The sequence below is a fragment of the Salvelinus alpinus genome, chromosome 29 (assembly GCF_045679555.1).
Source record: "Salvelinus alpinus chromosome 29, SLU_Salpinus.1, whole genome shotgun sequence".
Taxonomy (NCBI): Eukaryota; Metazoa; Chordata; class Actinopteri; order Salmoniformes; family Salmonidae; genus Salvelinus; species Salvelinus alpinus.
The window spans coordinates 34,259,053-34,547,410 of NC_092114.1; the positions used below are offsets into that span (position 1 = coordinate 34,259,053).

The 288,358-nt window shown below is 42.9% G+C and overlaps 8 protein-coding genes, 3 long non-coding RNA genes and 2 pseudogenes across 25 annotated transcripts; 5 read left to right on the forward strand and 8 right to left on the reverse strand.

Moving 5' to 3' along the window:
- Positions 1-8,370: 8,370 nt before the first annotated feature.
- Positions 8,371-10,579, reverse strand: LOC139558899 (piggyBac transposable element-derived protein 4-like; annotated as a pseudogene).
- Positions 10,580-14,700: 4,121 nt separating this feature from the next.
- tpm3 (tropomyosin 3) lies at positions 14,701-52,189 on the reverse strand. Of its 8 annotated transcripts, none has more exons than XM_071373726.1 (10): positions 51,907-52,189; positions 50,150-50,275; positions 34,270-34,403; positions 31,192-31,309; positions 30,626-30,696; positions 26,528-26,603; positions 24,966-25,028; positions 23,618-23,687; positions 23,336-23,414; positions 22,503-22,859 (listed from the first exon to the last, which is right to left on the reverse strand). In XM_071373726.1, exons 1-10 carry the CDS (start codon positions 52,018-52,020, stop codon positions 22,856-22,858), a joined length of 855 nt encoding a protein of 284 aa, XP_071229827.1. In that variant the 5' UTR covers positions 52,021-52,189; the 3' UTR covers positions 22,503-22,855. The 8 variants fall into 8 exon arrangements, with proteins under 8 accessions (XP_071229829.1, XP_071229830.1, XP_071229833.1 ...); XM_071373727.1 differs by lacking the exon at positions 26,528-26,603 and adding an exon at positions 29,089-29,164 and having other exon boundaries at positions 51,907-52,179; XM_071373728.1 differs by lacking the exons at positions 22,503-22,859; positions 23,336-23,414 and adding an exon at positions 14,701-16,145 and having other exon boundaries at positions 51,907-52,179.
- A 3,361-nt stretch (positions 52,190-55,550) lies between these two features.
- On the reverse strand, positions 55,551-127,353 carry LOC139558550 (rho guanine nucleotide exchange factor 2-like). 3 transcript variants are annotated; one of them, XM_071373722.1, is made up of 28 exons: positions 127,129-127,353; positions 109,829-110,112; positions 105,099-105,273; positions 102,666-102,774; positions 100,938-100,977; positions 100,294-100,438; positions 82,858-83,020; positions 80,909-80,976; positions 80,605-80,668; positions 80,160-80,292; positions 78,169-78,278; positions 77,683-77,826; positions 77,114-77,364; positions 76,633-76,758; positions 75,826-75,943; positions 75,467-75,543; positions 73,962-74,133; positions 73,643-73,719; positions 73,290-73,462; positions 73,136-73,203; positions 70,514-70,708; positions 65,810-65,908; positions 65,660-65,709; positions 61,531-61,572; positions 61,239-61,289; positions 60,240-60,575; positions 59,834-60,002; positions 55,551-57,277 (listed from the first exon to the last, which is right to left on the reverse strand). In XM_071373722.1, exons 2-28 carry the CDS (start codon positions 110,098-110,100, stop codon positions 57,204-57,206), a joined length of 3,501 nt encoding a protein of 1,166 aa, XP_071229823.1. In that variant the 5' UTR covers positions 110,101-110,112; positions 127,129-127,353; the 3' UTR covers positions 55,551-57,203. The 3 variants fall into 3 exon arrangements, with proteins under 3 accessions (XP_071229823.1, XP_071229825.1, XP_071229824.1); XM_071373724.1 differs by lacking the exons at positions 102,666-102,774; positions 105,099-105,273; positions 109,829-110,112; positions 127,129-127,353 and adding an exon at positions 101,158-101,523; XM_071373723.1 differs by lacking the exons at positions 100,294-100,438; positions 100,938-100,977; positions 102,666-102,774; ... (1 more) ...; positions 109,829-110,112; positions 127,129-127,353 and adding an exon at positions 86,799-87,123.
- A 1,064-nt stretch (positions 127,354-128,417) lies between these two features.
- On the reverse strand, positions 128,418-139,888 carry LOC139558552 (death-associated protein kinase 2-like). 2 transcript variants are annotated; one of them, XM_071373735.1, is made up of 11 exons: positions 139,750-139,888; positions 139,121-139,342; positions 136,408-136,546; positions 135,800-135,929; positions 133,489-133,537; positions 132,761-132,787; positions 132,419-132,571; positions 131,923-131,968; positions 131,721-131,810; positions 130,329-130,415; positions 128,418-129,799 (listed from the first exon to the last, which is right to left on the reverse strand). In XM_071373735.1, exons 1-11 carry the CDS (start codon positions 139,812-139,814, stop codon positions 129,725-129,727), a joined length of 1,083 nt encoding a protein of 360 aa, XP_071229836.1. In that variant the 5' UTR covers positions 139,815-139,888; the 3' UTR covers positions 128,418-129,724. The 2 variants fall into 2 exon arrangements, with proteins under 2 accessions (XP_071229836.1, XP_071229835.1); XM_071373734.1 differs by having other exon boundaries at positions 128,418-129,805.
- On the forward strand, positions 138,499-139,872 carry LOC139558553 (uncharacterized). 2 transcript variants are annotated; one of them, XR_011671596.1, is made up of 2 exons: positions 138,499-138,565; positions 139,123-139,872. It is a non-coding gene; the product is annotated as an uncharacterized lncRNA (long non-coding RNA). The 2 variants fall into 2 exon arrangements; XR_011671595.1 differs by lacking the exon at positions 138,499-138,565 and adding an exon at positions 138,572-138,802.
- A 13,841-nt stretch (positions 139,889-153,729) lies between the features above and the next one.
- Positions 153,730-163,571, forward strand: LOC139558554 (uncharacterized). Its single transcript, XM_071373737.1, has 9 exons — positions 153,730-153,886; positions 156,535-156,737; positions 157,800-157,975; positions 159,310-159,399; positions 159,487-159,661; positions 159,848-160,060; positions 160,165-160,543; positions 162,594-162,742; positions 162,930-163,571. The coding sequence occupies exons 1-9, from the start codon at positions 153,859-153,861 to the stop codon at positions 163,089-163,091; spliced, it is 1,575 nt and encodes a 524-aa protein (XP_071229838.1). The 5' UTR covers positions 153,730-153,858; the 3' UTR covers positions 163,092-163,571.
- LOC139558555 (translocon-associated protein subunit beta) lies at positions 163,433-167,606 on the reverse strand. 3 transcript variants are annotated; one of them, XM_071373739.1, is made up of 6 exons: positions 167,475-167,606; positions 166,246-166,403; positions 165,990-166,088; positions 165,555-165,663; positions 164,843-164,920; positions 163,433-164,128 (listed from the first exon to the last, which is right to left on the reverse strand). In XM_071373739.1, the coding sequence occupies exons 2-6, from the start codon at positions 166,401-166,403 to the stop codon at positions 164,018-164,020; spliced, it is 555 nt and encodes a 184-aa protein (XP_071229840.1). In that variant the 5' UTR covers positions 167,475-167,606; the 3' UTR covers positions 163,433-164,017. The 3 variants fall into 3 exon arrangements, with proteins under 3 accessions (XP_071229840.1, XP_071229839.1, XP_071229841.1); XM_071373738.1 differs by having other exon boundaries at positions 167,452-167,475; XM_071373740.1 differs by lacking the exon at positions 167,475-167,606 and adding an exon at positions 167,269-167,466.
- LOC139559459 (small nucleolar RNA SNORA57) lies at positions 164,404-164,533 on the reverse strand (annotated as a pseudogene).
- Positions 167,574-171,050, forward strand: LOC139558556 (uncharacterized). Its single transcript, XR_011671597.1, has 2 exons — positions 167,574-167,948; positions 170,489-171,050. It is a non-coding gene; the product is annotated as an uncharacterized lncRNA (long non-coding RNA).
- Positions 171,051-189,292: 18,242 nt separating this feature from the next.
- Positions 189,293-227,251, forward strand: LOC139558557 (immunoglobulin superfamily DCC subclass member 3-like). Of its 2 annotated transcripts, none has more exons than XM_071373741.1 (14): positions 189,293-189,383; positions 202,711-203,022; positions 205,601-205,745; positions 206,512-206,642; positions 207,526-207,663; positions 209,838-209,996; positions 219,790-219,955; positions 220,962-221,212; positions 221,464-221,628; positions 222,407-222,595; positions 224,058-224,171; positions 224,416-224,545; positions 224,800-224,935; positions 225,695-227,251. In XM_071373741.1, exons 1-14 carry the CDS (start codon positions 189,332-189,334, stop codon positions 225,797-225,799), a joined length of 2,193 nt encoding a protein of 730 aa, XP_071229842.1. In that variant the 5' UTR covers positions 189,293-189,331; the 3' UTR covers positions 225,800-227,251. The 2 variants fall into 2 exon arrangements, with proteins under 2 accessions (XP_071229842.1, XP_071229843.1); XM_071373742.1 differs by having other exon boundaries at positions 224,812-224,935.
- A 10,556-nt stretch (positions 227,252-237,807) lies between these two features.
- On the forward strand, positions 237,808-244,850 carry LOC139558558 (uncharacterized). Its single transcript, XR_011671598.1, has 2 exons — positions 237,808-237,902; positions 244,487-244,850. It is a non-coding gene; the product is annotated as an uncharacterized lncRNA (long non-coding RNA).
- A 2,359-nt stretch (positions 244,851-247,209) lies between these two features.
- On the reverse strand, positions 247,210-249,108 carry LOC139558560 (putative nuclease HARBI1). The gene is made up of 3 exons (XM_071373745.1): positions 248,975-249,108; positions 248,582-248,693; positions 247,210-248,487 (listed from the first exon to the last, which is right to left on the reverse strand). Exons 1-3 carry the CDS (start codon positions 249,041-249,043, stop codon positions 248,117-248,119), a joined length of 552 nt encoding a protein of 183 aa, XP_071229846.1. The 5' UTR covers positions 249,044-249,108; the 3' UTR covers positions 247,210-248,116.
- A 20-nt stretch (positions 249,109-249,128) lies between these two features.
- On the reverse strand, positions 249,129-251,440 carry LOC139558559 (myb/SANT-like DNA-binding domain-containing protein 4). Its single transcript, XM_071373744.1, has 8 exons — positions 251,063-251,440; positions 250,691-250,761; positions 250,427-250,603; positions 250,275-250,336; positions 250,106-250,192; positions 249,977-250,018; positions 249,735-249,908; positions 249,129-249,655 (listed from the first exon to the last, which is right to left on the reverse strand). Exons 1-8 carry the CDS (start codon positions 251,218-251,220, stop codon positions 249,596-249,598), a joined length of 831 nt encoding a protein of 276 aa, XP_071229845.1. The 5' UTR covers positions 251,221-251,440; the 3' UTR covers positions 249,129-249,595.
- Positions 251,441-288,358: the final 36,918 nt, after the last annotated feature.

The window sequence follows — 288,358 nt, forward strand, 5'->3', positions numbered from 1 at the left end:
AGATGCATGTGAAGAATATATATATTTTTTTAAATAGAATCGCTATAATGCTATAATGGAAAGTATGATATAGATTTTTCAATAATGCATGGCGGACTGAGCGCAAGAGTCAAAACATTAGCTAATGTCTTTGGTTGCAATGAAAGTTCTGCTTGTACGTTGACCCAACTACTCATGCCATGATGCGATATGTACAATTAAAAATGAGAAGCAGGGCGATTGAACCCAAACATGCCTGTCGAAATGCAAGAAGATACGGCACATGCCAGATGTGCACACATCCAATGCAGGCCTACTGAGGGCCAAGCATTGTTACATTTGAGGATGTAATATAATTAGATAACCACCCAAAGGTTACAGTTGAAGTTGGAAGTTTACATACACCTTAGCCAAATACATTTAAACTCAGTTTTTCACAATTCCTGACATTTAATCCTAGTAAACATTCCCTGTTTTAGTTCAGTTAGGATCACCACTGTATTTTAAGAATGAGAAATGTCAGAATAATAGTAGAGAGAAGGATTTTTTTCAGCTTTTATTTCTTTCATCACATTCCCAGTGGGTCAGAAGTTTACATGCACTCAATTAGTATTTGGTAGCATTGCCTTTACATGGTTTAACTTGGGTCAAACGTTTTGGGTATTCTTCCACAAGCTTCCCACAATAAGTTGGGTGAATTTTGGCCCATTCCACCCGACAGAGCTGGTGTAACTGTAGGCCTCCTTGCTCGCACACGCTTTTTCAGTTCTGCCCACAAATGTTCTATAGGATTGAGGTCAGGGCTTTGTGATGGCCACTCCAATAATTTGACTTTGTTGTCCTTAAGCCATTTTGCCACAACTTTGGAAGTATGCTTGGGGTCATTGTCCATTTGGAAGACCCATTTGCAACCAAGCTTTAACTTCCTGACTGATGTCTTGAGATGTTGCTTCAATATATCTACGTAATTTTCCTACCTCATGATGCCATCTATTTTGTGAAGTGCACCAGCCCCTCCTGAAGCAAAGCACCCCCACAACATGATGCTGCCACCTCCGTGCTTCACGGTTGAGATGGTGTTCTTCGGCTTGCAAGCCTCCCCCTTTTTCCTCCAAACATAACAATGGTCATTATGGCCAAAGAGTTCTATTTTTGTTTTATCAGACCAGAGGACATTTCTCCAAATGTACGATCTTTGTCCCCATGTGCAATTGCAAACCGTAGTCTGGCTTTCATATGGCAGTTTTGGAGCAGTGGCTTCTTCCTTGCTGAGCGGCCTTTCAGGTTATGTCGATATTGGACTCGTTTTACTGTGGATATAGATACTTTTGTACCTGTTTCCTCCAGCATCTTCACAAGGTCCTTTGCTGTTGTTTTGTGATTGATTCGCACTTTTCGCACCAAAGTACGTTCATCTCTAGGAGACAGAACGCATCTCCTTCCTGAGCTGTATGACGGCTGCGTGGTCCCATGGTGTTTATAATTGCGTACTATTGTTTGTACAGATGAACGTGGTACCTTCAGGCATTTGGAAATTACTCTCAAGGATGAACCAGACTTGTGGAGGTCTACAATTTTCTTTCTGAGGTCTTGGCTGATTTATTTTGATTTTTTTCATGATGTCAAGCAAAGAGGCACTGAGTTTGAATCTAGGCCTTGAAATACATCCACAGGTACACCTCTTATTGACTCAAATTATGTCAATTAGCCTATCAGAAGATTCTAAAGCCATGACATCATTTTCTGGAATTTTCCAAGCTGTTTAAAGGCATAGTCAACTTAGTGTATGTAAACTTTTGACAAACTGGAATTGTGATACAGTGAATTATAAGTGAAATAATCTGTCTGTAAACAATTGTTGGAAAAATTATTTGTGTCTTGCACAAAGTAGATGTCCTAACCGACTTGCCAAAACTATAGTTTGTTAACAAGAAATTTGTGGAGTGGTTGAAAAATTTGTTTTAATGACTCCAACCTAAGTGTATGTAAACTTCCGACTTCAACTATATATGCATGTTTGTGATTGTATACTCAAGAAATTAATGTAGCTATGGATGTCTATGATTAAGGGTCCGTAGGGCTAAGAAGATGGCTGATTAATTTTACCTGATGTATGATGCGATGCAGTAGCGTAGCTTAATCATGACAGGCCCAGGTGCCCAAAACAGTTACTGGCCCCTATCACCGCCCATATTTCTCTTAAAATTAAAATAATTTTGTTGGTAAGGCTGTGTGTTAATATTACTAAACATTGTAACACCAGAGCAGAACTTAATCTAAGGGCACATTTGAAGCGGTTACCAGAGAAGCCGTAATATAGCTAATACATTCAGCACCATGGACGGCAGTCAGAAACGATCAGCACAAATCGGTCAAAAACCACCCTATTTTATCTGCAAATAATAGGCAATAGCCTATATTATAAAACATAAATACATTAGATCAATCTCTTGAGAGAAACACTGAAACACAGCCAATGACCCAGTACTCGCTGAAGTTATGCATGGCGGCAAAACTGACATACCGGTATTTCAAATGATCTGTCTCCTGCAGAGGCCTATATCAAAAACACCAGCAAATCAATCAAGTGGAGCATTCAAACAGATTAATCAAACGGCAGCATGCCTTTTAACAGTATATGATGCGTATGTGCTTACTATTATTCTTATAGTTAAACGTATAGGCTATGATGACAATGAAATGGCTCAGCGGCCGTGCACCAGAACATGGTTTCCAAAGACAGATCGAGCATAGTCGTAGATTGACAAGCAGTGTAAATTAATCTCAATAGATCTTGATTTATATGGGCTGTTTGGGTAGCCTGCCCTATAAAAAAAAAAAAGCTTACTCACTCATTTGATTGGCATTCGACGGGCCTTGCGCTCTGCGAAGTCGTTGACTATGGCATTCAAATCCATGATCCTGGCCCTGGTGTTATCAATGGACAGAATGGCCAACCCACGCAGTCTCTCCTGTCCCATGCTGCTCCTCAGGTATGATTTAATTATTTTCAGTCTGGAAATGGAGCACTCGGCACCGGCTACCGTTCCAGGCAGTCATAAAAAGGAGCATCACTGTAACTACTTCCCCAAATATAGCAGACTGAATTGTAATCAACAATGAGCATCTTGGCCAGGTCTCTCACTGGAGTGTGCTTTGCTATTTCCTTCTTAAAACGGGACCTGAAAGAGAGTAATTGGCCAGGGAAGCTTGATGATATATCTTTGCTGTAATGTTCAGCCAGCCGGCTGGTGATCTCGTTGAGCGCATCATCATCTGCGTTGTCCAGGGTAGTGGGATGGATGGAGTTAAACAGACTCGATGTTGCCCGCAGACTTTTAAATCTGTTTGACAGCTGGTGGATAACGATAAGCTGGTGGATAACGATGTCAAGGTTTGCATTAAAGACGTTGACTCTAAAACTACTCTCCCCATCAGGCAGTCACTCGTCCTCGCATAGCTCATCAAAATGACGCCTCAAGGGCCTCCCGGGTGGCGCAGTGGTCTAGGGCACTGCATCGCAGCGCTAGCTGCACCACCAGAGACTCTGGGTTCGCGCCCAGGCTCTGTCGCAGCAGGCCGCGACCGGGAGGTCCGTGGGGCGACACACAATTGGCCTAGCGTCGTCCGGGTTAGGGAGGGTTTGGCCGGTAGGGATATCCTTGTCTCATCGCGCACCAGCGACTCCTGTGGCGGGCCGGGCGCAGTGCGCGCTAACCAAGGGAGCCAGGTGCACGGTGTTTCCTCCGACACATTAGTGCGGCTGGCTTCCTGGTTGGAGGCGCACTGTGTTAAGAAGCAGTGCGGCTTGGTTGGGTTGTGTTTCGGAGGACGCATGGCTTTCGACCTTCGTCTCTCCCGAGCCCGTACGGGAGTTGTAGCGATGAGACAAGATAGTAATTACTAACAATTGGATACCACGAAAATTGAGGGAAAATTCAAATAAAATAAAATAAGTGACGCCTCACCTTCCTTCTCCGAGTGTCTTCAAATGCGTCTTGAGCTCCCCATTTGTCAGCAAGGGTCTTTGCAGGGACTTTGGCATTCTCAAAATCCTGTCGGAATCCGGACAGGACCTCTATAGTAGGCTAACTGCCCTGTACAGGTCTGCGTCTTTGGCCTGTAACATTTTGGAGACGACGTTCACATTTTCTAAAACCTTAGTCTGCAGAACGACTAAAAAAATTAATAAAAGAATTCCATTTTCTTTTTCAGTGCTGCTGCATCATCCCTCTTATCCTTCTTGTCACTTAAAAGCACAATCTTGGTGAGGGCCTTCATTACGTCCACATATCTATATCTCAGGGCAGCAAGGGACTATGCCCGAAGAAGGTGTATAACAGTTCAACAGTATCATAAAACTGTTAAATCTCTGGCACATTTTTGACAGAGTCGTTGAGAGCCAGGTTAAGATTGTGAGCTGTGCAATGCACATAAACAGTAAGTGGCTCTTTTTCAGATATTCTGGCCTGCACACCCGAATAGATCACACTCATGTTAGCAGCTCCATCATACCCCTGCCCACGACATTTTGAAATATCCAGCCCATTATCCTCTATGCTGCCCAGGATTTTATGTTGAAGCTCAGTTGCTGATGTGTCAGCAGTCTCCAGAAGTCCCCAAAACGACTCTGACGGTCAGATATGTGGCGACATGATTTGTATCCCTTATCACTCTTACATAGAGATAAACTTCGCTTAAGTGGTCTACTTTGGATACATCCGGTGTGGTGTCCATAATAATAGAAAAAAAATTGTGTTTCCTGCATTTCTTCCTGAATGTCACACTTCACTCGCTCGCTCGGCTAAGATATAAATCAGCTCATTTTGGATTTGAGGACTAAGATAGTTAAAGGATCTTGCGGCGCGTTCTAAAAGTTATTTCAAAACTATGTCGTAAAATGACAGCAGTACAATTATACTGAGAAAATCCCCACTGTTGGCCTGCTCCAGCTTTTCACGGTGCCCTCTGAACGCCAAATTACATGATGTAAATGTGAGAGTTACATTAACTATGCGCTCCAACACCAGTCGCCAGAAATTTGCTGCGTTACGCACGCCTCTCTCCATTTCTGCGTCAATAGTGACATTGAGCTTCCATTGCTCATATACCAAACAGGCACCCATGTGAATCTGGGATGTCTCATGACATGCTATTTTGAATGTTAGATGGTGCCAATCTCTCACCCCATTCACCACGCATCAGAGACGAAAGGGGCACACCGATCTCCGAACAGCCAGCAAGGCTCACAATACGCGCAATCTAGCTTGGCCGAATAACATAGCCATGTACGTGGTAATTTGATTCCAGCCTTGGTTGTAGTGGTGTAATTCGACTCGGAAAAACACCACCTTTCGTCATCTCTTGGGAATGGGCCAGTAGGCTTACACGAGCCTAATGCAATAATGTGTCGTTTAACTTTTGCTTCCACATTTGTTGCATAACGCCCCCTGTCAGTTTGATAGGTAAAAAGGCCATCTGTCCCACTTCCACCTGTTTCCTCAGCCGCCACGATTCTAGCCTCACCCTGCTCCTCTTCCTCGCCGCCCGGCCCGGGATAGCTTGTCCGGCCTCTGTCAAAGTTGCTTCTTCTAGCTTGATGGAACAGCTTGGCCTTGGCTCAATTGACCCACAAAAAGCTGCCGCTGGTGATAATAAACCTACATCCTCTTCTGGTCCCGCTACATTGCTTGTGCTAGCAATGGCTGAACTTGAACTGCGTTTGAAAAAATAATCGAATTTAACAAATTTTGATACCTCCTTTGTTTTCTCATTTTTGGCCTTGCTCTTTTAGGCTCCACTTTTGTGTTGATACATTGCTGATTTTTAAATCTGTAATTTTCTAATCTCGACTTTCTTTTTTGTCCATTGTCTCTTGATAGCTAGCTCAACTGTTGCTTAAAACAATGACAGAAACAACAACGCTTGGAGAGTATTTGCACAATGAATCCCAGAATGCATTTCATTATCTTAACATGGTATTGAAACTATTGAATAATATGAGAATGAAGAGCGGGGGTGTATGCTTTATGATTAACGACTCATGGTGTAATCAAAACAATATACAGGAACTCAAGTCCTTCTGCTCACCCGATCTAGAATTCCTTACAATCAAGTGCCGGCCATTTTACCTAGGAAGAGAATTCTCGTCAGTTATAGTCACAGCTGTGTACATTCCCCCTCAAGCAGACACCAAGACGGCCATCAACGAACTTCACTGGACTATATGCGAACTGGAAACCATACATCCTGAGGCAACATTTATTGTAGCTGGGGATTTAAAAAAAGCAAATTTGAGAACAAGTCTACTGCTACTCTAACTTCCACGAGGCATACAAAGCACTCCCCCACCCTCCCTTCGGCAAATCCGACCACGATGCCATCTTGCTCCTTCCGTCTTTAAGCAGAAACACAAACAGGATGTATCAGTGACGAGAAACATTCAACGCTGGTCCAACCAATCAGAAGCAAATCTTCAAGATTGTTTTGATCACGCGGACTTGAATATGTTCCGGTCAGCCTCAGAGAAAAACATTGATCTATACGCTGACTAGGTGAGTGCATTTATAAAAAAGCGCATTGGAGATGTTGTACCCACTGTGACTATTAAAACCTACCCAAACCAGAACCTGTGGATGGATGGCGGCATTCGTGCAAAACTGAAAGGGCGATCCACTGTATTCAACCATGGAAAGAGGTATGGGAATATGTCTGAATATAAACAGTGTAGCTATTCCCTCCGCAAGGAAATCAAACAAGCGAAATGCCAGTACAGGAACAAGGTGGAGTCGCAATTCAACAGCTCAGACACGAGACGTATGTGACAGGGTCTATAGGAAATCACGGACAACAAAAAGAAATCCAGCCACGCCACGGACATCACGCTTCCAGACAAACTAAACACCTTCTTTGTCCGCTTTGAGGATAATACAGTGCCACCGTTGGCGGCCTGCTAACAAGGACTGCCCCCCCCCTCCTTCTCAGTGGCTGACGTGAGTAAAACATTTAAACGTGTTAACCCTCGCAAGGCTGCTGGCCCAGACGGCATCCCTAGCTGCGTCCTCAAAGCATGCGCAGACCAGCTGGCTGGTGTGTTTACGGACAGATTCAATTACTCCTTATCCTAGTCTGTTGTCCCCACATGCTTCAAGGTGGCTACCATTGTTCCTGCACCCAAGAAGGCAAAGATAACTGAACTAAATGACTACCGCCCCGTAGCACTCACTTCTGTCATCATGAAGTGCTTTGAGAGACTAGTCAAGGATCATATCATCTCCACCTTACCAGCCACCCTAGACCCACTTCAGTTTGCATACCACCCCAACAGGTCCACAGACGACGCAATCGCCATCACACTGCCCTATCCCATCTGGACAAAAGGAATACCTATATAAGAATGCTGTTCATTGACTACAGCTCAGCATTCAACACCATAGTACCCTCCAAGCTCATCATCAAGCTGGAGGACCTGGGTCTCAACCCCGCCCTGTGCAATTGGGTCCTGGACTTTCTGACGGGCCGCCCCCAGGTGGTGAAGGTAGGAAACAACATCTCCACTTCGCTGACACTCAACACTGGGGCCCCACAAGGGTGCGTGCTCAGGCCCCTCCTGTACTCCATGTTCAACCATGACTGCGTGGCCATGCACGCCTCCAACTCAATCATCAAGTTTGCAGACGACACAACAGTAGTGGGCTTGATTACCAACAACGACGGTGTCAGGAAAACAACCTCTCACTCAACGTCAACAAAACAAAGGAGATCGTGGACTTCAAGAAACAGCAGAGGGAGCACCCCTCTATCCACATCGAAGGGACAGCAGTGGAGAAGGTGGAAAGTTTTAAGTTCCTCGGCATACACATCACATACAAACTGAAATGGTCCACTCACACAGTGTGGTGAAAAAGGCATAACAGCGCTTCTTCAACCTCAGGAGGCTGAAGACATTTTTCTTGTCACCCAAAACCCTGACAAACTTTTACAGATGCACAATCGAGAGCATCTTGTATCACAGCCTGGTACGGCAACTGCACCACCCTCAACCGCAAGGCTCTCCAGAGGGTGGTGCAGTCTGCACAATGCATCACCGCGGGCAAACTACCTGCCATCCATAACACCTACAGCATCCGGTCACAGGAAGGCCAAAAAGATCAAGGACATCAACCACTCGAGCCACTGCCTATTCACACCGCTACCATCCAGAAGGCAAGATCAGTACAGGTGCATCAAAGCTGGGACCAAGAGACTGAAAAACAGCTTCTATCTCAAGGCCATCGGACTGCCAAACAGCAATCGCTAACTCAGAGAGGCTGCTGCCTAAGTTGAGACCCAATCACTGGCTACTATAACCTTGTCCTCCTATTATGCCTAGCACACAGTGTCCCCCCCGGGTCACCCTGTCCCGTCTTGGCTAAAGGCCCAGTGGGCACAAGTGTGACAGTATGCGTGTGAACAGCCTTTGCAGATGTATTTCTTACACCTGCAGCACGCGGTGTGTGTCTTGGCGTCCTTCTTGGGTGGGCAGAGCTGACACCTCTTCCTCTTACTCGCCCCCAGCGGGGCGGCCGGGCCGGCGGCTTGCTCCCGGGCTTGCGGACGAGCCTCGGCGGCGGCGGCACCCTGTAGGACTTTGACAAGTGCGGACGCGGCTTCGGTGCGGGGAGACGCTGCCTTCTTTGGATCAAGGGCTTCACGAGCGCCTTTCCGAGCTGCTCCAGGAACACCCTCCTCTTGTTCCGCTTCCCAGGCATCCAGTCGGGGTTGATCTCTCGCCATATGACACAGGCGTTGTAGGAGGACACGTCGAGGATGTTGTGGAAGATGACCAGGGGCCAGCGGGCGGTCATCCGTCTGCAGCTGTAGGTCCCGACCACCTTGTCTAGGTTGTCCACGCTGCCCTTGTTGCAGTTGTAGTCTAGGATGAGGGCCGGCTTCCGGTCTCGGCAATCGCTAACGTCGGGCTCCGCGTGCCGTGTGCTCAGAAGTAGCACGTTCTTATTTCTCTTTGCCAGGTAGGACACTAGAGTGGCGGTGGGCGTGAAGGCGAACCTGGAGGACGAGACCTGTCTGCCCTTGGACTGGAGCAGCGCGGGAGGGAGCTCGGGCTTGTTCTTTCGCACCGTGCCCACCATGGTGAGGTTCCTCTCGAGGAGCCGCTGCCCGAGTTCGTAGGAGGTGAAGAAATTGTCACACGTGACGTTGTGACCGCCCGGCAGTCCCTCGGTCATATCGAGGACGACGCGCGCGCCCTGGTTCTTCTCGGGGCCTCCGCCGGCCGCCTTGCCGGTGTACACTTGCATCTTCCAACCGTAGCTGGACTTGGCGTCGCAGGCCACCCACGACTTGATGCCGTATTTGGCCGGCTTGCTGGGAATGTACTGTCGGAAAGGACAGCGTCCTTTCGGCGGGGAGAGGGGAGGGAGAGGAGAGGGAGAGGACATTAGCAGCATCATCGTTACTGGCTCACCATCGGGGCGCACTGCGTTTACGTTACACGCAGCCGCCGCCGCCCATGCTACTGCCGATTGCTACTACTGCCCATGCTACTACTGCCGATTGCTACTACTGCCCGTGCTACTACTGCCCGTGCTCTCTATGCTACACGTACATACACAGATACATAGACTGCTACCGCTCTCTATGCTACACGTACATACACAGATACATAGACTGCTACCGCTCTCTATGCTACACGTACATACACAGATACATAGACGGCTACCGCTCTCTATGCTACACGTACATACACAGATACATAGACGGTACCTCTGAACGGGACCAGTTGTTCGTCCACCGTCACGTCGGGCCCCGGGTTGTAGAGGGCCGGCAGCCGCTCCTCCCACAGGTCCCACACCTCTCTTACGGTCGAATCGCAGCAGCCTCGAGTACTTGTGAAACACCTTGAGCGGCATGGTGGCGCGGAACACGGTCCTGCCGCTCTCGGCGTCCCACAGGCTGGCCGCTGCCTCGCCTCGGGACCTGTAGACGCCGGCTATGATCAGCAGCCCTACGTAGGCGCGCAGGTCGGTGGAGTCCATGGGTCGCCAGCCGTCGCCGTATTTTCTCACCCCCTGCAGATTCGTCATGTCCACAATTATCCTTTCTATCGCCGGTGTGACAAACAGCCGGAAGGTGGACGCGATGTCGAGGGCTCGCGACGCGGCGTAAGCCGTGGGGCACGGCGTCACGGCGGGGCCGGGCCGGTGGATGGCGCGGGGCCGGTCTGTGCCGCGATAGGCCACGGAGGACCATTTGATTTTGCCGTTTTCTCCCTTTCTCGCTCTGGCTCTCTGGCTCGCTCTCGCTCTCTGTCTCTGGCTCGCTCTCTGTCTCGCTCTCGGGCAGCGGCCGCGTCTCCCTCTCGCTCTCCCTCTCGCTCTTCCTCCGAAGAGGAGCACGACCGCGAGGCCGAGTCGTCTTCGTAGTCGTCCGCGTCGCGCTCGGGGTTGTATTCCTCACCGTCTTCATCTTCCGAAACGTCCTCCTCTTCGGAATCGCAGTAGTCTTCTTCGTCTTCTTGGTCGACGCTGGAGGATATCTGTTCCAGGACCTGAGCCGCGCTGAAACCAGGACTGCGAGGCGTCGTAGGCGGAGGGCTCATGCTCGGCGGGGTCGTATTCCTCCTCGTCGTCGTCCTCGTCGTCGTCCTCATCGTCCTCATCTTCTTCTTCTTCTTCCTGACAATATTAGTAGCCTCTCTACGCCCTGCTTACGGTGGCCACGTGAATGGGACGAGGCACGCGAATGGACGAGGCGCGTTGTCGGCAGTGCCTGCTCCTTCGGCCCTTCGGCCCATCCGGTACGCTCGGCTGGCCTCCCCGTGTGATAGCACCGAGGTCCGAGTTGTTGGGGACAACTGGTGCCTGCCAGGGTCACTCTGACCCGGCCCAGACAGAGGGGAACAACTCCTAACACAGGACCGGGGTCACTCTGACCCAGCCCAGACAGGGGTAGGAGGGTTACAACATACACCTTGTTAACGCTGCCAGGGTCACTCTGACCCCAGCCCCCGGGACAGAGGGGAACAACTCATAACACAGGGCCTACAACAGGGCCCGGGTCACTATGACCCGGCCCACACAGGGGTAGGAGGGTGAAACGCTGGTCACCCACATCTGCGACCAACTTTTTCAGAAAGTATGATGCTAGAACACCAGTTATCATTTCTGTGCACTTTGTCCTGTGCATTTTGAAGTGGGTAGCAGCAGTGGAGTCTGAGAAAGAAGCTCTACATGCTTCTCCAATGCAGCATGGAACAGTGTTCAGCGATAGCTAATGCCATGGTGGCCTCAGCCTTTTTTGCAGTCAATTTCTTTTTTACCATAAATGGCAGCTTGTTTTGGGTGGAACCATTATAAGACTTAGCCTTTTGAGTATGTTTTTGAGTTGTCATGTGTTTTTTACATCACTATGTTTGGTGTAGAAATCAGCCTTACAATACAGGCAGTATGCCCGTGTATCATCACCAATAAATGGCTTCAACCAGCCTTTGAATTCAGGGTTTGATTCCCACTCCTTTCTGTATTTTTGAGTGTACAGTTTAGACTGAGACATGAGCTAGCCAGCTAGATGTTTAGCTTATGTCACAGAGAGGCACACACACAGTGGACAAGGTGAGTAAGTGACTGAGGCTGTGTGAGTCAAATGCAGTGATTTATTTTTGTTATTTTAGACAAAGACCATTTTACATTTACATCCCGTCCTGAATGTAAGCCAGGGCGAGATCATCCAGGGGCGGCTTCCCGCATGCGAGATTCATTTGCAGTCAGGACGCGGAGGGGTGAACATCCAGCTGCAGTCAGAGCAGGAGGAGGGACTGCTGCGCGAGGACTGGGCCACCTGTGAGTGCTTCGGGACGGGGTGGGTCCCACGGCAGCACCCGCTGCTCGTTGAGAAGAGTAAGAACGATACGTGCTTTCACGTCAGTCTCCAATAACACCAGAAAGTCGCTAGTCGATTTTTTGAAAATGTGTCGCTAGAGGGGTCTTAAAACTCGCTAAATATAGCGACTAGGTCGCTAAGTTGGCAACACTGCACCGCTTACTCAAACCGGGCTTGTAACTGCACGTTCATATCACACATAGCTAGTCGAACGCAAAAATCTTCATTGCGAAAATGCTGAAACATCAATCCATCGGCGAGTCAGTGCTACGTGTTCATTTTTGCCAAAAACGAAAGAAAAATCAACCTACAAATTCAGCTTGCTATGGCGTGAAATGGGCTATTAGAAGTTATCTTACGCATATCGTTTCTTCGGTGTGCTTATCAATCCACCAACCCCCCTCACTCCTATCGATAAAAATATATTTATTAAATTATACATTTTTCCTGTGTTTGAAGTTTCAATTGCATCCTGTGATTACTAAATGTGTTGTGTGATACACTACATGACCAAAAGCATGTGGGCATTAATATGGACTTGGTCCCCCCTGAGCTGCTATAGCGATTAGGCCAAGCTTCGCAGTCTGCCCAATTCATCCCAAAGGTGTTCGAGGGGGTTGAAGTCAGGGCTCTGTGCAGGCCAGTCAAGTTATTCCACACCGATCGACAAATCATTTCTGTATGGACCTTGCTTTGTGCACAGGGATATCGTCATACCGAAACAGGAAACGGCCTTCCCCAAACTGTTGCCACAAAGTTGGAAGCACAGAATAATCTAGAATGTCATTGTATGCTGTAGCATTAAGATTTCCCTTCACTGAAACAAAGTGTCCTAACCCAAACCATAAAAAACAGCCACAGACCATTATTCCTCCTCCACCAAACTTTAGTTGCTACTATGCATTCGGGCAAGTAGCGTTCTCCTGGCATCCATCAAACATAGATTCGTCCATTGGATTGCTAGATGGTGAAGCGTGATTCATCACTCCAGAGAACGCGTCTCCACTGCCCAATGGTGGCGAGCTTTACACCACTCCAACCAACGCTTGGCATTGCGCATGCTGATCTTAGGCTTGTGTGTGGTTGCTCGGCCATGGAAAACGTATTTCATGAAGCTCTCGCAGAACAGTCCTTGTGCTGATGTTGCTACCAGAGCTAGTTTGGAACTCAGTGGAGTGTTGCAACCGAGGACAGACTATTACGCGCTTCAGCACTCGGTGGACCTGTTCTATGAGCTTGTGTGGCCTATCACTTCACTGCTGAGCCGGTGTTGGTCCTAGACATTTTTACTTCACAATAACAGCCCTTACAGTTGACCGGGGCAGCTCAAGCAGGGCAGAAATTTGACAAACTGACTTTCTGGAAAGGTGGCATCCTATGACTATGCCAAGTTGAAAGTCCGAGCTCTTCAGTAAAGGCCATTTTACTGCCAATGTTTGTCTATGGAGATTGTATGCCTGTGTGCTTGATTTTATACACGTGGCTGAAATAGCCAAATCCACTCATTTGAAGGGGTGTCCACATACGTTTTTGTATATATATATATATACACACACACACACAAACGTAAGTGGTCGAGGAGTCTCATTTCATTAGTAGGCAAACAGACTGTCCTCCCTTCTAGCCACCTCCCATAGAGGATACTCATGATTAAAAACAATATGCTACTTGTGTCCTATAAAATGTCTCCAACTTAATTTGTTTTGATCACTTTACACATTTATTTTGGGATCCTCCCGTGAATGTAGTTTGCCTAATGACTTGTGAGTGGAGAAGGACCGTCTCATTTCCATCCATGTTTACTCTCCTCGATTAACTTTGACCTTTTCCAAAAGAAGCGAGAGGACACATGACATGAGGATCCTAATTGATAAAAGGGCCAGGGTGTGTGTCTGGAGGCCTTGGGGGTTACATGCTGTGAACGGTGAATCTTATTGGCCATTTCTCATTGACACACACACTTTGAATGCAATCCTAACTACCAACACCTGATGAGATGAGGCCCAAGCCCTACATAAGACACACGTGACTTACCACGAAGGGCTTAACGTACGTACCTCGGATATATGTATGCAACATACAATCAGGGTAAAGTGCCGAAGGCAAGGGGTAGATTTGGAACAGGGGATTTGACTGATGTCCTGTTCTGCCCCCTAGTAATAACCAGCCATTGATTACCCCGATGGTTTGAGGTCATCAAGAAGCCAGACTCCTGCAATGTTGTGGTGATGCGTACCAATCACAAGCTGCCCTGCCTGTATACGTGGAGCCGGCTAAGGCCAGGGGCGAGGCTTTTTGAAAACTGACAACGACCTGTTCTTCTGATTTTTGCCTCGGTACAGCAAGGACAAAGCATTGAGGACTCCCACACACAAGGCACAAACTCGACATGAACTGAGTGGACACATACAAGTAGTGTTGGCAAAGCGCACACAGACAAATACAGACATTCATACAAATTCACTTATCAATAACAGTAAAGTCTGAACATAAATGTCAGCCACTCAACATTTAATAAAAATGTCTGTAAACAGGATATAGTATGAAGACATGCTACACATCAAGACTTATCCAAAAACAAAATGTGATTAAGACTTTTCCTCCCAGTTAGCTGTACATTACTGTTTGCTTGTGAGTGGTTGTGCACGTAACATGATGGAAATTATACTCGTGTCCATTTTATGCATGCATCCCTTACGATATGCGTTTTTAAAATGGGCTAATTATAAAGCAACTCAGACTGATTTGACCCATCCCTGGCCTGTGCAATCAAAAATAGTCTATACAACAATCAGATTGCACTTGGAGAATTTAACTTCAAATGAAAATCCAAAGAGACAGTTTTGTATGGCAGTAAAAACCATGGTCTTTATTCAAAGAAAACATCATTACAATGGAACAAGACTGTAACAAAGTGGTTATACATCTCTGGTGAATTTCCAGTTAAAACATTGAGGTCTTAATTATTTTACGTGTTGTAGTTTAAATCCTACTTATAGTATAGGTTTAAATACCCCACCCATTTTCTATAATTGGCATGGTACTGGCAAAGTGATGGCCATTGATTTTTGAACCCAACAACCTCACTATAGACTTCTCAAACTAAAGGCTGCATTTTGACCAATCAGCTCTGAAAAAGATCTGATGTGAGAAGATCTGATGTAATAGGTCAAAAGACCAATTAGCTTAAAAAAGTTCAGAATTGGAGAGTTCAGGCCAAATAATTAGTGCCATACAAGTGCAGCACTGTATTTTGATAGTGGCTATGGTTTCAGTAGGAGAAAACACATACATGAGACAAATTATCATAAACAAATTATGCATATCCCTAAGGAATAGGAAAAAAAAAAAAACTTGATTGCATGATACAGCTTGGACATAATCAAATCCAGACCACCCAATGTGGTTTTTGTCCCAAACTGTATTGGTGTAAATTAGGCAAAGGGCGGGATAAAAGGGATATACTGTATAGAAGGATGGAAAGAAGCCTGGTTCCATTTTGGACCCTATCCACTAATTATTTTTGGCGTAAACTAATCAAAGGATTTCTAAGGCCAAAGCAACGCAGTGATGGCCCAACCCTATGATAGACCAAGTGGAGCTTCTTCAAATCTTGCTTACCACTTCAGCACTTTCAGATGTGTGAACTTTGAGGGTTTAGGCGTTAAAGGAAGGTGTTACAGAAGAACATAGAACCAGTCCAGGGAATACAACAGCAGGACTGAAGTCAGAAGTGAATAATCCTATGTAGTAAATGGCTGGCAAAAATCATGTGCTCCATTTCCCCCTTTTCTATGGTTGATCTTGAATGGCTGGAAACTAAAATGGGATATTCTATGGGTGAGTGGACTGACCGTGTTCTCGTTAACTTGGCAAGGAATCCTTAAAGGCAGTCATGCTAGCCACATTCAAGCAAGGAGAAGATGGCATAGTAGACCACATAAGTATGACCGAGTGTCCCTATTAAAGACCATTCCAATGGATAAAGGCAAGCGCTTCCACAATATGTCACATTGAAGAACAATGTTTAACAAGAACAATCAAAGCTGTTGAGAATAAAGGTGTCATAGTAAATAGTGGTTTTGGCATGCTTCAGCATCACAAGGGTAAACCCCCAGTGGGGATTTTTCCTACCTTGACACCACGACAGCAGAGTGAGGAGAAAGGAGACAGAAAGAGAAGTGGGGGGGGGGGGGGGGGTTCTCAGAAGCTGTTGAGGTCCTGCAGGGTCTGGTCCAGGGTGGCATGGATCTTGAGGTTCTCCTCCTTGGCATTGGCCAGTCTCTCTGGAGGGAGAGATTAATCATTTATTATTCGTCTGGGTAACACACCAAGAATCCCTAGGTACCACTAATGGAGCTCTCTGTTTTAAGGCTACAGAACACTGCCATAATCAGCCGTTGTCAGTTTATGACAACTGACTATAACCCCAATAATTACTTCAGCCTGTTTTGCGACGGTTTCTTATTGCGATTATGATTTTGCCCAATTTGACTGAGGGTTTGGGTAATGTTACCCTCTAAAAATATAACTCGACATTTCTAAAATGGGCAATCCTCAGTGGTAGGGTTGCAAAGGGAAGGTATTCCTGGAAACTTTTGAAGTTTACCAGTAAATTACCAGAATGTTGGTAACTTTCCAATTGTTATTTTATCAGACGACAACTAGGTGGTCTTTGAGTACTTCAGATGATCATGTGTCTAATTATCTCTGGGTCTCTTATTTATTTTATGTGGTAGGGCCACACAATCTAAAAATATTACTTTATAGTTGGAAAAGTTGCAGAGTTAATTGAAATAATGCCATTGTTGATTAGATGCTTTCTTCATTAATTTAGCTATTTTCTCTTGAACCATGTGGTCTATTCACTAGAAACTTGTATATACAGAAGTACACACACTTTAACAGTATAACTTACTAAAAAGTTACCATAGATTACCTGTTAATTACTAAACTTACTGGAGTCCGGTAACTTTGGTAAATGACCAGTAGCTTTGCAACCCTATTCAGCGGCTTAACTTGCATTCATGAACCAGGCAGATATACAAAGGCTGCATTTACAAAGACAGTCCAATTCTTTCACTAGTCTTTTGACCAATCACATCAGATCTTTACACATCAAATATATGTTTGAGCTTATGATTGGTCATAAGACCAATTAACGATAATATATATATAAAAAATTGGGCTGCCTGTGTAAAAGCAGTATAAATATCCAATAGCCAGCATTCACAGTGGGTCTCCAGGATACACATTGAGCAACACTGCTATATAAAAAAAAACTGTAGACAGTAAAACAATCAATTGGATGTGAGAAGGAAAGGTAGGAGCATAGTAAACAGAATGAATAGTAAAAATAAGCAGAGTACAGAAAAAGGTCACATTACCTGAGCATGGAGGAGAGGGAAGATGGAGAAAAAAATTGCCACAAGAGGGCAGACTTACTAGGTTAGCCACTTGGGCAGTGTTTCCCCAAACTTGGTCCTGTGGACCATGAGGTGTCGTTTTTTTTGCCCTAGCACTACACAGCTCAGAAATATGGTAGGCCACTTGATTTCAACATCTGAACATAGTGGACAGGCTAGCATGTTGTTCAAACAGTTGGAGGTAGAAGGGTGTGTTCATAATGCAACTGTTCTACCTTGTTAGTTAGCAAATAGATCCAAGTTAGCTGAACTTGACAAAGAGCTAGCACGTGGGCTTGTGCTTGAGAGATTGTTTAATGGAGATGTTACATTTTCTGTAATACCTGCGACAAGAAGTTAGTTGTCATCATTAGTGAATGTGCATTGTGAACAAAACAGGAATTTTCATAGGACTGACGAGAAAGCCAGAAAGAGTTATTGCCAAAAAGCAGGTTAACTTCTTTGGGGTAGGGGACAGTATTTTCACGTCCGGATGAAAAGCGTGCCCAGAGTAAACTGCCTGCTACTCAGGCCCAGATCCTAGGATATGCATATTATTAGTAGATTTGGATAGAAAACACTGAAGTTCATAAAACGATGTCTGAGTATAACAGAACTCATATGGCAGGCAAAAACCTGAGAAAAAAATCCAACCAGGAAGTGGGAAATCTGAGGTTTGTAGGTTTTCAACTCTTTGCTTATCCAAGATAGTGGAAATGGGGTAATGTTGCACTTCCTAAGGCTTCCACTGGATGTCAACAGTCTTTAGAACCTTGTTTGATGCTTCTACTGTGAACTGGGAGCGAATGAGAGGAGATTGAGTAAGGTCTCTCCCAGAGTGCCACGAGCTGACCATGCGCGTTCATGTGAGAGTTAGCTGCGTTCCATCGCATTTCTGAAGACAAAGGAATTCTCCTGTTGGAACATTATTGAAGATTTATGTTAAAAGCATCCTAAAGATTGATTCTATACATCGTTTGACATGTTTCTACAGACTGTAACTGGAACATTTCGTCCGTACTTTCCGCTGGACTTGCACGCGCATCGTGAGTTTAGATTGTGTACTGAACGCGCGAACAACAAGGAGGAATTTGGACATAAATGGACATTATCGAACAAAACAAACATTTACTGTGGAACTAGGATTCATGGGAGTGCATTCTGACGAAGATCATCAAAGGTAAGTGAATATTTATAATGCTATTTCTGACTTATGTTGACTCTAACATGGCGGATATCTCTTTGGGTTGATTTGTCATTTTAGCGCCGTACTCAGATTATTGCACGGTTTGCGTTTTCCGTAAAGTTTTTTTGAAATCTGACACAGCGGTTGCAAAGAGAAGTGGATCTAAAATTCAATGTGTAACACTTGTATTTTCATCAACATGTATGATGACTATTAATGTAAATTGATATGGCTCTGCAAAATCACCGGATGTTTTGGAACTACTGAACATAACGCGCCAATGTAAACTGAGATTTTTGGATACAAATATGAACTTCCTCGAACAATATATACATGTATTGTGTAACATGAAGTCCTATGTGTGTCATCTGATGAAGATCAAAGGTTAGTGATACATTTTATCTATATTTCTGCTTTTTGTGACTCTCTTTGGCTGGAAAAATGGCTGTGTTTTTCTGTGAATAGGCACTCACCTAACATAAATCGTTTGGTTTGCTTTCGTCGTAAAGCCTATTTGAAATCGGACACTGTGGCTGGATTTACAACAAGTGTATCTTTAAAATAGTGTAAAATACATGTATGTTTGAGGAATTTTAATTATGAGATTTCTGTTTTGAATTTGGCGCCCTGCAATTTCACTGGCTGTTGACGAGGTGAGACTCCACCGTCCCACATACCCTAGAGAGGTTAAACTATTTTGATAAAATAATTAAATGAATGGGTCTTCTGGTTGTGGAAGGCTGATATTTAGCCTAGGTATAATCTAAAGCCCTGAATTCATTAGATCATTGCTGACAGTTTCAAATGCAGTCGTTTTTACCTTTAAAATTGTACAAAGCTTAATTACAGAAAAAATAATAATAAATCCAGATATCGCTCACAAGTTAATATGCCATAATCGCCCAGCCCGAAGGAATACTTGGAGTGGCCACTCGTTGGAAGCCCACTAAAGCACAGTGTAGGAAGTGTAAAATGCATCTGGAAAAAGGGATGTGTACACTGAAGGGAATACCTGAGCAACATGGACACTCAAAGGCTAGAAACGTGGACACTATAGGACCACGTTCAGCAAAAGGCCGCTACACACTTCAGGCAAACGCAGCGACCGAGCATATATACATACTTTTATGCAGCACAAATTCTGGAAGTGACTGTATACGATGCTCTGTCGCTCTGTGTAGGGTGTGTTGGGCCTTTAACGCAATTGTGGAATGTTGCAGAAAGAAATGTAATTAACAGAGCTGACCCCTATTCTGCATGTCAGAGGTATGTTTGTTCTACATAATGTTTCAATCTGAACATGCCACAAATTTGCCCAGTTGAACACGGCCTAGGATAGAGTCACTGGGAAAAGTTGAGTAATGTTTGTCCTCATGCAAGAAAGATATTCCCCTGAATATTCAACCACTGCATCCTTAAGTTTAAGTGAATTTACTACAAATATATTTTTTTAATCACCATATCAGGAATTTGGTCATATTAAATTCTGAATCAAGTTTTTCTAATCTAATTGAAATCTCTATAAATCGGAGTGGCTGCGGTTCTGGATTTTCTGGAAACCTGATTTTCTTTAGGCTAAAGATTTCTGCACATTTATTTTTATGTAGCTGCTGCACACGCCGCTGCCCCCTCCTTGATCTGCGATGAACACCCTTGAAGTATTTAGGCTACACCCTCGAAGTATTTAGGCTACACCCTTGTTGTACAAAGGACATGGTCGATACGTTCCAACTATTACATTCCATACCTCTGTAGGTTATTAAGCATAAGTGTGATTTTTTCAGGAGGGGTTGTTTCAGAGGAGCTACACCGTGAAGAGGACGTGAACAGGACATGAACAGGACGTGAGCGCAGTAATTTCACCTGCCACACCAGAGATGTAAACAGATGCGGGCGTGGAAGCAGAATCAGTAGCACTCCGTCTCTTCTGCCAGGAATCTATTGACTTTGGGTTCAATACGAGTAGCCTATACGGACAGCCATATTTCTCATGACATCAAAAGTAAAAGGTCCGGTAAAAGTTCTACAACCATCTGCAGTCAATTAATCATGTTCATTAAAACAAGAATTGAACAGTAGTTGGCTAGCTGTGTACTTTGCAGGGCAGAACAAGCGCATATCCATTGACAACATTGTCCTATCAAATCAGAATATCGGGGGAAGGGTCTACTCTACACTATCCGCTGCCTCAAAAGTTAATACAACTAACACTATCTGCAACTGCCTTTCTGTTCGTCAGCTGGTTTGAATGTGTGAAAAGTTTATAAAACCCATTGATACTATAGATTACAACCTACCTCCAAATTATGAATGAGGAAGACTACAGTTCCATTTAAATGTGTGTTTTTCCCCATACAGGTAGACCTACTGCTATAGTCGATGTAGCCTACTACTATTGGTCATGTTTCTGACATGTTCATACTATGAAGCGGAGTGAATGGTATAAATACTTTGACACTAAAAAACTAAACTATTTCAGGCACTTTGTATGGTGTAAGTGCTGTTATTGTAAAAAGGAAACATAACGGCTTAGCCGCGAAGTGCTAGGCCACACAAGCTCACAGAACAGGAACGCCGAGTGCTGAAGCATGTCAAAATTGTCTGTCCTCGGTTGCAACACTCACTAAAGAGTTCCAAACTGCCTTCTGGAAGCAACATCAGCACAAGAACTGTTCGTCATGAGCTTCATGAAATCGGTTTCCACGGCAGAGCAACCGCACACAAGCCTGAGATCACCATGCGCAATGCCAAGCCTCGGCAGGAGTGGTATAAAGCTCGACACCATTTGACTCTTGAGTAGCGGAAACGCGGTCTCTGGAGTGAGGAAACACTTCACTATCAGGCAGTCCGATGGACGAATCTGGGTTTGGCGGATGCCAGGAGAACGTTACCTGCCCGAATGCATAGAGCCAACTAAAGTTTGGCGGAGGAAGAATAATTGTGTGGAGCTGTTTTTCATGGTTCGGGCTAGGCCCCTTAGTTCCAGTCAAGGGAAGTCTTAACGCTACAGCATACAATGACAGACATTCTATACGATTCTGTGCTTCCAACTTTGTGGCAACAGTTTGGGGAAGGCCCTTTCCTGTTTTAGCATGACAATGGGGCCTGAGGGCATACAGTGTGTTGTGAAATCTGTGAATGTATTGTAATGTTTTTAAAATTGTATAAACTGCCTTAATTTTGCTGGACCCCATGAAGAGTAGCTGCTGCTTTGGCAGTAGCTAATGGGGATCCATAATAAATAAAAATATGCCCCCATGCAGAAAGCGAGGTCCATACAGCAATGGTTTGTTGAGATCGGTGTGGAAGAACTTTACTGTCCTGCACAGAGCCCTGACCTCAACCCCATTGGGATGAATTGGAACGCCGACTGCAAGCCAGGACTAAATTTCCCAACATCAGTGATCGACCTATATCTATCCTTCTTACCTGACCATTTTATAAATTGCGTGACATCATAGAATTTTGCAAACCCACTCCACCCGTCTCGCCAAGATAACCCGGCGCAAGTACAAGACAGGCAACTACAGGAGATCAGATGCAACACAGAACAAGCCCAAACCCAACAGTTAGGCTGTCAGACAGATGGGGTTCTTCACATTGAAAATTGAATTTTTCAAGCATGTTCATATTTCATGTAAGCTGCACTTCTATTCAGTTTTCGTTGTATTGTAAACTGCTCAAGTGCACCATTGTGGCACATCTAGTTGGTCGTGTAAACTAACCCTATCAATTGTGACATCTTGTTTGAATGAACTTGTTGCAAGTGGATCTCGATAAGAGTAAATTAGCAAAAATACCAATGTAACATGTTTAATGAAACCTTGTGTTTTGCCCTTAAAATGTGTTGGTTTCTTATTTCTAGTGCTAGCCTAAACCCCAATGTGGAGGCACCATCACTACTGCCAACTCCTCATTAAAATCAGATAAAATTGTACAATTTCTACCATGACTATTTGTGGAAAAACAATGAACATGGAAAGAGCAACAGAAACCATTGTGTTTGTGATGTCAGTTTGAAAAAAAATTGTTAAAAGGAGACAGTAGACAGGTTTTTCCTCCTCCCTTTGTTCAACATTTATATAGAATCACATGTAGAGAACAGGGTGAAACATGGGACAAGGCAAGATAGAGAACCAAATTACAAAGAGTGCAGGCTTGAGCACAGTGACCCAAAGAAACAAATACAGTTGCCCAAGGAGAGCGAGAAAGTTGGGCAAAGGAGTAAGAGTGAAAAGAAAAGCACAAAGGGAACAGATTTAACAACCACGTAAGGAATGAGTGAAGATGGACAGGAAGGGAGGGGGAGAGAGAACCACGCCACCGAAATGGATGTTCATCAGGAGGATTGAGACGAAATTCTTGAAACCACAACAGGGGAGTGAGGAAGTGAGCTTCCCGACATTTATCTGAAAATAGAGGGGTTGAGAAACCGTGACTACAGATTCTGAGATCATTACATTGTGACGATTAGTAGCCATTGGGTATCAACCGACTCTTTTCTTGTGGACATTTAGTGCATTGATATGGAAATTGCAAGCATCCAGTAATTCAGTTATTACTTCACAAACCACCTTTAAAATGTCACACCACTCATATCACAACTAGATATTTTTTACAATCACAAAAACCCATTAGTATAAATAGTGTTGGTTGGCAGATTTTGTTGCATGAGTCAAGCTTTGCTTTTCCATGATATAGTTTGTCACATCTGCCAACTCCTTAGAAAAGTGAACATTACATGGCTGTTAGGTGACGTGTTATAGAGAGTCAGGTGTTTTTCCTGGCCCCCTGACTTCAGTGCAGTGTTAGGGGAATATTAGATTCTCAGTCAAACCCCACAGGCCCTGCATGCAAACCACACACACGGTCAGCCCGTATTTACATGGAGGTCATGTCATTGAGGGCATGGTCCAACTCCTCGCTAATGGCCTTATACTTGAGTTTCTGTGCATATAGCTCATCTGTTCAGAGAGGCCAAAGAGTGAAGGGGAAAAAGAGAAAGAGTGGAGAACAGGAGGGAAAAAAACATAAGGAGAGTGAGGGAAGCTGCCAAAGGGAAAGTGATGTATGCTAAAATAATAGACTGATTAAGCCAGAACAGGACTTTTCCTGTAAACTCCTGTATATCCCAATGCACCGTCAAGGCAAAGCGTCTGGATCCTACCTTCCAGATCATCTATGGTCTTTTCCAGCTTGGCCACAGACCTCTCAGCAAACTCAGCACGAGTCTCAGCCTAAGAAAATAAGTCAAAACAAAGCATTCAATCAAGAAACTATTAAAACCTTGATGACCTAGACTAAATAGGTTAACTCGGATTTAAAACCAAACTAACCTGACTTTGTGAATAAAGAAATAAATGCAATGAGCAAGAAACTACAAACAGATCGAAAAACAAACAAAAAAACATCTTAAATACTGTCAAACAAATCTCCTTGAGGAAACTTTGAAAAGAAATGCACCCCGAGACACTAGATACTACAAGGGGACATGTCAACACAGACAAAAAGCATGACAGATGGCCTTCCCTGAGATTCTCTTGTGAAAGTGTCAACCATCTGCAATTATATCTACCGAAATGAGGCTTTCCCCCCCCATTCTTTAAGTCAGGGTTACCCAACTGGCATCCCAATATAATTATTTTATTGTTGGACATAAGATTGTAAAAACACCAGCAAATTAACTTCCAATTGATTTCAATTTTGGATATCTGTTCCAAAGTATTCCCATGGATAGATATACAGTAAGCTCCAAAAGTATTGGGACAGCAAATTGTTTTGGCTCTGAAACAATACAATGACTATGAGGTTAAAGTGCAGACTGTCATCTTTAATTCTAGTTTTTAATATTCCATCAGGTGAACTGTTTAAAAATCACAGCACTTTTTGTACAAAGTCCCCACATTTTGGGGGGCCAAACTATTGGGACAATTTCACTTCCGTCCCATATACCTAGCACGCAATGATTACATCATGTGATTCTACAAACTTGTTGAAAGCATTTGCCATTTGTTTTTGTTGCATTTTAGATTATTTTGTGGTAAATGTAGTGTCATTTGAGTCATTTATTGTAAATAGAATACATTTATAAACACTTCTACATTAATGTGGATGTTAACATGATTACGGCTAGTCCTGAATAAAATTGTGAATAATGATGAGTGAAAGTTAGACGCACAAATATCATAATCCCAAGACATTGTAATAGTGAGAGGTTAGGAAGGTTAGCATAACAGGGAAGGTTAGCATTTTGTCGGGGATGATATTTTGGTTGGTCACGGTCCCAATACTTGGAGCTCACTATGTGATCCTATACAAATGTAAGCAAGGTTTGAAATGATTATGTTTTAGTCAAATATTACATCTGTTAGGGCTTCTTGCGGTCAACTTGCAAAGTACTAATTTTTTGTAATTATGTTCTGGCCCCCTTACCGTCGGCTCATTTTTCTTATAAAATAATAAATAGGCTCACTTCTGAATCTACTTGATCCCTGCTCTACAGGTTATCCACTTACCTCTTTGAGCTTGTCAGTCAGGATCTTGATCTCTTCCTCATACTTGTCCTCCTTCTGGGAGTACTGTAGTAGAAGAGAGGACTGTCAGTTTAAAGCAGGGCGCCCACCCACCAAAACATAAAATAATTGACATGAACTCAATCTCATGTAAAAGACCAGTTCGTTGATGCTGCAATGGAAGGATTCCTAAAAACATGCCATTATAATGCATGCCAAATTAGTTCAACAATTAGAACAATATCAAGGGCAGTCCCTGTGAAGTCAACAGTGCATGTGTGACTTGGCTCCTTCAGTGGTTAAATTAATCCATCTGTCTACAGCTCTAGAGATACCAGAATTCTTGCTGAGATTGCAATTCTGTGTGGGGCCTTGAATACGGTTGAACTGCAGTGTCTCAAATTGCCCAATCACTGATTGGCTCGAAAAAAGAAAAAAAAACATCTGATGAGTATCGAGGTGTGAAACGTTCAGGATGTTGCAAATAGAAATGTACCAAACAAAATAACTGTAGATAGGAATGCTTCAAATGACTACGTAAAACATTTAACTTGGCAAAGTTCTAAACATTATGCCCCATAGGACAGGCCACTGGTTTCCCAGGTCTAAATCAGTCACTGGTGAAACACGAGAACACTACTGTTCATAAAAGGTGGAAGTAGAATACCACTGATCTAACCATTATTTCACAGAAGAAACTTTACTTGTAGGGATGTTTACTATGCATCGGCTCGGAGCAGATCTGGACATGCATATGCAACAATTATAAACCTGGGTTGTGGTCATTAGCTCACGCATTGGAAACCGTCAAATGTTTTTGCAACGGAAAATGAGTCCTGTTAGTCTCTCCTGTTTTAGTCTTCTGTTTGGTGCCTATTGAACATAGCCCTGGAAGTGTTCATCTCTATTCCACTGCAGGGTCATTGGAGGATAACGATTACAAAGTGGGTGCAAAGGAACAATTCATTAAAAGTAACGTTCTCTATGTTATATTAGACCAAACCCTTAACTTAGTATGGGGGTGTTTGTCCACGCAGGCCTTCGGTCCAATCAGAAATATGGAGATTAAATTCTCAATTAATCATGCAAGTGTGACCTTTCTAGGAATTATAAACATAAGCTGTAAAGGGCATTGATGACAAGATTGGATGTCTGGGAGAGGTAGGAGCTATTCTCAAGACTGGAATGGGGGTAAATGCCAAAGGGAAATTAACTACACTGACCAAGTAACCCAAGGCTAACTGCCTGAGGCATCTGGATATGAACTACACACAGCCAATGTTGTTCAAGGCAGTGTCAATACAGAACCTTTGGTGTAGGGTGAATACAGCAGCTTCACTCAAATACACATGCTGCACACAGATAAACAGGTACTCTGTGTGCACACACACACAGCACCCCCCCCCCCCCCCAAAATGTGCAAAGAAAAATTGTCAACGCACAATACTTACTAAATCGCTTCCTCAGAGATGTATACAGTCAGAAAAAACCATGCACACAGGTACATGCTAGATTCATCTGAGGTTTACACAACCAGGTAAAATACCAACAAACCGACACACTACCTTCTCTGCCTGGGCCTCCAGGGACTTAAGGTTATTGGTGACGTTTTTCAGCTCCTCCTCCAGTTCAGCACATTTACTGGATTTGAGGGGAGGTCGCCATTGAGTTTTCATTTCAAGAGAATGAGAAGACAAGGAGAGATGGCACAGTGGGCAACGAGGGCAGAGCAGTGAAAAGGAAAGAGTAGCAGTGTGAAAACATTGGCAATACAGTTTAAGATAATTGATGGTGAGATGACAATTGGTCTCAGGAGTAGATAATTAGGAAACATGAAGAATGGGTGCCTTATGTCAAGAGAAAAGACATGAGGCTAACCACACACCACAGCGGTTACAGACCATATCTCCATATTAAAGTGTGCCTACCTCACAAAAGGAAATCAGTTTAAGCAACATCCTTAACGAAAGACAAGCTATACGAGTAATGTCCACTGTCGTTAGAATGGCATGCTTTAGGCTGGAGATGTCCTTAAGGGCATTAAAAAAGTGAGTTGTGCATGCTCGAGTTCTCATGCGTCAATTCTGTGTTATTTTCAGTAGGGCACACCGTAGCAAAACGTTTTGCAACAGAAAACTAAAGCAAGCGTTTCTTACTGGATGAGTTGACATGGCATCACCCATTTCCTATCCTACTAAACACAACCGGAACTCTCCCATCGATTTTAAAGCAGTAGGTTGTCACTTCCTTAACATGCACACTGGATTTCATGCAAACACAAGTTGAGAAAAGAGTAGGGAAGAGAAAGGGAGGCAAGCGCGAGTCAAGGAGAGACAAGGCAGATACTGAAAAGATATGGAAAGAGAAGGAGAGGTTGGAGTCTGCAGGTCCGGGGGTCATCCAAAGAGGACCACCCGTTTGTCCCGAGGCCATGATTCTGATTACTTCTTTCTCATCCTCCACACACTCACAGAAAGAGACTTTCTATGTGCACCTTTTGAGATCTTTTAACAATAAATAGTTCTTACATCCATAAATCTTGAGCCTGATGTTAGACCAATGGTAGATTACACTAAAGCAGTCAGTTGAGCATGAACACACTCATACATGCATTTCTCTTACACACCATGAAGTATAGGCACACTCACCAATCAAAAAACACATGATTTTCACAAATGGGTAAAAAAAAAGTTTATATAATCTTTTTTTTTTAAACACTAAAAAACAGCCCAAACCTCATGTCTATCATAAGTTTGAGTGTTTACCCTTGTAGGATGGCCAGAATTAGGGTGACCAAATCAATGGAGGCCAGATTTTAAAAAAGTGGTAAAAATAAGAAAAATGAATTAAATGAATTAATGAAAGCTACTGGCTACCTGACAGGCTCACTTTCACCCTTAACTAATCTATCTTCTCAAATCTGCAGGACATAAAACAAGAGGTAAGATAGATATAGATGAGACATGACATGTATACGCTTTTTATATTAATTCCAAATTCCTGTTATCTTCAAAAACAAGCGTCTCTGAAATGTCAACGGAGCACTGAGCTTGATTTTCAAAGCCTTTTACATTTAATTCAGCTCGTGTCATGCTAGTTTTGTAACCCGCGGAAACAACTGATGACAACCAAAATATAGAATCCTAAAATGTTGAAACCTGCACGCTATGTCAACAGAGCTCTGTACTTATTATCAGATGCATTAGGTTACGAAATCTGACTTATTGGATATAATGTTAATGATATGTTAGAAATACCCCACTGAATGACTCAGAACATGAATAATCATATTTGTCTTTGTAAGTGACATTTTATCACCAAAGCATGTTTTCAGACAATGAACTGACACCCCTCCTTTTCAGTACACACAGACATATAGGCATTTGCACACATACAGTGCCTTCAGAAAGTATTCACACCCCTTGATTTTCACATTTTGTTGTGTTACAGACCGAATTTAAAATTGATCAAACTGAGATTGTCACTGGCCTACACACAATACCCCGTGTCAAAGTGGAATTATGTTTGTATAAATGTGTATATATTAATAAAAAAATGAAAAGCTGAAATGTCTTGAGTCAATAAGTATTCAACCCCTTTGTTATGGCAAGCCTAAATAATTTCAGGAGTAAAAATGTGCTTAACAAGTCACATATGCTGCATGGACTCGCTGTGTGCAATAGTGTTTAACATGATTTATGAATGACTACCTCATCTGTTTCCCACACATACAATTATCTTTAAGGTCCCTCATTTGAGCAGTGAGTTTCAAAACAGATTCAACCAAAGACCAGGGAGGTTTTCTAATGCCTCGAAAAGGGAACCTATTGGAAGATGACTAAAAGAAAAAGCAGACTATAATATTGTACAATCCAAGTGTGCAAATACTCCATAATCGCTACCAAAGGTGATTCTAACATGTATTGACTCAGGGGTGTGAATACTTATGTAAATTAATTGTATTTCCTTTTTAAAAGCACATATTCACTTTGCATTATGGGGTATTGTGTGTAGACGGGTAAGATAAAAAAAAATTTATTTAATCATTTTGGAATTGAGACTAAGACAACAAAATGTGGAATAAGTTGAGGGGTATGGATTCACTCCACAGATAAACACACAATACCTGGTCTTCAGAGGCCTGCAGGGACTTCAGCGATTGGTCGAAACCCCTCAGCTCCTCCTCCAGGGCCCTGGCTTTGCTATTAGTGCAGGGAGGGGGCGTAGTCACACATACATGCGGTGCACGGAGTATGGAGGGTGGGTCATGCGTTGAATTTAGGTCGGACCCCCAGAAACATGCAGAGATGGACAGATGGGGGAGGAGGGCATTTATTAATTAGGATGCAGAACCATTGTTATGCAAACACACAAGTTTATTCTCATGGTCTTGGGAACAGTGAGGATGGGGCCAGTTTGGGATGATACCGGAAGTGGGACTACTATAATGCAGAACCGTATCAAATACTTTTATAAACTTGTGCTGCGCTTGATTTTGTTGGTCCAATACAATGGAACAGTCACAAAAGTGCAAACTCCAAGCAATATTTGTATTTAAATATAGCGTCAAGCAGCCATAGAGCGGCTCAAACTATGGCCCCACAATGCCACCATCAGAACAAATTGGACAGATCGCCATAGGATTTGCCACTTCTGTACTCCTTACCACGCTTGCCAAATATCAGAACTCAACAGATCACACATAATTCTTTGGATGATGTATTTTTGAACATTTGTATTAATGTGGTCTTCTCCAGAACCGCTCAGCACCAAACTTGGTATATAGCGTCAATGGATACATCTTTAAAACGCTAGGTTTTCCAAGACTCTCGCTCAAACAATATGGCCGCTATAAGCCAATGAGCTTGTTTTTCCCTGTCCAACAATGCAACCATGCGGCCAAAGAACTATACTCTACAGGTTAGCTAGACTCATCCCTGAGTGTGCCAAATTTCATCAGGTCAAGAGCAATCAAGGTAGTCAGATCAAGAGGAATAAATAAGTGCCGTTATAGCGCCACCGTGTGGTCGATTTAAACGTGCTCACATTGAGTCGACAGTGTTTGGAACATGTCTATCAAGTTGTTACAATACGAATAATGTGTCTGATTTATATGAATTTATGTGCCAGGTCAAGACCACTTGAATGTTCATTGGTCAGCAGCAGCCATGTTTGAGATGATACCCACAATAGCTCAAAATGGGATGAGGTGCATGAACTATAAAAGTTTATCTTCAATCGCTTGTTATAGCGTGACCAACTGGCACAGCACTGCATGAGAGAATGTGGCCTAGATTTGCTGCTTGAACCCCTAATACATGACTCTGGCCTGGCATAGTGATGTAGACAGGGAATTGTTCAAATATAATCCAAATGAGACATCAAGATGTATGTTTGCATTCTGCATCGTGTAGTTCTGTATTCTGTAGTTGTGACAAGAGTATGTTTAATACAGAGCTACAATGCTGTACATGTCAAATTGATGCAGTATTTTGTGTGTAATAGATCTCTACATTCATTTAGAGGAAAACATCAGTATAACTAAATTATTTGACAAAATCCTCTTCGGCTGTGTGGAATAAGTGATGTACCGTACCACTAGCGTAGTTCTGTGTATGCGTGTGTTTGTAACTATTGTGCAGTTCAATCACGTGGACACTCACGCCTCAGCAAGCTCTGCCCTCTCCTCTGTGCGCTCGTGATCCCCCTCGATGATCAGCAGCTTACGAGCCACCTGTAGACGCACACACACACACAATTATTTACTGCCAGTTGCACAAGAAGACAGATGGAAACAATTGCTCGCAAGATGGGCGCAGATGGTGTACAGGTGAAGTGTGAGTAAAGATGCCCACTGTGGATATAAATTGGGTACCTCTAGGGCAAAACTGTACTAGTGAGCTTACAGCCTCGCGTGAGAAGAAAAGTATGCGATGATGCCCTCATCCACTTCTGTGTCTCGATGTTACCTCATTGAGTCCGTGTGTGTGCGCGCGCGCATATGAGGTTGTACTAAAGCGTGTGTGTGTGTGTGTGTGTGTGTGTGTGTGTGTGTGTGTACATGATCATACCAATTGCAACACGCATATTGTATGAACTTTTCTCAGCAATGTTGCTCAACTATCCGAGGATAGTTCAGGCACAGCAGGCAATTCTATTCATTCTGAGGAGAACCCTGCAGTGTGTGTGTGAAGTCTGCCGTGTGTGTGTGTGTGAGAGATATCCTCACCTCCTCGTACTTGCGGTCAGCCTCCTCAGCAATGTGCTTGGCCTCTTTCAGCTGGATCTCCTGTAGCTCCATCTTCTCCTCATCCTTCAGGGCCCTGTTCTCAATCACCTTCATGCCCCTGGAACAAACACACGTTAGATGTATCATGTAGGAATTCATTTGGTATTGAAACGTACATTTCTCGTATCCTATCGTAACAGTGTAACACTGTGGTAATACGCCAATACTCAATATTAGACTTTGGATATTTGTCAAACTAAACACACAATCTTAATATTGCACACTGTCAGCAGCATGTGACACTACATTTCACACACTCTGGGAGGCACAATGAGGGTGAAACTCAACGGTGCAGAGAAAGACATCCAATCAATTAACAGAAGATAGCGAGACCAAACACAAAATAAACTCCCTGACGAAGGCCATGCAGCCGAAACGCGTCGGTTTAAAAGAATATATATATATATATATATATATAAAAAAAACTTTGTTTCTATTGAACATGCCATACTAATAAAGGCTTTTTAATGAATTATATGAAGAGTGCCTTGGTCCTTTCTTTTTGATGACAAATACACAATCGTCAAAGATACTGGTAACTAACCCAAGAAGTATCAACCGGCATCGTTTCCAATTGGAGCAAATAAAAAAATGGCCGGAACAAGCAAAGAGGTGGGATGAGCCAAGCACGAGCTAGTGAGAGCCTATTGGCATGTTGTAGCATGTATTTGCATATTCCCATTAGGGAATGCAAAGTCTGAAGTGCACGTATGCAATAACTCAATTCGCCCTTGCACTCCTAAACAACATTTTTAGAAACTACGGCAAAACTTAGTGCACTCTATAACAGATTCTAGTTTTGGGAACAGAAAGTTATTTTGTGAATGATTAAACATTCTATGACAAAATTAGCAGAATGTTGGCCAAGTTTCATCTAGCTCCATGTTCTCGCCACTGGACATGCTCTCTTCCCACTGGACATGCTCTCTTCCCACTGGACATGCTCTCTTCCCACTGGACATGCTCTCTTCCCACTGGACATGCTCTCTTCCCACTGGACATGCTCTCTTCCCACTGGACATGCTCTCTTCCCACTGGACATGCTCTCTTCCCACTGGACATGCTCTCTTCCCACTGGACATGCTCTCTTCATATTTGAGGGGAAGTTCTAAACAGATCCTTCAGACTTATACCCCCGTGATGTGTATGCGTTTCCCCTTTTGTCTGTGCCATCGGTGCGCCCATGTGATTTCGCTTCCAGTCCAACAACGACAAACTGAATAGGGATGGGCAACTGGCAGCCCGCATTTACAGGACCAGTCAAAAGTTTGGACACACTCATTCAAGGGTTTTTCTTTATTTTTACTATTTTCTACATTGTAGAAGTGAAGACATCAAAACTATGAAATAACACAAATGGAATCATGTAGTAACCAAAAAAGTATTAAACAAATCAAAATATATATTTTTTTACTCCTGAGGTGCTGACCTGCTGCATCCTCTACAACCACTGTGATTATTATTAGACTCTGCTGGTCATCTATGAACGTTTGAACATCTTGACCATGTACTGTTATAATCTCAACCTGGCACAGCCAGAAGAGGACTGGTCCCCCCTCAGAGACTGGTTCCTCAAGGTTTCTTCCTTTATTAGGGAGTTTTTCCTAGCCACCGTGCTTCTACATCTGCATTGCTTGCTGTTTGGGGTTTTAGGCTGGGTTTCTGTGTAGCGCTTTGTGACATCGACTGATGTACAAAGGGCTTCATCAATACATTTGATTGATTTATGGTTTGGGATGAGTTGGGGTGAAGGAAAAGCAGCCAAGAAGTGCTCACCATATGAAGGAACTCCTTTAAGACCGTTCCTCATGAAGCTGGTTGAGAGAATGCCAAGTGTGTGCAAAGCTGTCAAGGCAAACGGTGGCTACTTTGAAGAATCAAAAATATATTTTGATTTGTTTAAAACTTTGGTTACATGATTCCATGTGTACCTTCATAGTTTCCTTAATTATTATTCTACAATGTAGAAAAAAATTAATAAAGGAAAAACTGAATGAGTAGGTGTGTCCAAACTTCTGACTGGTACTGTAGGCCCGCAGACCCACAAGCCACTGTGGCCCCTCTGATTTTTGTGCCCCCACCCCCATCAAAGTTGCCCATCCCTGGTTCAGACCATAGTGACTGAGGCCAAGTCCCCTCTTTTTCGATATGTCTTACTTCATGGGATCCCATGTTAAAAAGTCATGCTTTCTTTGCTGCATCGGGCCTTCGATAAATCATTTGTGTGTGCTTATATTAGTCCTATTTCAAACAAGTACAAGACAACACTCGAGACAGCAGGAGCGGTAGAGATACTCTCAATGATCGGCTATGAAAAGCCAGCTGACATTTACTCCTGAGGTGCTGACTTGCTGCACCCTCGACAACTACTGTGATTATTATTATTTGACCATGCTGGTCATTTATGAACATTTGAACATCTTGGCCATGTTCTGTTATAATCTCCACCCGGCACAGCCAGAAGAGGACTGACCACCCCTCATAGCCTGGTTCCTCTAGGTTTCTTCCTAGGTTTTGGCCTTTCTAGGGAGTTTTTCCTAGCCACCGTGCTTCTACACCTGCATTGCTTGCTGTTTGGGGTTTTAGGCTGGGTTTCTGTACAGCACTTTGAGATATTAGCTGATGTAAGAAAGGCTTTATAAATACATTTGATGACACTTACACCATTTCCAACAGTTGACCAGGCTATGATAGAGCTGCAATCTGAGATTCTTGCCTTACAGAAAGCCCTGGTTGATTTATAATTCATACTTGCTGGCAAGAGTAAATAGATGTTGTTGCATGCTAACAGATGATTGGAAGTCTGTGTGTAACGCTAGTTAGCAATGGCTCGCAAAACTACCTCTAATTTCCTTCATACTGGACACAGACATAAAAATGGTATCCACGGGTTCATCTGACCCTAGGGGAGAAAGGGGGCCTCATTGCCAAAATCCCGAAGTATCCCTTTAAAACAGTGGTGTTTGGAGAATTGCAGTGTTTTCCCCTTTCTGTTCACGTGCGCTGTGTTCCACTGACCTCTCACTTTCATCCGCAGCCTTCTCTGCCTCCTCCAGTTTCTGCAGAGCGGTCGCCAGTCTCTCCTGGGCCCTGTCCAACTCCTCCTCAACCAGCTGGATGCGCCTGTTCAGGGAAGCAACTTCAGCCTCAGCCTGTATCAGGGAGAAGGGAAAGAGTAGGACGTATACTGACATTTAGCCTCAAATTTAAATAGAATTGACCCCAACCCCTCTTAGAACATATGATTTACTGTATATGCCATGATATGATTTATATAGTGCTTTTTCTAGTGGTCAAAGCACTTTTAACATTGCATCACATCTCACGTTGTCCACCGATGTAGGAGGCTAAACACAATGCTCCAGTCAGATGACCATTTATTCCCCTTGATATTCTCAACACACGCATCCATCCAGTACACTGGTTATGTTCAGTGTAACACAACACTGCAGAACCTGTTACTTTGTATCGGTGAGCTCAACGCACCGTTTCTCTATCAAGCATTAACTGTTGGAAGATGTAGTAAGATGTAATTTCTAACAGGTCAATATTTGTATTAGTTAAAAGCAGAACATGTGCTAATTAACTACAATGACCACAATCCAGTGTGCCTATAGCTGCGCGTTATCAGTGAGGGAGTTCTATTACGCTGGGACGGGTTTTCCATAAAATAAATGTCTGAAGCTTTATCTAGTTATCCTTGGGGAGACGGATAAAGCGTTATCAAATTACTTTTGCACGTGAAAACACAGAATCCTACACGTCCTTTACTGTCACTTTTGTTTGGAGCCGACTTCTCCGTTGGACAGAGCAGGGCACTTGGCTCACGCCCGGAAGGCAGCCTGGTTTCAAATTGAACAGAATTAACTTCCAGACGGTGCAAAGCACGCCTAAATGGGCGAGATAAATTGAACAACTTCAGAGGTACTTGCCAGGGCAAGCCTGTGGGGCCGGCAGACAGACACAGAGGAAGGGAGAGAGAGAACACATTGCGAACAAAGGGGACAGTACTTATCCACTGAACACAATAATTCGGAGAGCCATGCTAGCTTTGCCCTCATGACGGTCCTAGCAAGCATGCTAGGTGATCCAATCCAGTAGGGCCTGGAATCTATAGTGAGCTTTGATTGGTCAATCGCAACATGATATCCCTCCCGCCAGCCACGCTAGTCATACTGTTCTCTCTGCTACCGCACGGCAAGCAGTACCGGAGCGCCAGGTCTAGGTCCAAGAGGCTTCTAAACAGGTACTAAACCCAAGCCATAAGACTCCTGAACATCTCATCAAATGGCTACCCAGACTATTTGCATTGCCCACCCCCCTCTTCTACGCTGCTGCTACTCTTATTATCTATGCATAGTAATTTTAGTAACTCCACCTACATGTACATATAACCCCAATTACCTAAACTTACCGGTACCCCCTGTATATAGCCTCGCTATTGTTATTTTACTGCTCTTAAAATGTGTAATTTTTTAAGTAAGCAGATATCAGGTCTACCTGTTATATTCGGCGCATGTAATAAATACAATTTGATATCACCGTGGCCTCCATCATTCTTAAATGGAAGACTCTTCCTAGAGCTGGCCGCCCAGCCAAACTGAGCAATCAGGGGAGAAGTGCCTTGGTCAAGGTAAGTGACCAAGAACCCGATGGTCCCTCTGAGAGACCTCCAGAGTTCCTGTGGAGAACCTACCTTCCAGAAGGACAACCATCTCTGCAGCACTCCACCAAATCAGGCCTGTATGGTAGAGTGGCAAGACAGAAGCCACTCCTCAGTAAAAGGCACATGACAGCCAGCTTGGAGTTTGCCAAAAGGCACCTAAAGACTCTCGGATCATGAGAAACAAGATTCTCTGGTCTGATGAAACCAAGATTGAACTCTTTGGCCTGAATGCCAAGCGTCACGTCTGGAAGAAACCTGCCACCATCCCTACGGTGAAGCTCGGTGGTGGCAGCATCATGCTGTGGGGATGTTTTTCAGCGGCAGGGACTGGGAGACTAGTCAGGATCGAGGGAAAGATGAATGGAGCAAAGTACAGAGAGATTTCCTTTACCCTTTTTTCCTCCCTAATTTTGTGGTATCCAATTGGTAGTTAGTCTTGTCTCATTGCTGCAACTCCCGTACGGACTCGGAGAGGCGAAGGACGAGAGCCGCGCGTCCTCCGAAATACAACCCAACCAAGGAGCACTGCTTCTTGACACAATGTCCACTTAACCCGGAAGCCAGCCGCACCAATGTGTCGGAGGAAACACCGTACACTGCCACAGGAGTCGCTAGTGTGCGATGGGACAAGGACATCCCTGCCGGCCAAACCCTCCCCTAACCCGGGAGACGCTGGGCCAATCGTTCACCACCCCGTGGGTCTCCGCGACCGAGCCTGGACTCGAACCCAGTACAGAGAGATCCTTGATAACCTGCTCAAGACCACAAACTGGGGCAAGGTTCACCTTCCAATAGGACAACGACCCTAAGCACACAGCCAAGACAACGCAGGAGTGGCTTCGGGACAAGTCTCTGAATGTCCTTGAGTGACCCAGCCAGAGGCCAGACTTGAACCGGATCGAACATCTCTGGAGACCTGAAAATAGCTGTGTCGTGACGCTCCCCATCCAACTTAACAGAGCTTGAGAGGATCTGCAGAGAATAATGGGAGAAACTCCCTAAATACAGGTGTGTCAAGCTTGTAACGTCATAAAAAGGTGCTTCAACAAAGTACTGAGTAAAGGGTATGACTACTTATGTAAAAGTTATTTGTTCTTTATTTTTAATACATTTGCGAAAATCTCTAAACCTGTTTTTGCTTTATCAAAATTGAATATTGTGTTTAGAGTGATGAAAAGGTTTTATTTAACCTATTTTAGAAAAAGGCTATAAGGCAACTTAGTTGTGGAAAGTTACGTGTCTCAGCCTCTTGCGAATTGAAGGAAATGTATGAAACAGACGATAGATAAATTCACACCACTGAGAAGATGGAGCTAGATTACATTCTGCTAATTCTCTCATTGATGAAACATTGGATTTAAATACAGTTTTGTCCCCAAATCTAAAATATGTTACGGACTGAGTGCACTAAGTTTTGTAGACTTGACTCTTTGCTAAAGTGTCTTCCTGGGGGCGGCCACGATTTAGCAGCAGCGTGCCTCTGCTAAATGCATATTGGGGAAACACAAAATATGTTGCTTTTTCAAACTAGTTTCATTGGGAAGGCAGATAAAGCCTTTTTATCCAAAGCAATCACTTTTGAATGTGAAAACAGAATCCTACTCATTACTCCACATGTTTAACCTACACCACTTTTGGTTTGAGCAGACATGACCTTCGGCCAAAACTGGGCACCTGGCTCAAGTCCGGGAGGCAGCCCAGTTCCAAAACAAACACAATCAACACTAACCCGGATCATCAGGGGCATTTATCAAATCCCCCTCAGTATATTTGGCTTAAAGTACCTGTCCAGTGAAAATCTAACTTTTAAAAGTTAATATTCTGTTAACTCATAACCAAATGTGGTTGTTGACTCATCCGATACTCGTATGGGGCCAAAGCATAAATTAGAGAAAACTATTCAGAAACAAACTCAAACTGAAAGTCAAAAAATATATATACTATTTCCTCAGAGAATGTCATCATCCTCCTGATGAGGATGAGCTGGCCAATTAGTGGTCTACCTGTGTTAATATTTTGAATGATCTGTGTAGGCCCACACCATTCCAACACAGAAAAGATTTGTTTTAACACACATAATTACCAAACTATTAAACCCATATTGTAATTAATTACAGGTCATGTCCGCAAACACTGGGCAGTTACTTTAAGCCCCAGTCCCTCAATGACTTCAAATTTTTTTTTTAATGGTCATTAAGTCCCCACCTATTTTGCGCAACACCTTACACTAACAATTCCTTTGTAATGTACTCAACAATACACAACCCATTTTAAAGGTGTCAATAGGAGATTACCTAAAAACACCTCACTTCGATATAGCTACGACCGGAAATGACTTTTTCGTAGCATGTTAGGAGAATTAGGTTAAGGTTAGGAAAAGGTTTAGCGAAATTGCGCTCCTAACCCTGTGGTTCCCAACCAGCGGTACTAAGACTTGGCCTACGACTCATGATACCATAAATATACTGGTAAAATGCACGAGAGGATACTTCAGGTGTACTCCGGCAGAGTAAGATGTTGGTGGTGGTACAGTAACAGATAACGGTTGGGTACCACTGTCCTAACCTGCTACGAAAATTCCCATGTCAATAGGCTCCTTGTAGGGCGGAGGTGTAACGTTAAAATGTTAATTACTTGCATGAATGACAACCCAGTCCCTGTGGTAGTATACTTTAAAAAAAGAAACAATGTAGCCTATCTGCGCACGTCGATCTAATATTGTCGGAATGCCAAAAAACAAAAAAATGGGAATGTCGATGGATGATTCTAAAATATCATTTTACCTGTTCTCTTGATGTTTTCTCCACCTCGACCTGTCTCTGAAGAAGTTCAGCTCGCTCTTCGGCTTCATCTGCCTGTTGCTGTAAAACTTTGATCTTTCGCTTAACCGCGTCGATACTGTTGTTTCCAGACATTTTCTTGTGTTTGTGAGAATAGGCTAGTCCAATTTAGTTTTTTCCCCCCTTTAAAAAGTGTTAACTTCGGCACGAGTTCTTCAGAACGGGAGAAAAAAAAAGCAGCAACGCCCTGCCAAATGGTCAAACGTTGATTGTAGTAGGGTAGTGGCGTGGGAATATGCGTTCTTCCTCCAAACAGCAGGGACACTCAATAACGCACTTAAAATTGACACTGGTCTAACCTAATTTCGTCCAAAATTCTTGTTTTTAAAGTAGCCTAATCCGGTTAGATGTTTTAAATAGTTTCTGCTGCTATCATTTGCCAGGAAGACGCAAAAATGTTTTAGTTTTTTTATTCTACAGACGTGGCAAGCGAACAGTCCCAATTCATTGGCTTCCGCTGTGGAAAATGGGACGAATTCTTTCGATTGCACGTGGTTATAATTTAAGCTCAATCAAACGAATGAATTCAAAATTGGCTTAACAAGGGATTTGCTGTCCGTTCTCTCCACTGTCTCCAAATCACTATGCCCTGCCCGCTTGGTTCAGCTCTTTCCTTTTCAACCCACTTCCGACTTGCTCCACACCCAAATGTCTGGCGTAGACAATAAACTGGAATGCTGATCCAGAGTCAGCCCCTAGAACACTAGTTGGTCCCCAGAAGGAAAGGAAAAAATGATACCGTCAGCGCATTGAGCACAATGTCTCTTCGACCGGAAGGCACTCCTTGGTTACACGTGTCCTGACCAGGTGAAGTGACGTATCATTTATAAATCACTCGCATTCCAAGCCACTCCCGAGGTAGCCTATGATAAAGTACATGTAAGGGGGATTCACCTGCATGAGAATCTCAACATCACGATTTAGTACACATTTGTTTGAATGGTGTGTGTGTGTCTATCTCCAGGCTATTTTGTATGGTATGCCTACTTGTTCATCATGTGTGACTATGTGCGTTGTATGTGTACATCTGTTTGCTTGTCAACACATTATACCTGAAGCCTCCAGACACCAAATGACAGCCTCTCCATTCCTTCCTGTTGCACAACAACTTGAGGACGCTGAGACATGCACCAGAACACACACACACAAATCAAGTCACTACTTGTGAACCATCACTAAATTCAGTGTGATATAAAACAAGAAAATGCACATTGTCTTGTTACATTTTGGTTTAAAGATGGGTTATGAAAACATCAGGCCTAGCTAATATTTCAATTATGCCCAAAATAATATTTCCTTGTGAGATAAAGTGTTTTGAATGGAATTGAACTCTTCAATTTCAGTGAATAAACAGAGCTGTGAAGGTGACTGTGTTTCAAACAGGCCTTGGCCCTCCCTTCCTGTCTCTCACTACCAGGATTGTGTTTGTTAAGGCACTCAATTGAAAAGATTAAAACCGTTTGCAAGAGAAAAAGAAAATAAGCATTTCTTATTGTTCAACTCAAGGTAGTCCCTCCTTGTTTTCTTCCGTTTGGTGCCTAAAAAACACGACCTTGTTGTTCACTCGTGTGAATGGTTCTCAGTAGGTGAATTGATTGTCCACTTGAACTTCCAGTTGTGACCACCAAGTGTCGCCCCAGACCACATGTTTGGCACTGTGAGACAATTTTAGACGTTGAGTGAGTGTCTGCACATTGACCACGTTTACATGCACACAGTATTCCGAATAGAAGCTCATATCCCGCTAAGGTTTTATTCGGGATAAGCTGTTTACATGCACCTTTGATATTTTTCTCATGAGTATAACTGTAGTCATGAATAAACAGAATATTCCTAATTTAAATTCATATGGGTTAAATGAAATAGTAACAAATATGGACACTGACTCTAGGCCTATAACCTCTCACATGTAGTGGATACATATTTATTTCAGCATCTCTTGAGAAAATGCAAATGAATGTTTTGTTTTTTACACCGATATGCAAGCACAGTATTTCAACCACATAAAATATGCAACCAAGACGAGCTGAAGTCTTATCAGAAGAGTGTTTTGCCGTTTTATCAGCTTTTAATTTCCTTAAAACTGGTCAAACTCATGACATTAGGACAAATGTACACATACCAAGCACAGTCACACACGATGAACCATCGAGGACCACTTTGGAAACAAGCGTTTTAATTAATACTTTCAAGTGATATCCTCTGGGTTCGCATTGTGCATTTTGTTGTTTTTGTCTGTTGCACAAAATAAATCCAATTCAATTGAATTTTGTTGTCACGCGGGACTAAGTGGGTGCAGGAATCAGACGCAGAGAGAGTTCCACTGGGGTATAGCGCTCTTTACTAAGGCACACACAAAATATAAGCCCAACACAGGGCGCGGACATACAACGTGACAACCCAAAAACCACAGGGTGTCAAGTGTAAGAAAGAAAATCCACCTCAGCCTACAATGCACACACGTAACAAAATAAAGACAATCCCGCACAAAACAAGGGCGGGTCTACCTACTAAATATAGGGAAGCTCATTAAACGAAAACAACAGAAACACAAGTGAAACTAATAAGACAAAACAAACAGACAAACGAAAAAGGGATCGGTGGCGGCTAGTAGGACGGTGACGACGACCGCCGAGCACCGCCCGAACAGGCAGGGGAGCCAACTTCGGCGGAAGTCGTGACCTTTGTACAGGATCAATCATTCCACTGTTTTGGAGAAATTGCATTTTCTCCCCGGTCCCTAAACGATACAGACAACTTTACTGCTGTTATCTAGATTACTAATGCATTCATTCGATCAATGTCTGACATTATTCTACTTTATTTAGTATTTTGGGGCAACACGTTTGTGACAGAAGGGAAGCTGCGTGTATCAAAAGTAGTTGACAAACAAATGGTCTACCAAATGTCGGAAATTATAAGTAGAAACTTAATTTAAATTATAGTAAATTAATTATAATAGGCTAAATTATTATTGTTGATCAACCTGCGCAGGTAGCCTACTTTTTGAATTGATTTGATTGACAAGCAGATGAAAACGTCACTCTACACCCATAATATGCGAAACTGAGCATGCGCAGGACGCGGTTTTTCACGGTCCGCGCAGGCTCAGTTTCGTATATTATGAGACTAAACGGGACAAGACTTTTACATGCCACAATATCCCGTTTTAGATCAGCATATCCTAAGCATCTTATCCGGGGTTCTCAACCTGAATACAAGCTTTTTATTGTAAATGGGATATGATGTTTATATGAGTCAACTCAAAAACAGAATACTTGAGTATTCTGAAAAAATAACGGGATATTTGGTGTGCATGTAAATGTGGTCAGTGATTCTGCATTGCTATGGCCAAAGTATCCCTATACATTTACATAACTGTGAAATGTTACTTGTATATAGGTCTAATTAGATGTAGAACTAAGTTTGTAACAGTAAGTTTATTGAAAAAAATATAACAATTATTCCATGACATTTGTGTCTTAGTTAAGTTGAGGCTATTTTCACGTTTAAAGTTTCATTGTCACATGCACAAGTACAGTGAAATGCCTTTTTGCTCTTTCCCAACAATCCAGTAGTACTATAAAATAAATCAATAAATAGAAAAAGTCAAGTGGAACAAAAAAGTAAGTAAGCTATATACAGGGTCAGTTCCAGGGTCTGCCAATACCATCTTTACAATGTGCAGGGATACTGGAGTGGTATAATTATATATGTATAGGGGTAGGGTGACTAGGCATCAGGATAAATGATAATCAGAGTAGCAACAGCGTATATGATGATTGTGTGTGTGTGTGTGTGTGTGCGTGCATACGTGCGTGCGTGCATACGTGCGTGCGTACGTGCGTGTGTAGAGTCAGTATGAATGTGTGTGCGTCGGTGTAGGCTCCCCAGAGGAGGAAGGGGAGGACCATCATACTCAGTGAATTGCAAAAAACATAAAATAGTGAAACATTAAAAGCTATCCATCCTTTTTATATGAAACTACTAAATATATTAATGTCACCAAATAACTGATTAAAACACAATGTTTTGCAATGAAGGTCTACAGTAGCCTCAATAGCACTCTGTAGGGTAGCACCATGGTGTAGCAGGAGGACAGCTAGCTTCTGTCCTTCTCTGGGTAAGATACAAAACTTAGGAGGCTCATGGTTCTCACCCACTTCCATAGACTTAAACAGTAATTATGAAGACTTCCGGAGGACATTCTCCAACCTATCAAAGCTCATGCAGCATTAACTGACATGTTGCTCATCCAATCAAAGGATCAGAGAAGGAATCTAGTACTGAAAGCATAAGCTACAGCTAGCTAGCACTGCAGTGCATAACATGTGGTGAGTTGTTGACTCAGAGAGAGAAAAACAATAGTTGAACAGTTTTTAACAAATTCATTTATAAAAAAAATAAATAAGGAGAAGTAGCAGACAGATAGAGCTAGCCATATTTCATTGTATTTTCTTCTTCTTCCTAGTTTACCTTTCACTTACTTATTTACTTAGCTAGCTAATGCAGCTAATTTAGCCTACTCAAAACCTGAGGAATGCTATTTATGTTGGCTATCCTAAGGTTATCCTACACTGCAACTTTTCCAAGTGAAGGTAAGCTTTTGGTTTAATGCATTTATTGCCACTGGGGCCCGCCGGTGTAACTACTGTACTGTGTGATTGTACAAATGGATTGGATTGTGGGAGAGTGCGTTTAATATCACTTTAGTTCTAGTAACTATGTTGACTACGGCGTTAGCTAATATGGTGATGATGTAGGCTGTGTAGCGGTTAGTGGTTTTGGTATGAAGGTTTGGCTTGGATACATTTTTTTGCCTTGTCACAGACAGATGTTTTGTGCACTGAAGTCCACAAGCAAAGGGAAAAAGTGAAAGGAGGAGAGCGCGTAGATGTGAGAAGGAATTATTCAACGAACAAGTGATGATGCTGTTTGTATATGGCTGCTATGAAAGTGAACTGTGTGTGTAGGTGTATTCATTCCGCCAGTTCTGTTGCAAAACGTTTCTTTAAATGGAAACAAACGGAACAGAACGGGGATGGACCTACCTGAATTTGCCCAATAGAAAATCTCATTTTAGTTGCAACTGTTTGGACTAATGATTACACCCCAGATCAGCTAGATGCAGGCAAGAGTGTGCAAGGCAGTATTGAATGTGTCACTGTCTGTCACCTTGATTACTCCAATTTGTCTCTTGACCTGTGCACCTACTTTATAAAGTTTCATTTATAGGCTATGTTACAGCAACCTCATGATGGGTATAGGTCACATTCAACTATCATGTAGTAGCTTAAACCTATCGATGTTATACTGTGCTGGACGAATGGAATATGAATGACAGTCATCCAATATGCTGTCCTAGAAATAAGGCCATGCTCATAGAAAAACAAATCGTCTTCCCTGATCTTAAACGGCCCGACGTTAAACGGCCCGACGTTAAAATGTTGTATGTGTTTGCAAATTAAGTGTGTGTGTGTGTGTGTGTGTGTGTGTGTGTGTGTGTGTGTGTAGAGACCCCACAAAATTATAGAAGGGTCAATTCAGAAAGTCCATGTAGCCATTTTGTTAGCTATTTAGCAGTCTTATGGCTTGAGGATAGAAACTGTTCAGGAGCTGTTGTTGTCAGACTTGATGCTTCAGTACCACTTGCCGTGTGGAAGCAGAGAGAAGAGTTTATGGCTTGGGAGGCTGGAGTCTTTAACAATTTTTCAGGCCTTCACACTGCCTGATGTAGAGGTCCTGGATGGCAGGGAGCTCCGCCTTAGTGATGTACTGGGCTGTCCGCACCACCCTCTGTAGTGAGGGCAGTGCAGTTGCCATACAAGCAGTGATGCAGCCAGTCAAGATGCTCTCAATGGTGCAGCTGTAGAACTGTGAACTGTTTGAACTGTTGTGCATTCTTTTCAACTGTTTCCTTGTGTGTGGACCAGTTTAAGGTCTTAGTGATTTGGACAGAGGAAAATGTAGGCTACATCTAGACTAAATTTCCTAGACCTAGATTTCAGGTCAAATTTGTTAGCAGGAGTTATCATGGTAAGAAAGGGCATAGCGGTAGCCTACATGCTAAAATGTGTTAGCTGTTAGTAAGTACTGCATGCTAAACTATGCCTTCAGCAGGAGTTGAATGGACATTTGTTTTAGCCATTAGCTGCTGGCTAAGTAGTGCTGCTGAAAGGCTGGATCTTTGAGAGCTCCTTAATGTGTGAAGATTGAGTTGCCCTTTACCCTCTTGCTGAAAGCTGGGTACCCGTGATTTAATACAAGAGCGTAAGGAGCTAGGCATACTCAGCCAGTCATAAAACTGTCCTTTAGCGTTGCTTATTATGACGCTAATCCCGAGCATGTGGAGAGAGGCAGAAGGTCCACGTAGGTTAAAGAGAGGTCTGTCCCAACTGTTTAGAACTCTGACTCCTCTGAGACTCAGTAACACTGGAAACGACACACACACAGACAACCACACACATTGCATACGCAAAAGGACCACAGAAAAAAAGCACACACACAGTCACAAATACACACACAGTGCAGAGCAGCATTTGGAGAGATCTGAATACACTGCAGGGATAAATGCCTTTCACTAATCTCTTTGACACTATTGCTTCATGTTGATCTAGTTGTCTCTATGCAACAATGATTCTATTCTGGGGGAGATATTTAGGACATAACCAGCTATAGGGGAAAGAAGGTGGGGGCCAACCTAAATACATGTAACCTGACAATGCACCCTAAATTCTTCCACTGCTCTGTCGTTCGCTACATACTTTATTTAGTCTGAGGATGCCATCATTGAAGTCATTTCTGGTGACGAGGGGAGTTGTACAAAACAAAGTAATTAGGGATTGGATCGTCTCTAACCAATCAGAGTATCAACGCCAATGACTAATTTTCAAACCGCTGCTTTACCAAAGTGTGTTCTGGCTCTGGTCAACCTATCGCTTTCTGGACCAATAAGACTGCCCGAATGTGTTCGCATTTGGTGTAGGGTCGGGGAGGTCCTCAGATCCAGACTCATTGCGGAGAAAAAACTAACGTCCCTGGGTGTGGTGTATAGTAAGGAGTATGGGTAGCCAGGCAAAATAACACTTCCCTTCGTATGGACAGTGAAGCAAAAATTGTACATTTGTCTCTATACTCCAGCATTTTGGATTTGAGATCAAACGTTTCATGAGACGACAGTACATAATGTCACCTTTTATTTGAGGTATTTTTATACATATCTGTTTTACCGTTTAGAAATGAAAGCACTTTATGTATCTGGTCCCACCCATGTGAAGAAATCATAGGTATTTGGACATATTTCTTGCACGCAATGACTACATTAAGCTTGTGACTACAACCATTTTGTATGCATTTGCAGTTTGTTTTGGTTGTGTTATGCTTTGCCCAATAGTAACTGAACGGTGAATGATGACTGGAGTAATTTTCTTTCTAAGTGAGTAGATAAGATGTTTCTGAACACTTCTTAATAATTCCATGATTAAGAAAAATCATGAATGAACCATGAGTAATGGCGAGTGAGATGCCGTTTAGAAGCTACAACAAAATATGCTAACTTCTCACCATTACCAATAACATGGGAGGTTAGCATTTTCTTTGGGGTATGATCTTTATTCATGATTTTGGGGGTATGATTGTCATTATTCATGATTCATTCATGATTATCCGTAATCAAGGTAGCATCCGCATTAATGTAGAAGTGTTAAAAAAGATCTATTCTTATTTACCATAACATTTACTCAAAAATTACATCATACATTTTTCACCATTCATTTTGGGCAAAACATTACCCGAAACACAACCAAAACAAACTGCATATCCATCCATCAAGTTTGTAGAGTAGACAATGTGTGCTAGGAATATGTGACCAAATACTACACATTTGACTACTTTAATACAATATGATTGAAATTTGTTGAAATACTTATGACATCTTCAAATGGGGGGGACTAGATATATAAAGTGTTTTCATTTCTAAAAGGTAATGTATGAAAATACCCTTAAATAAAAGGGGACATTCTGTACTGTCACTTCATATGAAACATTTGAACTCAAATCAAAATGCTGGAGTAAGGAGACAAATAAACAAATGTAACTTCACTGTCCAAATACATACGGAGGTGAGTGCATATACAACGTTGAATGTTTTTTGCATTTAGTAAGTCTGTCCCATTGTCTTCTCCAATGAGGCAGCTGTACATCCCCCTCCTCTGGTATTTATGTTATGCCCCATTCTGTCCCCCTTTCAGACCACTAAACGCAATGTTGAGGCTCACACACGCACAGTCACATGATTTTGCCACATAACTGTACAGACAGCGTAGGGCAGACTGACCAGACAAGAGCACATAACACCCGTAATGACCTTGGCTGGTTGTAAACCATACGGGTTATTGGGTAATCATCACTCCAAGGCACCACAAGACCTATTTACTGCAACACACACACACACCTAAGCTCCTCTGGTATTTCAACATGGTCATTCCATGCATTCTGCCTATTGAGACAAATTATTATGATGACAGCTGCTGTTTGTTCTATATCTAGAGTCCGGAGAAAAGCACTTCATTACAGTCAACCAGGGGAAATACAGAGAGAGGGAAGAGAGAGAATTACTGAGACATAAAGGGAATGCAAGGGAAATTGTAGAATGAGAAAAAGACACCTAAACAACTAGAGGAAGAGAACAGTAAAGAAATAGAAAGGGGGGAGGGGACTAGGATGAGATTGGCAACCCAAGTATAGTCTTGGTTGTGATAGCCTCAAGGTTAGAGAGGGAGGTTGGTAACGGGAGGTTCAAATCCCAGTGGAAAACGTGTCCTGGCAACTAGAGGATTGCTGGCATCAGTAACTCACATGCCATCTACAGCAACTGTGCCCTTGAGCAAAGCCCTTAATCCACAAACTTCTCCAGGGGCGCCGCTCTGTGGCTGACCCTGTCCTGCTCCCAGTCTGTCATGTTTGTATCTAGTGTCACAGCAAAAAGAACAATATCTGTGCAAATTGACAAGAAAAGGTCTGTTATATTCTATTCCATTCTTTGGGGAGCGTTCAGATAGTAAAGCCTGTGTGCACTATCCAAAATTAGCATGAAAACCAAACCTTTTGAATTGTATCTTAGCTTCCTAGCACTAGAGTTAACCCTTAACTCCAGCGGTTTACTGCTCAAAATGAACTTTCACCAAAGAGGACTAAAAGTGTCAGTCAAAAACTGTCACTAAGTTATCATCCTAGAAACATGCAGGGCTCTGTGGTTTTCACATACTCCTTGACTAAACTAAAACAGGCCCTCTTTGGCAATGTATGGGTAAAGGCACTCTGGCTCGTGAATCCAAATGTCATGTGTTCAGAAAGTCGGAATGGTTATAGTATCTGTTGCTCAGATGACTTTGGAGATGGTTAGTGTCTTCTGTTTCTATCGCTAGTAACATAACAGCAACTAGATCCAGTGTTCTTCAAACCTGTTCCTTTGGACCCACAGGGTGTACAAGCTTTTGTTTTAGCCCAGTACCAGCACTCCTGATTCAACTCAAGGGCTTATTGATTAGTTAAATCAGATGTGTTAGTGCTGGGCTGGAACAAAAGCCTGGTCCCCCAGGACCAGACTTGACGAACTCGACTCTAGTGAGAATATTGATGACTATTGTCCCTTAAATGGTAGCATGGTTAGTGTGATAGTCACAGTTCGACTGGATGACATCATAGTCAGAATATGTGGATAAAACAACAGCAGCAGCTGTGGATAGGTGACTGGAGGGAATGGGAGGGGAGGGAGAGAGGGAGGGAGGGAGGGAGGGAGGGAGGGGGAGGGAGGGAGGGAGGGAGGGAGGGAGGGAGGGAGGGAGGGAGGGAGGGAGGGAGGGAGGGAGGGAGGGAGGGAGGGAGGGAGGGAGGGAGGGAGGGAGGGAGGGAGGGAGGGAGGGGAGAGAGGGAGGGGAGACACTAGGCACCAGGTTTAACCTCCTGTGGTCAGTGTACCACCCTGCATCCAACTGCTGGCTTGCCTCTGAAGCTAAGCAGGGTTGATCCTGGTTGGTCCCTGGATGGGAGACCAGATGCTGCTGGAAGTGGTGTTGGAGGGCCAGTAGGAGTCACTTTTTCCTTTGGTCTAAAATAAAATATCCCAATGCCCCAGGGAAGTGATTGGGGACGTTACCCTGTGTAGGGTGCGGTCTTTCGGATGGGACATTAAACGGGTGTCCTGACTCTCTGTGGTCACCAAAGATCCCATGGCACTTATCTTAAAATTCCCAATCTGGCCCTCATACCATGGCCACCTAGTTTCCCCCAGCTTCAAGTTGTCTAATTTCTCCCCTGTAACTATTCCCCAGGTTGTTCCTGTAAATGAGTTCTCAGTCAACTTAACTAGTAAAATATATATATAAACTAGTTTTCATAGCACAAGTGTGTTTGCTTTGACATACAGTATGTACTATGAGCATGTATGAGGCTTTTGGTGCCTTCAAGCTTGCTAAATGCTTAATGGGAACCTGCATCGCTCCAGGTTCAAAGCTCTTATTTGTAGCCTATTATAACTTACTAAAGCATCTGGGATACTAAAGCATCTGACTAGATCTGACTACCCATGTTTCTCCCCAATTTCGTGGTATCCAATTTGTAGTTACAGTCTTGTCTCATCGCTGCATCTCCTGTACTCGGGAGAGGCGAAGGCCGAGAGCCATGCGTCCTCCGAAACACAACCCAACCAAGCCGCACCGCTTCTTGACACAATGCCCGCTTAACCCGGAAGCCAGCCACACCAATGTGCCAGAGGAAACACCGTACAGCTGGCGAACGTGTCAGCGTGCATGTGCTCGGCCCGCCACAGGAGTCACTAGAGCGCGATGGGACAAGGACATCCCAAGGACATCCCATCAAACCCTCCCCTAACCCAGACGACACTGTGCCAATTGCGTGCTGCTCCATGGTTCTCCAGGTCGTGGATGGCTGTGACAGAGCCTGGACTCAAACCAGGATCTCTAGTGGCACAGCTAGCAACTGCGATGCAGTGCCTTAGACCACTGCGCCACTCGGGAGGCCTGAAAGGACCAATTCTACACCCTCTGCTGTTGATGATGATGATGATCACTGGACCAATTCCACAACACCTCTTCGAACTTCTCATAGTTCCCAAAGCAACCCCAACATCTAGGTCATGGCACCAATGTGACCGGCCTGGTGTTTAACCAGCTCCTTAAGACCATGTTAACCCACGTAACAAATAGCCTAGGAATCAGTTCTTGGCGCTAACACAAGTCTTTAGGTATCAGGAAAGTTTACTTATCTGGAGCTGAGTTGGTAGAAGTTGCACCTAACCACTGGTCCAGGGTCAGCTATTTTATTGTCCTCGTAATACCTAATGTAAGACCTAGGAAGAACACAACACACTTACATCTGCGGCCTTCTTGTCCGCAACCTCCAATTTCTCCTGGGCATCCTTCAAGGCCTCAGAGTATTTGTCCAGCTCATCCTCAGTTCCCTTCAGCTTCTTTTGCATCTGCAGCAACTCATCCTCGTGCTGAGAGAGAGAGAGAGAGTTGAGAGAGAGAGTGAGAGAAGGAGGGAGGGCAAGAAGAGGAAAGAGAGATGGAGAAAGGGCGCGTGAGATTTGCACACTCTTTTCACACTATGGTGCGGACCTGAATCGTACTGTGCTGACTCTGACATTTTCTTTTCACCTTGACCTTTCCAGCAAGGTTCAAGCAACTATGGTGGATACATAACCAGGCCAGCACAGTAAAGCTCGGCTCATTAGTGTGAAAATAGTATTTGTTAACTGATAGCCTCATAGCCCTGTCCATCTCCATTCATCAAGGCATCTTGACTGTCACCCAAGCCTGGGTTCAAATAGTAGTTTTCTTCTTTAAAATACTTTGAGCATTTGATTGAGCCTTCCTGGGGTGGCACATGGGCCGGTTTTACACTTTTGAGACTATTCCATTGGCTCCATTGCGCCAGGCAAGCTAAAAAAAAGTATTTGAAAGAAAACAAATACTATTTGAACCCATCTCTGCAGCCGCCTCACCTGTCCTCTTGTCACAAGTAACCTAAAGCCTGATGACAGGCCTGGCGTGGTTCCACTTCAACGCCATCTAGATATAAATACTCCCTCTGGATGGACAATCACTCAGTGAAAGGATCCACTGTCATATTCCATCCTAGTGTCTAGCTCTTCGCAATTTCTCAGTGGAGAGATCACTAGCTAAACCACTCCAGCCTTGACAGACAGCCTGTCTGGCCTTGCTAATGAGAGAAATATGGTCTAAAGTTTCTATCAAGTTGTCTTAGCTTGGTTTTGAATTTTCCAGTGTCTTTTTTTTCCTGGACATGGGTCACTTTGGATTCAGTTGTTAAGTCCAGTTAACACGGTCCTATTCTTAACCATATCCTAACCTCTAGTATTTATAGTAATGTCATGAACTTGTTACCTAATTTTCAAGAATAATACATTAAATCACTGGAATGTAAAAGAAAACCCTTACAAAAAAATCTATAATAATTATATATATATATACACACACATACATACACGTTACAAACACATCTAGAAAAGCAGGTGAGATGACTCTTTCACTAACCAGCATATTGCAATATCGGTTTAACATTTCACATTTGTTTGACCAATTACTTCTGAACTTTTAAAACTTTTATCAATGACAGGCCAAGGGGTTGTAACCGAGTTATATCTAAGCAGATGACTACCGCTGACCATTTTCAATAACACAGCCACATCATGGAAACCTATAAGCCATTTCACCTTTCAAGACTTCCACCCCCCATCCCTGTCCCAGTGGGCAAAATTTGTCATGGGATGTTAAAATGACATTTTCTGGTGGTTAATTGGATTTCTACTTGTACAGACCATACAAACAGGGCTCTGGTCAGAAGTAGTGTTATATATATGGACTAGGATGCCAATTATGACACACCCACACGTCTTTTTCTGGTCACTAAAAAGACGTCGGAAAAAAACGTACTAGTACAATAAATATACAACCTGACCATGACGCCAAAAAAATTACGTCATTGTAACCAGTCTTGCTCCCTAGGGTAGTAGTAGCCTATAGTTAGCTCCTTGACCGCTGAAGGTGTCCATGTTCCTATCCATGATAGAGCCTCCCCCCCTTCTCTTTAATGTTGTTGGCCCACCTGCTTGCTCCTCTCCTCGGCTGCCTTCTTGTCAGTATCGGCTTGTTCTGCCGCGTCCAGAGCATTCTCCTTATCCAGCTTCAACATAAGCATCTTCTTCTTGACTGCCTCCATTTTTACGAAGGTTTTTTGGGCTTTTTGACTGAGAAAAGATAGGGGGTGGAGGACAGGGTGCAGGACAGTCAAGTCTGGTCAACTCAGTGGAACAGGAGAGACAGAGAGAGGGAGAGAAGGAGGGAGGGAGAAAGAGCAGAGGAGAGACCAAACTCATGGATAGATAGAGAACATATATATCCCCAAGTGTAGATGGCCACACCCACAAACATGTACCTCCCACTTTAGCCTTCTAGCTCCACCCAACTCAATCCTTTAAAGCTCCGTTCTTCAAAGAGATCTACTGATCCTCCCTCTCCATAATAAAGCAAAGTAGGATGAACTTATCTTGATGTTGCGTTGTTCCACTGATGGTTAAGGTCAGGTTTGGGGAACGCAAGCGGATTCTAGATCTGTGCATACGGGCAACTTCTACCGGCAGAAAGAAAGCCTGGTCCCCAAGTACCCATCCATTTCCCTCTGTCTTCCTGTGTCAGCTGTCACTTTCTTTGACATATTTAACATATATTGTACGTTTCCTGCTGTGTGGGCTTTTAGTAATAAAAAGTGAGATGGTGGGAGAGAGAAATATAGAGAAGGACAATGAGAGTGGGGAATAGAGGATTAGGCAGATGCTGTCATAAAACAAAAGAAACAGTTCTATTTCTGTCTTCCAAACACGCATGCATGCACACACACAGGGTTCGAATTACAGAGGTGTCTAGGGGTGCAGGGTAGTGGGCACTCCCATAACAAATCAGGAAACCCCGATAGCATAGCTCTGGGCACACCTTAAATTGTTGAAAATATTAGCTTCAGTGTTTATTTACAACCTTGGCAACAAAACCACCAAACAGTAGTACCTTGTCTTATTCATCCAAATTACATATTGGGTTGGTTACCCTATAAGGATTATATCGACAAGGCAGCAATCTATCCTTTGGTTTTTACCTGGCCACTGTCTCCAAACGCAAAAATGTTTCGCTTTTGTTTTCAAAAACCAATGCAAGTCAATGTCTCCGATATAAGCATGTCCAAATCATCTTAAAAAGTAACTTTATTGAACTGAACAATTAATTTTAGACACAGGGATCATTTAGACATTTTAGACACTGATCATTTAGACATGAAACGCTAAACATGCTAACAAGGAGAAAGCACTTAATCTCAACAATTTATTCTAAAGAATCATGGCATAGTAAATATTGAGGTCATAAACTTATACTACTTCATAACTCTTATAACAGTTCAGCAACACCTGCTCATGTGCCTAACACCCCTACTGCAAACTCCAACGCTCTTAAACATAAACTTGACAGCCAAAGATAGTGACTGAAAGAGAGACGCCTTTCCATTTTAATGTTAGGTTAGTTAATGTTAGGTTAAAGGTCAGAGGTTCAGGGATTAGATCATGGTGGAAAAGTTAACACTTAGGGCTCGATTCAATCAGATCCGCTTTAGCCGACATACACGTCAAATCCCCAAGCAGCTCTATACCTAAAGCGAACATTGGCTGCACGGAGTTGCATTAAAATAAATCCCATGCAGCCGAAGTTCGTACACTAGAGGTGTGAGATTAAATCTACATACGATCAGGTTGATAGAATTCCTCATTTTCAATTTGAGCGTCATTTTTCTATTTAGCCTACACTTTCTAGTTCTGAACATAAACCGCGAGTGAGACGGGTGTGGCTTCCTGACAATTATCAAGAGCAGCTTCTCACTGATTTTCCAATTCCAATGCAGTTACACTGGCGAGGCAGGTAGCCTAGCGGTTAGAACGTTGGGCCAGTAACCGAAAGGTTGCTGGAATGAATCCCCGAGCTGACAAGGTAAAAATCTGTCATTCTGCCCCTGAAAAAGGCAGTTAACCCACTGTTCCCCGATAGGCCGTCATTGTAAATAAGAATGTGTTCTTAACTGACTTGCCTAGTTAAATAAAGGTTACAGCCAAAACATCAGCTATGCGGGTGTCGGCTATCGCCGGTTAACGCTTGACCTGATTGAAAATAGGCCTTAGTTTTGGAGGCTAGGGCTGAGGTCACATCCAAGGTTTCTAACCCTTCTAATAGTTCCCGCACTTGTTAAATGTAAGAACAATTTAAGCCAGTTTGGTTGTACTGTGACCTACCTAAAACTTTACGAATACTATAAATCAGGCGATTATTTAAGTGCAGGAGGAAAAAAGACAGAGACATGGTGGGGAGGAAGGGAAAGAGGTACAGTAAGCTTCCCGGTAACCCCACTCCCCTTGCTCCTCTCCTGGACCACCGGAGCTTGTCTGGGCTTACAGTACCATGGCATCCCCAACGTTGGGAAATTCCAATGATAAATGGGGTGCAGGCGGGGCGTAGAGGGGCGACCACTATGCCAGCTATGGGGATATTTATACATGTTACTTGGCTGACATTGTCCCTAGGATTAGGGAGGGAGGGATAGAAAGAAACAAAGAGGGATAGATAGATATATAGCTAGAGAGAAAGAGAGAGGTAGTGGACAAGAGTGAGAGGGTTAGCGATGGGAGAACAGAGAGAATACATGTCACAAGGTCAACATTGTGTCCAGGTTTAGACTGTGAAAGGGATGAAGAGGGAGGGAGAAAGAGAAATGAAGAGATGCCGAAGAGAGGGAGATAGAACCTGTCCAGAAACAACTTCTCATGGAGATGTGAGACAACTGGACAGGTGAGTCGGGCTAGGGGCTGTTTCTAGACAGAGCCATAGACTGTAAGAGAAAACGAGAGTAAGAGGGTCAGAGATGGAGACAGATGGGAGAGGAAATTAATACAAAATTGTTTTGAGGAAGTTAAAAAGGTTAAAAGGGAAAAGAGATGGAGAAGGGGGAGTAAGTGTGTCGGGGTTTGACCTGATGTTTCGGTAGAGGTATTAAGCCATCGTGAGGGGTTTAGGGGGGGGGGGGGGGGGGGGTATTTGGGGAAGCGGTGTCAGCCTACAGTGTGAGACAGTGGGATACTTGAGCTCAGTCCCTCCCAAAAGACAGCTGCTTTTTACCACCGAATTTGATTGACATACTAAGGGGATCGTCAAAGTCTGATATGATGAGCTTTGGTATCCATGATTTTGATTGTCTGTACACGGTGCCACTTTAAAGCAGAGATAGATTCGATTACCAGCATGCAGTGGTAATGCTTCAGGTAAGAGCAACTGTCAATAACACTTCTTTGGACCTTTTCATCACAAGGACTACCTAACACTGTCATAATAATGACATACAGATGTCAAACAGTCATGACAACTGTCACAAACCTTCACCTAGGCATACTTCCAATTAGGATAGGCATAATGCCAACACACTTACCTTAACAGTTTGTGTCAGGGGTATGATCAATTGTGGAAATAAGTCTTCATTACTACACCACCTGTTGTTTTGACAGAGGGCCCAAGTGATGTGGAGCACAAATCAGGAAGATATGACCTTTACACCAGCACAGGGTATAGTGAGAACTTGTCAAAACAAGTGGATATGTCATCGATGCACAACTATACCTATTGACACTATAACTTTAATATTAAAACAACTGGAGGCAAAACTTTTGGATTTGACATTCATATCTTTAGTATGGCTTTCTGTAAACCGCAATTGAATACAGTAGTTTCCTCATCAAAGACATATACAAAATCATTGCCTTTGCCATTTTCAGCCAAATTTATACACACTCTGCAAGCCAGCAAAATATGGTACAAGAGTCAAATTAACAGATGACAAGAAATTACAACAAGAACGTGTCAATTAAAGCATTTTAGTTTCAAAACAATGTAAAGGCAAATATAATGGTTGCTCGGCTGTCCGTTGCTCAAAAATAGTCTCCAAAGTCACTGGTTTAGTCCTTAATAGAGAAGACTCCATTCTATATTTCCATGTTGGCAAAAAGTTGAATTCCCCTATCCCTCAAGGCATCTCAAAATGGATGACATGGCGCATTGTCCTAGTTCCATTTTCCAACGTCTTGGCCTTTTGTTTGTCAAGAGTAAACCCAAAGCAATATTGACAGCTTTTTTATATATAGTCGACCAAGTCCACTGGAGTTCAACTTTTAAACTACACTGCTTATATGTAGATGCACCTGTAGTGATCCATATAGTGATTGGATTATTTTGTCCATTTAGATAAAACTTTATTTCATTCTCCCTTATTGCCAGGTATTTACATGGTAACTGCATAATTCATTCTGGTAACTACTTGAAATGAATTGTTAACAATTGTCACTTTCCTATATTTGTGACGAAAAATCCAAGTAATATACATGTGCCACAAAAGCGACTTACATTACTTTGAGTGCATACATTTAAAGCATATGTATGTGATCCCTGCAGGAAATGAACCCACCACACCCGTGGGTAAGTAAGTCATTTTGGAATAATAATTATGTCATTATGCTGTTACCATGTGGTTTCTAAATAAAAACATGAGAATTAGGGGAGAGTGAAATACAGTGCTACCTCTACTTCTTATACAGTCACTAATGCTTGAGGTCTTAACTTACCTGCTTAAATAATGAAGGAAGGAAGAATAAATAAACAAATCATTAGCATCATAAACAGCGTTGAGAATTAGATCACCCTAATTATGGAAATGTAAAGGACTCAAGTGTGTGTTTGAGCGCATATGACTGTGTGTGTGTTTGTGCATGTTTGTGTCTGTGTGTCATATTTTTGTATCTGTGTGTGTCCCAGCACAAACAGCTACCTACATACGTCTGCATCCAACACCCTAATGCACAATAGCAGCTCTCCAACCAATGTCATTAATTCAGTATTCCATTCACCTAAATAGACAAAACCCATCAGATTTGGTTATCCATTCACTGCTTTTATATTTGCTGTCCATTTCTTGCATATTCTTCTTTGGAATATCATCATTGCATAACTCCCTTCCTGTTATTCACGCCACTCTAATAGGCCCTCATTGGTCCAGCATCGATTCCAAAATGGAGCAGTACATATCCAAATAATCCCAAGCAAGAAATACGAAAGAATATAACGTAAAGTCACATATTGCCACTGGTCGTGTACTGTAAAGCAAAAGCCACAGAACAAATATATCGATCTATATTTGAAAATTAATATGCACTTCCTTTTTAGTGTAAAAAGAGGAAGACTATTTCAAGTTCAGTTCTCTTGTTCTCTTCGGCCTATTTTAGAGAGTAGGGGAGGTGGGGTCCAGTCTTTGTTTCTGGAGGGTCATTAGCAATGTGACACGTCAGGCTCTCGTGGTAGTTCTGCTGTGGCTTCGCTCTCCTCTGGAATGTCCTGAAGATCTGAGTAAAGAGACAATTAGCCAATTAACAATTAATATCAAAGTTGCAAAAAAAAACATGGCCTTTATTATAATTGCCATAGATAGTTGTTAATCACAGACTCTTTAGAATAGTGGCAAACAGGTTATTTTCATACAAACTTGAAGGGTACTATACTCTTTTGTTTCGTTGGTCTGCAGATCATTGGTGTAGTGCGTTCCTTTTCTGGCACATACGTTAATATGCTTTTTAGCATTAGTCATCTTGGATGCTAGCCTCTCTTAATTTCAGCTATATATATATATATATATATATATATATATATATATTAAATTGTGGAGAGTAGAGACACCAGCACTGTAATTTCTCATCAGGGAGTAGAATAAGTGAGCTGAGTACTAGGCCTGGAAAGACATCTCCACCCACACACCTAACACTGACAGAAGCAGAGGGATGTGAGGTGTTCGCACGCGCACACGCACACAGAGAGAACATGAGATGAGAAGGGCAGCGATGGTGTGTGTGTGTGTGTGTGTGTGCCAGAAAGAGAGTTTGTGCCTCATCACAAAATCGATGTGTTATATAAAACTGTGTGTGGGCTTGCATTAGCATTATTGAGAGGACAGAGGTGAGCTCATCTCTGCTAAAGCACATCTCTGTATAATGATACTGCAGTGGGGATATCCCCTCTAGGGAATGTTATATTTCTTTATATTTTGTATATTGCTGCTTTTTGCTGTTTGAACAGAATTACTGTTCTGAAAGCCCTGACACGAACAACACTAAAGCATCTACAGCAGGGCCGGCGTTGAAGGCGGGCCTTAGGGAGCCTGGCCCGCCCTACCATAGAATACCTACTAGCCCGTCCAAAGAAAATGTATGATTGAATGAAATGTACAGTATCTAAATTAGATAGATATTTGTTATTTGTATTTGCTATAACACAGACCTATGATATATAGCCCATTTTCCGAAAATATGTTATGTTAAATTAAATATGGCTCAAGTAATTATGACTGACGGTTTTAAACCCATCATAAATGCATTATGAAGCCACGTCTCTTTTTCCCATTTCACATTAATAGTGGGTGGAGCGTTAGGTAAACAACAATGTGCCTCTGTGGTCAGTAGACCTGGCTACCATCAAAATGGATATTAGACATTGGTTTAAAAAGAATGCATCATCTGCTACAAACGCTACTCGTTGAAATCACTGCTACAGTCGCTGCCGATCATGGCAATGCCGTGCATCATCGGATGCATTGACTTCAGAAAGTATTCATACACCTTGACTTATTCCACATTTTGTTGATTTACAGCCTGAATTCAAAATGGAAAATAAAAAAAACAATACACCATAATGACAAACATGTTTTAGACATTTTTTGCAAATGTATTGCAAATTAAATACAGAAATATTGAATTTACATAAATATGACTGGGTGTATTGCTACACCGTTTAAAGTGTAATAACTTCCCCATGCTCAAAGGAATATTCAATGTCTGCTTTTTATTACATTTTTACCCAACTACCAATAGGTGCCGTTCTTTGTGAGGCATGGGAAACCCTTCCCGGTCTTTGTGGTTGAATCTGTGTTTGAAATTCACTGCTCAACTGGGGGACCTTACAGATATTTGTATGTGTGGGGTACGGAGATGAGTCCATAATGTGAGTTGTTAGGCACATTTTTACTCCTGAAATGATTTAGGCTTGCCATAACAAAGGGGTTGAATAATTATTGACTCAAGACATATCAGCTTTTAACTAACAAATTCACTTTGACATTATGGGGTATTGTGTGTAGGCCAGTAACAAAACATCTCAATTTAATCCATTTTAAATTCAGGTTGTAACACAACAGAATGTAGAAAAAAATCAAGGGGTGTGAATGTCATGAGATCTTTCCATTTCTTGCACACCTCTTCCACTGACCTGCAGCCAAGCTCCCCACTTTACTCATCTACTTTACTTCCAGGTTTAGTTCTTCTCCCTTGTTTGTAGTTCTTTTCCCCTGTTTGTAGCGGTGCTATTCAATTTAACTGTTAGAATTTCTATATGTTTGTTATACAGCTCGACAGTCTTATTTCAGTATCTGAAAAGTTTACTTTTATTTTCTGGGCTTCCATTGCGCCAAATATGGTAGCTATCCCATTATTTACTTTTGTAAACTGATTGTAGGTAAGCAATGAGCGCTGCCTAGCAACAGTCACTATGAATCTTCTAATCTCAGGAATGAGCACTGCTTACGTCGGATTTAGCTACGACTAGTCTTATTTTTGGTTAGTGCAACAGGTGTAAATTCTGTTCACAACTTCGGACGTAGCTACACCCGATCTAGCATTTATGACCAACTTTTTTACAAAGGCTGGTGCAACCTGGTGCCAAAATGTTACTGCAGTGTGTCAGCAAATTAGAGGTTTCTCCTATTCATCTAAGGCAAAGATACTTATAGGTTTCCGCATTCATCGGTGTCTGGTGTTAGCTAGTAACTGGCTAGCTAGGTTTTCAGCATGGAAGGGTTGCCCAAAACTCATCTTGTTACATCAAGAGACATGCCAAACGTAAGATTTACACACCTCGGGGACTCTCCGAGCGCGGTGACGCTTTGGCCTCCTCCTCCTCATCTGACGTCACCTCCACCTCCACATCACTGCCATCCTGATGCCCCTCCGAATGCTCGATTGACTCTTGGCTGGCCAATTTGGTGTCCGCGTTGGTTTCACTTGCTTTACGAAGGGGTTGAGCCTAGGCAAGATGATAAGTGTTAAGTGGAACGACAAACCAAATCAAATTGTATCACCTACGGACAATTCATTTCTATATTTGGCTAATGTATAACCTATATTAACTCAACTCAGTTGAGTGAGAGCATATTCCCATCTTTCAGATTCTCATCTACAACAATGAGCTGGCTAAGAATCAGTGCATCCCCCTATAGTTAAGCTAAGTGCAACTACCCACAGTGCCAGTGAGTAGCTCTACCTGCTCTGAGCCTGCAGGTCCCACACTGTCAAACACGGTGGTACTGTGGGCCTTCATGTCGCGGACCTGCCTCTCCAGCTGGGCGCGGGCTTTTTCGCTATCCCTCAGGCGGCCATCGGCCCCCCGCAGCCTACCCAGCTCCTCCTGCAGGAGGCTGTGCTGCCTCTGGAGCAGGGCCAGCTCCCCAATGGCCGCCCCCGTGCTGGCCTCGGCCATGCCTGCGTCACGTGACAGGGAGCGCCACACCCGTCCGGTGGGCGTGGTCGGGGCATCAACTGGCGGGCCATCAGAGCGCAGGCAGAGCTCCAGGATGGAGTCCTGCTTGATCACAGTGCCCTAGGAGAGGAGAACGAGAAGTTACAAGGGAATGAAGGGAGATATGAGGAGACTGGTCCATGTGACAGGGGTTTGAGAAACAGCTTCAATCTCCAGGCCATCAGACTGTTAAACAGTCACCACTAGACGGCCTCCGCCCTGAACTTAGTCACTGTTCTAGCCGACTACCACCCGGTACTCTACCCTGCACCTTAGAGACTACTGATTACTTTAATAATGTTTACATACCATTTCATCCACTTTATATGAATATACTGTATTCTAGTCATGCTAATTCTATATAAAACTTATAAAAAAAAAAAATCTGGATACATTTATGGAAATGGAATGGAAAATACATGTATTTTGTTAACTGTGAGATAATGGAAGGAAAATAATACATTACTATTCAAGCAGATTAAAACAAGCAGAAACCTAAGCAGGTCTACTGTAAATAACTGTAACGAACTAAATTCTACATCAGTTGGTACGTCCTACTGTAACCTCCACAGTAAATATATGGGAGACCTGGGTCAAACATTATGTCAAATACGCTGAAATACTTGAGCTTCTCGGCACATTAAAACAAATAAAATAGTCCAGAAAATGTAAACTCAGCTAAATAAAGAATATTTGACAATTGTATTTGACTCAGGTCTGGTACAAAGAGATGCATCCACTGACCTGGAGGGCATGAAGGTGGGCACTAAGGTTGACCAGCCTCTGATACACTTCCTGAAAAACACACCATCAGTGAATACAATAAATATTATGCCAACACAATCAAGAGCAAATACCAACACCATTACTCATGCTAATAGGCTATATAGATATACACGCACACACAAAATAAAACAAACACAACCTCCCGCCATCTCCAGACAAATATTTCAGTGGGTTCTCTTAGCTAGTTAGCCATGTACGGATAAAGTGACAGTAGTTCCTTATGAGATTGAGTGAACATTTACTACTGTACCTCGGTTGAGGGCCTATCTCCAGCCTGATTCCCATTCCAGTCCTGGGAAATTTGAAATATTACACACTTAAAATCAACACTATATTTGACAATTGTTGTGAATAAACTATTGTTTATTCAAAATATGATAGAAAGCAATATCAGATGAATTGGTGTAAGAATAAATTAAATAAACGAAACACCAATTAATGCCACAGAGTTAAACAGAGAAGTGTTTCATGCAAACATAATACAGTAAACTAAAATACTTTTAGACGAAAATATCTGTATGATCCTCATATCACTTGGTTTCGGTCTTTTGAAATGAAGCAAATTACTCACTGATCGATTATATTATAGAATTGCTTCATATCACAATAGAAATTCCATTCCTTTGGTGGAGGTGAAAAATGTTTAACAAACTATACTGAACAAAAACAAACGCAACAATTTTAAAGATTTCACAGAGTTACAGTTCATATAAGGAAATCAGTCAATGAAAATGAATTCATTAGGCCCTAATCTATGGATTTCACTGGGAATACAGATATGCATCTGTTGGTCACAGATATCTTAAAAAAGGTAGGGGTGTGGATCAGAAAACCAGTCAGTATCTGGTGTGACCACCATTTTCCTCATGCAGCGCGACACATCTCCTTCACATATAGTTGCTCTGGCTGTTGATTATGGCCTATGGAATGTTATCCCACTCCTCTTCAATGGCAGTGCGAAGTTGCTGGATATTGGCGGGAACTGGAACATGCTGTCGTACACGTCGATCCAGAGCATCCCAAACATGCTCAATGGGGGACATGTCTGGTGACTATGCAGGCCATGGAAGAACTGGGACATGTTCAGCTTTGTTTCAGAACATTAAATTATCTGGAATTAGCTCTGGTGGACATTCCTGCAGTCAGCATGCCAATTGCACGCTCCCTCAAAACTTCAGACATCGGTGGCATTTTAGGGTGGCCTTATATTTATTGTCCCCAGCACAAGGTGCACCTGTGTAATGATCATGCTGCTTAATCAGCTTCTTGATATCCCACACCTGTCAGGTGGATGGATTATCTTGGAAAAGGAGAAATGCTCACAAACAAGGATGTAAACAAATTTGTCCACAACATTTAAGAGAAATACGCTTTTTGTGCATATGGAACATTTCTGGGATCTTTTATTTCAGTTCAACACATTACATGTTGCGTTTATATTTTTGTTCAGTGTACTTCTCAACTTTTGCAATTAATGAATATTTCTCTAAGTAAACCACTAGGGCTTCATTGTGAAACGTTCCTATTATTGTCATGACATTTCAGAATAGAGTTGTCAAACAGGCTTCATAAAAGAATGGTGATTGGAAAAATGGATGTTGCCATGGATACTCCAAGGCACTGTTTGAAACAGAGCTGTCAAGCTATAATAACTCAGAGAGCGGAAGACTCAGATAACAGAAGCCTTCACTTGAAACTTCAAACATAAAGCATTAGTCATGTTCATTAGGCACCAAAAAGAAATTGGACTGAAACAGGACAAATTGGACTACACGGACAATTTTTGTAAATGCCCTAATGCAGTGGTTCCCAAACTTTTTCCACTTGGGACAGGGCTCTAGACTAATGTTTTCCACAGGTGGCACTAGTGCTACTAACTTTTTCAGTTGATGGCATCGGCACATGATTTGGTCGCACCAATAATGACCTGACCCGTGGATGAGCGGATGATGCGCAAATCCTTTAAAATGTTATATTTAATTTGCGGCCTGAGCAAGTAGCCTATAATGACCTACACAAAATTACATTTGAACTTGACAATATCAGATTTACATTGCGCACCAAACGATCAATCTCAAAAATAGTAATTGTTAGTGATTTTGGACAGTCACAAAATAGGGCCCTGGTAAATTCTGTTTTCCCAGTTAGATTTTTCCCGGTTTCAGAGTTTTCCCAGATTTTCATTCTCAAAAATCAACTAACATTTGATGTTCTAAGTCCACATAAAATGCTTATACCACACCAGGAGACCACTTTTGATGTCTGGGAACAATAAAAAAAATAACAAATATTTGGAGAGTGCAGTTGCTCTTTAATTACATTTCACGTCTAGAGACCAATGTGTTTGGCTAGTGGGTTTTTTGTACTATACAATGTACAGTATTGGATTCATGTGATGGCAGAGTTTGAAAAATAAATTCCCCGTGATTGGTACAAATCATCATGATATCATTCTGCCAGGTAGGCCTACTTTGCAGTCAACATTTAATTGGGAAGGTTTTTTAGGAAAGCCTTTAGAAATGTTCATTCAAACAGCTCATGATGACTGAACTGCGCATCGCAAAGATTCAAACAAAACTTCGGACTAAACTTTTTGAATATGTTTCGAGCAGACCACCATAATCCCTCTGCCTAAGAACGCCAATGTAACCTGTCTAAATGACAATTTGATGTATTTATTTAACCTTTATTTAACTAGGCAAGTCAGTTAAGAACAAATTCGTATTTTCAATGACGGCCTAGGAACAGTGGGTTAACTGCCTTGTTCAGGGACCACTAGGCTACGCTGCCGCCCCTATTGCCCCGTAGCACTCACATCTGTAGCCATGAAATGCTTTGAAAGGCTGGTCATGGCTCACATCAACACCATTACTTCGATTCACACACCATCCCAAAAGATCCAAAGATGACGCAATCTCTATTGCCCTCCCCCACCTGGACAAAAGGAACACCTACATGAGAATTCTGTTCATTAACTACAGCTCAGCGTTCAACACCATAGTGCCCTACAAGCTAAGGACACTGCGATTAAACACCTCCCTCTGCAACTGGATCCTGGACTTCCTGACGGGATGTCCCCAGGTGGTGAGGGTAAGCAACAACACATGCGCCACGCTGACCCTCAACACGGGGCCCGTCTGGTGTGCATGCTTAGTCCCCTCCTGTACTCCCTGTTCAGCCACGACTGCATGGCCACGCACGACTCCAACATCATCATTAAGTTTGCCGACGACACGACGGTGATAGGCCTGATCACAGACGACAATGAGATAGCCAATAGGGAGGTCAGAGACCTTGCAGTGTGGTTCCATGACAACAACCTCTCCCTCAACGTCAGCAAGACAAAAGGAGCTGATCGTGGACTACAGGAAATGGAGGGGCGATCCCACCCCCATCGACAAGGGCTGTAGTGGAGCAGGTCCAGAGCTTCAAGTTCCTCTGGGTCCACATCACTAAGGAATTATCAAGGCTCACAAACACCAACACAGTAGTGAAGAGGGCATGACAATGCCTCTTCCCCTCATGAGGCTGAAAAGACTTGGCATGGGCCCTCAAAAAGTTCTACAGCTGCACCTTGACTGGATGCTTCACTGCTTGGTATGGCAACTGATTGGCATCCGAACGCAAGGCGCTACAGAGGGTAGTGCGTACGGCCGAGCTCCCTGCCATCCAGAACATCTATACCAGGCGGTGTCAGAGCAATGCCCAAAACTTTTTCAAAGACTCCAGCCACCCATGTCATAGACTGTTCTCTGCTATCGCAAGGCAAGCGTTACCGATGCACCAAGTCTGGAACTAACAGGACCCTGAACAGCTTCTACCCCTAAGCCATACGACTGCAAAATAGTTAGTTAATTAGTTAACCAATAGCTTCCCAGACTATCTGCATTGATCTCTTTTGACTCATCACATACACTGCTGTTACTGTTTATTATATATCCTGTTGCCTAGTCACAATCCCTACCTAGATGTACATATCTACCTCAATTACCTCGTAACCCTGCACATCGACTTGGTACTGGTACCCTGTGTATATAGCCAAGTCATTGTTACTCATTGTGTATTTATTCCTCGTGTTATTATTTTTCTACTATTTATCTTTTTTCTCTCCGCATTTTTGGGAAGGGCCTGTAAGTAAGCATTTCACTGTTAGTCTACACCTTGATTTGATTCCCACATGTGAACCATGCTCACAATGAGTAATCTTGCCTGGGACCTGAAGAATTCTGTTAGCGTCCCGAGCTAAGGACTTGGCTTTAGCTCAGCGAGCTAAAACATTATTGTGGCACATGGGATACCTTGGTTCTAAGCCTGGTAGACCACACTAAATGACCATGCTATTATTATTATAATATAATCATTATTATTAAGACCTTTACCTTTGCTGCTGGGCACCCGTGCATTCCGTTGAGAACCACCTCCTGACCATCTACAAACAAACAACGGTCATCAATGGTCATTGCTCACAGTGCTATGGAGACTAGACTACTATAAGCCTTGTCAATTAATGGCACAGAGGAGTAACTCACTGATCACTAGTGTTCCCGTGTGGTTCGGGTGACCGTTGAAACTGCAGGGCAGAGGCACTGCAAAGGTGGAGCCCAGCAGTAGCTCACTCAGCCTATCCACTGGGAGACACAAATTGAGACAATACAGCATCAGCGGCTTAACCAAATGTATGGTGCGTTCATTTCAGCTCACCTGTGACAGGGTGGGTCGAGTTCACATTTTAGACCATTCCATTGGGCCTAAAGTCACATCTCTGCCCACATGGACAAGATATGGAAGAATCTAACAAAGTAATACACATGGCAGCAAATACACAAACAAGATTAATACAAAAATAATCATGAAAATGTAAACAAGAATCTTGTATGGCAGAAGAAGAGTATTTGTACAAAAATCTAATAAGTAATCTAATAAGTATCTGTTAAGATTATCTTGATAGCACATGGTAGTATTCAGTGACAAATATAAAAACTAAGCAGGGCTTGGTTAGAACCCTGGATGGGGGACCAAAGGGATAGCTGTAGGTAAATCAACTGTCCAGTAGCAGGTGCTGCCCAGCCTATTGCTTGTTTAACCATGGAAACTCGTATATAAAAATGTTCTGATTGTAATTATCATGATTTTTTATATATTGTCTTATAAAAACAATGTGAAACCTACAATAACGGTTAGAACATACACTTTTCTTATAATAATCGTTGTTGCTCATGTTTCCCAATTTTGTTGTAGCTCTAAACTAGCTCACCTGATTTATCTATTCAAGGGCTTGATGATCAGTGACAAGTTGAATCTGGTGTGCTAGCTCTGGAATAGATCAAATACATGGAAAAGCTGGGGGTCTCCGGGCAGAGGTTTGAGAACCACTAACATAATGCAAAACATATCAAAATCTTACCAGATACTTAGATTTTTTGAACAAATTACTTTCTTCTGCCATACAAGATTAGATGTTTATGATTCTTTTCCATATGGGCGGGAAAGCTAAAACAAAATGTACCTTAAAGCCACACTCTAAATAAAGAGAAAGCACCCAATAACATTTCAAATGCATATAGAACCTTCTATGATATAGTGCTCAAGGAATGACATTCCATGAGAGAAACATTAGCCTAGGGGTTGACAGCCACTTGACAGCCACATAAACACACACATGATACCCACACTGAGGACTACTGTGTGTAGGGTGGAAACTGGACAACTGTACATGTCAATCAATGTTTGGGTGATGACGAGTTAACGGTTTGCTGTTTGTGTAAATGTAGCCACAGTGACTTCAGAAAGTATTCACACCCCTGTATTTAAAATGGATTACATTTAGATTTGTTGTCAATGGCCTACACACAATAATGTCAAAGTGGAATTATGTTTTACATGATATTTGAATGACCTCATCTCTGTACCCCACACATACAATTATCTGTAAAGTCCCTCAGTCGAGCAGTGAATTTCAAACACAGATTCAACCACAAATACCAGGAAGATGCCCTTCTTTGCCTTGCAAAGGTAGAAGGTTTCTATTGGTAGAAAAAAAGGCATACATTGAATATCCATTTGAGCATAGTGACGTTATTAATTACACTTTAGATGGTGTATCAATACAGTCAGTCACTACAAAGATGCAGGCGGTCCTTCCTACCTCAGTTGCCAGAGAGGAAGGAAACTGCTCAGGGATTTCCCAATGAGGCCAATGGTGACTAAAACAGTTACAGAGGGGCAGCAGGTAGCCTAGCAGATAAGAGCTTTGGGCCAGTAACCGAAAGGCTGCTGGTTCAAATCCCACGATGACGTGGACGTCTATTAAGACACCCGTTGATTAAGGCATGTGGGAGACACATTTCAGTTGAATGCATTCAGTTGTGCAGCTGACTAGGTATACCCTTTCCCTTCCCTTATGGCTAAGACAACTGAGGATGGATCAACATTGTAGTTACTCCACAATACTAACCTAATTGACAGAGTGAAAAGGAAGCCTGTACAGAATAAAACATATTCCAAAACCGTGCATCCTGTTTGCAACAAGGCATCAAAGTAATACTGTAAAAAATGTGGCAAAGCAATTCACTTTTTGTGTTGAATACAACATGTTATGTTTGGGGCAAATCCAATACATTATGGAGTACCACTCTCCATATTTTCAAGCAGCGTGGGTGGCTGTATCATGTTATGGGTATGCTTGTAATCGTTAAGGACTGGGGTGTTTTTCAGGATAAAGAAATTAACTAAATGGAGCTAAGCAAAGGAAAAGTCCTAGAGGAAAACCTGGTTCAGTCTTCATTTCCACCAGACACTGGGAGATGAATTCACCTTTTCAGAAAGACAATAACCTAAAACACAAGGCCAAATCTACATTGGAGATGCCTACCAAGAAGACAGTGAATATTCCTGATATGGCTGAGATACAGTTTTGACTTAAATCTACTGGTTGTCTAGCAATGACAGAGCTTGAAGAATAAAATAAAAAATCATGTGCAAATGTTGCACAATCCGCCTCCGGGTGGCGCAGTGGTCTAGGGCACTGCATCGCAGCGCTAGCTGCGCCACCAGAGACTCTGGGTTCGCGCCCAGGCTCTGTCGCAGCCGGCTGCGACCGGGAGGTCCGTGGGGCGATGCACAATTGGCCTAGCGTCGTCCGGGTTAGGGAGGGTTTGGCCGGTAGGGATATCCTTGTCTCATCGCGCACCAGCGACTCCTGTGGCGGGCCGGGCGCAGTGCGTGCTAACCAAGGGAGCCGGGTGCACGGTGTTTCCTCCGACACATTGGTGCGGCTGGCTTCCGGGTTGGAGGCGCACTGTTAAGAAGCAGTGCAGCTTGGTTGGGTTGTGTTTCGGAGGACGCATGGCTTTCGACCTTCGTCTCTCCCGAGCCCGTACGGGAGTTGTAGCAATAAGACAAGATAGTAATCACTAGCAATTGGATACCGCGAAAATTGGGGAAAAAAGGGGGTAAAAAAATAATAATAAAAAAAATTAAATGTTGCACAATCCAGGTGTGGAAAGCTCTTAGAGACTTACCCAGAAAGACTCACAGCTGTAATCACTGCCTAAGTTGCTATTATAAAGTATTGATTCAGGGGTGTTAATACTTATGATAATGACATTTCTCTTTCATTTTCAATAAATGTTCAAAAAAATCACTTTCATTATGGGGTATTGTGTATAGATGGGTGGTAAAAACAAATATGTAATCCATTTTAAATGCAGGCTTTAACAACACAATGTGGACTAAGTCTAAGTATGAATACTTTCTGAAGGCAATGTACAAGGCTTTGAAAAATAATTTCCTTCTCAGAGGACAAATAAACTTATCTAAAATTGTACAGATAGTACACAATTCAAATGTCTGTTTGACGGGTCCAAGTAAAGTAAATCCGTAATGTAAGCCAACCAATGGCCTTCTATGGAGGGAACTTTGAAGTCAGTCATCTGAAATGTATGGTATGTTTGGCAACTGAGCCACCAGCTGGCAGCTATTTTGTGCCAACACATTGCACATGCATCCGATGAATAATGAGGAATGTAATAGCAACAGTTGATTGCCAAGTACAACCGAGAACATGGCAACTTTGAAGTATCGTTGAAGTCAGTTAACACTAGAACCGTTAAAGCAGTCATTTGAACTGCTCATTAATTTATTTATTCTTAAAGTCATGCCCCATTCCGTCCTTGACCTTTCCTAAATAAGTCTATATAACACACTGTGGTTGTTAGAATCTAATATCACAAACAGAACTGGAGTTATGACCAGTTTTAGAAGGGGAATGTCATTTTTTGAATGGTGTTCCCCCAATGCCGCCACTCCTACCGACAGTAGGGCCTGCTCCGCTCCTTCTTCCGACATGAAGGTGCCGTGCCCAGTTGATAAACTAATTTCACACACATAACAGATTAAATAAATGAAGTAAAGTATGATGGGGGAGAAAGGGGGAGAATGGGTGAGTTGACGAGAGAGAGGAAGAACGATGCATAATTATTTAATCACCAATTGTGAATGAAGAACAGGGCTTGCCATTAGATTGTATTAATATATTCTAGTTATAATCTCAAAATGGTACTTACCATATATCAGTCCACCAAATCCACGCAGTTTTATCAGTCTACTCTGGCCAACTTGGAGTACATACACAGTGAGAGCGTGCAGAATTTACAACGGCAAGAAGATCAAGACGAATGGATGCACATGCTGCGTTAGCGTTGCTACAAAATCCAAATGAAAACGACTCAGATGGTGGGGAAGTAATTAACCATGACATCTCTGATGAGATTCTCTGATTCTGAGCCTCTGTCTGAAACTACACCTCAGACGTCAAAAAAGCCAAAACAGTGCGCACTAAACAGGTTCCCGCGCCCCCACCAAATGAAACTGTAGTGGAACGGTGAGACAGGAGAAAGGAAGAGATGGCAATGCTAAGAGCCCATTATGAGCACAAAATGTAATCACAGAGAACAGACCTTATATATCTCAAGAAAAAAACAACATCAGCAATGCACTCACAAGCTTTCGCTGTGGCATGGACATGCTCCAACTGATGCCATTGCATGAAGAAGCACACCATGCTGACAGTAATTGACAATTTTTGACAGCTGTCATAGCAACACTTAAATTCATTATAATTCCATTAAGCTTTTGTGCTGATTTTCTTGAAACTGAGAAACTTGCTCTCCATCCTTCTGTCTATTACCCTACCTATCTTCTTCACTTTTTCTGCCCCACCACCAACCCCTCACCCTCTGCGATGGCATCCGTGAGCAGTCTCTCGCCAAGCGGCACCTGGGGCATGTCAGCCCGGAACAGGTTCCGGGAGTTGGGGCCCCCCGGCAGCATGATCTCCTGGCCCCCTGTCACCTCGGCCAGGTCCGAGAACAGGGTGACTCGCTCCTGGAGCAGCTCCAGCACCTCCCGGTCCTTCTGCTGGATGTCCGCTGGAAGGAGAGATGAAGGTAGAGAAAGGAAGTTGGAAGGGATGGGGGCGGGGGGGTGGAAATAGGTGGAGTAGAGAGAAAGAGAGAAAGAGTAGAGAGAAAGAGGGAGGGGAGAGGGGGAAAACCTGACATGATGCTCCTCAAGACCTCGACTTAAAAGTAGGGGGCAATCATATTCACACATTGTTCAGTTGGATGTCAGCTATAAGAGATTGTGAGAGATAGCGAGAGAAGGGGAAGAAGGGAGAGAGGGAAGTGCAGGAGTACAAGTGAGCAAGAAAGATTGTAGTCAGAGAGAGAGCGACCAAGAGAGAGCAAGAGTGAAAATGAGAGAGAGAAAGGCTGTGATGTATAGACTGAGTTTGATGAGATCCTCCACTGGGCCTGAGTAGGAGTCAGGCTTCACACTTATCCTCCTACACACAGAGCGAGAACTGCACATTGTACTGTAAGCCCCATGTAGAGAGGGAAAGATGTGGGGTGGGGAACGAAGAGGAAAGGAGAGAGAGAGAGAGTTAGAGATTGAAAGGGAGAGGTGGAGAGAGAAAAAGGAAGGGATGGATTTGGTCAAAGGGATTGATAAAGAGAACGATGGAGGTAGAAAGGAAGAGAGAGAGGATAGTGTAAAGAAGGAGTGAAATATGGAGTTCCTATGTGCAAACACTTTAGATTTTACGTAGGTATAAGCACATCAAAGTTTATTGGCCGCATACAAAGATTTGCAGGCGTTATAGCAGGTGCAGCAAATTGGTTAAGTTACTAGCTCCAACAGTGCAGTAGAATGTTTTTATTGTATTTGTGAGACAATCAAAAATCAAGACATGATCCAGAATATTAATGTGGTGAGTACACAGTGAGTAAACAACAGAATATGATGTGACCAGCGATCAATGACTATACACATGGTGCATAAGTCTCAAGGTGAAGTATGGCAGGTAGACGGCTAGTGATGGCTGTTCAACAGTCGGATGGCCTGGAGATAGCTGTTTTTCAGTCTCTCGGTCCCGGCTTTGATGCTCATGTACTGTCTGTATGCAAGATGGTGAACAGACCGTGACTCGGTTGGCGGAGGTCCTTGATGATCTTCTTGGACTTCCTTTGACATGGAGTGCTGTAAATGTCCTGGAGGGCAGGCAGCGTGCCCCCTGTAATGCGTTGGGTGGACTGCACCACCCTCTGGAGAGCTATGCGGTTGAGGGAGGTGCAATTGCCGTACTAGGCGGTGATGCAGCCCAACAGAATGCTCTCAATGGTGCATCTGTAGAAGTTTGTGAGGGTCTTGGGGGCCATGCTGAATTTCTTCAGCCTCCTGAGGTTGAAGAGGCGCGACAATGACTTTACCAAGGTGCAGGTGTGGTTGGACCATTTCAGGTCATCAGTGATGTTCACGCCAAGGAACTTGACCCTTTTGGCCCTCTCTATTGCGGCCCTGTCAATGTGGATGGGGGTGTGCTCTCTCTTCGGTCTCCTGTAGTCCACATTCAGCTCCTTCTGGGTTTTTTTTTACGTTGAGGGAGAGGTTATTTTCCTGGGACCACTTCGCCAGGGCTCTAGACTCCTCCCTGTAGGCTGTCTCATCATTTTTGGTAATCAGGCCTACCACGGGAGAATTTTCTTCAGATTTCCTTTGTTGAATTTCCCAGCTACAACAAATGCGGCCTCAGGATATGTGGTTTCCAGCTTGCTCAAAGTCCTGTATAGCTCCTTGAGTGCCACCGTGGTGTCGGCTTGAGGGGGGATATAAACGGCCATGACAAAAACCGACATTTGATGGAGAGGTATTCCAGATGGGGAGAGCAAAAGGTTTTCATTTTTTATACGTGGCCACAATCACAGCATGAGTTATTAATCATGAAACATACACGTCCACCTTTGCTTTTCCCGGAGAGTTCTTTCTTCCTGTCCGCGCGATATACGGAGAAGCAAACAGACTGTGTGAACGGAGAAGGTGTAGCTGGGGAGAGCCATGTCTCTGTAAGACAAATTATGTTACAATCTCTTGTGTCCCTCTGGAAGGAGAACCTCACCCTGAGCTCGTCTACCTTATTGTCCAGAGACTGTATATTAGCAAGTAATATACTCGGAAGCAGTGGGTGGTTTGCCCTTCTACGGAGACTGACTAGAACGACAGCTCCCCTAGCTCTCCTTCGGCTGCATCTTTTTGGTAAATCACCCGGGTTGAATGGGGCTGCTTTGTGTAACCCAAACAAAGGGTTCAGGTCTGGGAAGTCAAATTTGGGGTCCAGAAGTTCTTGTCGGTTATAGGAAAATTTACCATAAATGTTCTGAGCAAATAAAATAAGAAACAATACAAAAAACGAAATAGTGCAAAGTTGGATCTAGAAATAGGGCTGCCTTGTCTGTCCGCGCAATCTTGCCATCTCTACATTACATATTGATCTGTATGAGTGTGTGTTCATTGCTGACCTTTCAGTCGTCTCAGAAGGGCCTTGTCTTCAGTCTCTATGAGTGGGAACTCTTCCCTGGAAGGACAACTGCAGAGACCAAAGAAAATGTTTTGAGTGTATGAGTGGTGTGTGTGTGTGTGTATGTATATGTGTGTGTGTCTGTCTGTCTGTACCTTCTGACAGTGTGTTGTATGAGGCGTATCCAGGTGTTCTTGTCATCTTTCGAGGCAGCATGGACCTCATACATCTCCGGAGGAGAGGAGTCACTGATGAGGAAGAGCCCTCGCTCCTGATTGGCTATCTCCCTAATCATGAGGTTCTGCAGGGAGAGGACCGGAGACTTGTCCTGCAAAGAGGGAGAGGGAGAGAGGAGAGAAAGAAGGAGAGCTGCTAGATACCCTGACTTCCCCATACGGTATATTAAATTGTGACAAAACAAGTCTATATACACACACAAGTGTTTTTTGTTTGTCATTGTGTGAGTGAGAGTGAGAGAGAGAGTGTAAGCGTGTGTGTTTGTACTTACTAGACAAGGAAAGATGAACCTCTGGTCTTTCTCCTGTAGGAACACTAGGATGTCTGTCATCAGCAGGACCTGCACATCTGAACACACACGCATGCACACGCACACAAAATAAAAACCTCCTTTAAAACATGGTTAAACAACATGTTTTGGGGATAGTTCCATCACCTACAAACTTCTGTGACAAATTAAGCTAGTGGAGGCTGGTTACCATGTGTTTGATACTGTTAATACATCCATTCCACTCAAACCATTACAAATAGCCTGTCCTCAGCCACACATACAGACACACACACACAAACCCTTCAACACACACACACACCTTTGAGCCTGGACCCAGGGGTTTTCCAGAGCAGCATTCCCTCATGGATGAGTCTCCTGCGGAGCAACTCTCCTCCTCTGAACAGGCCACCGTCCCTCACCTTGGCCTCGGCGCGAGGGTCCAGCCTGGCCCGGATCTCCTGCAGTCTCTGGGTCCGCTCAAGCTCCATCACCTGGACAGCAGGGTCATGATCATTAGGCACTGAATGAAAGCAAATGGACTGAAACAGGGAGGGACTACCTGGACCTGTCCAATGAGAATCATCCATTTACATGCCCTAATGCAGTGGTTCCCAAACTGTGGCGGGTGCGAGGGGTCGGCGGGGTGGGGGGTCCCTCCCTCCAAAAAATGTAATAATATACACTATATATACATAAAAGTATGTGGCCACCCCATCAAATTAATTGTTTCAGCTATTTCAGCCACACCTGTTGCTGACAGCAAAGTGTATAAAATAGAGCACACCGCCATGCAATCTCCATAGACAAACATTGGAAGTAGAATAGCCTTACTGAAGATCTTAGTGACTGTCAACGTGGCACCGTCATGGGATGCCACATTCCCAACATGTCAGTTTGTCAAATTTCTGCCCTGCTACAGCTGTCCTGGTCAACTAAGTGCTGTTATTTTGAAGTGGAAATATCTAGGAGCAACAACGGCTCAGCCGCAAAGTGGTAGGCCACACAAGCTCACAGAACGGGACAGCCGAGTTCTGTATAACGTCAGCACAAGAACTGTTCTGTGCAAGCTTCATGAAATGGGTTTCCATAGCCGAGCAGCCTAAGATCACCATGTGCAATGCCAAGTGTTGGCTGGAGTGGTGTAAAGCTCACCGCCATTGGACTCTGGAGCAGTGGAAACGCGTTCTCTGGATTGATTAATCGCGCTTCACCATCTGACAGTCCGAAGGACGAATCTGGGTTTGGCGGATGCCAGGAGAATGCTACCTGCCCCAATGCATAGTGCAAACTATAAAGTTTGGTGGAGGAGGAATAATGGTCTGGGGATGTTTTTCATGGTTTTGGGCTAGGCCCCTTAGTTCCAGTGAAGGGAAATCTTAACACTTTTCTTTGCACCCCATGACAAAATGTGTAGAATTGCTGGAAATAAGCTTTAAACCTGCAAAATTCTCTTCACCAACAAGAGGGGTATGAACAGTTTGTGTCATGAACAGTGCTTGTGCCCATAGAAATAGACGTGGTGCAGGATGTTCCCCAATGCTGGAAGGCGCGCCCCCCCCCCCAAGTGAAAAAGTTTGGGAACCCCTGCCCTAATGAACACAAACCTGGTTCACAATAGTGTCAGTGTGCAATGTATTTTCTGCACTGTGTAATTGCCACTTTCTCATGGACATAGTAAAAGGACAGGTTTATAGATAGTGTGGCAAGTCAAAATGGCGTCCTTTATTTTAATCTGACTAAGAGGTGTTAGTTAATGTCAGAATTGATCTCAGTAATAACCTGAGTAAATCAAACTATAAATGGATTAATAGAGGAGTAAAGCACCTGGTGGTCCACTGAGGTGAGTAGCTCCCTGATCTGAGTCAGAGACTGGGTCAGACAGGAGGCCTCCTCTTCATTGTCTGGTTAAGGGAGCGAGAAAGAGAGAGGGTTATAAGGGGGTTAGACATTATTTGTAGTGCTGTTTTTACCATGCTCAGTCGTTGCCTTTAAAGACCCTGTGCTTTTAGTTAGTTCTGAGGAACCTCGTCTCATGATATAAAAAGCTGGCATAGTTTGGCTACATTTTTGATACCCCACGTTATATTTAGCTTCCCCCAACAATATATTTTATTCTAATGTGAGCATGACTTATCACCCTCGCCCCTGGTTCCATTTGCTTTATTCACGGGTCTTGTTCTCACCCTTGGTATTGTCAAGGATACGCTGGATGAGTACGGGGTACTTGGTGATGCGCTGAGTGACCAACAGGATGCACTCCTGGACGCCATGGCGACGCAACAGGTGACCCCGACACACCCGCTGAATAGAGAGCGGAAAAGAGAGATTAAAGATGAGACAGAAGGGAGAGAAAGTGATAGAGAAAGTTTGAGTTAGTGTGAAAGAGAGCACGAGAGAGTGAGGGGGAAAGAAGAGTGAAACAGCAGGAGAAAGGAAGACATGAATATGAACAAGACAACAGACAACAGGTGAGGAAAAACAGGAAAAGCGGCAAACAGAAGGATCGATGGAAAACAACAAATATTTGTGTTTTGTAATGCAATCAAGAGCAAATCATTTTTTTCACCGGAATTCTGGAGATATCAACTGATATGAATGATACACCCTCAAAACTAGCTTGAAGAGCTTTAAATCTAAATGAGAGATAAAACATACCATTTACAATAGAAAAGGTACATGCACATGAACATTTCCATTGGCCTATTATTCTTTCTCTCTGCTAAGGAATATGAAACTACCAAATAGCATGATCATCACAAGTAAGACTTCAGTAGTTGTGACAATTTGTGGGTTTATATATATTTTTTTACATAAACACAAAAGCTCTCCCTGGTCTCAGTTGTTCACTCTATCCCCATCTCAATTCAATGTTTTTATTGACATGAAATACATTCTGTGAATATTGCCAAAACATTCCAAAAAAGTTTCAGAAGTAAAAAATGTCATAAAGTCACATCTCTTGTTTTTCTCTCTCTCTCCCTCGGTCTTACCCGTATGAAGTACTGGAACCTCTTGTCTCTGGCCAGCAGCTCCTTGTACAGCTTGACAGCCTTCAGGTGGCGGCTGCAGAACTCAGCGTAGGTCTTCCTCATCTCGTCAGCACACTGGCCCGAGAACTGAGAAACAATCCGTCAATCAATCAATCAAATCAAATCAACTTAAAGTACCCTGGCCTAGACACCAAAGACCAATCAAAAGCAGAGTGGCTAAGATAAACTCCCTAGAAGGAAGAAACCTCGAGAGGAACCAGGGGAGGCCCATACTCCTCTGTTTGTACAGTGTAGTTAAGATTACGTATGACAATAAAGGCCAGAGTTTCTCAGGTTTTGAAAAGAATGAATGTTCCACAAGGATGGTAAATGTATAGATCACATATTTTATTTTGTAATTATTTGTATTTTTACTTAACCTTCATTTAACTAGGCAAGTCAGTTACATAAGGCAGTGGGTATAATTTCCATGTCATCCTACCTGTTCCAGTAGCACATCTCCCAGCTGATGGATAGTGAAGTTGTAGGTGCTGCCAGGCTGTAGGCTGTGGTTGCGCCGGGTGAGCAGCTGTGCCAGGAAGCGGGCATGTATGGCGGTGAGACGGTCTAGGCAGGGGAAGATGGCGTGCACCACGCCCGGCTCAAGCTGCACCTCCTCCAGCATGCCCTGGCGGAACACCCTCTCCATGATGCGCAGCGTCCGCACATGGTGCAGCTCTGTCTGGATCAACTCTGAGGAAGACAGAAACGCAAAGAAAGAGTTGATCATGTAACATGTAACATCTGGTGAAAGAACATTCATATTTTGCTCTGTTCATAACCTGCCAGAAACACGTAGAACACACATGACAATTTGGGAAGACGCACAGGGTCAGCTGCACCCCTGGAGCTATGTCGGGGTTAGGTACCTTGCTCAAGGGCATAACAGTAGTGGATTGTGGCCATGATCTGAAAGAAGTAGCACCCTCCAGTTGCCACTTTTTCATTGCCCAGCCCATGGCCTTTTCACCACAAAGGGAAAGAGGTTCAAGTGCATGTCACTGCTCTCACCATAGATGACGTCCTGCCGCTTGATGATGTCTTTGCGATGCGTCTGCAGGTAGCCCGAGTCCACCGCCATGCTCCATGAGTCCGCCTCAAAATCCCGCCCCTCAATCTCCATTTCTTCCAGCATGGAGGTGTAGTACTCTTCCCCTGAGAGAGGAAAACATTCATCCAGCGTAAACAACAAACGGACAAAAACAGACCATCAATGCCTCAAATGTTCACAGTTCTAAAGTTGCTCCGGACAATCTATCATTTTTTCTTATCACTTTCAAGGTAGACAAGGACATGACAGTTGCCAATATCCCTTTTAGGTTCTTACCCCGAATCCCTGAGGTTTTCCCTACGTAACGGATGCAACCTTGTCCCAGACACAAAGACTTGCATAAGCTACACAATCTGTGCGCCTAGACTTAAGATCAATAGCAAATACAGAGCACAAATGTCCCACATTCAATCCCAGGAAGGCACAACCACGTCACTGTGTCTTACCCTCATCGTTGAGCGACTCCATGGACATGGCTCTGTTCCTGAAGTTGAGCGAGTCTGTGGACTGGGACAGGATCCTGCGCAGCCCCAAGGGAGAGTCATCATTCAGGTTCCTATGTAGAGGCATGGACGAGGACACACACACACACACGGACAAAAACACACATATATATATACACATGCACCAAGAAACATGTATAATATACACATGCAGGTACAGTATACACACACAGAAACCATCAACATAAATATGTATGAGCACACAGAAAAAACAAGACAAAAACGGTGATACAGATACAAATCACACAAAGGACAAGCAGAGACGAAAAACACACGCGCGCACACCCATCCATGCATTGGGATACACAGAGACACACATGATTACAATGGTACAAAATCACAAAACGCACCAATGTACGAGCCACTGTGAATATTACCGTTCATGCTTATGTCCTGAGACACACACACACATACAGATGAGGCATATGCCATGTGTAGATAAACATGTTAGTTCACACATTCAGTAGACTGGAATCTGCCACTGCTCCTCTATCACCAACTGCTGACAGTTATTATACATGTCTGAACCTTGTAAGATCAAACCAAAACTGATAAAACACCACACACACACACACACACACACACACACACACAGAAAGTATTCCTACCCCTTGACTTTTTCCACATTTTGTTACGTTAAAGCCTTATTCTAAAATTGATACAATTTGTTTCCCCCCTCATCAATCTACACACAACACCCCACAATGACAGTTTAGATTATTTTGCAAATGTGTATTTTAAAAAATAACTCAAATATAACATTTACATAAGTATTCAGACCCTTTACTCAGTACTTTGTTGAAGCACCTTTGCCAGCGATTATAGCCTCAAGTCTTCTTGCATATGACGCTACAAGCTTGGCACACCTGTATTTGGGGAGTTTCTCCCATTCGTTTTTGCAGATCCTCTCAAACTCTGTCAGGTTGGATGGGGAGCGTCGCTGCACAGCTATTTTCAGGTTTCTCCAGAGACGTTCGGGCTCTGGCTGGGACATTCAGAGACTTGTCCCGAAGCCACTCCTGCATTGTGTCTTGGCTGTCATGTGCCTTTCACTAAGGAGTGGCTTCCATAAAGGCCTGATTGGTAGAGTGGGGCAGAGATGGTTGTCCTTCTGGAAGGTTTTCCCATCTGCACAGAGGAACTCTGGAGCTCTGGCAGAGTGACCATCGGGTTCTTGGTCACTTCCCTGACCAAGGCCCTTCTCCCCCGTTTGCTCAGTTTGGCCGGGTGGCCAGCTCTAAGAAGAGTCTTGGTGGTTCCAAACTTCTACCATTTAAGAATGATGGAGGCCACTGTGTTCTTTGGTACTCTTCCCCAGTTCTGTGCCTAGAAACTATCCTGTCTCGGAGTTCTACGGACAATTCCTTCGACCTCATGGCTTGGTTTTTGCTCTGACATACACTGTCAACTGTGGGACCTTACATAGACAGGTGTGTGCCTTTCCAAATTATGTCCAATCAATTGAATATACCACAGGTGGGCTCCAATCAAGTTGTAGAAACATCTCAAGGATGATCAAAGGAAATAGGATGCACCGGAGCTCAATTTCTTGTCTCATAGCAAAGGGTCTGAATACTTATGTAAATAAGGTATGTTTTTTAACTTTTAACATTTGCAAAAATTTCTAAAAACCTATTTTTGCTTTGTCATCATGGAGAATTGTGTATAGATTGATGAGAAAAAAAAATCTATTTTAGAATAAGGCTGTAACGCAACAAAATGTGGAAAGAGGGAAGGCATCTGAATACTTTCCAAATGCACTGTAACACACACACACAGTGTGTGGGACTTTCATTTCTACTATGAAAAGTGTATATGTGGCAGACATATAGGCATGATGTCACTATTAATGTCAATGACAAGATTGCCTTTCTCTCGTACCCTCCCACTTCTTTTTCTGTTTTGGCCAATGAGCAGGAGGTGGCGGGGCTCACCCTGTAATGTTATTGGTGGAGACGCTCTTGGAGAGGGAAAGACCGGAGCGTCCACGGCGCGAGCCCAGCAGGGATTGGCGGAGGTTGTCAGAGTGGTAGATGGCTGAGCTGGGGCGTTCCCTCATCATGGGGGCTAACAAGGAGTAGATATAGGAGGAGGGGGGGGAAGAGGAGTAGGAGGAAGAGGGGAAGGAAGAAGAGGGAAGAGAAATATAGTGGAATAATGTAAAAGGAAAACTAAGCGGAAAAGGAGTCTCCACAGATGCAATTAAGGGGTTTAAAAGTGAAACCATAGCAACTCCTGCTCAATTGCAAAACTGACATTGTTATTACATTCTAGTCCAATAGTGAAAAAAGATTTTTCCTTCGCGTATGTAATAAAGAATTCTAAATGTGTAGCGTGTGTGCCTACGTGGGGCACGTCTGTGTGTTTGCATGTCCTCACTTTTGGTACGAAGGGTTACGTTCTGCAGAGCTGAGTTGTTCCTCATGAGAGCCATCTTCTGTTGCTGTGGTTACAGAATACAGTTCAATATCATATACCACGGCACTTATTATTACATACTTGTATATGTAGTAGAATAAGGTTGCAATATACAGATAGCATATCAAAGGCAAATATCCATATATTACACAATTAATTGTGTATTTCTTGTGCAATTCCCATAATTTTGTGTGTCATGGAAAGGCACCAGTCTAATGTTTAAATTATATACATTATATATTTACTCAGTATTATCATCTCTTACCCTCTGTTTCATTTTGGCACAGTTGGGCAACGTGTCTCGACAGCGGTTGTGGATGGTGACACTACAAGCTGTGAGAAAAAGAAACACACGAGACTCACTCAACTATTTTCTCTCTCTCCTCTCACTCTCAATGTCCCCCCTACCCTATATGGATATTTTGTCCCTCATGCTGTTCTTTTATTTTATGTCATATCGAATATGGAGACACTTTGAATATATGGTGAGCATCTCCCTCTCTTTCTCCCCCCTGCCTTGTTTGTGGCCATTGTTTCAAATAACTTTGACTTCCTGTACAGGGTTTGTGAACAGGAAGTAAGGGTTTAGATAACTGCCGGAGGGGAGGAGAACCAGGGGTGTTTTGGAACCCTCGAGCCCCTCCACCGCCCACCCTTAACACTTGTCTGACCTAAATCTGGACTTAAAGCCTACTTAGTAGGCTTACACACTGAAAAAGGCAATCATGACTCCCTGTGAGATCTTTTAAGACAATATTTTGAGTGAAGACTGTTTTTGCTATTACTTATATTCACCTGTTTGATTTGGTGCTGTGAAATCAAGCCAAACAAAGTTGTGAGTGTTGTAGCATCCATGGTATTCAGTACATTCTTCCCAAACCCTAAATGTTACCGGGAACTCATTTCCATATTTCATAATTGAGTAATAGGAATTAGAACAACGCTGTAAGACTAAAACAAAAAGAGTGACCTTTGAGCTCTAACTCCCCCGCAAAATAAGAAGAAGCTGCAAGGAACTGAGTTAGCGCCTGGCTACGTTAATGTGGGATATCAGAAAAGAGCTTGGTGCAGGGCCAGCATAGGTTGCACAGTTCTGACACAACACCGGGACTATTATCTGAACAGGGGAATGCAGTCCTGACACTACACAGGGTATGTTTGTTATCGTGACCAACCCTCTCTGTCTGGAAAACTGCATCAGGTTTGGTTGAGAAAGACAATGAAGAAATGCTACCCAGCAGAAAAAGTGAAGTAGGGGAGGTGCACCGGCTGACAGCATAACAGGAAAGGGAGTGTGTGTGTGTGTGTGTGTGTGTGTGTGTGTGTGTGTGTGTGTGTGTGTGTGTGTGTGTGTGTGTGTGTGTGTGTGTGTGTGTGTGTGTGTCATGAGCAGGACTGTGTCTATATTTGTGTGTGAAATGTTTTGCCTGTGCGCATGACTGACACACCGTGGCAGGTTTTGCGTAAATTAATATGTATATTTGTGTGTGAACTGTGTGGCAAAATGTATTCCTAGAATTTACATATTTCAAAAAGAAATACTAAGCATAAGACCCAAATCAAATGTATTCCAGCACAATCTATTGTAAGTTAAATCAAATGTAATGAAAACACATTGGGCTGCAGCTCTTCTAGGCCAATTTAGTTGTGATGACAGTGGAGAGGTGTTTTTGAGTGGGTGTGAAGCTCCCCATATCCAACTCTCACCCATTATCTGACTGCATGTAGATCAAGGTCCATAATCAAACTATTTTAACTGAATTGATCGTCACATTGTAGTTTATTACTGTGCTGTAGCTTGTTTGGAGAGTTAACCGGTTTAACAGAGTTAACAGGTTGATTTGGTTGGAAAGGAATGGTATAGATTGTTCCCTTTGGTAGTGCCCCGATATTCTGCCACTATAGAGTGATGTGACAATGTATGTCCTGATAAATGATGCTGCATTATTGTAAAGCATCTTAGGGTTTTAGAGGTACAGGGTATGGTATGCTTTTGAGGTGCTTTTGTGGTTTGCTGAGGCCTGTATCTGAAGGATGTGGTGGGTAGGCAAGGCTTACTTGGTCAGTTAAGGGACACTATAGAGGGGTGCTGTGTGTGTGTGTGTGTGTGTGTGTGTGTGTGTGTGTGTGTGTGTGTGTGTGTGTGTGTGTGGTAGTAGTTTTATTAGTAGTGGTAGTAGCATTAGCATTAGTAGTAGCATTAGTAGTACTCACTGGGGCAGCTGAGGGCCTCCTTGGCAGTGATGCTCTTGTTGCATGCTGAACAGAGGGTGGTCCCCGACACGGTGAGGGAGGTGAAGAGGTGCCCGTTGCTGTAGCGCGCCTCCCTGTCCCGTGCCTCTTTCTCCCTCTCCCTCATGCGCTCTTTCTCCTTATTCTGGGAGGAAATTAAAAAGAGGAGAGAAGCAGAATGCACTGATTACATACAATGGCACAGTTGACATGAGGTGGACAGGTCAGAGCCTTTTGTCTGTTGTCATCCAGCACAGGAAGTAGACAGGGAAGGCTTCCTCTTTTGTGGCTAAATTGGGCAGGGTGAGCTGTTGCTAGGTCAACAGCGGCAAAAGAGGGAGCTCACGAGACTTGATTCCCTGTGTATTAGATCAGTATGTATGGGTATGTCTCAAAACCAAATGTCACTGTAAAAGTAAGAGCATTTACAAGACCGGTCAGAATTTTCTGACAGCGATGACCAGCAGAGGATGTTAATATGAGAGAGAAAGAAAGATGACTCCAGCATGTTACACAACATAGGCCTATAATGAAACAATAGACGTGGGTCTTAGTTTTCACGGTTTTTCTCCACCTTCTTACTCACTACCTCCCACTCTCTCTTCCTTTTGTCTATTTTCTTATTTGAAGGTTGCTATTGAAAAGAAATTTGGAGGATGCCTTGTGACGATCACAATAAAAAAGGAACCCACGGTAGCCAGAATGACTGTACAACATTCTATCAAAGTCTTCCATAATAATAATATTTCCAAGTGGTAAATGTCTAGACAATGACCGTCATGGTGTTTCCCACCATCTCATAGCCCACACAGCACTAACGCACCTGATAAATTGTCTGGTTGACAAAACGAGACTTAATGAGTAGATTATTTGTCACATCAGGTTGAATTGTGTGTTAGGTGTTTGACCGGAACAGAAATGTGGGTTGAGGGGACAGGATTGGAGAAACACTGCTCTGAATTCATCCAGAGACTACTTCTACAGTTTAGTTTTTTATTTATATAGGTTTATCTCAATGAGATAAATGTATTTTGCAAGAGTGACCCGTTCAAAATAGCAGCAGTCGGCATAGTGATGTTCAAAAGTTAACATTTACCAATACTACCTTTACATTTTAGCATCATCACCTCAGATTTTGATGCTGGAACGGGTCTTCGAAACCTCTACCTCTAACATTTTTACAGGAAAACGACAAGAACTATAGCAACGAAGTTTAGAATGAGTCATTTCTGATGCGTCAGAGGCAAGAGCACACTTCCCCTCTCCCTTTTTGCACGCTCCTCTTCTCTCAATATATAGCCTAGTGCTGTAGAATTGGCTTAGGTGCTAATGTGAGCAATACATCAGGGAGTGAAAAAATAGATGGTGTGTGATGGAGACAGGCAGCTATAGTTGTCCTCCCTATAAACGCTGTTTTAGCTGAAGTTAGTTTGTGCTCTCATTAAAAGGTGTCAGGAGCATAACACTGAGAAAGACATGGGATTATGGACGGAGTCTATAGGGGCGATTCATTTTATACTCTTCCACCTGTTTACTTCACTGAGTCACTGATAAACACACAAAGTATGTTTCACACCTCTATGTGTGCGTTTCCTAGAATATCCATGTGTCCTGTGTATGGTATGTGCGGTGACATAAAATATGTGTGTGCATGTGTGTGTGTGCTTATCCTCCAGATTAAGGACTGATCTGTAATTGCTGTGTGGATTGAGGTGGCCCTGTAACCTGGTTTCTTTCCTCTGGAGGGATGCTGGGGCAAAGCAGTGCCTGAGATGGATTTAAGTTTAGTCTCCCTGAACGACAAAAAGATAACGAGCAGTGAGTCTAATATTGGCCAGTGTGTGTGTATGTGAGAGAGTGTGGCTGTCTCTGGATCAGGTTCTGATGTGACATTTTCTTTATACCTTCAACCTGACACACAGCTCTGTAACGCACCAGGTCATTGCGCTCTACGGGAAGTCATATACTCCGTCTCGCACACACGCACCATCTTTCTCCATCTATCCCCCTCTACTTCCCTCTCACTTTATTTCTAACTCTCGAGCTTTGTCCTTCGCCCTCGGCCCTCTCGTTTGAACACATTGCCGCCTACAGTTTCCCCTGTGTGCTATAGATTGCAATAGCTCCCTCCCACCTGTACTGTAGGAAGTATTCCTATTTCATTTGGTTAAGTTCAACACAACCACCGACCATACATACCGGTAGCAATACCAATTAAAATACGGAATCACATCGTGATGATGGTGGTTTTTACTGGTCACTATTTTATCAGGGTTCGAATTACAAGGGTGTAGGAGTGCTAGGGACTATCAAAGCAAATAAGAGCCCGTAAAGGCTTTAAAACATCAACAGCAGGGGTTGTAATAAGCGTTTCAGGAAAAATATTGACTTTGATATACTAGGGCAGTGTTTCTCAACCTTTATTAGGAACAGACCTGGGTTCAGATGGTATTTGTTTTTCCCCCCAAGTACTTAATTGCTTGACCTTGCCTGGTGCAAAGAAACCAAAAGAATACTCCCAAAAGTGCAAACCCCACCCATATGGCACTCCAAGCAGGCTCTGTAAAACACTCAAAGGTATTTAAGAGAAAACAAATACTATTTAAACTCAGGTCTGATTAGTGTAATGGAGTCGATGTGTAATTTGAACTGAGGATACCAGCAAAATTACTGGAAGCATAGGTGTGTCCTGAATTTGAGTTGACCATGCAAAGCCTCGAACTGTCCAGTTTGTAGTAGTGTATGAGTGCCCAATAGATTTGGTGGCACTGACCCCAATACTATGTTCATGTTCAATAAATATGCAAAAGGAATACACAGGCATACATGTGCGCACATACACCCCCATGTAGGAAAGTGATGTTTATATGGCGCTGGCAAGCCAAGGTTCTCTGCCATCTACTGTGCCTGAGAAAACAGATGATATCACACCAACAGAGTGGCATTTCTATGGCAACCGTTGCTATAGTCAAACGCACACTGAGCACAAATGCATGTAGTCCTCCCTTACACACAAGATCACTACATTAACAAAACTAAGGACACATTCAGTCCTCACTCCCTGAAACCAGCATGCGCACACACACACACATATATAATTCGATATTGATATTGCATACAGGATCTCGATAAAATCAAAGATCCACACATGCAAACCTAGACCAGTGCTGTCCAGAACAGAACTACTCATTGAATCAGTACCTGCTGTATCAGTCGAATAGGAAGGCAAAATGGTACACACAACATGTTATATTTTAATATTGCATACTTGCATGATAAGAGCATGATGCACTGTTGGTTTGTTGTTGTAGCCTGCTATGTATGGTGTATAACATCCATATGTACTTCTGAAAAAACAAACAAATACTGTACAGACAGTGTAATCTTTCTGATTGGAAGAAGCATCTAAACAAAAATGGCAAAACTTCCAACATAAGTTATTTTAGTCGTGTCTGATAGGCTATATATATCCTAAAAACGGCCAAATGGAAACTGTTACTTCCAGTGACCATGTTTGCTTTCCAGTATGTGGTAACACTTCTGTGTGCCGATGCGCAAAATAATGGCGCCTGGGGAATCATGACCAAACAGAAAAAGGTGATGAACAGTATACGTTTCCAGCGTACCCAGACCAGTTCTCACCATACAGGCACATCATTGGAAAGCGCGTCGGTTGCTTTTATAAAGCATCTCCATATTGCGCAAACTTCCTGAAAAACTGCCTACGTGCTTCTGCAATGATGATCGCAATCTAAACGTAACCAAATGTAAGATAATGTCTCCAATTCTAAAATGACATCTATAAGTTTAAAGTTGTATTAGTCGTATGTACAGATGCTCTCGAAAAACGTGCTTGTTGCGCATTTCACTTTTCTTGTCAGAAGTTTGCCAGTAATAGTAAGCCTCAAAATACATCTACTCACCCGTAAACTAATCTCTCTCATTCTCTCTTGTCGAATTTTGGACAGATCCGCGACTCTGGACATGATGAGAATCGGATCCCTTCCTCTCCAGTACGATAAATCCTTATAAAGGCAAAACGCTTGTAGCTGTCAAGCAGGTACTTCAAATATCCGCCTGTTTTGTTCTTCCCTGAGAGGTTAACGCTGAAGTAGTTATATGATTATATGGCTAGGGTAAATGGACTGTGTAATAACCAAACTATTACCCCTTTACAAAATAGCGCGTTCAACTTCTCCAACGGTTCGGTCTCTGATGCTGCGTAAGAGGCGACTTTCTCATACAGGAAATTCAGTCGTTTTTTTGCACTTCAGATGATCCACCATCACGCCTACTGGAGGAGGTTTCATAGTTTCAGAACCAGCCTCTCTTTCTCTCAATTCTGTGGTACCACTCAATGCGCTGTGCTAGCACATAGAATAAAAATGGAAGGTAGTAAATCAAGAAAACTTTTGAGCTCTTTCTGGTACTATGAAGATTGAGGGAGAGGTCACTAAATGTAAAACACACACGCACACCATGCTAGATAAATGGACAAGCACAGGCTAATAATATTCCAGAAATAGCCAGAAATCAAATATTCACAAATGTGTTGAAATAAGATGACAGCAACTTCACATGTAATAGCTGAAGAGCTTTGGAAAAGTGGAGAAATGCATTACCAATTTACACTGAGGGGACCACTTCCAATGATGTCATAATCAATGCCTTGTCAATTCATACTGACATGTTATATGAGTTGTAAATGCATTGTTGATAACAATCTCAAATGAAATTGCATGTTTTGATCATGTCATTCTCATTTAGACATTTTCTATGGAGGAAAGGGGGCAGAAAATGGCGGCATAAACGTTGAAGCTGTAAGAAATGTGAAGTGGGTGGGGTGAGTGGGGAGTGGTAGCCAAAATGTAGAGACATTTTGAGGAGAGGCTAATGGTTACAGTCTCATCGCAACGCTGCCTCAACATCGGTTGCCAACTCTATATGCCTGGATTGTGTTTATTAACCAAATGAAAGAAAACAGACCGAAACAGGGAGGGAGTACCTGGACTTGCCCAATAAGAAATATTGCATTTGGTTTTAAAACATTTTCCGTTGCATGACCTAATGAACACAACCCAGTGCTCATATGGTTGGAGGAAGTATAATTAGTTTATAGTTCAAACTGGGCTTGAGTAGCTATTAGCTAACACCCAACAAACAAAGGGAGTATTTGACTGACTAGCGCTACTTGTCATGAAGTCCTTTGACACAATGGCACAATTTGTTTGAGAAGTGTTTTTAAAATGACAAATAGGGCTATTGGTGAATCGGGACTTCAGTCTGTTATAGCATTTATACAGTACCTTTCAAAAGGTGAGGAAGCACTTTTCTTAATTTCCTCTTTCGGTTCTCTCAACTGTATCCATCTCATGGCATCTCTCCATTCTCTCAGCTCTTTAAATTGAACTGTACCCCTCTATCCATCTCTCCCCCAATCGCTCTCCTGGCTAATGATCAATATATCAGCCCATTAGAAGGGTGGGAGTTAAAGAGGACAGACTGTGTGGACGCCCGCCCACAACACAGCAGTTTCAGCACTGACTCTTATTTCCCATAAGATTCACGGCTATGTTCATACTAAGCCGTATGCAGAACTTTACCGCAATCATGACTAGGTCGGTTGGCGGAAATAAAAGTACAGGCTTTGTTGCCGGCAATAGCTTTCAGATATAAAGAAAAGTCGGCAATAGTTGGCGGAAAAACGTATTGGTTTGAAAGGTGTATTTGACTCCCTCACACAGTCGCTCTCTACCTTTCTCCTACCCTCTCTCCATCAGATTCCCATCCCAGTGTGCAAAATTTGGCACATGATATCTTAATGACAATTTTCTGGTTGGAAACTGGTTTTGTGATTGAGAAGACCATCTGGTGAGAAGACCATCTGGTTACAAATAAGTACAGACGTATTTTTGATGATTAGATGAAGATGTGATACTTTGGTCAGGATTTTTTTTTAAGGAGTTAGCTGGATGTCCTATGAGTAGTGGACCATTCTTGATAAACACGGGAAACTTAAGTGTGAAAAACCCAGCAGCGTTGCAGTTCTTGACACAAACCGATGCAACTGGCACCTACTACCATACCCCGTTCAAAGTCACTTAAATATTGTGTCCTGCCCATTCACCCTCTGAATGGTACACAAACAAAAAACATTTGTCATAAGAAACTAGCTCCCTGGTATACAGAAAATACCCGAGCTCTGAAGCAAGCTTCCAAAAAATTGGAACGGAATTGGAGCTACACCAAACTGGAAGTCTTCCGACTAGCTTGGAAAGACAGTACCGTGCAGTATCGAAGAGCCCTCACCGCTGCTCGATCATCCTATTTTTCAACTTAATTGAGGAGAATAAGAACAATCCAAAATACATTTTTGATACTGTCGCAAAGCTAACTAAAAAGCAGCATTCCCCAAGAGAGGATGGCTTTCACTTCAGCAGTGATAAAATCACAAACTTCTTTAACGAAAGATCATGATCATTAGAAAGCAAATTACGGACTCCTCTTCAAATCTGCGTATTTCTCCAAAGCTCAGTTGTCCTGAGTCTGCACAACACTGCCAGCACGTAGGATCAAGGGAGACACTCAAGTGTTTTAGTACTAAATCTCTTGACACATTGATGAAAATAGTCTTGGCCTCTAAACCGTCAAGCTGCATACTGGACCCTATTCCAACTAAATTACTGAAAGATCTGCTTCCTGTGCTTGGCCCTCCTATGTTGAACATAATAAACAGCCCCCTATCCACCGGATGTGTACCAAACTCACTAAAAGTGGCAGTAATAAAGCCTCTCTTGAAAAAGCCTAACCTTGACCCAGAAAATATATTTTTTAAACGAAATCGGCCTATATTGAATCTACCATTCCTCTCAAAACATTTTTTAAAAGCTGCCTTCCTGAAGACAAACAATGTATACAAAATGCTTCAGTCTGGTTTTAGACCCCATCATAGCACTGAGACTGCACTCGTGAAAGTGGTAATTTACCTTTTAATGGCGTCAGACCAAGGCTCTGCATCTGTCCTCGTGCTCCTAGACCTTAGTGCTGCATTTGATACCATCGATCACCACATTCTTTTGGCGAGATTGGAAACCCAAATTGGTCTACACTGACAAGTTCTAGCCTGGTTTAGATCTTATCTGTAGTAAAGATATCAGTTTGTCTCTGTGGATGGTTTGTCTTCTGACAAATCAACTGTACATTTCGGTGTTCAAGGTTCCATTTTAGGACCACTATTGTTTTCACTATATATATTTTACCTCTTTGTGATGTCATTCGGAAACATAATGTTAACTTACACTGCTATGCGGACAATACAGAGCTGTACATTTCGATGAAACCCCATGAAGCCCCAAAATTGCACTCCCTGGAAGCCTGTGTTACAGACATAAGGAAGTGGATGGTGGCAAATGTTTTACTTTTAAACTAGGACAAAACAGAGATGCTAGTTCTAGGTCCCAAGAAACAAAGAGATCTTCTGTTGGATCTGACAATTAATCAAATAAAACTGTGAAGGACCTCGGCATTACTCTGGACCCTGATCTCTCTTTTGACGAACATATCAAGAATATTTTCAGGACAGATTTTTCCCATCTTTGTAACGTTGCAAAAATCAGGAAATTTCTGTCCAAAAATGATGCAGAAAAATTAATCCATGCTTTTGTCACTTCTAGATTAGACTACTGCAATGCTCTACTTTCCGGCTACCCGGATAAAGCACTAAATAAACTTCAGTTAGTGCTAAACACGGCTGCTAGAATCTTGACTAGAACCAAAAACTGTGATCATATTACTCCAGTGCTAGCTTATCTACACTAGCTTCCTGTTAAGGCTAGGAATGATTAAGGCTTTACTGCTAACCTACAAAGCATTACATGGGCTTGCTCCTACCCATCTTTCCGATTTGGTCCTGCCATACATACCTACACGTACGCTACTGTCACAAGACGCAGGCCTCCTTACTGTCCCTAGAATTTCTAAGCAAACAGTTGGAGGCCGCGCTTTCTCCAATAGAGCTCCATTTTATGGAATGGTCTCCCTATCCATGTGAGAGACGCAGACTCGGTCTTGACCTTTAAGTCTTTATTGAAGACTCACCTCTTCAGTAGGTTCTATGATTGAGTGTAGTCTGGCCCAGGGGCAGGAAGGTGAACGGAAAGGCACTGGAGGGTTTGTGCCGTGGGGGAGATCTCCATGGGCTGTACTTGGCCTTGTCTCAGGGTAGTAGGTTGGTGGTTGAAGATATCCCTCTCGTGGTGTGGGGGCTGTGCTTTGGCAAAGTGGGTGGGGTTATATCCTGCCTGTTTGGCCCTGTCCGGGGGTATCGTCGGACAGGGCCAGTGTCTCCTGACTCCTGTCTCAGGCTCCAGCACTTATGCGTCGGGAGGCTAGGGTCAGTCTTATATCTGAAGTTATTCTCCTTTCTTATCCGGTGTTAATTTAAGTCACTCCCCCTCTTGCTCTCCCTCCCTGAGCCCTAGGACCATGCCTCAGGTCTACCTGGCCTGATGACTCCTTGCTATCCCCAGTCCACCTGGTCATGCTGCTGCTCCAGTTTCAACTGTTCTGCCTGCGGCTATGGAACCCTGACCTGTTCACCGGATGTGCTACCATGTCCCGGACCTGCTGTTTTGGACCCGCTCTCTCTACCACACCTGCTGTCTCCAACTCTGAATGGTTGGCTATGAAAAGACAACAGACATTTACTCCTGGAGGTGCTGCCCTGTTGCACCCTCTACAACCACTGTGATTATTATTATCTGACCCCGATGGTCATCTATGAACATTAGAACATCTTGGCCATGTACTGTTATAAGCGCCACCCCGCACAGCCAGAAGAGGACTGACCACCCCTCAGAGCCTGGTTCCTCTGTAAATTTCTTCCTAGGTTCCGGCCTTTCTAGGGAGTTTTTCCAAGCCACCGTGCTTCTACATCTGCATTGCTTGCTGTTTGGGGTTTTAGGCTGGGTTTCTGTACAGCACTTTGTGAGATCGGTTGATGTAAAAAGGGCTTTATAAATAAATGTGATTGATTTGATCGACATACACAATCCGTCTCAATTGTCTTAAGGCTTAAAAACTTGGTCTCCTCCCCTTCACCTACACTGATTGAAGTGGATTTAACAAATGACATCAATAAGGGATCATATCTTTCACCTGGATTCACCTGGTCAGTCTATGTTACGGAAAGAACAGGTATTCTTAATATGTTGTATACTCAGTGTATGTCAGCCTCTTGAAGGACGTAGGGATTGAACCCCAGTCTTCGGGGTTATGCACATACGTGTCAAGAGACGGGAGCATTACCACTCACCCATGGGCTCTATACTGTCGTCTTTTAAAAAGGCTTCATCTTAGGGAGTCTGCGTGGGAGGGAAACGGTCCTCTTGATTTTGAAGAACATGTTAATGGGTGGTGGCAGACACTGATAGAGTGACACGTTTGACTGTGCAGCCTCTATTAGTCCTCTCCCTCCACAGCTCTGGTGAATTTTGGTCGGCATGAAACCAGAGCGTTGCTGTGGGTTACCGCTCCGCTGCAGAGCCAGACCGCTTAGTGGAGAATTGTGTGTGCCTGTGTGTGCGCGTGCGTCGGTGTGACTGTGTGAAAACCAATGCAAGTATGTGTGTGTATTTTGAGTCAGCAGCGCGTAGGTGTCTCCATGGACAGATATGCTCCTGCTCCGGTGAGATAATGACCCGGTGCTGAGAGACTTTACCCACAAACCCTGTCATTCAGCCCAGCACAGGGAGACCAGGACAAAATAACCACATAGGTGTGTTTGTTTGAATGTGTTTCATAGTGTGATAATGTAGCAACAGCAGAGAGCAATGTTATTGTGAGTAGCTTGTTTGAATTAGACTTACATTTGTTCTCTGTTGCAAACCAGAAATATGACAGAACAGAGGATAGGAGAAGGAGGCTACAGGAGAGAAGAGGGTGCAGAGGGGTGGACGACTGTACCTACAAAACATCTGCTTGAGTGGATGGTGCACTGACTCACTCTATGACACACATATTGTGATATACCCACACATCGCATACTCACCTATAGTGAATTCATACACAATACTTTCCCTCTCTCAAACACACAGATGTATGGACACATGGATACACACACACACACTGCCTTCAGAAATTATTCACACCCTTTGACTTTTTCCACATTTTGTTGTGTTACAGCCTGATTTTCAAATATAATAAATTGAGCTTTTGTGTCACTGGCCTACACACAATACCCCATAATGTCAAAATTGAATGATGTTTTTAGATTATTTATTTTTTTACAAATGAATTACAAATGAAAAGCTGAAATGTCTCGACTCAATAAGTATTCAACCCCTTTTACGGCAAGCCTAAATAAGTCCAGGAGTAAAAATGTGCTTAACAAGGGGATGGACTAGAAGTGTTTAACATGATTGTTGAATGTCTACCTCATCTCTGTACCCCACACATACAGATAATTGTAAGGTCCCTCAGTCAAGCAATGAATTGGGCTCCTGAGTGGCACAGCGGTCTAAGGCACTGCATCTCAGTGCTAGATGCGTCACTACAGACACCCAGGTTCAAATCCAGGCTGTATCACAACCGGCCGTGATTGGGAGTCCCATAGGGCAGCGCACAATTGACCCAGCGTTGTCCGGGTTTGGCCGGTGTAGCCCGTCATTGTAAATAAGAATTTGTTCTTAACTGACTTGCCTAGTTAAATAAAGGTTTAAATTGTTTTATTTTATTTCAAACACAGATTCAACCACAAAGGCCAGGGAGGCTTTTCCAATGCCTCACAAAGAAGGGCACCTATTGGTAGATGGGTAAAATAAAAGCGTACATTGAATATCCCTTTGAGCATGGTGAAGTTATTAATTACCCTTTGTATGGTGTATCAATAGATCCAGTCACCACAAAGACACAGGCATCCTTCCTAACTAAGTTGCCGGAGAGGAAATGGTGACTTTAAAACAGTTTGAGTTTAAAGGCTGTGAGAAAACTGAGGATGAATCAACAACATTGTAGTTACTCCACAATAACAACCTAAATGGCAGAGTGAAAAGGAAGCCTGTACAGAATAAACAATATTCCAAAACATGCATCTTCTTAGCAATAAGGCACTAAAGTAAAACTGCAAAATATGTGGCAAAATAAATTAACTTCATGTCCTGAATACAAAGCGTTATGTTTGGGGCAAATCCAACAACACGTCAAGGACTACCACTCTTCATATTTTCAAACATGGTGGTTGCATCATGTTATGGGTATGCTTGTCATCGGCAAGGACTAGGGAGGTTTTTTTTAGGATAAAAGAAACGGAAGAGCTAAGCACAGGCAAAATCCTAGAGCAGTAGTGTCAAACTCATTCCATGGAGGGCATTGTGTCCGCAGGTTTTTAGTTTCAAGTTAAGACCTAGACAACCAGGTGAGGGGAGTTGTTTCACTAATTAGAGGCCTTAATACATCAATCAAGTACAAGGGAGGTGCGAAAACCTGCAGACACTCAGCACTCTGTGGAACGAGTTTGACAATCGTCTTGGAGGAAAACCTGGTTTTGTCAACTGGGAGACAAATTCACCAAAATAACATGAGTTGCTTACCAACACAACATTAAATGTTCCTGAGTGGCCTAGTTTAGACATAAATCTCCTTGAAAACCTATGGCAAGAGTTGAAAATTGATGTCTAGCAATGAACAACCAACTTGACAGAGCTTAAAGAATTGTTTAAATTATAATTTACAAATATTGTACAATCTAGGTGGGCAAAGCTTAGAGATTTACCCAGAAAGACACCCCCCCCCTCTCTTTTACACTGCTGTAACTCTGTTATTATCTATGCATTAGTCACTTTAATAACTCTACCCACATGTGTATATTACGTCAATTACCTTGACTAACCGGTGCCCCCACACATTGACTCTGTACCGTTACCCCCTGTATATAGCCTCGCTATTGTTATTTTGCTGCTGCTCTTTAATTATTTGTTACTTTATTTATTTATTTTAGGTATTTTTCTTAAAACTGCATTGTTGGTTATGGGCTTGTAAGTAAGCATTTCACTGTAAGGTCTAAACATGTTGTATTCGGTGCAAGTGACAAATAAAATTTGATTTGATTTAATCGCTGCCAACCATGTATTGACTCAAGGGTGTGAATACTTATGTAAATTAAATATCTGTATTTCATTTTCAATAAACTTGCAAAAATTCCTAAAAACATGCTTTCACTGGCATTATGCGGTATTGTGTGTAGATGGGTGCGAAAATAAAAACTGAATTCAGGCTGTAACAAATTTGGGGGGGGGAATAAGTCAAGGGGTGTGAATACTTTCTGAAGGCACTCTATGCACGCACGCACACACACTTGCGCATGGACACACACATGAAGAGCGAAGATAAAAAACACTCAAGCCCTAACAAATGTTGTACAGATGTGTGTTACATCTTCAAGGGATTTCTGCTCCCTACAGTCAACCTCTCAACATTTCTACACGAAGCAAATAAACAGTGAACACCTATCACAAAGGAACATCTACTACAGATGTCCAACTCAAACAAACATTGGCAGCTACTGAACAGTATGATGATATTATTGGTTGTACAGGAACAGATGGTAATGACCGTAGTTGTATTACATATTGTATGTTAATGTCTGTGTGCATGTGTTTAGCTTATTAGACCAGCATGAAATGGCCCCTGCTTTGTGCCTTAACGACAAGATACTTGTACAAAGCACACATGCATGAATGCACACACACATTAAAGCGGTTCTCCAAAACCAGTCATGCAAGTGTCACAATTTGACTCCAAACGAGGCTTAATTAGCTGACACTCAATTGACGTAATCAGTGGCTTGTAATCATTAGCATGTTCCAGATGTTGGCTTGCGCTTAAAACAAAAACACACACACACCCTATAAAAGCTAGCAGATCTATACACCCTGGTGCCGTGCTACCAATGCTTTTCAAATACTTTTCATTAAATGGCTACTGCTCTACTAAAGTGGGTATGATTATGAAGTGTTAGGGGCCTACAGGAAAGACTGGGTTGTGTTTATTGGGCACCAAACCGAGGAGGGATTACCTGGACCTAGTCCAATAAGAAACCCAAATATTGGTTTTCAATTCCGAAACGGTTTAAAAATTGCTTTTACTCAAATACTGTACTGCAACTGAGGGACTGGGAAACTAGGGTAAGCATGGCAAATAGTTATTATTTATTTGACTGCCTGATCCATGGGTATTTGTCTTGAAGCAAAATATATGTAGTGCTTATAAAAGACTTCATGAATGTTCTATAAAGCCTTTATTAGTTGACTTTGGTGGGACCTCTAGGTCTTTCTGCCACAACTGCCACTTGGAGGATTAACTGAAGTGGAGGTCAGAGGTGACTAAGTTTAGTGTAGAAGTCTTCCTGAATCAGAGACCAGAGGCTGTCCTTTGAAACAGATTGTGACTTTTATTGATAATAACCTATACAACCTGGCCAGGATGTCACGAAAGATGTCATAAGGAAGTCATTGCAACTAGTTTCAACTGCTTTTTATAGCCTACAACTTAGTTTTAACTTGAAATTATCTAGGCCGGCTAATTGGAGCATGCTTACAGGACACTCCTCTGTTGTTTCAGAGTGTTTAATGAAAATCTGTGAGGCAGGTTTAATTTCAGTTTAAGTCTGGTTTGTAGCTTTCCCCACTAAGAGAGCAGGCAGATGCCGGAGTTAAACAGGAAGTCATGAAAAGAGTTGAAGCAGTTGAAAATACTGTACACACATTCAATTACTATGCAAAACATTGCAACATTAAATGTACTTAAATTCACACTTGCACATTTTGAAGTTCTGTTTACATTCCGTCATAATACTATGTCAAAACACAAGGGCTGACCCCATTTAGATGACTGGTCGATGTTTTGGTCGATCAAGATTTTTTTTAGTCGAGCAGTCACAAATATATATATATTTTGTGGTTCATGGCACACGAGACACCGTCTGATTTACACCCGTCTCAGTGGACTAATTCATCGAGGAGGCCGCGGGGATGCCACGGTCCAAGAAGGGTGGGAGTGGCTAAGCTGCACAAGGCACTTCTCTCTCCAGAATGCGCTCTCTCCTGCCATTTCATGTGCATTCATTGTTTCATAACTTCATTGCGTGATTTGTTTGCTCTTTGATTGTTAGTGTCTATCAATTCCCCATTACATTACAATGTAGGTTTGGTTACGATATTTTCTGATAATGCATTCAATATTATTATTATAGTGGTTTCCGTTCTCATTGTCAGAGTGGACAGGTTTTTTGCAGAGCTAACAACCTATGCTACACTTGTGAGAAATAAGTTTTGATTTATTTCATTCCATTTACGAGTTTTGTCAATTTATTCATTGTCTTTTGTTTGGAGCGCTCCTATCAAATGTTAAGGACGCGCACCTGAATACGTATACAGAAGTAGGCCTAGGCTACCTGGCCTGCACACAAATGTAGACCTATCAAATGTGCCCATTTGGGGATGTCTGATAGTATTTCTGATCGTCTTAATTAGTGGTGGTGAGTTAACTGTGGAGCTACTCAAAAGTAGATTTTTCTTATCCTCAAACTAAGTAAACAAAGTCTGTTTTTAGAATCCATTGAGAATTACAAAAGTTCGATGTATTTGAAAAATATTTCCAGCTCTCTCTCTTTCGATAACCACTTGGCATGAAAGGAAAAATGTAATGCTCTGATCCTGTGGAAACATAAAATAACTGATGAATTCTTATCCCTTGCACAAATAGCCTACAACTGTGTCTGTCCGGAGCTCACTGGGCAGGAAACTGAGGCCCCAGAATATTTTATACAATGTTGCAAGTTTGCTAGCACAAGCTTCAGGCTGGACACAGTTGATACAATGTTTCAAGTTTGTTGCAGACAGGCCTTGCATAGCCAATGTGATTTATAGGACATTTATTTTTAAATCAGAAAATGTTCTACCTGCTGGCTGCAATGTTTCTATTTGTTGGCTTTATGTAGGCTATTTTTTACATAGTTGGCAATGAAAGTTTAAGATTTGTATCATTTTTATTTAGATAGAATTTAGAACCATGACAGTGATTTTGACATGAAGACTATTATAAATTAAATTGAAACTGAAAACTGCTCAACGAAAATGTGTATATGAAAATCTTAACTGGCACGCAGATCGGTAGGAAATTGGCACTCCAGATGGAAAAGGTTGCCGACCCATGGTGTAGTCTATTAGTAGCAACTTCAGGAGCATAAGGGCAGAATCTGCGAAGGTCAGCAACAGTGGGAGGAGGGGGGTCTGGAACAGTATTATTTATTCTGGTTAGGCCATCTTGATCTCCGGCTCCCTCTTGAGTCTTTTGTGTGTCTTAAATATTTAATCAAACAGCGTGCTTAAGCATCAGACAAGATCAGTACCCAGTTCTTTTTTGGGGGGGGGGGGCAAGGCCCTAACACACACCACACAACTCAGTCCCGCCCCATTTATAAAGTCCCTCCAGTTTTCTATCACAATCAGAATCTGTAAGAAAGAACCAGTCTTAAACATACACAGGCAGTTTGGACGGCTGGTTTGACCCGGTCTTTTAAACATAATCATAATGTTACACAGAATCAGCCTTGAAGACAGGGCTCACCTGCTGTAGCCTGTAACCATTCAGACTGAGTAAGCAAACTGTTATGATAACTAGGCATGTCAGACAGAAACCAGCCTGTAAAAGATAAATCACAACTGTCCATTGGATCACCATTGGCTAGGCTCCATATAGTACTCTTATTTATCTAGACCCCCCTGACGTGGATAGTATTCGTAGGCTACTTTGTTTAAAAAGTAGATAAAGTGTATACAACATTCTCCGGGGTCGAGGCATAGTTTGATTTTTCAACCAGACTCCCATGGGACATGTGTTACAGTGTGTTGCCAATAGTATGTTCTCATGGCCTCCAGTCAGTATATGCTGGAACATTGTCATAAATTCCCTGGAACAATCTTCCATGACTGTGTGTGTGTGTGTGTGTGTGTGTGTGTGTGTGTGTGTGTGTGTGTGTGTGTGTGTGTGTGTGTGTGTGTGTGTGTGTGTGTGTGTGTGAGTGAGTGAGTGAGTGAGTGAGTGAGAGATCATTAGTGTGTGTGCCTATGTATGAGTGTGCACATGATGTTTAAAGTCCAAGCGAACTCTGTCTGATACAGGGAAGAGCAAGTTTGAGTCACGCTAAATTAGTCAGACTGCTAGTGTTGAATGCCATTGTCCCTTCAGTTTATGGATTGTACAAGCTCTGATGGTTGACTCAGCATTGTCTGGCTGCTTAATGCACCAGTGCCAAAAAAATCCCTAGCCTAGATCTGTTTGTTCAAGGCTGGCATGACAATAACTGTAGGAGTTAGCAGAAACCGCTTTTGGACCATGCTACCAACACCTAGCTGTCCTCTACCAGATTCTAACTGGTAGCAGGAGGGTGACAGTGAGGGAGGGAGAGAAAAGCTGACTGCAAAGCTCTACTGTGCTCAAAACAACATAAAGTGATTTACTCTGCCCTCTGATGGCCATAACTGGTACATACACACCCCCAATAGTACATAGTCAAGTACAAGTAATATCTCAGGGAATTTCAGGGATTTGAAACACACAAAAAAGTATCAACATACGTATTGAATATGTAATAAACAGTTTAATTGAAATTATTTGAGTGCCAATCCGTAAAAAAACATTGATTCCATTGTAATGTTTTGCTGGTAGTGTTACTCAATGTAAGTGGTCAGTCATTGCAAGTGAATGACCAGTCCCTTTCACAGTATACTACATAGTTAAAGACCATGGACAAAGTCCACTGTAACCAACAGAAGTCAATAATCAAGAAGTATGTACTCTGTTGTGTGATAAGTACACAACCTCCTAGGTCTCTAAGCTCATAGGTTGACTCTACTTGACACAATTACGCAGTTATCACAACTAATGGCTACTTATGGGACAAAATGATTCCGATATCACCAACTAATGACAAACAAATATATGCAGACATATTTATTGACATGTAGTATGTTTATTGGTCGCCATTCCATTTCAGTCATGAGCCAACACACCTTGTTCAAAGGTCAATTTTTTTCTGACTCACTGTCTCCTCTACCATTACTTTGGTAGCAAGTCTACGGGCCCGCAATTCAATATGATCAGTACTACTATACAGTGTAGTTGTCATAACGATATTACCCTATTAGGAAGAGACCTTAGATGTATAACGGGTTTTAGATATTGTGTGCTGGTCGGGCTGTTAAGGCACCCATCAATGGCACATATGTGATCCCATGTCTGCGAGGGATGGAATCCCGATCTTCTACACTGTTTCTCCTCTAAAGGTCTCTCCTTCATTCATATCCATCAATGTCAATAAAAATACGATTGACTCTACTGCAGAAAGTAGGCTTCTCCTACCTTGCGGTTGCCGGCCATCTTGCGTAGGAAACTGAAGGTGCGCTCTAAAGGGCTGCCTGTCTTCTCCTCCCGGGCCACGTCTCTCTCGACCTCTGTCCAGCTTCCCTCTCTCCCCCAGAGCAGCAGACCCAGGTCACTATCCACACTGCGGGAGGAGAGAAGGAGAACATTAAACGAGAAGAGAGGGGAAAGGACAGGACAGGAAAGTTATACAAAGAAAAGAGCGAAAACATAAGTTTGTGAGAGGATGAGAGGACGGAGGTTGGCAAAGGGAAGAATTACAGAGGAGAGAGGGACAGAAGACGGGAACGATTTAGAGAGGATTATAGGAAGGAAAATTATTTGATAAAATGACAAAGAGAAGAGAGGTAGGGAGAAAAGTGGAGAAAGAGAGGAATGCCAGATTGCATATTATCACTGCAGACCGCTTTTAGGATTGACTGTAAATGGTCATTTAATAACATCGGACACAACTATAAAAAGCACTGTGGCTTCCGTGAGAACAGGATACAGAGCCAGAATGGAGACTGCAATGCGCGAGACAAAACATGCTCAGAATTGAGACGGCGGTTTGCTAAAGGAAATAGATCCAAAATGGCGGCCTCCTTTGCACAAAAGGGAAAATTGGGAGAAAAGCAACTCACCTCTGCGTGGATCCTCCAAGTTGACGGTAGGGTAAAGTCTCTGGAATGCACAGATCAGAAGACACTCAACACACCTTCCTAAACACTCTCCAAAGCTTATGACTCTGGCTGAACTTCTCAATAACAGCTATGACTAGAACAAGGCAGAACAAAAAAAATACAAAAATACACAACAAAATAATTTTTTAAAACACACAAAGTAGGTTAATGTCCCAATCACCTGATGCTCATTCAAGGGCTGCAGTGCTATCTTTAACCAATATTAAAACGGTGCCATCTTTTACCAAGAATAAACTTGCCAAGCACAAAGAGTAAGTTGTTATGAGAGTGAGATGCACAGATAGCCTATAGGCTACTGAGTTTGAGAACACAGATTAGAAGAGAGGGATAGGAAGAGAATGATGGAAGATATTATAGTAAAACCAAGTTGGTCATCTGAGCAGGAATTGAAGTGGAGGAGACTAGTACAGAGCAAGAGAGGAGAGATGGGAGAGTTAGCAGTAGAAATGGAGACTCTGCTGTGAACCTGGGACTGGGGCTAGCGACAGAACAAACACAGGAAGAGCGCTTCCGCACTGCTGCACACACACACAAACACTGGTGCATACACACACAGATGGAGGCATACACACACAAAGAGGGGCAGGGGCACACAAAAATCCCTGAGAAACACACACACGGACAATCTAACCCTTAAGAATCACATACTGAGAAACAAAAGACAGCATGCACACAAACTGAAACACAGTACACACATAAACAGTGAAACACAGTACACACATAAACAGTGAAAAACAAACACATACACACTGAGTAACAATCCTGACAAACATACGTGCACAAACTGACAATCATTGACAAACAAAAACAGGCATGCACTTAGTGGAAATTACGATACCCAATTATAATAATTAAATATACCCACATAACATTTACAAAATTATTCAACTAGTGTAAACAAAAACAAGGAACAATGACACAGTCCAGATACGTTACAGACCGCATAAAGGCAAGAAAGACCCTCTGCAGTCAGAGCAGTGTTTGGGAAGAGTCAGGAGTTTATAGACTTACTCAAATCTAGAGATGACTACAAGGATACACTCTGCCCAGAAAACATTGGAAACAGCTACTTTAGCGCTTCAGGTAACATTCCTTGGCTGCGTTCCAATTCTCTACCCTTCTCCACAAAGTGTGTACTCCCCTTCATGGACTGAATTTAAAAAGGAATGGACAGACAGGTGTAAGAAATACGGGAGAAACTAGTGTACACTTCAGGGTGAAGGGATACAGAATATGACCGCAGGCAGCCCATGTGACCCCTTTAACCCTGTGAACTTGTGTCTGACCACAGGTTGTGTTCATTAGGGCACACAACAGAATACTTTTAAAATGTTTTGCAAAAGGAAACAAAAATCTGTGTTTCTTATTGGACAGTTCCAGGTAGGCGCCACAACACCCAGTCTGCCTTTTACGAATAATAGGTCAGGGACTCGCAGTCCCCCCTCGGCCGTTGTCACTCTCAGTTCTTTGGATACTGTCCATCCCGTCTTTATGGCTTCCTCTGCGAGTAGCTCGCAGATTAGGTCGTGTCTCCTTAGTCTGGCTGCCTTCACTCCTGGACACTGTCGTAGTATGTGGGACGCTGTTTCCAGTCTGTGGTCGAGGCCCTCCCCGTTTTCTTCGTTTGGTACATAATGAACACGACCCAGGCGTGCAGCGTAGGCTTACCGTAGCAGTCGGAGCGTGGTCGGGGGGCCGTGCTTTGAAGGTTTCTGTGACGCGCCACACTGAGGGTTGGGGCCGATGCACTGCAACCCTGCAGCTGGTTCGACTGCTCCTGTTTTACGCACAATTACACAAAATGAGCATTGCACTGCTCCTGTGACCCAACAACAAGTTGGAGCAAAAACCTTTATTTTTACATATACAGTTGAAGTCCGAAGTTTACATACACCTTAGCCAAACACATTTAAACTCAGTTTTTCACAATTCCTGACATTTAATCAGAGTAAAAATACCCTCTCTTAGGTCAGTTAGGATCACCACTCTATTTTAAGAATGTGAAATGTCCGAATAATAGTTGAGAGAATGATTTACTTCAACTTTTATTTCTTTCATCACATTCCCAGTGGGTCAAAAGCTTACATACACTCAATTAGTATTTGGTAGCATTGCTTTTAAATTGTTCCACTTGGGTCAAACTTTTCGGGTAGCCTTCCACAAGCTTCCCACAATAAGTTGGGTGAATTTTGGCCCATTTCCTCCTGACAGAGCTGGTGAAATGGAGTCAGGTTTGTAGGCCTCCTTGCTCGCACACGCTTTTTCAGTTCTGCCCACAAATTTTCTATAGGATTGAGGTCAGGGCTTTGTGATGGCCACTCCAATACCTTGACTTTGTTGTCCTTATGCCATTTTGCCACAACTTTGGAAGTATGCTTGGAGTCATTGTCCATTTGGAAGACCCATTTGAGACCAAGCTTTAACTTCCTGACTGATGTCTTGAGATGTTGCTTCAATATATCCACATAATTTTCCTCCTCATGATGCCATCTATTTTGTGAAGTGCACCAGTCCCTCCTGCAGTAAAGCATCCCCACAACATGATGCTGCCACCCCCGTGCTTCACAGTAAGGATAGTGTTCTTCGGCTTGCAAGCCTCCCCTTTTTTCCTCCAAACATAAGGATGGTTATTGGCCAAACAGCTCTATTTTTGTTTCATCAGATCAGAGGACATTTCCCGAAACATTTGACCCAAGTGAAACAATATAAAACCAATGCTACCAAATACTAATTGAGTGTATGAAAATTCTGACCCACTGGTAACGTGATGAAAGAAATAAAGCTGAAATAAATCATTCTCTCTACTATTATTCGGACATTTCACATTCTTAAAATAAAGTGGTGATCCCAACTGACCTAAAACAGGGAATTATTACTAGGATTAAAAGTCAGGAATTGTGAAAAACTGAGTTTAACTGTATTCGGCTAAGGTGTACGTAAACGTCCGACACCAACTGTATGTACACTTCCGACTAACTGTACACTACCGTTCAAAAGTTTGGGGTCACTTAGAAATGTCCTTGTTTTTGAAAAAGCAACATTTTTGTCCAGTAAAATAACATCAAATTGATCAGAAATACAGTGTAGACATTGTTAATGTTGTAAATGACTATTGTAGCTGGAAATGGCTGATTTTTTATGGAATATTTACATAGGCGTACAGAGGCCCATTTTCAGCAACCATCACTCCTGTGTTGCAATGGCACGCTGTATTAGCTAATCCAAGTTTATCATTTTAAAAGGCTAATTGATTATTAGAAAACCTTTATACAATAATGTTAGCACAGCTGAAAACTGTTGTTCTGTTTAAAGAAACAATAAAACTGGCCTTCTTTAGACTAGTTGAGTATCTGGAGCATCAGCATTTTTGGGTTCAATTACAGGCTCGAAATGGCCAGAAACAAATAACTTTCTTCTGAAACTCATCAGTCTATTCTTGTTCTGAGAAATGAAGGCTAATCCATGTGAGAAATTGCCAAGAATCTGAAGATCTTGTTCAACGCTGTGTGCTACTTCCTTCACAGAACAGCTCAAATTGTCTCTAACCAGAATAGAAAGAGGAGTGGGAGGCCCCGGTACACAACTGAGCAAAAGGACAAGTACATTAGAGTGTCTAGTTAGAGAAACAGATGCCTCACAAGTCCTCAACTGGCAGCTTCATTAAATAGTACCCACAAAACGCCAGCCTCAACATCAACAGTGAAGAGGCGACTCCGGGATGCTGGCTTTCTAGGCTGCTGATTGCTGATAATGTTCGCCTATGTAGATATTCCATTAAAAATCAGCCATTTCCAGCTACAATAATAATTTACAACATTAACAATGTCTACACTCTATTTCTGATAAACTTGATGTTATTTTAAAATTGGACAAAAAAAATTGCTTTTCTGACATAAACAAGGACATTTCTAAGTGACCTCCAAACTTTTGAACGGTAGTGTACTTTAAGATTACAACAACAACAAAAAACATTACATTTTGCTCATCCCACAACTTTCATAGCATTAAAAGTCCCTATGGTTCTCTCAATACATGCATCTCAATTTAGAATGAGTGACAGCCTGCTCGTCCAATCACACAACCCTGATTGTACAGGCTCACCTCCAATACGGAGTAGTGCTGCGAGTCAGACCCTGCCTCTTCCTCTGTGAGGGAGGACAGGGAGCCCTCCTGGGTAATGGGGTTCCTCCGAGGATCCCTCCCCCCTCGCCGGACATCCAGCGCCGCACCCAGAACCTTCTCCATCTCCTCGGGGTCCAGGTTCTCCAGACTCACACTAAGGGGAGATTCAGTTCAGTTGAACTTTATTTATCCCCTCAGGAGCAAGTATGAAAGGCATTGTCAGTTAGAAATATAGAAATCCTCCACGAATACATACAGACATCACATTTCCCAATAAAATATCCTGAAACATTTGCAGAATCGAAGTAGAGAGAAGACGAGAAAGGGAAAGTCTGCAAAAGTAACCAACATAGAAGTGGAAGGGTCTCTCTCTTCTGGAAAGAAAGTCTCCGAACACTTATACACACTACCATTCACTAGTTCACAATAATTATAGTTGCAGATGAGAGGTTGTCTCCGTAACTCCTGATACGTGTCAAGGCAAGGAGGTATGTGTGTGTTGTGGTTGTAACACTGTCTGACTGGACCTGTCGTGGTGTTTTCTGTGTGTGAGGGGAGGGGGAGAGATGTTGTCCAACAATGGCTACTCTCTGGGCGGTGTGTGTGTGTGTGTGTCCATGCAAGAGAGGCAGAGTGCCCATACCAGTGTGAGTTGGAATGCATGCGCTCATACAGTGCATTCAGAAAGTATTCAGACCCATTCCCATTTTGTTACGTTACAGCCTTATTCTAAAATGGATTAAATACTAAATGTTCCTCGTCACAATACCCCATAATGACAAAGTGAAAACTGTTTAATATTTTTAGCAAATGTATTAAAAATATTAAACAGAAATATCTTATTTACATAAGTATTCAGACCCTTTGCTATGAGACTTGAAATTGAGCTCAAGTGCATCCTGTTTCCATTGATCATCCTTGAGATGTTCCTACAACTTGAACGGAGTCCACCTGTGGTATATTCAATTGATTGGACATGATTTGGAAAGGCACAAATCTGTATATATAACGGTCCACAGTTGACAGTGCATGTCAGAACAAAAACCAAGCAATGAGGTCAAAGGAATTGCCCGTAGAGCTCCGAGACAGGATTGTGTCGAGGCACAGATCTGGGGAAGAGTAACAAAAACTGTCTGCAGCATTGAAGGTGCCCAAGAACACAGTGGCCTCCATCATTCTTAAATGGAAGAAGTTTGGAACCACCAACACTCTCCATAGAGCTGGCTGCCCGGCCAAACTGTGCAATCAGGGGAGAAGGGCCTTGGTCAGGGAGGTGACCAAAAACCCGATGGTCACTTTGACAGAGCTCCAGAGTTCTTCTGTGGAGATGGGAGAACCTTCCGGAAGAACAACCATCTCTGCAGCACACCACCAATCGGGCCTTTATGGTAGAGTGGCCAGACGGAAGCTACTCCTCAGTAAAAAGTACATGACAGCCCGCTTAGAGTTTGCTAAAAGGCACCTCAAGGACTCGCAGACCATGAGAAGCAAGATTCTCTGGTCTGATGAAACCAAGATTGAACTCTTTGGCCTGAATGCCAAGTGTCACATCTGGAGGAAACCTGGCACCATCCCTAAGGTGAAGCATGGTCAGGGTCGAGGGAAAGATGAACAGAGAAAGTACAGGGAGGTCCTTGATGAAAACCTGCTCCAGAAAGCTCAGGACCTCAGACTGGGGCGAAGGTTCACCTTCCAACAGGACTACGACCTTAAGCACACAGCCAAGACAACGCAGAAGTAGCTTCGGGACAAGTCTCTGAATGTCCTTAAGTGGCCCAGCCAGAGCCCGGACTTGAACATGATCTAACATCTCTGGAGAGACCTGAAAATAGCTGTTTAACGACACTCCCCATCCAACCTGACAGAGCTTGGGAGGAAGAGAAAAATGAGAGAAACTCCCCAAATACAGGTGTGTCAAGCTTGTACCGTAATACCCAAGAAGACTAGAGGCTGTAATCACTGCCAAAGGTGGTTCAACAAAGTACTGAGTAAAGGGTCTGAATACTTATGTAAATGTTATATCAGTTTTTTATTTTAATACATTTGCAAAAAATTCAAAACATTTTTTTTTTGCTTTGTCATTATGGGGTATTGTGTGTTGATTGATGAAGAAAAAAAACTATTTAATCCATTTTAGAATAAGGCTGTAACTTAAAATGTGGTAAAAGTCAAGGGGTATGAATTCCTTCCCTAAGGCACTGTATGTCTGTGAATCTGGACACACTGAACACTCCCAATTCTCTTCAAGACAGGGCCGTTGTGGGATAAACCAACCCTTACCAGTCATATCACCAAGCATTCACCAAGGCTTGTGCCAAATATGATTTACCTTGTACCTAACACCCACGGGAAATGTGTTATTGTCAGGTAAATCATGTGACCAGGTGAAAAGGAGGCGCTTTTAAGAGATGTGGAGACAGTCTCATCAACTAAAAAGGCATTCAAGGAAAATTCTACCCAATAACTATCTTTTAACATTTGATTGATTTAGGTATTTTGAAAGTTACCTAACTTGAAAACTTGATTGCTGACAAGCAAAACCTTTTTTGACTACGTCAACAATGGACTAATGAAATAAATGCCAAAAGATAGTTTATGGGTGGAGTTTTCCTTTAAAGCTTCCTATGAATTTTGTGAAAGAGAGAGTGAAAAAGAGAGTGAGTAGGGGGTTAACTACCAGTGAGCATTCCCTCCAGGATTTCGTGATTGCAAACAATTTAGCAAAATCAAGCAGTACGAAAAGAGGGCTTGCAATTTTAACCATTCACAGCACATTTATCGAATAGCATGATTCAACCAAGCCACACGTCAAAAGTTTTCCCTCGTCAGCGAATTTTTGCGCCAAATTGGACAAAATGCACAATGCCACGCACAATGTCAGAATTGCTGCAGCAAATCAAGCATTTTTGCCCGCAAATATCAGAAAAAAATCCCTGCTAAATTCTGGAGGGACTGCCTGAGATCCACATGAATAGGGTTTTCAAATAAATCATAAACGGATGTTGATAGATTTGACTGTATATTTGGGTGTGAACATGTGATTTAACCTCTTGAAGATAGGGTAATCTCCCGGGTGGCGCAGTGGTCTAGGGCACTGCATCGCAGTGCTAGCTGCGCCACCAGAGTCTCTGGGTTCGCGCCCAGGCTGGGCTGGGTTCGCGCCCAGGCTCTGTCGCAGCCGGCCGCAACCGGGAGATCCGTGGGGCGACGCACAATTGGCATAGCGTCGTCCGGGTTAGGGAGGGTTTGGCCGGTAGGGAGGGTTTGGCCGGTAGGGATATCCTTGTCTCAGTATGTAAAATAAAAAAAATAAAAAAATAATCATAAAAATGTATGCACTCTACTGTAAGTCGCTCTGGATAAGAGCGTCTGCTCTTAGCCAGTAGGGATATCCTTGTCTCAGTATGTAAAAATGTAATAAAATGTATGCACTCTACTGTAAGTCGCTCTGGATAAGAGCGTCTGCTAAATGACTAAAATGTAAATGTAATAGGGGGCAGAATTTTTATGTTTGGAAAAATAACGTTCCCATTGTAAGCTGCCTATTTCTCAGGTCCAGATGCTAGAATATGCATATAATTGACAGAGTAGGATAGAAAACACTATAAAGTTTCCAAAACTGTCAAAATATTGTCTGTGAGTATAACAGAACTGATTTTGCAGGCGAAAACCTGAGGAAATCCAACCCGGACGTGACTTCTATTTTGAAAAATCACTGTTCCATTGCCTGCCTTTCATCCATTTAAAGGGATATCAACCAGATTCCTTTTTCCTGTGGCTTCCTCAGGGTGTGAACAGTCTTTAGACATAGTTTCAAGCTTTTATTTTGAAAAATTAGTGAGATTTATCGAAACGCGTCAGTGGATACACAGATGTCCCTCCATTAGTTGTTGCACGCGACACTCGTTGCTCGACATTTTCTTTCTCTCCAGTATTGAATAGTTTACAGTCCGGTTGAAATATTATCGATTATTGATGTTAAAAACAACCTGAAGATTGATTATTAAAAACGTTTGACATGTTTCTACGACCTTTACGGATACTATATGAAATTTTCGTCAAGTCTTGATGACTTGCCTAAGGCTGTGGAATACTGAACATAACGCGCCAAACAAATTGAGTTTTTTTTATATAAAAATAATCTTTATCGAACAAAAATAACATTTATTGTGTAACTGGGAGTCTCGTGAGTGCAAACATCTGAAGATCATCAAAGGTAAGCGATTCATTTTATTGCTTTTCTGGCTTTTGTGACCAAGCTACATGACTGCTAGGTGTTCTTAATGTTTTGTCTAGTGATCGATAAACTCACAAACACTTGGATTGCTTTTGCTGTAAAGCATATTTTCAAAATCTGACACGACAGGTGGATTAACAACAAGCTAAGCTGTGTTTTGCTATATTGCACTTGTGACTTCATGATTATAAATATTTTTAGCAATATTTTGTATTTGGCGCTCTGCAATACAGCGGTTGTTTACAAAAATGATCCCGCTAAAGGGATCCGTGCGTCAAGAAGTTTTAAGAGTGGATAAGAGTGTCTATTAAAGCTATATTGTAGTTGTGTTGTGGGACTGGGTACTCTAAAAGAAAAAGTGTACACATTTCTATTGTTTCTGTATAATAGATAAAATATATTGTATTGTAAATGGATAAAATATAAACATAAGGATTCCCGTATAGAATTGTATGTTTATTGCGCCCCTTACCTGCGGTTGTCGCTGGGTTCCGTCCCCTTCTGCTGCACCGTAACGATAGCCCCGGGTTCCCAACTGTGTCTCCTCCAGGGGTCCAGGTGGGTGAGGTGACGGGTGGCCGGAGAGCGCAGGGTAACCCCCCCGGCCCTGCCAACCCCCTTCACCCCAGGGCCTGGGGAGCATGGCGGGGAGCGGTACGGGAAATAGGGGGGAGTGGTTGGTATGGTGGAGGAAGAGGGCAGGCAAGCTGGTGGGTGGGCGTACGGGGAAGGGGTGGTCGGCATCTGGATGAGGGGCTGAAGAAAGAGAGGGGCACAGTGAGAGCTCATACTGTTCACTAGGGATGGGCGATGTCAACCTTTGTCCTATCGTGATTATGTGGCCATAAAACATTGTGATATAATATTCTATCGCCCCCCCCCAAAACAATATTTAAATGTTAGATTATTTTTTTTATATGCCATGCAGTAATCGCTCCGCCATTTCATGGTTGCGAAAATTAAAATAGTTCGCCTAATTTCAGTTTGTGAGACAAAACAAGCAAGTATAGTGAATCATTGCACCATCTAAACTGCTGTGAAATATATTTTCCATAACCAAAAATATTGTATTTTCAGCTGTTTGAAGCTGGTGTACAAAACCGAAAGTAAAAGATGGAAAACTAAACTTAAGCATGAGAAGCATAGAAATAGCGCACATAGAACAGATCTACCACTCCTTAGACTTGCTTTCAATGAGAATGACAGATCTATTACTCAGATTTTTATGTGAATTTGGTCAGGTCACCCAGAAAGTTACATATCGCAGTTTTAACTCAGCTAAAGACAACAGTTGGGCTATAGCGCAAAATCAAATGCAACTGGACGAATCATGACGAAAATGTATGTTGTTGAAAGCCTGGGCAGAAGCTAAGTGCAGACAAATCTTTTCTAATATTTCTTTCTGGTGGAGGAGCTTCAGCGTGGAGCAGGTTTGTGTGTTTGTCTGTCTGGCGCACTGTAATTGAGCAGTGACTGTCTGATGAGGAACGGGCTGTCTTACCATTATGACTAGGGATGCACAATATATCGGTGAACATATCGTAATCTGTCGATATTAGCTAAAAATGCCAACATCGGTATCGGCCCGATGTCTAGTTTAACGCCGATGTGCAAAATCGATGTTAAAGCCGACGTGCATACCTATATAACGCAGGTACATGACGTAATGACGCCATTTTGCGCTACACGTGCAAAAACAGCATTCCTAACCTAGCCCACAATGACTGCTGTGTGGATCGAGCAGTCAACAAGTCGAGCAGCCATTTGAAAGAGTAAGAACATTTCAGCGAGACAACTCAAAGGCGAAACCCATTAAAGCCAAGATAATGGAATTCATTGCCCTTGACAAATCAACCGTTCTCTGTCGTGGGTGATGTTGGCTTTCGCCGACTAGTTAAGCACCGGTACGTACACATGAAGTTACACAGTAACAGCGTCACTGCTATTAGCGTCACAACATACTATGGAATGCCGTTTGGGTCTTTGCATGTCAAAGATACACATCAAATAACACTATTTGACGTGTTAAATAAGCTTTTAATTTGCCACGTCAAATAACACAGTTATATTATAGAATGGTGTGTGTTCTGAATTTGCAAACAAGTAAACACCAGCCACGAACGATGTGTTTACAGTACCGCAGCATTGGTAATAAAGCATTATTTGTTTGACCACAACTTCTGGGGTAGCTAGCTTTAGCTTGGTCCCTAGCTATCACCAATACAGCCAGCCTGAAAACAATGACCAGTAGAAACTGCAGTCACTTTCATTATTCTTAGCAATGATTTAGGAATCCTTGTGAGTAAGTATTAGCTAGGTAGCCACTTGTTGTTCGCTTAATGAAATTGAACTTCAGTTCATGAAAATAAATAGCTAGCCAGCTACTTAACCCTGTTGCCCAAAGCTAACATTATAAGCAGCCAGGTAGCTTCATCTGGCTAGTGAGGCTCGACCGGACCGGGTTATGTGTTGTGAAGCTAGCCACAATAAGGATTAGGCACAATAGTCGAATTTGTGGTTTGCCTTCAAAATAAAAGTACCTCTTGAAAGTGATGCAGAAGGTTAGAATTGGTGGAATCATGACATATTTAGACTAGATACATGTTAAACAAGATTGGAATGTGAAGCAATGTAATGGGGTATCAGTCTACTCGGTGACACCCACAAAATCTAACTGTGCAGAGTTTACGCAAATATTAGCGTTGTAGGTCTTATCGCGAGACTGTGAGTGTGTGAAATCACCTCCCCAGTCAGCCTATTGAGTGTATTGACATTCATATTGCACTGTACAGCTTTACCTAAGGATTGGGGATCAATGAAATGGGGTATCAGTCTACTCAATACCCAGAGTTATCAGACTCCAAAACATCCACGTAGTATTGTTTTTCCTCTGGAATAGTGTTCAATACACATAGGTTGACAAATGTGGCTCAACTTACAGTTGTTTCAGAGTCCCACAATAAGATCTACGACGCTAATGTTCTCTGGGTGTCACTGAGTAGACTGATACCTCATGTCCTTGATCCACAATCTATAGGTAAGGCTGTACAGTGAAATAAGTATGCCCCAATGCAATTCTAAAGTATAATACATCCAGTGTGATTTCAACAGATTTGTCAAATTAACTAATTGTCTTTTGTTGATTTTATAACATTCCAACCTCATTTAGCATGATCTATTCAATTATGGCATAATTCTACTATTTGTATCACTGTCAATGACACACCTTTATTTTGAAAGCTAACTGCAAAGTCCACTATTGTGGCTAATCCTTTTTGTGGCTAGCTTCACCTAGATGGGTCCGACCACCATTCATCAAATAAGAATTGTCTTATAAATTAGGGTTATTTTAGATGACACCTAGCTATATAGTTAGCTAGCTAACTATAGCTACTGAAACAGATGTCGTTTTTGCGGAAGAACAGTGTTTGCATCCATGAGCTAGCTAGCTTTTTTTTTATGACCAGCACTGTAGGTGTGCGAGACAACTTTACCAGCATCATAGCATACATATCGATGAAATATAGTTATTATACATTGATTTCACCATGTAAAAAACCACGTTAAATTATTATTATATGATGCAGTCATATACAGGTCCTGATTAACAACAAGCTTATTTGACACAAAGACCCAAACGGCGTTCCATAGTATGAGAAATCCTGGTTGAGAATGAAACGACTGAACAAATGAACAACGAAACAGCACAGCAAGTGAAATAAATAGCTTTTGATTATGTTTTACTGGTCAGTGTGGTGTGTGTAACCTTTATTTAACTAGGCAAGTCAGTTAAGAACAAATTCTTATTTACAATGACAGCCTACCCCGGACGACGCTGGGCCAATTGTGCGCCACCCTATGGGACTCCCAATCACGGACAGATGTGATACAGCCTGGATTCGAACCAGGGACTGTAGTGACGCCTCTTGCACTGAGATGCCGTGCCTTAGACCGTTGCGTCCATGTGTGTGTGTTAACTATGTAACTGTACTAGAATGCTTAAAAAGTCCGCTAAAATTGTAAATATCTGTCTCAGGTTTTTTTGGGGCAAGGAAAATATTGGATATCAGTATCGGCGGATCACTAATTATGACATCATTGGCTGGATAAAATAGTCCACTGTCTTCAGAACTTGATAATTGCTTAATTTGCCTCATAAAACAGAAAAAAATAGTATTGTTTGTTCTATCATAAAGCTGTGATTGAGAATAGCCTATGCCTTGGCTTAGGCTACAGACCAGGGGTGTCAAACTAATTCCACGGAGGGACGAGTGTCTGCAGGTTTTTGCTTTATCCTTTGAATTAAGACCTAGACAACCAGGTGAGGAGAGTTCCTTACCAACTAGTAACCTTTCATGTCTTTTTTGAACACACCGTGTAACCATTCACAGTGCAGGGTGGAAAAAGTATGTTAACCCTTGGTTTTAATAACTGGTTGACTCTACTTTGGCAGCAATAACCTCAACCAAATGTTTTCTGTAGTTGCGGATCAGACCAGCAATTTTGAACCATTCCTCTTTACAAAACTGTTTCAGTTCAGCAATATTCTTGGGATGTCTGGTGTGAACTGCTCTCGAGATCATGCCACAGCATCTCATATCGGGTTGAGGTCAGGACACTGACTGGGCCACTCCAGAAGGCGTATTTTCTTCTGTTGAAGCCATTCGGTTGCTGATTTACTTCTGTGTTTTGGGTTTTTGTCCTGTGGCATCACTCAACCCATCCTCCTGCAAAATGTCTTGATAAACTTGGGAATAATTTTTTCCGTCGATGAAAGCAACCTGTCCAGGCCCTGAGGCAGCAAAGCAGCTCCAAACCCTGATACTCCCTTCAGCATACTTTACAGTTGGGATGAGGTTTTGATGTTGGTGTGCTGTGCCTTTTTCCCCCTTCCAAACAACTCAACTTTAGTTTAATCAGTCCACAGAATATTTTGCCAGTAGCGCTGTGGAACATCCAGATGCTCTTTGCGAACTTCAGATGAGCAGCAATGTTTTTTTTGGACAGCAGTGGCTTCTCCGTGGTGTCCTCTCATGAACACCATTCTTGTTTAGTGTTTTACGTATCGTAGACTCGTCAACAGAGATGTTAGCATGTTCCAGAGATTTCTGTAAGTCTTTAGCTGACACTCTAGGATTCTTCTTAATTAACCTCATTGAGCATTCTGCGCTGTGCTCTTGCAGTCATCTTTGCAGGATGGACACTCCTAGGGAGAACTTTCTCCATTTATAGCCAATTTGTCTTACCATGGACTGAGGAACATCAAGGCTTTTAGATATACTATTATAACCCTTTCCAGCTTTCCGCAAGTCATCAATTCTAAATCTTGAGTCTTCTGAGATCTCTTTTGTTTGAGTCATGGTTCACACCAGGCAATGTTTCTTGAGAATAGCAAACTCAAATTTTGTAAGTGTTTTTTTTAATATGGCAGGGCAGCTCTAACCAACATCTCCAACCTTGTCTCAATGATTGTACTCCAGGTCAGCCAACTCCTGACTCCAATTAGCTTTTGGAGAAGTCATTAGCCTAGGGGTTCGCCTACACTGTGAATGTTTAAATGATGTGTTCAATATAGACAAGAAAAATACAATAGTTTGTGTGTTATTAGTTTAAGCAGACTGTGTGTGTTGTTGTGACTTAGATGAAGATCAGATCCAATTTTATGACCAATTTATGCAGAAATCCAGATAATTCCAAAGGATTCACATACTTTTTCCACTGTATTCTTAATAAGCTTAAAAACTTGCACCATTAAATCCATTATATATATATTTTTTAAAGAATATGGCACAACAACAAACCTGCCAAGAAAGGGCCGCCCACCAAAACTGACAGACCAGGCAAGGAGGGCATTAATCAGAGGCAACAAAGAGACCAAAGATAACCCTGAACCAGCTGCAAAGCTCCACAGCGGAGATTGAAGTATCTGTCCATAGGACCACTTTAAGCCGTTCACTCCACAGAGCTGGGCTTTACGGAAGAGTGGCCAGAAAAAAAAAGCAAACGTGTTTTGTGTTCGCCAAAAGACTCCCCAAAGGAACACACTATGTCTGGCGCAAACCCAACACCTCTCATCACCCTGAGAACACCATCCCCCACAGTGAAGCATTGTGGTGGCAGCATCATGCTGTGGGGATGTTTTTCCCCATCGGCAGGGACTGGGAAACTGGTCAGAATTGAAGGAATGATGGATGGCGTTAAATACAGGGAAGTTCTGTTTCAGTCTTCCAGAGATTTGAGACTGGGATGGAGGTTCACCTTCCAGCAGGACAATGACCCTAAGCATACTGCTAAAGCAATACTCGAGTGGTTTAAGGGGAAACATTTAAATGTCTTGGAATGGTCTAGTCAAAGCCCAGACCTCAATCCAATTGAGAATATGTGGTATGACGCTGGTATACTACAAAGATTGCTGTATACCAGCGGAACCCATCCAACTTGAAGGAGCTAGAGCAGTAATGCCTTGAAGAACAGGCAAAAATCCCAGTGGATTTTGCTTATAGAGACATACCCCAAGAGACTTGCAGCTGTAATTGCTGCAAAAGGTGGCTCTACAAAGTATTGGCTTTGGGGGGGGTGAATAGTTATGCACGCTCAAGTTTTCTGTTTAGTTTTTACCTTATTTCTTGTTTGTTTCACAATAAATAATATTTTGCATCTTCAAAGTGGTAGGTATGTTGTGTAAATCAAATAATACAAACCTCCAAAAAAAGGAATACTTTCGCAAGCCACTGTAGGCCTACATTGAACACCACACATTGGCTGCTACTGTAGGCTGAATGATAGAACTGCTACTTCCATGTTTAAATGTTAAATGATGCATTTTCCCCTTAATTCTTTAAATATTTATTTTATATGGTAGGCCACATTATGATCAAATAGCCACAGTAGCCTACTTAGCCACTTAAAACAGTCAATTAAAGCGGGTACAGACTCGCACTAAATGCACACCGGAAGTTGCAGATTTTTGACAATGTTCAAGTTTTGCTCAGCAGACCTGAAAATTGCTCAGTGCCGAAAACAATTAGCGGGAACATTGCTGCTGAATACCTTATATTTCCAGTGTAAATGGGTGGATGTGGATGACTAACTTATGAATTCTGTGCAGGACAAGTTTGCATGTTATTGATGTATGCCTCGTAGTTTCTCCTTCCAACCACTGTCTGTCTACCCGATGAACTGGAGGAAAATACTACTTAAGATACGAGGGTTGGATCTCAAAATGCATTCAACACAATGAATCCAATATGATCTATTCACAACAATTATCCATCAAGTAAAGCATTAGATAAAACCATACAGAAAAATGTAAATCATTGATTTACATCTAAAATCAAATGTTTGGATAACTTGATATCAATGCTATAAAAGTGGGTTAAGTACAATAAATGAAAATGGGTCAATAACACACACAAAACACACTCACGTACACATACCAGGGTTTCCGGACATTTAACAGGCAACATTTTAAATTTACCAGACATGAGAAATCACATTTCGATTATGGTAATTCATATTAAGTCGGGGATGCAAAAATGTGTGGTCCTTCAAACCGAATTCTGATGTGGACTTAGAAGATACAACTCTCCACATTTACTTTTACTCAGCCAACAAGACAAGTAACGAACAGCAAAATCACTAGCCTGTCAATCTATTATCCCCCATAGAAGAAAAGTTGACCTATTTTATTGGTCAGCTTGTCGAGAAAGCAATAACCGATTCCAAAACAGATTCTGGGATAGTTGTGGGAAGATTGAATTTGGGATCTTACAACCAGTAAGATCTGGTTGTAAGATCTTAACCCTAAGCTACATTAAAAAAAAACATTAAAAAGCAATGAGTCTGATGCAACAATTTCTTCACATTATAAGCGCAGCAATGTGCACAAGTCAGTAAGCTACACGGAAATGTTCGTTCCATAATGCAATTAGCTGGAAAACACCATTGTCAAAAGGGCATGGTTTCGTCTGACAAACTCAGCAAAAGAAATAACGTCCTCTCACTGTCAACTGGATTCATTTTGAGCAAACTTAACATGTAAATATGTGTATGAACATAACAAGATTCAACAACTGAGACATAAACTGAACAAGTTCCACAGACATGTGACTAACAGAAATGAAAATGTGTGCCTGAACAAAGGGTCAAAATCAAAAGTCAGTCAGTATCTGGTGTGGCCACCAGCTGCATTAAGTACTGCAGTGCATCTCCTCCTCATGGACTGCACCAGATTTGCCAGTTCTTGCTGTGAGATGTTATCCCACTCTTCCACCAAGGCACCTGCAAGTTCCCAGACATTTCTGGGGGAGAATGGCCCTAGCCCTCACCCTCCGATCCAACAGGTCCCAGACGTGCTCAATGGGATTGAGATCCGGGTTCTTCGCTGGCCATGGCAGAATACTGACATTTCTGTCTTGCAGGAAATCACGCACAGAACGAGCAGTATGGCTGGTGGCATTGTCATGCTGGAGGGTCATGTCAGGATGAGCCTGCAGGTAGGGTACCACATGAGGGAGGAGGATGTCTTCTCTGTAACGCACAGCGTTGAGAGTGCCTGCAATGACAACAAGCTCAGTCCGATGATGCTGTGACACAGCGCCCCAGACCATGACGGACCTTCCACCTCCAAATCGATCCTGCTCCAGAGTACAGGCCTCGGTGTAATGCTCATTCCTTCGATGATAAACGCGAATCCGACCATCACCCCTGGTGAGACAAAACCGCGACTCATCAGTGAAGAGCACTTTTTTCCAGTTCTGTCTGGTCCAGCGACGGTGGGTTTGTGCCCATAGACGACGTTGCTGGTGATGTCTGGTGAGGACCTGCCTTACAACAAGCCTACAAAGGCCTCAGTCCAGCCTCTCTCAGCCTATTGCGAACAGTCTGAGCTAGAGGTCGACGGATTATGATTTTTCAACGCCGATACCGATTATTGGAGAACCCAAAAAAGCCGATACCGATAAAATCGGCCGATATATATTTGTAATAATGACAATTACAACAATACTGAATGAAAACTTATTTTAACTTAATACATCAATAAAATCTATTAAGTCTCAAATAAATAATGAAACATGTTCAATTTGGTTTAAATAATGCAAAAACAGTGTTAGAGAAGAAAGTAAAAGTGCAATATGTGCCATGTAAAAAAGCTCATGTTTAAGTTCCTTGCTCAGAACATATGAAAGCTGGTGGTTCCTTTTAACATGAGTCTTCAATATTCCCAGGTAAGAAGTTTTAGGTTGTAGTTATTATAGGACTATTTCTCTCTATACCATTTGTATTTCATATACCTTTGACTATTATTATTATTATTATTAGTATTGCCAGCTTAATCTCGGGAGTTGCTGGCAAATGCAGGAAAGTGCTGTTTGAATGAATGCTTACGAGCCTGCTGCTGCCTACCACCGCTCAGTCAGACTGCTCTATCAAATCATAGACGTAATTACAATATAATAACAAACAGAAATACGAGCCTTGGGTCATTAATATGGTCAAATCCGGAAACTATCATTTCGAAAACAAAACGCTTATTCTTTCAGTGAAATACGGAACCATTCCATATTTTATCTAACGGGTGGCATCCAAAAGTCTAAATATTGCTGTTACATTGCACAACCTTCAATGTTATGACATAATTATGTACAATTCTGGCAAATTAATTACGTTCTTGGTTAGGAAGAAATGGTCTTCACACAGTTCGCAACGAGCCAGGCGGCCCAAACTGCTGCATATACCCTGACTCTGCTTGCACAGAACGCAAGAGACGTGACACAATTTCCCTAGTTAAAATAAATTCATGTTAGCAGCAATATTAACTAAATATGCAGGTTTAAAAATATATACTTGTGTATTGAGTTTAAGAAAGGCATTGATGTTTATGGTTAGGTGCACATTGGTGCAACGACGGTGCTTTTTTCGCGAATGTGCTTGTTAAATCACCCGTTTGGCGAAGTAGGCTATGATTCAATGTTAAATTAACAGGCACCGCATCGATTATATGCAACGCAGGACAAGCTAGATAAATTAGTAATATCATCAACTATGTGAAGTTAACTAGTGATTATGTTAAGATTGATTGTTTTTTTATAAGATACGTTTAATGCTAGCTAGCACCCTACCTTGCCTCCTTGCTGCGCTCGCATAACAGGTAGTCAGCCTGCCACGCAGTCTCCTCGTGGAGTGCAATGTAATCGGCCATAATCGGTGTCCAAAAATGCCGATTACCGATTGTTATGAAAACTTGAAATCAGCCATAATTAAAATCGGCGTTGGCCGATTAAGTCGGTCAACCTCTAGTCTGAGTATTGAAGGAGGGAATGTGCATTCCTGGTGTAACTCGGGCAGTTGTTGTCGCCATCCTGTACCTGTCCCACAGGTGTGATGTTCGGATGTACCAATCCTGTGCAGGTGTTGTTACACTTGGTCTGCCACTGCGAGTACGATAAGCTGTCCGTCCTGTCTCCCTGTAGCGCTGTCTTAGGTACTCACAGTACGGACACGTCTCAGTCCTCCTTGCAGCATGCCTAAGGCACGTTCACGCAGATGAGCAGGGACCCTGGGCATCTTTCTTTTGGTGTTTTTCAGAGTCAATAGAAAGGCCTCTTTAGTGTCCTAGGTTTTCATAACTGACCTTAATTGCCTACCGTCTGTAAGCTGTTAGTGTCTTAGCGACCATTCCACAGGTGCATGTTCATTAATTGTTTATGGTTCATTGAACAATGGGAAACAGTGTTTAAACCCTTTACAATGAAGATCTGTGAAGTTATTAGAATTTTTACCAATTATCTTTGAAAGACAGGGTCCTGAAAAAGGGACGTTTCTTTTTTTACTGAGTTTATATGAAAATATCCGTTTGAAATTTAGAAAGAGATCTAATAGGCTACTTTGAAGCAAGGTAAGACATGCCTCATAATATGTATTAAAATGTTCAGGTTTCAAACAATTAACTATATTTTTTCAAAATGCATAGCCTACTGCCTCCAGCTCATTGCAAATTGGTGTGTGACGCACTGATGAAGCCTCCCTTCCTTCCGCTCGAAGGCTCTGTATGCTTAATGTGTGTGATAAGATTTTTTTCTTTATTTAACTAGGCAAGTCAGTTAAGAACAATTCCTATTTACGATGACGGCCTACACCGGCCAAACCCGGACGACGCTAGGCCAATTGTGCGCCGCCGGGCCAATTGTGCGCCGCCCTATGGGACTACCAATCACGGCCGGTTGTGCTACCCTGGTTCGTATCCAGGCTGCGTCTGTAGTGATGCCTCTAGCACTGAGATGCAGTGCCCTAGACCGCTGCGCCACTCGGGAGCATAACAAATATACTGTATCCTACACAGGCACCAATTTAATTCCACAAAATTATGCAAATTAACCTATAGACCGATAAGCATGACCATTCAAGTGTATTTACATCAATGAACAGTCTAAAAAGCATTACTTAGCAATGAGATTTTTTTTTTACAGGCCAAAATCCAGCTAAAGGAAACGCTCACATACGCAAACACACACTTCACCGGAGGCAAAGCATCTACAACTACAGTTGGGGAGATTAAAAAGTAACTTATTGCAAATTTGCTATAGCAACTGTACATCTTTAAATGTGACAGAACTCTCTCATAGGGTGATGCCAAGCTCCAAGTTCATTAGCAATTATCTAACAATAAATTATGTAGTGAAATATGCCCCAGACAGTGCAGTTACATCCACTTTAAGCAAATGTTTACCTGTACTGCAATACAGGTTCACTTTTGAATGCTCCCAACTATGTTTACTCGTCTTTGGGAGGGAGTTTGTTTGTGTACTGCGGTGTCTGTGTACAGTGTATTCGGAAATTATTCAAACCCCTTCCCTTTTTCAACCTTTTGTTACGTTACAGCCTTATTCTAAAAAGGATTTAGTTTTTTTTTTACTCAATCTACACACAATACCCCATAATGTCAAAGCGAAAACAGGTTTAGATATGTTAGATATGCAAATACTTAAAAAATAAAAACAGAAATACCTTATTTACATAAATAACCCTTTGCTATGAGATTCAAAATTGAGCTCAGGTGCATCCTGTTTCCATTGATCATCCTTGAGATGTTTCTACAACTTGATTGGACATGCCTTGGAAAGGCACACACCTGTCTATATATAGGTCCCACAGTTGACAGTGCATGTCAGCGCAAAAACCAAGCCAAGAGGTCGAAGGAATTGTCCGTAGAACTCCGAGACAGGATTGTGTAGAGGCATAGATAGTTTTGGGTAAGGGTACCAAAAAATGTATCCAGCATTGAAGGTCCTCAAGAACATAGTGGCCTCCATCATTCTTAAATGGAAGAAGTTTGGAATCATCAAGACTTCCTAAAGCTGGCCATCTGGCCAAACTGAGCAGTCGGGGGAGAAGTGCCCTGGTCCGGGAGGTGACCAACAACCCGATGGTCACTTTGACAGAGCTCCAGAGTTCCTCTGTGGAGATGGGAGAATCTTCCAGAAGGACAACCATCTCTGCAGCACTCCACCAATCGGGCCTTTATGGTAGAGTGGCCATACGGAAGCCACTCCTCAGTAAAAGGCACATGACAGCCCGCTTGGAGTTTGCCAAAAGGCACCTCAAGGACTCGCAGACCATGAGAAGCAAGATTCTCTGGTCTGATGAAACCAAGATTGAACTCTTTGGCCTGAATGCCAAGTGTCACATCTGGAGGAAACCTGGCACCATCCCTACGGTGAAGCATGGTGTTGGCAGCATCATGCTGTGGGAATAGGGAGTGGGAGACTAGTCAGGATTGAGGGAAGGATGAACGGAGCAAAGTACAGAGAGATCCTTGATGAAAACCTGCTCCAGAGCGCTCAGGACCTCAGACTGGGGCTAAGGTTCACCTTCCAACAGGACAACGACCCTAAGCACACAGCCAAGACAATGAGGAGTGACTTTGGGACAAGTCTCATTTCTAAAAACCTGTTTTTCCTTTGTCATTATGGGGTATTGTATGTAGATTGATGAGGGGGGAAAAAACAATTTAATCAATTTTAGAATAAGGCTGTAACCTAACAAAATGTAGAAAAAGTCAAGGGTCTGATTACTTTCCGAATGCACTGTATGTGTTTGTATGAGTGTGATAACAGCTTTGAGTGTATCCACATGTCATATCAGCAGAACATCGATGTAAGCACAGGGTTATACCATGCAATCACACAGTGGGTAAACACTTCGGAGATAAATTTGATTAGCTTTGGATGCCACCACACCCAATAGCACACAGAACAACACTTTCACAACCTTCTGACAACACTCAACATTTGTACAACCCTTTCACAACACTCTCGGCATGTCTATGAAAACAAATATAACTTCCCCTAACCCATTCTTTTTAAAACACAAAGGCAATCATAACCCTAAACAAACATACTTAAAAACAGTTTGAAAGCCTAGTATTGAACACATCAAAAAGGTATGATAACACAAAAAACCAATAGCAAGTTAAATAGATTCCACAACTTTAACACTAGTAATCAATCAAATGTATTTATAAAGCCCTTTTTACATCAGCCGATGTCACAAAGTGCTACACAGAAACCCAGCCTAAAACCCCAAACAGCAAGCAATGCAGATGTAGAAGCACAACATTGATACAATGACACTAACTAAACACAGTCACAACATTTTTATAACATTATCCATTATACTGTCATAACATAACACCCTCAGTGATCATGCTCGTGTGTTGTAATGGAGTTACAAATGAATAGCATGATCACTATTCACATCACTCTTTTCATCACTTTCGCAACACTTACACAATGCAATATCAATATTAGATTTACCAGCATTGTTGTCCTCAAATACAGGTTATACTTCATCACTTTCTTTATGTCAACCTCTGCTCACTCCTGCAGGTGTTTTTCCTATCCTCTCCCACCTCATTCCTTTCTCTCCTTATTCCTCCCTCATTAATTACAGCTTGAATAATCAGGTTGGGGAATGCTGTGTTTTGACAAGCAGCTTGTTGCAGGACATTTTGGTTTGCCTTGGGATGGATGGATGGATGGATATATATATATATGTGTGTCAGCACAGATAGCATATAAAAAGCTGGGTTATGCTCGGATGCATGAGAAAGGAAATAGTTAGACACACACTTAGGATGCAACACAGATCTATAAAACACAATGGAGCTTCTCCAATGCCAATTTCAGCTGAGCTTCTTAATAGAAGAACATCATTAATGCATGACAGCTGTTTGAAATGGCTTGTTTTCACCAAATACACAGACCGTACTCCAAATGAGTCGCGAGTATAAACCTGTATACAAAAGGGATTAACTGGTTGCAGTTAAAACATTTCCGCTTCCAACTACCAGTAGGCCTTCAACAAGAAAATAACTTGATACTGGCAGTATGAACAATATAAGCATAAGGGTTATTTTGTACTAGTAGGCCTTTATCCCCCCATCCTTTCTTTCTATTCTGACTAGGTTCTATATCTCCGTCTTAGTTCTTTCTCTAACAATTCCCATCTTATCCAACTGTCATATTCCTACTCTCTCCCGCCCTATCCTTGTTCAGGCCCATAGAGCAAACATGGAAAAACAATGGGGAGTGTGATGGGTCAGCAAATGTGTCAGCAACTCTGAGTGAATGAACGTGTGTGTGTGTGTGTGTGTGTGTCCGCGCACATTTGTGTGTGACAGAGTGAAAAGTCTGCAAGCATACTGGACATGTCTAGCAGTATGTCAATATTTATCTGAAAGTGCATTCACACATGAGGCAACAGCCCGTGAGAGTGAAAGAAAGAGATGAAGGTGTGTACAGTAATACTGTATGTCCATTCAGACTGCAGGTGCATGACACAGTGACAGGACACAAAGCACCGAATAGTGTTTGGCAAACAAGTTTGAACAGTCTCTATGGGCAACCAAAGCATCAAAACACAAGTAAATATAATTGGTAAAACTCAAGTTTGAAAGACCTGTTCTAAAGTCCCTCTATTCAATAAAATGATACCTATTCAATATATTGAGTAAATATTTTATTTTCCTTATTCCTCATTAGTCCCTACTTACCTGGTATTCTCTTCAAAATTACATGCTAAAATGATAATTACATATTACTTCCTGCGTTGACAAATTAGCTTCTGGTTTCTTAAAACAAGCACCAGTGTCTTCTATTTGTTGCCCATTGAGTTAAATTCTATGATGCAAATAATTGAAAAGTTCCCACTATTACCACAATATTTCTTAGTTTGAGTACTTTAGAACTCTACCAGTGTATCCTCTTACGCACTAGCCACCTACTACTACTAGCCTTGGTGCAGACCCTCAGACTTCAGCTCTATAAAATAAAGGAATAATCTCACTGACATGGTTGCATCTGATTTCTTTAATTGACATAGCTGCATCCTGACATCCACATGTTGCAGTGGTCAATGCTGCCGACTACACTTTCATCACATGCTGCAGTTTTCGCCCCTATAGACAGACTGTAGACACCAACAGAAAGACTCAAAATGGGTAGAATTTAAAAACTTTAGGCAAGACATAACTGCACCTCTTACCTTCCCTCCATCCATCCTTCTAGTCTTTATCCTCCCTCTGTCCCCCTATGTCATCACTCAACCCCCCAACTCATGTCAGTCACTCATTCCCCACCATAAACCCCCACTTACCTCCCTCCCCCTCTCTATCTTTAGTCTCCTGCTCTTTCTTCCTATTCATGGGGGTGAGGTGAATTAAGTCACCGGTGCTTCTTTTGAGAGTTTGCCTGGGGGCCATTTAGTACAGTGGTAACTTTATGTAGCCTGGTCTCAGATCTGTTTGTACTGTATAGCATGACAATGACCATAGGGGTCGTCAAGACAGAACAAAACATATGTGCGATTAGCCAGGCTGCAATTTATGTTCTAAGGAAAAGATAGAATGTGGGAACATTTTGAAGCAGGGGTCAAATTATACATTGACTCTTGAGAGAGTGAACAGTGGACTTGAACACCATTGATATTCTTATGCCTAGGGGGTTGCTAACGTTAATATTTCAACATTTATGGTGCTGCACAAATTTATATTGGGAGTGCCAATAAAGGCACTGGCCTATTTCCATCCCTGTGTTTTTCTGGAAATAAAACAAAGATGGTTGAAGGTAGGACAATACATGAGCCATTTTTACATCCAAAGTGACAAAATGCTACCACACAACATTGCTCTTATTCTCCTCATCTCTTTCCCTTTCCCCCCATTGTCTTTCTTTCCTCCATAACTCCACTCCACCTCTCCACCTCTCACAGACAGACCTGTATCAGAAGTTCTAAGTAAGTACATTCAAAAGCTATGCTTCACTTGCATAATCTTGTTTACTTTCTCGACAACTTCATTCTCTGACCTCTTTCATCCCGACAGCTCGGTTTTGGTCAGTAGCACACTTCAAGCGTGAAATCCGCCAGGCAGTACAATGAGGATGGTTTAGTCTCAGGTAACAAGTGCTTTAGGGGATGTACCGTAATACACAAAGACATGGGCCCTTCACAAAACAGCTAAAGAGTTTCAGGATTGATGTGTTACTCATTTTCTCTAGCTCTCAGGGGGATACACATTCTTAGCTGAACATTGAGCGTGACTATCTACAGATTCTACTCAATTGGGACTCCTGGGGGAGAGATGGCCAAAGGGTCTTGAATTCACCTTACCTCCCTAGGACTCCAAGCATTCATTAGCTAATCTCTTTAGGATGGAAATGGGGACACTCAGACACACACGTTGAGGAAAGGGCTTCTGCTACAGTTGCTGCCTGGTTGTTGCCTATAGGCCTACACAACTAAGGTAAAGTCTGATTGACTAAATACGCACATTGTTAGAATCTCTTATGTTTGCCCCCCACAATTCTGAACCTGCAAAAGGAAGGTACTTTGTAGTTAAAGCCCTCTGTATGAATGGGGTATGAGTCTAAGAGCTGAGTTGAGTTATCGCTGTAAAACTATAGCAGTCTAGCATTCTCTTTAGAAGAATGAAATACATGCTAAAGCATACTTTTGTATGCATAGTTTTGTATGAGAAAAGTGTTCTGAACAGGTAGCCATCCTAATAACTTCCTGTACTTTCTGTCTCCAGCTACTAGGTTTAATTGTCCCCCTACGATGAAATCGGGGAGTACTGTGGATCTGTCTCGGTCTGTACGTGATATCTCTGACAGCACCGGCAAAATGTTACGAAACTGGGGTGAATGATGTGTCTTGTCATTGAGATCTGGCATTTACAAAATTACACTGGAGACGGGAGAGGGGCGCTGCATCATTCGTAGGGGGCGACATATTTACTGTTGCCTTGTGTATCGTTTTAGTTTAGAAGAACAATCCAGGAGAAACAAGACTTTCAAAACTAAGTATTGGTTTAGATATACATTTCACTTAGTGTAAGCCACCCGCACTGTTCGATTTGCTCTGAACCGTCAAGACATTGCCATTTTATTTAACTCTAAATTGAGAGGTAAGCAAGTCGTAGCATATTGCAAGCAAGGTAGTAATTAGGCTACAGTATAATTGTATGTAGGCTAATTTAGCCTAAATAGTGTAGTCATCAAAATCCGTCTAACTGAAAACATTGGTTATATCGATGCAAATTAAGACGAATTCACGTTTATGGAAGATGCTCGTACCTGACTCCATGAAACATTAACTCACTAAAATACAAATGGACTACTGTTTTGTTTCAAAGTTTGTACAATAATTTGGTGGTGTATAAACTCTTTGTTCCTAGTTATATGTTGAATGAGAAGTTCTGTCGGCGGTTTTTACCTTTCTTCTTTGATTTAAATCAATCAGTTTCTTTCTGCGCGAGATCCCAATAAATAGTTCCAGAGAAAAGAACCTGATCCAAAAGGAAACAAGCTTCAAGACACCACCTAGACTGCTTCGTAAGAATATTGCCAAACGATTTCCAGGTCGAATGTTTACACGAAGTCTTCGGTCATTTGTTTGTTGGCCCGCCTCAGCAGTGTCGCCAAAGAACTTCTTGTCGTGTTGCCCCTTGGTCTACTTGCGAGAATCGTCACTCCCCCATCGCCTCCTTCTGTGGACTGCGTGCGTGCAGCTCAAGCACTATGGACCGAAACGCGCGCGTACTCCTTTTAATTAACGGGTTTATTACAAATCATGATTTATCAAGAAATATAAATAACGTTTTGGTAATTTTGTTAAACCCATTAAACTTTATTTGAATTTCAACTTATCGCTTGATTACCGATTGATAGGATTTATAGAAATTACGTATACGTGAAAATGACATGGAGTGCACCATCAAATATTGTTCTATTGTTCATGTTTTGTTTTTGGACCAACTCTTTGATAGTAGCATATGCAAACATGATATTATAGCTTTAAATGTAATTATAAAATGATTTCTCTCTCACGAAAGTGTATTCTATTATAGAATTATAATTTTATTATAGGCCTAGACATTTCATGAGATACTTTATTATATCAACTCGTTTTTGGGTTGATAATGGACCAGATTAGGCAATCAATTCACTACTTTTTTTCTGTATTGATCATCTCTCATCAAATCATTGATGGGCCAGCCCATGTATTCGTTTTTGTGCTTTTTGGTTTACTCCTGCAGAGGGCGACCGAAGACTGTTGGAACCCGGTTGGAACCACAATCTGCACTCACCCGAAAGGTTGTTTTTAATTAATAAATGTATCTATTTTAATGAAAAATAAGATGCTCCAGTGGGATAAATTACATAGGACTGTTTTTAAAGGAGAATGAGTACAATAAAGCCCAAAGGCTTATTTTAATTTTGGTCCTCAAAATATAGGCTACAGCTTCAAGAATGGGTTATTACACAATGGCCATGCTCCTATTTACCCAGACACTTTTTTAAGAATGCTGCTTGACAGCATTCAGGTCCCCCCTGACCAACAATGACACATTGCAGAGTTAAACTAGTGCAGAGGCGCAAAGCTCTGGTCCAAGTTAGAATATTAAGAGCGGATTAAAAAGCATGGCCTGCACCATTGTTCTATTCCCTATGATTTAAAAAGTGTGCAAGGAGGATGATTCCAAAATGTACACACAAAACCTGTTGACCACAATGTACCTTTATTTAAAATAACCACACTTAACACTGACAGTCGATTTAAGGTATTTTCACAAGGTTATAATCAAAGAAAACAAATTCTTAATCTTCTTAGAGAAACAGAAAACGTATATAGTTCTCACAAAAAGATCATTCATAGACCAACATGTCACGTTACTTGTCATGCATCAATGTATGATCTTCAGTAACGCTACTAGTTCAGTAGAGCAGTGTTTCCAACCCTGGGTACCCCAAAACAGAACAGTTTTGTGGTAGCCCTTGACAAACACACCTCATTCAACTCAGTGTGGGCTTGATGATTAGTTGACAAGTTTAATCAGGTGTGCGTGTCCAGGGTTAAAACAAAAATATGTGCTGCTGGGGATGCTCGAGGACTAGGGTTGGGAAACACTGCAGTAGAGCGTGGAGTGTTCAGACTATTTACTGTATGCAGGACGACATTATTGGATTAGTAAAACTAGAATGTATTCGTTATCCTATTTCTAGGAGTAGAACCTTTAAAAGTTAATTTGCTGTGCTATTTATACTGGTCAGTTATCTTAAAACATTTGTCCGTCGTACAATATTGGAGTACTTGGTAATCATGTTTAGGACACTAGATATTTTATAATTGTATAGCATTATATAATATTGTATAATTGTATTATTATACTGTATATAATATATTTATATTATATATATATTATATTTATATTACCCCTCCTGACATCCTCCGACATGGATGGACGTCGAATACTGACTTGTATCACGGGTGACCTAACTGGCAATCCAGTACTGTTCATCGTCAAATCAGTAACTTCACCATAAGAACAATAATGTTACCGCCTGCTATCAGTTGACCTTTACAACTGCAAAAGCACCATAAAAACATGCAATAAGCCACAGTAATACTGAGCAGAGCTCTAAAAACAAGTCATGCTTGGTTTTCTAAAATGTTACCCCATCGAGAGCCTTATTAAATATCTGCTCACTCACGGAAGCCATCACACATTTGTACTTGTGCTCTTACTGGAATTACCTCCAATCCACCTGAAGTGCATTGAGCATAAAGTTGAGCCTTGACAGGCCTTGTGCCGTAGATTCCATTCCACTTCATCAAGGAGAAGTCTCATGTAGGGACATAGAGCCCGAAAATTCCTTGTGTGCCCGGCTCTTGTGTCAGCCTGTCTTGGTCTTACCCTCCCTCGAGTTCTGGTAAAGGGGGAGTGCAAATACTGTAGGCTTGGTTGTGTCACTGAAAAGGAAACTGTGCACTGCAGCTTGATGCTTTGTCTCTCCCCTGGTGGTGGAGTCTATGAACTGTTGCTGAGACGCCGGCGAATGAGTGAGGCTGGCTTGGTCTCTGTGTCCTCCTGGTCACTCTCACACTGTCTCTGACAAGGAGAGATATCGCAGTTTAGTTCTCTTTTATCGGATTCACACTATAGGGCAGACAAATTATAGTGTGCTTGCTCGGTTATTTTGTTTTTCACATTGTTCTTTTCAGAACAGCTCAAGCAACTAAGATGAATGCGTAACCATGTAGGCCAGTCCAGTACAACTTTGCTTGGCTCGGTTTGGCTCAGTAGTGTGCAAAGGGAATTTGAATACAGTCAAGTTCAATGCAATGTTTTCTACCTCATGCTCCCTTTTTAGTCTTTATTTATGTGATTTTATAGATGTCATCAAACACATAAAAACAAGAGATAAGCAAAGCTTGGATGATAAGCCATTTGAGTTAAGGATACAGTAGGCTATATCACCTGTTCATTTTCAAAGCCTGGAAATATAGCATTTTTGCAATGAATAGCATTTTTAACAATAGAGGTTGGAAATGAGGGGCACACTTAATGGCCAATGTAATGGGTTTCGTTCGAGTGTAAATCTTAGTTGGACTGTCATGGCAGCCTTACTCACCAGTTCCTCGCCCGCCAGTGCACTAGTCTTACAAAGCAGCTTCAGTCGATGCAGCCTGTTACACATCCATACCATGTTATATGACATCTACAGAGAGGGAGAGGGAGAGGGAGAGGGAGAGGGAGAGGGAGAGGGAGAGAGAGAGAGAGGATCAGAGGAAAGGAGATATGAAACAAGATAGAAAGAAAAGGGGAGGATGGAGAGAGGGGACAACAGAACATAAGAGTCAGATGTTAGACAGAAAAAGACAGATCAGGAGAACAGAAGAGTAAATATCGAAGACAGAGAGCAAAATAAAATAGAACGCGAGAGAAATTGATTGAAAATATAATATTTCAAGCTGCAATACTAACTACCACAGTAGCACAGAGTTTCTTAACCCAGAGGCGCAACTTCGCGAGAGAAGTGAAACATTTGACTTTAGTTCTTAATTTTCACAAATATAAAAGCACAACCTAGATTCGAGACAATGTCTTAAGTAGTTGAACACCCCAACCTCATGAAAGTGACAAACTGACACGTTTTCATTTTCGTTAAAAACAGCTTTATATCAATTTGACCTTCGCTAGCCAATGTTGCCATGCCGTCGCCTACAAGTGTGATTGGGGACTTCTATTTGAGGAGCTGTTTCTGCCTATCTTCATACTGTATTGTCTTTGACAGTGCGCTAAAAGGTCATTTACACACAAGTTACACCTCAACTTCATTAGTGTGTCTTCCCCACAACCTCTACATAGCTTTATATTACCGCTATCAACCTGCCTTATAATTGAGGCTATACATGAACATGTTTAAGATTGGGTACGATTTCATTATTCTGGATACCATATCATTCTGTCTTAGCAAGGATATTTAGCACCTCGCTAAAATGCGCACTTTAATTCATTTAAACTTTGCACATGAACATACAGATCTATGTCTCAGGCTCTGAGCACTGCTCAGTCTGTTTCTATGACCCACTTGCTGTGTCAACATTTGCTGTTGTTTTATTTGAGCACCGACCGGCTTAACTGACACTGATGTATAGGTCCTGCTTCTCAATGTAGCTGTACGTTCAAAACCGGTTTTGTGTTTGTCTTGTGTAAACTACATTTAGTGAACATGTACTCTGTTGTCTCAGACTATAATGTCAGTGTGCTTTGCGTTCTAATAGACAGAGTAGACTTTAAAAGGGCCTTTCGGACGAAACATTACCGCTTCACGTTCATGCCCTATTTGTTAGTTTAGTTCCACAAGACGAGCATTGACTGTGTATCAATGCCCTTAGTTTGATTTCATTCTGTGTAACAAAACGCATGCACATTTTCAAGATTTGAGCTTTATTCAGTGTCATAATAATATGTGATATGGCATAAAATGTTGGGACAAATATAGGACATATATCCTACTCACCTTCCATTTCCTCTTGGCATTGAACTTCTTAAATGTCTTCATGTTGATGGAGGAGCGATTCCTGTTGGCCACCTGTTTCCGTGTCAGAGGCTAAAAAAGAGGAAGCGATGATAAGTGAAGGAGATTAAAAACAAGTACACATATAAAACGTGCAATATTAAACCGTTTGTCAGGTGCAAAGCCTTGTGCTGCCGACCCTCACCTTGATCCATGGGTGGTGTAGACACTCCTCAGCAGTCATTCTCTCACTACACAGAGACAGACCGACAGAGAGACAATAAGGATCGGCACACAGACAGACAAAGAGAGGCAGACAGGCGGGCAGGCAGACAATGGCAGCCACATACAGTCAAAGGGTAATCTATTCATTTGATACATGTAAGTTCATATTCTATTAAAAGCAGCTGGGGAAAAAAGCTGTCATTCTCAGCTGTCATTATCTTACTACACAGAGACAGGCAGACAAACACTGGCAACCACAGACAGCTAGACAAAGGGTGATATATTCATACAATACAGAGTTCCTATTCTATCAATAGTGGCTGGGAAAAAAACAAGTATCTGTCCATTTACGATAGGTGCAAAGTCACAAAATAAGTGATCCATTCACTATTCCAGTCACCGTTCCATATTTGTTCTTGACATCGTAAAAGGACATCATAGTAGGCCAAATTACCCATGACCAATGCATTATTTACTTCTGATCTTTCACAAAGAGCTTCTGGATGAAGTCTTTGGCCATGGCGCTGGTCATGCTGAAGTAGTGGTCGTCAAACTTGTAGTTCAGGGCTATGATGTTCCTCAGTGTCTCCTCGTCCGTGTCCCCTTGGAACGGGGACATACCACTCAGTCTGGTAAAATAAAGTGGAGTCGGGGAAAAGAAGGTTGCTTTTACTATAGCCCAATTCCAAGTCAACAGAGGAAGATGGCAATATTGTCACATTTGTATAGGGTTATAGTAGGCTAAGGGTTGATTTGGAATTGGGGATATGTGTAAATCCAAACGTACAGTAGCACCCCCCTTTTCTCCCTCAACTTACAGTATGTAGGTGATCACTCCGATGCTCCTATAGGGGGATGTAAACACAAACAAAGATCTAACAATCATGTGGTTATTTTGTTCACAGGCCTAGAGAGGCTCAGTTCTTATCTCAATATCTTAACTTTATTCCAAAGGATGGTCGACAGAGCTGTTGTGGTGAGTAGTTTTTTAATGTTTGCTTTCGTATTTCCAAATGTACTATAATCAGCTACCTCTAACATTTTCCTGCCTGAGGCTCTGGGGGGAGGGGCATGACACAACATAAGCCTGTGTTTGTCCCTAAAATAAACCTCAAAGATCAACACAGACATCTGAATGATCATTTACTTTTCGGGGATAGTCACAATGTGAAATGTCCTGGGGTAAGTTGTTTTTTACCCCAAGGTCCTTACATTTTTGCACCATTTATTAACGCTGGGGTGTAGTGCGTCTAGGTACACTCATATTCCACTGTACTACAATTAAGTCCAAACCTTTAGACTCAAAACAGTTCATTTCTGTGTAAAAAAAAAAAAACATCACAGTATCTAGCCGAAACCCACTAGAGAATCGGATTGTTATACAGTAGCTGAACTCAGAGTGAAGCTAATGCATTCAACCAGAAACAGTCACACTGTGTTTTTAGGGAAAGGAGAGAGCGTGCCTACACATGCCTGAACGCATCCCAAGGGCTTACTCATCAAGATGGAAGGGGGACAGTCTTTGTATATATATACACACACTCACCACATGTCCACAGCTGTGCTCAGAGGTTCGTAGTTGATCACTTCAGAAGCTGAGAAAGGGAGAGATGATTATACAGTGAGCTCCACAAGTATTGGGACTGTGACAAATGTTTTGTTGTTTTGGCTCTGTACTCCAGCACTTTGGATTTGAGATGATCCAAGGAAGTTTGGAATATGATTGAGAAAGTTACACTCAAATATCATACCTGCCCAAAAATGCTAACCTCCCCTGTTATTGTAATGTTGAGAGGTTAGCATGTCTTGGGGGTATGATATTTGTGCGTCTGTAACTTTCTCACTCATCATTATTCACAATTCATTCAGGACTATTCATAATCATGGTAGCAGCCACATTAATGTAGAAGTGTTTAGAAACATATTCTATTCTTATTTGCAATAAAAGTGACTCCAAAATGACACAATACATTATTTACCACTCATTTTTATTGGGCACAAAATTATCTGAAACACAACCAAAACAAACAGCAAATGCATCCAACAACCTCATAGTATATTGTATCATTTCAAATGCAGTGTTGGAGTACAGAGACAAACAACAACAAAAATGGGTCACTGTCACAATCATTTTGGAGCTGTGTGTACTATTATTATTATTATTACTGCTGAACTGTACTTCATTATCCTCATTGCATTGTACTGTATTTACTGAAATGCTGTACCACTATACTGCTTTGGCAATATCTACAAATTGTATTTCATGGCAATGAAGCAATCTGAGAGGCAATCTGAGAGTCTTGTCTATGCATGTAGCTGCATTTATGAAAAACACGCTAACCCCAAAGGCCTGGAAGTTTGAAAATTCCTTCACTATCTGTGAAGGAAACATTTTAATTTTCAAGAATGCAAACTGAACACTGCATTTATCAGAAACCCATTCATAGATTGTTTGACTGGTAGGAACAACGCCAGGGGCTTTGAGATAACTTCCTCCACCAGTCGCATTGTATTATTTAAACCTATAGTACTTTAGCTGCTACTGCTGGGCAAACACATTTGAATTCCAAACAGGACCAGCTTTGTAACCATGCCAACCTTATCATGCTGACCAAATCTGTGTTGAAGCAGCTAGTATTTGAGAACAGCTTGAGATGTGTCTGTCTTGGGGCAAACTTCCAGTTGTTTCAAAATCTAATAGGATTTTAAGGATAATTTTGCTTTGTCATATATTACTAAATATGTAGAATATAATTACTATATTGATAAGAGGTTTCTGAAATTATCTGGGTTGGAGGGTAATGTAGTTATGACCTGAAATGGCAACTTTCCTAGACCATCCAAATCGCTTCTGTTTCAATTGGAATTGCAACCACCCTAGTTTACCGTAACACCATCAACACAGATCATGACACTGCACTTCTTGCACTGTCTCCATGGAAACACCTGGACCTAGAAATAGGAGCTCACTTCCACAAAAGAGACCTCAGCCACATAGGCACTGCATTACAAGGGGCCTGTTCCAATTCTTTAATAACGTATCTGCCCCTTTCCACCACACCTGTTTCCACTCCCAAATCATCCCTCTGCCCTTTTCACCACTTTCAGTTCACTATTAAACCAGCATGCTCCTTCCTACACACTAGAATAGTTTGCTTGGTGATGCCACGGGGTGGCCCTGTCTTTCGTGTGATGATTAAGTGCCTTAAGTTGTAGGAGTAAAATGTCAAACATGTATTTTATGCTGCCTGAACTTATGTTTTATCCATTCTATCCATGCTATGATAATTACCTTTTATGTTTAGTCCTGGCAGCCTCCTTAGTTTGTGGTTCTCTGTAAGTCACTTGTCACTACTTTGTCCTGTCTGCACCTTTTTATGTTGATGTGTTTCTAATGTTTCCCTTTTGTATATCCCTTCCAGACCACCACATCCAATCCTATCTCCAAGGCCTTACAATCCACATCCTAAAGCACATCCTTCCTACCGGCCTTACAAGCCCTACCTCCATTCCAAACCCTCCCCCGTGTGCCTCTGTTCGTTCCCGTGTTCAACTGTGTAATAAATACCCCTAAACCTGAATTATTGCTACATCTCCGGATTGGCATTCTGACCGATGCACCATGGTGGCAGAAACAGTCCTGAACGTAGCTTAGTCTGTCCTTGTCCTTTTCTTCTGTTTCCTTCCTAAAAGTAATCACTGGTGTGACAATTTGCATATAACGTAAGCAATAGGTTTCACTACATAGCCCTCAAGAATCCAGTCGTGTCAATAAGTTATTCACAACAACTGTAGGTAGAGGGGAAGGATGCATGCATTTACATAGTATTTCAACAGGGCCTAACTCATATACTCACAAATGTACTGGGGGGTGCCACTCATGCACCTGTACTCCTCCCCCGACTGGAAGCAGTGGGCCAGCCCAAAGTCAATGATCTTAATGTTGGGGTTTGGTGCCATCTTGTCTGACAGCATGATGTTTTCCGGCTGATCGTGGAAGGGGAGTACACATTTTACATGCAAAATTAGGACAATCTGACCATAAAGGTCAACAGGATGCTGACCGACCTGACCGTGAACAGCATGTTCTTCAACACCCTAGTGCACAGGCACACTCCCTTTAGTGGCAGCTGTGGATACAAACATGAGCATGCGACATGGACGTTTGCACTAATAAGTAGCAGTGTCAGCATGTTTGTGTGGTTCTGGGATGGATGAAAACAGATATGCTCTTTTCACATTAAGCACTCATACCTAAAAGTCTAGGATTTGGGATTCAATAAATGAACAAGCTGTGTAATACTATTTTGTATGTGTAATACTACTTTAGCAGTGTTATTGGGGAGCTTAGTGTAAACCACTACTACAGACTATTGCAGCACTGGATTCTTAAATATCATATAGAGTGAGTAACAAACTAAAGAAGTTGGATCATATGTCAAATCAACACACTAGCATAATTTACCTTTAGGTCAAAATGGCCTATTTGTTTGTTGTGCATAAAGCCCACGCCCAGTAGTATCTGCTTCATGAAGTCGATGGCGTCGCTCTCTGTCAGGTTCTCCTTCTCAGCAATGAAGTCAAACAGTTCTCCTCCACTAATACTGAAAGAGGAACGAGGAGAAATGGAGAGGTGTCAGAACTTAAAGGAAAATTCCACCCAAAAACTTTTGGTATTTGTTTCATTAGTCCATTGTTGATATAGACCTAAAATGTTTTGCATGTCAGCAATAACGTTTAAGATACAGTATAACTTTCAAAATACAGAAATACAGGCAGTGTGATCAACATATAGGCCATTTTTTCACCAAGCAAACGATTCTAGGCTTGGGTGGTATACCATACACACACCTTCACTTTTCCACATTTTGTTGTGTTACAGCCTAAATTAGACATTTTGTCACTGGCCTACACACAATACCCCATAATGTCAAAATGGAATCATGTTGTAGAAATTTTTACAAATTAATTAAAAATGAAAAGCTGAAATGTCTTGAGTCAAGTCATAAACCCCTTTGTTATGGCAAGCCTAAAGAAGTTCAGGAGTAGAAATGTGCTTAACAAGTCACATAATAAGTTGCATGGACTTACTCTATGTGCAATAATAGTGTTTAACATGATTTTTGAATGACTACCTCATCTCTGTACACCACACATGCAATTATCTGTAAGGTCCCTCAGTCGAGCAGTGAATTTCAAACACAGATTAAACCACAAAGACCAGGGAGGTTTTACAATGCCTTGCAATGACGGGTACCTGTTGGTAGATGGGTAAAAAAAAAAAAAAAGCAGACATTGAATATCCCTTTGAGCATGGTGAAGTTATTACTTACACTTTGGATGGTGTATCAATAAACCCTGTCACAAAGATACAGCCGTCCTTCCTAACTCAGATGCCGGAGAGGAAGGATTTCACCATGAGGCCAATGGATCAACAACATTGTAGTTACTCCACAATGCTAACCTAACTAACAGACTGAAAAAAGGAAGCCCGTACAGAATAAAAAATATTCTAAAACATACATCCTGTTTGCAACAAGGCACTAAAGTAATACTGCAAAAAATGTGGCAAAGCAATGCAGTTTTTGTCCTGAATACAAAGTGTTATGTTTGGGGCAAATCCAATACAACACATTACTGAGTAAGTACCACTCTCCAAATTTTCAAGCATAGTGGTGGCTGCATCATGTTACGTGTATGCTTGTAATCGTTAAGGACAGGATCAAAAATAAACAGAATAGAGCTAAGCACAGGCAAAATCATAGAGGAAAACCTGGTTCAGTTTGCTCTCCACCAGACACAGAGATGAATTCATCTTTCAGTAAGACAATAACCTAAAACACAAGGCCACATCTACACTGGAGTTGCTTACCAAGAAAACAGAATGTTCCTGAGTGGCCGAGTTACAGTTTTGACTTAAATCTCCTTGAAAACCGATGGTAAGACCTGAAAATGGTTGTCTAGCAATGATCAACAACCAATTTGACAGAGCTTGAAGAATTTTGAAAATAATAATGGGCAAATGTTGCACAATCCAGGTGTGGAAAGCTCTTAGAGACTTACAGAGAAATACTCACAGCAGTAATCGCTGCCAAAGGTACTTCTACAAAGTATTGAGTCAGAGGTATGAATACTTTTGTAAATTAGATATTTCTGTATTTCATTTTCAATAAATTAGCAAACATTTCTAAAAACATGTTTTCACTTTGTCATTATGGGGTATTGGGTGTAGATGGGGGAGAGAGAAAAGTCCATTTTGAATTCAGGCTGTAACACAACAAAATGTGGAATAAGTCAAGGGGTATGAATAATTTCTGAAGGCACTGTATATTTGGAAATAGCCACGGTATGGTATTTCAATACCGTCAATAACCATTGCAACTATTTCTTTGATGTTTTTAAATAAATTGTAATATCTGCAGATACTTTTTAATGAAATACCTACAGTCAACTTGTGCAATACGTTAGGATATAAAGAAGATAGCGTTCTTCATTTCACCTGTCGCAATTTGTCATTATAAAGCATACTGATAGTCCCCAGTCACGTGGTGTTTGTTGACAAGCACATAACGATGAGACCAGAGCCTCGAGTCACTCATTCACTGTTGTGCAGCACGCGCCAGGTAATCTAGTTACAGTTTGGACTTCACAACTAAATGTTTGCCAGTTAAATATCTTGTAACTATTAAGTTAACTGTCTAAAATGTGCTAAATGCTCTGCAGTTGTGCATTTGGTGTGTTAATTTAGTAGCTAGTTAGCTATCTAGCTACGTGACTAGCTTCTTCCAAAATCAAGCTTTACTTGGTAACAGTAGAGAATCCCCTCCTGGATCAAGAGCCTTGCTGTCTAATATCTGAAGGTACGACAATCTGGATACCGCCCAAGCAGCATCATATGATGCAAACAAAATGCATCAAACAGGCTGTATTTCTGTATTTTGAAAGTTATATATCTTGAAAACTTGATTGCTGACATCCAAAACATTTTGGGATTATATCAACAATGGACTACTGAAACAAATACCAAAAGATTGTTTTTGGGTGGAGTTTTCCTTTAACTCTACTACATAATTCAGCCACATCATCGGAATCGATGACTTGCCCTGCATGTATCTCATGTCAGACCTGGGATTAAATAGTATTGGTTTTCTCCCTCCTCCTCCACTCCCTCCACTCACAGCTCCAGCACCAGCACCACCTCGGCCCGGCTCTCAAACACATCCTTCAGGGCCATGATGTTGGGATGCTGTAGGGCCTGCAGGACCTCAACCTCCCGTTCTACATTCTTCCTCTCCATGCCCAGCCGGCTGCTAGCACACTTCCTGATCTTCAGGAACTTCCCAGCCCAGAGAGCCCCCGTGGCTCGCTCGCGCACCTCCCTCACCTGCCCAAAGTGGCCACTGGGGTGACGACAGAGTGAGACAATTTAGTTGTTGTTTGGAAAAGTTTTGAAATGGCTAGGTCCTTCCTGAGCTTGTACAATAAAAATGTGTTCCTACTGAACACAACACAGGTTTATTTATGTTGTGTAATTGCAATGTAATTTTTACAATGCCTTGCAATGAAGGGCACCTTATAGGTAGATGGGTAAAAAAAAACTGACATTTCGGTATTTTCTTTCTATACACAATTCAGTCAGTTTTTGAATTATTCCAATTGCTTACATTGAATGTTAGTTCACATTGAACTATGCAGCAAGACAGCATATGCAAAATTGACCTTGAAAAGTAATTGAACTCAGAGTTAAAATACCTTCCTCACTTAAACAGCCTCATACAAGAAGACCTTTTATAATGACCATCCTTACCTCCCAAGTACTTCTCCGATCTCATAGAGGTCTTCCACATTCTCAAGCATATTAAAGACGGCCATACTTCTCTTTTTCTCCCCAGTTTATCCCTCCGTTTCCACCCACTATATATTACTGGTGGTTCAAGTCCAAGTACTGCATGGTGCACTCAACTATTGCTTCACTAGGTCGGGACCTGAATAAAGAGAGAAAGAAAACAATTAATATCACAGTTCTAAGGCAAACGTGATAGCATGCAGGGGTATTCAACTCTTACCCTACGAGGTCCGGAGCCTGCTGGTTTTCTGTTCTACCTGATAATTAATTGCATACACCTGGTGCCCCGGGTTAGAGGGGAACAATGAAAAAATACAGTGTAACTGACTTCAAGGTCCAGAGTTGAGTTTGAGGGGCATAGGGGATAAATTGAATCCTGACTTTTGGGGGGTCTTTATTATGGATCCCCTTGGCAGCAGCTACTCTTCCTGGGGTCTAAACACAATGCACATCACACAAAAAACGAACAAAATAATTCAATTAAACAGTATATCATAACACCACTACATATCTATAAGACAAAATGTATAATACCACCAATATTGAGATGTGCTTCAGATGTGCACCCGCAACTCAAATGTTCAGACATATCTTCAGTTGAGGCCAATGGATGATATTAGCTTGAGTTCGAGGTGTAGGTCTACGTGCATGTCTGAAATTAGGATTTGGCTCATAATAAGCAGGGGGCTCTATTACAGCACAAATAACTTAAAACCATAAACAGTGACAGAACAATGAATCAACAGTAGTGGCATAAGGGTCGTTCCATTTTATTTAAATAATTTCTGGACCGCACCCATTTTGAAGGAATTGCAAATAAGTCTGGCACCAGAACCGATTGGCAAACGTACTGCAAATTCAGAAATCATGTGACTAAACGGAATAAAAAGAAGAAGAAACTACACTATGAAACAAAGATAAATGACATAAAGAATGATAGTAAAAAGCTTTGGAACACCTTAAATAAAATTTTGGGCAAAAAGGCAAACTCAGCTCCATCATTCATTGAATCAGATTGTTCATTCATCACAAAACCCACTAATATTGCCATCTACTTTAATTATTTTTTCATTGGCAAGATAAGCAAACTTAGGCATGACATGCCAGCAACAAACACTGACTCTATACATCCAAGTATAAGTGATCAAATTATGAAAGACAAACATTGTCAATTTTCATTCCGTAAAGTGAGTGTGGAAGAAGTGAAAAAATGATTGTTGTCTATCAACAATAACAAGCCACTGGGGTTTGACAACTTGGATGGAAAATGACTGAGAATAATGGCGGACAATCTTGCCACTCCTATTTGCCTTATCTTCACTCTAAGCCTACTAGAAAGTGTGTGCCTTCAGGCTTGGAGGGAAGCTAAAGTGATTACGCTACCCAAGAATCGTAAAGCGCTCTTTACTGGCTCAAGTAACAAAATATTGTAATAAAACGTTCTCAATTTCTATATGATTTAAATTCCAAAAATATTCCTAATTTCTGTATATAAATGCTGTAAACACATTCCACTCCACGTCGTGTTCAGCGCTTCAAGCCAAGCCCGCTCTCCCCCCCGTGAAATTTCAGTAGCATCTCGAACCTGCACTTATCTGACCAATCAAACATTACCCTTTCCACAGCAAGCTGCTCTATCGGTGCAAATTGCTGGAGTAAAACATTGAGATAAATATACAAAAATGAACGAAAAGGAACAATGTGAACTGTTACTTTTTTGGGACCCTAATCAGTTCAGAACTTTATTTTCTTGTCAGAAAATGGGACGGGGCCTCCCGAGTGGCGCAGCGTTCTAAGGCACTGCATCGCAGTGCTAGAGGTGTCACTACAGACCCGAGTCTATCACAACCGTCCGTGATCGGGAGTCCCATAGGGCAGCGCACAACTGGCCCAGTGTCGTCCGAGTTAGGGGAGGGTTTGGCCGGGGGGGCTTTACTTGGCTCATCGTGCTCTAGCGACTCCTTGTGGCGGGACGGGCGCCTGCAGACTGACCTCTGTCGTCAGTTGATCTGTGTTTTCTCCGACACATTGGTGCGGCTGGCTTCCTGGTTAAGCGGGCGGGTGTTAAGAAGCGCAGTTTGGCGGGTCATGTTTCATGGACCCATGACTCGACCTTCGCCTCCCGAGCCTGTTGGGGAGCTGCAGCGAAGAGACAAGATAGAAATTGGGGAGGAAAAGGGTAAAATACACCTTTTTTTTTAAAGAATACTGGGACTAACACAATAGCAGTTCTGCTCAGAATGGAATGATGGGTAAAATATTTTGGTTCCAACCCTTGATGGGAAAATCAGTTGTTTTAAACTATACTGTCAATATTCCATAGGAAGCTTATTGAAATCATAGAAATATAGATAATAGAACATACATTCCCATTTATCTTGACGTTCGATGGTGGGTGGACCGGCGGCCATCTTTGTGGAAGTAATTGGAAGTAAAAATTTCAATGATGTACCAGCTAAATTGCAGTGGTCTGAAGGGATATCTCCATTCTATTAATAATATTTCTATGATTGAAATGCTACCCACCCAGTATTCAAGAGTATGGTGTGTCTCAACCAATGGCGGTCACAACACAAACACTTCAGATTATGTAAAACAGGGTCTAAACTACAACATATGCGAAAATGAAAATAAATCTGAGTTGACACGTTTTTGGATAATTGACATATAACAAAAAAAATGACAATTTGTATTTAAAAAACACATTTTTCTAGAAATTATAAAATACTTTGACAACCCTGTTTAAGTTTTTAAATGGTATCAAACTCAACTGTTTATCTTTACCAGTGATGAAGACATGGATGTCTCATGGTATAGTGGGGTCTGCAAAATGGGTCAACTTTGAGCACCTCCATCTCCTAAATGTTTTGGCAGTTCTGACCACTTCTACCATGGGCAAATATGTATGGAAAGTTTCTGTCACACCCTGATCTGTATCTGTTTGTGCTTGTCTCCACCCCCCAGCAAGTGTCTCCCATTTCCCCCTATTATCTCCTGTGTATTTATACCTGCGTTTTCAGTTTGTCTGTTGCCAGTTCGTCTTGTCTTGTCAGGTCTTACCAGCGTCTTTCCGGTTCTGACCTTTCTGCCTGTCCTGACCCTGAGCCTGCCTGCCGTCCTGTACCTGCCTGCCCTCGACCTGCCTTTTGCCTGCCCCCTTTGTTATAATAAATATTCTGAAAAGTAATATCTGCCTCCTGTGTCTACTACAGTAACCTCCCAGGCTCTCAGTAACCCCGCTACCAGCTGTGTTTCTCCCAAGCTTACCCCGGCTTACCTTGAACCCCGCTTACCTCCCCCGGAGCGCTATGCTGGAGATCCAGGAACCTGCCAAGCGTTTCTCTCCCAGTGCTCCCTCATCCTCGAGCTGCAGCCTTCTTCATTTCCCTCAGATCGTTCGAAGATGGCGTACCTGATAACTCTAATGTCCGGGAGAGCACTAGCCTGGGCTACAGTGGTGTGGGAGCATCAATACACTGTTTGCCTCAGCCTGGAGGAGTTTGTGGCGGAGGTAAGAAAGGTGTTCGATAATCCGTTGTCAGGGAGAGCGGCTGCTGGTAAGCTACTTGAACTGTGCCAAGACTCTCGTAGTGTGGCAGACTATGCAGTGGACCTCAACTCTCTCATAGCCTTGACCATACAGATCGATTGGACGCTACGGGAACGTAGGAAGGAGAGGAGGTCTATCCCGGTCACACTCGCTCGTCCACGATTCCCACCTCGCCTCCGAGGAATCCCGGACGTTCCCGAAGTCTACATTGCCGGGAGAATCCGATGTCACCCGAGTTCCCTCGGGAATCACAGAGGGCTGTCGACTCGTCTCCTCCGGAACCAATGCAATCGGGCAGGGCTAGATTGTCTCCTGTTGAACTGTTGTGTAGACTGAGCACCAAGAACTGTCTGTATTGTGGTACTACAGGACATTACATATCTACCTGTTCCTTAAAAGACCAGGCTCATCAGCAGGTATGAGCATGCTGGTGAGCTTCCAATCTCCCATTACTCGTACCCCTCTTCATGCCATCCTGCTGTGGGGTGACCTGTCCAAATCTCTCCGGGTCCTCATTGACTCTGGTGCCGACGACAGTTTTATGGAGACTACCCTGGTGTCGGAGCTGGGTATCTCCACACAACCCCTATCCATTCCCATGGACGTCACTGTGCTGGATGGGCACTCTATTGGCAGAGTCACCCACCATACGGTTCCCATCAACCTGCGAGTGTCAGGTAATCACAGTGAGTCTATGCAGTTCCTGCTCATTGAATCTCCTCTTGTACCCACGGTTTTGGGGTTTTCCAAAGGCACAGTCCCCTGATCGACTGGGCTACTGGTTCTATCATGGGTTGGAGCCCGTTCTGCCACTCGCATTGCCTGTAGTCGGCGCAGCCTGCCACGGGACGTCTTCCTGCGGGCTTGGGAGAAGCCTCGGATCTCTCCGCCATTCTCGCAGAGTACCAGGACCAACGGGAGTTTCAGCCAGGCCCGTGCTACATCTCTCCCTCCTCATCAACCCTATGACTGCGCTATCGACCTTCTCCTGGGCACTACTACGCCTCGGGGGTGGCTTTATTCTCTGTCTGGTCCGGAGACCAATACTATGGAAAGGAACATTGAGGACTCTCTTGCTGCAGGGCGTATTCATCCATCTGCCTCCCCCGCCGGTGAAGGGTTCTTCTTTGTGGAGAAGGACAAAATCCTACCGGGGCCTATCTCATCGGCTTTCGAGCCTCTCCAGGGGGGTGATGATCTTCTCGAAGTTGGACCTTCGGGAACGCTTACCATTTGGTTCTGATACGGGAAAGAAGACGAATGGAAGACAGCTTTTAAAATGTCTAGCGGGCACTACGCGTAGCTTGTTATGCCGTTCGGACTGACCAACGCTCCCGCAGTGTTCCATGTGCTCCGTGACATGCTGAACCGGTTTGTGTTTGCCTACCTAATTTTCCCCCGTTCAGCTCAAGAGCACGTCCTCCACGTCCGACAGGTCCTTCAGCATCTCCTGGAGATCCAGCTTTTTGTGAAAGCAGAGAAATGTGAATTCCATCGCTCCACCATCTTCTTCCTAGGAAACGTTATTGCTGCAGGAAATATTCAGATGGATTCGGACATGGTGAGAGCGGTGGTGGATTGGCCTCTAGCGACATCCAGAGTGCAGCTGAAACGTTTCCTGGTGTTTGCTCATTTCTACCGCCGCTTCATCCGGGGTTACATTACCCTGCCTTCCCCCCTCTCAGCACTGACCTCTCCCGAGGTTCTGTTCACCTGGTCTTCAGCAGCTGACCGGGCGTTCTCGGACCTCATGCATCAATTCACTAGAGCCCCCATATTAATCCATCCATTTCTGCCCAGGACCAAAAGCTGCATCCCTGCGATTTCCTTTCCCATCGTCTTAACCCCGCTGAGAGGAACTATGACGTGGGAAATCGAGAACTACTCGCGGTCAAGATGGCATTGGAGTGGAGGCACTGGTTAGAGGGTGCGGAACATCCACTCTTAGTGTGGACTGACCATAAGAACCTGGAATATCTCTAAACTACTAAGCGCCTCAACTCAAGGCAGGCTCGATTGGCCCTATTATTCACTCGTTTTAACTTTACTATCTCCTACCGCCCTGGGTCCAAGAATGGGAAGCCTGACACGCTCTCACACCTGTATAGCCCCACTGCTACACCATCTGACCAGACGTTTGTCCAGGACTCTGCCCAATCCCCGGTCCTGGAATAGGAACGTTCCTCTAGACTCACCTGCCATCCTGGCTTCCGTCGGACCCTGGCTTTCTTCCGACAACGTTTTTGGTGGCCCATCATGGTTTCTGACGTCTCCTCTTTCGTCACCGCCTGCACTGTGTGCGTGCAGAATAAGGCCACGCGGCAAGCTCCGGTTGGACTCCTTCAACCATTCCCTGTTTCTCACCGCCCCTGGTCCCATTTTCCTGGACTTCGTCACTGGTCTTCCTCCATCAGATGGCAACACCACCATCCTTACGGTGGTGGAAAGGTTTTCCAAAGCCACCCATTTTATTCCCCTTCCCAAGCTACCCTCAACCAAGGAGGCTGCCATGCTCATGTAACACGTCTTCCGGATCCATGGACTTCCGGTCGACATGGTCTCTGATCTCGGTCCTCAGTTCTCGTCCCGGTTCTGGAAGGCGTTCTGCACTCTCGTTGGGTAGTCGGCCAGCCTGTCCTCAGGTTTTCACCCCCAGTCTAATGGCCAGTCGGAGCGAGCCAATCAGGACCTGGAGATAGCTCTTTGTTTTCTCCTCTCCGCCAACCCCACCACCTGGAGCCAGCAACTCGTGTGGGTGCAATACATCCGCAACAACCTTCCCTGCTCGGCCGCTGGTCTCTCGCCCTCTCGAGTGTTCCTTGGGATATCAGCCCCCGCTCTTCACTGAGGAAGAAGTCAGCATACCCTCTGTCCAGATGTTTGTCCGCCGCTGTTGCCGTACCTGGAAGAGAACCCGGTCCATTCTTTTCAAGACCACCTCCAGCTATCGGCGACGGGCGGACCGCCACCGGACCCCAGCTCCCCGCTATTGTCTCGGGCAGAGGGTATGGCTTTCCACCCGGGATCTGCCCCTCCGGGTAGAGTCCCGTAAACAACCCCTTTATTGGCCCTTTCCCAAGCTCTAAAATCCTTAGTCCCTCTGCTATTTGTCTTCTGTTGCCCCGCACCCTCTGTATACATCCCACTTTTCATGTCTCTAGGATTAAACCTCTGTCTCACAGCCCTTTGTCTCCTATTTCCACCCATGGTGTGAAAACAAACATGATTAAAATAACAGGCTAAAACCCTCAGAAAGCCTCAAGTGTCAAAGTAAATCAACCCATTGGTGATCAGTTTTGAAAGGATTACTGATATTAACTATAGGGAAGTATTCTCCTTGAAGACGTCCAGTTGTGCCTAATATAATTAACCAAATGCAGGGAGGGAGAAAGAGAAAAAAAAGGCTGACAATAAACCAGCATCATAAAGACAGACAGAACGACAGACAGACAGACAGACAAAAGCCAAATATGGCATGAGAAAGGGAGAAAGAGAGAGAAAGAACGAGAGAAAAAGAGAGAAAGAGAGCAAGGACAAGACGGGTCAACTTTAACAGTTTGCAATCATATAAAGTAGGAGAGGGAGCAAGGGAAAATCAAATTGGCTTTGTTACATGCGCCGAATGCAACTGGTGTAGACTTGCTTACGAGCCATTCCCAACAATGCAGAGTAAAAAAACTATAATTAAATAAAAAGTAATAAAAGAGGTATAAAATACATAAGAATACAGACAAGAGAGACAGACAGAGTGAGCTAATGACCTCTCGCAGGACGAGACAGAGGAGAAGGGAGATACGTTTAGGCATAAGACAGAAGAGGGAAGAGCTGGATCGGAGAGAGAGAGAAAGCGCAGGCTCTCTGAAGAAAGAGTGGGTCGGAGATGATACCAACAGGGGACGAGAAGTGGTCAAGTGACTGTTGAACACACCATACCCTGTCTGTCTGTCTGTGTATCAGAGAAGGGAAATGTGTCTATTAGTGACAGCATGTGAGTCTTCCTGTATACTCTCTTTCACTCTCGGACTCTGACTGTATTTATGCATGTCCCCCCCTCCCCTCAGCAATGTGCTAAAAATCATTCCTAGATGTTGTTGCCTCCCATGTGTAACAGTAAATCCAATGCCAGACTCTACCAAGAAGAGATTCCCGAGACTCCCCTCGTGATCCACCCCCAGCTTCCTACCCCAATACCATGAAGTCAACAAAAGTACAACATCCTGAGAACAACTGTGTTGATTCAAGAACCAGCTCCCGCGCAACTACAAAAGCACCTCTTCCCCCAATAGCACTACAGTGGCACAATGGCCCTTGTCTTTGAATGGTGCACTATGACGTCATCATGTCAAGAGGTCCGATAAGTGGCTAAAAGTGAGGCCTCGCTCCTGAACATGTGCCAAAACAGACAGACTGTGGCTTACTGCTTCATATTTTTTTAACCATGCAAGTCAGCTAAGAACAAAATCTTATTTACAATGACGGCCTACCCTGGCCAAAACCAGGCGATGCCGGGCCAACTTTTCACCACCCTATGGGACTCCCAATCACGGCCGGCTGTAATACAGCCTGGATTCGAACCAGGGACTATAGTGACACCTCTTGCACTGAGATGCAGTGCCTTAGACCTCTGCGCCACTCGGGAGCCCTAGGGCACTCTATTCTGAAGAATAAGTGTGAGGAAGATGTTTCGGCTGCAGGAGCCAATTTGCCTCTAAACAGAACATATAAGGTCGTTGGACTATAAGGAGTAACGTTAGGCTCCTTCAATCCATTACTGGGCTACTGCAGACCCTGTGTAACGATACTCTAAATCTTCCTCCTCCTCAGACGAGGAGAGGAGAGAGGGATCTGAAGACCAATGTGCAGCGAGGTACGATGACATAATTGATATTTATTAAACAAGACGAAGACGAAACGAAATACACTTGAATAAACTACAAAATAACAAACACGACGTAGACAGACCTGAACATGGACTTACATATAACGTGAAGAACGCACGAACAGGAACAGACTACATACAAACCGAAACAGTCCCGTGTGGTACGAAATAACATACAGACACGGAAGACAACCACCCACAAACAAACAGTGTGAAAACACCTACCTTAATATGGCTCTCAATCAGAGGAAATGAAAACCACCTGCCTCTAATTGAGAGCCATATCCGGTCACCCTTAAACCAACATAGAAACAGAAAACATAGACTGCCCACCCAAACTCACGTCCTGACCAGCTAACACATACACAAACTAACAGAAAACAGGTCAGGAACGTGACACCCTGACCACACCTGTGTGTCTAAGTGAATGTGATCTGTTCATTTTTCAACATTATGTTGAGTTTGGCCTTACCCTTCTGTGTGTGTGTGTGCGTGTGCGTGTGTGTGTGTGTGTGTGTGTGTGTGTGTGTGTGTGTGTGTGTGTGTGTGTGTGTGTTTGTGTTTGTGCGTGTGCATGCGTGTGTGTGTGCATGCGTGTGCATATAAAGTCGTTGACCAGCTAGTCATTGGAATGCATTTGTAGAAAATACTACTATGAATTCCTAACTGAAGTGATCACCACATAGAGCAAAATACTTAGAGAAGATTATGATCATGTGGATACCACAATAATGATATGAAAGCTGAATTGGAATTGGGGAAATACGTTGGAATTGGGGAAATACGAAAGCCAATGGGGAGAAAGAGAAGTAAGGGTGCATAAACTTTATGCAAAGCAAAAAAAAAAAAATCAGAAGTTCAGATCAACCAGGTATGAGAAAAAAAAATCCCATAACTCACGCCAAACATCGACGCGCACAATGTATCCAAAAGAAACGGTGGGTAACGTGCCTAGCTTTCTCATTTTCAAATGACCAACCTTCAGATTCTGTCAATCCATTACTACCATCAGGTCATAGCAGAACACAACCCGGAAAAAAATTATATTACAAAAGGTATTCCACCGTTTTTAAAACTCAACTAGTCGGGAATGAGCGAGAGACAGAGCGCTATGATTGCTGCAGTGATGCGCAATGGACTTTGAGAGAAAATGGGTGATATGACTTAATTATGAGTTAATAACGTATTGTACAAGCATGTGGTGTGTAGTCTGGGTGGATTACATATATATAGAGAGAAGCATAAATCATAGAGAAAATACCGAAAATAAAAAATGCGTCGAGAAGAACATGAGGAGAAACACTCACCCAACTGAAAGAATGCTGTTTGGTCTTCTAATGCGTTGCAATTACTTTTCCTTCGTGACAAGTACGAGGACGACTAGTCAACGACGTAGCAAATTTTCCTGTGCCATGTGTAAATAGGCCTACAGCCAGAGTTCTTTACAGTTAGCCGTGGAATGCGGAAAAGTTCACCTTATTTCTGCCCCTCCTTCAGTTTCTGTGTAACTTTGTTGGGAGTGCTCGCTTGCCTAGGTGCAGCCCCGCTTTGCCTCGGTTGTCACTAGTTACCACAGCCACAAAGTCAAAATTAGTTATCTTAAAAATGTATGAAAACTAAAATGTGTTTTTTGGTCTTAACTTAAGGTTAGGGTTATGTATAAGGTTAGCAGTGTGTTTAAGGTTAAAATATTTTTAAGAAGATACATTTTTTAAATAGGCGGGTTTAGCCATAATTATGACTTTGTGGCTGTGGTCGCCAATGATGATGCCACGAGTTCTTCATTCTAGTCATGCATTGCTCAAGGAAACTGGGCGCGCTCACACACACACACACACACAATATTACACACGTATGGACTTGAAACTCTCACAATTAATATGTTATGATGACTACTGGTATGTGGTACTGATACAATACAGACAGCGCATTCCCCTGGGAGCAGCGCAGAGAACTCATGCAGGCTCAACTCAGCAGAGCTCACGATGCTCTTCGCTCAATTACACACACGCACCCAATTACCATCACATCGAAGTAGCACCACTACACACACAACCAGATGTACACTAGGGTATCACACAAACACGAACTAGGATAGAGAATGTGACTGTAAAGTAGCCTATGCATTACCAATATAAAATTGACCCCCGCCCCCTCTCTCGCTCTCTCACACACACTACATGGCGAGAATGGCATGTGGTACAAAACACTACAACCGGTATTTACAAACTGTGTCCATTTCATTTTACAATGGACTCATCTGGATGAAAATAATTACCTGAAATTCATTGGAATCCTGTTCTCGGAATATCGCCTATTATAATCATTCAGGTAACGTTGTTTCGTTTGAGTCCCGACATACCACAGCAATGCAACATTATCTGATACAGAAAAGCAGCACATAGCTGGGGTATGAGTAAATAACGGTAACGTCGTTTTACGCACTAAAGGCGTAAGGCTATGGAAAGGGGCTCACCTGTCTTCAAAACTGTCCTCGTGGCTACACACCGAGACGTGACGAGTCGTTCCAGTCCAGCCGAGGTCTGAAATTGATGCACGCACCAGGCTGTTTCAAACAAGGAAAGCACTCGGGAAAGTATTCAGACACCTTGACTTTTTCCACATTTTGTTATGTTACAGCCTTATTCTAAAATTGATTAAATAGTTTTTACCCCCTCATCAATCTACACTCAATGCCCCATAATGACAGAGCAAAAACAGTTTTTGGACATATTTGCTAATTTATTAAAAATAATAAACTGAAATATCACATTTACATAAGTATTCAGACCCTTCACTCAGTACTTTATTGAAGCACTTTTGCTAGCAGATACAACATTGAGTCTTCTTGGGTCTGACAAACTTGGCACACCTGTATTTGGGGAGTTTCTCCCATTCTTTGCAGATCCTCACAAGCTCTGTCAGGTTGGATGGGGAGCGTCGCTGCACAGCTATTTTCAGGTCTCTCCAGAGGTGTTCGATCGGATTCAAGTCCGTGCTTTGGCTGGACCACTCAAGGACATTCAGAGACTTGTCCCGAAGCCACTCCTGTGTTGTCTTGGTTGTGTCGTTGTCCTGTTGGAAGATGAACCTTCGCCCCAGTCTGAGGTCCTGAGAGCTCTGGAGCAGGTTTTCATCAAGGATCTCTCTGTACTTTGCTCTATTCATCTTTCCCTCGATCCTGACTAGTCTCCGAGTCCCTGCAGCTGATAAAAATCCCCACAGCATAATGCTGCCACCACCATGCTTCACTGTAGGGATGGTGCAAGGTTTCCTCCAGACGTGACGCTTGGCATTCAGGCCAAGGAGTTCAATCCTGGTTTCATCAGACCAGAGAATCTTGTGTCTCATGGTCTGAGAGTCCTTTAGGTGTCTTTTGGCAAACTCCAAGCGGGTTGTCATGTGCCTTTTACTGAGGGGTGTCTTCCGTCTGGCCACTCTACCATAAAGGCCTGATTGGTGGAGTGTTGCAGAGATGGTTGTCCCTCTGGTAGGTTCTCCCATCTCCACAGAGGAACTCTGGAGCTCTGTCAGAGTGACCATCTTGGTTACCTCCCAAAACCAAGACCCTTCTCCCAACAATTGCTCAGTTTGGCCGGGTGGCCAGCTCTAGGAAGAGTCTTGGTGCTTCCAAACTTCGTCCATTTAAGAATGATGGACTGTGTTCTTGGGGACATTCAATGCTGGAATGCTGTTTTTGTTACCCTTTCCCAGATCTGTGCCTCGACACAATCCTGTCTCGGAACTCTACGGACAATTCCTTCAACCTCATGGCTTCGTTTTTTCTCTGACATGCACTGTCAACTGTGGGACCTTATGTAGACATGTGTGTACCTTTCCAAATCATGTCCAATCAATTGAATATACCACAGGTGGACTCGAATTAAGTTGTAGAAATATCTCAAGGATGATCAATGGAAACAGGATGCACCTGAGCTCATTTTTGAGGCTCATAGCTGAATACTTATGTAAATATGGTATTTCTGTTTTTAATTTTTAATACATTTGCAAAAATTTATTAAACCTGTTTTTGCTTCCTCATTATGGGGTATTGTGTGTAGATTGATGAGGGGGAAAAGTAATTTAATCAATTTTAGAATAAGGCTGTAATGTAACAAAATGTGGAAAAAGTCAATGGATCTGAATAATTTCCGAATGCGCTGTATATTGAGTTGTTTTGGCATGCTATGCAACTCGAAAGAAAGAACCACTACCAGTCATTCAATCACACTTGTCAAGTCGTCATATGGGCGTCTAACTGTCAACACACAATGATGGTGAGATACTGTCAGCCTGTGTGTGTTGTATGTTGTGTGTGTGTGTGTGTGTGTGTGTGTGTGTGTGTGTGTGTGTGTGTGTGTGTGTGTGTGTGTGTGTGTGTGTGTGTGTGTGTGTGTCCGTCAAGGGTAATCCTCCCACAGCTGCCTGTGACCATGTCCACATCATGTGGCTTCCTGTGGTGTGGCTATACTCACTTCTTCATTGAAATTTGATAATCGACATTCATGAATTGATGATGATGATGATGATTAATAATGACAATGATGATAAGCAGTTGGCCTATGACCGTTTGTAACAAGATGTCATGTTTTTATTATGGCACGTGTGCCGTACTCTCACCAAAACATTATTGTGGGATGCGTTTGGTTCTTGCGCCACTCTGTGGAAGTAAAATTGAACTGTTTTTTATAAGTAGCTTAGGCCTACTGTAGTTCTGCCTTCATCCTTTCACATTGGAATAACCACAAGTCTTTGGCCTAATATTCAGATAAATACTAATTATAAAAAAGGAATGGAATACACCTGATTAATAAATGTAGTAAATTATTATTTTGTATTTTTTCATACAGTAATATACAGTAAGCAGACCTACATTGATGGAACAGAACAGTTGTGGACATAATATGAGCTCTTAGAAAAACAAACAGCTCTAAATACTTCATAATTAGTAAGTGCCAAGTCACATGACAAGTTGAGACAATCACAGCTTTGACTCACTTGGATATTTTTAGGTGAAAGGAAGTGGAGAGAAAGAAGTGACAGAATGCAGTACTGTTACTGAGACAGAGAGAGGGGTGTGTGTGTGTGTGTGTGTGTGTGTGTGTGTGTGTGTGTGTGTGTGTGTGTGTGTGTGTGTGTGTGTGTGTGTGTGTGTGTGTGTGTGTGTGCGTGCGTGCGTGCGTGCGTGCGTGCGTGCGTGCGTGCGTGCGTGCGTGGACTCACCCTGGGGGGTTCTCAGTTCTCTAACATAATAAATGCAGAATGTGCATGGGTAAAGTGACGGCCATGAGCAGTTGCTATTTTATTGAAAAAATAATACATGTCAATTGTAGATGCATGCACATATCACATATGGTATATGTATGCACAACTTAGGACGTCATTATGTAATTAAGAAATTGGTAAAGATGACATTTTCCCTCCCCCACCCACAAAAACGCTTCTTGTTTATCTCTCTATTATGTCTCCTCCCTCTCTCCCCCTTCCTCCTTATCACTCTCTCTGTCACTCTCGCTCTCTCTCCCTTTCTTTCTCTCTCGTAGACACACATAGACAAACTACAGTTGATGTAGAGGAGGAAAGAGATGTTCATACATCCGTTTTCACAGCTGTCTTGTAACAACCTATTTTAAACATCAACATGGACTTCGACTACCAGCGCTTAAAAGGTCAGGCTTATACTTTTAACAATTTTATATTCAGTCAGGACTATGTAGGAACAATGTTTTCATTACTAATTCATTTAATATCATTGCTCATGTTTACCATTGCTTACAATTTTGTTGCCAACAGTCTTAGTTAATTAACAAACTATGTATAGTTTCAAAAAAAGTTTTTGAAAGATCATGTCATTCTCACTGACTGTGAGTCCTTGCCATAGCTCTATCTATGAATTTGAGAGTGGTTACATTTCCCCAGCCCGATCACTCAGCTTTATACCAAACCAAGTGACGGATCTGCTGTTGGGCTGAAAGAGATAGACAGGTTTGTCTGCGCAGCCGAAGATTGTGTTAGCCCACTAAGCTAAAACCTACAGGCATTAGCTGTGCGAGCTAAGGCAAGTCTCATAAAAAGGTTACTCATCACACAAGAGTAGTTACCTGACTAGCTTGATTACACTCCACCTTTTCTCCACTAAGACACCAACAGATAATAGGCATCAACTGACCAAATCTTACTCATGGCACCAATGTGTTTGTTATACAATTGATTCTTTGTGTTTATTCTACTAAGTGAATCCTTTGTACTAATGTGAAAATTGCATTATCTGAAGTTGATGCTAAAAGTGATCTGAATTGATTTATTGTCAGAGCAAGTATGCACTTTACACCATTTTAACTTACATTCATTGTTATGTTTTTTATGTTGTGTTACTACAGTGCCTTCAGAAAGTATTCATACCCCTTGATTTATTCCACATTTTTTTTGTTACAGCCTGGGTTCATAATTTATTAAATATATATTTTTGAAAACATGTTTTTAGAAATGTTTGCACATTTATTGAAAATTAAATATATAATTTACATAAATATTCACACCCCTGAGTCAATAAATGTTAGAATAACCTTTGGCAGTGATTACAGTTGTGAGTCTTTCTGGGTAAGTCTCTAAGAGCTTTACACACCTGGATTGTACAACATCTGCACATTATTCTTTTTTAAATTCTTTAAGCTCTGTCAAAATGGTTGTTGCCATTTTCAAATCTTGCAATAGGTTTTCAAGACAATTTAAGTCAAAACTGTAACTAGGCCACTCAGGAACATTCAATGCTGTCTCGGTAAACACCTCCAGTGTATATTTGGCCTTGTGTTTTAGGTTATTGCCCTGATGAAAGGTGAATTTGTCTCCCAGTGTCTGTTGGAAAGCAGACTGAACCTGGTTTTCCTCTAGGACTTTGCCTGTGCTTAGCTCTATTTCATTTATTTTTATTCTAAAAAAAACTCCCTAGTCCTTGCTGATGACAAGCATACCCATAACATGATGCATCCACTACCATTCTTGAAAATATGAAGAGTGGTACTCAGTGAATTGGATTTGCACCAAATAATGCTCTGTATTCAGGACATAAAGTTACTTTCTTTGCACATTTTTTTGGCAATTTTACTTTAGTCTCTTATTGCAAACAGGATGCATGTTTTTGGATGTATTCTAAATTTTCAATCTGTTGTTTAGGTTAGTATTGTGAATTAACTACAATGTTGTTGATCCATCCTCCTATTACAGCCATTAAACTATGTAACTGTTTTAAAGTCACCATTGGCCTCATGGTGAAATCCTTGAGCAGTTTCCTTCCTCTCCAGCAACTGAGTTAGGAAGGACACCTGTATCTTTGTAGTGACTGGGTGTATTGATACACCATCCAAAGTGTCATTAATAATTTGACCATGGTTAAAGGGATATTCAATGTCTACTTTAAAAAATGTTTACCCATCTACTAATACTGTAGGTGCCCTTCTTTGCGAGGCATTGGAAACTCTCACTGGTCCTTGTGGTTGAATCTGTGTTTGAAATTCACTGCTTGACTGAGGGACCTCACAGATAATTGTATGAGTTGGTTACAGAGATGAGGCAGTCATTCAAAAATCATGTTAAACACTGTTTAGGGACAGGCACTGTAAATTAGCGCAAGCTAACATGTTATGGTGTAAATTGCAATGTGTCAATGTTATTGCATCTGTCCCTACTCAAATAAATGAAACAATATTATTGCACACAGGGTGAGTTCATGCAACTTATTATGTGACTTGTTAAGCACATTTTTACTCCTGAACTTATTTAGGCTTGACATAACAAATGGGTTGAATACTGACTCAACAAATGTCATCTTTTCATTTTTAATACATTTGTAAAAAATTCTCAAAACATTATTCTACTTTGACGGGCCAGTGACACAAAATCTAAATGTAATCCATTTTAAATTCAGGCTTTAACACAATTTGGAAAAATTCAAGGTGTGTGAATACTTTCTGAAGGCACTTTATATGTATGCTGCTTTTTGGCTAGGATTCACTTTTTTAAAAGAGATGTGAAACTCAATGTCTTCTGGTTATATAAAGGTTAAATAAAAAATATATTGTGTTAGTGGCCGTCACTTGTGATGGTTAATGTTTAGCTATATAAGATGTATTTTATGTTGGTTTGTAGATGTTGATAATATCAATGGGTCTTACCTGGTTAAATAACATTTCAATATAAAAAATATATAAATATATACAGTACATTGTGTTAGTTCAATGTCAAAAAGATGCTTTCTGTAGCCGTCACTTTTGTGATGGTTAATGGTTAGCTTTATAGATTATTTTGTGTTGGTTTGCAGATGTTGAAAGCAGGCGACAGGAGCAAATCAGCTGCCTGCCTATCCAACCCCAAAAGCTTGTACCACACCAGCATTCTGCTCAAGACCCGCCCACCCGGCAGACTCCTCCAATCAAACCCAGGCGGAGCTTAAAGGTCCCCAAAACCCCTCGGGAGGAGGTGGCGGCGCTACCAGCCAAACCAACCAATGGCCAGGAGAATGAGGTAACAGAATTTAAATCTGAAATTAGATTTAACTTCAGATCCCAGATCAGCAAATTTGCATGCTTTGTGTTTTCTATGCTTGGTAGACATGACACAGACAAGTATCTGTGCACTAATTGACATGTGTATTTCTACTGTGTTTGAATGCTTGTTTCTAATGTCTGTGTCTTTGTAGAGGATTTCCCGTAAGCCTCCAGTCAGATTGTCAGGTCTGAAACCATCAGCCACACTTTACACCCTAAACCACACAGTACAGTTATAGACACACAACTTCCTGTGGCTCTGTTAATAAAAACAGCCATTTCATGAAACGTTAAAACAAAGAGAACTGAAAGTTACTAACTTCAGTGTTGCATGGGTCAGCCCAGTTCAGATTCTGTCTCTAGAGCCTTCTCGAAGATCCTACCGGTTTGATGTGCATAAATGGGAAAGGATAGGTGAAATACTATGATGGGTTTATTTGACCTATGAAGGTTTATACCATACACACTTTGACTTACACACCGTACCGACTGTATAGGCCTGATACAACATAGTAATGTTGTATCAGATGCCGGTGACTGTAGTGTCTTGCTGTTTGTGACAGAGAGCACCAACTGGATGAGCTGCGGGTAAGGCCCAATGTCCAGGATGGGAGGCATGTAGGCCACTTCCATGTAGTTGACTGCATGCTGGAATTAAAAAGGCATGGAATAGCATATCAAGTGTATATCAAGTGTTTAAAATATAACTGTCTTCTCCTGCTGAGGTAACTTCTGTGGGAACGTATTCAAGCTTACGTGTGTGAACAACAGACGTTTTCTCCCTCTCCCACCCCCCTCTCTACCTCTCTCTCTTTCCTTTCAGATCTACACGAAGTGGTAGTTGGTAGGGGGTGTTTCTGGACCGGGCGTTGTTCTCTTTCGCTCTCCCTTTTCACCTTTTTTGTTTTCTTTTCAATATGGCCTTAAAATCTCCACAATAATGAAAAGATACCAGACAGCTCAACAGAGAAACTATTGAATATGCCTATAAATCTCACAACCCTCCATGTCTATCTCCCTCTATCCCTGCCTATCTCAGACAGTAGTGAAGAGGATGTCTCCTGCTCTGACTCTGGGTGGCCCCGGGCCCCTGAAGCCCTTGTCTCCGTCCCTTCGGGCCCACACCCTGCTGTGGTTCGAGAGGACACAGCTCCCCCGCCTGCGTCAGCCTGGCCATCCCCTGCCCCGCTGGCTACATGGCTTCGCCACGCGCAGGTTAGACTGTGTCTGTCAGACTGCTAGCACACACAGAAACATATACTGGTGTACACATTATCTGCAATAGAAATAAAGAAACATTGCACATCCAGGGAAACAAGTGCATATGCAAGAAGACCACAGACACACATGCACACACGTACACTCAAACACACATAAAAACGCATACGCGCACACAAGACCACAGATGACACAACACATATATAGGGATACACATACTCATCTTGACCATTCCCACTTTGAAAGAAGCCTCAGACGGTTCAAATTGGAGGAGAGATTCTCTCAGATTAAATTGTGTCTTGTCCATAAGATTGTCCACAGTATGGTCCCCAGGTACCTATGTAACTACTTTCACTTGGTCAGGGATAACCACAACTATTCCACTAGAAGAAGTGAAACTGACATTGATAAGTATGGTATGGGGAGGGACATTTTTTGTACTCAGCTGCCATTCTTTGGAATAGTCTTCCAAAGAACTTGAAATTCGTAACCTCCATGGTCGGTTTCAAGTTCTTACTGAGAAAATGGCTGAATAGTAGCATGTCACGAAAGTGAGGAGTAGGCCTACAGTACGTGGGTGAGAAGATAATGCCTGTGATAGCATATGGACTGACTTTTGGTGCCTAGTGTGTTGTATATTGTGTAAAAGTGATTGTCTTGTATATATTAGGGATTGATCGTTGTACTGTATATATTAGAGGTAAATGAGACATGGGTGATATACCTGTCGAGTGTTGTTTATGGCAATGGAACTGTACTATTGACTCATTTTATGACACGAACAGAAATTGTTCTGTCATTGTTTTTAGTCACTGAAGCTGGAGCCCTCTCTTATGTATGTTTAAAAAGTTGTCTAATAAATTCAATCAATGAAACAGGTCATATTAATATTCAAACACATTCACACATACATACAATAAGGGGGCGGGGGTTGCTGAGGAAAACATAGCAGAAGGCTATATCGGTCTGCTAATACAGGACTATTAAAGGCCCAGTGCACAACTTTTGTGATAAAAATAATATTTTTTGTTTCTTTAAATAATTTTTTTAATTCAGGGGGTGCTACAGCACCCTCAGCACCCCTACATCCCGCGGCTATGTGTACATACAGTATGCACACGAAATAGAAAATAGTTCAGAAAGACACACGAGTCAAAGCAAAGACACATACGTTTGTACAGCTTATGCAGTTTGCAGTTTGTTAAAGCTGAATTGTTCTAATTTTTCTTTCTGGTTGTGTGTGTGTGTGTGTGTGTGTGTGTGTGTGTGTGTGTGTGTGTGTGTGTGTGTGTGTGTGTGTGTGTGTGTGTGTGTATCGACTGATTGGATAGGGAGGCAGAGGAGCTTCTGAAGGACAAACAGCAGGGCCGTTTTCTGATCAGGCTCAGTGAGTCAAAGATTGGTTTTGTACTCTCGTACAGGTAAAGTCACGACAAACCACACATACACCATACACACACGCACATACCTAAAGACATCTTTAGATAGACACATCATTTTCCCCCCAGAGGAAAGGATAGATGCCGCCATTTCATCATAGAGGAAGAAGAGGGTGGCAGAGGGGCATGTTACCTCATCGCTGGGGAGGAGAGTCGCCATAGAAGCCTGCAGGAGCTGGTCAGCCACTACACCCAGAATCCCGTGGGGACCTTCAACGAGATTCTCAACACGCCCTGTGACGAGGTGCCGAGTACATATTCCACACCTCATGCCTCCTTCATGAACGAAAGGGAAATAATCATTGGCACAACCTAATTTGCCTATAAACATCTAACAAACACATTTTGTGGCAAACTATCCTTTTTGGTAAACTCAAATGCAACAGTTTGTTTCTCAATCTTTCTGTATCTCTTTTACTCTCTCTCGCAGTTCAGTGAAAGTTTTGAGGGTACAGTTAAACTGGGGTTGCAGGATGAAGGTGGAGAGACAACTGCACCCTCGGCTCCTGACACTGTCCAAGTTCAAGAGATATTGGCTAGCTCAACCCCTACAGACGACGGGATGCCAGAGTATGCTGTGGTCAGGAAGGTGCTCAAGAAGTCCTGTTCTCTACCAGAAAGCCAGTTTAGGGAACTGATGGAGGTGAGGAACTATCCTCACTTTAACATTTGTAAGTTAAACAAACCCACTTAAAAAGTCCACTTTATTAATGGATTTACGGACTACATTACCAATGTTTTTTCCAGGTGACAAATCTGATCGCCCCCACCCCAGATGTGACAAAAACTGGTGTCAGCTGTGTAGGAGCATGTGGGAGGGGTGATGACGACACCGAAGCACTGTACGCCCAGGTCAACAAGCCACCAAGCATGCTTTCCCAGGCAGAGATAACTCCCAAAGTCAATGTGGGCAATCCACCAGGCCAGAGGGGGGTGGCAGCGTCCTCCGTCCTGCTCACGGGCAGTGGCTCCGCAGAGGACCCGAGTTACTGGAAGCTGGAGCCCCTGCACACCTACGAGAAAACCCCTCATCTGGCCCAACACGAAGAAGAAGAGGCAAAGGAACACATCGACTTCTACGCCATGGGGCGTTGGCGGGATGCCGAGAGGAGCGCAGGCGGGCAAGGTGAAAGACAAGACTAGCCACTTATCTTTCAGGGGTGGTATTGTTATTGGCCTGAGCAAGGCACGGCATGCCTGATTCGACCTGAAATTACCCATTACACATTTTTCCGTTTAAGTTTTAGCTGCTCCTTAATTTTATGTTTATACAGCCCCATTTTTCTCCATGCCTAGAATGAACAATGTACATATACGGTGCCTTCGGGAAGTATTCAGACCCCTTAACTTTTTCCACATTTTGTTACGTTACCACCTTATTCTAAAATAGATTAAATAAATAAAAAATCATCAGCAATCTACACACAAAACCCCATAATGACAAAGTGAAAATAAAAAACAGTATTGCTGTTGAGACTCGAAATTGAGCTCAGGTGCATCCTGTTTCCATTGATCATCCTTGAGATGTTTCTACAACTTGATAGGAGTCCACCTGTGGTAAATTCAATTGATTGGACATGATTTGGAAAGACACACACCTGTCTATATAAAGGTCCCACAGTTGACAGTGCATGTCAGAGCACAGAGCGTAGAGCTCTGAGACAGGATTGTGTCTAGGCACAGATCTGGGGAAGGGTAACAAAAAATGTCTGCAGCATTGACGATCCCCAAGAACACGGTGGCCTACATCATTCTTAAATGGAAGAAGTTTGGAACCACTAAGACTCTTCCTACAGCTGGCCGCCCGGCCAAACTGAGATATCGGGGGGAGAAGGGCCTTGGTCAGGGAGGTGACCAAGAACCCGATCTAGAGTTCTAGAGTTCCTCTGTGGAGATGGGAGAACATACCAGAAGGACAACCATCTCCGCAGCACTCCACCAATCAGGCCTTTATGGTAGTGACCAGAAGGAAGCCACTCCTCAGTAAAAGGAACATAAGTCTGCTTGGAGTTGGTCAAAAGGCACCTAAAGACTCTGACCATGAGACACAAGATTCTCTGGTCTGATGAAACCAAGATTGAACTCTTTGGCCTGAATGCCAAGCGTCACGTCTGGAGGAAACCTGGCACCATCCCTACGGTCAAGCATGGTGGTGGCAGCATCATGCTGTGGGGATCAAGGCAAATGTCCATTGCTTGTGTTTCTTGGCTCAAGCAAGTCTCTTCTTATTGGTGTCCTTTAATAATGGTTTCTTTGCAGCCATTTGACCATTATTAAGGCCTGATTCTCCTCTGAACAGTTGATGCTGTCTGTTACTTGAACTCTGAAGCATTCATTTGGGCTGCAATTTCTGAGGCTGGTAACTAAGGAACTTATCCTCTGCAGCAGAGGTAACTCTGGGTCTTTCGATCCTGTGGCGATCCTCATGAGAGCCAGTTTCATCTTAGCGCTGGATGTTTTTTGCAACTGCACTTGAAGAAACTTTCAAAGTTCTTATTTTCTGTATTGACTGACCTTCATGTCCTAAAGTAATGGACTGTCATTTCTCTTTGCTTATTTGAGCTGTTGCCATAATATAGACTTGGTCTTTTACCAAATAGGGCTATCTTCTATATACCCCATTACCTTGTCACAACACAACAGATTGGCTCAAACGCATTAATGAAAGAAATTTCACAAATTAACTTTTATTAAGGCACACCTGTTAATTGAAATGCATTCCAGGTGACAACCTCATGAAGCTGGTTGAGAGAATGCCGAAAGGGTGCAAAGATGGCAAGGGGTCGCTGTGTTTGAATCTCGAATATAAAATATATTTAGCTTTGTTTTACTTTATTGGTTGCTACACGATTCCTGAAGTTTTTTTCCCAGTTGTGTGCACGATTCTACAATGTAGAAAATAGTACAAAAGAACCCCTTGAATGACTAGGTATTAACTTTCGACTGGTAGTGTATTTCAATGTGATATTTCAGTTTATTAATAAATTAGCAAAAAATTCTAAAACTTGTTGTAATTATGAGGTATTGTGTGTAAATTGACAGGGGGAAAAACGATGTAATACATTTTAGAATAAAGCTGTAACCGAACAATGTGGAAAGTCAAGGGGTCTGAATACTTCCCGAAGGCACTGTATGACAGTATACATGTATTACAATATATCTGCTCTCATTTGCAGAACCCCAGCATCACCTCTATTCAGAGCTGAACCTAAGGAGAGAGGTCCCTAGTCATGTTCCCCTTCCAGCCAGGACAGCCCCCAACCGGCCTTTACGACCGCCTCGCAGGGCCATTACCTGCCCCCCTCAATCAGACGGAAGTGTGCAGGTACTGGAACAAACATATGGTTGTGCTCATCTATTTGTCAAATGAAATAAGCTGGTTTTAAATAAATGTTTCAGGCTTTTTAAATAGAGTAAAAAAAATAGAAATTGGAAGTTACTTTGAAATGTTTAAGAAATATTTCATTAAATATTTTTACGTTTTTTAGGCTCATCTTTTTTCTCTTTTCTAGCGATGTGGTGATGCCATCTATTCTTCCCCATCCCGACCTGGGTTCTTTCTGCCACCTCATTCAGAACGACCTTTGACTGATGACCCAGGCACCAGCATATACGAACAGATCCCAGCGAGGCCAACCAGCTCAAAGCCTTCACTGCCTCCACCCAACCCCTGACCACTCTTTACTAAGACCCTATCATACAACTCCACTTGTAAACCTTAATAACCACCCTATATCAAACTATAAACCCTAAGCACTCTTCACCCAAGACCCTCTCTGCAATTATCATTTAACAAAGTACTGACAACCCCAATATCAAATATATTTGAAATAAGCCTTACTGTACATTTAAAACAGATTAAGGTATATTTATTTAACTCAAGGCTTGATCATCCTGAATGTCAAGTCTGTGTGCCAAAAATGCAGCTACAGAAGTTCTGCCCCAATATACCCTTGAAGAGTACACTTGCGCACTACCCCACAAAAAAATTGAAAGAGAATGGTAAACAAGAATCTCACTTTATAAAACCCAGCTTGTTTATTTCCAAAACATGAAGTTCCAAGCCACCTGGGAAATTACTTTCTGTAGAAATTACCTTGAGGGTTTCAAATTAATTACAAAATAAAAAGGCAGCCATTCTTATCATTCTTGCATTGCGGCTGTAGTGGGACTTTGTGTGTACTGTATGTAATGCATGTGCGTGTATGGAATAGAAAAAACAGCAATGAAACCTCTAGCCCATCATCGACCGCTATAGTCCACAAAGCTCAATCTCCCAATCACAAGGAAGCACATCTTCCCAGATCACTCATTACATGTTCTCGTTTACCCCCAATATGGGTAATTATGCCATAAAAAAAAAAACAGTCACTCACCTCCCGATCTACTAATACCCTTTTCACACTACTGAGCAGAGCTGAGATGTACAGCATTAGTCTGGTTACACATCCAGCATGGTTGCTAAAACTATGCTGGAAAGGACAAAGTGACAAGAAAATATCTGAGCCAGCAGTTTGTGTCAGCACAATAGTGTGAAAAGGTACAAGTTATTAAACCTTAACCCCATCCCTAGCTAGTTCCACAGTGGAGAGTATAGTGTTCAGTTCTTCTTGGCCTTGGGCGAGTCGTATTTCCTCTTGCTGGAGAACCACAAGAGCAGGGGGATGCCAATGGAGGGGAGGGTCATTACACCGAAAGCGGCCCAGTCCAGCTGGAGAGAGAGGGGGGGGTGAGGGAAGGAGATGTGATGTCACAGCCAATTCAAGGCTTGGGTCAAATTCAGCAAGAAACCATTTTGAACAGGGAAGTACTTGTCCATTAAAAATAGGGGTAAAAAAACCTTGCAAAACCCTACTGAAGTGGGGTTCCATTTTAAACAAACAGCACATGGAGAATTAAACAAAATTAAACATGGCTGTTTGTAGTCTAGTTTGTTTGAGGTGGCTGGTAACTGGTTGGTGAACAGAGGCCGTGTCATTTATTTTCAAGTGTGCCAGCAATTGAGGATAGGACCAGGAGACGATAACACACTGGTACCGAAGACATAGTACTGGCTTTGTTCTACCTCCATACACTACAAATACTGAGCAACTATATGTATGCCAAGAAATGGAGTCTAGTTCTTTGATGAACATACTACAGCCATGTATTTTTGCAAGGATATTTTAGTCTAGGCCTCTGTCCAACAAAGGCTGGTTTCCTGGACTCAGATTGAGACATTCCTCAAGTAAAAAGCGCTTCCAATAAAGGTTTGCCATTGAGCATGCATTTAAGACTAGGAATAAGAGTAATCTGGGTCCAGGAAATGAGCCCGAAGGGCATCAAGTTAAAAACTCCAAATATGTCCAAATATGTGGTATATCACCAAACACTCCTGTAAGAGGTCTATAACAACCATAATGCTTTGAAAGGACAAATTACTTACATAGTGGGGGGAGAAACGCCTGTCAAACTCCCTCTGAGCTAAAATCCCACCCTGTCCAGGGGCACTGGTGTAGCCAACCTGTAGGAAGACAGAAGGGGGTTTAATTTCCTCAAAAGGTCACAAACATTACTACTCTGCATCAGTCTAGTTGAATTGACGAGAGCTCCCAATTATTTGAAATCCATAACAGGATGTGTGTAAGTGCACAATGCATAAAAACAATTGCCAGGAAATATCAACACCAGCCTAATAGGCTATTGATGTTAAGCTACATTCTGCACATTAATGTAGCAGAGAAAAACTTCCAGACTGGAGAGAGCAAAAGAGAACAGAGGAGTTCTCTCAGAGGAGTTCTTCTCAGAGGAGTTCAAATACCATTTCAAATGCTTCAGCTCTGCTTGATGGAACTACCTATTGCAATGGAACCAATACAAAAGCACAAAAAGTTCAAACCCTGACCACATGCCAGTGCTTAAGCAAACGCTCAAAGTATCTGAAACATTTCAAATATAATTTCAACCCAGGTTAGGGCCCGTATTTATAAAGCATTTCAGTATAGGAGTGTTGATCTAGGATCAAGTCCACGCTGTCCATGCAATCTTATTCATTATGATGTAAAAGGGAAAACATTATCCTAGATCAGTATTCCTACTGCTAGAATGCTTTATGAATACAGGCCCTGATCTGCGTAGATGATTCTCCTCTCCCTTACCACAACTTGTCCTCCCTCCTGAGCGAGGTAGCTGACGGAGGCAGAGGTGAAGTTGAAGTATCCGGCCTTCAGGGGGCGCAGTACCACAGTATGAGAGACATTGCTGGCACTGGGGAGGGTTAAGGTATAAACAACTAGAGCAGGGTTGTCAAACTCATTCCATGCAAGGCCTAGTGTCTACAGGTTTTTTTCTTTCAATTAAGCCCTAGACAACCAGGTGTCGAGAGTTCAGAGTTCCTTACTAATTAATTAATCAATTAAGTATAAGGAAGGAGCGAAAACCCGCAGACACTAGCCCTCCGTAGAATGAGTTTGACAACTGAACTTGAGAAACTACAATACAACTTCAGAGTATGCTGTGGGCTTCGTTGTAAAAGATTGGTGCTTAGGAGCCGTTGAGCTGAAACATTTTAGGATTGTGGCTTTAAAGGATACGGGGCGATCCTGTCCCATTTCACGTTCAGCATCCCAGAGACGATGCCGAAATCCTCAGGGGGGAAGGAGTCGTCAGACAGCTCAACTTCTAGGGCAGCGCTGTGGAGCGAGTATTCAGAAAGAGTTAAGGCAGATTGTGAAAACTCACACTCTGGGATAAGGGTACAGAATTGGGAAGCAAACAAAAAAACAGATACATTTTCAGCACACGGACATTCAATGGCTTGTCTTAATACTCAATGTAATTTTTCAATACCTGGTTCCAACGTTGTAGATGTTGTACTGCAGTGTGAGATCACGGCCCTCAACGGCATAACGGTTCAACAGGGACTTCGAAGCTAACAGACGAGCCCCCTCCTCTCCTGTCCCCAGACCCAGCAGACCCAGTAGAGCAAACACGTACAGGGCCCTCATCTGCAATAGAGTAGGAAAGTGGTCAATACAAACTCTCGTGGTATTACAGTGAAAAAGTGGCGTGTGTACTTCAGTTGTTTCAAAGAATCATTGATCCCTGACAAAAATACACAAGTAGCATATTTTTTTATTACCTTTATTTAACTCGGCAAGTCAGTTAAGAACAAAATCTTATTTTAAATGACGGCCTATGAACAGTGGGTTAACTGCCTTGTTCAGGGACAGAACGGACAGACTTTTAACTCGTCAGCTCGGTGATTCGATCTTGCAACCTTCCGGTTACTAGTGCAACGCTCTAACCACTAGGCTACCTGCTGCCTCATATCTGGCTAACGTTATATGCCTAATGTTATCTTTCTAAATATTGTAAAACTCATTCCCTTTGTATGATAAGATAAAGCGAAGTGCCAACTAGCAATGCTAAGTGAGGATAAAAGGACCAATATTTGATCCATTCGTGTCAAAACTAAGATTTCAACATAGTATTGGATAATTAAATACAGCCATCTAACGTCAGCTAATGACGTTAAAAAATGATAGTCCAATCTACCACAATTTTCTGATAAAAAAAAAACAGGCAAAGCATACGTGTACATGGTGTCAACTTTGAACTAGGCGCTATGAGATGTGTTAGCCTGCCTAGCTAGCTACGGTGGCTAACTGGTTAACGTTATTGCTAGTTAGATTATCTACAACCAGATGTTAAATTGAAAGAACGTTAGTTAGCTAACTAGCTGCCATTTTCTTGAATGGATTACAAAAACCACATGTTCAATAAAGCGTTGGCCACAATTTGACTAAATTAACACTACGAGATGCCAGTTAGCAGCTAGATAGCAAAAAAAATCTGCAGGTTTACGCTTACGTGTACGTGTACTTGGTTAACTAACGTTAACTGGGTCGACGACTTGCAGTCATGAACGTAGCCAACTTGCAAATTGTATATTTACAAATAATACGTAAATCTTTGACAATGTATTAAAAAGCGTGAATTCCTTTCAGTCTGTTTCATATTATAACAGGGTAAAACACATAAAACGATACAAACCATAATAGATAAAGCAGTCTCACCTTCCTGTCGTTTCCTGTCAAATCAGCAAAGAAAATCAACACGCATGCTCAAAATATTTCAGCCCTCGTTTGGAGTGACGTTGTCAGTGACGTCTTTCCGGTTTACGTGCTGCTGTGCGGTTTGTTGTTGACGTTACTTTGTTACCTGCCAATGTTACATTTTATCCCTCGCTCAACTTTTTCACCCCGGACGCTTTATCTGGACATAGTTCTACAGGACCTCCACCAGCCGAAGCTAAGCAGGGCTTTCTATAGAGCTTAATTTTTATGGAATGGTCTGTCTGCCTGTCCATGTGAGTGAGAGACGCAGACTCGGTCTCGACCTTTAACGTAAACTCACCCCATTCCGTACAAATGTGTGCAACCGCAACATTCAAACGAGACAACAAAGAAAACTAATTGGACTGTAGCGACTGTGTTGACTTCAAAATCGGGGGTGTGAACTACGTTTCTATTCAAGCGTTGATCGACATGGTAATGGCTCTATAATATTGGAGAAAAGTTTAAAAAACGGACCCTCCGTGTCATGTCGTAAAGTACAGCACGCATAAAGCAACTATTTCTGTCTTACAATCTCTCTCCACCAGGTGTAGCACTTCTCTCATCCTTTAAAAACAAGAAATGGACAGTGACGGGGTAAGGGGGGATACCTAGTCATTTTTTGCGTCATCATTCTCAAAGCCGCTGTTTACTTCTAAGATCACTTTAGCACCGCCCTAAAAACCCGATTCATATTCGACACAAACCTTCAAATAGGTATGTAATGACACATTATATAAACTCTTTATAGTGTTTTATTTACATTTTAGAGGCGATAAGGTGATAAGTTGGACAGATCGAGTGAAAAAAAGCAATTTCCCCACACAACATCTCTCTTCTCACTATCACGCATTAGTTTCGCTTCCCCACCCGCCATTTAAAAAAAGACCCGACGGGGCTCATTGCCTGCTTGAATTATGCAGAAACGGGCAGCGTTTAGGTCATGTAATTGATAATGTTGGAAAGGGGAGAAAGTGTGCTTTACAATGGTATTGACATTACAGTTGATCTGGAATTATTACGTTTTTGGGGCGCTAAAATAAGGGCAATTGTACGGACCAAGGCGATGTACGAGTTTACGTGAGTTTACGTTAAGTCTTTATTGAAGACTCATCTCTTCAATAGGTCCTATGATTGAGTGTAGTCTGGCCCAGGGTTGTAAACGGAAGGCGCTGGAACTACGAACCGCCCTTGCTGTCTCTGCCTGGCCCGGTTCCCCTTTCTCCGCTGGGACTCTCTGCCTCTAACCCTATTACGGGGGCTGAGTCACTGGCTTACTAGTGCCCTTCCATGCCGTCCCAAGGAGCAGTGTTGCCAACTCCTCAGTAAGGAAAGTAGCTATTGGCTGTCCTAAAAGTAGCTAAATGATGTCATCGCCTAATTTACATAATTGGCCATGTGCATGTAATTGTGATGGACACTGTAGGAGAGAGAAATAACGTCGTGGGAGAGACAAAAGTGAGTTAAAAAACACCCTAAATATGTTTAGAACTACAAATGAGGATGCTGCAGAGAGTGCCACACACAGCGAATAAGAACCAGATATTTGAGGCCATTCTCCTCCTTCAGCACTTTATGGACCCCATTGTTAATCTCCGTCATAAGAGGCATTGTCAGTCCCTATCCCCAGGAGTTTCTCTTTTTTAAGACAACACTTCTCGAGGAAAGCCACAACAGCACGGGCTATAGATTTGGCATCTCCTCTCTCCAACTCAACAAGCCCCAGAAATGTTGATACAATTGTCTGCTTGGTGTCACTAAAGTACCTAATCACAACCCCCTGGTACTTAGAAACACTTACATCTGTGGACTCATTGAGGAGGAGGCTGTACCGCTGGTCACCCACATCTGCGACCAACTTTTTCAGAAAGTATGATGCTAGAACACCAGTTATCATTTCTGTGCACTTTGTCCTGTGCATTTTGAAGTGGGTAGCAGCAGTGGAGTCTTGAGAAAGCATCTCTACATGCTTCTCCAATGTGATCACATGCCAGCATGGAACAGTGTTCAGCGATAGCTAATGCCATGGTGGCCTCAGCCTTTTTTGCAGTCAATTTTTTTTAACCATAAATGGCAGCTTGTTTTGGGTGGAACTGTTATAAGGCTTTGCCTTTTGAGTATGTTTTAGAGTTGTCATGTGTTTTTTTACATCACTAAGTTTGGCGTAGAAATCGGCCTGACAGTACAGGCAGTATGTACGTGTATCATCTCCAATAAACGGCTTCAACCAGCCTTTGAATTCAGGGTTTGATTCCCACTCCTTTCTGTATTTTTGAGTGTACAGTTTAGACTGCGACATGATGAGCTAGCCAGCTAGATGTTTAGCTTATGTCACAGAGAGGCACACACACAGTGGACAAGGTGAGTAAGTGACTGAGGCTGTGTGAGTCAAATGCAGTGATTTATTTTTGTGCAGTGATTTATTTTAGACAAAGAATATTTTACATTTACATCAGCCAGCGTCGGCTTCCCGCATGCGCGATTCATTTGCAGTCTGGACGCAGAGGGGTGAACATCTCCTGCTCTGACTGCAGCTGGGAGGGACTGCTGTGTGAGGACTGGGCCGCTTGTGAGTGCTTTGGGACGGGGGTGGGTGCGTCACTTGAGTAGGTTGAGTCACTGACGTGATCTTTCTGTCCAGGTTGGCGCTCCCCTCGGTTTCGTGCCGTGGGGGAGATCTCCGTGGGTTATACTCGGCCTTGTCTCAGGATAGTAAATTGGTGGTTTGAAGATATCCCTCTAGTGGTGTGGGGGCTATAAAAAGTGGGGGGGGGTTATATCTTGCCTGGTTGGTCCTGTCCGGGGGTATCGTCGGACGGGGCCACAGTGTGTCAGCCTCCAATATTTATGCTGCAATAGTTTTTGTCGGGGGGCTAGGGTCAGTCTGTTATATCTGGAGTTTTTCTCCTGTCTTATCCGGTGTCCTGTGTGAATTTAAGTATGCTCCCTCTAATTCTCTATCTCTTTCTCTCTAGGACCATGCCTCAGGACTACCTGGACTGATGACTCCTTGCAGTTCCCAGTCCACCTGGTCGTGCTGCTGCTCCAGTTTCAACTGTTCTGCCTGCACCTACCGCACCTGCTGTCTCTAACTATGAATGCTCGGCCATGAAAAGCCAACTGACATTTACTCCTGATGTGCTGAACTGTTGCACTCTCTACAACCACTGTGATTATTATTTGACCCTGCAGGTCGTCTATGAACGTTTGAACATATTGGCCATGTACTGTTATAATCTCCAACCGGCACAGCCAGAAGAGGACTGGCCACCCCTCAGAGCCTGGTTTATTCCTAGGTTCCTGCCTTTCTAGGGAGTTTTTCCTAGCTACCGTGCTTCTACATCTGCATTGCTTGTTGTTTGGGGTTTTCGGCTGGGTTTTTGTATAGCACTTTGTGACATCGGCTGATGTAAAAAGGGCTTTACAAATACATTTGATTGATTAAGACCTCATGATAACCTGGTAATGACCACCTGACTGTAGATTATTGCCTACTGTAAAAACTATTGCAGATGATAAAGTTGGATATTGACCAAATCTTTATTAGCTTTTTTTCTAAATTATTCCTGTTGGGGGGGCTACATGCTCAATACAGAAATTAATATAATTTAACGCATCACAGAGCCAAAAAGTAACAATACACAGAGAGGAAAAAATAGGTTAGCCTCCACCCCCAACCTCCCACCCTATTCCCCCAACCCCCCACCCTATTCCCCCAACCCCACCCATTCAAGCCCTTAACCAACAATGCCGTTTTAAGAAAAATAAGACTCAAGAAAATATTTACTAAATAAACAAAAGTTTAAAAAATCTATATAAGTAACACAATAAAATAATGAGGCTATATACGGGGGTACCAGCACCGAGTCAATGAGCGGTGGGACAGGTTTGTTTGTGAACAAAGTTCATGGTTTGGACTACGGGATGCCAAGGTCATATTTTTCCATATTCTGTTCCAGTTAAAGGGTTGTTCATATTCACTTAGATCTGTGGACCATACTTTTTAATGGCTAGCTCAGAATATGAGCTTTCCAAAAGTTGTTTGTATATTACTGAGAAGTCCTTTTTTCTGGAGCCCAGATCATTTATTTATAAATCCCATCACTGGATGATTCGGTAGTTACGTTTCCCAAGGGACTCCATAGGCCAGCATAGCTGACCTACAGTAAATTGTAAGTATTGAGAAAAGGAGTTGTGTATGTGTAACAGTATAACTTTAAACCGTCCCCTCGCCCCGACACGGGCGCGAACCAGGGACCCTCTGCACACATCAACAACGGTCGCCCACAAAGCATCGTTACCCATCGCTCCACAAAGGCCACGGCTCTCGCCCCGACACGGGCGCGAACCAGGGACCCTCTGCACACATCAACAACGGTCGCCCACAAAGCATCGTTACCCATCGCTCCACAAAGGCCACGGCTCTCGCCCCGACACGGGCGCGAACCAGGGACCCTCTGCACACATCAACAACGGTCGCCCACAAAGCATCGTTACCCATCGCTCCACAAAGGCCACGGCTCTCGCCCCGACACGGGCGCGAACCAGGGACCCTCTGCACACATCAACAACGGTCGCCCACAAAGCATCGTTACCCATCGCTCCACAAAGGCCACGGCTCTCGCCCCGACACGGGCGCGAACCAGGGACCCTCTGCACACATCAACAACTGACACCCACGAAGCGTCGTTACCCATCGCTCCACAAAAGCCGCGGCCCTTGCAGAGCAAGGGGAAACCCTACTTAAGTCTCAGAGCAAGTGACGTAACTGATTGAAATGCTAGTAGCGCGTACCCGCTAACTAGCTAGCCATTTCACATCCGTTACATATGGGTCTTTCAAATCTTGGAATGTTCTCAAACATTTACTGACCATGATATCAGCGAGGATACGGCAGGCAGATAGCCTAGCGTAGAGCATTGGGCCAGTAATCAAAAGGTCATTGGTTTGAATCACTGAGCAGACTACGTGAATAACCTTCTATTGTGTCCTTGAGTGTAACAGTATAACTTTAGTACGTCCCCTCGCCCCGACACGGGCGCGAACCAGGGACCTTCTGCACACATCAACAACTGACACCCACGAAGCGTCGTTACCCGTCGCTCCACAAAGCCGCGGCCCTTGCAGAGCAAGGGGAAACCCTACTTCAGGTCTCAGAGCAAGTGACGTAACCGATTGAAATGCTATTAGCGCGTACCCGCTAACTAGCTAGCCATTTCACATCCGTTACATGAGCAAAGAACTTAATCCTAGTCGCTCTGGATAAGAGCATCTGCTAAATGACTTAAATGTAAATACGGGTTCCACATTTGGACCATTGGAGGGATGCAAATGGCCACCCTCCAGATCGCAAGGCATTATTGTGAAATATTGGAGTATGGGCATGCCATTTTGATTCCCAGTTACATTGTTTTTAAATTTTGTGCCAGATAGAGATTGTGTGAGCAATAATAGGACCAACGCGTATTTTACATTGTTCAAAGGATATATCAGTGAAGACCACCTCTTCCAGGGCAACAGGAGACACCATATGTCTCTTTATACTCAGCCAGGGGGCGGTAGAATCATGTCTAAACCAATTTAGGATGGGACGAAACGCTAGTAGCTGGAAATATAACTTTACATTTGGTACCGATAGTCCTATGTCTTTCTCTATTTGTGAATTTTATCCGGGATTGCTTACCTTGCCATATACATTTCAAAACCGCACTATGTATTTTTTTCCCCCGATAGACAGGAGCGTTAGACTAGGGAAGTATTGAACTATAGAAATTCAGCTGTGGCAATATATTCATTTTATTCAATTTCTTTCAATTGTTGAGATGCTTTGGCCAGAGAACTTGCCTGCTACTTCTAGTTCTTCTGAACGGAGGAGAGCAGGTATTGTCTGTTATTACTATGGCTGAGGCACTGGCATTTAGTACTTAAATAATATTAATGATGTTATATGTTCCAACGTCGATCAAAGATATGACCATTATAGTCTATCAAAAGCTTTTTCTGTGTTGAGGGATATAACTGCCCAAGGAGCTTTGGTTTCTGATGAAGCATGTAGGATATGTAATAGATGACGGAGGTTATCTGAGGATAGTTTAACAGGTCCAGATGTACCAATTTAGTTAAGCATGTTTCGAGAGGTGACGAAAGAATTTTAGAAAATAGTTTAATATCTGTGTTTATAAAAGATAGAGGGCGATAGTGAGAGCACTGGGTGGCGTCCTTACCTTTTTTTTTTTTTATAAAAGAAAAATTAGTGCTGTATTTACATCCCTTCCAAATGAAGAGAGTAGTCACTACCTGATCTGAAAAAAGGTTTTGTTGAGGAAGTATTGTTGCAGAAAATCTGCAACATATTCTTACATTTAAAATAGATCAAGCACATTTTTTTGGCACATCTTCATACACTAATTGTTTCATAATTCACCCACAGATATTACATATGCATAGAAAGACACATTATTTTATTTTATTAATGATTAGTAAGAGTGTTGTGATGGGGTAGATCCTCATGAAGGACCCATGGGCACAGAAGGCGATCTGGAGCATAGTGGCCCTCTTGATTAGTGAGTGGTGTGATGGGTCAAATCTGCAATGAAGAGAGGACATTCCTGAAGAAACTTTGTGGACTCAGCTGGCTAAAAGTATTTCAATGGTACTAGTTGAAGAAGTTTGTGGCAGTTATACCTTAGAAATGTCTACAGAAAAGAGCAACTTGCTTATATACAGTACATACTTCTCATCCTTCACCATTTGAGGACTTTCCAGAGGGCCCGCAACACATCAACCTCCTGAATTTCCTGGCTTTTTATGACACTTACTGTAAGCATAAAAAGAGGATAACATACATTCATGATTGGCATAATGTGGATATGCAAGACAGAACAGTAACGCACAGAAAAATATCTTGAACAGAATCTACAAAAAATATCTCATTGCCTCCCCCATTTCTCTTTCACCCAAATCCAGATAGCTGATGATCTGAAAGAGTTGCAAAATCTGGACCCCTACAAATCAGCTGGGCTAGACAATCTGGACCCTCTCTAAAATTATCCGCCGCAATTGTTGCAACCCCTATTACTAGCCTGTTCAACCTCTCTTTCGTATCGTCTGAGATCCCTAAAGATTGGAAAGCTGCCGCGGTCATCCTCCTCTTCAAAGGGGGAGACACTCTAGACCCAAACTGTTACAGACCTATATCTATCCTACCCTGCTTTCTAAGGTCTTTCGAAAGCCAAGTTAACAAACAGATCACCGACCATTTCGAATCCCACCGTACCTTCTCCGCTATGCAATCTGGTTTCCGAGCTGGTAATGGGTGCACCTCAGCCTCGCTCAAGGTCCTAAACGATATCATAACGCCATCGATAAAAGACATTACTGTGCAGCTGTATTCATCGACCTGGCCAAGGCTTTCGACTCTGTCAATCACAACATTCTTATCGGCAGACGCAACAGCCTTGGTTTCTCAAATGACTGCCTTGCCTGGTTCAACAACTACTTCTCAGACAGAGTTCAGTGTGTCAAATCTGTTGTCCGGACCTCTGGCAGTCTCTATGGGGGTGCCACAGGGTTCAATTCTCGGGCCAACTCTTTTCTCTGTATACATCAATGATGTCGCTCTTGCTGCTGGTGATTCTCTGATCCACCTCTACGCAGACAACACCATTCTATATACTTCTGGCACTTCTTTGGACACTGTGTTAACTAAACTCCAGACGAGCTTCAATGCCATACAACTCTCCTTCCATGGCCTCCAACTGCTCTTAAAAGCAAGTAAAACTAAATGCATGCTCATCAACCAATCGCTGCCCGCACCTGCCCGTCCGTCCAGCATCACTACTCTGGACGGTTCTGACTTAGAATATGTGGACAACTACAAATACCTAGGTGTCTGGTTAGACTGTAAATTCTCCTTCCAGACTCACATTAAGCATCTCCAATCCAAATTAAATCTAGAATCAGCTTCCTATTTCGCAACACAGCATCCTTCAGTCATGATGCCAAACATACCCTCGTTAAACTGACTGTCCTACCGATCCTTGACTTCGGTCATTTACAAAATAGCCCGCAACACTCTACTCAGCAAATTGGATGCAGTCTATCACAGGGCCATCCGCTTTGTCACCATAGCCCCATATACTACCCACCATTGCGACCTGTATGCTCTAGTTGGCTGGCCCTCGCTTCATATTCGTCGCCAAACCCACTGGCTCCAGGTCATCTATAAGTCTTTGCTAGGTAAAGCCCTGCCTTATCTCAGCTCACTGGTCACCATAGCAGCACCCACCCGTAGCATGCGCTCCAGCAGGTATATTTCACTGGTCACCCCCAAAGCCAATTCTTCCTTTGGCCGCCTTTCCTTCCAGTTCTCTGCTGCCAATGACTGTAACGAATTGCTAAAATCACTGAAGCTGGAGACTCATGTCTCCCTCACTAACTTTAAGCATCAGCTGTCAGAGCAGCTCACAGATCATGGCACCTGTACATAGCCATCTGTAAATAGCCCATCCAACTACCTCATCCCCATATTGTTTTTAGTTTTTTTTTGCTCCTTTGCACCCTAGTATCTCTACTTGCACATTCATCTTCTGCACATCTATCACTCCAGTGTTTAATTGCTAAATTGCTCCTCTCTCCCTTCGTATTGAAGTGGGACAATAGTTCATTGGTCATCAACCTCAAACATTTTAAGAAAGAGGATATCAAAATTAGTCAGTAGTTAGATAATGACCGTTTTTTACTAATCTCTAAATGTTCAAGTTTTGTTTAATCCTGTTCAAATATTCAAACAACTTTTTTATAAACACCGCTACATAATCCTGAGGACATTGTCCCGGACAGAGGTTCCCCCAACTGAGAACACCTTGGCAGTCTTAAAAAAGAAAGGTAAATGCAAAAATGTATGTGTAAAGAGACAATAAAATATTATATTTTTCAAAAGTTACATAATAATCATTCCAGCAACAAGCATTGTTAAAAAAATGGGTGTAATTGGCAAACCTCTTCCTCTTCTCTCCAACTGCGCATGTGTGAGTTTGAGTGAGCGACAGGGAGAATGAGCAAAAGAGAAAGGGGAGAAACTTTACATGACTCACCAAGGTGTCTGTTGAATCAGGACACAAGGGTTTTGCACCTGAAAAAGAAGGCGAGTTAAAAAATATATTTTATTTGGTTTACAAACATTGTTAGAAGCGATGCTATTTCAATGGGATCTACTTACACTAAGATCAGGCAATCATGGGCAGCTGAATAGCATGTCTATTGGGGAATCCAGTCTCAGTGAAAACTGATGCAAAGAAAAAACATTAATGATCATCAGCATACAAACCTATCTCTTACCAAGCTAGTTAGCAGAAGCTTTTGCGATTTTAGCATGTACATTTTGGTGGGGCAAACAATTATTTTTTATGCATGCCAGCAAAGCCACTACATAACAGAATACTAAACAATACATTATTTGAACTATAACAGTGACAAACGGAGCCCACAAACTGTTAGGGCCTGCTGTCCCAATAGCAGAGTTTTCTTTTCCACACCATGGAGTGAACACCTGGCTATCAGCGGAGCCTTGTCTGGCAGCGAAACAGTTCATTCAGCCTCATTTACTGCCTTTTTTTAAAACACAGCTGATATGTCTGAATTGTTTAAACAAATGTGGTTTCTACTGACAATTTAGATGTACAAACTATGGCATAATGGAACGATGAGCAGATAAGAGGAAATCTGTAATTTCGATTAAGACATTAATGAGCGAGCTAAGACGGACGTAGTCAATATAACTATTTGTTTAGCACTTTTGAAATGTACAGTGACAGAATTTAGAACATAGGCCGTTCTTACAGTATTCTCAGTAAACCAAGTCAGAACCGTAGGATAAATAAAGGGGGCATATAAGCAGACAATGAAAGCTCTTACAATATTCAATGATGACATTTCTCTAAAACAGGCTATAGGCTAAATGTGCACCACCAACTCAGAACAGTAGGCTAAGTTATGAGGGGGAAAGGGATCAAATTATTAGGGTGAGGCACATGGGTTACTAACAGCTTACTACACAACATACACTTAATATTACTTTCTTAGCTACAGTATACATATCTCTCTAGCATATCACATAATTTATGCAGCATTATACAATACATTTTTGGACTCACGTGGTTGTGCTGTGCTTACTTGAATAGGAATGTGGCGCGCCGGTCCTCCTTGTGGCCAAATTTTGTCATGAAACTTTGTCATCAAAGTCTGTTGTTCTCTGGATTTATGGTGCTTTCAAGACAACTTGAAACTCAGAAAAAAACAAGGTTAAATCATGACGTCAGTGATCTTCAGGTCGGAGCTCTAGAAAGAGGCCAGAGTTCCCGACTTGGAACTCCGATTTGGATGACCGTTCAAAAAAAAGATTTCCCAGTTCTGAGTTTCCAATTGTTTTGAACCCGGCAGAAGTCATGCTTGATTGACAGCATGGCCAATGTATTCAACCTTTTCTGCCCCATGGTGTTGCATGTGAATGTTTATCCTTTGAAGCTTGGAAAAGACCCTTAAAGACAGATTTGGACCACACACTCTCCAGCGAATAGCAGGCAGGGGAAGTAAAATAGTGATTGCTTTGCAACGCCTGCGGTTAGCCACTGATTTCTTACAAACCACTCATTTGTGAATTTGCGAATTACAACTTGTGTAATGTTTATGTCCAATGGCCGATGAGCACCGATACGTTTTATCTATAATTGCTCTTCAAATCAAGTCAAATCAAATTGTATTTGTCACATACACATGGTTAGCAGATGTTATTGCATGTGTAGCGAAATGCTTGTGCTTCTAGTTCCGTGCAGCAACATCTAACAAGTAATATCTAAAATTCCACAACAAATATCTAATACACAAATTTAAGTAAAAGAATGGAATAAGAATATATAAATATAAATATATGGATGAGCAATGTCAGAGTGGCATAGGCTAAGATGCAATAGATAGTATAGAATACAGAAACCATATGAGATGAGTAATGCCAGATATGTAAAATTAAAGTGGCATTATTAAAGTGACTAGTGTTCCATTTATTAAAGTGGCTAATGATTTCAAGTCTGTATGTAGGCAGCAGCCTCTCTGTGCTAGTGATGGCTGTTTAACAGTCTGATGGCCTTGAGATATAAGCTGTTTTTCAGTCTCTCGGTCCCAGCTTTGATGCACCTGTACTGACCTCGCCTTCTGGATGGAAGCGGAGTGAACAGGCAGTGGCTCGGGTGGTTATTGTCCTTGATGATCTTTTTGGCCTTCCTGTGACATCGGGTGCTGTAGCTGTCCTGGAGGGCAGGTAGTTTCCTCCCGGTGATGTGTTGTGCAGACCGCACCACCCTCTGGAGAGCCCTGCAGTTGTGGGCGCTGCAGTTGCCGTACCAGGCGGTGATACAGCCCGACAGGATGCTCTCAATTGTGCATCTGTAAAAGTTTGTGAGGGTTTTAGGTGACAAGCCAAATTTCTTCAGCCTCCTGAGGTTGAAGAGGCGCTGTTGCGCCTTCTTCACCACGCTGTCTATGTGGGTGGACCACTTCAGTTTGTCAGTGATATGTACGTCAAGGAACTTAAAACTTTCCACCTTCTCCACTGCTGTCCCGTCGATTTGGATAGGGGGGAGCTCCCTCTGCTGTTTCCTGAAGTCCACGATCATCTCCTTTGTTTTTTTGACGTTGAGTAAGAGGTTATATTCCTGACACCACACTTCCGAGAGCCCTCACCTCCTCCCTGTAGGCTGTCTCGTCGTTGTTGGTAATTAAGCCTACTACCTTTTTCATTTGTTTAAACATTTTTTTGGTTACTACATGATTCCATATGTGTTATTTCATAGTTTTGATGTCTTCACTGTTCTACAATGTCGAAAATAGTAAAAAATAAAGAAAAACACTTGAATGAGTAGGTGTATCCAAACTTTTGACTGGTACTGTACATTCCAGCACCATTCCTGCTGAGTCACTGATTGATCACAAGGCAGGTACTCTGTCCAATCTACAGTACAGCCTCCTCCACAGAGTTCAGACCACATTCACTCATCCCCTCTGTCTCAGGCTTTGCACTTATGGTGGTAGCTCTACCCCAGCTGACAAGGCTCAGCAGAAGTACTATTTTAGATGGGTGTTTTATAATTATAATTTGTGTATGTTTTTCTATACAATTGTTCTCAGTGATTTGATCTTTAGAAACATGGTTAGTTGAATACACTGACTGTAAGTCTCTCTGGATAAGAGCGTCTGGCCAGCTAAATGACCAACATTTTAATGTAAGACGAGAACATCAAACTAAAAGAAACGCTCAGAAATGTACGTTTTTCTTTTAGGTTTATTTAACAAAAAGGATTGTAGTTTCTGTTTTCACTGGTATGACTACTGCAGTTTTTGAATGGATTCTCAACAATCTAAAGAACAGTGTGGAAGTAGGGTGTGGATGTCTGAGCTTTGAGGACCCCTTATTGGTCGCTCTAATTAAACTCAGATTAAGTAGCAGCAACAAGGAGATCACCTTCAGAGTTTTTGTAATGGAGTGCAAATAGCTCTATTAAGAAACTGCCTTTAAAACCTCTTATAAAGTGGCCAAGCAAGAATGTTTCCAAAATGTGCCAAAATATTTCTAAAGAAGATTCAAAAGATGTAGGTGCATCGTTGATTGACCTACTAATCTAAGCTCTATAACATTTAGGTCCCTTCCTTGGGGAACTGGAAACTGGAAATGAAATTGACTACTGTTGCATTGTAACTATGTCTACTATTCTCTTGCTCCTGGTTTTAATGAACTTGTGTTTTTAATAATTAGCTCTGAGAATCTCACCTCATTATACAAAAAAAGTGGTATAGTATGGCTACATTAGTTATTCTTATTTATCAAGTAATCCCTCACGTAACATTTCCACTTTCTAGCATTCCCTGATACTAGTGACAATGTGGTTTGTTGGTGAGATGAAAGGATGAGGGCCTATTACTGCTGCTTGAAGTGTTGCTTACCCAGTAGAGGGAGTGCTTCCTATTACTGCTGCTTGAAGTGTGCTTACCCAGTAGAGGGAGTGCTTCCTATTACTGCTGCTTGAAGTGTTGCTTACCCAGTAGAGGGAGTGCTTCCTATTACTGCTGCTTGAAGTGTTGCTTACCCAGTAGAGGGAGTGCTTCCTATTACTGCTGCTTGAAGTGTTGCTTACCCAGTAGAGGGAGTGCTTCCTATTACTGCTGCTTGAAGTGTTGCTTACCCAGTAGAGGGAGTGCTTCCTATTACTGCTGCTTGAAGTGTTGCTTACCCAGTAGAGGGAGTGCTTCCTCTTCTTCTCCTTTCTTTCAGGAGTGAATGAACTGTTTCACCATTGACAGATATGCTTACTGGAGGACAGTTGTTTGAGAGGTTAATGGGGTTTATTAGTGATTAGAGTTATCTTGGTCGGATCATGGTGGATGAAATTGCTTAATCAATGTTTGCACAATTTTTTTTGCAAATGTTTGCATAATCAAAAGGTAAACATGTTAAGGTAAAATGAAGACAGATGAAATTATAAAGCAGTAAGTTACATTTTAAATAATCACAATTTCATGTTTTAACGTGTTTAATCCCTCGCTGTTTAAACAGACCTCTGTGCTTAGTAAATCTGGGTCCATGTGTTTTGATCTTACACCTTGGTAGTGTAACATATACAAAACTATTTATTTTTAAAGGAAAGATCCATTGTCCTACCAAGAGTTGCTGAATATCTTTCCATCTTCAGCTTGCTCCATAGTTTATGCAACTTGGGTTGAAAGTGATTTAGGCCTAGTAGTGACAGAACTGTCTTTTTTCGAATAATCTTAATAATGACCAGGAATCTTACTAAAAATTAGAGATAAATCTATTAACCTGGTGTATGATCCTATAACATCTTGTCTACTAAATCATGAACTTAAATGTACCCATTCTTTGCAACATAGAACTTTGAACTAATTCCTGAATTGACCCCAAACTTTACCGTACCATCTTTACTTACAGGGACGTCAGGTCGCATACTGATTGTAAAACAATATAAACATTTAACTGGTTTTATTCTTGTTATCTGACCAGATCAGGGCCAACCCTAGCCTTTTTGGGGCCCTAAGCGAGATTTGGTTGGAGGTCACCCCCACCTTGCTGTCAACACATTTGAAAGGCCCCCCTCTTGGCGGTGAAGAGAAAAAATATACAGTATATTTTAGAGTACATTTCCTGCAGTTCTACACATTTTGTGTAGACAAACATGTTGCAGTTTTAAAGAATGTTTTTTGCAATTCTACACATTTTGCAATTAGATGGAGATAATGGAACCATTTTAAAACCAATTAAATGTGATTCTGCTCATTTTGCCATGGGGTGGAGAGAACATTTTACAGTTTTCTGCAAATTTCCTGAAAGTCTACACATTTTGCCATAGGGTGAAGAGAAAATGTTGCATTTTTAAAGCAAATTGCCTGCAAATCTACAGATTTTTCCAAAACAAATGCCATTTTCATATGATATCTGAGTGACTAACTAAATCAATGTGGGCCCCCTAGAGAACTGGGCAAGTGCCCTGCATGCCCAATCATTAATTCGGCCATGATTACTACAAGCTGGCTAGACAGCTTACCTAGCAATAGAAAAAATGCTGACATGGGCTTGTGTATTCTACTATTCTATCTCTCAACAGTTAGTTGAGACCCCGACTGAGTTTATAAAAAAATAAATCAAGTTGGGGGCCCCCCTACCAGCCTAAGCAGCCGTTTGTGTCGCTTATTGGTAGGGCCGGCCCTGGAAAAGATCATGCCCAAAATATGACATTTATTCTAGATGGTTGTAAACTGGTAATCTGACGTCTCTGAAACACAAACACCAAGATCATCATCTTTAAAACTAATGTAAAATTGTTCTACCTCTATAGCTGTGAAACCTGGAAAACCACACAACCCCTAATCAATAAAATATAAGTCTTCATCAACTACTACCTACGTTACATACTGAGGATATGGTGGCCAGATAAAATAACCAACCATGACCTGGAAGAAATCGAAAAACAAGAGGCCACAAGCAGTCTGATCAGGAGAAGGAAATGGAGATGGATTGGACAAACACTCAGGAAAAACACAATGAAACCCACAAGGAAAACCCACAAAGGAAAAAGAAAAGTAAAGCGGAGATCTCCTGGCAAGAGGAAAAAGCCCTTGTACAGAAGAGAGTAAGGTGGTGTAACGGCTGTTGGAAGGAGATGACCAAGGTGCAGCGTGGTACGTGTCCATATTTATTTAATGAACACTGAAATAACAAAAATAACAAAGAGAACGACCAAAACAGTTCTGGCTGGTGTAGACACAACAGAAAACAACTACCCACAAACACAGGTGGGAACAAGCTACCTAAGTATGGTTCTCAATCAGAGACAACGATAGACAGCTGCCTCTGATTGAGAACCACACCCAGTCAAACACATAGAAAAGGACAACATAGAACAAAACATAGAATGCCCACCCCAACTCACGCCCTGACCAAAACCAAAATAGAGACATAAAAAGGATCTCTAAGGTCAGGGCGTGACAGTACCCCCCCCCCCCCCCCCCAAAGGTGCGGACTCCGGCCGCAAAACCTAAACCTATAGGGGAGGGTCTGGGCGGGCATCTATCCGCGGTGGCCGCTCTGGCGCGGGACGTGGACCCCGCTCCACCTTAGTCTTGGCCCACTTAGGTGGCGCCTCTGGAGCGGGGACCCTTGCAGTGGGCCCCGGACAGGAGGGCGACTCTGGCAGCTCCAGACAGGAGGGCGACTCTGGCAGCTCCAGACAGGAGGGCGACTCTGGCAGCTCCGGAAAGGAGGGGGACTCTGGCAGCTCCGGACTGGAGGGCGTCGCTGGAGGCTCCGGACTGTAGGGCGTCGCTGGAGGCTCCGGACTGACGGCCTTCGTTGGAGGCCTCGTGCCATAACTCCTCACTGGAGGCTTCGTGCCATGGATCCTCACTGGAGGCTTCGTGCCATGGATTCACCAGGCTGGGGAGACATGCAGGAGGCCTTGTCCTTGGCCGAGGCACCGGATACACTGGGCCGTGGAGGCGCACTGGCGGTCTCGAGCGCAGATCTGGCCCCACCCGTTCTGGCTGGATGCCAGCTTCCACCCGGCAAATGCGGGACGCTGGCACCGAGCACACCGGCCTGTGGATGATCGGCCGAGACACAGTACGCATCACCCCATAGCACGGGGCCTGACCAGTCACATGCTCGCCCCGGTAAGAACGGGGAGTGGGCTCAGGTCTCCAACCTGACTCCGCCACACTCCCCGTGTGCCCCTCGGGCTTCCTTGCCAGCCGTGTTCCCTCATACGGCTGGTTCCTTTCTCCTGCTGCCTCCGCTCTCCTGGCTGCCTCCACCTGTTCCCATGGGAGGCGATCCCTTCCAGCCAGGATCTCCTCCCATGTGTAGGATCCCTTGCCGTCCAGACTGTCCTCCCATGTCCAGTCCTCTCTTCCACGCTGCTTGGTCCGTTGGTGGTGGGTAGTTCTGTATCGATCGTCTAAGGGAGGAGACCAAAACGCACAGTGGTAAGTGTTCATTTTAATTTAATAAATACACTGAAACAGCAAATACAACAAAGAGAGAGAACGAAACGAAACAGTCCTGTAAGGTATACACACAAAACAGAAAACAACTACCCACAAACACAGGTGGGAACAAGCTACCTAAGTATGGTTCTCAATCAGAAACAACGATAGACAGCTGCCTCTGATTGAGAACCACACCCGGCCAAACACATAGAAAAGGACAACATAGAACATAGAACAAAACATTGAATGCCCACCCCAGCTTACGCCCTGACCAAACTAAAATAGAGACATAAAAAGGATCTCTAAGGTCAGGGCGTGACAGGTGGAGAGCCATGGTGGATGCCCTATGCTCCCAAGGGGCCAAGAGGTTTAAGTAAGTCAATCTGACGTCTCTACAACCAAAAAATAAATTTACAACCAGAAAATAACTTAATTATCATGTTCAATGGCATTTTTTCCTGCTCTGTATACTGTAGCTGTCTGCGCTGTACTTTACACCACTTGGGCTGTGTCACGAGAGAAGTGGGAGTTGGAGGAGGTACAAGGCAACTCGTCAGTCATGCAAAAGAGACAAGCTCCAACAATGACTGAGGGTAACACCAGGAGGTCTTAGCCGCATGTCACATGTCAATACCCATATTTTTTTAATCTTTCTCCATTAAAATGTTGCGAGTGAAATGTCACGTCCCTTTATTTTTTTTTGCCATCTCTGGACGTGCCTGTCTTTATTGAACCCCCTCGGTTGATGAGCTGCTATTGATCTGCAAAGGGTTAGAGTTGGCCCTGCCACTGTATTCTCAATGTGTGTCCAGAGGTGCCATACAGAAACGTGGGGGTGCTAAGATTACACCCCTATATACATGTAATCTAAATGACTTAATGAGGTGACAACAGTCTTGGATATTAGATGGCTATAACATAGCAGTAGGTTTCAAATGTGTAAATATAACAGGCCTCAGCGTAATAGCTTGGCATATAGTGCTGCCTCCCTTAACTTGCGTCTGACTGGGCTTGAACCAGGGTCCTCTACCTCGTCAATACATGTGAACACCCACTTGACAACATGTGAACCGATTGAGCTGTACAAAGAGATCCAATTGGATAGCTCCATTGGCATTTAAAGCTAGCTGTGGAGTGAGTTTACAGTTAGATCTTAGCTCATAAAGCTGTGTCTCGTGCTATTACAATATATTCAATGTGCTATTACAATGTAATTCAATTGTAGGGTTAAATATTTTTGTGCCACATAGTGGACTTGAACTTGAAACTGTCTTCCCCTAAAGTTATCTCAGTGATGGTCTGTGCTTAAAGTTACTGTGAATGAAAGGTGCCATGCCCATTGTCGTACCCCCTCACTTGAATCCACCTGTAGGATACACATGTACAAGATATAGGCTAGCTTATATAAGACATTGAATTTGAATGTATTGGTTGCAAATCTTTGCACTATAGCTCTCTGACAATTCACCTGATGTGTTAGCTTGTATTTATATGAGATGCTTTTCAAATTACAGTGATAGTACATCATTGTATGAGTTATATTGTATTAGATGTGTTTTATGAATAAACAAATGCAGTGACATTTTTCAACCTCTTTAAAACTTTGTTGAACACTTGTAATTGTTTCACTCCTCTCTGAGCAGCCTCTTCTCTCCCTCTACTCTGTTCCTCCTTCTGCTATTTCCTCTTCCTTCTTTCCCTTTGAATTGTTCTCTTTCACCCTTCTCTCTTCCGTCCCTCAAGGCTCTTTCTCTCCTCTATCTCTCCTACACCTCCCTCTGTCCCTCACTGCTTTCTCTTTCCCCTCTTTTCCAATCTCTTGCCTCTCGCTCTTCCTCTCTCACTATTCTCTCTTCTCTCATTCAAGCTCCTTTACCCTGTCGTCTCTCTCTTCTCTCATTCAACCTCCTTTACCCTGTCGTCTCTCTCTTCTCTCATTCAACCTCCTTTACCCTGTCGTCTCTCTCTTCTCTCATTCAAGCTCCTTTATCCTGTTATCTCTTTGCTTCCCCTTTTACAGTTGTGTGCCTCTCTCCCCTCCTGGGCTTTTATGGTGGCCCGGGCTCCCTTCTTCTCTCTTCCTTCCCTCAATGTACCTTCTTTCTCTTCTTGCTCACCTACACTCCCTTTTTCCTTCTTTCTCTTCCCCCTCTCTCTTTCTTTTTGCCTGTGTATAATGGAGTCAACAGCTTGTGAAAGTGATAGTGTGAAATGCGCGTGGGGGCCTGAATGCGAGCACAGATTAGAGCGCTGTGATCGTTAAATCAAATCACATTATATTGGTCGCATACATATATTTCCAGATATTATTGTGGGTGTAGCGAAATGCTTGTGTCCCTAGCTCCAACAGTGCAGTAATATCTAACAATTCACAACAATACACACAAATCTAAAAGTAAAAGAATGGAATTAAGAAATATATAAATATTAGGACGAGCAATGTCGCAGGGGCATTGACAAGAATACAGTAGAATACAGTATATACATATGAAATTAGTAAAACAGTATGTAAACATTATTAAAGTGACTAGTGATTCCATGTCTATGTACATAGGGCAGCAGCATCTAAGGTGCAGGGTTGAGTAACCTGCTGGTAACCGGCTAGTGACAGTGACTAAGTTCCGGGCAGGGTACCCAGCTAGAAATGGCTATTTAACAGTCTGATAGCCTTGAGATTGAAGCTGTTTTTCAGTCTCTCCGTCCCAGCTTTGATGCACCTGCACTGACCTCGCCTTCTGGATGATAGCGGTGTGAACAGGCCGTTGATGGTTGGTTGATGGTTGATGTCCATGGGTAACCAGGCGGCCATTATGGAGCTAATGGGAGAAGGGGAACCGGGGGCTCGTTTGGCGACGGCCATGGCCAAGGGCATTTAATGCAGCCTCCCCTCACTGCAAGGGAACCTATAAACAGCTCCCTTACCACTAGCTCACAGCCAACTCCAACCCCTATTGAGAGGTCCTCTCTACTGTCCTCAGTGCTTCTGTAGCGGAGGTAGTTTGGAATCATGCTCTTGTGATGAGGTAGCCTTGTTTAAGACCAAATGTCACCCTCAGACATTGAGGATTTACTCTGTCTAATGGTTAACAGGTTGGGTTGGCGCCTTTTCTTTATTACTTTAACAGACTGATGTGGAGAGAGAGAGAGCTGTAACGTGGGTTCGATCCATGGATCCTGCGGTGCAGAGGCAACTCACATACACCATTCTACAGTACTACTCCCTACACACCATCTAAGCCCAGGCCAGGCCTCAGATGGAGGCAGTAGTACTCTCACATACACCATGCTGCATTACTTTTTGCTTAGTGCAGGGACTCTGACCTTCGCTGAATGATGTACTGTACTAGTTGAATCTATCAGCATGAAGAATCATAAATGAAAGGTCAAGGCAACCAGTGCCCTGAATCTTTTCCTTGACATTTTCACCAACAGTCTAAGGGATTTTCATGAGGAGATCCCTCTCTGCTGAGGTCAATGGCCTAAATTGATTCCATAAAATGTATCATTATGTTCTGTATATTGATTCTTGATCATCGTTAGCTCTCTGACAAAGTGCCACTCAGATTGACAGGTAGTTTTCACTGTAATGCCTTGTCACTTGTTTTGGAACAGACATGTTTTGAATAATCAAAAACTTTGTTGCTTTGCATTTTCTATTTAGGCTTAAATGTGTAACCTTTACGCTCAAGTTTAACATAGTGTGCTATAACTTGAGTGGTAAAACCGCCAACCCCAGAAAACACATATTTGTAAGACCAGGGTTCATTTGGCATTTCTCCTCCCTAACAGAAATACTTCTCAGTTTCATCAGCTGTCCGGGTGGCTGGTCTCAGACGAAGACAGATGTGGAGGTCCTGGGCTGGCGTGGTTACACGTGGTCTGCGGTTGTGAGGCCGGTTGGACATACTGCCAAATTCTCAAAATGTATGTTGGAGGCGGCTTATAGTAGAGAAATGAACATTCAATTCTATGGCAACAGTCAGCATACCAATTGCAGGCTCCTTCAAAATGTGAGTCATCTGTGATATTAGGCTTTGTGGCAAAACTGCACATTTTAGAGTGGCTTTTTATTGCCCCCAGCACAAGGTGCACCTGTGTAATGAGCCGCTTTTTGTTATGCCACACCTGTCAGGTGGATGGATTATCTTGGCAAAGGAGAAGTGCTCACTAACAGGGATGTAAACAAATTGGTGCAAAAAATTTGAGAGAAATAAGCTTTTCATACATATGGAACATTTCTGGGATGTTTTATTTCAGCTCATGAAACATGGGACCAACACTTTACACGTTGCGTTTATATTTTTGTTCAGTATATTAGACTGCACTGTGTTCATCTCGCCTTTCATTATATAACACACTTTCATGGGATTTCTTGCCATAGGACATATATCAGGATAAGGATCTGTATAACTATTATGTCACAGGATCTGCTCAGAGAAGGACTTGGTTGAGGTCATATGGCTTATGGCTTATGATGGCAATGGACAAAATTAAAGGGATTATGTGAAAGGGCTCAATAAATATGCATCCTGCTGATATTGTTTTTCACAAATTAAAATAAACTTATGAGCTTCACCTTATTACATATTACAATATAGTAATATTATAAGTCTTACAATGCATTATAACCACATCATTAATGCATATTTGCAGGCTGAAAATATTGTCAAAAGACGTGTGCCACCAATATCTCCTGAGAAAAACAGAGCGCATGACACCTCACTGCTCTCCAGGTTGGCCACAGCTGTCGGTGGTGATTCTGTTATGTGACATCAAGACAGAGCAGCGGAGCGGAGAAGTGGCCAGGCCTCCATTCAAATGAATATCAATCATGCAAAACGCCCCTCCCCTCGAACGCCCCGCGGTCTGTGATTGGTTCAGTGGGGACCAACCTGCCAGCGCTGGCGAAAGCTGTTGTATCAATGTCCATTCACTGACCGTAGGTGTCAGCGGGGACAACAATAACGCTACATACCTAATGTCCGCTGTCCCTTCCGTGGCTCCTGAATAGACAAAATACTATTCTGAAAGTAGCTTTGGACGTGACCAGTAGCCAGCTCCGGCCAATATGCTGGACAAGGGATTTTAAAGAACAGTAGAAATGTTTTAATAAAAGTGAATCCAATTTCTTGCAAGCTCTCCAAAGACGATATCTCAGCAAAAGCTTTGAAAGAAGACACATCTCAGTAATTGGAATATATATATTTTTGATTTGGGGGGGCCAGAAGACATTTCAGCAAGACCAAAATACTTGTTTTTTTTATTAAAAAATGAATCAGCCAGGGATGCTGCTCGCCTGTTTGGCGGCTTATATCTGTTTGAGTAAGTATGCTTTTTATTATAATATGTATGCGGTTATATGCGTTTGTTGTTTTTGCACTACAACTTTGACGGAGTGGGGGACTGGGGACCTATTGATAGCCTACAATGGTTCAGCGGTTCATTCTTCTGTCTATGTGTTTAAGAAATTAGGGTGTAACAGTTGGCCTATAATTCATGGAAACGGCATAATTTCGAATCGAAATAATTTTTTGTTCATTGTTTAGTTTGTGTCATTGAACAACATCTGGTTATGCTGTTTCAAAAGCCATGTGTAAGCATATGCATTTTCTTTATGTCGGCTCTACATTTCGTTAGACACAGTATTTTCTCTCTTGATTTAAAATGCGATGCTGTTACACTTAGATATAAACATTATCTATTCATGTATGGTTAATCCTGTTACAACAATGTTGCTCTTTTCAGGATAAAATGTAAGATGTTCCTTTTCGGAGGACATTGAATACACACGTGTGTGCTCCTTATTTTGGAGCTAAGGTAGGCCTATGTGATAATATGAAAACTTTTTCGATACAACCTTTCCCTCTCAGTTATAGGCCTACGAAATAATTTGATCGCTTCCCCTTCCATCCATTGCTGACGTAGAGTTCATCTTCCAACTCAAACTTAAAAAGAAGAGGCTATTTTGTGCTACCTTTTTTCAAGTCAATCGATAAATATCGAGACCAAATCTGGTCATATCAAATGTGTTGAAGAGGCTAAGGGTAGTTTGATTAGGCCCATAAATAATTTGCCTAACACGTACACCACATTGGAATTACAGATAGGAACAACTCTCCTCAACCCTAAAATGTGATGATCAAATCAAAGTCAAGTTCATTTCAGCTCCTTTTAGAACAGTACCAAAAAATCACCTGTCTCTTAAAAATGTCCCCCCAAGTTTGTAACAAACAAACACATTATAGGCCTGACAACTCATATAAAGACTTTATATAAAGAAACTAAGATATGTCATTTCATATGATTTAGAAAGTTAAGGCCTAACTTAAAAAAGGCCCTAGGTCCAGTGTGTTGGGGACCTTTGTATTGTAATCGAATCCGGCAACATATAGTATTCAGTCTAAACAACAACTCAGTGAAGGAGCGGAACAGAAGGTGTGTGGGAGAGTTGGACTAGAGAAAGGGGTTTAGGGAGGGACCTATGACCTTTTAGGGAGAAAGAGGGGGCTGTTGTGACCTAGGGTGGTGGGGTAGGGTGGGGGACTTAACCTTTGGGGTCCCCTTCTGGTCAATGGAGTGGTTGGTAATGGGGGAACAAGAAAAGCCAGGGAGACAATGGCCAGGCGCCTCACCCCACCCCAGTAGTGACCTGACCCTCACACACCCTCATCTCCATAACACTGGCCCCACTCCCTCTCTGTGAGTCTGGCCCAGAGACCTTATTAAAAAGGCTGTGTGTGTGTGTCCGTCAAGCGTAATCCTCCCACAGCTGCCTGTGACCATGTCCACATCACTTCCCCACCACGCACGCACGCATGCACACACACACACACACACACACACACACACACACACACACACACACACACACACACACACACACACACACACACACACACACACACACACACACACACACACACACACACACACACACACACACACACCATCCAGAGGTACCTAGATATAGGGATAGGACCCCTCCAAGTCCAACAAGACACCCCATTGGTATAATCCACACAGGGACAATAGCACTGTGCTGGGCCACTGCTCAATCCCTCCATCCAGCATTAAAGGAGGGAAACATCTCTATCCTCTTTGGGCTTATGGTAATACATGGCAGATCTCCCCTGCTGAAGATACAATTATGGGGGCCAACGTGACAGGCCTATCGCAGCACGGATCTGACAGAGCTAATCCCACCCCATAACCCATGCATGCAGGGCGACTCGTGGGAAACCTGACACAGAGACACTGATAGCGTGCTGATGACATGGTGTGTGGGTTTTTTACCACTGTGTTGTGTAAAGCAGATGTAGAACCAGTGTCATTCATCTCTTAAAGGGATGTTCCGCTCAAAATACAACCTAGTGTTATTTTTAAGATCAATTCGGAATGGAAGTGGATGATATTAGCATATCACAATCCCTAAATATGTAGGATCTTAATTTGAGCCATTTTGCTATAGCAGGAAAAGAATCCTGCAGCAACAGGACATGTAGATTATAATCAATGGACATTGTTGTAGGGGTTGATACATTTTTCATTAGGGAAAATCAAGTCTGAAATTTCTAAATGGAAATCACAAACTTCAGAAACCTTTTTAAACCTTCAAATAAACTACAATTTTTAAATGTCCTGAATTGCAGGAAAGTTTTCCTGCAACAGGGTGATCAAATCAATATCCTATATCTCTAGGTGCTTAAATAGTGTGAGTGTTTAATAGTGTGAGTTCACCTAGGCTACTAGGTCCTCAAACCTCCTCAGACGTTCACTCTACTCTTCCTGTGTAGCAGAGCGGCTACCATTCATTGGCTGCTGCATGAGCCTACTATAGTCTTCCCTATCACTGACACTCACTGATGGGATGATGGGGACAGAGGTCCTATGGAGACCCTGTCATGATCTGCTCAAATGTGCACTGCTCTTTCTAATTACACAAGCAGTAAGCACCCTTGGGACATGCACTTCCCATGCCGTTCAATGCTATTGTTATTCTTAAAGCTTTGCCATCCAAACCATCATCTGACGAGAGTTATATGTTGTACCATTTGCTATTGGTGTGCAATTAATGAGACCAAAACAGGCACTCTATACAGAACTACAGCAGATATGAGACAAACAGTCAGTTGAAGTTGGTGACAAACACAGAACACTGTCTGACACACTACAATGTTCCAGTTCAGCTTCCGTGTGTGTCTATCATCAAGGGCACCTGGGACATTAGACCTCGCTCTTTGCCTGGGTTTTTATCAATAGACCGCCAGACAATTAGCGGCCTGATCGAGCACCTGGTTAGTTAATTCTCTCTGGTATTAATGCTCAATGTTATTATTATTTTTTGGTACTTTTTACCTCTTTTTTTCTCCACAATTTCATGATATCTAATTGGTAGTTACAGTCTTGTCCCATCGCTGCAACTCCCGTACGGACTCGGGAGAGGCGAAGGTCGAGAGCCGTGCGTCCTCCGAAACACACTGCTCGCTTAACCCGGAAACCAGCCACACCAATGTGTCTTAGGAAACACCGTACAGCTGGCGTCCGAAGTCAGCGTGCATGCGCCCGGCCGCCACAAGGAGTCGCTAGACCGCAATGGGACAAGGACATCCCAGCCGGCCAAATCCTCCCCTAACCCGGACGACGCTGGGCCAATTGTGCGCCGCCTCATGGGTCTCCCGGTCATGGCCGGGTCAAACCCGGATCTACAGATCGAACCCGAACCTGGATAGCAGTGTGATGCAGTGCCTTAGACCCCTGCGCCACTCGAGAGGCCAATGCTCAATGTTTAACCCGAGCGCCATTGTATAGTACACACATCCGTTATTTTAATTAAAACACCCCGAGTGTGAGGTAACCTTTACAGAGGAGCTGGTGTTTTGAATTAAAAGGCTGCATCATTGTAGGTTTTCATTAAGTCCCAACCCTTCGTGTAGGTAAATAAAGCACAGACTTGTCAATGACATTTACAACGGTACCAACATGGTACCTTGCTTGGTGCCATTTTCTGAAGCCATATCCAGTGGCCGTGACTGTGGTATCAAATTCAAAAAGGAAGACTTTGTACTCAAAATGACCATAGAGGTTCTAGATACTTTAGCCAGTGTTAAATTCAAACAGACATTCAGACATGGAAAAGGTGTATAGAAGCATTAATGACCCTATCAATGAGCAGACAATAGTTTGCTAACTCTGGGGCGAACTTTCAGGGACTATCTGAACTTGTCCAGTAAGAAACGCTTGTTTTTGTTTTCCGTTGCAAAGTGTTTTGCTACAGTGTGCCCTACTGAACACCACCCAGGTACTGCAGATATACCAGTAGATCGATTTATCGAAAGCCCTCAGGCCCAGTGTGGTAGGACCTTACAAGATAGCGCCCTCTGTGTAGATTATTATGTTATGTCCTAGGAGGACCCACCATGGCCCACAATGCCTTTCTCTGTTTAATGAGATTTCCTTGATACTAGGAATAAGCTGTGTCCCCTTCTGCTGGCCCACACCCCAGTGATTAAAAACGGGAGGGCAAGCAGTGAGGTCTCCTCCCCATAGCATTGGAGATTATTGTTTATTGATCCAACGAGGGGTCCAGAGTAGGCCGAAATTTGTCCAGGCCCTTTTAAAACCGGTGTGTTTGTCCATCCCCATCAGAAACAATCCAATCTCCAAATGCAGATGGTCATTTCTGCTGTTTGTCCTCTGGGGACCTTCTCTGGTGATATATAATAAGAACTGAGAGGATCAATAGTTAAAAAAAAGAGACAGTTCTGATTTCATGGCTCTTTGAGTTGAGGTGGAGTGGAGATGTTTCAAATTGGGCCTGGATTATGTAGTTGATCCAAACACGCAAATAGCCTGAAATGTAAGGCTGTCAATTAAATGTGTTAATGTCTCCAGGCATGAAAACAAACCCACAGCTAAGAAAGCCAAGCTCTAAATTAGCTGATTCATAGTTTTTTTCTCCCAATGAATGGATAATATGTGTCCATTACAATCAAAATCAGTGCAGTAATTTGCATGCAGTGTTAGTTAATTGCCACCATTTACATCTGTGAGGGAGGAGTCCAAACATGGGTGGCACATGCTTAGCTTCCTCCTCAACATCGGAAACAGTGGTGTCGTGTTTACTCCACTTTGAACTTGGCATATGCCAGCTAATGACGATCCTCAAACAAAACACTTGGGCAATTTGGGTGCCCCCGCCTCGCAAGCCGGTAGACCGCTACAATAGCATGTTTGCATAACCACTAAAAGGAGATGGGGATACGGAGCGAGAGAGAGAGTTTAACTCCCATTAGCGAGACAAAGGGGCTTGCCGCTGGGTACTGAGTCTCACACCTCCCAGCAATTCCCATTTTCCACACCCCGTTCCTTCAGGATTTCTCCTCCTAGCTCCCTAGCTCTGCATTCAGGCATTGTTTACGCTGGCTCCCCCACTGCTGTAATGGATCTAATGGGGAGAGAAGAGGGGAGGGGAGGAATTTTTCAAGGTGCATAGAATACATTTGTAATCCCACACAAAAGCCCGGGTTTACTTTTTGGATAGGAAGGAAAGGGGGATAGTTTCAATAGCTTTTCTCCCTTTTCCCCATCCTTTTTTGGCCACAGAAATTGGAATGATAATCAGTTGTGGAGGATGAACAAAGTGGCCAAAGAAAGTGGTCACCATTCAGTCCTCGAAAATATATATACAGTATATTTTGTTATACTTTTCCCCCCATAAGATATTGCAAGACTTATTATCAGACATTATAAAAGCTCACAACAAGTTATATCAAGTTATAAAGCATTATGCCTGCAGGCTTTAAGTCATTATGCCTGCAAGCCTAAAAATTCTACTTTGAGACATTTTCAGCACAAGTGCAGCCTACATTTCATGCACTACTGATTATAAAACTAAGGCCAATAGTGTCAGTGGATTTTTTAAATCAAATATGCCACCTGATTACGAATGTGAGACCAAATTTTCTCTCCCTGTGTAACGGTTTTCCTCCTCCTCTTCATCCGAAGAGGAGGAGCAGGGATTGAACCAAGGCGCAGCGTTTTGAAATGACATGATATTTTATTAAACAAAAACAGACGAAGACGAAAACGAACTATACTTGATAACTAACAAAACAACAAACGATGTAGACAGACCTGAACGACGAACTTACATATAACACGAAGAACTCACGAACAGGAACAGACTACAAAAACCGAGACAGTCCCGTATGGTGCGACAAACACTGACACAGGAGACAGGTAACAACCACCCACAACGAACACAGTGAAACAACCTACCTAAATATGACTCTTAATTAGAGGAACGCAAAACACCTGCCTCTAATTAAGAGCCATACCAGGCAACCCTAAACCAACATAGAAACACACAACATAGAATGCCCACCCAAAACTCACGCCCTGACCATCACACACATACAAAACAACAGAAAACAGGTCAGGAACGTGACAGAACCCCCCCCTCAAGGTGCGAACGCCGGGCGCACCAGCACAAAGTCCAGGGGAGGGTCTGGGTGGGCATCTGACCACGGTGGTGGCTCAGGCTCCGGACGCTGTCCCCACACCACCATAGTCACTCCCCGCTTCTGTATCCCCCTCCCAATGACCACCCTCCAACTAAAACCACCTAAATGAAGGGCCAGCACCGGGATAAGGGGCAGCACCGGGATAAGGGGCAGCACCGGGATAAGGGGCGGCAGGTCCTGGCTGAGGAACTCTGGCAGGTCCTGGCTGAGGGACTCTGGCAGGTCCTGGCTGAGGGACTCTGGCAGGTCCTGGCTGAGGGACTCTGGCAGGTCCTGGCTGAGGGACTCTGGCAGGTCCGGGCTGACGGAAGGCTCTGGCTGATCCGGTCTGGCGGAAGGCTCTGGCTGATCCGGTCTGGCGGAAGGCTCTGGCTGATCCGGTCTGGCGGAAGGCTCTGGCTGATCCGGTCTGGCGGAAGGCTCTGGCTGATCCGGTCTGGCGGAAGGCTCTAGCGGCTCCTGTCTGGCGGACGGCTCTAGCGGCTCCTGTCTGGCGGACGGCTCTGTAGGCTCATGGCAGACGGGCGGCTTTGCAGGCTCATGGCAGACGGGCGGCTTTGCAGGCTCATGGCAGACGGACAGTTCAGACGGCGTAGGGCAGACGGGCAGTTCAGACGCCGCTGGGCAGACGGGCAGTTCAGGCGCCGCTGGGCAGACGGGCAGTTCAGGCGCCGCTGGGCAGACGGGCAGTTCAGGCGCCGCTGGGCAGACGGCAGACTCTGGCCGGCTGAGACGCACTGTAGGCCTGGTGCGTGGTACCGGAACTGGAGGTACCGGGCTAAGGACACGCACCTTCAGGCTAGTGCGGGGAACAACAACAGGGCACACTGGACTCTCGTGGCGCACTCTAGGCCTGGTGCGTGGTACCGGAACTGGAGGTACCGGGCTGAGGGCACGCACCTCAGGGCGAGTGCGGGGAGAAGGAACAGTGCGTACAGGGCTCTGGAGACGCACAGGAGGCTTGGTGCGTGGTGCCGGAACTGGAGGCACTGGGCTGGAGACACGCACCATAGGGAGAGTGCGTGGAGGAGGAACAGGGCTCTGGAGATGCACTGGAAGCCTGGTGCGTGGTGTAGGCACTGGTGGTACTGAGCTGGGGTGGGAAGGTGGCGCCGGATATACCGGACCGTGAAGGAGGACACGTGCTCTTGAGCACCGAGCCTCCCCAACCTTACCAGGTTGAATGGTCCCCGTAGCCCTGCCAGTGCGGCGAGGTGGAATAGCCCGCACTGGGCTATGCAGGCGAACCGGGGACACCACCTGTAAGGCTGGTCCCATGTACGCCGGCCCGAGGAGACGTACTGGAGACCAGATACGTTGGGCCGGCTTCATGGCACTCGGCTCGATGCCCAACCTAGCCCTCCCAGTGCGGCAAGGTGGAATAGCCCGCACTGGGCTAAGCACGCGTACTGGGGACACCGTGCGCTTTACCGCATAACACGGTGTCTGACCAGTACGACGCTCTCTCACTCCACGGCAAGCCCGGGGAGTTGGCTCAGGTATCCAACCCGGCTTCGCCACACTCCCCTTTAGCCCCCCCCAAGAAATTTTTGGGTGAGCCTCTCGGGCTTCCAGCCTCTCTTACGTGCTGCCTCCTCAATCCACCGCTCCTGGGCTGTGGCTGCCTCCTTCACCTCCCGAGAGCGGCGATTCTCTCCAACCCTTCCCCAGGGTCCTTTTCCGTCCATGATCTCCCAAGACCATTCCTCCTGTGTCCAGTAGTCCTGTGTACTGGGCCGCTGCTGCTCCCCGTTGCTACGCTGCTTGGTCCTGGTTTGGTGGGTGGTTCTGTAACGGTTTTCCTCCTCCTCTTCATCCGAAGAGGAGGAGCAGGGATTGAACCAAGGCGCAGCGTTTTGAAATGACATGATATTTTATTAAACAAAAACAGACGAAGACGAACTATACTTGATAACTAACAAAACAACAAACGATGTAGACAGACCTGAACGACGAACTTACATATAACACGAAGAACTCACGAACAGGAACAGACTACAAAAACCGAGACAGTCCCGTATGGTGCGACAAACACTGACACAGGAGACAGGTAACAACCACCCACAACGAACACAGTGAAACAACCTACCTAAATATGACTCTTAATTAGAGGAACGCAAAACACCTGCCTCTAATTAAGAGCCATACCAGGCAACCCTAAACCAACATAGAAACACACAACATAGAATGCCCACCCAAAACTCACGCCCTGACCATCACACACATACAAAACAACAGAAAACAGGTCAGGAACGTGACACCCTGCCTAAAAACTTCATTGCACTGTAACAGACCTATAAAGAGTGAGTTTCTCAGGCAACCCCTCCATCCAAGTCCATTTAATAGAATGTTTATTGCCTTATTAAAGCCTATAGTACTTTGTGTGGAAGGTTGGTCCAGGGCCCAGTTTTAATATACTGGTTCTTCAGTCATAGTCTAGCTGTAGCTGGCTGCCACTCAAACAGAGATATAGAGAGAGACAGGGAAGGCAATGCTAGAGGAAGGCATAACGCAATCAATGAGGGGATTTGCGTATGTTTGCCTTATCCCGGCGCTCAGGACCCCCTTTCAATCTCTCTCCCTCTCTTTTTTGGGTGTGGGTGGCTGGCTAAGAAGATCACTGGTCCACGTCACAATAGCCTGTAAAGTTCAGGGCCAGCGGCCCAGGAGACATTGGTTACCGAGTGAGGGGGGGGGGGGTGAATGTGACAGACCTGGTGGCCGGATCCAAGTGTCCCCTCTATCCCTCCATCCCCCCCTCCCCCCTTCCATCAACTCTCTCATGACCCCTGAAGGATTAGGGTCACAGCCTCTAGGGTGAGGACAGGGTGGGGGATCCCTGCTGCTCAGGAAAAACCCCCCAAAACTATTTTCGGACCCTCCACCTCTGAAATTGAATTAAGCCTCTAATTTGAGCACTCCATCACACATCCATATAAGAAAAGACCACATGGTAATAATGGATAATTAGCATAGTTGGGTCAACTTTTGACTGTTTTATGGAGAGAGAGAGCACATGTGAGCTAACTTCAAAGGCCTTAATCTAGCACCCAATTTCTTGTCGCTAGCTAGCAATATGTAGCAGCGGTGGCCATAGTGATTGCATTGCTGCATTGAAGGCATCACATCACCCAGATTAGAGCCTTGTGAATACGTTTATCCAGACACAAAAGAAGGGGACCCTTGATCAATCTCTTTGTCGATGCGTCAAGAAGCAATGGCTAATGCAGAAAGGCTATAGAGATGCATATTATTATGGTGGCTATTCAGTGCAAAGTTGGGCTGTGGCCTAGCAATTTGAACTGGGTTTAGAAAGCCATATATCTAAAATATGTTGGTCCATTATACTGACACAGTGCCTTCAGAAAATATTCATTACCCTTCACTTATTCCACATTTCTTTGTGTTACACCCTGAAATAACAATCGATTAAAACTTTTTTTTTCACCACCATCTACACACAATATCCCATAATCACATTGTGAAAACATGTTTTTTGAAATGTTTGAAAATGTATTGAAAATGAAATACAGAATGATCAAATTTACATAAGCATTCACACCTCTGAGTAAATACATGTTAGAATCACCTTTGGCAGCAATTACAGCTGTGAGTCTTTCTGGGTAAGTGTCTAAGAGCTTTGTACAATATTTAAACATTATTATTTTTAAAATTCTTCAAGCTTTGTCAAGTTGGTTGTTGATCATTGTTGGACAGCCATTTTCAAGTCTTGCCATAGATTTTCTAGCCGATTTAAGTAAAAACTGTAACTAGGCCACTCAGGTGTCATCTTGGTAAACAACTCCAGTGTATATTTGGTCTTGTGTTATAGGCTATTGTCCTGCTAAATGGTGAATTTGTCTCCCAGTGTGTGGTGGAAAGCTGACTGAACCAGGTTTTCCTCTAGGATTTTGCCTGTGCTTAGCTCTATTCTGTTTCTTTTTGTCCTAAATTAAATCTACCATGCCGATGACAAGTATACCCATAACATGATGCAGCCACCACCATGCTTTAAAATATGAAGAGTTGTACTCAGTGATGTGTTGTGTTGGATTTGCCACAAACATAACGCTTTGTATTCAGGACATAAAGGTAATTTCTTGCAGTTTTACTTTAGTGCCTTGTTGCAAACATAATGCAGGTTTGGAAATAATTTATTATATACAGACTTCCTTCTTTTCACTCAGTAATTTCTGTAGGTTAGTATTGTGGAGTAGTTACAATGTTGTTGATCCATCCTCAGTTTTCTCCTATCACAGCCATTAAACTCTGTAACTGTTGTAAAGTTACTATTGGCCTCATTGTGAAATCCCTGAGCGGGTTCCTTCTTCTTCGGCAACTGAGTTAGGAAGGACGCCTGTATCTTTGTAGTGACTGTGTGTATTGATACACCACCGAAAGTGTAATTAATAACTTCACCATGCTCAAACGGATATTCAATGTCTGCTGTTTTTACATTTACCCATCTACCAATAGGTTCCCTTCTTTGCGAGGCATTGGAAAACCTCCCTGGCCTTTGTGGTTGAATTTGTGTTTGAAATTCTCTACTCGACTGAAGGACCTTACAGATAATTGTATGTGTGGGGTACAGATATGAGGTAGTCATTCAAAAATCATGTTAAACACTATTATTGCACATAGTGAGTCCATGCAACTTATTATGTGACTTGTTAAGCACATTTCTACTCCTGAACTTATTTAGGCTTGCCATAACAAAGGGGCTGAATACTTGTTGACTCAAGACATTTCAGCTTTTAATTTTTAAATCATTTGTAAACATTTTTAAAAACATAATTCCACCTTGATATTATGGGGTATTGTGTGTAGGCCAGTGACACAACATCTCAATTTAGTCCATTTTAAATTCATGCGGTAGCACAAAAAAAGTGGGGAAAGTGGGAATACCATATATATTGTATTTATTTTAATTTGATTTAACCTTTAACTACGCAAGTCAGTTAAGAACAAATTCTCATTTACAATGACGGCCTACCCCGGCCACACCCGGACGATGCTGGGCCAATTGTGCGCAGCCCTATGGGACTCCCAATCATGGCCAGATGTGATGCAGCCTGGATGTGATATATTATGTTGTTCTGAGCTGAACTTGGAACCTGACCTTACCACTTTGGGCCTGTAGAAGCTTAAATGGAAAATCCACTCAAAAACTATATTTTGAGGGCCTCCCGTGGTCTAGAGATTCTGGGTTCAAGTCCAGGCTCTGTCGCAGCCGGCCGCGACCGGGAGGCCCATGGGGCGGCGCACAATTGGCCCAGCGTCATCCGGGTTAGGGGAGGGTTTGGCCGGCAGGGATATCCTTGTCTCATCGCGCACTAGCGACTCCTGTGGCGGGCGGGGCACAGTGCACGCTGATACGGTCGCCAGGTGTACGGTGTTTCCTCTGACACATTGGTGTGGCTGGCTTCCGGGTTGGATGGGCATTGTGTCAAGAAGTAGTGCGGCTTGGTTGGGTTGTGTTTTGGAGGACGCATGGACCTTCGCCTCTCCCGAGTCCGTACGGGAGTTGCAGCGATGAGACAAGACTGTAACTACTACCAATTGGATACCATGAAATTGGGGAGAAAAAAGGGGTGAAAATACAACAACAAAAAATAAATATATATTTTGGTATTTGTTTCATTAGTTATCTGGTGATACAGTCCCAAAAGGTTTTGCATGAAGCAACGTGTCACCGGCTACATCTTCATGATGATGCAAAATGAAAAACTTGACAGCTGGCGTAAAAAAAAAAATGTTTGGCTCTGTCAACAGTGGACTAATGAAAAGTGTTTTTTCTTTAAGGCTTGGCAAGGTACCCTTAGAAAACAGGTGTCCTTCTGTGCAAAGTAGCGAGGGCTACACTCCTGTTCAACAGTTTGGGGTCACTTAGAAATGTCCTTGTTTTTGAAAGAAAAGCCATTTTTTTTGTCCTTTAAAATAACATCAAATTGATCAGAATTACAGTGTAGACAGTTTACTGTTGTAAATGACTATTCAGTTCAGATAAACAGATGCAAAAGTTCTCCGTTATTTTGATGGTACGTCTTATCATGCAAGTTCAAAAGCAGGGGGCATTGAGGCTTTTCGGGTGTGTCACTCTCTGACTCCCTTTCCCTCCCCCACCTCAACAGCTGGGAGAAAGGGACCGGCCATCTTGAGGGGTCAGGGCGGGACAGCGGTTTTTGGGTGGTTGGTGGGGTCAACTTCAAGAGGCAAATGGGGTGATCCAGTGGCATGGGAAAGTCACCCCGGAGCCTTGGTGAAAGGGAGGCAGGGATGCAGGGGGGGCATAAGAGGGGCAGATGGCCCCCATAGGGAGTGGGGGGTGTAGGTTTATGGTGATGGGACTTTCTAGGGTGTTGTCGGAAGGTGGGGTAAGAACAAGTGTGAGTGTCGTCACTGCGCCATTGTTGCCGGTCTGCGCTTGGTTCAATAGAGGTTCTCCTAACTTGACCCCACTAACCCTCTCTAGTCTTCTGCCTCCATCTCAGCCATTGTTCCTGCCCTCTTTGGCTCAATGACTCCCCGGCATTCAGCCCTATTATTGTGGCCGGTTTCAGTAAAAGTGTTTTGGACGCGGAATTAACACAGCCATCAATCAGTTGGCCGGTGTAGAGTGTCAAGTGCAGTTTTTGGGGTTGGAAGAGTTCGTCCCCGGGCGAACGTGGCTGTCCATCTCTATTCCGGTCCCCTTCTGTGTTGTTGCGTCTCAGACTTTGCTTGTAAACACAGATACATAGGGAATGGGATAGGAATCTTGGTGTATGAATGGATTAGAGACAGACAAGGCTCCCGCCATGGCATGCTCAATGCCCCAGTACAAAGTTCTGTGAGGTATAGTTTACAAATTCAGTTCGAAGTTTTTCCTTTAATGGATTGTCCCATAGGGTCAGAGTATCAATCTCCCTTACTGGTCCTCTTACCTGATCTTAAAGTGATTGGGTGAACAGGTACTGTATGGGTAAACTACTATATATAGCCAACATTGAGTTCCTTTGTGAATTCACCCATAGTGGGTGATTAGACACATGCAATAGCATCACCCCCACTGCACTGGTCTACAAAATGAACCAACACTGATGTTCTCAACCTTAACAGCCAATGATCCTCTTCACGCCCCTTTCTAGATGTATGTGGTGCCAAGGAGCTGGCGATCCTATTGGAGCCCAGTGACGTCATCGCTGTGCGGGATCGGCCGCTGATGCTGGACTGCCGGGTTGAGGGCGAGGGTCCCATCTCGATCACGTGGCGCAAGAACGGGGTGCCCGTAGTTGTGGGGGAGCGTGTACAGGTGCTGCCCAATGGGACCCTCTTCATCCAGAGCTTCCAGAAACGACTAGACAGAGTCGGAAGTGAGACGGATGTTGGAGATTACGACTGCGCCGCTCAGAACCGCTTTGGCATGCTGGTCAGCCGCAAGGCCCGTGTTCAGCTGGCATGTGAGTTCACCTGCCTTACGTACTGTTTTATGGTTCACTAGTGTTATTTATGTAATGGTGACCTACGTACCAGTCACTTATGTAGAGGGAATATCTAACACTCAATACACATACAGTACAATACACAGAGAACACTTCACCTATCTATCTATACACAACACAAGACACAATAGTATTGAGTATTAAAGGAAATGGTTAATTTACTCTTTCTGGCATGGTTGCTCTCCACCAGCCAATAACTAATTTCACTGAGAAATACAGTAGCTAAATAACTCATTTTAAAGACTGTATCAATACAAAGATTACCTATCTTAAGTCAGACCCTTTGCTATGAGACTCGAAATTGAGCTCAGGTGCATCCTGTTTCCATTGATCATCCTTGAGATGTTTCTACAACTTGATTGGAGTCCACCTGTGGTAAATTCAATTGATTGGACATGATTTGGAAGGCACACACCTGTATATAAAAAGGTCCCACAGTTGACAGTGCATGTCAGAGCAAAAACCAAGCCATGACGTCGAAGGAATTGTCCGTAGAGCTCCGAGACAGGATTGTGGGGAAGGGTACCAAAAAATGTCTGCAGCATTGAAGGTCCCCAAGAACACAGTGGCCGCCATCATTCTTAAATGGAAGAATGATGGCGACTCTTCCTAGAGTTGGCCGTCCGGCCTAACTGAGCAACCGGGGGAGAATGGCCTTTGTCAGGGAAGTGACCAAGAACCCGATGGTCACTCTGACAGAGCTCCAGAATTCCTCTGTGGAGATGGGAGAACCTTCCAGAAGGACAACCATCTCTGCAGCACTCCACCAATCAGGCCTTTATGGTAGAGTGGCCAGACGGAAACCACTCCTCAGTAAAAAGCACATGACAGCCTGCTTGGAGTTTGCCAAAAGGCACCTAAAGCACTCTCAGACCATGAGAAACAAGATTATCTGGTCTGATGAAACCAAGATTGAACTCTTTGGCCTGAATGCCAAGTGTCATGTCTGGAAGAAACCTGGCACCATCCCTACAGTGAAACATGGTGGTGGGAGCATCATGCTGTGGTGATGTTTTCAGCGGCAGGGCACGCAGAGACTAGTCAAGGGAAAGATGAACGGAACAAAGTACAGAGATCCTTGATGAAAACCTGCTCCAGAGCACTCAGGACCTCACTGTAGCTAGCGACCTCCACCTAATAATTATAATTTAAAAAAATATCATTACAATCACAATAAACTTAAACGGGAGGCAACAGTCATATTTACATTTACATTTAAGTCATTTAGCAGACGCTCTTATCCAGAGTATAATATAATGGGTAATTGTTTATAGGTTTCGAGCTATCCCAGAAAGACATCAACGAAAACCAAATATTTTCACCTTCTGCTGTGGTTTGGTAACTTTCTGTTCTTCAACGGACTCTGGCTGGATTGAAGACGAAGCTAAGTTTTGAAAATGTCAAAGTATGCGGCGTCTCTCTCGCAACGGAGCCTTCAAACGCAAGGGGGCGTTTCATTTTCCCTCCGTTGTGGACGTCCCCATTGAAATGCATGACATTCGTAACGGAGTGCTTATGGGTAATGTGAACAAGGCTTTACAATGAGTAATATGTTCAATGTGTAGCCTGGCTACACAAACACACGATTAGTCAATAATATTCCCTTCTGAATGTGATTTAGGAGAGAACAAGCAGTGAATGTTACCAGGTCCTCCCATTCACTGTAATGCTACAGTCATTTCACCAGACATTATTTATATGTCCCTGCTTTACTCAGAAGTCATAAAAACAGTGGAGGCCAAACAATGGCTTTTGTCTTATCTATAGGAGATCACTACTTGTATTCCCCTTTCTGTCAAAACAGGAGAGTCTGTTCTCCATACTGCGAACACAATTGTCACATACCTGGCAACCCAAAACCCCATCGGAATCTATAGACTGTTATACATGATGCTCCACGCTGAGAACACCTTAGTTGCATATCTGGCAACCCGAGACCACCTCAGACTTTTTCATCTCTTCTTTGTGACATTGTGGGTGATGAATGGTACACCCCAGTAAGTGTACTGACACTTGGACACACACAAAACACACACACAAAGCATTGTGTTCAGACAAGATTTAAGATAAACACGTGCATTCTGTATAGACACAAACTGTCCTGCGCATACTGTTCAACACCCAAATCCCGTAGCCCCCCCATCTCTCTCGCTCTCTCCCTCCCTCTCTCTCTCTCTCCCTTCGCTCTCTCTCTCACACACACACACACACACACACACACACACACACACACACACACACACACACACACACACACACACACACACACACACACACACACACACACACACACACACACACACACACACACACACACACACACACACACGTGACCGAATGAACAACTTTCATATGTTGTGCATGTGCATATTAAGTATATGTACATCTTATATATATATTTGTATAATATTGTTGGCTCTGCTGCTCATCTTGAACCAGGTCTCCTCTTGCAAAAGAGAGATTTTCTCTCAGTGAGACTATCCCGTGTCAATAAATGTTAAATGGAGATCTAACTTTTGTTGTTTTTCTTCCTCAGCCCTCCCTAAGTTCCACATACACCCAGAGTCCATGTCAGTGGACGATGGCGGTGTGGCTCGCTTCAAGTGCCAGGTCAATAGTGTACCCGAGGCAAACATCACTTGGGAAAGGGACAGAACCCCACTCAGTACTACCGACAACAGGTAACATCATCATAATACACCGAATGTATTAAACATTTGCGAACACCTTTCCATGACATAGACTGACCAGGTGCATCCACGGTAAAGCTATGGTCCGCTAGATGAAGGGGAGGAGACAGGTTAAAGAAGGATTTTTAAGCCTTGAGACAATTGAGACATGGATTGTGTGTGTGCCATTCAGCGGGTGAATGGGCAAGACAAAAGGGTATGGCAGTAGGTGCCAGGTGCACTGGGTTGAGTGTGTCAAGAACTGCAACGCTGCTGGGTTTTTCACGCTCAACAGTTTCCCTTGTGTATCAAGAATGGTCCACCACCCAAAGAACATCCAGCCAACTTGACACAACTGTTGGAAGCTTCGGAGTCAACATGTGCCAGCATTCCTGTGGAATGCTTTCAACACATTGTAGAGTCTAAACCTGACAAATTGATGCTGTTCTGAGAGCAAAGGGGGCTACAACTCAAAATTAGGAAGGGGTTTCTTATGTTTTGGACACTCAGTGTATATAGGCCTATACACTCCTACGCACGCACACACACACGCACACAGACACACACGTTTCATAATGTTATTATTTTGGGATGATTGCTAATGAACTTGGCACTTGGTGTCACCCTGCAAGATAGTTTGCTACATTAGCGATGTAGCTACCATGCTGCAGACAGAGATTTTGAAAAAGTAGCTAACTTTTAAATTCTCAGCAGAACTATATGTCACATCTATGTGTGCACTCACACCTCTCTAAACCCCTCCGTTTCCCTTGTCCAGGTACACTCTCCTGCCAATGGGTATCCTCCAGGTGACTGGTGTGAGGCGGATTGACGCCGGGGTGTACCGTTGTATGGCCTCCAACATCGCCAACACACGTTTTAGCCATGAGGCTGTGCTCAATGTAACCGGTGAGTGGTACTGACCCCACTCACATTAAGCCTTGTCCTGGACTAAAAAGCATGCTCAATGGCTACTCTCCATTGATAGCACATCTTATTTCAGGACTAGTCTTAATCTGTTCCTGGGAAACCAGCCCTTACAGTATAGATCATATAATTAGAGGGACCTGTCAATAGTGGACTTTCAATGGGTTTGTTCATGTAGCTTTTCAATCTATAATTTAGTTGTTTTGGACACTATAAAGAATATTAAACTGACCACGTTTATGCTAATCACATAAATGTTGATAAAATCCCTATAGGCCAAAGCCAAAGTCCGAACATGGTCTGGTTCAGCCCGAGGAACCTGTCTAACTGTAACGGTTTTCCTCCTCCTCTTCATCCGAAGAGGAGGAGCAGGGATTGAACCAAGGTGCAGCGGGTTGTGAATACATAATGAATTTATTGACAAGACGAAAAACGAACACGAACTACACTTGAAATGATACAAAATAACAAACGACGTAGACTGACCTAAACATGAGAACTTACATAGACACGAAGAACGCACGAACAGGAACAGACTACATACACACCGAAACAGTCCCGTGTGGTACGAAATAACATACAGACACGGAAGACAACCACCCACGACAAACAATGTGAAACAACCTCCCTATGTATGTCTCTCAATCAGAGGAAAACGAAAACACCTGCCTCTGATTGAGAGCCATACAAGGTCAATTAAACCTGACACTTAACATAGAACAAACACAGACTGCCCACCCATCTCACGTCCTGACCCACTAAACACAACAATACAAAAGGAAAACAAGGTCAGGAACGTGACACTAACAGTAGTGTCTTATCTTCTCTCTCTTTGTGTGTTCGTGTCCTTTTTCTCTCTCTACAGGTGAGGCTTCCAGGATCTACAAGGAGCCAGTTATCCTCTCTGGGCCCCAGAACCTGACCATCACCGTCCACCAGACAGCCATTTTGGAGTGCATTGCCACAGGGAACCCCCGGCCCATTGTGTCCTGGAGCAGGCTGGGTAACAACTGTTCTCATGCAATCAGAATGGCATACAATAGCCTTAATTTATACCACACTGAGTTAATGATAGTACAGTCGTGGCCACATTTTTTAGAATGACACAAATATTAATTTCCACAAAGTTTGCTGCCTCAGTGTCTTTAGATATTTTTGTCAGATGTTACTATGGAATACTGAAGTATAATTACAAGCATTTCACAAGTATTTTATTGACAATTACATGAAGTTGATACAAAGAGTCAATATTTGCAGTGTTGACCCTTCTTTTTCAAGACCTCTGAAATCCAACCTGGCATGCTGTCAATTAACTTCTGGGCCACATCCTGACTGATGGCAACCCATTCTTGCATAATAAATGCTTGGAGTTTGTCAGAATTTGTGGGTTTTTGTTTGTCCACCCGCCTCTTGAGGATTGACCACAAGTTCTCAATGGGATTAAGGTCTGGGGAGTTTCCTGGCCATGGACCCAAAATATCGATGTTTTGTTCCCCGAGCCACTTAGTTATCACTTTTGCTTTATGGCAAGGTGCTCCATCATGCTGGAAAAGGCATTGTTCGTCACCAAACAGTTCCTGGATGGTTGGGAGAAGATGCTCTCAGAGGATGTGTTGGTACCATTCTTTATTCATGGCTGTATTCTTAGGCAAAATTGTGAGTGAGCCCACTCCCTTGGCTGAGAAGCAACCCCACACATGAATGGTCTCAGGATGCCTTACTGTTGGCATGACACAGGACTGATGGTAGCGCTCACCTTGTCTTCTCCGGACAAGCTTTTTTCCAGATGCCCCAAACAATCGGAAAGGGGATTCATCAGAGAAAATGACTCTACCCCAGTCCTCAGCAGTCCAATCCCTGTACCTTTTGCAGAATATCAGTCTGTCCCTGATGTTTTTCGTAGAGAGAAGTGGCTTCTTTGCTACCCTTCTTGACACCAGGCCATCCTCCAAAAGTCTTCGCCTCACTGTGCGTGCATTCCTGAGCAAGCTCTGTACTGGTGGTGCCCCGATCCCACAGCTGAATCAACTTTAGGAGACGGTCCTGGTGCTTGCTGGACTTTCTTGGGCACCCTGAAGCCTTCTTCACAACAATTGAACCGCTCTCCTTGAAATTCTTGATGATCCGAAAAATGGTTGATTTAGGTGCAGTCTTACTGGCAGCAATATCCTTGCCTGTGAAGCCCTTTTTGTGCAAAGCAATGATGACGGCATGTGTTTCCTTGCAGGTAACCATGCTTGACAGAGGAAGAACAATGATTCCAAGCACCACCCTCCTTTTGCAGTTATTCGAACTCAATCAGCATGACAGAGTGATCTCCAGCCTTGTCCTCGTCAACACTCACACCTGTGTTAACGAGAGAATCACTGACATGATGTCAGCTGGTCCTTTTGTGACATGGCTGAAATGCAGTGGAAATGTTTTTTGTGGATTCAGTTCATTTGCATGGCAAAGAGGGACTTTGCAATTAATTGTAATTAATCTGATCACTCTTCATAACATTCTGTAGTATATGCAAATTGCCATCATACAAACTGAGGCAGCAGACTTTGTGAAAAATCATATTTGTGTCATTCTCAAAACTGTTGGCCACGACTGTAGCTAAACAATGAGTTGATCTCTGTATCAGCTATTCTGCGTATTATGCACTATGTTGCTCTATAGATGAGTGAGTTGAGAACATCACGAAAATAATGTGCCCCTTCAATGGGGCAGAAGGCTGTTGTTGTTGTGATTGTGGGTGGCCAGATAGCTAGCAACAATGACAATAAACTGTCGTGTGGGGAATCGTAAGTGGCTCGTTTTAGTTAGTTTTATCTTCTTCTTGATACCATAACTTGTTTTGAGGTGTTTTGACTGATGTCACATCTATGCTAACATGGCAAAAATGTGCTAGCTAGCTAACCAACAATTGCAATGATGTATTTGAGAGACAACAAGTGCTCATTGTACAACTTTGTTTTTAATAAACATTGGAGATGAAATATAGTTTACATGTTGTCAACAATGTAAGCCAAACCTGTTTTGCCACATAGTTGTGCACGTGTTGATTTTGTTGCTAAACAACCAACCCTCCTATAAGCTTACGGTTTCAAACTTGATTTTCATTAAACCCTGTGTTTTTTTGTATTATGTTGGCCTATGTCTTATTCCTTTGTGTGTGTGTGCTCTCTCCAGATGGGCGCTCCATCGGGGTGGAGGGCATCCAGGTGTTGGGCACTGGAAACCTGATGATCTCGGACGTGTCGCTGCAGCACTCGGGGGTGTACGTGTGCGCCGCCAACCGCCCCGGGACCAGGATGAGGCGTACTGCACTGGGAAGACTGGTGGTGCAAGGTGAGCTCCCTCCTAACACTTATACCCTTTTCACACTACTATGCCGAAGTAACCTGAGCCAAGTTGTACTGAGCTGGCCTAGTTTCGCATCCAACAATGTTGCTGGCACTGTGCTGAACATGACAATGTGAAAATTAAATATCAGAGCCAGGAGAGTACAGTTAAGGTCAACACAATAGTCTGCAAACGGTAATACTGTACCTGCCTCACCTCACTAAGAGGCAGAGCCTGAGTCAAAGTAAAGTTTAAATGATTAATTAAGCATTTATACAGTAAGTGATATCCTCCAAGAATAGCTTTACATGTCACAGAGTGACCTCAGCCAATGGTTCTATCGTTTCAACCCAGTGCTGCTGATCACATTGATAAAGCTTTATCCTGGGTCAGTAACTGACCATCAACTGATCATGACACTGACAGATACACATGATCACAGGAGCAGGATAGGGGAGGGTGGGGGGGGGGGGGAGGTCAATGTCCAGAAAGTGTGGTGGTGGTGGGAGTGTGTGGGTGTAGGGTTTGGGCTTTGGGCTATTGGGACTTGCTGATCCCATCACATGAACCTGTATTGGATTTGGCCATGACTTCTGCCAGGGAAGGAAAAGGGGTGAGTTTGGGAGAGAGGAGTCGATACCCAAGCTCCACCCTTTCACCCCACCTTTGGCCCCCTTAGAGCTTTGAAGGGAGGGGTTAGGTACCGGGGTGGATGGGGGTTGGTCGTTTTTGGTGATACTATTGGCGGGAGAGAGACCCCGAGTTCCCACTTGTAATTAAGCATTGACACTGGTCTCCAGCTGGACTTGTGTGTGTGTGTGTGTGTGTGTCCACTGCTACCAATACCTCATCCATCAGGCCCATCCATCACCCAGGAACTGTCCATATGTTCACCCTCCTCATATTTCACCCTCCCCCATTTTAATTGGCTATCCTAAGGGTTGACCAATATACTAAGGACCATCTCTGGGTAATGTGAGCGACCAACAACATAATAGGAAAAAAATTGCCCTACCATAAACAACTATGGATAGGATTACAGAGCATTTGGAAAGTATTCCACTTTAAGCCACTTTAAACTAGCCACTTTAAACTAGCCACTTTAAACTATGCCACTTTATGTTTACATACCCTACAGTACTCATCTCATATGTATATACCGTACTCTATACCATCTACTGCATCTGCCATGCCGTTCTGTACCACCACTCATTCATATATCTTTATGTACATATTCTTTATCCCTTTACACTTGTGTGTGTGTGTAAGGTAGTAGTGTGGAATTGTTAGGTTAGATTACTGTTGGTTATTACTGCATTGTCGGAACTAGAAGCACAAGCATTTCGCTACACTCGCATTAACATCTGCTAACCATGTGTATGTGACTAATAAAATTTGATTTGATTTGATTTGATTTTGATTTGATTTGATTTTGTATTCAGACCCCTTGACTTTTTTCACATTTTGTGACATTACAGCCTTATTATAAAATTGATTGAAATGGATTCTCATTAATCTGCACATAATACCCCATAATGACAAGTGGAAACAGTTTTTTTGTCATTTTTGCAAATGTATTGAAATAGCTTATTTACATAAGTATTCAGACCCTTTACTATGAGACTCGAAATTGAGCTCAGGTGCATCCTGTATCCATTGATCATCCTTGAGATGTTTCTACAACTTGATAGGAGTCCACCTGTGGTAAATTCAATTGATTGGACATGATTTGGAAAGACACACACCTGTCTATATAAGGTCCCACAGTTGACAGTGCATGTAAGAGCAAAAACAGAGCCATGAAGGAATTGTCCATAGAGCTCAGAGACTGCCAAAAGTGCTTCAACAAAGTACTGAGTAAAGGGTCTGAATACTTACATAAATGTGATATTTCATTTGTTCATTTTTAATACATTTGCAAAGATGTTAAAAAAAAACAGTTTTTGCTTTGTCATTATGGGGTATTGTGTGTAGATTTATCAGAGGAAAGAAACTATTTAATCCATTTTAGAATAAGGCTGTAACGTAACAAAATCTGGAAAAAGTCAAGGGATCTGAATACTTTCCGAATGCACTGTATATCAGCATCATGTGTTTGCTCCCCTGCCTCTCTAGAAGCGATAATTGCCACTGACTATGTAACTGATACTGTATATGCAATATATTGATGTTGATGTAATATATCTAATATTGCATTTGCACTTTCAAAGTCAATCAGTATATTACAATGTCTTTAGCTTTTCCTTAATGATCTAGCCAAATATAGTTGTTTTGAAGGACTTATTACAATACGTAGTTACAATACCTGTGATAGGCTAGCGTCCTGCCCAGGGGGTGTACTTGTACATAAAGCTGCCTCAAGCTACAGGAACAGGAGATAGGCTCCTGCCCTTATGGGCGTTCTGGTTTCGACAAGGCTTGCTTGCTTAGTTACAATAGCTAGTAGTAAGCAAACTGTTACAATCCCTAGCTACCAACACCTAACATAATACCTAACAAAATGTAACCCTTACCAAGCTAGCAAAATATTACCTAGAAAGTAAAAAACTAAAAGAAGGTAATCTACATCTTAGTCATGTAACCTAGATATCCATATATCCCTTCACCCCCGTATTCCATTTAAATCACTCTACTTTGCACCCAGCTGTTAAGGCTCTCCCATATCCATGTTGTGTCAGCCTCTTTGACCTGGTCAATCAATAGTTCTCCCTATCAGTCTTTCACAAGTGGATTGGCCCTGGACGAGGTGGTCTTTAATGTATTAATTAATTGATTTATTTCTCTATTTGTTAAAGAAAAAAGAACAAAGACCTTTTTAGGATGGTGGTCACATGAAATGGGTGAAATTATTGGTTCATGGACATTGTCAATGTCAAATGGAGGCCCAAAGTGACCTAAAATCTTAGTCCCTTTCAAAGTGTGATACTCGGGGTATATTAAGCTAGGATGTCCTCTCAATATTTTCTATGATACTTTATACTTTGGCTACAATCCACCACCATAGTATGGACTTAAAATTGCCATGCTGCACCCAATAATAAGGATACAAAGGTATTGGTTAGGCACAAATCATATAGAATAGCAATGACCATGAGACTAATTCATTCACCTATTTTTAGCTCTCACATGTTCCCTATTCCTGCCAATAAGGCAAGTCTGATAATATAGAATAATATAAAATACCCTGAGATATCATGCTGTTATTATGATGTCAGACTCCACACAAGTTGAAAGTCCTACTTTAAAGTTGGATACCCTTAGCCATATGCACTGCGTAAAGGAGGTTATTGGAGGGCATAGAGGTCTGCTCTTTCACACACACTGTCCTCATGACAGACAGTCCAATTCCCTCTCCCTTCTGCTCTTGAACCAGTCATGGTCATGGACAGGACAGGAGGACAGCCAGGATAGGACAGGACAGATGCAAGGCCAGAGATTTGAACAATGGGAGAGAGGAGAGAAAGAACGAGGGAGAAAAAAGAAGGAGCAGAAGGTGAAGATGGTCATTGTGTGTGGGAGGGGAGGGATCACCTCTCATCCCTTACTCCTGTCCCTGTCCTGGAGGGCCTGCTATAGGAAAATCGTCAAAGTCAGGGAGGAGAGAGGACGGGACACCGTACCGGACTGGACAGATATGGAAGGAGAGAGAGAAGGGGGTGGGGTTGGAGGTGGAGGAGGGTAAGATAAATGCATCCCCAAAGAGGGAGGAAGGTGACCACTCCCCCAGTCCCCACCCCCTGTCGTTCATTACTACGGTGTTTGGGTGGGTGGGGGGGGCGCCGGCAGTTGTTCTCGTCACAGCTGGTGGTCAGGCGGTGGGGGACAGAGTTCAGGGGGACACACCGAGTGAGGGGGGACACAAAGGGTGCCAGGCCATTGTGTGATGACTGCTTTCTCTGAATGGAGCGCCAGTTATAACCATCCCCTCATCCATTTTGGGGTAGAACATTTTCATATGAAAAATGTGGAAAAGGTTGGAATCGTTGAAATGCTTTAAAATGCAGATCCCATAGCTGTCGGCTTACTGAGGGGGACTTGCTCTTGTTAGATATGAGTGTCAGAACCAAACGGCATATACAGTGGGGAGAACAAGTATTTGATACACTGCCGATTTTGCAGATTTTCCTACTTAAAAAGCATGTAGAGGTCTGTAATTTTTATCATAGGTACACTTCAACTGTGAGAGACGGAATCTAAAACAAAAATCCCGAAAATCACATTGTATGATTTTTAAGTAATTAATTAGCATTTTATTGCATGACATAAGTATTTGATACATCATAAAAGCAGAACTTAATATTTGGTACAGAATCGTTTGTTTGCAATTACAGAGATCATACGTTTCCTGTAGTTCTTGACCAGGTTTGCACACACTGCAGCAGGGATTTTGGCCCACTCCTCCATACAGACCTTCTCCAGATCCTTCAGGTTTCGGGGCTGTCGCTGGGCAATACGGACTTTCAGCTCCCTCCAAAGATTTTCTATTGGGTTCATGTCTGGAGACTGGCTAGGCCACTCCAGGACCTTGAGATACTTCTTACGGAGCCACTCCTTAGTTGCCCTGGCTGTGTGTTTCGGGTCGTTGTCATACTGGAAGACCCAGCCACGACCCATCATCAATGCTCTTACTGAGGGAAGGAGGTTGTTGGCTAAGATCTCGCAATACATGGCCCCATCCATCCTCCCCTCAATACGGTGCAGTCGTCCTGTCCCCTTTGCAGAAAAGCATCCCCAAAGAATGATGTTTCTACCTCCATGCTTCACGGTTGGGATGGTGTTCTTGGGGTTGTACTCATCCTTCTTCTTCCTCCAAACACGGCGAGTGGAGTTTAGACCAAAAAGCTCTATTTTTGAATCATCAGACCACATGACCTTCTCCCATTCCTCCTCTGGATCATCCAGATGGTCATTGGCAAACTTCAGACGGGCCTGGACATGCGCCTGCTTGAGCAGGGGGACCTTGTGTGCGCTGCAGGATTTTAATCCATGACGGCGTAGTGTGTTACTAATGGTTTTCTTTGAGACTGTGGTCCCAGCTCTCTTCAGGTCATTGACCAGGTCCTGCCGTGTAGTTCTGGGCTGATCCCTCACCTTCCTCATGATCATTGATGCCCCACGAGGTGAGATCTTGCATGGAGCCCCAGACCGAGGGTGATTGACCATCATCTTGAACTTCTTCTATTTTCTTCTATTTTCTAATAATTGCGCCAACAGTTGTTGCCTTCTCACCAAGCTGCTTGCCTATTGTCCTGTAGCCCATCCCAGCCTTGTGCAGGTCTACAATTTTATCCCTGATGTCCTTACACAGCTCTCTGGTCTTGGCCATTGTGGAGAGGTTGGAGTCTGTTTGATTGAGTGTGTGGACAGGTGTCTTTTATACAGGTAACGAGTTCAAACAGGTGCAGTTAATACAGGTAATGAGTGGAGAACAGGAGGGCTTCTTAAAGAAAAACTAACAGGTCTGTGAGAGCCGGAATTCTTACTGGTTGGTAGGTGATCAAATACTTATGTCATGCAATAAAATGCAAATGAATTACTTAAAAATCATACAATGTGATTTTCTGGATTTTTGTTTTAGATTCCGTCTCTCACAGTTGAAGTGTACCTATGATAAAAATTACAGACCTCTACATGCTTTGTAAGTAGGAAAACCTGCAAAATCGGCAGTGTATCAAATACTTGTTCTCCCCACTGTATGTCAGAAAGTAGAACATACATATTTGGAAAGAGGGTATTATTTCATGAATGTGTCACTTAAGTGACAGAACACACCATATGGATTAGAAAACATAAATATCCGAATGTAGAAACTTAAAAACATCACCGTCATACTTTGTAAGCGGACTATAAAACACATTTTAGAAACATACCAAATTGTGTCTATTATGTAAATATGTAAAACATATTCCAAAACTCGATATACAAAATAAATTGTGTTAGAACTAAATCAGTTACTTTTTGATAAATATACTTCACACAATGTATATGAAGTAACTGAGATGAGGGCCATATTCAAGTCATACTGTATAAGGATCTCTATATAGCTCTGATTCACACTATCTAGGAAATTATAACTAGTAACAACATAATCTACGTGATATATATTTCAAAATATACTCCTACCACAATAGACAAAAAGCTAAACAAAGGAAGGAAAGTGATGAGGAATGACCCTGGTGATGAAACTCAAGGTCAGGTCTAAGACTCTGCTAAAAGACTAATTGATCAATACGTGCTATGGATTGGCCTGTATGGACACTGAAGCTGACAGATCTCAGCTGGAGAGACACAGTTGACTAGTTGAAGGGATGGACAGCAATTCTCTCCTTGGCTCCACCTCTATTGGGTGTAAAGACCATGTAATAAAACCAGTGAGAAAATGAGTTTTTCTACGTTCCACTTAAACCAAAAAACTTAGCTGAAGTGTGAAGTGTACCTGGAGTCATGGCGAGAGAAGGCTATTTGGGTGTAGATTGATGACACACTTACACACACATGTGACACACACACACACAAAACACCCCCCCTTGTGCTTCAGACATCCATTCCAGTCGCCCTTCCCAACAATCGGCCCATTATTTATCCCTCACTAGTCCCCCCCGCCGCCGTCATCATCTCTCCTAACCCTAACACAAACGCAACTTATTCACAGAACAGCAGCAGGCTGGGTGCATGAAAGCAGTGCATGCTATCATCACCAATAATGAAATGACACATCATCAGGCTAGTGACATGATATAGTCACTCTCAATTTCAAGTTATTGTACATCATCCATTAGAGCTCTGTGAGAATTCGGTGTGAAATATAATGGAAAAAACATAGTGTAGACATATTTGAAGGCCATTAACCTAAAAACTACAATGCTCAGTGCCACAGCAGGCAATGCCTTAGATTTAATGACATACTCAAACAGGCAGCTACAAGACAGGCTGAAGTGAACTTCAGATTAACTCCACGAGTTCTCTTGCAATTCAATTTCTTTTCATGTCTCTCTATGTCCTCACATCTCCCTCAACATTCCTCTTACCGATTAAACAAACAAGCAAAAGACAAAAGACACTCTGACGGCCATTGCTCAACAACAACTCCCTCCAAGCCTTTTATAGATCCTGGGGATCTGTATTGGTGTCCATATGTTTAAAGAAATTGGGGCCCATCAGAGGGAAAGCAGTTTGGGGAATATAAAATCTATGCTTCCATTGATTAATGGTCTTCTATTTTAATGGGTGTCTCTATGACCCTTGACCCCCCCCCCCCCACACACACACACACACACATCCTCCAGTACTCACAACCTCATCTCTCCATCCCTCTCCCTTTCTTTCTTTCTCCATCTCTCTCGCTCCCTTTCTCTATATCTCTCTCTTCTCTCTCATACTCTCCCTCCCTCCCTCTCTACCTCCCCCTGGACCCTGTTTCTCTCTCTTCCCAGGCCCAATCTCTCTGGGTCTCAGCCAGGGAGGGGTGAGGGCAGGGGCTCAGGGGGTGTCAGTGTCAATAGATCAATTAGATGCTTAGGGGCAAAGGGGCTGGGGGTCTCTACATATATGCATGTCCCATTGTGTGCTATTGAGCCTGGTGTCAGGCGGGACGACGAACCCTACATCTGTCCCGGGGACACCGGAGGGTCAGAGGGGGATAGAGAAGTGGGGACTGGGGTTAGGGTTAGATTAGGCTAGGCTGTCCTCTGGAAGTCTAGGCTCTCCATATGTTAAGTTCAAGCTCCGGGAAGAGGAGAGGAGGGGAAATCATTGGGAATGTTTTTATCGATCTGTTGTGGTACATGTAGGGATGTTTGTATGTATTGATACACATTGAGGTATATGTAATGTGGGTAGTATGCTATAGGCTACTATAACTAAGGACAAAGTGTTTCCTGGTCAGGTCACATGGTCAGGACAAACTCAGGGGCCTACTGTGTATTTAGATAGTTAGATCTGAGAGCTATGTTTCTACCAAGTTAGAGGAAAGTGTATAAAACTATAGGGTCTAGAGATATGATCAAATCACATTCACTTCTCAAGGTCCTTACTATAAGGACTGCAATGATCATAACCACCTTCATATGATAGTACAGCTGCCCAAAAACATGATCAGTACTGCCCTCTATAGTTCATTATAAGACTGGCAGCACATAGAACTCAATGCTCTCCCCCAAAAGGCCTTGTCATTCTAATCAATGCCTTTCTCCCTCTCTCTACTTTCACCCTCAAAATCTTTCCTCTATTGTCATCCTCCTCTTTTTTGTACAACTGTTCTTCTGCCTTCTTCCTATCTTTTCTCCAAACAACCTTTTTATCGCTCCACATCACTAACCTGCTTACTCTCCTTTCTTCTCCTCTCCCCTCTTCTCCTCTCCTATTGGCCTCCTTCCGTTTTCCTCATATCCTCCACCTCCCCTCTTGACTTTTTGAAAGTGCTAGTCCTATATTTTACTTTCATGCAAAGTTACATAGTATCACAAGCAAATGCAATTGATACAAAGATGAATCAATACACTTACAACAAATAAACTCAGCAAAAAAAGAAACGTCCCTTTTTCAGGAACCTGTCTTTCAAAGATAATTCATAAAAATCCAAACAACTTTACAGATCTTCATTGTAAAGGGTTTAAACACTGTTTCCCATGCTTGTTCAATGAACCATAAACAATTCATGAACATGGACCTGTGGAACGGTCGTTAAGACACTAACAGCTTACAGATGGTAGGCAATTAAGGTCACAGTTATGAAAACTTAGGACACTAAAGAGGCCTTTCTACTGACTCTGAAAAACACCAAAAGAAAGATGCAGGATGGCAACAACAACTACCCGAGTTACACCAGGAACACACAATCCCTCCATCAGTGCTCAGACTGTCCACAATAGGCTGAGAGAGGCTGGACTGAGGGCTTGTAGGCTTGTTGTAAGGCAGGTCCTCACCAGACATCACCGGCAACAACGTCGCCTATGGGCACAAACCCACCGTTGCTGGACTAGACAGGACTGGCAAAAAGTGCTCTTCACTGACGAGTCGCGGTTTTGTCTCACCAGGGGTGATGGTCGGATTCGCGTTTATTGTCGAAGGAATGAGCGTTACACCGAGGCCTGTACTCTGGAGTGGGATCGATTTGGAGGTGGAGGGTCCGTCATGGTCTGGGGCGGTGTGTCACAGCATCATTGGACTGAGCTTGTTGTCATTGCAGGAAACCTCAACGCTATGCGTTACAGAGAAGACATCCTCCTCCCTCATGTGGTACCCTCCTGCAGGCTCATCCTGACATGACCCTCCAGCATGACAATGCCACCAGCCATACTGCTCGTTCTGTGCGTGATTTCCTGCAAGACAGGAATGTCAGTGTTCTGCCATGGCCAGCGAAGAGCCCAGATCTCAATCCCATTGAGCACGTCTGGAACCTGTTGAATCAGAGGGTGAGGGCTAGGGCCATTCGCCCCAGAAATGTCAGGGAACTTGCAGGTGCCTTGGTGGAAGAGTGGGGTAACATCTCACAGCAAGAACTGGCAAATCTGGTGCAGTCCATGAGGAGATGCACTGCAGTACTTAATTCAGCTGGTGGCCACACCAGATACTGACTGTTACTTTTCATTTTGACCCCCTGCCCCTTTGTTCAGGGACACATTATTCAATTTCTGTTAGTCACATGTCTGTGGAACTTGTTCAGTTTATGTCTCAGTTGTTGAATCTTGTTCAGTTCATACAAATATTTACACATGTTAAGTTTGCTGAAAATAAACACAGTTGACAGTGAGAGGACGTTTCTTTTTTTGCTGAATTTACATCATTCTCTTCCCACCAGCTCCCCCTGAGTTCATGCAGTGGCCGCAGTCTGTCTCAAAACCAGCGGGAGGCAGTGCTGTGTTCACCTGTGTGGCCCAGGGCGTCCCCGAGCCTCACCTCATCTGGCTGAAGAATGGCAAGATCCTGATGCCCGGTGACAATGTCAAGCTCACCAACAACAACAGGTACTGTACACCAGAGGTGTATTCATTCCGCCGATTCTCTTGCAAAACATTTCTTAAACGGAAGCAAACTGAATGAAATGGGAAGGGACCTCCCTGAATTTGTCCAATAGAAACTCTTGTTTTGCTGTGTTTGCTTCCATTTGGTTGTTAAACGGTAAGCAGGTTATATAATGAATACACCCCTGGGTTTACATGTACGTTTTTTTTGTCATTTAGTCTTATCTATAGTGAATTAGGCCTACAGTCAGTGCATTCAGCTTAAGTATGTAAAACAAACACATATCAAAATCAGTAAAACATTCGTCGACAATAGACGCTAAATCTGTAAAGTCAGACCCCCAAATCAACATCCTGATTCTCTGGAACCAAGGTTGTCCACTGAAAGCAGAAACGAACTACTAAAGTTGGGCAGCAATAGAGATTATTTTGTTATTCCCACATACTAGCAGTTGATTTAGGCTAAAGTCCATGAACAGAAATGGTGAAATATGTGTAAAATCTATTTTGAAATTATGCTGATCTTTCCATTATCCTGTGTTTAATGTTTTTGCCTTGACATATCTGAGACATTATTTATGAATGACCAATTTAACTGAATGATGTGTACGCTTTGGGACCATGGTCCGATCCTCTCAAGTGATATAAATCAGTTAGTGCTGGTATGATATCATTCTCATCAAGACTGGTCAGACCTACAGAAGAGCAGTTCATATATTCCACCTCAAGGTAGCACTGTTCGACAGTGGCTGACATCTCTCTCTGTTCAGTAGGCTGAAGTTCTGTATTTGCACAGAACACGAGAGGATGGGATTCATTAGCTGCCTGATTATGTTTTGAATCACAAATAATTCCATTGTATATCTGAATATTTGCTTGAATGCATATTCATACAACCAACCCATCTGTTAGAAATTAACCCTTGTTGTTTACCCAATATATCAATGTTTTAATATGTCCTAACTCAAATAAATGATTAAAAAAATCATCTTTAATCTACATCCTCCAGCACCCTGGCCGTGACGCGCATCACCTCGGAGGACGAGGCCATCTACCAGTGCATCGCTGAGAACATGGCCGGCACCAACCAGGCTAGCGCCCGTCTGGCCGTGTCCCTGGCTAAGGATCTGCCCGACTCCCCCCAGGGCCTCACGGCCACCGCCCTCTCCCCCAGCGCCCTGCAGCTCGCTTGGATCCAGCCGCCCGTAGAGATCACCGACGGCATCATCGGCTATGTGCTCCACATCCGCAAGATCAGCGGTGAGTGAGAGTCTTTGTGTGATAATCTGTCAGCGTTCAAAGCAGAGATAGCCTCTTCTCCTCCATTGTGCTGATGTAAAAGAACTGGCCAGGTGAAAGCCAGCCTAATGATATGTTTACTAAGGACAGATTTTTTAAGAAATTGAGATAATATTTTCTTTTCTTTTAAATACTTTAGCTGCACTTGACTGAGTGTGCCTGCTGCAATGGAACCTAACCCTAATTATAACACTGCTTGTTGTTCCCCCCAGAGCCAGACAGTAGAGAGCTGCAGGAGGCAGTCAGTAAAACTACCTTCCAGCATGACTTCACCAACCTGGAGCCAGCAACCACCTACTCCATCTACCTCAAGGCCTACTCCCCACTGGGCGCCAGCCAGCAGTCCAGCACTGTGGTCGCCACAACACTAGGGGGCGGTAAGTCACCAGGAACATGCTATTGCTACGATCACTTACACTTTATAATTACTTTCAACAATAACCATTTATAAACTGTGTATGATTATACCTATAGTGTACATATACTATTAATAAATGAGTATTTTATTATTTGTAAACATTTAAAAACATGTACTCCCATTTATAAGCATTCCTAAACATAGATACTGTATTTAAATGTAACCAAATAAATGGGTTCTATTATATTATGGGAGAAAATGTCAAACTGTACTTCCCCCTACCCCAAATACAGTAGCTCCATGTATATTGCACAAAGTGGACAGCAGAGTGCTTAGGATGATGTAGCTAGACTAGTATAAGATTTAGAATATGGCTGGTGTAAGATTGAGATTTTTTATTTACAACTTGTGATCGATCAAAGGTGTTTATCGCCTCTTCCCTCTCTTTATGTAATTTCATCAATTTTACATCTCACATCCCACTTTTCTCATCTGTTCTCTCCATGTCTGTGCACTTATTTAATTTCCCATATACTATTCCAACCATCTACTGTCACTGATAAACACTCCCTTGTTTTTCCTCCCTGTCTTACTATCTCTTTGAGTTTTATCATCATTCCATCCTCACCCCTCTCTTTTTCTCTCTCTCCATATGAATTGAATTACTACACAATCTCTCATTCATACTGCGTCTCTAACCATCTATAGTCTTTCTATCTTTCCGCTGACCTTTTCAATCATTGATTAATTTCTATTTTTTACATCCAATGTTCTAATCTTCATCTGTCCTCCTGTAGTGCCCTCTCCCCCTACCTTCTTCACCAAGGTGGTGAACTCCACTGCAGTCCAGGTGCTATGGGAGCTCCCCAGCAAGCCTGGCAAGGCAGAGGGCTTCAGGCTCACCTACCGCAGGGTCCCCCATGCCGACTTCCAGGGGCCAGTTCAGTTCCCTTGCCACGTCAATGCCCACACCATCTCCCGCCTTGGTGAGAGAGAGAATGAGAGAGACAGAGACAGAGACAGAGACAGAGACAGAGACAGAGAGAGAGAGAGAGAGAGAGAGAGAGAGAGAGAGAGAGAGAGAGAGAGAGAGAGAGAGACAGAGAGACAGAGAGACAGAGAGACAGAGAGACAGAGAGAGAGAGAGAGAGAGAGAGAGAGAGAATGCATTATGCAAGGACAGACTCATAGCACCTCCAGCAGCAGAGACTGTGTATTATTAGTTTGGTTTTATTTGTCTCTTAGACACTGGAAATAATTAGTCATTGTAACACTAATGATATAAGGCTGGCATAATAAGAGTGTGAAGAAATAACTATAAATAGGCCCAGAAAAAAAAACTTGTAGAAAAAACAGGCATGTAATTAGAGGGTTTGAAAGTCTTTATTACATGAGCATGCCAAGGGCTTTAAAATCAACTTGATATTGGTGTTTAAATTTGTTTTTATTTTATCTAAAGTTATTATTATATTCTTATTAAGATTACATTTATTATATTTGATGGTATAAAATAATAATATATTAAATTATAAAAAAGTATTATAATTTAAAATTATTTTTAAAGACTTTGCCATCATTCAAATAAGTTGAATTTACCCCTGGTGAAAGACAGCAGTTTTAATTGCTTTCCCCTCATAGCAGTCTTCTTAACCACCCACCTGGGGTTCAAGCTTTCATGTGTGGACCTTGAATCACTCCTATACTCCTGCACTACCACCACATGTTTCTTTCCTATAACTGAATGTCAGAAAATTCTGAAGAAGATGTAACATATGAAATGTGATATTGATTTTCCAACGAGGTTAGCTTCAAGCCAGAGCTGGATTTAAAAGGTTGTAGCGGTGCAGAGAATAACAATTACCCCATATTTGAATGATCATGTGACAGCGAGTTAATTACCATGTGCATGGAAGATAAACGTAATATCCCTCTGGAGCACAGAAATGTGAAAGGGAGATCTTCAAATGTTCCTTTAGTAATATTTTTCTGACATGTTTTGCTGTATCTGTAAAAAAAAAACGGTTAAATGTAAAGCCACCTAGTGGAAAATTACTGGGTTGGTGTCAGCTACTGATTGGCATCATTGCATTCAGAGCATAAGCTTGCTCATACTGTAGCAATGACTAAATCTATATTGAAAGATTAAAAGAGGGAGACATGGGAGGATGTTGGAGATATCAAGATAGAGATGACAGAGTGAGAGGAACGACAGTTGTAAGTGGGTTAGGGAGGGAGGCATTAGGGGAAAGGAACAGTCCATGGAAGAGTGAAAAATGACATGCTCCCAAAATTCAATCTCTTTCAATCGCCCAATCAATAGCTTGGCTTATATCGCGCAAGCAGTCAATAAAACTTGTTCAATGTCTCCCCATTTAAAAAATATGACCTTCGAAATTGTCGAAGGGATTTTATAATGTGGCGCTGTCGCCTTATGACTTGTTCTTGCAGAAACCGGCGCGGTGTATGAAGTCAAACTAGTGGCCTATAATGGGAACGGCGAGAGCGACTGCTCCAAGAGGCTGGTGTCACTGGCAGAAGAAGGCACCAGTGCCAAAACCAGTGGTGAGTGTCCAATAAATATTAGAGTCGAGTCAGTACTGCATAATAAACACTATTTCTAGTATTATTTATTTGGTAATCTTCTGTCCTTTTTGCTTCAAGTTTATTTTGGCGTGAATCTATTAGTTAGACTTGTGTTTGGCATTGCCATAATGATAGAATATGTTTTCTCATAATGTTTCTGACTCTGTATTTGTGCGGGCTAATGAATGTATGGATGTACTCATCATGTGTTTCTTGGTTGCAGGTGGGGAGAACCAGTGTACCTGTAGACAGGAGAGCGAGGGCTCGATGGGTGGTATAGTGGTGGGCATTCATATCGGCATGGCCTGCATCATCTTCTGTGTACTCTTCCTCATGTTTGGATACCGTCACAGGTAAGGAGGTTCTACCTGTTGGGAACCACTAGCTGTTGCTTTGCTTCTAGTACTGTACTTTCATTATCAGATTGGGTTTTTAAGGCCAGGTAAACTTGAGATATATCCTGATCACCTATGATTTATCTTGTCAGTGTGAGATTGTGAACATCAACTTTGGTATATTACATGTTAGTTGTATTTGTGAAGCTGTGTGTGTCGTTTTTAGAGTGGACTTGTATGCATGTAATATTGAAATGTATTAATGTCCCCAGTTTGTTCTGCAGTAAAGGGACTCAGTACAGCTGGTCTGTTCCAAGAGGGGAGGACCGGGGACAGCTGGGACAAAACGGGATCCCCAAAGAGGGGGTCACTCGTCCTGTAGAAGTCACCCTGGAGTTAGTGCCTCAGGTAGGAGGGCCGGTGCGCTGAGACATTGGCATACTGACTCATTCACTACACAGCAAACACTAAGCTAACCTCTCACGCAATGTGGCCATTCGTTTTGTTTGCCCACGGTTCTATTGGCTATTTTCATCCCTGTAACAGACAGGAGGTGGCTAAATAGATGTCGCAGTCTTATAATTGAATCATCGATGACATCAGAGCTGCAGGGTATGGGTTGCCAGGACACATGCATTGACGTCAAAGTAGTTTGGCCTCCAGTTGTAACTCAGTTTCTAAAACAAAGTTGACACCTTCAGGACATCTGATATCTCAGGATGAAGTAATCTATCATGCTCGCACTCCCATCTCTCTGTTGTCACAAGCTCATCCAACTATTCGATCTGAGATTTAGATCTCATCCGTCTGTGATTTCTGACCCCATGATAGATTACAAGCCTCAGGGCTCTAGTCAATCAAACCTGGATTTCTTACAACTGAACGAAACATTGTTACCACGTCAAGCAAAAAGGATATTACTTCAAGGTGTTCTAGAGACTAGAGTGTGTTTTTCAAAAGCTTTGGGGCTAACGTGGCACTTCATTTTTTTATTTGATTGATTTGGATCCCCAGAGCTGTGTTGAACAATATCGATGTTACTAAGTCCAGGAGTAGAAATTGTGAACAAGATGATTGGTCAACAACAATGCAGAAGCAATCACCAGTGGACAAAAGGAGGAATACATTTTAGACTGACACTGTCTTTTGTCTTTCTTTCTTTTCCAGAGTCATGACTCCACCTGTCATGGAGGGGCTCCGGTGCGTCCGGCCCAATGCCAGGTCCTCATCGAGCAGCACTCGTTTGGTCTGCCTGGCATGGGCACAGGCTAACATTGGCCAATAACCCCCAAACCCTTCTTTACCAACCCTTACCTACCCTCCATCCCAACGGTTTGCCTCTTGATGGATACTCCACCTCGCCTGCCCAACTAAATCCCCATCCACACGCCACCCTAGTGTACTGTGATGCCAGGGGTCCGCCATAGTTCTATCCATCCCCCAAAAACCTCCTGCTGCTAACAAAAAAAGGCTCCATGTTTCACTGTACTCTCTCGCCTTCCCTCCTCTTAAACCAAAGTCGGTTCTGTGTACATGCACATGTGAATTCAGAACGCTAGCCTTGAGAAATGCCTCCTCCTACAGATGCCGTCCTATTATGTTGGGCTTTCTTATCTTGCCAAGGGGAGCAGATATAACCAAAATGTTCTGTTTCAATGACGTCCCCTTGGTAACAGTACATGCATTCGCATTGTGCTTATAAGGCCCCAGCTGATGCCAAATATAATGACTTACTGGGGCCTTTTAGGATCTCTATATACGTTCCGGTCCACTTAGGAAATCTTTGCACTAAGTGTACTAAACTCCACTGAGAATTCCTGCTAACTTCTTGTCAGAGGGAACATTCAATTTTTGTTTGCCTTTAATTAGCCTTAGCTCTGCAATACTTAAGACACAAATGACGACGCGGCCTTGCTAATAGCCTTATTGAGTTGATCGTCTTTATCACCATACTAGCCTCAATGTCCGGAGGAACCATAAAAGGCAACCACAACCCTCCCCCACCTTTACCCAAACCACTCTAACCAAAATCTACCTCCAAAGATAACTACCTCAGTCTGATGTGACTGTCCGAGTAACAGTTGAGGCTAACATTAGCCTGCTGGATGCTGCTTGAGCAAGCCTACCTCAGAACCCCCAAATAAATCCTATACCCTTGATCCCCCCTTCCCCCTCACTTCTTGTGCCAATGCCAGAGTCCCGTGCCAGCCACCGCCACCGCCCCGCATCAGGGTGCCCACCTGGATGACTGCCATGGAGAGCCAAACTGTGGCAGTGTCTGAGCGTTACCATCCCCACACCCTGTCCACTTGCCTTAGCCAAACCCACTCCATCCTTTGTCAGGAGCACAAGCCTTTGTCCTTACCAGGGACCTCCCGAGACAGAACTCCGTCCGGTTCGAAGCCTGAGGAGGTCCAACAGGTTTGGTAATTTTACGCCAATTTCCTTCAAGATGCAGGCATGCCTTCTTAATTGTTTGGTGATCATACCTGCGACAACACCCCTATGTTGTGCGAATGTCCATCTCCAAAGATGTATTTGTGATTGGTTGGTACCTTATGGAAAACATGGACCTGAAAGAATGTATCTACGATCCTTTGCCCCGTTATGAAAGGAAATTAGATATGCTCTGGCCTTTTTCATAGAGTCCTCCAAAAAAACAAGAGGTGGTCATCCTTAAAAAAGGGTAAAGTCACTTGCTTGTTTTGTCCACACAAACCCGATGGAATTTCGAAAGGTCTCCGACCCAAAGCCAAACCGGTGATTGTTCTAGGCCATACTGATTGGTTGGCTCTCCAGATGCCAAATCGGTTGCCATGGGAACTTGTGGGTGCTTTGAGCCGACGGCTGAAAATGTTGTTTCCGGGGAGTTTAACGGAGATACTGACCTGGAACGCATGGACATGGCACTAGTTTCCACTGTAGAACACCTCGTCAGCCTATCCCAAAAAGTTTTTATATGAAAACCAAGCTGAATGATGTCCAAAGATGTACAATTTGTAATGGTTTCGTTTTTTCCCTTCATAACCTTCTTTTAAGAGATAAACTACGCCATTGTTTTCAGATTTGTGTTGTTCCTGTATTAAGGGGTAGCCAGTATGAAGAGTGCTTTAACTGAACCTAAGCCAAAAACATTCTTTTTGATTTAATTGCCATTATATGAGTTAGCCTTGTTTAATAGAAGCAAGTCCTTTTGTATGGATTTCTTGGCTTGCCCCTTTTGACATGGAACTATCACATTTTGTTGAATATAACTTTTAACCTTTAAAGAGTAACCAAATGAAAATGGGATATATTTTCAAGGAGATGTTCTATGTTGATACAAAAAGGAGTACTTACTTTCTCTTTCTAATAGTAGAGTTGAAATTGCCAAATAACTAGTTGTCTTATGAAAAATACTATTGTGACCAAATACCTTTTACATATTTTAACATTCATAGTCTTTACCTTTGATGACATTTACTCATGAACAAAGCACAGGACCATCCGTGTATGTATGACAGTATGTATGTATATGTGTGTACTCTGTGACAGTTCGTGAACCTTGAGGGCAAAATATGCCAACAGGAATCATCTAAAACAGCTTTAAATTGTTAACAGAAGATAACGGGATAAACCAAAGAACATAACTATTTTAGGTCTAAGTATCAGACAAGTGCTTGTTACTCGCACTTGGTTGACATGTAACTGAACTGTTATTAAAGTCTTTACCAGGGTATATTGGTACAAAATAAAAACTGTTGTATAGGCCCACAGTGGCTCCCATATTCCAAGGAAAAGGACCAAAAGAGGTGGTTTCCTAATAAAGCTCTACAGTCCTCAAGGTTCATGTCAAACCCCTAATGAGTGTTAAAGGTTTAGCAAAGACACTGCAGTATAAAAGTCTGACAAAGACTTTGACTCCCGGTCTCGTTTCTTATTTTATCATTGAAAGGGGTGAAACAAATGTGATATCAAAAGAAAAAAAAGTGTTGTGATCTGGGAGATGTTTTTAACTATTTTTCTTTTTAGTTTGAAGCCATTTAGCGGCAGAACTAGATTTCTCATTAATACAAATCTTTGCTGGTTCTTCTTTTAAAAATGTATTTATCCTCAACATTTTGTTCTTACTGCTGTAGACAGGAAAAGTTACCAAAACTGAGACTTTATGTGTTTTTTTTTGTTTTTTTACCGTAACCCCTTATTTCCCATTTTTTGGTTTGTAGAAATGTAAGGATGATGTAAAACAATTTGTTAGAAATTAGAGAAAAACATGGACACGTGTTGGGTTTTGGGCAAGAAGGTGGGATTTTGGTGAGAAAACATAATACTTTAAAGATAACGTGTACCCTAACAGAGCATTTAAACAAATTCAAGTTTTTCTTGGCATCAAAGCCTTACAAAGTGATACTCATCTGCCCACAAGGCCCATCAGATAGAAACAAATTAAAACAAATGTAGAGAACTAGAAACTGATTGCTAGGACCAATGAGAAAAAACAATGCTTTAAAGTTTATTTATTTTGCTTTCTGAAACCATACCTCTGGTGAGTGTATAATATGAAACTGTAATATGACACTGTTTAGAGACTAGGATATGTCCTTGTCTCAGGGACAAAAAAGAAAGTAAGTGACTAACATAATGTGTTTGAAAGCTGTAGCCATAGACGGAGACCAAGCTGTCTGATTTTCTGCATGTGTTTGTATTGATAATTTCACAGGCCGTGTGGTACAAAAAGCAACCTTCATTACAGATGTATTTAATTATTTCCCGACACAGAATTACATAAATTAACTCAAGAATGCCGTGCTTCTGTCACCATATTCACACAGACGTTTAATTAATTGAGCTGTCTGGCTCATTATCTCTTAACCTTGTAAAATAGAACAAGTCGGCCATCTTGGTGACACAATGTTTTCTTGAGACTATTTAGTGCATAACACTCAAGAAAAAAACCCATACACAAGTTTCACACACTATTGTACTCACTCAGGCACTCTTACAGTGCTGCTGCTTTACCCTCATTGGTATTCTGGTCATCCATGGTGGTGTCCAGGAGCTCAATTGCCCGATACATTTTAAGAGACATAAGAGTGTGTCAACTCTTGCTCATTCATTCTAAGGCTGCTGTCTACTCGCACACATAGTTGAAATATGAAAGCTCCTATTTTTCCTCCTCTTCCCCCTGGTAGGTTACAACTGAATAGAGGTCTTGCTAGATTCTATTTTCTCAGGGTTAAACTCATACATTTCTATACAAACCTTTGGAATTATCACATGGGATAATACAGCTTAGTCTCTACATATGGTGATGTATTTGTTTAAAAGGCTTTTAATATGTCTGTACCTCTACTGTTTTCTTCCATGCTCAGATTCCAATGCCTAAACCAAATAAACCTATTTGTGTCCTTCAGTCATTTTCTTTGTCTTTTTCACGTGGATGCAATTTTCTTTTAATTCTATATATTTTTTTATCATAACATCAGTCATGCTGACTCATACTGACATTAACATTAACTTGCCCCCTCTTCCCATATTATAGGCTAGTACAGGGAAGGGCAACTTTGATGGAGGTGTCCGACTTTGATGCGGAAGGTCGACACAGGCGGATGTGGTGGATTGAGACACAGCCCTTGCAAAAAAACATATCTCTAGCTTAAACGCACAGATTTTGATGTGGATTTTTGTATTATGTTACTTAGACTACACACCAGTGTATCAATAGTGAGACTGACTAACAAAATCAATGGGGGCCCCCCGGCCGATAATTCGACCATGATAACAAGTTTAGATAGCTGGCCGCTAAACTAACTTAGCAATAAAGATAAATTAGCTGACATGGACTAATTGACTGACTACCAGTGACTGACAGAGTAAAACTGATTATGCAAAACCAAATTATGAAATTGCACCATGTGTATTCTATTATTCTAACTCGCAACAGTAAGTTGAGACCCTGACTGGAGTTCCTACATTTTGTATTTACATTTTGGGGAAATTGATCTGAAGGGGGTGCTAATATAACAAATGTACCATTGGAACCCCATGCACCATATGAACATAATTATGTTCCAATTTTTGTCACGCCTTGATCTGTTTCACCTGTCCTTGTGCTTGTCTCCACCCCCTCCAGGTGTCGTCCATCTTCCCCACTTATCCTCTGGGTATTTATACCTGTGTTTTCTGTCTGTCTGTGCCAGTTCGTCTTATTTGTCAAGCTTACCAGCGTTCGTCCTGTCAGCGTCTGTATTGTCCCAGCATCTCCTTTTCTTGTCCTACTGGTTTTTGACCCTTGCCTGTCCTGACCCTGTACCCGCCCCCCTGACCACTCTGCCCGTCCCTGAGCCTGCCTGCCATTCTGTACCTTTGCTCCACCTCTGGATTACTGAACTCTGCTTGTCCCTGCTTGCCATTCTGTACCTTTGCTCCACCTCTGGATTACTGAACTCTGCCTGTCCCTGCTTGCCATTCTGTACCTTTGCTCCACCTCTGGATTACTGAACTCTGCTTGTCCCTGCTTGCCATTCTGTACCTTTGTTCCACCTCTGGATTACTGAACTCTGCATGTCCCTGCTTGCCATTCTGTACCTTTGCTCCACCTCTGGATTACTGAACTCTGCTTGTCCCTGCTTGCCATTCTGTACCTTTGCTCCACCTCTGGATTACTGAACTCTGCTTGTCCCTGCTTGCCATTCTGTACCTTTGCTCCACCTCTGGATTACTGAACTCTGCTTGTCCCTGCTTGCCATTCTGTACCTTTGCTCCACCTCTGGATTACTGAACTCTGCCTGTCCCTGCTTGCCATTCTGTACCTTTGCTCCACCTCTGGATTACTGAACTCTGCTTGTCCCTGCTTGCCATTCTGTACCTTTGCTCCACCTCTGGATTACTGAACTCTGCCTGTCCCTGCTTGCCATTCTGTACCTTTGCTCCACCTCTGGATTACTGAACTCTGCCTGTCCCTGCTTGCCATTCTGTACCTTTGCTCCACCTCTGGATTACTGAACTCTGCTTGTCCCTGCTTGCCATTCTGTACCTTTGCTCCACCTCTGGATTACTGAACTCTGCCTGTCCCTGCTTGCCATTCTGTACCTTTGCTCCACCTCTGGATTACTGAACTCTGCTTGTCCCTGCTTGCCATTCTGTACCTTTGCTCCACCTCTGGATTACTGAACTCTGCCTGTCCCTGCTTGCCATTCTGTACCTTTGCTCCCCCTCTGGATTACTGAACTCTGCTTGTCCCTGCTTGCCATTCTGTACCTTTGCTCCACCTCTGGATTACTGAACTCTGCCTGTCCCTGCTTGCCATTCTGTACCTTTGCTCCCCCTCTGGATTACTGAACTCTGCTTGTCCCTGCTTGCCATTCTGTACCTTTGCTCCACCTCTGGATTACTGAACTCTGCCTGTCCCTGCTTGCCATTCTGTACCTTTGCTCCACCTCTGGATTACTGAACTCTGCTTGTCCCTGCTTGCCATTCTGTACCTTTGCTCCCCCTCTGGATTACTGAACTCTGCTTGTCCCTGACCTTGAGCCTGCCTGCCATCCTGTACCTTTGCTCCTACTCTGGATTATCGACCCCTGCCTGCCTTGACCTGTCGTTTGCCTGCCCCTGTGGTTACAATAAACATTGTAACTTCACACAGTCTGCACTTGGGTCTTACCTTGATTTCTGATAATTTTCTTATACTTAAAGATTTTTTTGGTTTCAAGCATTTGGTACTTGCAGCCAAGCTTTCCCATATGATTGATTTGATTAATAGCCTTTCAAAATGGGAGCAACCTACCTTGGAATAATACAGATGATGAACTGCTGGTCATGGTCCATTTGATTGTTCATACTGATTGAATGTGCTCAAAAAAAAATTGGCTTAAAGGGGGTTCTTAGTGACCCAAAACATCACCCCTTAGGAAAAACAACATCAAAGCTATTTTCATTTTTTTATAAATTCATTGCCTTTTTTCCTTAGAGGGACCAATGGAGAGCTAGAATGTTGTGTCTAGTCAAACCATCAATGACCTGAAATGACTTTCAAGTTACCCTAATCATACTATGCTACTAATTAAACTGCACAATAAGTAACAGTACTGCAAACAAACTTAGAACTTAATCTATTTCTACTTTTGAAAAAGAAACAAAAGAAAAGCTCTGACAAAGGCCAATAATTCAACTGAATAAAAGGAAGTGATACCTACTAAGAGCAGTGTGCGAGTTTCTATTTTGTTATCAATTATCCCCACGCACCTGCAACAGGCCTACTCAGATGTGCAAATGATTTTCCTACTTTGAAAAGTCAAATGTTTTTCAATGCCAGAGTAAAAGTGTTGTGGTTGTTCTCTTTGATCAGCAAACCGTAAATAAAGTTTGCTTAACATACCTGGCACATTTAGCACCCAAATCACTTGCACAAGCCAAGCCCTGGATATGGTTGACATAGGTCTACTCACGGTTGGCAGACGGTTGGATGTTGTTTTTCTCGGTCGGAGACCATGCAGGCCCACTGCCAAATGAAAAAGGATCAAGGTGAAAGCAACATCAGCACGATGGAGAGCCGACGACAAAACCCATCAATTAATGCCTCAGACTAGGCTACTGCCGAGTCAGCGTGGGACCTTAGAGAGCCAGGTGAGCGCAATGCAGGTTCTCTAGTGCCTGCCTGTGTGAGACGTGAAAGTTTGTCTATGAAATAGTGTTATGGTGTTCCACACTGACCTATCCTAAACCATATCCAACACAATCTCCTATGTATCCCATAGGCCCACTGTATCAGCTTTTTTATTATTATATCATTTCAATAAAGCCTATTTGCTCTGAGGGCTTCTAAATACAGACAAATCATTCCACACATTTTAGTGGTATTTTATAAACACCCTAAGTGGAAAATAAAGTGGTGGTCTCTGATTCATGTGAAAATGTTAAGCGATACATTAGCAGCTCCTAATTGCATGAGAAATTGTGTTTTGTGCCAAGAGAAACATTGCGGAGAAGTCATCTCTCTCAGGAGCAGATAGTCACTCTCAAGCTTATTTGAGTAGGGGCGTGTTTGCAAGGGGTTAAGAGGTTATCAAATGATGAGACATTTTAAACACCATGTAAGTAAAAAGGCAGCATTTTTAATGCCAATGACTAATATCCAATACTTCCTATCTCTCATTGATATTTCATCTTCGGGGGCTGTGTAAATCTATTTTCATTGCACTGGGAAACATGGACCTTGTGTATTCCTTTTAGATTCTAAAAAATTTGACTGTGTAAAGTGCAAAGGAAACTTGTAAATAATCACAGACAGCAAGCAATGCGAGAGCAGTACGTTTTATGGATTGGTGTTGCGGTGAGCTAGGGATGTAATTTAATTGGACCAGTCATGTTTGGTTCATTTCCATCCATTCCTTGCTTCCCTCTGAGTGCATATTCCATGGGCTGTGGATCCAGGGGCGTCATTAATAAACGTTTTAGATTTGATTTTGGTTTGTAAAATTTGATCGATTTACAAACCAAGAACTTGATTTGAAAGTTTGCCAATTCGTTTTTGCATTAAATGTTTTATATGCAAAGTGACACCTGTGTAATATATACAGTGAGGGAAAAAAGCATTTGATCCCCTGCTGATTTTGTACGTTTGCCCACTGACAAAGAAATGATCAGTCTTTAATTTTAATGGTAGGTTTATTATAACAGTGAGAGACAGAATAACAACAAAAAAATCCAGAAAAACGCATGTCAAAAATGTTATAAATTGATTTGCATTTTAATGAGGGAAATAAGTATTTGACCCCTCTGCAAAACATGACTTAGTACTTGGTGGCAAAACCCTTGTTGGCAATCACAGAGGTCAGACGTTTCTTGTAGTTGGCCACCAGGTTTGCACACATCTCAGGAGGGATTGTGTCCCACTCCTCTTTGCAGATCTTCTCCAAGTCATTAAGGTTGAGGCTGACGTTTGGCAACTCGAACCTTCAGCTCCCTCCACAGATTTTCTACGGGATTAAGGTCTGGAGACTGGCTAGGCCACTCCAGGACCTTAATGTGCTTCTTCTTGAGCCACTCCTTTGTTGCCTTGGCCGTGTGTTTTGGGTCATTGTCATGCTGGAATACCCATCCACGACCCATTTTCAATGCCCTGGCTGAGGGAAGGAGGTTCTCACCCAAGATTTGACGGTACATGGCCCCGTCCATCGTCTCTTTGATGCGGTGAAGTTGTCCTGTCCCCTTAGCAGAAAAACACCCCCAAAGCATAATGTTTCCACCACCATGTTTGACGGTGGGGATGGTGTTCTTGGGGTCATGGGCAGCATTCTTCCTCCTCCAAACACGGTGAGTTGAGTTGATGCCAAAGAGCTCCATTTTGGTCTCATCTGACCACAACACTTTCACCCAGTTGTCCTCTGAATCATTCAGATGTTCATTGGCAAACTTCAGACGGGCATGTATATGTGCTTTCTTGAGCAGGGGGACCTTGCGGGCGCTGCAGGATTTCAGTTCTTCACGGCGTAGTGTGTTACCAATTGCTTTCTTGGTGACTATGGTCCCAGCTGCCTTGAGATCATTGACAAGATCCTCCCGTGTAGTTCTGGGCTGATTCCTCACCGTTCTCATGATCATTGCAACTCCACGAGGTGAGATCTTGCATGGAGCCCCAGGCCGAGGGAGATTGACAGTTCTCTTGTGTTTCTTCCATTTGCGAATAATCGCACCAACTGTTGTCACCTACTCACCAAACTGCTTGGCGATGGTCTTGTAGCCCATTCCAGCCTTGTGTAGGTCTACAATCTTGTCCCTGACATTCTTGGAGAGCTCTTTGGTCTTGGCCATGGTGGAGAGTTTGGAATCTGATTGATTGATTGCTTCTGTGGACAGGTGTCTTTTATACAGGTAACAAACTGAGATTAGGAACACTCCCTTTAAGAGTGTGCTCCTAACCTCAGCTCGTTACCTGTATAAAAGACACCTAGGAGCCAGAAATCTTTCTGATTGAGAGGGGGTCAAATACTTATTTCCCTCATTAAAATGCAAATCAATTTATAACATTTTTGACATGCGTTTTTCTGGATTTTTGTTGTTGTTATTCTGTCTCTCACTGTTCAAATAAACCTACCATTAAAATTATAGACTGATCATTTCTTTGTCAGTGGGCAAACGTACAAAATCAGCAGGGGATCAAATACTTTTTTCCCTCACTGTACATCTTTCTTCATGTCCATAGACATTTTAGATATTGTGCTTCCTCAAACCTTATCGTACACATTAATTTAGTGTACAAACAAGTCAACTTTGTTTCAGCTCACAGCCTACATCCCCAGCGCTCCCCATAATCAAAGGTGCTAGCCAACAGGAGTTTAATTTCCTTTCCTGGTAAAAATCTGTGAGACCAGAAAAGTGAGATTACTTCCTACCAGTGACACGTATACAGCCACTCTCCACCAGTTGGAATGGTTGGCCCCTGATTTACGTTCAGTTCCCAGCTGATAGTTAGCCTATTTGCCAATGTTCTTGCCCGGTAGCTCAATCATACTTGCTCAATCACAGATACCTGGCTAATGTTGTCACCGATACAAAGCAGGTTCTATACTGCACCAGAATACCTGACATTCCAGACCTACATCAGCATGGGGGAGAGTTCCAGTGGTCTGCATTGATCCAGCACCAGATTATAACCTGGCTAAAGGTTAGCTGAAGGATGTTGTTAACAGGTCATTAAGGTTGACAGTAATGAGGGCCTGTGAAGTCTTCCACAGTGAGTCATTGCAGTGTCTCTAGGTGATTCCAATTACAGCTCCTTTGCAAGGCAATAAATATTATTTGGGACCATTCGTTATTAATACGGGGGGCTTAATCGGCGCCGGGGGACTGATAATGACACAAGTGCTCATAGAGAGCCCTTGTAAAAGAGCAGACACACTCAAACATGTCTATCGCTTATAGTGAGTCACTGCAGAGCTGTCAAATACGTATTTCAAAAATTGCCTTTTGGGACTATTCCATTGGCTCTGTGGTGCCGCACAAGCATTTGCATTCTCTCTCTCTCTCGCTCTCTCTCATCTACAGGCATTTGCTTGAGACGAGCTTAATCTTTGAACTATATATACGCTTATATGGCTATTTCTTACCTACATGTAATAGAGCATAAAACACACACACACACACACACACACACACACACACACACACACACACACACACACACACACTTACTTAACTCACTCATCCAACACAGTGAACATGCAAACATTACCATGAATTGGACATTGTGTTACTATGGACACAGTGGCCTTTGAGGGGTGTTGACAGAGTAGTCTCCAACTCTGTCTCCCACTGTGACCAGTGGTGGTCCCACAATCAGAAAGGAGTCAGAAAACATGAAGTCTCTAGCAAGGAAAGGAGAAAACGGGCCATCTTCAAACTATCAAGTGCAAGATATTCCTCCAGCTTTCTGCACTTTGCGTCATAAGAGCTTTGAGTGCCTTCAGTGTCAAAAAAACAACAAAACCCCAATTTCAGATATTTAAAAATCGGAGAATCTGATGTTATTTATCTGTGCACTTTTATGTCTCTTTCATGTCCCCTGCCCTTGATTGACATCAATCTGATTCCAGTTTATTCATGGTAGATTTGGAATGTTTTCATATTTCCATTGGTCTTTTATCTTCTGAATCTCTCAGTCCCTTGCCATACTGCTCTATCCATCCTCTGTTCAACCAAACAAAAAGAGGGGTGGATGTGTGTATGCTGCCGCAGTGCTGCAGTATGGAGCAGACGCAGCAGCACATCTATTGGCTATGGCAGCAGGAGGTATGAAAACTACAATAGCGCCACATTTCTCCACATGTTCTTTGAATTTGATACTACAGCACTCTCCTTGCCTCATCTTTCCTTCAGCCAAAGCACTGCATACCACTCTTATAGAGACATACAGTTGAAGTCGGAAGTTTACATACACTTAGGTTGGAGTCATTAAAACTCGTTTTTCAACCACTCCACAAATGTATTGTTAACAAACTATAGTTTTGGCAAGTCGGTTAGGACATCTACTTTGAGCATGAAACAAGTAATTTTTCCAACAATTGTTTACAGACAGATTATTTCACTTAGAATTCACTGTATCACAATTCCAGTGGGTCAGAAGTTTACATACACTAAGTTGACTGTGCCTTTAAACAGCTTGGAAAATTCCAGAAAATGATGTCATGGCGTTAGAAGCTTCTGATAGGCTAATTGACATCATTTGAGTCAATTGGAGGTGTACCTGTGGATGTATTTCAAGGCCTACCTTCAAACTCAGTGCCTCTTCGCTTGACATCATGGAAAAATCTAAAGAAATCAGCCAAGACCTCAGAAAAAGATTGTGGACCTCCACAAGTCTGCTTCATCCTTGGGAGAAATTTCCAAACACCTGAAGGTACCACGTTCATCTGTACAAACAATAGTACGCAAGTATAAACACCATGGGATCACGCAGCCGTCATAACATGCATTGACTCCTAGAATTGGCTGCACACTCTTTTCCACGATCACCAGCTGTGCTTTGAACTGTTTTCCTTTGTGCTGTAAAGTTACTATGCAGCTTCCTTTGACTGGTACGTTCTCCCCAGTATAACCAGTAACCTTGATTTTCACTGGGTGTATTTTGCTCTTCACTTTCAGTGTTTTGTAGTCATCCAGCGACAACAGGTTAACCTGAGCTCCAATATCAAGCTTGAATGGTATTATAGTTTCATTCACAGTCAATGGCACAATCCATTCAGCCTTTACTGCATTGCATATTTCCACGGAATCAACAAATAATTATTCAGTCTCCTCCTTTTCAGTCTCCTATTTTTCCCACAGTTGCATGATATGCCATATGCAGGGCATTTTTTTGGCTTGTGAATTAATCACATTTTTCCACATGTAGTGTTTTGATTTCTCTCTTGCTTGTTTTTGTTTTGTAAGGAATTGTGTGTGTTGCTCCTCTCTTTTTTATTGCATGTGCTGACGTCATCTCTACGCAGCTCTTTAAGCTTGTGCTCTGGTGGTTTTAGCTGCTCAACAAAAATTCACTGCTTTATCCAAAGTTAAATCTTGCTCACACAGCAATCTCTCCTTGAGTCCATTATCAAGTATGCCACAGACTGTTGCTCAGTGTGTTCATCTCAGCCTGGTCAAATACTGGATCAAAACTGACTCCCTGTTTTTGATCTTGAGAGAAACTTGTATCTCTCAAACGTGACGTTCTGGCTTGGTACAAAGTACTCCTCAAATTTAGCCATTAGTACAGTCAATGTCACGTTTGCCTCATCTTGCTGAAAGCTATTGTAAATGTCCAATGCATCCTCTCCAATAACATGCAGAAAAATGGAAGCTTTCAATTTGTCATCTCCCCCTGCTCCACTGGCTGCTAGGTAGATATTGAATCTCTGCTTGAAACGTTTCCAATTGTCAGATTGCCTGTTAACTGCATAGGAGGACTAAGCCTATCCATGACGGGAAACGGGTGGTGTCAATTTCTCTTAATATGGTATGTTGCTCGTCAACAGATTCCAATATAGCCTCGTTCTCGCTGCTGTCACTCTAGCTGCTGCGGCTCGTTGCCATCGCTCTTGCAAGCTAGCATCTTCGACTACTCACGTCACTTGACTTGTGGTAGAATGTTCCATTTTCGTCTCGGAAATTTGCGGAGTTACTACTTCCTTTTCTCTGTCTCGTCATAGCGACTACCAATCGGACAAAATGTTATGTTTGCTCCTATGTATAGTGACAAACCGGGGCGTAGGTGTAACTACTTTTAATGAACAGATACTTCAACTATAGAACTCCTTGTTCAGCCATGCAAGACATTCTTCAACCACCTGTCCCCCCGCATAGCCTGCTGGGTAACGTAGTCTTAATTTTATTAACACATAACTCAATAACGTTTAAGGCTTTAGCCCCATGTTTCAGGTTACATTATTTATTTATACATTTTTTTTTTTAGGGGGTGGATAATCTTTAATATTGCAAATAGATTGTGGCTTATTATTTTAAATATATATACACTACCGTTCAAAAGTTTGGGATCACTTAATAATGTCCTTGTTTTTGAAAGAAAAGCAAATGTTTTGTTCAGTAAAATGGCATCATATTGATCAGAAATAGTGTAGACATTGTTAATGTTGTAAATGACTATTGTAGTTGGAAATGACAAAAAAAAAAAATGGAATATCTACATAGGCATGGAGAGGCCCATTCTCAGCAACCATCACTCCTGTGTTCCAATGGCACGTTGTGTTAGCTAATCCAAGTTTATAATTTTAAAAGGCTAATTGATCATTCAAAAACCCTTTTGCAATTATGTTCACACAGCTGAAAACTTTTGTGCTGATTAAAGAAGCAATAAAACTGGCCTTCTTTAAAATAGTTGTGTATCTGGCGCATCAGCATTTGTGGGTTCGATTACAGGCTCAAAATGACCAGAAACAAAGGACTTTCTCTGAAACTCGTCAGTCTATTATTTTTCTGAGAAATGAAGGCTATTCCATGGGAGAAATTGCCAAGAATCTGAAGATCTTGTTCAACGCTGTGTACTACTCCATTCACAGAACAGCACAAACTGTCTCTAACCAGAATAGAAAGAGGAGTGGGAGGCCCCTATGCACAACTGGGCAAGTGGACAAGTACATTAGTGTCTAGTTTGAGAAACAGACGCCTCAATTCCTCAACTGGCCATTTAATTAAATAGTACCTGCAAAACGCCAGTCTAAACATCCACAGTGAAGAGGCGACTCCGGGATGCTGGCCTTCTGGTGCTTTGACAAATGAACATCAGCGACAGTGCAACAGGTGTCTGTTTTATTAGCATATGCTTAAAACCAATTAACTTAATCAAGCGCCATTGTTTGTAGAATGTGTCCTTATCGGAGATATTAAAGTGACAAAGATTTTGATTGGGAGGGTGTTTAATCAAGAGGTTGGCTAGTCACCTGGGCAAATTAACAGATTACAATGTTAAGGCAGAAAACCGAACAGATGTCAACATAAAGCTTCCTTCATGTCTAGCTTTTATGCCAATAACCTCATAGCAAAAGTGGTGCTTTGTTTATTTTGACAACCCATGAATAACCAATGGATAGTGGCTTAGGTCTGGATTGTTGAGATAAATGACAAACGTAAGCTACAAGGCTTTTAGGAAACGCAAAGAATGAGTGGTTAGCATACAAAAGTAAAAAAAAATGTGTAAAACATTTTTATTGGGCTTTTTACAGCAGGCAGAGGATGAGAAATTAGTACAGACCTTTCGGTGTGTGTGTCACCTTCCTCTGTGTTTTGAGAAACTTACCCCTAACTAAGTCAGTTGTGTGAGAATGAGGAAATTCTAACTTTGTGCACATGTCTCAACTACTAGAAGCCAATCCAAAGTGAGAAACCCTGTATGCAAAAGTAATGCTTCATTTTACAGTGCCTTGAGAACGTATTCACACCCCTTGACTTTTTCAACATTTTGTTGCATTACAGCCTGAATTCAAAATGGATTAAACTGAAATGGTGATGCAATCAAGTAGAAAATGATATGCTATTCTATAATAGAGCCTCAAAAGCATTTCGCTAGACCTGCAATAACATCTGCTAAATATGTGATTGTGTATCACATTTGATTTGATTTCAAATGATACAGTATAGTGTCTTACACAAGTCTGTATACATTAAAATGAATTTTAAAAAGTCAAAGGTATTATATACGCTGCTCAAAAAAATAAAGGGAACACAAAAATAAAACATCCTAGATCTGAAGGAAATATTCTTATTAAATACTTTTTTCTTTACACAGTTGAATGTGCTGACAACAAAATCACACAAATTATCAATGGAAATCAAATTTATCAACCCATGGAGGTCTGGATTTGGAGTCACACTCAAAATTAAAGTGGAAAACCACACTACAGGCTGATCCAACTTTGATGTAATGTCCTTAAAACAAGTCAAAATGAGGCTCAGTAGTGTGTGTTGCCTCCACGTGCCTGTATGACCTCCCTACAACGCCTGGGCATGCTCCTGATGAGGTGGCGGAGGGTCTCCTGAGGGATCTCCTCCCAGACCTGGACTAAAGCATCCGCCAACTCCTGGACAGTCTGTGGTGCAATGTGGCGTTGGTGGATTGAGCGAGACATGATGTCCCTGATGTGATCAATTGGATTCAGGTCTGGGGAACGGGTGGGCCAGTCCATAGCATCAATGCCTTCCTCTTGCAGGAACTGCTGACACACTCCAGCCACATGAGGTCTAGCATTGTCTTGTATTAGGAGGAACCCAGGGCAAACCGCACCAGCATATGGTCTCACAGGGGGTCTGAGGATCTCATCTCGGTACCTAATGGCAGTCAGGCTACCTCTGGCGAGCACATGGAGGGCTGTGCGGCCCCCCAAAGAAATGCCACCCCACACCATGACTGACCCACCGCCAAACCGGTCATGCTAGAGGATGTTGCAGGCAGCAGAACGTTCTCCACGGCGTCTCCAGACTCTGTCACGTGCTCAGTGTGAACCTGCTTACATCTGTGAAGAGCACAGGGCGCCAGTGGCGAATTTGCCAATCTTGGTGTTCTCTGGCAAATGCCAAACGTCCTGCACGGTGTTGGGCTGTAAGCACAACCCCCCCACCTGTGGATGTCGGGCCCTCATACCACCCTCATGGAGTCTGTTTCTGACCGTTTGAGCAGACACATGCACATTTGTGGCCTGCTGGAGGTCATTTTGCAGGGCTCTGGCAGTGCTCCTCCTTGCACAAAGGCGGAGGTAGCGGTCCTACTGCTGGGTTGTTGCCCTCCACGTCTCCTGATGTACTGGCCTGTCTCCTGGTAGCGCCTGCATTCTCTGGACACTACGCTGACAGACACAGCAAACCTTCTTGCCACAGCTCGCATTGATGTGCCATCCTGGATGAGCTGCACTACCTGAGCCACTTGTGTGGGTTGTAGACTCCGTCTCATGCTACCACTAGAGTGAAAGCACCGCCAGCATTCAAAAGTGACCAAAACATCAGCCAGGAAGCATAGGAACTGAGAAGTGGTCTGTGGTCACCACCTGCAGAACCACTCCTTTATTGGGGGTGTCTTGCTAATTGCCTATAATTTCCACCTGTTGTCTATTCCATTTGCACAACAGCATGTGAAATTTATTGTCAATCAGTGTTGCTTCCTAAGTGGACAGTTTGATTTCACAGAAGTGTGATTGACTTGGAGTTACATTGTGTTGTTTAAGTGTTCCCTTTATTTTTGAGCAGTGTATTTTAGGTGAAGCGTTAAACAACGATTAACACTCATTCAGTAAGGATGTTTTATATGTGCTAACCTCCCTTTCACTCCATCAAAAAGAAAGGACATATATGCATAGCTAATTGTTATATTTGATCTTAACAATGTATACTTCAGGCACTGCTGAGTTTGTCTCGCATCATGGGTTGTCTGATTGGTTGGTTGTTTTGCCTGTCTCCAGATTATGAAATTAAAAAATGAAAATAACAGCCACCCAGTCATGAACTACATTACAGTTTTCTCAATTGTTTGAGCACATTTGTCCAAACAGAGTTCACTTTTTCAAAACAATGAACAATCAGCACTAAACTGAAACGCATTGGCAAAAATTACACATTTCAAATGCAAAATGCATTAACTTATGGCTGCAGTGGCAGTATTGAGTAGCTTGGATGAAAGGTGCCCAGAGGTGCCCATAGTAAACTGCCTGCTCCTCAGTCCCAGTTGCTAATATATGCATATTATTAATATTGGATAGAAAATACTCTGAAGTTTCTTAAACTGTTTGAATGATGTCTGTGAGTGTAACATAACTCATATGGCAGGCAAAAACCTAAGAAATCCAAACAGGAAGTGGGAATTCTGAGGTTGGTCGATTTTCAACCCAGACCCTATTGAATACACAGTGGGATATGGATCTGTTTGCACTTCCTACGGCTTCCACTAGATGTCAACAGTCTGTATAACCTTGTCTGATGCCTCTACTGTGAAGTGGGGCCGAAGGAGACAGGAATTAGTCAGGTCTACCATGACCTGACCATGCGCATTCACATTAGAGGGAGCTCTGTTCCCTCGCACATCTGAAGTCAATGGTATTCTCCGGTTGGAACGTTATTGAAGATTTATGTTAAACAGTCTAAAGATTGATTCAATACATCGTTTGACATGTTTCTACTGACTGTTACGGAACTTTTTGACACTTCGTCTGCTTTTAGTGAATGCGCTTCCTGACTTTGGATTTGTTTACCAAACACGCTAACAAAAATAGCTATTTGGACATAAATGATGGACATTACCGAACAAAACGAACATTTCCTGTGGGAGTGCATTCCGACAAAGATCAGCAAAGGTAAGTGAAGATTTATAATACTATTTATGAGTTTTGTTGACTGCACAATTTGGCGGGTAACTGTATGGCTTCCTTTTTTGGCTGAACGCTGTTCTCAGATTATTGAATGTTGTGCTTTTGCCGTAAAGCTTTTTGAAATCTGACAACGGTTGCATTAACTCTTAAAGCCTTAAATACATGACGTAAAATCAACTACCTCCATCAAAACATATAACTTGTCATGTAATGAAAAGTTATTTTAATCAATCGTTATACAATGGCCCAATAAATACTAACTACAACTATCAAGATACCCTAACATCTGGCAGGTCAAGGAGATACCGGATGAGCACTAGAGGGCATCTGCGCCTGCCACTCCCTCTAGTGCTCATCTGGTGTCTCCTTGACCTGCCGCCACTCCCCCAGTGCTCTCTCCCTCTCCGTCTCTGTGTGTGTGTGATTGTGTGGGCGGAGACAGGTGTGCTGGAGTCAGAGCAGATCCCCCACCAGCTGCAACCTGTTCCATAATCGGACCTCTACAAATACTCAGTCCTGCCACTTCCACACTGCCAGATCATAATCTCTGCCCAGTCAGTCCATGTTTCTAGCCGTTTATTCTTGTTGTGCCTGTGGTCCCTTTCCTTGATGCTGTTTTCCCTCTCCGCTACAGTTCTGCCTGCTCTGACTCTGGTCCCTGTCTCCAGTCCGACTTCCCGTCAGTCCTGCTACTCTGTCCTGGATTCTCACTCTATGCTCCCTTGGATTCCCCTCGAACTGCTTACCCTGTCACCACACCTCTCGCCTCAGCCTCCACACCTGGTTTCCAGCAACCCCGAGCTTCCCCTGGCCTGCAGTCAATCTTCCCCCCGTGTTTCAATACTTGGTTACCTCATCCCAGTCTCCTCTTCTGAGTCTGCTCTTGGGTTCACTTGTTGCGCTTAGCGTGACATAACATGGTTAATCCTCTTTTATGTCTGCCATTTGATACTATAATTATAGTATGCACCATAAGGCAAGTAAACATATTATCAAAGCATCGGCAGTATTCTTTTTACCTAAAATTATTTTTTTCAGAGATGATCAATACGGAAATAATGTCACTCGAGCATGCACGTCCAGAAACAAAAGGATTAATTTAAGCAATAATACCCGAGGGGTTGTGGTATAAGCACGACCCGGAGTTACCAAAGTAAAAAGAGCAGTAAAAATGTTTTGTCATACCTGTGGTATACATTCTGATATACCAACGCTGTCAGCCAGTCAGCATTCTGGGCTTGAACCACCCAATTTGGACCTTTTTCCATTTTGTCCTTTACGAATGAGATGATGCTGTACATTATATACACAGAATAAATATTTAAACACATTAAATGAACAAAGCAATGACAAAGGCTACACAACTACAATGTACACCACATTCAGTTAATTCGTTCTTGTCGATCAGGCCACATGTTTTCATCAACATCACACTGCATGTTGATAACTCTGCAGTGATTGCCAGTCAACTGGCATTCATTGCGTCTAGGAGGAACATCTGGTCATGTGGACTGTAATCATAAACACCTCCACCCATCTGAATCCCTCTTCCTCTATGGGCCCCTCTACCTCTCCTTTGTCCTCGGACTCTTAATTGTTGCAAACAGTAACTCAGAGGTGACATCTTTTATGCATGAATAAGGACTGATTGAACAATTGGGTACATAAGTTTTGCACACATGCAGAAGAGGTTCACATTATGGAAGTAATTTGTATCAGTTGTGACCATGTTTTAAATTTGGTTGACATTATTTACTTAACTGAGTTGTGCTTCTTTTGTGGAGAGGAGTTTTAATGTTTTGCTAAAATGCACTTAGCATTTTCATTGTGTGTGAAAGCAATGAGAAATGATTTACTGTTCTGCGAATAAATAATACTGTTGCACTCATTAGGTTATGATGGAGATCAAGTGGACCCCAGTTTCATTAAAGGTGTCTAAGCAATTGAGAAGAACTGTAATATAGCGCCCAAAATAGAAATCCGGACAGTGTTGACACAGGACACACATTTTAATGTTTAAATGCACTGAACCGTGATCGGAATGCGATCGGTTCGTCTTATGAAAGCTGCATTTAAATGTTAGGTATAGACGAGCCTTCTTGTGTCCTGTTTCTCCAAACATACTCAACGATATCGCATTGCTTGTACTGAGGCCGTAATTCAATCAAAGCTGTGTTGTCGACAAGTGCACGGCGATGTGCCTTAAATACAATTTCCCTGACATTCGCAGAGATCGAAATCATTGTAAATGCTGCGGAAGTCATCTAAAATGTAAATGACCTTAACAGTCAAGTGCAGTGCGCTTGTCGACAATGCGCCTTGGACTTAATTCCGGCCCAAATCTCTGATATTGAAGCCTGTACTTAAGCGCGCTGCTACACTGCAAATCTTCTTCTTACTGAATACGTCAATCATAGAAATATATATGACTCATTCAGTTTTCTTTTCTTATGCATTTTTAATAGGGTGCAATAGTGAACAATAGCCATAGCAGACATAAAATATGTTTTGGCAAAATATTGGTTCACTGCAGCTGAAGGACAAAGCATTGGTGAAATTAGGAGATGGCAATGTACTCGGCCCTGAAGCCCTGAATATGGCATTTGAAGGCCTCAAAGCAGGGAAATTATTGAACTACATCCATGACTTTCCAGTCCTCAAATCCATCAACATGTGGATAAATCATAGGACTACCGCCTTGTCCATTCATCACATTTCTTTGAATCTTCTTAATGTGGCTACAAGGTTGTACTACCTTTGAAATGTTGATGTGCTAATATCAAACTTATTTATGTTGTCCTGTTGAATGTAATGTATGTAGTTTTGGAATCTAATCGCAGCCCTTCTACTTTAACGATGGTTTCTTGCTCTGGGAAATGTATTTATAGTTCAGTTTAGTTTATCTGAATATATGTCACTGAGAATATAGATTTGAAATCATAGTTTTCATTCAGTTTGTGTGGCACCACAAAGTATTTTGGTTCCATTTTACACATGCAAACCAAAACTGAACTGCAGAAAATACTGAAATGCCACTACACAACTGTAACAATTTCATAATATATACAGAAGCATTTCTAACCACTAACTGTCAAGCTGTATAAAATGTTCCTTGTTTATGTTTTTCTTAGAACTGGGGCCTGTTGCACAAAACTAGGATAAGGGATTAAGCCAGGATATCTTGGTGATCCTGGCTCAATTGATCCGTAATCCGGTTGCACTAAAGATGGATAGGGGGCAGGAGGATATGTTATGGTATAAATTACCATGGAGATTTATTCTGTGGAGCTAGCCTGCTCCAGACCAGGCTAAATTCCAGGATCTATTTAATCTCATCCCTAATGTCAGTCAGCAGTCACCACAAATGGAAACCAATAGTTATTTCACTGCTCACTATACATTGTTATCACATATAACTAGACCCACTGTTATTATTTAAACGTTTGTGATCATTAATTTCAATGATTTTGGATAAAAAATTATTTTTAGATGATGTTGCTATCATTAGATAATTTACAGTTTCCCATAGACTATAAGGCTATATATAAAATGATAGAATATTAGGGCCACAGAGGGGAAAAAAACACAAGTCATAATATTGTAACCAGTTGTTTTAAAGGAGGACAGTTGTTAAAATGACAGATGTGGGGCATTTCGTGAAATTGTACTTCAGTATGGTTTCATAAACAAAGACATGCTGATGTGCCAGAATATTAAGTATCACATTGTCATAAGTATCAAAACTGTAAAAACAATATGTAGCTTTTCTGCAGAAAGAACCAGCCTCATAAATTTATGACTTTATCCTTTTTCTTCAGTGTGGCCCTAGTACTCTGTCATATAAACAAATACACATTCCATATGAATATAAAAACACAATGTGTAACATTATGTTCCTTTATTGAATAAGGACAAAACAAAGCAGGTAAACCATCAGCTCCTTTCGAAACTGAAGTCACAGTGACTCTACAAGATGGAAAGCACAGAATCCAAGCATATTATACAAAATGATACATACACATTCAAAGGTCTGTATATAACACACCCTGCATGTCTGCACACTAAAATAAATGCAGGACAAATCCATACACATCAACTGAACAGACAAATGAATGGATGCAGTAGCCTCCCTGCAGCCTTGTATTACACACAGTATACCGCACAAACATCATAAGAGGCCAAATTCGTCAAAAAACGAACCCAAAAAAACCCAAATTCCTCTGCCACTGCAGGACATATTTAACCAAAATTGAAAGCACACATACTAACTAAAATAATTCAACACATATTGGTCCCTCAGCAGCCGACCACTGTCGTCATCAGGGAAGATTGCCGGATTGTCCCAGTCCATGGCTGGTGGCACTCTGGGGGCCCTCTCCTTCCTCAGGCAGGCCACATTGTGGAGGACAGCACAAGCCACAGTAATATCACATGCCCTAACAGGGCTGACCCTTAATTTGTGAAGGCAGTGAAAGCGTGCCTTCAGGAGGCCAAAGGTCATTTCAACTCTGGCCCTGGTCCTGGCATGGGCATGGTTGTAGGCCTGCTGTGCTTCCTGGGGGTCTGTGAAAGGTGTCAGGAGAAAAGGCTGGCAGCCATACCCCCTGTCTCCCAGCAACACACCAGAGAATTCACCTGTCAACACAAAATCTCATCATTACTACCTCATAAACACAGTGATATTCTTGACACAGCCATGATGGTTATAAATAGGGGTTGTGTGGCTTACCTTGTGATAGGCACTGATAGATTTCAGAGGCCCGAAAGATTCTGGAGTCATGGACTGAGCCAGGCCATTTTGCCACAACATTGCTGATCACACAGTCAGCATTGCAGACCATCTGAAATCATAAGATGAGGAATATTACACCAATCAATGCACATCACTGGCAATGCAGAGTGTTCGTCAATGGACAATATCAAAAAGTTATGTTCACCTGAACATTAATGCTGTGAAAGGATTTCCTATTCACAAAATCGGCCTCATGGGCACCTGAGGGGGCTTTTATCCTTATGTGTGTGCAGTCCACTGCACCAATGACATTGGGGAAACCTGTCACACAAAGTAATGAGTATCCTACTATGTGTTAACAGTTGTCCTGTAATTTGTAGATCCTCTTACCTGCAATCCTATAGAACTCCTCTTTGATGTCACAGAGTCTTCTGTGGCCAGGGAAGGAGATGAAGACATCTGCTAATGCTTTGATAGCCAGACACACACTCCTTATTGTGCGGCAAATTGTGGCCTTGTTCTGCATCCCCCACTGAGTACAGGAAGGCTCCACTAGCAAAAAAGCGCAAGGCCACACAAACCATTTGCTCCACACTCAGTGCATGGCTCTGTGCAGTGCGGTGCTTAATCCTGGGACCCAGTAGTCTGCATAGATACCTGATGCCATCTGCAGAAAACCTGTATCTTTCATATAGATGGTCATCAGGGAAGGCCAGTGGGTCCAACCGGTCCCTGAAGACCCTTTCTCGCCTGAAGGCTCTCCTCAGCACAAGTGCTTCTTCATCCACCACATCTCGCACGAATGGGCATGCCATTGTCAGAGCAGAAAGGAACACACAATTTTGGGCCTTCATATAGGCTAGTGGCCACACCTGGTGCTGGGGGGGTGGGCAAAAGAGGGCGATGCCTTATAACGATGACTTGGTTGTACTGATTGCTGGGAAAATAAAAAAAACCTTAGAAAGATGCCACCGTCCTGTGTGCTCACAATAAGAGCTCATATGTCATGGCTCACTTGACTTTACGAGAATATACCAAATTTTTATTTTGAGCTGTGTCATCTTCTTGGAGCTGGGGGAGGAAAGAAAAATAATGATTAATACATTTGTGTTACAGTTAGCATACAGTGTACATTGAAGGCATATCTCACCTCCCTCTCAAGTTTTTTTATTTCAAGGTCCAGTTTCCTAATTGTCCTCTTTTTTATTTCGGACTCCAGTGCAAGATTTTCCATCTTTTTCTTCTTGTACTGAATGTCTATGTCTGCCAGTTCTATTTGGCGCCGGAGGTGGTTGCCATACAACTTTCTGATAGCTTGTGAGCTCTGTGAACACAATACAATTAGCGCAGCTGGAATTTGGCAGGATGTGGTGTCCTTTTATTAATACGCACTATGTTGCCAGGCTGGTTTTCCCACTGTATAGCATCTGGGTCCTGTAAAAGAAATTAGATTTTTTGATTTTGATGAGGACTCCTCACCATTGTAGAGTAAATAGTACTTTCACAGTCTTAACATGATACCTCATGCCTTCTGGAATCCAGAGAGATGGTCTCCTCCTCATCATCGTCTCCATCATGTGCTGTTGCTGCTGCACTGGGGCCTTCACCCTATCACATTTAATCGGATTCATATTGAAGCTAGTAGACAAGACATGCCAGGCCTACAGTATGCCTTTGATGGAGTACTCACTGGATCAGCATCGTCTGGTGCTTGTGCTGGTGGCTCTAACAGGAACACAGTGCTGCCAGACACTGCAAGGCAATAGGTAAACCAAAGTCAGACAGTCCAAATTGATTCAATATGAATGTGGTTGTATCCCATGTAGAGATGGAAGGACATACCTTGAATGAAGCGGGTGGCATCTTGGGAGGAACCTATGCTCGTCTCTTTCCCCCCAGGGATCCCCTCTAAGACGGGCCTGCCTTTATTTAGCTCCAAGGCCATGTCCTCTGCTGGGGTAAGGTCAGCCTTTGGTGACCCACCACCCGTGCCTTGTCTGTGGGTATTCTTTTTCACTGCTAAAACAGTACAGACAATGTGTGAGCAGGCACCTTCTGGGTACAATATATGCTTGTGCTTTGTTAAATATTAGTCAGGGACCATACCATTCTGCAGAATGTTCTTGTATTTGATTTTGACCTGCTGCCATGTCCGTTTTGGCCCGTTCATGTTTAATCTACACACACACACACACACACACACACACACACACACATTTAATGGAGTCACACTGCAAAAAATTACTTGGTATTTTTGTCTTGTTTTCAGTAAAAATATCAAAAAATTTATCATAGCTTTATACAGTGTGATGGAGTTACTTTACACAATTTCACTCATATCTGCAGTGCATTTCAATTAAAAATTTAACCGTTTCATAATTACAGTACAACTGCATTTTTGGAGATGTGAATTAAATATTTGAATTGTAATTGTGATGTTTCAGCGGAGCGGTGAGTGTGTAATTGTGCACTACTTACGCATTCAGGCGGTCTGCAATACTTTGCCACGCTTTTTCTCTTTGCTTTATCACTGTGGCGGTGTTGCCTTTCTTCTTAATTATATCTTTTACCTCCTCGTATGCCTCCATGAGGATTTGTGCTTCCGACGGGGAAAAGTACGCGGCTCTAGTTGCCATGGTAAATCAGTTAATCTGTGATCTGTGGCGGGGTCTATTTGAGTGAGCCGTGAGCGCGCACCTATCCAGGATTGGTTTCACCTGGCTTAATGAATCCGTGTCTGCTCATCCTGGCTTGGTCTTTGTGCAACCAATTAAGCCTGGACGCACATGTTTTGGCTTCATTGAGCTCAGCTGAGTCATTTATCCCGGATGTCTTAATTCTACTTTTGTGCAACAGGCCCCTGGTCCAGCATTGTAACCTAGGGGCATAACGCACTGTCCACCTTATACACCACACCATTACCTCCCCTGCTTCACAGGTTGAAGTATGTCTTCAATCTCAGTTGTCTTTCTCCTCTGTCAATAATCTGTGGTCTTAAGATAAAACCTGAACTGGAGATAGGATCAAGCCTGAGTCAGAGATCAGGCACAATATTATTGCATCTGGCAGTTATTGTTGACAGTGTGGCCAGGAAAAGAAACACAGCCACAAAGAAAGACAGTGAAGTACACTCTACAATAACCTGCAGTTATTTATGGTGGCTGTGAATTCACTGTGAGACCATTAGGCATCTGTGCACTGACACATTCTGTAGATGAGTTGGCTTCACCACTCCGTCAAGAGAGATACAGAGAGATAGAATGCACCAGTGGTAGAGGGATTGGGGGAGGTTTGCCATCCTCCAGTGTGGGAGCTGTCATACAGTACAGTGAGTTATTCAGTTACAAATCACATCTGCAGGTGTGGATAATAAGCCAGTTTTTACCACTGGATGAAATCATAACAGGGATTGTCAGAGATCACAGGAAGGAAGATCTTAAAAGCGGTCATCACAATCCATTTTGAAATATTTAGCCTTTTTCCTTCATCACAAATCTCATTAACAGCTGAAATAACAGACATGTTATATGGCAATGGGTGGAAATCATGGACAGATTTAACTCTGTGAAGGAATGAGGGCATCATTAATGGTCTTAAGTGTGGAAGGAGGCTATAATAAGAACCTAATGTGATTCTATACTGTTCCAATCAACGGGAGTCCTTGCACATCTCCATTTTCCTTGCCTCCATACTTCATTACAGTCCTTCACCTCCTTCCCTCTGTCAATTCCCACTGTATATTTAAATGCTGTTGCAAATAGAAGACAATCACTCAGATGTGCAGAAGAAGGCGAGGTAGATTGTATGCAGCTTCGGTAAAGTATTGTAATGCAGTCTTGGCCCTTCCTCCCTCCCCTTCTCTGTTTATTGTCCTCTCCTTTCCCTATCCCCACTTCACTCCCAGATCAGTGGCGCATGTCCACAGTGTTCTATAATGAAACTCTGCTATTTAATTACCAATGTTTACACAGGAATTCACCCAGGTATGGCATTCAAGACTATCAATAGAATCCTTTTTTCAATAGCTATGTTAGAGCAAGTACACCCACTCCTAATGTTGTTTTCATCTGCCTCCAAGCTAAATTTGTTTTGCCATTTTCCATCATTCATCCGACATAGCAAATTTCTTATGAGTTTATCATCTTTCTCTGTTTGCTAGTTCACTCATTGGCACTACCATCCCTCAACTCTGCCTGGCTTTGACAAAGAGGATTTGGAGATGGCTGTGTCCTGGAGAGAACATGTGTCTCCATTGCCATAGTCAAGGAAATTCAGAAGCTGTTTTGAATATCTTTGGTCCTGAGTCATGCAGCATCCACAGCACATGGAGGGGAATGACTACTTGCAATTGATGGTGGAAAAATCTATCTGGTCAAAAATTTAAATACAAGGTTTTTCCAGGACACCAACTTTATGCACAATGCTCATTTTAGGAGGAATGTGCTGAAATGGGCATTGTACATAAAGTTGGTGTCCTGGAAAAACCTTGTAGGAAAGCAGAAGGCTATAGGGAAGCAACAGTGCAGATATTTTTAAGATACATTGTTTTTCAACAGAGCTGAAGATGCAATATGGAGGGAGGATAACAAAATGACAGTCATGGCCATTGACAATACTACTCATAGATTTTGACCACAGATCTGCTGTTGATAAACGTTGTATGCAAACATTGCATATGTCATTTGCATTTGATAGCAAAGTTAAAATGTGCCAGAATCATAGCTATTGTCTGTAGCAGTTGCACCTGAGATAAATCAGAGAACCCCAAGGAGTTTAATGGCCTCCTCAAGTGCCAGAATTCACTCCTGAGGCAATGTTGAAAACACCTCCATAGCTTTTGATAGCATTGCACCCCAGGAAGAGTAGCTGCTGCCTTGGCAACAGCCAATGGGGATCCTAATAAAATACACACAAAAAATGCATTGGACAGGGTGTCAGGTGAACCTTACCAGTGCTACAGAACTTGAGACGCCGGGCTGATCATCTCACAATTATCCATCTGAATAGCTGGTGTCTCACACGTATTCTTCGCCCGCCTGGTCCTTCCCCATATTTTATTTATATGACATTTTTTGGGAAGCCAGGGGCCTCCCTTGAAGTAATCATATCTGAATTGGTTGGATTGGGGAAGCAATTGGGTGGCAACCTTACATTCACCTATCTAGTCACTTTTGATCTGTGATTACCTCAAGGAAACAAATTGTTTAAGCATTCATAGTTTTTTTAAGTATTTGAACAGGACCGTAGTGACCGATGTCCAGCCTTGAAACAAGCTGTCCACTGTAACCCTTTGTAAAGAATCCTTATAACATCTCTCTGATGTTTGAGCGTTCTCCTCAGTTAATTTGTCTTTATCAACGTTGTATCAGGTATCAAGGTAAAACCGAGATGCAGACCGTGTCAAGGTAACAATGTTTATTACAGCAACAGGGGCAAAGGTACAGGACGGCAAGCAGGCTTGGGGTCAGGGGCAGGCAGAGTAATCAGGCGGGTGGGTACAGGATCAGGACAGGCAAGGGTCAAAAACCAGGAGGACGAGAAAAGAGAGACTGGGGCAAAGCAGGAGCTGACACTAAAATGCTGGTTGGCTTGACAAAGACGAACTGGCAACAGACATACAGAGAACAAAGGTATAAATACACAGGGGATAATGGGGAAGATGGGTGACACCTGGAGGGGGGTGGAGACAATCACAAAGGCAGGTGAAACAGATCAGGGTGTGACAGTACAGTGACAACTAGAAGATACCAACATAAATTTAGTCCAATCAACGTAAGCTAAATATGATGTGGCTGTCCATGGTTCTGATTTCTGTGTGTGTGTGTGTGTAAGAGAGAGCGTGCGTGCACGTTCGTGCAAGTAGAAAAAACATGTTGACTCACCCTACTTGTAGAGGAACATCAATGCAGAACATCAATGCTTCTCTTTAATAACATCAATGACTCTCACTCTGTCATATAGTACACACTTTTATTTTTTGTTGTCCTAGGCTACCTGGCTAAAATGCTTGCTGGCTAGCCTAACTTCCTTTCATGGGCAGCGTTTGCTAGTTAGCATTAGTCTTCTACATCTAGCTACATATTGAACTTCCATCCTCACAGGCCAGGGGCGCAATGTATGAATTAATGGTTGGATCAGAATCACCATTATAATCATTGGCCAGTACGGAGAATTAAGTAAAAGGAAAGTCCAAATCCCAAGCTTCCCTTAACACTTTTTTTTTGTTGGTGAGCCAAGACCATTCACAGTTTAGCACTCAGTTTAGCTCAATGCTGATTGGCTATGATTTTACACTTTTTTTTTATCAAGGGAGGCCAAATGCTTGCTGGCTTCCATTACGTTCAATGCTACGGATGGCAACGATGTCAAACTCTTTGGGACCAGACAGCATCAGATACAGAGACAGAGGGGCGTGGTTTCGCTCGCTCGGATGCCTTCTCCAGTGAGATACATTCAGCCTCTTGTGAATTGAAGGAAAATTATGAGACACAAAGAGAAGAAAGATACATTATTTTAAGTATTTTTTTTTGTGGTAAATTTGGCGTCCATGAATACACGTCACTGGAACAACCGCTCAATTAAGTAAAACATCCTAAACAAAACAGTGAAAGCTGAATAATGTAAAGCTAAAAAATCTAATCAAATCAAATTTTATTGGTCTCACACAAACCCACTGTAGAATAAGTCTCAATATGTATTGCTATCCACACTTCGTATTCCTATTCCTATCTCGCCACATGTGAAACCGAGTGACTTGAGTCGTGAATGCCTGGAGACAATATCTATGTTGATTTTAGTCTATTCCTCATCCAATTGCTAGCCACAGAGTGTATCTGATGTTGTGAGTCTCCCATCATGGGTAGGGGAGACTGGGGGCAATTATATACTTGTTGGGTCTTACACTATTGCTCAGCGACCACTTGAACTTAGCCAGTAATTTCTTTGATATAGAAAACGTACATCTGTCTCCTAACCATTCATAACATTTATAGGTCTGTACATAAAACAGTCGGATCACAATTGTCAATAAACCAATAAACCAAATAAACTCACTTAATTCATAAACATTCATGTTTTGAAGTTGTCATATTATCATAGACATATGTAATGATTTTGCAAGACATGCACTACTGGTCAAAAGTTTTAGAACACCTACTCATTCAAGGGTTTTTCTTTATTTTTACTATTTTCTACATTGTATGTCTTCCCTATTATTCTACAAACTATGAAATAACACATGGAATCATGTAATAACCATAAAAGTGATAAACAAAGCAAAATATATTTTCAAAGTAGCAACCCTATGCCTTGATGACAGCTTTGCACACACTTGGCATTCTCTCAACCAGCTTCATTAGATAGTCACCTGGACTGCATTTCAATTAACAGGTGTGCCTTGTTAAGTTCATTTGTGGAATGTATTTCCTTCTTAATGCGTTTGAGCCAATCAGTTGTGTTGTGACAAGGTAAGGGTGGTATACAGAAGATAGCCCTATTTGGTAAAGACAAAGTCCATTTTATGGCAAGAACAGCTCAAATAAGCAAAGAGAAACGACAGTCCATCATTACTTTAAGACATGAAGGTCATTCAATACGGAAAATGTCAAGAACTTTTAAAGTTTCTTCAAGTGCAGTCGCAAAAACCATCAAGCTCTATGATGAAACTGGCTCTCATGAGGACCGCCACAGGAAGGCATGACGCAGAGTTACCTCTGCTGCAGAGGATAAGTTCATTAGAGTTACCAGCCTCAGAAACTGCAGCCCAAATAAATGCTTCACAGAGTTCAAGTAACAGACACATCTCAACACTGTTCAGAGGAGATTGTATGAATCAGGCCTTCATGGTCGAATTGCAGGCAAAGAAACCACTACTAAAGGACATCAATAATAAGAAGAGACTTGCTTGGGCCAAGAAACATGAGCAATGGACATTAGACCGGTGGAAAATTGTCCTTTGGTCTAGAGTCCAAATTGGAGATTTTTGGTTCAAACCGCCGTGTCTTTGTGAAACGTGGTGCGGGTGAACAGATGATCTCCGCGTGTGTATTTCCCACTGTAAAGCATGGAGGAGGAGGTGTTATGGTGTAGGGATGCTTTGCTGGTGACACTGTCAGTGATTAATTTAGAATTCAAGGCACACTTAACCAGCATGGCTACCACAGCATTCTGCAGCGATACGCCATCCCATCTGGTTTGGGCTTAGTGGGACTATCATTTGTTTTTCAACAGGGCAATGACCCAACACACCTCCAGGTTGTGTAAGGGCTATTTTACCAAGAAGGAGAGTGATGGAGTGCTGCATCAGATGACCTTGCATCCACAATCCCCTGACCTCAACCAAATTGAGATGTTTTGGGATGAGTTGGACCGCAGAGTGAAGGAACAGCAGCCAACAAGTGCTCAGCATATGTGGGAACTCCTTCAAGACTGTTGGAAAAGCATTCCAGGTGAAGCTGGTTGAGAGAATGCCAAGAATGTGCAAAGCTGTCATCAAGGCAAATGGTGGTTATTTGAAGAATTTCAAATATAAAATATATTTTGATTTGTTTAACACTTTTTTGGTTCCTACATGATTCCATGTGTGTTATTTCCTAGTTTTGATGTCTTCACTATTATTCTAGAATGTAGAAAATAGTCAAAAAGAAGATAAACCCTTGAATGAGTAAGTGTTCTAAAACTTTTGACTGGTAGTGTATAATAATTTTTATGTACGTAACCAATATTTACAGTAACACCCTTGTTTGTGAATGGCCATTTGGTTCCTCTCAAAAGCTTCTAGAATAGTCTGATCATATCGGTCTACAACCTATTTGGCCTTCTACAGGACCCCAACGCTATTTAAAGTTAGTAGTTGTATAATTAATGTAGAATTCATACAATCTTAAAGTTAAAATCACTTATTTTCATAATTTGGCTGCTTGACTCAGTGTCATTTTAACACTGCCTTACAATTGCCCCCAACCCAAGCCTAGCAGCCATGACAAAACCTCATGTGCCTAGCAAGAGACAATAATAGTGACATATGTCAATCATATCAATGTTTAGCCAACATATAGGGATGAATTTATGCTAGTTTAAATTCTTGGACAGAATAAAAAATATACTAACGGTGCTAAATATACTTTCAGCCCTAAAAGAAAAACAATTGCCCTTTCAAGCAGGGCAACCTAAATTGGCATGTACTGAGTGAGTTTCAATACTCTAGCTTGTTTCTTTTTGGAGAAATTCAAGGTATTACAATTTCCCCCTGTTACGATTGACCCCGGTCTTCCCTACTCCTCTCGTTAGTTTTGGTGCAAGTAATGCAATGTAATCAATGGTACACTGACAATTTGCGGATGATGTAGAATGTCACCCAGACAGAATTATTCGGCTATGTGTGGATCCAATTGCCTGCAAATGGGTTTAGTGGTCTGTCACCAGCAAATAGCAGGCATTAATATATCGGCCGAGAGAAAGGCCAGCCGACAACATTTTGTTGATATTTTAATTGTCCAGTCAGTGAACCTGAAAGCCCCTTTTCAAGCTGTCAGAGACTATGAGACATGGCATGGCAAAGCAGAGCTATTTTGACACAATATTTGTCTAGTTGTGATGCTACTCCTACACCCTGGTTGAAACAATCGAGCATTAAGCATTGATCATCAACTAGACATACTTGTTTTAAATAAGCAAGCTGCCATTTTGTTTTACTTGCTTTTAGCTATTCAGCCTTAGTTTATCTAGACTAGATGCTGGATGGAATTAAGAAGTAAACTTTCCATAGCAACTCTGTAAGAAGAATTTCAAAGAATAGAATAATAGATTGGCATAGAATTTCAACATAGCATTGCTACCATTATGTCTCATTAAAAGACGGGATGTATTGTCATGGTAATGGCGAGGGAGGTGTGAACAGGTCAGTTCTAATGGACTGGCATTAAACTAGCGACATTGGTCCGACCATATTATTATTGTCCCTAATCCTAAAGAGAGTAGACGGCAAGTAGACAGTTCATCAGAGTGATAATGAGCGTCAGGGATCCTACAATGAGGGAGGGTGGACATTTACTGAGACAGAGGAGAAATGTCAGGAACTTTATTTAGGCACATCATCGACAAGAGAGTGGGAGAAAGCAAGAGGGAGGGAGTGAAGCACACATAGAATAGAGGGAGAAGGTAGAGAGAGAAAAAGCAGAACATAAATATGAAGTGTCAAATAGGCTACATTGGGAAAGATCTGAAGAGTATGACAGGGGAAGAGTTTGCAAGATGGTGTCGACAGAGATGGTCACCTCACTTCGAGTCCTTAGGAAACTATGCAGTATTTCGTTTTTTTATGTGTTATGTCTTACGTTGTTAGCCCAGAAAATCTTAAGTGTTATTACATACAGTTGGGAAGAAATATTGGATATAAGAGCGACGTCAACTTACCAACATTACGATCAGGAATACGACATCACCGGGGACATTGGATCTAATCCCAGAGGCCGACCAAAAACAACGGCGCCACAGAAGAAGTAGACGGAGTAGCCTCCTGCTGTATGCTTCATAATTAACGACTCATGGTGTAATCATAACAACATACAGGAACTCAAGTCCTTTTGTTCACCTGACCTAGAATTCCTTACAATCAAATGCCGACCATATTATCTCCCAAGAGAATTCTCGTTGGTTATTGTCACAGCCGTGTATATCCCCCTTCAAGCAGATACCACGATGGCCCTCAAAGAACTTGTAGCGGTATTAATTAGAGAAGGGTAAAGAAGATTTAGTTCGGGCGCCAGGCAGGTATTAACCATGCCGAAAGAAAAATAGTAGAACAGCGAGAGTACCACTACCAGACCCACACACATCAGCAGAAGAGACTGCCTAGAGTGTAGCCTGTTGAGCAGATAGCCAGCGGAGAGAAAAAAGAATACACACCCTATAGATCCCACATCACAGCACAGTCCTTCCACAATTCTTGGTAACCCCACCAAGCATACCTCATATAATAATAATAATAATAATGGCAGAGCAAATAAACAGCAACTTCATACAATAAAGAATGAACCCAGTCATCACACAGAGGATTTGCAATAGTTTGTATTCTCTTCCAGGGGAGGAGTGCAGAGGGTATGAATGTGTGGTGTTCAAATACACACTAGTCCAGCTCCAATGAAACTTCAATGCATTTAGAAAAATAGTCGGTTGCAGTGTAAAGCACTGGACCATAGCGGGAAGGGAACAAGAGAGGGCTTAGCTGTGGTCTTGAGGGTGCAGGTGTACGGTCTGACTGTCCGATGGTGTGTTGGGTTGTAGTTGAACGCTTCGCAACAATGTTGCTACTAATCCATTTGATCCATAACCGTCGCGGTCCCACATGAGAACAACCACGTCGTCGAGCGATCACACCGAGGATTGATCCAAACACTGTACAACCACATACGCTGAAGACAAACAAAAAACCTCTGCAGCATAGCACACACAACCAAAACTGTCGCGCCACCCAAGAGCTCCTCCCCAAAGAGCTGAATGAGCTCTTTTATTTCCTCCTTCCTACTGCTCATGCGCTCTTAAAGTGGCAGCGCACGGTGAAGGCTCCGTGCAGGATTTCGCCACACTCCTCCCCCCATGAAAAAAAAGCCTGTAAAAACAGAGGATGCAGGCTTTGATAAGTTTTAATGTTCCTGCTATCCAAAACCAGGGAAGTCCTCATCAGAGTCCTCCACGAAGAGTTCCTGCAGGTGTTGCTTTTGCCTGCGATCCAGCTCTTCTGCCGTAGGGTAGCAGGGCTTTAGGTCAACAACATGCACCGTCCTGACATCTTCCCCAGTGTCCTCCAAACAGACCAAGTAGTTCACTGGTCCCAACTGCTGCACTACACGGTATGGGCCTTTCCATCTCGAAGCTAGCTTGGCCGTGAACTTCTTAGATGCCTTCGACAGATGATGTGAACGTACCCAGACACGAGACTGGGGTGGGAAACACACGTCTCGTCTATGTTTATCATAGTTTCTCAGCTGTCGTTGTTTGGCTTTGGTTTTGCTGGCCTCCACTCTGGCTAGCAAGGTGTGGTGGTGTTGTACGGCATCAAACGCTGGGCAGTCAGGTGAAACATTAGAACTTTGCAAGATTCTGTCCATCGGACCTTTTAGTGGTCTTCCCAGGTGGAGTTCAGCGGGAGTGACCCCAGAAGTCTCCTGCACGGCAGAGTTCAGTGTAAAGCGAAATTCAGGAAGATGCTGATCCCACCTTGTGTGCTGATCCCCCACGAATGAAGCAATCATCCCTTTCAGGGTACGGTTTACCCTCTCGGTCAGGTTGGTCTGAGGATGGTAGGCTGTGGTCAGCTTGGCAATTACACCCCAGTAGGTACAAAGCTCTTTGTATATTCCTGATATGAACTGCGGACCTCGGTCAGAGAGGATTTGGTCTGGAATTCCGAATCTGGTAAAGACCTCCCGTCGCAGAATTAGAGCAATGGCTGATGCAGTGGCTTTGCGGAGTGGAAACAACTCCACCCAGTGTGTGTAGTAGTCCACTACCACCAATAAAAATTCATTCTGGGTTCCCTGGCTGGGAGGAAAAGGTCCCATGAGGTCAATTCCCAACATTTCATTTGGATGGTTTACCACGGTCTGCTGCATTTTTCCAGCAGGTCTGCCAATGTCTGGTTTGTATTTCTGGCAGACTTCACACTGCTGTACAAACTTCCGGGTATCAACCCACATGCCTGGCCAGTAAACCACCTCTTGTAGTCTTCGATACGTCTTAAAAACTCCAAGATGGCCACTCATGGGGTTAGCATGATAAGCTTGGATTATCTGGTCACTCAATGTAGAGGGAATGAAGACGCGATAATGGGAGCTGTGTATTCCCTCTCCTCTTGGAGTTTTTCGATACACTTTATCCTGAATTATGCTATACTTATCATTGAAACGACTCTTTGAGTCTTCTTCAGACAGACTCTTGTGGATCGCCATGATGGCAGCATCTTTCTGCTGTGCTCTCCATACACTCTCATCATCCAGAGGAAAGGAATCATCCAGACACTTAGCGGTAGTGTAAGTGCTGCACAAGGGAGGACAAACATTGGCAGTCTCTGTAATCCGAGAAAGGGCATCTGGTACAACGTTCAGTTTTCCTTTGCGATACTCAATGATGAAGTCAAACTCCTGCAGTCGGATAGACCAGCGAATAAGACGGCTGTTGGTCGTGCCTGATGCCAGAACCCACTGCAGAGCAGCGTGGTCTGTGACAACGGTGAAGATCTTCGCCTCCAAGTAGTAGCTCCATTTCTCCAAAGCCCAGACCACAGCGAGGCACTCCCTTTCAGTCGTTGAATAATTCCTCTCGGCTGAATTAAGGGTGCGACTTGCATAGGCAAGAACTTCTTCTGTTCCAAGTCCTGTTTGTTGAGCCAAGACGGCTCCAAGTCCTGTTTGACTTGCATCCGTGTACACAATGAAATGAGCATTCAAGTTAGGATGTCCAAGCACTGGAGGAGTAATGAGACTGTTTTTGAGTGCTTCAAATGCACTTTGGCATGCAGAGGTCCATTGGAATTTCACACCCTTCTTCTTAAGGTGGTTGAGGGGTTCGGCGACCTTTGAAAAGTCAGGCACAAACCTGTGGTACCATCCAGCCATACCCAGAAAACGCTGAACAGCTTTGAGGGATGTGGGAATTGGGAATTCCTGCACGGCTGCAACTTTGGCTGGATCTGTATGGATACCTTCAGCATTAACCACATGACCAAGGAACTTGAGTTCTAGCAAACAGAACGACACTTCTTCAAGTTCAAGGTCAAACCTGCAGCCTTTAGTCTGTCGAAGACAGACTGTATGTCTTTCAGATGATCCGCGACAGAGGAAGAGTAGATTATGATGTCATCCAGATACACAAGACAATTTCTACCCCTCAGATCTCCCAGGACAGTCTCCATCAACCTATGGAAGGTTGCTGGAGCATTCTTCAAACCAAAAGGCATGACTTTGAAGGAGTACAAACCAGCAGGGGTGACAAAGGCAGTCTTGTCCTGACTAGCGGGATCCATTGCCACCTGCCAATAGCCACTGTTCAGATCCAGATGACTAAAGATAGATGCTCCTGCCAGAGATCCCAGTATGTCATTTATGTTTAGTAGAGGGTAGGCATCGCTTTCTGTTATGGCATTCGGCTTCCTGTAGTCCACACAGAATCGATATCCACCATCTTTCTTAGGAATCAGGACAACCGGAGAAGCCCATCCGGAAAAAGACGGTTCCACAATTCCATTCTCCAACATGCTTTTGAGCAGTTCATTGAGGATTGCCAGTTTGGCGGGGGACAACCTGTAGGGACGCTGCTTAATAGGGACATCATGCCGGGTATAGATTTTGTGTTTCAAGATGGTTGTACGGCCGAGTGTAAGAGTGCAGACCTCACTGTTCATCTCCAACATCTGGAAGAGCTTCCACCTTTCATCATCCGACAGACATGCCAGTGCCACTGCTTGTTTGATGTAGAAATCAGCATCAGGTTTGCTTTTGCTCTCGGATAGAAGGGGGGGTACGGCGGTAATCAGGGTGATAGTTGGGTTCTCCGACTTCACTGATGGAACATGTTTTTGTCTCTTTAGATTTTCTCGGTCTCTGACTTGACCTTGTCCGGACTCTGCATAATGTAGCAGGCTCCAGCCTGAAATCAGTGCATTACCAGGTTGAAATGGATGAGGCTGGGAATAGTCAGAGTGCAGCCGATAGGAGGGTTCAGACATCGAGATGGTCAGTCCACTGAAGAACAGGAAGTCTAGGCCAAGGACTGCAGCAAATGCAAGGCTTGAATCTGCAAGAATAGCCACAGGAAGTTTAATAGTCTCATCATGCAGTTGTATTATTATACTAATCCAGCCCAAAGGGGTGGTAGGTTCTCCATTGGCCAAGTACAATGGTCCCTCCCATGTTTGTAGCTCCTCATGAGGTAATGCCATGTTCTGCCACAGGGCCTCTTGCATCAGGGTGTAAGTTGCTCCTGTGTCAATTATGGCCTTCCCTCTCCAGTTCCTAACAGTCAGGGGCACCAATAGTTGTTGCGGAATAGGAATAAGACCGCTAGTTGTGATGTCTAAAGGCTTCATGGGCATTAAGACTGACCCAATGGTATGCAAGCCACCACGTCTGTCTAGACTGTCGGTCTTCTGTCCTTTCTGACCTTTCCGGAATCCTGACGCTGGACATAGAGCGGGCAAGCACCTGGAGGATGTTGGACTTTACACCTCCAACACATCACTGGACTTTTGTCTTGGCTCTTGGGTACAAATATCTGAGATGGTTTAGCCCCCAGAGAGCTATGGGTATACTGGGATGAGGGAACAGGGTTTTTAGTTTGAAGGTGGTGCTTCCAGTCCTTCTCAAACTGAGTCCCCAGACGCACCAGATCATCCACATTCTGCACACGTTCTCGAAGTTGACTAGCAAGGCGGGGAATCATGTTCTTGAGAATGAGTTTGACCATCTCCAGCTCAGTAATGTCAGCCTTCCATCTCCTACATAGAACTCGATAGGATAAGGCAAAGTCCCGTATTGGCTCTGCTTCCCCCTGGACTCTGTTACGAACACGTTCCGCCAGTTCATCCCCATAGTCCTCTGAGAGGAAGGCTGAGAGGAATATTTTTTGAAACTCCTCCCAGTTTTTCACATGTTCACAGGCGATCTCCCACCAGTCTCTTGCTGTACCATGGAGAACACGGCGGAGGGTGGCAAGAACCTCCCAGTCCGTAAGGGGCCGGATAGAAAGAAAATCATTACACTTAGATAAGAAAAACAGTGGATCAACATCATCTCCTGGGCTGCCAAAAGTTTTAAGTTCCTCGGCGTACTCATCATGGACAAACTGAAATGGTCCACCCACACAGACAGTGTGGTGAAGAAGGCGCATCGGCGCCTCTTCAACCTCAGGAGGCTGAAGAAATTTGGCACACATAAAACCTCACAAACATTTACAAATGCACAATTGAGAGCATCCTGTCGGACTGTATCACTGCCTGGTACGGCAACTGCACCGCCCTCAACCGCAAGGCTCTCCAGAGGGTGGTGCGGTCTGCACAACGCATCACCGGGGGCAAACTACCTTCCCTCCAGGACAACTACAGTACCCGATGTCACAGGAAGGCCAAAAAGATCATCAAGGACAACCACTGCCACTGTAATAAATGGATCACGAGTCACTTTAAATAATGACACTTTAATAATGTTTACATATCTTACATTATTCATCTCATATGTATATTCTGTATTTTATACCATCTATTGCATCTTGCTTATGCTGCTCTGTCATTGCTATTCCATATGTACATATTCTTATTCCATCACTTAAGATTTGTGTGTATTAGGTAGTTGTTGTGGAATTGTTAGATTACTTGTTAGATATTACTACACTGTAGAAACTAGAAGCACAAGCATTTCGCTACACTCACATTAACATCTGCTAACCATGTGTATGTGACCAATACAATTTGATTTGGTTTGATAGAGGCGAGATGATTACGAGGTAGCTGGAACAAACAAAGGGTAAGGAAATGGTCTGACAATACTACTGGTGAAGCAGTGTGTCAAGCATATTTGGCCTGTTAACTCTCCTGCGTCAACCTCTGTTTCAATGGCGAATCACAGAACTCTGGGACTCTTCCCCTCCATGGTTTGATGTGTGACACACTGAGAAAATACCTTTCAAATCGTGCATTCCAGTGACATGTTTTTGGGTTAACGATAAAAGATGTGTCCGCCGATGACAGGAATTGCAACATAGACTACATAGCTAAAGCTGTGGCTTAGCTGTCAGACTGGCCCTATCCCATTCGGGGAAATTGCTTTTTTCCCATTCTTTCACTGGAAAACAACTAGGTTGGGGGTCAGGTGGTGGGGGCTTTGCTATACATGAACAGACCACTGTGTCAGACAGATGAGGCTTCCCAGGGTTAGTAACCCGGACATTCAGGATCTGATGGAATCAATCCAGCTTTGGAGCTGTTGTGACCTACATTATATAAATCTGGGACATTGTGATAAAATGCTTGGTTCGTAGTCTGAGTCAGGCGCAGGACACAGGTTTGAGAAAAACACAAAAGTCTTTATTCAAAATATATTACAAAACCGGAATATCTCCAACAAGGAAACATAACGTATAGAGAAAACCCTCCAACACACACGGTAACACAAAACAATCACGGACAAAACAGAAAGGTAGACGAGAGGGTAAATAAGGAACATAATAAGGGAATAGAAAGCAGGTGTTAGTAATCAAGACAAAACAAAAGGAAAAAGGAAACATGGATCGGTGATGACTAGAAAGCCGGTCGACCGCCGAACGCCGCCCGAACAAGGAGAGGAGCCGACCTCAGCCGAAGTCGTGACAGACATGCTTGTTTTAGTGTGTTAATTGTAAAAACCTAACTGATACCATACACAAGTATGCATATGCAAGAATACAATTAGTTACTCAAAATGGCTCCGGTTGTTGGTAGGGGTAAATGAGGTGGATACCCTCCACCCTCCTTTAGCGTATTTCTGACAAGAACTTCCACAGGCTTTCTTTACCGAAGGTGAAGTGAAAGCCTGTGACAAAGACTACTAGAAGAGTTGTACACTATCTCCTGTAAGTGGTTTTGCCACAACTGATCTGTAAATATTGTGGAACATTTTGATCTGATTTAAAGTTCTGTTGTGCTACAACCATAAATGTGTGGTACAATGGTTAGAAGCTCCATTCAATGTGAATGAGGTCGAAGTCACCAGCCACCACTCATACACCATCCTTCTAAATTAAAGAGAGAAGGAATTCTGACCACTACTTTAATTATCTATCCATTGACATCGGGTACAAACATCATGTGTTAGGGCCAGAATCCCTCAGTCTAAGTTATCACGTTTCAGGAGAAGACCCAGATGCAGACAGTGTCGAAGTAACACAAGTTTATTACTAGAACAGGGGGCAGGCAAAACGACAGGTCAAGGGCAGGCAGAGGTCAGTATTCCAGATCAGAGTTCAAAAGGTACAGAACGGCAAGCAGTCTCGGGGTCAGGGCAGGCAGAGGTCAATAATCCAGGGCGGTGTAACAAGGTACAGAATGGCAGGCAGACTCAGGGCAGGCAGAATGGTCAAAACCGGGAAAATTAGAAAACAGGAACTAGAGAAAGTTAGGCGCATGGGGAAAACCGCTGGGAGGCTTGACGAACAAACCGAATTGCCACCAGACAATCGGAGAACACAGGTATAAATACACTGGGGATAATGGGGAAGATGGGCGACACCTGGAGTGGGGTGGAGACAAGCACAAAGACAGGTGAAACAGATCAGGGTGTGACACAAGTGAGTTATCCTGGGTGGGAATTCCTCTCTCCAAGATTATAACAACACTATCCCTTTTAAATGTCAGATTGGATGAGCAGGGGAATTGGAACTCCTATCATAGGCGAGGCATTGGACACATACTGTCCTTTGTCTAAAGGTCACCCAGAAACTGTAGGAAAGGGCTTAACTACTGTGTTCAGAAGGTAATTATAGTGTGTTGTTGTCATCTTCAGTTTAGCTTCTTGAGGAAGGCTGGACTCAGAAGCTTGAGGAAGGCAAGACTCAGAAGTTCTGAAATGGCATTTTTTGATAATGTGTTTTTTTATGCTAAATTGGGTATTCACCTCATGCTATATATTTTTGGAAGAGAAAACAAGATATATTGAATCATCAATCACATTATACAATAATAGCTTTCATCACATTTTAGTTATTTAACTTTCATGAATAAGTATAAGTAATATGAACAGTTAATTAATGATTATTTCATTAATTGCAAAAATGTGTAAACAATACAACTCAAGAATTTGTAAGGATTTGCAATGGCTTATTCATGAAATGTTACGTCCATCGTTAGAATGAGACCAAGGTGCAGCGTGGTAGGCGTACATGTTTCTTTTATTAAAAATGACACCAAAAAAGCACAAAATATAAACGAACGTAAAGTTCTGCAGGGCTAACAACAACTGTGCAAAAACAAGATCCCACAACTGAAGGTGGGAAAAAGGGCTGCCTAAGTATGATAGACAGCTGCCTCTGATTGGGAACCATACCCGGCCAACAAAGAAATATACAAACTAGAATGCCCACCCAAATCACACCCTGACCTAACCAAATAGAGAAATAAAAAGGCTCTCTAAGGTCAGGCGTGAGAGTACCCTGGCAGACCGCCGCTGGAGGTTCTGGACTGCAGACCGCCGCTGGAGGCTTTGGACTGAGGTCAGGGCGTGGGCGTGAAAGTTGACCGTAATGTTGTTATAGAGTATAACTGGATGCATTTATACTCTACATGCATCATGAATATGCAGCACTTTTTCAATGTCAACCTGAATGTGTGTGTGTGTTTGTGTGTGGTGTATGTGCATGAAGGATAGGGTTCCCAGGGTAACCGGTCCTGTGAAAACAGTGTGGAGATAAAATGTCTTTGATCTGAGAGCTGTGGCTGTCCGTTGTATGTTCTAAAAAGTAGAGTTCCCTAGCATACTGTATTGATTTCCCTCCCCTACTATGTATTGTTTTCAAAAGTTATTATAAGTGAAGGTAGGAGTGTGCCAACAGATGGAGCCTAATGACCTTGTGTATTTTTATACTCTTAAATTGAACGGCTGTCCTGTTTTTCTCAGATCAAATCAAAGGTGTTTAATGGAGATGGGTTCTTATTCCCTCGCTATAGGAAAGAAAATCTATAGGATCCAGAATATGACTTTGCAATCTAATTATTCAGATAGGCAAGAATAAAACAAACTTTTAGCACAGTCATTACACACAATCATTTGTATATGCAAACACACAGATCATAGGATACCCCATGGAGGACTGATATTGAAAGAAATAACTGCTATTGTGTGGCCGACAATTTGTCTACCGGTAACACCACCATCTTTCAGTGCATATCTGCATGAGATCGAATCCCGTACTTTGGCACAAACGTTCTCCTCAAAAATACAAAAGATTGGAAGTTCCTACTCTTTAAACTCTGCCATTCTACCTTGATACAGAATGTATCATTTCAAACACACCACATGGCCCACTGTATTGCCCCTATAATGCTTCGTTAATCAATGCCAGGTCCCAGAACTATCTGCAGGATTTATCTGAGAGACACAGGCATCTGGCATCTATGACTTGAGAAATATTTCCCAATCCCGAAACGTTCAAGGAAAATTCAAATCTCAAATTCAAATCTATGTCAACAAGGAGACAAGCACTTTTAATCACAGTCTGACTCCGGGTGGTGCTGACTGCCACCTCAAAGGGGTTTGACATCAAGCTGGAGGCCCTGTCTAAGTGTCACAGCTTAGATTACCTGTCTAGAATACAATGCTGCCCTAAGAATACCTGTGTTCAAAGAGAGAGCTTCTGTCTTGACTATCGATTATCTCTTGAAGACAGCCCTCCTGCAGTTTCTTGTGCAGCAACATTCCTGTAGCTTTGCCACCTCCAAATGTCAGTTCCCCTCCTTGGATAAGTTACCCATACACTTTTTTTTACTCGTTCTATAGATATAATCAGTCTGGCTTTGTGCTATTTGTTAATATTGTCACGTTCCTGACCTGTTTTCTGTTTATTTTGTATGTGTTAGTCGGTCAGGGCGTGAGTTTGGGTGGGCAGTCTATGTTATGTGTTTCTATGTTGGTTAATGGGTGACCTGATATGGTTCTCAATTAGAGGCAGGTGGTTTACGTTTCCTCTGATTGAGAGCCATATTAAGGTAGGTGGTTTCACATTGTTTGTTGTGGGTGGTTGTCTCCTGTGTCTGTGTATGTTGCGCCACACGGGACTGTTTCGGTTTGTTTGTTTGTTCGTTTGTGAAGTCATTTTTCCTGTTCGTGCGTTCTTCGTTATATTGTAAGTTCTTACGTCCAGGTCTGTCTACATCGGTTTTGTTATTTTGTTTATATTCAAGTATAGTTCGTTTTTCGTCTTGTCTAATAAATCATTATGTCATTTCACAACGCTGCGCTTTGGTCAAATCCCTGCTCCTCCTCTTCGGATGAAGAGGAGGAGGAAATTCGTTACGAATATTCCATACATGCTGTGTCCTTACCACACTAAACTACAGATCTTCTCACCACTTTTGGTTGTAAGTAAATGGCAGCAAAAGACAATCCCCCAGTAAATGTTGGCTTGTGTTCTCCTCTTTCACAAGGTTTTTGATACCCTTTGGATAACCTTCTGTAGAGAAGAATTTCGTCTATACACTAGAAGGTACTATGTCAGCATGGTTTACAGAGCCGGTTCAGTGTGAAACAGGGAACCTGAGGTGTTAAGAGGAATATAGATAGAAATGCAGCGCCTCCAGCTGTGAAAGAACAATAAATAAGTGTCTTCTAAGCTTTAAGGTGCTAAGTGCCTCCATGCTCCCACAGCGCCGCTCCCACAGAGCAATGGGGTAAAGTACTTAAGTTGTTTTTTGGGGTATCTGTACTTTACTTTACTATTTATATTTTTGACTACTTTTACTTCACTACATTCCAAAATAATGTAATTTTTACTCCATACGTTTTCCCTGACACCCAAAAGTACTTACATTTTGAATGCTTAGCAGGACTGGAAAATTGTCCAATGCACACACTTATCAAGAGAACATCCTTGGTCATCCCTACTGGCTCTGATCTGGCAGACTCAATAAGCACAAATGCTTCGTTTGGAAATTATGTCTGAGTGTTGGAGAGTCCCCTTGGCTATCCTTAAAAAAAAAGTATTTTTAAATGGTGCCCTCTGATTTGCCTAATATAAGGGATTTGAAATTATTTATACTTTACATTTACTTTTGATACTTAAGTATATTTTAGCAATTACATTTACTTTTGGTACATAAACATATTTATAACCAAATACTCTAACTTTTACTCAAGTAGTATTTTACTGGGTGACTTTCACTTTTACTTTAGTAATTTCTTTACTCTTTACTTTTACTCAAGTATGACAATTGGGTTATTTTTCAACCACTGCCACAGAGCCCCTGCCACAGAGCCCCTGCCACAGAGCCCCTGCCACAGAGCCCCTGCCACAGAGCCACTCCCACAGAGCCCCTGCCACAGAGCCACTCCCACAGAGCCCCTGCCACAGAGCCACTCCCACAGAGCCACTCCCACAGAGCCACTCCCACAGAGCCACTCCCACAGAGCCCCTGCCACAGAGCCACTCCCACAGAGCCCCTGCCACTGAACAACGGCTGGATAGAACAGAGAGGAAGGTCACGGTGACTGCTCAACACAGCTGGACCATACCAGGCCATAAACTGAACGGCTCAATGTCCCAACAAGGCAGGAAACTGAACACGGCTCAATGTCCCAACAAGGCAGGAAACTGAACACGGCTCAATGTCCCAACAAGGCAGGAAACTGAACACAGCTCAATGTCCCAACAAGGCAGGAAACTGAACACAGCTCAATGTCCCAACAAGGCAGGAAACTGAACACAGCTCAATGTCCCAACAAGGCAGGAAACTGAACACAGCTCAATGTCCCAACAAGGCAGGAAACTGAACACAGCTCAATGTCCCAACAAGGCAGGAAACTGAACACAGCTCAATGTCCCAACAAGGCAGGAAACTGAAAACAGCTTGGTCTTTAAAGCCAGAAACTGAATAGAGCTTGCTTGGTCTTACAAATCAAATTTTATTTGTCACATGCTTCGTAAACAACAGGTGTAGACTAACAGTGAAATTCTTACTTACGGGTCATTTTCCAACAATGCAGAGTTAAGATAAAGATACAAAATAGACATGTAAAGTGTCACAAGGAATAAATACACAGTGAATGACTAATAACAATAACGAGTAAAAGTAACATAGCTATATACAGGGAGTACCAGTCCTGAGTCAATATGCAATGGTACGAGGTAATTAAGGTAGCTATGTACATATAGGTAGGGGCAGTGGCGTGCCGTGGGCCTGGGGCCTGGGCCTTCAGTGAGGTACTACACAGTCCCACCCGAATTAATCCATCTCTTATTACCATCATTATGATGCCATGGCTCTAGACACTATACATTTAGACAGAAACGCAGTATAACCGTTGCGTCACCTTGAAATTGACAAAAATTCACATTTTTGGGTAAACAGTGTTTCCCCAAAAACATGACACAATCAATGAGTCTTTTCAATATTTCCCTATTTTTCTTCACCTTTTCATTGTGCAGCTCCGTTGCCCTACGCGCTTGCTCGTTGAGCTATAGATCCACTCGGGTGTCCCCAAAAGTTTTCAAAAGCACCATTGCTTGTAAGTGCCCAGCCGTACTTTGGTGTCTCGTTGCTGCCTTGGTTAGACAACTCAAGTTTGCAAAGCCAGTGTGGCTCCAAACACCAAATCGATCACTTGCAAATAATAGGCATTCCCAGCAGTACAGTTTGCAGTGCTTCTCGGAGCCTGTGAGCCATTGATAGCGCTCGTAGTTGCAACTTTGAAAGTGGCGAACGAACCCCTTTCCCGCCTGTGACAGGCTTTGTAGCGTCGGCGTCGGGCGACCTCTCTTTTCTTGAAAAGTTTGTCTCTAAGAATGGCGTTATAATTATATCCTCGACCAAATCGATATCTTCTCCTCCTTCCGCCATTGTGGGTTGAAAAAACAGCTTAGTAGTACGCAAATTAATTTGTTTATCAAATTCAGTTTCCTAGTTTTGAGGTTCTGCATAGACCTGCCCATAGGACCTTCCTCTCAATATTGGTAATCCAATCAAAAGACGTGCACGCACTACGCCTGCTAGCTGGCTCCTGTGTAACACTGGAGTCAGCCAGCAGGCGTACAATAGCCAACTCTAAAGCTGATTGGTTGACACTAAATGTTCATTTCCATTCACTTTAAGCTACAAGCGCCCGCACTGTTGATTCTGAAGGCCTGAGGGCAGAGTTTAGAACCCTGGCAACACATGATGGCTGAATATGATTGGATAAAAGATCTAACATAAAGACCAGCCCTCCAAATCTCAACCTGGGGCTGGAAGCAGTGCAACCAAGAGGAAAGCTATGAAATTAAGAGTATAACTCTTACTCTGGGGAATAATTTAATACATATTTGTGGGAAAATATATTTAAAAAAAAATTATATTCTGATGATGTTTAGGCCAGCAGAGAAGGCCTTGCTGGCCCTGATGGCCCACCACTGGGTAGGGGTAAAGTGACTAGGCAAGAGGATAGATAATAGACAGTAGCAGCAGCATGAGTACGGGGTGAGTCAGTGAGTGGTAGGGGTGAGTGTGAGTGTGTGTGTGTGTTGGGATGTCAGTGTAAGTACGTGTGAGTGTATGGGTAGAGTCCAGTGTGTGCGCATCGAGTCAGTGCAAGAGAGTTAGTTTTTTAAAAACGGTCAACGCAGGTAGTCAGCTATTTGATTAGCTATTTAGCAGTCTTGTTTAGTACTTATGGCTTGGGAGTAGAAGCTGTTCAGGGTCCTTTTGGTTCCAGACTTGGTGCACTGGTACCGCTTGCTGTGTGGTAGCAAAGAGAACAGTCTATGCTTGGGTGGCTGGAGTCTTTGACAATTTGTTCGGCCTTCCTCTGACACCACCTGGGGTAAAGGTCCTAGATGGCAGGGAGCTCGGCCCTAATGATGTACTGGGCCTTGTGGTCAGGTGCCTTGCAGTTACCGTACCAAGCGGTGATGCATCCAGTCAAGATGCTCTCAATGGTGCAGCGGTATAACCTTTTGAGGATCTGTGGGCACATGCCAAATCTGAGGTTCCCTCTTCACAACTGTGTGGGTGTGTGTGGACCATGTTAATTCCTTAGTGATGTGGACAACGAATGTCATTGAAATTCTTACACAGGGACACTCGAAGTCAATCTTTAATGAATCATTATTTATTGTCAGCGCGCTGGAGAGGTTCCAAAAAACTTAATGCACCATAGTGAATGTCTGTCAGAAGCTCTGCTGGGGCAGTCCCAAAAGTTGTCTTATATATGGCTGTACACAGACAAGTTGTATTTGCATGATTTAGCATAATCAATTCATCATTACCGTTTGTTTCATTATTGTGACCGACCAATACTGGTTCATAACATACCTCACAAGGTTTCTCCTCTAAGTTGAGACCTTGAAACTGAGATATATTTTCTTAACAAAACTAGGTCTGGGCGTACAGACAATTATTCTATGTTTTTAACCTTTATTTAACTAGGCAAGTCAGTTAAGAACAAATTATTATTTACAATGATGGCCTATCAGGGAACAGTGGGTTAATTGCCATGTTCAGAACGACAGATTTTTAGCTTCACAGCTCAGGGATTCAATCCAGCAATCTTTCGGTTACTGGCCCAATGCTCTAACCACTAGGCTACCTGCCACCCCATCAAATTGCAGCTACTAATAGTGAGGATTTGTTCAGTCAGTCACCTGCATGAACACAGAAATTGGTTTATAGAAGAAAAAAACAGACATAGAAATTGGTAAATAGAAAAGCAGAAGTAAAAAATGTCCATCAGACAAGGAACTTGACGCTCTTGACCCGCTCCACTACAGCCCCATCAATGTGGATGGGGGCGTGATCACCCCTCCATTTCTTGTGGTACACAATCAGATCCTTTGTCTTGCTTACATTGAGGGAGAGGTTGTTGTCCTGTCAACACACTGCCAGGTCTCTGACCTCCTCCCTATTGGCTGCCTCATCGTTGTTGTTGATCAGTCCTACCACCGTCGTGTCATCTGCAAACTTGATGATTGTGTTGGAGTCATGCGCGGCCACTTAGTCGTTGGTGAACAGGGAGTACAGGAAAGGACTAAGCACACAACCCTGCGGGACCCCCGTGTTGATGGTCAGCAAGGCATATGTGTTGTTGCCTACCTCACTGCTTGGGGGGCAGCCCGTCAGGAAGTCCAGGATCCAGTTGCAGAGGGAGGTGCTTAGTCCCAGGGTCTTGAGCTTGGTGATGACCTTGGAGTGGACTATGGTGTTGAATGCTGAGCTGCAGTCAATGAAAAGCATTCTTACATAGGTATTCATTTTGCCCAGGTGGGTGAGGGCAGTGTGGAGTACAATAGAGATTGCATCATCTCTGGATCTGTTGGGGCGGTTTGCAAATTGGAGTGGGTCCAGGGTATCTAGGATGATGGTGTTGATGTTAGCCATGACCAGCCGTTCAAAGCACTTCATGGCTACAGACGTGAGTGCTACAGGGTGATAGTAATTTAGACAGGTTACCTTGGCATTCTTGGGCACAGGGACTATGGTGGTCTGCTTGAAACATGTAATTATTACAGACTGGGTCAGGGAGAGGTTGAAAATGTCAGTGAGGACACTTGCCAGCTGACACTTACAGCCGTAAAAAGCCAGAAACTGAACACAGCTCAATGTCATGACAGATGAAAAATTATGTGGCGCAACACGTCCTGAGGGTTCGAGGGATGAAGAGAATATAAAAAAAGACTAGCTGACATTAAGACAACGTGAACTCAGTGCGCCCACAATGACATCTCAGCCGTTATGAGGCGTGTATCTGGAAATGCGTTTGTCACTTATTCTTTTCCCCGGACACTTTCACTTGTGTCAAGTCTCTCATCAATCCAATATTGTTCCATTGTGCCCAGCCATGGTCCCCCTAAGGAGAATTTCCCCATTGCAATTCAACATTGCTCAATGACATTACACTAGCTCATCTGAGAATATGAAGCTATTACGCCCTGCATATTCCCAATGAAATGTGCCATAGAAAATACTCTTTACAGAGCTTTATAGTGTAGGTTCTTTGAGGACACATTTTCCAGCAGGACCAGCTGTTAAAAAAGGTGTATTTTTATTATATACATTCATACACTCGATTGTCCCCGTAGAATAACTCTTTTTGGTTCCAGGTAAAACCCTTTTGGGTTCCAAAACTGTTCTACTTGGAACCAAAAGGTTCTACCTGGAACCAAAAAGGGTTCTTCAAAGGTTTCTCCTATGGGGACAGCCAAAGAACCCTTTTAGGTTCTAGATAGCACCCTTTTTTCCTAAGAGTGTAAGTAACAGTCACTGAACATATGCACATATGGGTTGCTTATTAAATGTGCAACCTGAGACAGATAGCAAAAATCTGCATTCACACAGGCAGCCCAATTATTGACAAAAGAGCTGATCTGACTGGTCAATTAATGGAAAAATATCATGAGGCTGACTGTGTAAACGCAGCCTTCGTGACTAAATATACAATAATATCGGCACACACCGATTCTTAAAGGCACAGCAGATGTCTTAAAAACATGTTGCAGGGAGGTGAGTCATTGTATTCTTTATACTGATTTCCATTAAGACCTCCTGTGCCTTAACACTTAACAACAACATCATGTACAACATTACATGTTCTTGTCATCCTCATCATCTTCAACATAACGATAATCAGTGATATTTATATTGACAATTCCCCCACGTGTTTCTATAATGGCTGCAATAGATGGCTCTGCATTTGGTCACACTTTATTTTGATAGTTTAGATGGTCTATCTGTAGATGCTCTACAGATGGTCATACTATCAACACACTATCTGTTGATAAGCAACTGCTTGCTAAGGTTACGGTTATGGTTAGGATAAGGGTTAGGTTTAGCGGTAAGGTTAGAGTTAGTAGATAGTTGAAATGTTACTGATCGTCTATAGAGAGGTGGTCACAAACCTTTTCTGAGTCAAGATCTCTTTCTGAGTCAAAATGCAAGATATACGGCTCAGATATATCTTTTTACATTACTTTAAAAAACTATTAAAAACGGGGCAGAGCTAGCATGTTGGAGTGAACGGCGGTGTGTGAGAGGCTCCTGCAACTTTTTTGCGAAATAATCTAACTTAACCTACTTTATGATACTTTTTACAACAAACGTTTCTTTCTAATACAACATTGTAACTTTCTGTGTAAAAATGCCGAGTAATAAGCGACCAAAGGACAATAAATCCACATCGGAGGCCTACTCCACACCAAACAACGAGACAGACATGGCGGAAGGCACAGGCAACAACGTGACACTTACAGAACTTACCCGGGCTTTGGGAGAACTACGTGTTGCTTTAGCTGAGGATCTTAAGGCTACTATTGCTGAACTGGACACCAAAATCGAGAGCACCATTCGAACGGTCGCTTCGCAGGGCCAGAGTATTGTGGACCTTGAGAAAGCTTCTGAATTCAACGCTGGTAGGATCGACGAGTTAGAGAAGCTATGCTCGTCACTGCAGGATAGGGTGCAGAGGCTTTCTGTGAAAGTGGTCGACCTGGAGGGCCGTTCCAGACGTAATAACCTTCGCGTTGTTGGTCTGGCAGAGGGGGTTGAGGCGGGATCTCGCCCCTCCGACTTCTTCGCCAAGCTATTGAAGGATGCAATGGGATCGGATGTTTTGGCTTCGGACCCCCACCTGGACCGTGCACATCGCGCCCTTGTCCCAGTGCCTGGACCGGGCCAACGTCCTCGCCCAGTAATCATCTGTTGTCACAGTTTCAAGACCAAGGATCTTATCCTGCGCGAGGCCCGAATGAGGGGCAACCTGTTACATAAAGGGCACCCCTTCCGTGTCTATGATGATTATGCGCCCGATGTGGCTAAGCACCGCAGCGACTACAGAGATGTCATGACCAAACTCTACAAACTCCATCTTCGCCCAGCCTTGCTCTTCCCTCCAAGACTAAGAATTACCCCGCCTTCCGGTGAGAAGATTTGGTTCTCCTCGGTTTTGGACGCAGAGAAGTTTATCCGGGAACATACGCCAATCCCCCGTACAGGTTAGAGTGCCTTGTCATTGTGTGTTAGGGTCTGCTCATGGAATCGAATCCGTACTATACCATAACGGGTGAAACCGTATTGAACGGTCTCAACAAGGGCTACCGAACATGTAAGATGCTGTGGAGGGCGGTCAGAGCTCTCAGTTAAAGTCACTTTCATTCTGGCTGTGTTCAGAGCGATGCCTATTTGGGATGCCTTCCAGGTTTGATCATTGAAACTTTCGGATGAATATACTTATATTCCCCCATTTTTTTGTTTTGTTTCGTTATTTATTTTTCAATTCTTACATTTATTGTTATTACAATACCATTTATTTATTGCTTGCAGGGGACTGGGGGTGATGGTTGGGAAGGGGCAGACACAGACACCTGGATAGCAAGTTGATGTTTTGTGCCGTTCTGCCTTTGTTTTAGCCGAGTGCCGCTCTCCCGATTAGATCCCCACCAGCCCTCTGTAGTGTCTGTGTAGGTGTGCGTACATATAATTATTATTATTATTTGTACTTTATAATTATTTTCTCTTGCATTTTACTTATGTATGTGTATATTTTAAATTAGTGTAGATTATTATTCTGGGGCATGAATGTTTGTGTATGTATATGTATGTATGTGTATATGTGCATATGTATATATGTGTGTGTGTATATGTATATATTTTTTAAAAATATATATACTTTTATATGTATTTTTTGGGTGTGTGTGTGTATGTGTGTATGTATGTATGGGTGTGTGTGTGTATATGTATATATTTTTTTTAAATATACTTTTATATGTATTTTTTGGGTGTGTGTGTGTATGTGTGTGTGTGTGTATGTGTATGTGTATATATATATATATGTGTGTGTATGTATGTGTATGTATATGTGTATATATATAACCTTTCTATTTATTTCTTTTCTGATTGGGGGGTACGTTTAATTTAGAAAAATTCTTGTTTCCGATCTAACCCACAATATGTAAATGTACTGCTGTCTATGTCGGTTGCGGATGGTTCATGTTTAGACCGGCATTGCTTAGCAATATAATCTTGTGATGCTATATCTTGCTTATCTCAGGGATAGATAGACCCAAGATGACGCTTAAGTGCGCAATATGTTTAAGTTGCAACTTATTCTCTTTAGGTTTATTAGATGCTAATTGAACACTTTAATCGCGGGAGCCTCCTCAGTTCACATGTTAGTAGAAGTTCTAGGATAGTGAGAGGTGAACGTATAGTTGGGATTTTATTTTTGTTTTACCTCTTGTTCGAGGTCGCGCCGTGCTTTTTTGGCATCGGCCAGACAATGTGTTTATTATTTTTCTTTTTCTATTTTATTCTCTCCTATTTGTGTATTCCTGTTAAAGGTGGGTTGATCGGGGGTAAATAGTGGGGAAAGTAGGGGAACAGGGTGGGAAGTAAAGGTGCTTGCAGGGGGGGAGGGGCTGGTTGGATACTGCTCGGGTGTAGCTGCTACATATGCTGATCGTGATGGTTTGGTGCGCTTTCTTACCTTTTTATTGAGTTACATGTTATGCAGGCCACCATAGGAACTACAAATGAGAGGGGGGCGGGGCTCACATTCACTTCCTGGAATGTCAAGGGTTTAAACGAACCAATTAAGAGAGGCAAGGTCCTAGCCCACTTGAAAGCACTCTCGTCTGATATTATATTTTTGCAAGAAACCCATCTGAAAAATAATTCTCATAGCAGACTTAAATGTAGGTGGGTGGGGCAAGTGTATCACTCTAACTTCTCTGCCAAAACGAGAGGCACAGCGATTCTGGTACGGAAAGGAATTCCCTTTCTACATAAAACCACTATTGTGGATAAAGAGGGTCGTTATGTGATCGTAATAGGAGAGATCCACTCTACTTCTGTAACTCTACTAAATATCTATGGGCCAAACATTGATAACCCCTCTTTTTTCAAAAGAGTCCTTGCCCTGATTCCAGATATCTCCCATACTAACCTGGTCATTGGAGGGGACCTTAACTGTGTGCTAGACTAATATTTGGACAGATCCTCTACCCGGCGAACCCCCACCTCCTATTCAAGTGAATTCTTGAATACCTACATAAAGAATTCTAACTTATTTGATATATGGAGGATCACTAACCCTACGGGTAGGGAATACTCCTTTTACTCTCATGTTCACAATGTTTATACTCGAATTGACTACTTTTTGGTTGATGCTAAACTACTCCCCTATACCTGTAATGTGAGGTATCATGATATTATAATCTCGGACCACAGTCCACTCACCTTCTCCCTGAGATTGGGTGACATCGTACCAAACGAGAGGGTCTGGAGGTTGAATCCTCAGCTCCTCACAGAACCAACATTCTGTGAACATCTTAAAGACCAAATTACATTTTTCTTTGATACCAACGACAACACAGAGACTTCCCCAGCATTATTGTGGGAAACACTTAAGGCTTATTTGAGAAGCTGTATCATCTCCTATCAGACTGCCAGGAGTAGGCAAAACAGGGGAAAATTGGTAGAACTGGAGGGACAAATTCACTTACCGGATAGGGAGAATGCTAGACATCCATCTATGGAGAAACATAAAAAAATTACCTCTTTAAAATTTGAATATAATCAGATTCTCTCAGCTAAAATGGCTAAATCTTTTCTCTACGCCAAGCAAAAATATTTTGAGTTTGGTGACAAACCACACAAATTACTCGCCAGACAACTTCGAAAAAATGTGAGTGACCGAATGATTCACAAAGTTAAATCTGCATCTGGGGAATTACTCTCTTCCCCCAAAGACATCAATGACAGATTCCGTCAGTTTTATGAGACTCTATATACATAGATCCTAACCCCTTAATTATGCAAAACTTTTTGGAGGACTGTAATCTTCCTGCCCTGAACCAGGAAGATTCTAACTTCCTGAATAAGGAAATATCTCTTGAAGAAATTCGAGAAACAATTAAATCTCTAAAGAGTGGCAAGACCCCGGGCCCAGATGGATACCCTAGTGAATTCTATAAAACATTCAGCAACATGCTCTCTCCCTACCTGCACAAAATGTTGGTTCAGGCCAAGGAGGATGGAGCTCTCCCATCTACTTTGGATGAAGCATTCATTACAGTTATACATAAGAAGGGTAAAGATCCGGAAGAGGTAGGGTCATACAGACCAATATCCCTCCTTAATACAGACCAAAAGATTTTAGCAAAAACCCTGGCTAACAGGCTTAGCACTTTAATTGGCAAATTGGTCCATTCGGACCAGACCGGCTTTATCCCGAACAGAAACTCATTCTTCAATCTCAGGCGCCTCTTCAACATTATGTATTCTCAGAGGTTACCAAACGTGGACTTTGCCGTTACATCTCTTGACGCCGAGAAGGCTTTTGACCAAGTTGAGTGGTCCTATCTATTCAAAGTCCTACAGAAATTTTATATTGGAGATGGGTTCATAAATTGGATCCAGCTTTTATATAGGAACCCCTGTGCGAGAATACTCACTAACCAATCATTGTCGCCCCGATTTAACCTTTACAGAGGGATAAGGCAGGGTTGTGCTCTGTCGCCTATGCTCTTCGCCCTAATCATTGAACCTCTCGCTCAGGCGATTAGATCTGATGCAGCAATACACGGCTATAATCCTAAAGATACTCTAAATAAGATTTCCCTATACGCAGATGACATTCTCCTCTATGTAACAGAACCCCAAGCTAGTATTCCAGCTATTCTTGATGTGATTAATTTGTTTGGTACCTTCTCGGGATACAGAATAAATTGGAACAAGAGTGAATTAATGCCCATACGGTTACAAAACACCTCCTGGCTAGAACATCTTCCAGTTAAGTTATCTTCAGAACAATTTACCTATCTAGGAATTGTAGTTACCAAACAATACTCCTTACTATTTAAAGAGAATTTCCCCTCTCTGATGCAAAAACTCAAGACAAACATACAATTTTGGAGAACTCTCCCAATTTCTCTGCTCGGAAGAATTAATGCCATTAAAATGGTCTTCCTCCCACAACTGCAAAAAAAAAAAATAAGAATAAATAAATAAATAAATAAAAAGCGGCCCACGCTTGGATTGCGTCCTACCTGACAGGTCGCTCCTACCAGGTGGCGTGGCGAGAATCTGTCTCCGCACCACGTGCTCTCACCACTGGTGTCCCCCAGGGCTCTGTTCTAGGCCCTCTCCTATTCTCGCTATACACCAAGTCACTTGGCTCTGTCATATCCTCACATGGTCTCTCCTATCATTGCTATGCAGACGACACACAATTAATCTTCTCCTTTCCCCCCTCTGATAACCAGGTGGTGAATCGCATCTCTGCATGTCTGGCAGACATATCAGTGTGGATGACGGATCACCACCTCAAGCTGAACCTCGGCAAGACGGAGCTGCTCTTCCTCCCGGGGAAGGACTGCCCGTTCCATGATCTCGCCATCACGGTTGACAACTCCATTGTGTCCTCCTCCCAGAGTGCTAAGAACCTTGGCGTGATCCTGGACAACACCCTGTCGTTCTCAACTAACATCAAGGCGGTGACCCGTTCCTGTAGGTTCATGCTCTACAACATTCGCAGAGTACGACCCTGCCTCACGCAGGAAGCGGCGCAGGTCCTAATCCAGGCACTTGTCATCTCCCGTCTGGATTACTGCAACTCGCTGTTGGCTGGGCTCCCTGCCTGTGCCATTAAACCCCTACAACTCATCCAGAACGCCGCAGCCCGTCTGGTGTTCAACTTTCCCAAGTTCTCTCACGTCACCCCGCTCCTCCGCTCTCTCCACTGGCTTCCAGTTGAAGCTCGCATCCGCTACAAGACCATGGTGCTTGCCTACGGAGCTGTGAGGGGAACGGCACCTCCGTACCTTCAGGCTCTGATCAGGCCCTACACCCAAACAAGGGCACTGCGTTCATCCACCTCTGGCCTGCTCGCCTCCCTACCTCTGAGGAAGTACAGTTCCCGCTCAGCCCAGTCAAAACTGTTCGCTGCTCTGGCACCCCAATGGTGGAACAAACTCCCTCACGACGCCAGGTCAGCGGAGTCAATCACCACCTTCCGGAGACACCTGAAACCCCACCTCTTTAAGGAATACCTAGGATAGGATAAAGTAATCCTTCTAACCCCCCCCCCCCTTAAAAGAGTTAGATGCACTATTGTAAAGTGGTTGTTCCACTGGATATCATAAGGTGAATGCACCAATTTGTAAGTCGCTCTGGATAAGAGCGTCTGCTAAATGACTTAAATGTAAATGTAATGTAACTGCTCTACCTATACCAGAACATCCCAGTATTCATACCTAAATCCTTTCATAAACAACTGGACTCAATTATCAATCCTTTCATCTGGGATTATAAAACACACAGGATAGGTAAAAAACACCTCTGCAAATCCAAAATGGAAGGAGGATTGTCTCTCCCAGATTTTATATTTTATTACTGGGCCGCTAACCTCCGCGCTGTTACGTTTTTGCTGGATGACGCACGTCCCTCACCCAGCTGGCTTAGTATGGAGCGGGAGGAGTGTCACCCCTTCTCTATTGGTGCTGTGATTTTGTCGCCTGTCAATCTGGAGAGGTCACTTTATCGTAACAATCCTATTATACATAGCACAGTCCGAATCTGGAAGCAAATTAAAACCCACTTTGAGCTTAGACCATTGTCATTCATGCTCCCTGTTGCCAGGAACCCCTCCTTTTCCCCCTCTAACCTTGATAACACCTTTGAGCAATGGGGAGAGTTGGGGATAAGTACCATAGGGGATTTATATATAGAAGGGACCTTTGCTTCCTTTGAGTTGCTGAGGGAAACTTATAATCTTCCTAGAAGTAACTTTTTCAGATACCTACAAATCAGAGACTATGTTAGAAAACACCTCCCAACATTTGGGAACGCTAAGCCTTCCATGTTTGACGGATGCATAAAGACATCCCCCACCTCAGACAAACTGATATCTCGTTTATATGATGCTTTTCAATCTGTTAGCACACCTTCTACAGATGCCATTAAGGCAAAATGGGAGGAAGAACTAGGGACTGACATTTCGGTGGCAGACTGGGAAGATAGCTTGGAGTATATCCACACCTGCTCCATTAACTCCAGACATCGTCTCATACAATTCAAGGTATTACACAGATTACACTATTCCAAAACCAAACTGCATAGGATATTTCCTGATACATCCCCTATGTGTGATAAATGTCAGGCTGCACAGGGTACACTACTCCACTGTTTTGCCCTATGCTCTAGCTTGTATGGTTACTGGTGTGGAATTTGTAGGATCCTCTCTGAAGTTCTGGAGACTTCAATTGACCCAGACCCGCTTCTAATAATCCTGGGAGTGTCTGATTCCCTAAACGGATTAACCAACCCTCAAAAACAACTCATCTCTTACAGCACAGGTGTCAAACTCATTCCACGGGGGGCCGAGTGTCTGTGGGTTTTCGCTCCTCCCTTGTACTTGATTGATGAATTAACATCACTAATTAGTTAGGAACTCCCCACACCTGGTTGTCTAGGGCTTTATTGAAAGGAAAAACCAAAAACCTGCAGACACTAGGCCCTCCGTGGAATGAGTTTGACACCCCTGTCTTACAGTCTCATTTCGGCAAAAAAACTAATCTTGTTGTTTTGGAAAAAGAGGGAAGCGCCCACTACCAAATTATGACTCAGCGAATTGGCAAACACTGTACACTTAGAAAGAATTAGATATATTCTGAACAATAAATTATCAACATTTGATCAAATCTGGCAGCCTTTCCTCTCTTACTTGGACCATTCGGCGCTGTGAATTTGTACTTTTTAACGCACTCTCAATTGTAATATTTTAATCCACCTTTGGGCAGCATGTGCTGGCACCGCCACCCGAGCAGTCGGGAGGGGAATAAGGGGAAGGGATTAGGGGGGGGAAGAAGTGGGGGAGGGATAAAGGGGGGGAATAAGTGGGGGGTGACACCTACCCTCTTTCTTTCTACCTGTCCTTATTCTGTATGTCTTGTTTTGTAATATTTGTTTTGTACCCAGAACTCTGGGTCTTTTTGTTTCTGTCTGCTCTTTTATGTTTAGATAAGAATTGTATACCTGTCTTATACCTATACACCATTCTTGTGTGTGCTCAATAAAAAATATTTGAACGAAAAAACTATTAAAAACAGCACTGTAGCAATGACGTTTGTGCAGTAGGCTACAGGCCCAATACATTATCACCACATATTGGCTTTACTTGAATTGCCCTGCCAATGCATTGCTGTTCTTCTCAGACCATTTTGAGGTAGGCTATATGATCACACCGGTAATAGACAGTACTGGAAAAAGTATCCAATTGTCAAACTTGAGTAAAAGTAAAGATACCTTAATATAAAATGGCTCAAGTAAAAGTGAAAGTCACCCATTAAAATACTACTTGAGTAAAAGTCTGAAAGTATTATGTTTTAAAAATACTTAAGTATCAAAAGTAAATGTTATTGCTAAAATATACATACGTATCAAAAGTAAAAGTATAAATAATTTCAAATTCCTTACATTAAGCAAACCAGACGGCACCATTTTCTTGTTATTTTAATGTATGGATAGCCAGTGGCTAACCTTTGAAGAACCCTTTTTGGTTCCAGGTAGAACCTTTTGGTTCCAAGTAGAACAGTTTTGGGTTCCATGTAGAAACCTTTCCACAGAGGGTTCTACATGGAACCCAAAAGGGTTTTACCTGGAACCAAAAATAGTTATTCTACGGGGACAATCGAGTGTATGAATGTATATAATAAAAATACACCTTTTTTAACAGCTGGTCCTGCTGGAAAATGTGTCCTCAAAAAACCTACCCTTTTAAAGCTCTGTAAAGAGTATTTTCTATGGCACATTTCATTGGTAATATGCAGGGCGTAATAGCTTCATATTCTCAGATGAGCTAGTGTAATGTCATTGAGCAATGTTGAATTGCAATGGGGAAATTCTCCTTCGGGGGACCATGGCTGGGCACAATGGAACAATATTGGATTGATGAGAGACTTGACACAAGTGAAAGTGTCCGGGGAAAAGAATAAGTGACAAACGCATTTCCAGATACACGCCTCATAACGGCTGAGATGTCATTGTGGGCGCACTGAGTTCACGTTGTCTTAATGTCAGCTAGTCTTTTTTTATGTTCTCTTCATCCCTCGAACCCTCAGGACGTGTTGCGCCACATAATTTTTCAGCTGTCATGACATTGAGCGGTGTTCAGTTTCTGGCTTTTTACGGCTGTAAGTGTCAGCTGGCAAGTGTCCTCACTGACATTTTCAACCTCTCCCTGACCCAGTCTGTAATAATTACATGTTTCAAGCAGACCACCATAGTCCCTGTGCCCAAGAACGCCAAGATAACCTGTCTAAATTACTATCACCCTGTAGCACTCACGTCTGTAGCCATGAAATGCTTTGAACGGCTGGTCATGGCTAACATCAACACCATCATCCTAGATACCCTGGACCCACTCCAATTTGCAAACCGCCCCAACAGATGCAGAGATGACGCAATCTCTATTGCACTACACACTGCCCTCACCCACCTGGACAAAATGAATAACTATATGAGAATGCTTTTCATTGACTGCAGCTCAGCATTCAACACCATAGTCCACTCCAAGCTCATCACCAAGCTCAAGACCCTGGGACTAAGCACCTCCCTCTGCAACTGGATCCTGGACTTCCTGACGGGCTGCCCCCCAAGCAGTGAGGTAGGCAACAACACATCTGGCATGCTGACCATCAACACGGGGGTCCCGCAGGGTTGTCTATCCTCCTACACTGCTGCTGGCCCTGCCGGGTCATATTGACATTCCATTCATGTTGGCAGCATTCCTGTTTGCAGCGTGCAGTTCGGCTACTGAAGACCAACATATTTCTGGAGTTACTTCCTACTTTAAGGCAATGAGGAAAAGCAAGATACATTGTGCAGTAGCTGGCTGCAAGGCAACAAATGCTTCTTTGCACTGTCTTGCATCCGAACAATCACTTTGTCTGATTTGGTCAGAGAAGTTCATGTCACACAGTGATGCCAACTTAGCAATTTCTTAGCTAGATTTAGCAACTTTTCAGACTACCCTGGCAACTTCTTTTTCAAACAGCACCTAGCAACAAATTTAGCTACTTTAAATAATTTATTTTGAACTTTTAGCAACTTTTGAAAAGTGACTCAAATGCAAAAATTCACGCATTTTCCTTCTAAATGACACAAAAACGATTTTATCTGTCACACACTCAGTCACAACACACGTGCCTGGCTGCAAAAGTGCAATGTGAGTGACGTCAGCAGCAGGCGCTCAGTTCGTGCACAGGCAACAACAGGCCAGCATTGTTGGCTGACTGCAGTAGTAGTTCGACGAGCCAAACCCAATGGATATAGTTGGTCACGAATGTTTGATCTTGAACAGAACTTACAACATCAATCAACATGTCTCAATCAAAATTGTACAGCCAGAAGTACAGAAAATAGTGGGAGTCTGTGCCTGAACAAATGTCAAATCATATTTTTTGCCGAGATGGCCAGTCAATTTGAGTAACGTTATTGTGTATTCTACATAACGACTCAGTTTTACGTTATCACGCAATGACATCACAACGTCATTTAGCAACTTTTACCAACAAATCAACCTACCTCTAGCAACGTACCCTGAAAATTAGTTGGCAACACTGATGTCACATTGGACTGCATTGGGAAAAAATAAAAAATACAAAGAGATACACACATACTGAATGTGGATTTGCTAGCAGCTTGGTCCTCCATCCCATCAACCTTGTAACGTAAACTCACTCACATTTGTACATCGCCTTGGTCCGTACATCGCCTTGGTCAATACCATTGTAAAGCACAATTTCTCCCCTTTCCAACAGAATCAATTAAATGACCCCCACGCTGCCCGTTTCTGCATAATTCAACAAGGCAATGAGCTCCGTCGGGTCTTTAAAAAAATGGCGGGTGGGGAAGCGAAACTAATGCGTGATAGTGAGAAGGAGAGATGTTGTGTGGGAAAATTGCTTTTTTTCACTCGATCTGTCCAACTTATCACCTTATCGCCTCTTAAATGTAAATAAAACACTATAAAGAGTTTATATAATGTGTCATTACATACCTATTTGAATGTTTATGTCGAATTTGAATCGGGTTTTTAAGGCGGTGATAAAGTGATATTAGAAGTTAACAGCGGCTTTGAGGTATCCCCCTTACCCCCGTCACTGTCCATTTCTTGTTTTTAAACGATGAGAGAAGTGCTACACCTGGTGGAGAGAGATTGTAAGACAGAAATAGTTGCTTTATGCGTGCTGTACGTTACGACATGACACGTCACGATGTAACGGAGGGTCAGTTTTTTCAACTTTTCTCCAATACTATAGAGCCATTACCATGTCGATCAACGCTTTAATAGAAACGTAGTTCACACCCGATTTTGAAGTCAACACAGTCGCTACAGTCCCATTAGTTTTCTTTGTAGCCTCGTTTGAATGTTGCGGTTGCGCACATTTGTACGGAATGGGGTGAGTTTACGTTACCCGTTACCCGGCAGTGGCGGCAACTATTCAAGAAGTAAGTGTCTGGATAGTTATTATTTTATTAAGTAAAGAACATGCTATTCAAGGGTTCCACGTTTTGTTTCAAATGTTCTTTTGAAGATTGATGCCTGACTGAAAGTTGTAACGTTACTCTCAATTGGCGCTGATGAAGATTTTTTCCAAAAGCGTGGCTTGGAAACACGAGGCATATAATTAATAGGAAAACTTTTTGTCATCATTGTTATGTCGCAAGATTGACTTTCGATGTGGCATAACGTTAGCTAGCTAGCTAAAATTGAGGGGACTGCACCAGATTTAACTAGCTAACATTAGCAATGCTAACTTGGCTAGCTAATGGCAACATTGTCATCAAATGTGATGATATAATGATTGCATAGTTTTTTACTACTAATTATTTTAGCAATGTCATTATATTTCCTGGTCACCATAGTGTAATTTAGGCAAAAACAGTAATTGGCTAGCTATGTTTTAGCAGCAGCAGCAGCATCATCAATGTCGCATTGAAAACCTAATTTACAGTTGGAGTCACTTAGTTATAACTATTTATGCAATTAACCAACTTATAAATATAGAATGGGT

What these genes read in the sequence shown, in the direction of transcription:
- LOC139558559 (XM_071373744.1), bottom strand. Translation starts at nt 251,220, where the DNA reads ATGGCAACTAGAGCCGCGTACTTTTCCCCGTCGGAAGCACAAATCCTC. An exon ending in CAAGAACATTCTGCAGAATG is followed by an intron (nt 250,604 to 250,690) that starts GTATGGTCCCTG and finishes GTACTGTTTTAG; the next exon opens with CAGTGAAAAAGAATACCCAC. An exon ending in TGGATTCCAGAAGGCATGAG is followed by an intron (nt 250,019 to 250,105) that starts GTATCATGTTAA and finishes TTTCTTTTACAG; the next exon opens with GACCCAGATGCTATACAGTG.
- LOC139558557 (XM_071373741.1), top strand. Translation starts at nt 189,332, where the DNA reads ATGAATCAGCCAGGGATGCTGCTCGCCTGTTTGGCGGCTTATATCTGT. An exon ending in GGCTGTGCTCAATGTAACCG is followed by an intron (nt 206,643 to 207,525) that starts GTGAGTGGTACT and finishes CTCTCTCTACAG; the next exon opens with GTGAGGCTTCCAGGATCTAC. An exon ending in CCCTGGAGTTAGTGCCTCAG is followed by an intron (nt 224,936 to 225,694) that starts GTAGGAGGGCCG and finishes TTTCTTTTCCAG; the next exon opens with AGTCATGACTCCACCTGTCA.
- tpm3 (XM_071373728.1), bottom strand. Translation starts at nt 52,020, where the DNA reads ATGGAGGCAGTCAAGAAGAAGATGCTTATGTTGAAGCTGGATAAGGAG. An exon ending in CGGACAAGAAGGCCGCAGAT is followed by an intron (nt 34,404 to 50,149) that starts GTAAGTGTGTTG and finishes TCCCTGATACAG; the next exon opens with GCTGAGGCTGAAGTTGCTTC. An exon ending in AGGGCAGAGCTTGCTGAGGC is followed by an intron (nt 26,604 to 30,625) that starts GTGAGTGTCCAC and finishes CCTCAAATCCAG; the next exon opens with TAAATGTGCTGAACTGGAGG.
- LOC139558555 (XM_071373738.1), bottom strand. An exon ending in AAATGGGACAGGATCGCCCC is followed by an intron (nt 165,664 to 165,989) that starts GTATCCTTTAAA and finishes AACCCTCCCCAG; the next exon opens with TGCCAGCAATGTCTCTCATA. An exon ending in GGCGTTTCTCCCCCCACTAT is followed by an intron (nt 164,129 to 164,842) that starts GTAAGTAATTTG and finishes CTCTCTCTCCAG; the next exon opens with CTGGACTGGGCCGCTTTCGG.
- LOC139558560 (XM_071373745.1), bottom strand. Translation starts at nt 249,043, where the DNA reads ATGTCTTCATCTCCTTCCCTGGCCACAGAAGACTCTGTGACATCAAAG. An exon ending in GGAGTTCTATAGGATTGCAG is followed by an intron (nt 248,694 to 248,974) that starts GTAAGAGGATCT and finishes TTATGATTTCAG; the next exon opens with ATGGTCTGCAATGCTGACTG. An exon ending in CTATCAGTGCCTATCACAAG is followed by an intron (nt 248,488 to 248,581) that starts GTAAGCCACACA and finishes TTGTGTTGACAG; the next exon opens with GTGAATTCTCTGGTGTGTTG.
- LOC139558552 (XM_071373734.1), bottom strand. Translation starts at nt 139,814, where the DNA reads ATGGCCGTCTTTAATATGCTTGAGAATGTGGAAGACCTCTATGAGATC. An exon ending in TAGGCCATTTTGACCTAAAG is followed by an intron (nt 135,930 to 136,407) that starts GTAAATTATGCT and finishes TTCCACGATCAG; the next exon opens with CCGGAAAACATCATGCTGTC. An exon ending in CACTGGCGGGCGAGGAACTG is followed by an intron (nt 129,806 to 130,328) that starts GTGAGTAAGGCT and finishes TCTCCTTGTCAG; the next exon opens with AGACAGTGTGAGAGTGACCA.
- LOC139558550 (XM_071373722.1), bottom strand. Translation starts at nt 110,100, where the DNA reads ATGCCGACCACCCCTTCCCCGTACGCCCACCCACCAGCTTGCCTGCCC. An exon ending in GGTTCCAGTACTTCATACGG is followed by an intron (nt 75,944 to 76,632) that starts GTAAGACCGAGG and finishes CTCTCTATTCAG; the next exon opens with CGGGTGTGTCGGGGTCACCT. An exon ending in CCCTGGGTCCAGGCTCAAAG is followed by an intron (nt 73,720 to 73,961) that starts GTGTGTGTGTGT and finishes GTGTGTGTTCAG; the next exon opens with ATGTGCAGGTCCTGCTGATG.
- LOC139558554 (XM_071373737.1), top strand. Translation starts at nt 153,859, where the DNA reads ATGGACTTCGACTACCAGCGCTTAAAAG. An exon ending in CATGGCTTCGCCACGCGCAG is followed by an intron (nt 157,976 to 159,309) that starts GTTAGACTGTGT and finishes CTGATTGGATAG; the next exon opens with GGAGGCAGAGGAGCTTCTGA. An exon ending in GGTTTTGTACTCTCGTACAG is followed by an intron (nt 159,400 to 159,486) that starts GTAAAGTCACGA and finishes TTTTCCCCCCAG; the next exon opens with AGGAAAGGATAGATGCCGCC.